Source organism: Lissotriton vulgaris, chromosome 10, assembly GCF_964263255.1.
Source record: "Lissotriton vulgaris chromosome 10, aLisVul1.2, whole genome shotgun sequence".
NCBI lineage: Eukaryota > Metazoa > Chordata > Amphibia > Caudata > Salamandridae > Lissotriton > Lissotriton vulgaris.
Window position 1 is genome coordinate 25,963,977 of NC_141698.1, and position 288,358 is coordinate 26,252,334.

At 48.5% G+C, this 288,358-nt stretch overlaps 1 protein-coding gene across 2 annotated transcripts; it reads right to left on the reverse strand.

Moving 5' to 3' along the window:
- Positions 1-221: 221 nt before the first annotated feature.
- Positions 222-137,501, reverse strand: TFE3 (transcription factor binding to IGHM enhancer 3). Of its 2 annotated transcripts, none has more exons than XM_086940305.1 (10): positions 137,319-137,501; positions 71,687-71,800; positions 69,301-69,547; positions 65,561-65,788; positions 59,776-59,871; positions 34,308-34,425; positions 33,030-33,086; positions 18,782-18,857; positions 13,492-13,639; positions 222-4,684 (listed from the first exon to the last, which is right to left on the reverse strand). In XM_086940305.1, exons 1-10 carry the CDS (start codon positions 137,432-137,434, stop codon positions 4,292-4,294), a joined length of 1,593 nt encoding a protein of 530 aa, XP_086796431.1. In that variant the 5' UTR covers positions 137,435-137,501; the 3' UTR covers positions 222-4,291. The 2 variants fall into 2 exon arrangements, with proteins under 2 accessions (XP_086796431.1, XP_086796432.1); XM_086940306.1 differs by lacking the exon at positions 137,319-137,501 and adding an exon at positions 81,479-81,796.
- Positions 137,502-288,358: the final 150,857 nt, after the last annotated feature.

Consider the following 288,358-nt stretch of genomic DNA (forward strand, 5'->3'; position numbering starts at 1 on the left):
CTCACACTGAAGCAATAGTACAGAGTAGTCAGATGAAAAGTTGAAACCTTGATGGGGCCGAGTGTGTTGGATGGGCAGAAAAGTGCGTAGTCTCTGTGGGTATGATGGTTCACATCAAGTTCCACTTTATGTGTTTAAATGTCACATGAGAATGAACTCCCACCCTCCATACCCCGACATTCCCAGCAAAAACAAATAACAAGAAAACAACACCAAGCAAGTGGAGCAAGACAAGAATTTTATCCCAGTCGCCCAATACAAAAGAAAATTAAATATGAACATGGTTTGAACAAAAGCATTTTAAAAACAACAACAAAACAATTACTACTAGTGTGTACTTTGTGAGTTGATAAAAACTGTAAATGTGAAAAAGGAAGGGTGCCGGGGGCAGAGCCCACACAGAAATCACCCTCTTGTATTGACGACACACAGAGGATTTGGACGTCGACACAAAAGATATTTAACAACATTATTCTATCTTTAAAAAAGAAATAAAAACACTGCCAAGGGAGGCCAATGTTTAATTAATTAAAAAAAGAAAAAGTATTACACAGAAAAAAACTCACTGGTTCAGACACTTCTTAGCAAAACCAGCCTATCAATGTCAAGTGTCCGCTGGTAGGCAACAGGGTGGAGACACCGCGCACCTTCGCTGGACACCCCCATGTAATAGAACAAACCTCTGCCCACCTAAACCGTCTTGCAAGACACCAGCATGCAACAGGACAGGAGTGATGCAGGCAGAAGAGAACAGGAGTGGGTAAAAGGGTGGAGTCAATAATTAATAGGATACCCCATAGGGGCGGTGGTGCAAGTGATGCTCTAAACTGGGGGCCCATGGGCCTTTCTAGGAATGCGAAGATGTATGCGACATGTCAGTGGCGGTCTATCACAGAGCGAGTCAAGTCAGGCGCTAGACTGACATATAATGGATTGGCCTCCAACCCTAGCGACATATTAGAGGCTGGTATAACTGACGGTGTCATGTGATTGACATTGTTATAACTGCCCACTGTGAGCGGGGCGGGACCAGACCAGGACGCGCTACGGGTCCTAGGCCACGCTTGGAGACCGTTTAAGCTAGTGCCTGCATACATCCATTCCACCCTCTTCCCGCCACTTCTCTCCTAAAAGCCAATCAGAATTCAGGCCTTCTGTGGCGGACCCTTACGCCCCTACCCGGAACCCAGCGGAAATCAAAACTCAGTCAACTTATCGTCATTCGGCCTAGGCAGAGAAGGAGCAGAGCCGGTGGAGACACAAGAGGGGCAACTGAAGTCCCAGCGATGGACAGGCGCCGCCACAAAAATCTAGATCTTTCCAGCCCTCACCCTTCTGTGGCTCCAACCTAGCGGGAGAGGTGTGCATGTGAAAAGGATTCTCACCCTAAGAATCAGAGAGGTGCGGAGATGCAAAATACAGGCCTGTGAGGTGCCTCGTGCAGGGACCAGTGAGGGTAGTGTGCAAGGCCATTACACTGTGAGGCTAGGAATTCCACCACAGGCCGCCTCACACGATTTGTAGGACATACATAGGTATGACCCTACTCTGTACACATACAGCTGCAGCTTTAAACACAAAAGGCTTGAAGGCTCATCCCCCTTGACGTAGATCCTGCATACAAGTCCTTGCCACACAGGAAACTATGCCCCCAAAAGTAGGATATGGGGTCTCCCTCCATAGAGGACTCAGAGTCACTGCATGTAAGATGTGGGGTCACGAAAAGATGGTTGTACACCCTCCACTTATAGGATGCAACGGACTGCATGGCGAGGCCTTACTCCCATAGCTTTGTGGGTAAGTATCTCCTCACCGGTGTAAAGGCTAGCATTAAAGGGGGTATCTGACATCTCATATGACTTTTAGCCACATAGTGAGACAGTGTGCAGTCCAAACTTTTCACCAACACATCACTCCAGCAGTGTTTTTGGGCTGTTTTTTAACCATTAAAACACCTCCTGGTTGAAACCAACCATTGCACCTATCTGGGAAATGCCCACTCTCTCCCCTTCCTTTCATGTCAGCGGAAGACAGAGACCTCACCACCATGAAGTCACAAATTCACATAAGGGTAACAGGCTGCACCAAAGGCGAGGATTCCCGGTGCAGACTGAAAAAAGCAGCCGATATCTCAAGAAGCCATTTCTTTCAGTTTCCACTGCCCTGGAAATTTCTGCCTTGGCTGTAGCATCTAACGCTTACCTGCCCTGAAAGGCTTGACGCGTGGTTACCTCTCGTAAGGACATTAAGAAAGGGCAGGAGAGTGGCCTTTTTTGGGAGAGGAGGGTTTAAGAATAGGATTTTCACCTGGTGTGCTCTTTAGACATTAAAGAACACAGTGTTGGAGTGATTTTCTAAAATAGAACTATATACAGAATTAAAGAATATGTATGTACCTACATACATACGTCTATATTTGATACGAATAATGAAAATGCTGTACAAATTTCAGCACATATCCTCATAATTTTCATTTTTTTAAAAACTTTTTAAAAAACTAGTCTGGGTGTATTTTCAGCCGTTTCGACTCAGGGTATCCTTGTCACCGGCACGCTTCCCCATCACATGGAGGAGTAAAGTGAGCTTTCTTTGAGAAAGTACTGGTCTTTCAGTAATTCTCCCCTTTTCTAAAAACAGAAATGCCAAAAAAGAATTAATTGCCTGAAACGGGCCATAACCTGTGAGAGGCGACCAACTAACGCCACAGACAGAATCCTGTGTTGTCCGGCATTCCTTGAGGAGTTAAAACAAACTAAACCTGAAGGCAATTTACCTCCATCTCTGCATAAATGCCAACATAAAGCTATGTCTCTATTATATATTTATATATATATTTATATGCGTAGATATATTTCCCTATAACATCCTTCCAGCCTCTCTTCACCAGGAAGAGCAGGAGTGTTGCCCGTGGCCATGTGCCACATTTTAAACAGAGCGGGCCTGGGTTGTGCACTTATGCTCTGGAAAAGTTCCACTATACTACACGTTTCGGCACTATTACCCTGAAGAAGCCTCCTTGACACAATGATACTCCCCGTGCTTAACTTTTAACTTTATACACTGTGTTTCTGGGTACAAGTCACACCAAGCAAAGCAGTTATGGCGAGGCCGAAGGAGTTTTGCCTTGGTCATTTATGTTATCCATCATCAATCCTTTCTCAGTGCAACCCCTGGATTCTTGTAGCTCTAAAGGACACAGGTTTTTGCGGAAAAACTTTTTGCCTTTACTGCACATTGGTGCAGGCTTACAAGGATCCCAGCAGGATGCACTGCAAATGCCCTGCAATTTGGCATGGAAAGCAGCTGGGGTTCAGTGAGATTCATCCATCTGTGGCCTGGGGAAAGGCCAGTAGCCAATTCTCTGCCAGTGACCCTTGAAGTCTGTAGGTCACAACCATAACCACCAAAATGAAGTCACACCCAGAAGCTGCCCCCACAGGCCACTCTGCAATACCTCAAAACGGCAGGTGCCCATTGCAGGTTTCCAAGGGAAGCCCAGATGGAGGTTCACATTTTAGTAAAAGGGAGATCAGACTTGCCCTGTGCGAATACACATGTGGGGGTCAATGGTCGACAACGAGGAAGCATACATGTACTGCAGATCCCCACAAAATAGTACCAAAGCAGGCTACAAGCAAGTGAGACAGTGCGAGTGGACAGAAGAGGAACAGTGAGTGTGCGCAATTCAAAAGCTATAACACAGTCGAAAACATTAGTCAGTGAATACTGGGGAGGACATTGAGGGAAGACACAGGCAGAATGTTCTCCAGGAGAGTTGGCCATGTCCCGGATGGCGGCCTGGCCACCGCCGGCTGCCGCTGACGCAGACTAGTGATGCGGACGTCTACAGTCCATGCACATATTCACCCACATGGGGAACTGCTCCGTGCTCTTGCATCCACTTCTGTGGCGCACCCCACAAACAGGGCTTAAGTGTGATCCATTCTCAGCGCTTCTCTTGCCCAACGTGTGCCTGGCGTTGCGATTTGGAAGCTGACATCAAGCATGGGTAGAGAGTCAGCAATGCAACGATGCCTGGAGAGAGGGTAGTTGACCCACAAGTGCACGCTTGGGAATGAAGCAGTATTAGAAGAAGGACTTCTTCGATCAAGGGAGTGTATAAAAGGAAACACCACAAAGCTGTAGTTGGAAAGAACCACTGACGTGCGTTCATATGGTTCCAGAATCCATTTTTTTTAGGGTGGTGTTTTTAGTCCTGGTAGGTGCACTCTAGTGCCCACTTGCAATCATTCCCACTGTGGTACGCCCACACACCCTGGCGGGTTTCTCATCACGAGTCCTCCTCCATGCTGAAACTGCTGCGCCGGCTGGATGTCTTCGAGGCACCAGGCGAGACAGAGGAGAGCAGCGGGTCAGAGGCACCTAGAGGCGAGAGCGTATCGTCCATCAGAATGTCCGCTATGGCTGAGTCCGCAGTCATGCCCAGGTGGAAGGTCATTCCGGGGTCGATGAGATCTCCCAGCGGGTTGCCAAAGTGGAGGGTGTTGAGGTCGAGGTTACCCGAGGGGTCCAAGTGGTGTCCCTGGGGTGGGCCTGATGCATACGACAGGTCCTGCTCCTCCAGAGCGTCTTCTTGCTTGAGGATGCTGTTGACCATGGCGGATGTCAGTCCGCCAGCGGCCGGGACAGAGAAGCCGTGCATCTGCGCCTGCATCTCCAGCTCCTGAAAGAACCCAACAGGAACATCAGTTAAGTATTGGTAAAATCTGCACAATACAGAGACATCAATCAGTATACACAGGACACTTGCGCTCTGGGGGACACGTGTAGCTGCTTGTGGCATCAGTCCATTACTCTACCCACGGTCACTTGTGCAATCTATGGTGTCCAGGGGGTGCCGGTCAGAAGGCAATAGGCTGCTTCGCTGACGCGCTGGTCAGCGGGTCAGAAACAAGACTACAGGAAACCAGAGCCCAACCACCCACCTCCCATCTCCACCCTTCCACTGAACTGCTCAGTCAGCCTTTTTCTCAAATGTTTCATTTTTGGTCACTGAATAATAACCACACTTCCTTCCTTCTAACTTAGGTGAAGCCATGTGGAGAGGCCGCCTCCCATACATCTTCAAGCTCGCGCACAGCTCCATTGCACCCTGTATTTCGAGAAACTCCCCTCCCTTGGGAAATGTAAAACAATCTGTCTTCTATTCTCCTGAAAGTGATCCATGAGTAGGGGTCCCTAGGCGGTCTACGGGATAGTGCATAGTGCTCACGCAAAGGGTTAAAATATATATATTAAACAGTAGCCCTCTCCACTATGTAGTAATGGTGGTTCAGTCGCATTTCACAATAAAATGACAATTTTAAATTTGCTCCCTTGTATAGATGTGCGCCAAATTTAGCATTCACTAAGGGGCTCATTAGGATTGCGGTTTTTCCGCATCCTCGGGGCCGGCGGAAGCCACCGCCGGCCCAGAGGATGCAGAAAAACCGCAGCGGACTGACCAAAGACCCACCGCCACATTAGGATGGCTGGTGGGTCCTGGTTTCCGTCCGCAGCTTTTCCGCCGTGGCTGGCTTACAACCGCTGCGGAAAAGCTCTAATCTGGTGACAGTGTCTCTCAGACACCGTCAGGCAGATTAGGATGGGATGTAAAACATGCTTTTCCGCAGCGGCTTTTCCGCCGTGGAAAAGCAGGTGTAACTTCACTGCGGGGGCCCGTTGCGGGCCCCCTAGGTGAAGGGGGGGTGGGGGGTGCACATGGGGGGTACCTATGGTACCCCCCTGCATTTGTATTTAGAAAGCGGCAGGCACCGCGAGGTGCCTGCCTCTTTCTGCATGCAAATGCAATTACTGCATTTTTAACATTGCCGCGGGTGCAGCTTGAAGCCGCACCCGCCGCAATGTTAAAAATAGAGGATGCGACCGCCAGGGTGGCGGTCACATCCTAATCGCACAGGAGGGGACTCCGCAGCCCATGCGGACGTCCCCTCCTCCTCAGTGATCGCGGACGGACGCAAGTCCGTCCGCGATCATAATCGGCCCCTTAGTGTGGTCACCCAAGGTCCAACATACCAAATTCTGAGCAGTTTTGTACAGTGCAAATTAAATAAAAGTGGGGAGGTGTTGAGAGTGTGCAAAAAAGATTTGTTCTCCCACTTAAGCTCCTCTTTGGAAATTTTGCGTGCAAGTACAGCCAAAACAGATGAATGATCTATGCACAGATATGAATTCAGCAGCCCACATGCCTCGAACGAATGCATTTACAACAAACTTTGCATAATAATATTTTGCTCATTTAATTCAGTTCGGTCGTTTGTTGAGAAGGAAGCTTTTTTTCTAAAAAGGGGCTGAGTGGGCGTAACGGATTAACACATTTGTATATATTGGCTGTTTTGATATGTGACTGGTCCACTAGCAAGTTCAAGGACTGTCTGTGGATTAAGTTTGAAGAACTAATCGCTAACCTACCCATCACCAACCAAGATGACCATCTGGCCGAATGGACAACCCTCACCAGAAATAACACAGAGGCAATCATGCGGACTATCCAGTCAGTGGTTCCAACGAACCCATGCCCTTTCCACATCTGTAACCTGGGAACAGCACCAATCAGCACCTCCCTGACCCACATCAACAACACCTCCATCACGTCCGCCACTTACCTGGATAAATAGAAATTTGCAAAAATCAACACCCTTCTCAATAAGCCCCTTAACCGACCCAAATCAACTGAGCAACTTCTGACCCATCTTCCTGCTCCCCTATCCAGCCAAAGTGATTGAAAATGCCATTAACAAGAAACTCACAAACCACCTCAAACTTCACCATCTTCTAGGCAACACAAAACCAGGATTCAGAAAGAACGTCAGCACCGAAACAGCACTCATCGCAGCCACTGACGACATCCGAAACATCGTGGATTGAGGTGAAACAGTGGCCCTCATCCTGCACGACCTCTCCGCGGCCTTCGATACTGAATCCCATAACACCCTCATCAGAAGAATCCACTAGATAGTCATAGAGGGATCCGGTCTCAAATGGGAAGAACCCAAGGGTCGGGCTGATACCCTTCACATCAGAGACTAAGAAACTGACATGCAATAACGCACAGGGATCGTCTCTCACTCTCACTCTTTTTCACATATACATGAGACCGCTTGCCAACATCATCCAATCACAAGACATCACTCATCTCCTACATGGATAACACCCAACTCATCCTCTACCTGACGGACAAAACAAACACCACCAGAATCAACTTCACCAACTGCAGGACAATGGCAGCAGACAGGATGAGAAACAATTGCCTGAAGCTCAACTCCGATAAGACGAAAGTACTGTTTTTCAGAAACAGGACTTCCTCGTGGGTGCTACCTGGTGGCCGGCACAGCTAGGACCAACACCCACAGACCTCACATGAAATCTAGGGATCAACCTAGATGACAAGCTCAACCTGACGGCTCAAATCAACACAGTGTGCACCCCCTGCTTCCACATCCTATGCATGCTGCAAAAGATCTTCAAGACTGGTCATGGGTGCACCAGCCAGGACTCCCTCTAAGCCCTTGCTGAAAGAACTGCATTGGCTTCCCATACGGCAGTGCATCAACTTCAAAATCTGCTGCACGGTTCACAAATGCCTTTATGGAGCAAGTCCTAAATATCTATCTCAATCCCTGGAGCTGTATCAGCCCAGTAGGTCTCTCCGCTCAAGCAACCAAGCCCTTTTAAAACCCCCTGCTACAAAGAAATCTAGACAAGGAGACCGAGCCTTCTCCTCAGTTGGACCTGCCCTATGGAACAAACTTCCCATCGATGTAAGAACGACCACCAACTACTTGTCCTTCAGAAAGTCATTAAAAACCCTTCTCTATCAAGAAGCATTTCTGTCCATCTAACTTCCTAGGATGCTCTACCTGATAACTCTATAGCTGGCAAAGCGCGGAGATACCCTTACGGGATTGATTCCTGCGCTATAGAAGAAACTAAAATAAAAATAAAAATAAAAGGGCTGCCTCAGAACACCACATGGACCGTCACACAAGCACTCATCACCAGCAGGCCCGACTAGGGTAACACTCTCTACACTGGACTCTCGTTACAACTCCTACAGAGATGAAAGACCATCCAGTACGCAGCTGCAAGACTTATACTTGTCCTCTCCCACCACACCAACATCACACCGCACCTCAGGAAGCTTCACTGGCTCCCCATTCACAAGCACATCCAAGTCAAACTGCTCATACACAAATACGAAGCCCTAAACAACACAGGACCAGCCGCATACACTTTTAACAACCCACCAGACACCTACGCTCTGCCTCACCCTCACTCACACACACTCCCTGCAGAACAAGCAGCTTGGTGAGGAGTAAATGGCAGCACACTTCCGCAAGTTCCACCAGCTAAAAAACAACGGCTGTTTGTTGTTTGCCACAATAATTAGTCAATAAGTTAAAAAAACACAAAAACCCGCAAAATAAAAAAAAACATAAAAAAGCAAAAACCTTTCCCAAAAACAGCTCTTCTGCAAACAACCTACAAAACTCACAGAGCTTCTATGGTTAACCATTGCTGCAGGTGCTGCGGCCAACCCCTCCTGCACGACTCCTTCTGCAAGCAGTAGTGGGCCATACACAGAAAGGAGTTGGTCACCTGTGGGGGGTTGGGTCACTGTCATAGGTGGGCCACATGCCAGGCCCTATCTCTTTCTTTCTTGCTCTCTGTCTCTCTCAACCCCCCTTATCCTATCACACTATTTTCTCTTTCTGTTTCTCATTTTTCTGTCTTGCTCTCTCTTTCCATCTGTCCCTTCTGTTTCTTTTTCCCTCTCTCTCTGGGTGCCTCTCTTCTGCCGTTATCCTATATAGTACACTAGTATTTTAATTTCATTGTATAACAATTTGTTTATTCTTCTAATGAAGTAATATGTGAATTTTGTGAAGCAATGTCCTCTGTGATGTTAGTGGTGATGCAGTCGCGGCTGGTGACATTTGAAATAGGCGGGGCGTAAAATCGGACTGACTGCCTCATAATAATAAAAATAAATGTAAAAAAACTTGCCTTGGCTTGGCTTCCCGCTCTGGCTCTCGACTCGAGTCCTGTCCCGAGGGCCGAGACTGCAGACTCCCGCGCGCCATCCTGGATTTTTTTGAATGCCTCCCTCGTCACCAGTCGTCACTGAAGGCTGCAGGCAGCCTCCCTCCCCTCCATGGCAGCCGGCGCTGATTGGTTCGGCCGGCTGCCCTAAATACGTCATGTCTCCTAGTCTGCATGCTGCAGAACGGAGAGTGGGAGGAGGCTTGGGGGAGCGGCTTGCCCACTGTTGCTAATACTGTCTGTTTGGACAGCCTCTCAGGCTGTCCAAACAGTCCGTATTCACAACAGTGGGCAAGCCACTCCCCCAAGCCACTCCCCCCTGCCCTGAGGCTCGAGCTCGAGGAAGTTTGCTGACTGATTTCTCGCCGTGCGAGAAGGGCAGGCAGAAACAAATGGTAGTTATAAATAAATAACTACCATTTGTTTCTGCCTTCTTCTCGCACGGCGAGAAAACAGGGGGGGCGGCGCCCAAACGCCCCCACGGTAAAACCGCCACTGTGATGATGTCATCAGTGATGTCACTAGATGTCATCAATGAATATGGTATCATATAACTTGCAAGGGCATGGCGCGAGTGCTTAGCCATAACAGGCCTATTTCAGTGATATTTCATGTTTTTTCATTACCGTATTTTCCGGCGTATAAGACGACTTTTTAACCCCTTAAAATTTTCTGGAAAGTCGGGGGTCGTCTTATACGCCGGGTACAAAATGTTATGGTATGTTTTCATAAGCTTTTTCATAGCGAGGACTTCACTCGAAGGTGTCAGACCGCTTCACAATAGGAAATAACAAGAAACAACACACCTTATGTTAAAAAATACAGCCACCGGCACTGGCAACGTCCACACCCAGCCCCCGCGCCATGAATTGTGCAAGTATCGAAAGCGAGCGTTTTTTTTTCATAGCGAGGACTTCACTCAAAGGTGTCAGACCGCTTCACAATAGGAAATACCGTATGTAACAAGAAACAACACACCTTATGTTAAAAAATACAGCCACCGGCCCTGGCAACGTCCACACCCAGGCCCCGCGCCATGAAGTATCGAAAGCGAGCGTTTTTTTCATAGCAAGGACTTCACTCGAAGGTGTCAAACCGCTTCACAAGCGAGCAAATGGCGCCATGAGTCTTACCTCGACTGCCGCTGCCGCTGTACACGCGCCTCCAACCGCTTGCACATCCCCAGGCAGACGAGGCAGCAGGACGAGGCAGCAGGACGTCCGAAATACGGTATATGGTAACGGGCAGCCAGCGCCGAAGATGGCAGCGCCCGGTGTGTTGACACGTTTAGCACGTTTGGCACGTTTTGGCACGCGCCCCTCTCTCCTTGACATGGGCGTGGCCATAGAAAGGGGACTGTAGAATGTTCCCGAATGTTACCGAAGGCAGTAGAGCACTTGCCGTGATTGGCTGGTTGTTGCGAAGAGGAAAGGCAGTCTGGTGAGCAGATACCGTATTTGCCGTACCGTACGTGTGGTGTTGAAGACAGTCTCTGCACCTGTTCATACTGTACAGCACCAGTACATCCAGTGCTAATGGCTGACAGTCAAGAACCCGGCAAGGCTCCAGCAGCGCATCCAGTGCAAATGGCTGGCAGTCAAGAACCCAGCAAGGCTCCAGGAGTGGCAAGAAGAAGGAAATATGAAGCCAGTTACAAACTTAAAGTTGTGGATTTTGCCACGGAACATAATAACTGTGCTGCTGCAAGACAATATGGAGTGACAGAAAAGATGGTTCGGGCCTGGAGAGCAAATGAGAAAGCATTACGGAGTATGCCAAGGGGCAAGTGTGCATTAAGAAGAGGCACCCCACATTGGCCAGAACTCGAAAAGCATGTAGCAGACATGGTGGCCGAGCATCGGCAAAGCGGTTATGTCGTGACCCGAAATAAAATCCGATTGGTTGCACTTCAGTGGGCCAAATCTAATCCAGATCTCAGCCACAGATTTAAGGCCACTGTATCCTGGTGTACCAGATTCATGGGAAGGCATAATCTGGTATTGCGGCAAAAGACAAAAATTGCCCAGAAATTACCTGCGGATCTTGATGCCAAAATGCATAGCTTCCATCGCTACGTTATTAGGCTGCGCAATGAACATGGCTATGCGCTAAGTAGCATCGGAAATATGGATGAAACTCCAATGAATTTCGATATGATTGCCAACAAAACTGTCCATCAAAAAGGCGAAAAGACAATTTTAATAAAAACAACAGGACATGAGAAGTCCAGTTTCACAGTGGTACTAGCATGCACAGCTGATGGCGCAAAGCTGAGACCAATGGTTATTTTCAAAAGAAAAACAATGCCGAAACTCAAGTTCCCTGTTGGTTGTTTTGTGCATGTGAATGAGAAAGGATGGATGGATGAAGAAGGGGTAAAGCTATGGCTTGATAATGTATGGAGCAGGCGACCAGGTGGACTTCTACAAAGACGTAGTCTACTGGTGTGGGATATGTTCAGGGCTCATTTAACTCCAAGCACCAAGCAAAGGCTGGCAAGACTAAAAACAGATGCTGCAGTTATACCTGGAGGATTGACATCGTTGGTGCAGCCACTGGATGTGTGCCTAAACAAGCCATTTAAAGATCGCATCCGAGAACAGTGGAATGAGTGGATGGTTAGCGGTGAAAAAACATTCACAAAAGGAGGAAACATGCGTGCTCCACAGTTGGATGTTTTGTGCACCTTTGTTATAAAGGCCTGGAACGACATTGATGCAGAAACTGTAATAAAGTCTTTCAAGAAGTGTGGCATATCAAATTCATTAGATGGTATGGAGGACGACTATTTGTGGGAAGGTGAAGAGGATGCCGAAGAAGAGACCACATCATCTGATACGGAATTGGTACCAGATCCATACGATGACTGCCTTACAGATGTACCACAAGATCTCATTGACTTACTTATGAGATCAGATGACGAAGAGGAGGATTTTGAAGGCTTTTAAAGGGAACGTTGTAAATCCTGTAGAAATCCCTTGGATTTATGGAAAGTTATGGGAAGTTTAATCCACTTGCACTGTTTCATGCACTAATTTATGTTTACCGTACCGTACCGGTATATTCAGAAGTGACAGTTTTTCATATGGTTCTAAATAAAAATATTGCGAGTAAAGCAAGATTGTTTATACAACCAATTTGTTTGAGTTCAGTCTTTGAGTTTGTAAAATAAACGCTTAGGTAACACTGTCCACTGATAAAGCCTTACTGCTCACCCACAGGGAGGAGGACTAGACTAATACGGTAAGTTCAAAATACCGGTACATTCTCGGAATGGCTATGCAGGACTGCGTTGGACTGCGCTGGAAGTGGGGGTCGTCTTATACGGCGAGTATAGCACAAAACCTAAAATTTTTCAGGCAAAGTAGGGGGTCGTCTTATACGCCGGGTCGTCTTATACGCCGGAAAATACGGTAACCGCTTCCATGCGTCGGACGCCCCCCGGCTGTCCGATGTCACGGTGGGCGGGGCGTCGTCGTCCGATCTGCGCACATGTCAAATTCAGCTGCACCGTGGCGGAATGTGCATGCGGCGAAGCGGTTAAATATATATATGGATCCTTCCGCATAAGTCTTCGCAATCTACTTTCCGCATTCCCCAGACTATCCCTTCGAGTACAAGTCACCAAGATTGTCGCCCCCTACCCTCTTTCCTTGTGGTAATAGCCGTAAGGCCCTCCCACCCAATTTTACCTACCAGTGCAAAGGCAGCATTCCTTTAGAGACACATGCACCACCAGTCCCTCTTCACCTGCAGACCATGCCCATGCCAACTCTTGAGCTCCATGTTGAAGATCAGTCGCACTTTATCTACACGAGTCTTCTTTGTGTGTATGCACAGCACCTGTTACGCCTTTACGTGAATGCGCAATTCTATCCCATCTCTATCCATCTCATGTGGTACCAGCCCACGCTTTACTTGCATCCCCAGTGCAGACCCCTTCTTTACAGGCACTTTCAGCAACGGAGACCACTTTCCCCACACACTCCGCACATGTCCCCGCTTTATCGGCATGAACCAGACGCTCTTTCCCTGCCTGCCTAGAATCAGGCACCTCTCTCACATATACCTGACCCTTAGCTACGTACACAAGCAGCTAGAGTTGCCTCTTTGCCTTCGAGTACCATCTCTGCCCTCTGCACTAGACACTGCTTCCACTACACACAGAAGCAGCACCTTCCTTACTTGCATTCAGCACCATGCCGTTGTTACTTCCATGCGTCACCATGCCCTCGTTACATGCATGCGTCACCATGCCCTCGTTACATGCATGCGTCACCATGCCCTCGTTACATGCATGCGTCACCATGCCGTTGTTACTTCCACGCGTCACCGTGCCCTCGTTACATGCATGCGTCACCATGCCCTCGTTACATGCATGCGTCACCATGCCCTCGTTACATGCATGCGTCACCGTGCCCTCCTCACCTGTACGCGCAGCACCAGGCTACGGTTGTCATGCTCTAGCTTCTTCTGACGCATCTCCATGTCCCTGGCACGCTGCTGCTCCTTCTGCAGCTTACGGATGTAGTCTACTGAGGCCTTTAGAATGGTACCCTTGTTCCAGCGCATCTCCCTGTAGCATGGGGCAAAAAACAGAAGAGGTTCAGGGAGGCAAGGCTGGGCACTGGACGCAACAGCAATACCCGCTATCTCAAAAACCCAACACACCCTCCTCTTTAACCAAAGACACAGGAGTACTGAACAGCAGGGACACCTCTGAAAGAGGGAGGAGGAGTCAGGTCAGGCTGCCGCCTCTGAAACTTTGCCAGCAATGTTGCAGAATCATCCACATATCGGGTTGTCATGCCTATTGCCTGGGTCAGTCAGTCACATGACAGGTATGATCGACTCTCATATACCCTTATTGGCTCCTAAAAGGTACTACTAGCCTCTAATAAAAATCACCTCCTATAGGCAGCGCCACTGGAATTATGAGGCACTGGAGGGCCAAATTATGCATGAGAGCTGAGTAAATTATGCGGCAAGAAAAGGCCAATTATGTGCCATTATGCAGCACATTTTGTGATAGTAATGCTTTATTAGTTTGTAATTATTAAGTGATGCCTCTGAGACCTGTTGTGTACACTTTGTGGGCTTACATCCCGCCCATTGTTTTTTTATTTTATTTAGTTTGTCCTTCAAAAATGCTTGCGTGCTAGTGGTAAATCCTTCCTCTTTGTCCCTCCTTTTTGTCGTTCGTTTCCCCCCAAGGAGCAGGGCCAAGTACTGTATCTTTATGCTTTGATCGTTTATCTGCTGTTTGGGAGACTATTTTTTACTTTGTTTCCTGGTCGTGTTACTGTTTGCCTGTGTTCAGCTTTGGCGCCATAGCTGCTTGCACTTAAACACAGCATTTGCCCCTCCCACCTCCTCCAAAGTGCTGCATGCCCGCCCCCACCTACCGCCGCGTCACTGTTTATTTTAACATTTTCTGTCCAATGCTGTTGAAAAGACAGTTTTAAGATTATAACAGTTGTTCTATCAGGTTTCCATGTAGTGCTTTGGACATCGGTTAATGTCATTAGCAAAGCTGCTCTAACGCACAGAGGATTTACAACATGGGTGCGCTTTTGAGCTCTACAGCAGCTGGAGTGGCGCCCATGAAGGCCAGCAGCAGCTCCTCCTTGCCATGACTACCGAGCACTGCCTCTGCTATTAAAGCTGTAACTTCTTCGGCCAGAGATCGGGCTGGCCGTCCTGATTGGAAAGCCTGATGCTGCTTGGATGCACGTAAGATGATTTAGTGTTGGCCTAGCCTGATAGAGCAGTGTTGTTCTTCAGAGGGAACATTTTGATTGCAGCAGAAACATCGCTACCTTAAGACTGCGTGTCACTGATGTTCATTCCGCTGCAGCGGCATAGAGCTCCTTCGAGGAGATTGCATTTGGTAACGAGAACAAAGGTGGCAGCTGCACTCCAGGAAGTGGCTGATAAATCTGACTTTTTACGACTCTCACTAGAGCGACAGAGATCGCCCACTCTGATCGTTTATTTAGTTCGGATTTTTTTAACCCGGACCTGTGTGTACAGTAGGGAGAGTGTATTCAGCAGTGTGGGAGGGAAGGGCAGGGCACGGTGACTTTGTGGGCTTGGTTTCTGCTCTGTAAGAGTCCTTGGCGGTCCGAGGTTGGTGTGAGAAAGCACTTGGGCTCTACATACATCAATAAATGAATATGAGATGCTTGAAAGGGCACACTTAACACCCAGTGCTCGCCACTGGTCTGTACATTGTGTACTGCGTTAGTGTGGTTTGTACGACTCTGCGTTTATATTGTCGCTAAGCGCCCCGAAGCTGCCTTAAATCCGACTTGTGTGCGCTATGTAAACAATAATTGCACGTGTAAATGTGTAGTCTTCGTATTCTACAGTTTTTGTGTTTCTGTTCGCTGTGCTTCCCGGACTCTTGAGATTTGTTTGGTATTTCACATGTGTACAATGCCTGGAAGCTGCCCGGATGCAGGACAATTGAGCGATTTCAAAAACAAAATCCTGAACCTTAGTTCACCCAATCACAAAATACACTTACATGTTTTGCATTATTGCTACACTGTAGTGCTTAAAGCTGTCTAAGACACAGTGTTGGTGCTATACACATATGTAGGCTATACATACATATATCTGGTGTTCATCGTGCATTAGAATCAGGCTGAACAAATTCAATGGTGGGTGGAAGAAAGATTTAACAGTATTGGATTGACTCCTTACTGTGTGTTTTCTATTACGTTACTTAATTGAAGTTTGGGTGACAATCAGTTTAATTGATAACGTTTTGTATATAGAGGAAACCATATTGAAAAATAGCTACACATCAGTTACTCTGCAACTAAACGAACGCACCCCTGGATTAATAGGGCTGCAATTACATTTCTTTTGGAGGGAAATGGCATGGGAAGGGGCGCTTGTGGGGCCTCAACTGTGCCAATAGCCAGGGCGAAGGAACAGGATCACATCTGGATTCTGAAACACATTTGGAACATGTGTGACCCACAAAGCATTTGCCATCCCCGGAGCCAGGGCCAGGCACGGCAGGGTCTCTGCGCTGTCTGTAGCCTTCACAGTAGACCCCAAACCAAAATATCGCCAGCTGTTATTCAGAAAGTATTTGTAGTGGAGTAGCGCAGTGCTAACTGAATGCCATCTAGGCGCTACGGTAATGGTTTAATGCGTTGGAATACTGACAGCTTGCAGATAACTGGAAACAGAGGGGTCTGCACATGTGAAAACACTTTCACACGGTCTGCTGCTGCTCATCAGGACCTTTAAGGAAGTGAGTGAACGGGCGAGTTAGAGCCCCGGGCCACTGTGGTGGGACCGACATAAGCAGAAACAGTCTGATCGCCCAAGGCATGTAGAGCTGGGACAGAGTCAACAACGTGACAGTCACTTGTCAGCCTCTGCTCATGTCAGGCTGAGCTGGGATTGGATAGGCCCCGGCTCTGCTTGACATGTGACTGCCAGCCACAGGCCTTTGATATGTGGGAGGTACCTGTAACTCATGAGTCCTCAATAGCTCAGCGTGTCTCAACCAGTGACAAAGTTTGTGTTATGTCTCCCCAGAGGGGAGAGAGTTCCCATTGGCTCAGTACTAGGTTATAGAATCTGGAGATGTGAGCAACAAGCCCAACTTTGCCACATGGTGTAATCCTGGGCACATGACTTAACTTTTTGCCCTCATTTCCATTTTCTGCAAAAATAAGGGTTGGTTACACATACGATGTAACATTGGAACCAAACATATGACAAACCTCGAGGCCGCACTGCGCATGCCACGTGATATTTGACTTTCATCAGCACTCACTGACCGCAAGATTGAACGCAGCAACAGGGAGGTGAAAGATTTTGGGGCCCAACACAGACACTCAGTGCTCAGTATGCATTATAGGCCAGGACACTGATGCATCCGCTCCGGGGATCTACTTTTGAACGCCTTGTCACTGGTTCAAGTCCCAGCGCCTGCACCACCCCCTTTGGAGGAGTGCCATTGAGTGGCCAACAATAAACATCTGTTATTCAGCACCAAGATGCCCTCATGCGCTTTCAGATGTGCCTATATAGTAGGGAAAACGCTATCCTGGGTTCTGAGGTTGTTTTCCAAGTCCCTATATACTGCATCAGTCCAGGCCTGCAGGCCTTCTTGAGGCACTGAATTATCTGTCCTCCCAGTTTATCCGTAGACCAACCCACCTCTGCCCACAACTTTTTCTTTTAGATGCAGAAAGCGCCTAGAGGTGAATCCAGCTGCATGGTGCACTATACATACATGTCCATCCATGTACCAATGGGGAAGCTGTGCATAAGACACTATACCGAATACTTAAAGAAGGCTTGCAAATTATCTATCTATCTATCTATCTATCTCTCTATCTATCTATCGCCCTCACTCTATCTATCTATCTATCTATCTATCTATCTATCGCCCTCACTCTATCTATCTATCTATCTATCGCCCTCACTCTATCTATCTATCTATCTATCTATCTATCTATCTATCTATCTATCTATCTATCTATCTATCTATCTATCTATCATCCTCACTCTATCTATCTATCTATCTATCTATCTATCTAAGTCTTGCAAATTTCTCTTTTTTCCAATACTCATATCTTGGATTTGACTATTCTTGTGGTGCACACAGCACAGTGAATTTGTCTCTAGAAATATAGAATACATGTTGTATAGGAATTCCATTCCCACCCACGATCCTGAACAGGGAGGGCAAAATGCTATTATTCTCTGCATTTACGTCACTGCATTACGTCACAGCCTTGAGATGCTGTGACGTCACGGTGCTCAGTCTTGGAGAGGGAGTCTGCCTCAGTCGGCCATTGTTTACTTCCGTGTTTACATGTGACAACATTTCAATTGTTTTTAGTAGTGCATGCAAATGCACCCGGAAAGCACGCTGGATGCAGGCAAAAGAATAAGTACTTTCAAAATGTTATAGCAAAGGCCTTTTTTTTTTTTACAGCAGCATGCTAAAGTACAGTCACAAATATTGGAGGCATGTTTCAGCTGGCGCCCTTCACAGCTGCCAATTATTTGTGTATGTAAGGAGATAGTATGCCAAAATAATCACCATTTTAAAACTTTTACCTCTTTGAGTGGCTTCTTGTACACTTTTCTTTTTTTAGTTTCTCTTATGACATTACAGCCCACCCATTCATCAGCAATCTGCCCTCACGCTCACCGCCCCAACCGTCCTCCCGTTCTCTAACCTCACCCGCCTTCCCGTTCACCAACCAAACCCAATTGCCAAAGGCAAAAGCTTGCCCATAAGCTTGTTAAACTTGTTAGCACTTCCTGGTAATTAGTTGCATCAAATTAGTACCAGTTTAACACCCAAATATAACAGTAATCTCCAGAAAGGTGACCAGTTAACCTTTGCAAAGGCCTTCCTCTGCTTGGCAACATGTGTTGCTGCATTCTTAGTACCTTTTGAACCGTTTGAGCTAGAAACAAACACATTTTTTGGTAAAATCTGCAAATTATGCAGCAGATGATGGATTAAGTGGCAAATATATAATTGTGTGAAAATCGCTGCAGCCATGCAATCACATAATTCCAGTGGCCCTACCTACAGTACTCCTCGCCCTCCATTACCTTTGTAAACCCTGCCTTACATATATTTTCTGCGAACATACGAAGTGACACACTTGCGGAAAGCAGGATTGGGCATTCAGACTGGCGCAGTGGTCAAACTGCCGGTGAAACTTACGGGTCATTGGACTTTGGGATCAAAGTGCCCAGCTCCTTGATTCGGTCGTTAATGTTAAACCGTCGCCGCCGTTCAACTGTGGCAAAAACAAAAAGAAACAAAAACAGTAATTAGTACCAGGCCAGGAAAACCAAATGAAGATGAGCTGATACACTCTTTCCCATAAGAAACAAAAACAGCAAATATTGCCAGACTAGCAAAACCAAAGGAAGATGAACTAATGCAGTCTGTCCTATAAGTGGGCATCGTTGATGCGGGAACACTGAGAAACCTGAGAGTGTTAAAGTAAAAAAATCACAAAAAGGATCCCACATAGCAGCTTTGAGGGTCTCCCAGTGAGAGGATACAGGATTCACTGAAAGCCACATATTTTGGTTGTAATAACGACCACCACCGCTACTTCCCTGTACCATTACCTTGTCACTATTACTTCAGCAGACCATCACTTCATACCTCTATCCATAACCCTAGACCTAACCCCAATCGTAGACGGTACCTAAACCCTAACCATAACTCTATCCCGAAACCTAAAGGAAATGAAATAATATTTATTTGCACCTACCCATGAAGAAAATACATTAAATTAATATGAACCCTAAATCTAACCATTAATTATTTTAAAGTAAATTGAATAAATTAAAGAACCCTGATGGTAACACTTGCCCTTAATTAAATCCAGTTTTTAATCACAGTCATTTTAATTATAAACTAAACTTACATTACATTTAATTCTTTTGTTACTAATCCTAAACCTATCCTGATGTAAATACTTTTAATTTCATTTGAATAAAGCAGTACTAACCATTCTGCAAAATGAAATTAAAATAAATGTTTTACATTAAGCCAATACTAGACTTATATGACATTTAAATTTAGTATATTTAATACTAACCCTAAATTAAAATAATTCAAATTACATTAGAATAAATTTAAGTAATACCAAAATCTGAATTCAATTAAATGATATTAAATGAATTAGCTACTAATCCTAACCCTACCCTAAATTAACTGAAAATAATGTTAATTTAATGATATCAAGTTAACAGTATTCTAATATTAAAAGTTAGATTAAATTAAAGGAAATGTTATTAAATTATTACGAATCCTAAGTCTAATTATACTAAATATTAGTCCTTACTCTAAACTAATTAAAGGTAAATAATAGTAAACTGAAGTTATAGTGTAATAACTCTAAATTTAAATAAATTAGATGAAATGAAATACCAAACTTGACCCGAATTCCAAATTATATTAATTATTAAGGAAGATAAAAACCTGGTTCTAAGCCTAATACTACTAAACGCTTACATTAAATGTCAAAATCCATATTCTTTGGATCACCTCAGCGACATGTTCCACCCACCACTTCGGTATTATCCAGGGCTTTTACGGATAATAACTACCCTGCACTCCTGGGCATCACACCCAATAGTTGAGACTGCGTGCCTTCGTTTATAATGGATCTATCTGTTTTTTTATCCCAAATGTATCCGGGACTTTAGACTGTGTGCTTTTTTCTTGTATAATGTACCTACCTATTTTACCCAATTGGTTCCCTCCCCCCCTAACTCTTTTGTATACCACCCTTAATCATGTAAAGCGCTCCGATACCCTCACAGGTCTGGTTCACGCTCTATAAAACTATAAAATAAATAAATGAAGAAATAACATGCCTCAATACTTCAATGACATAGAGGAACTGAGGAAAAGTAAAGTAAGGCCCCCACTCAAACGGTACAGAGAATCCCGGCAGTGCCTAAGATTAGCCATGTGATGTGTACGGGGACATGCCCACACTACACAACATTCACTCGAGTCACTGTGGGCATCCCTTAAAAAAACACTTCCACTGTACAAAACCTTTGGGAGGGAAGGATGGGCTAATAAGTAGGTCTGGCTGCTAAGGCAGAGAGAGCTGCTGGACTACATCTCGCACACCCTTATATATAGACTCGCGCAGTACCACACTTCCTGAATCCATCATGGCGCTAACTTACACTGTCAGTCTTTTACGTAGTCGGTTCTTCCAGACCATGGAAGGTGGGCATGTGCAGACTGTGGTTAACGGTTCAGGACAAATATATCATTAAGAAAGCGTGTGGAATTCTACTTTTGCATGAACCTCACCCCAGGATACCAAAGGCTGGCCCCCATATCGGCTCAAGAGTGTGACGTTCACAGCAGACAGTGGTGTCTGAGCATGACTGCCACCTGCTGGTGTGCAGGAGCAACACCCACCCTGAGAAGCTAAACATTTCTCACCAGAAGGTCAGGGAGTAAAGAACTGAAACCAAAGGTGGTAGTATTCATAGAGTGAGGTATATTTTTTTCTGTACTCTAACAAGTAGATGCAAGAGACGTTTGGGCTCTATTTGCTGTTTTCAATTCCTTCTGCACTTAGATGGGAACAGCTTTTTTTAGGAACAGAGAGATAGGAAGGGGTAAAGTATGGTAAGAGTAGGGCCCGGCGGAAGGAGGAGGTCTGCAAACAGACAGCAGCTGAGAGCCAGAGCTAGGGCACATCAGGACAGAGCTACCCCCCCCCACCCCCATATCCCACTGCACGGGGAGAGGGAAAGAGTGTCAGAAAGAAGAAGCAAAACCCTCTGCTCAGGGTGGAAAAGGAGAAGTGGCATTGGGGGTGGGGGGTTAGGTACGATACTGTTTGGGAAAGGTGCAGAGGTTTTCGGAGGGAGGGTACGCTAAAACTCACTGTAGAAAAAGTGACTTCATACAAACTGTGTTGGAAGGGTAAGGTGATGTCAGGAGTGCGCAAACCCCAATATCCAATGTGTGAGAAAGGTGAGGGGTGTCTGGAGACAGTTTACCCCTGTATTTACTACACATCATAGTTAATGAGTGCCAAAATGGAGTGTACCCCGATAGTCACTCTGTAGCATGGATAACAGGTGCCAGGAGGGAGCATACCCCGACAGTCGCTCTGTAGCATGGGTAAGTGTCGGAGGGATCGGACCAGGATAGTCGCTATGTAGCATGGGTAAGAGTGCTGGGAGCAATCGAACCCCGATAGTCGCTATGTAGCATGGGTAAGCGTGCCAGGGGGGATCGGACCCTGATAGTCGCTATGTAGCACAGGTAAGGGTGCCAGGGGGGATCGGACCCCGATAGTCGCTATGTAGCACAGGTAAGCGTGCCAGGGGGATCGGACCACGATAGTCGCTATGTAACATGGGTAAGTGTGCCAGGAGGGATCGGACCACGATAGTCGCTATGTCGCATGGGTATGGGTGTCGGGAGGGATTGGAACAGGATAGTTGCTAAGTAGCATGGGTAAGGGTGCCAGGAGGGATCGGACCACGATAGTCGCTATGTCGCATGGGTATGGGTGTCGGGAGGGATTGGAACAGGATAGTTGCTAAGTAGCATGGGTAACAGGTGCCAGGAGGGACCGGACCAGGATAGTTGCTAAGTAGCATGGGTAAGGGTGCCAGGGGGGAATCGGACCACAATAGTCGCTATGTAGCATGGGTAAGGGTGCCACAAGGGATCAGACCACGATAGTCACTTTGTAACATGGGTAAGAGTGCCAGGGGGGATCGGACCATGATAGTCGCTATGTAGCACAGGTTAGCGTGCCAGGGGGATCGGACCACGATAGTCGCTATGTAACATGGGTAAGGGTGCCAGAAGGGATCGGACCATGATAGTTGCTTTGTAGCATGGGTAAGGGTGCCGGGAGGGATCGGATCACAACAGTCACTATGTAGCATGGGTAAGCGTGCCAGGGGGGATCGGACCATGATAGTTGCTTTGTAACATGGGTAAGGGTGTTGGGAGGGATCGGACTCCGATAGTTGCTATGTAGCATGGGCAAGGGTGCTAGGAAGGATCGGACTATGATAGTCACTATGTAGCATGGGTAAGAGTGCCGGGAGCGATCGAACCCCGATAGTCGCTATGTCGCATGGGTAAGGGTACCAGGGGGGATCGTACCCCGATAGTCGCTATATAGCATGGGTAAGCGTGCCAGGGGTGATCGGACCATGATAGTTGCTATGTAGCATGGGTAAGAGTGCCGGGAGCGATCGAACCCCGATAGTCGCTTTGTCGCATGGGTAAGGGTGCCAGGAGGGATCGGACCCCGATAGTCGCTATGTAGCACAGGTAAGGGTGCCAGGAGGGATCGGACTATGATAGTTGCTACATAGCATGGGTAAGGGTGCCACAAGGGATCAGACCACGATAGTCGCTTTGTAACATGGGTAAGAGTGCCGGGAGTGATCGGACCCTGATAGTCGCTATGTAGTACAGGTAAGGGTGCCAGGAGGGATCGGACCACGATAGTCGCTATGTAACATGGGTAAGAGTGCCGGGAGTGATAGGACCCCGATAGTCACTATGTAGACCATGATAGTTGCATTGTAACATGGGTAAGGGTGTTGGGAGGGATCGGACTCCGACAGTTGCTATGTAGCATGGGTAAGGGTGCCAGGAGGGGTCGGACCACGATAGTCACTATGTAGCATGGGTAAGCGTGCCAGGGGGGATCGGACCACGAAAGTCGCTATGTAACATGGGTAAGGGTGCCAGGAGGGATCAGACCACGATAGTTGCTCTGTAGCATGGGTAAGGGTGCCGGGAGGGATCGGATCACGACAGTCACTATGTAGCATGGGTAAGCGTGCCAGGGGGGATCAGACCATGATAGTTGCTTTGTAACATGGGTAAGGGTGTTGGGAGGGATCGGACCCCAATAGTTGCTATGTAGCATGGGTAAGGGTGTCAAGAGGGATCGGACCACGATAGTCGCTATGTAGCACAGGTAAGAGTGCCAGGAGGGATAAGACCCCGATAGTCGCTATGTCGCATGGGTATGGGTGTCGGGAGGGATTGGAACAGGATAGTTGCTAAGTAGCATGGGTAAGGGTGCCAGGAGGGATCGGACCACGATAGTCGCTATGTCGCATGGGTATGGGTGTCGGGAGGGATTGGAACAGGATAGTTGCTAAGTAGCATGGGTAAGGGTGCCAGGAGGGGTCGGACCACGATAGTCACTATGTAGCATGGGTAAGCGTGCCAGGGGGGATCGGACCACGAAAGTCGCTATGTAACATGGGTAAGGGTGCCAGGAGGGATCAGACCACGATAGTTGCTCTGTAGCATGGGTAAGGGTGCCGGGAGGGATCGGATCACGACAGTCACTATGTAGCATGGGTAAGCGTGCCAGGGGAGATCAGACCATGATAGTTGCTTTGTAACATGGGTAAGGGTGTTGGGAGGGATCGGACCCCAATAGTTGCTATGTAGCATGGGTAAGGGTGTCAAGAGGGATCGGACCACGATAGTCGCTATGTAGCATGGGTAAGTGTGCCAGGAGGGATCGGACCACGATAGTCGCTATGTCGCATGGGTATGGGTGTCGGGAGGGATTGGAACAGGATAGTTGCTAAGTAGCATGGGTAAGGGTGCCAGGAGGGATCGGACCACGATAGTCGCCATGTCGCATGGGTATGGGTGTCGGGAGGGATTGGAACAGGATAGTTGCTAAGTAGCATGGGTAACAGGTGCCAGGAGGGACCGGACCAGGATAGTTGCTAAGTAGCATGGGTAAGGGTGCCAGGGGGGAATCGGACCACAATAGTCGCTATGTAGCATGGGTAAGGGTGCCACAAGGGATCAGACCACGATAGTCACTTTGTAACATGGGTAAGAGTGCCAGGGGGGATCGGACCATGATAGTCGCTATGTAGCACAGGTTAGCGTGCCAGGGGGATCGGACCACGATAGTCGCTATGTAACATGGGTAAGGGTGCCAGAAGGGATCGGACCATGATAGTTGCTTTGTAGCATGGGTAAGGGTGCCGGGAGGGATCGGATCACAACAGTCACTATGTAGCATGGGTAAGCGTGCCAGGGGGGATCGGACCATGATAGTTGCTTTGTAACATGGGTAAGGGTGTTGGGAGGGATCGGACTCCGATAGTTGCTATGTAGCATGGGCAAGGGTGCTAGGAAGGATCGGACTATGATAGTCACTATGTAGCATGGGTAAGAGTGCCGGGAGCGATCGAACCCCGATAGTCGCTATGTCGCATGGGTAAGGGTACCAGGGGGGATCGTACCCCGATAGTCGCTATATAGCATGGGTAAGCGTGCCAGGGGTGATCGGACCATGATAGTTGCTATGTAGCATGGGTAAGAGTGCCGGGAGCGATCGAACCCCGATAGTCGCTTTGTCGCATGGGTAAGGGTGCCAGGAGGGATCGGACCCCGATAGTCGCTATGTAGCACAGGTAAGGGTGCCAGGAGGGATCGGACTATGATAGTTGCTACGTAGCATGGGTAAGGGTGCCACAAGGGATCAGACCACGATAGTCGCTTTGTAACATGGGTAAGAGTGCCGGGAGTGATCGGACCCTGATAGTCGCTATGTAGTACAGGTAAGGGTGCCAGGAGGGATCGGACCACGATAGTCGCTATGTAACATGGGTAAGAGTGCCGGGAGTGATAGGACCCCGATAGTCACTATGTAGACCATGATAGTTGCATTGTAACATGGGTAAGGGTGTTGGGAGGGATCGGACTCCGACAGTTGCTATGTAGCATGGGTAAGGGTGCCAGGAGGGGTCGGACCACGATAGTCACTATGTAGCATGGGTAAGCGTGCCAGGGGGGATCGGACCACGAAAGTCGCTATGTAACATGGGTAAGGGTGCCAGGAGGGATCAGACCACGATAGTTGCTCTGTAGCATGGGTAAGGGTGCCGGGAGGGATCGGATCACGACAGTCACTATGTAGCATGGGTAAGCGTGCCAGGGGGGATCAGACCATGATAGTTGCTTTGTAACATGGGTAAGGGTGTTGGGAGGGATCGGACCCCAATAGTTGCTATGTAGCATGGGTAAGGGTGTCAAGAGGGATCGGACCACGATAGTCGCTATGTAGCACAGGTAAGAGTGCCAGGAGGGATCGGACCACGATAGTCGCTATGTAGCACAGGTAAGAGTGCCAGGAGGGATAAGACCCCGATAGTAGCTATGTAGCATGGGTAAGGGTGTCAGGAGGGATCGGACCACGATAATCGCTATGTAGCATGGGTAAGAGTGCCAGGGGGGATCGGACCACAATAGTGGCTATGTAGTATGCATAAGGGTGTCGGGAGGGATCGGACCCCGATAGTCGCTATGTAGCATGGGTAAGGGTGTCGGGAGGGATCGGACCCTGATAGTCGCTATGTAGCATGGGTAAGTGTTGGACAGGCCACGTGAAGGGCCGCTCCCCCTCTGCCCGACCAGGCCCGAGCCCGGCCCCTCAAGTGTCACACACCACCACTTCACGTTTTCCGTCCCCTCCGGGACCCTTGCCTCTGAACATATCGACCTCGTGGGCCCGATCCACTACCGGCCCGCGCCCCCAGCCTGGGCGCCATCTTGGACCCTCCACCACGAGGCCGCGTGGCCCCCGATCAACCCCAACCCTGGGCCTGGCCAGGCCTCAGACATCCCGGCACCACCATCCACCCAGGAGGTGAGCGGACCACTTGGCAAGTCAATGGGAGAAAGAGGTGTCGATGGCTCTCCCCCGCCAGGTACCGATCGCCCCAAATCTCCCCGGGCGCTGGCTCCACCCCCCTGCTGGGTGTCTGGACTCCTTCATCCCGGACCCCCCGACCTCCAAGTGCGAGGGTCCGGACATCAAAGGGCCCCAGCCCTATAACTGGGGGAGCTCCAGAGTAGGAAGGCAGTTGTATCTTGGAGTCGAGAGACGCAGAGAAGAACTCATCCTTGACGGGCTATTGGCGCTGCCGTAGCTCTGCCTTGCGAACTATCGTCCTGCCTGCTGGCGCTGCCGCAACCTTCGTAAACCTTCATCGTCGTCGGGACCTGCTGGCGTGGCCGCGGACCGTTTGTAACCACCATCCTCATCGGGACCTGCTGGCTCCGCCGCGGACCGTCGCTTCCTTCGTCCATCTCGGGACCTGCTGGCTCCGCCGCGGCCCGTCCACCTAGAACGCCGAGCTCGAGGATTGAGAGCTATTCCATCTATCGGTAACAAGACTGTCCCGCTACCCTTTTCCCAATCCAGAGACCAGAATCGAGGGGACCCCTGAGTCCAGACCTCCTTGTATCATCTCACCGTACCTAAAGAATTGCTTATAAAGTATCGTTAAACCTTAACCTGGTGTGGTGTCCGTCTGTGGGGGGGAAGTTACTTGTCTGTACGATCGCTGGAGACGGCTCTCCCCGGAGACCTCTCCCCTTATCCTCGGCCGACCCTCCCGGTCCGTCTAACATTGGTGGCCAGCGGCGCGATCCGAATCACCGCATAATCGTACAGAAAGTAGCTCACCCCACGACGAAATCACGATGACAACCAAAGAAAGCGGATCCACCGAGAAATTTCAGATGGAGAAATTGGACGAGTACAGCCATCGTGAATTAAAACAATTCTGCATCGAACTAGGTATCGCTACCACCGGCCTAAGTACCAAAGACGATTTCAAGCATGCCCTAGAGTCCTGGGCAGAAACCGGGGCCGTCGGAACCACCAACCAAAGCATCGCAGCAGTGGAAAAAAACACCACGACCCCCGAGGAGCAAAGAAAGGGTCTCTCGCAAGACGAGATCCAGGAACGAGAAAAAACACGACTACATGAGCTAGAAATGGCCCGGCTCAAAATGGATGTTGAACTTAAGTTGGCCGAACAAAAACTGAGCTTAGAGCACCTGCGTCTCCGAGAAGAAAGAGAGGAAAAACAGAGACAAAGGGAGCTCGAGGAAAAGAGACTGGCATATGAACACGAGCGCAAGTTAGCTGAGATAGACTTACGCAAGCAGAACAAAGAATTAGGAGTGCCCGAGCAACCCCCCACCCCAGGGACAACAGATAAGAAGGTACACATCCCCAAGGATGTCGTTCGAGAATACTTCCGAGAGGACGACATCCAGCAATGGTTCAAGGCCTACGAAATCGCTATGACCGCCCACCGGATCGATCGAAGCGACTGGGGAGCCGGTCTATGGGGGAGATTCCTCAATGAGGGCCGCGATGCCCTACTACAGCTCCCGGACCACCAGATGACCTCCTATGACCACATGAAAGCTGCCCTCCTCACCCGCTATGGGCTCACACCCGAGATGTACCGTCAGAGGTTCCGAGACTGCACCCGCATCCCGGGTACAACTTGGGTGGACTACGTGAACTATTTTAGCCGAGCCTTCGAGGGCTGGATCAAAGGAAGCAATGTCACAACTTACGAACAACTATTCAATCTCATGGTGTGGGAACACCTATCAAACAATTGCTTCATTGAGCTCCGGCAGCACCTCCTCGACAGCAAATTGACTGATCCACGGCAGCTCGCAGCCGAGGCTGACCGGTGGGAAATCACCAGAGTGGGCCGAAATGGATCCTATGAACAGAACCGGAACAACAACGGTCAGCACCGTCCCCGAGGAGGAGGAGGGGGCCAGGGACGAGGAAGAGACAACGCTCCGGTCGCCCCCGCTACCAGCTCCACCCCCCCGGCCAACCGGGGCAGCACCCCGGCGCGACCGGGATACAGAGCCAATGTCACGTGTCACCGATGCCAACGAGTCGGCCACTATGCAAACGACCCAAATTGCCCACAGTACCAGAGCCCAAGACCCCGCCAAGTGGCCGCTGCTGCCCTGGGGCAAGAACAGATCTCCGAGGAACAGGAAGAATATGAGCAAGAGCATCAAGAATGGGAGCCAGCCGCCATGGCTCTAGCATGCTTAGGGGGGAAAGACATGGTCCCGCGGGTCCCCCTACCCGCCAACACCCGGAAGTACAGCCAATGGGTGAGCATCAATGGACGCCAGGCTGAAGCTCTCCGTGACACCGGGGCCAGTGTAACAGCCGTCCGCTGTCACCTGGTGGCCCCAGAACAGTTCCTACCGAACATTCTCTGCCCTGTCCGTTCAGCCGATAACTCGGAAAGTCTGTGTCGGATGGCCTGCGTCCCTTTCGAATGGGGAGGGGTCTCCGGCATGTTGAAAGTGACGGTCCGGGATGATGCCCCCGTAGACTGCCTCCTGGGAAATGACCTTGAAAGCTCTCCGTGGGCAGCCGTAGAACGAAGAGAACACCTGGGGATGTTGGGCATCCCGGACTGGGCGTGCGTCACCACCCGGTCCATGGCCACCCGTGCCAATCCTCGACCGGAAGAACCCGAATGGCCGGCGCCTCCTCCCCCAGTCGCCCCAGTCGAAGACACCGACCGTGCCGTCCCCCCAGAACCAGCTCAACCTCCGGGCCTCGCTGGCCTCGACCAGTGGCATCAAGAGGGGGGGCCCACTCAGGAGCAGTTTCGACAAGAGCAGAAGACCTGTCCCTCCCTCGAGGGACTCCGCCAACAAGCCCTCGCCCAGAGCGCAGGGGATACCTCCGGAACACATTGGATTTACTGGGACAATGATCTGCTATACAGTGAGCAAAGGATCGCGGAGCTGGGGGCCAGCCGAGTGCTAGTGGTGCCCCTCCGTTTTAGAGACTTCCTGCTAAATCTGGCCCACGATGTCCCCCTGGCTGGGCACCTGGGTCAGGATAAAACCTACAGCCGCCTAGTAACCCACTTCTTCTGGCCCAAAATGAGGAATGATGTACTCCAGCATTGCCGATCTTGCCCCACGTGCCAAGCCAGTGGAAAGAGCGGCCGCAAACTAAAAGCCCCCCTGCAAACATTTCCCGTGGTCACCACCCCGTTCGAGAGGGTCGGGATAGACATTGTGGGGCCCCTGGACCCCCGTACAAGACAAGGACATCGGTTCATCCTGGTACTGGTGGACCACGCCACCCGCTACCCCGAGGCTGTTCCCCTGCGAACTGTGACAGCCCCGGTAGTCGGCCGGGCCCTGATGGGGATCTTCTCCCGTGTGGGCTTCCCCCGAGAAGTCGTCAGCGACAGAGGCACAAACTTTATCTCTAAGTATATGAAGTCCCTCTGGCAACAGTGTGGGGTCACCTACCGATTCACGACCCCCTATCACCCTCAAGGAAACGGACTCGTTGAGCGGTTCAACCGCACGCTCAAAGGGATGATTGGGGGGTTGGAAGAGCCCCTCCGTCGCCAGTGGGATGTGCTGCTGCCATGCCTCCTCTTCGCATATCGAGAGGTCCCCCAGAAGTCCCTCGGCTTCAGCCCCTTTGAATTATTGTATGGACACCCCGTACGGGGGCCCCTCAGTCTAGTCAAGGAAGGCTGGGAGATGCCCCCTCTAAAGAACCCTCCAGATGTCTTCAAATACCTCCTAACCCTCCGCAACCAGACCCGACGGTTCAGAGAGCTGGCAAAAGTAAACTTGGAGGCCAGTCAAGAGGACATGAAAAAGTGGTATGACCAAAATGCCTCCTCCATCGAATTTGAACCCGGACAACAGGTATGGGTGATGTCCCCCACCGAACCATGCGCCTTGCAAGACAGGTGGACGGGGCCCTTCAAAGTAGTCGAGCGCAAGGGTCCCGTCACCTATCTCATCGACATGGAATCTTCACGGAACCCCCTCCGCGTCCTCCACGCTAACAGACTGAAACCCCACTTTGTACGTTCAGAACTCAGCCTCCTGATGGCCACAGACAATGGAGCCGAAGGAGACTCCGAACCCCTCCCGGACCTCCTACGGACTCGGGAGAAAGATGGCTCTGTGGATGGGGTCCGACTCTCGGAGGCCCTCACCCTGGAACAACGCCAAGAATGTCGAGACCTTCTGTTGCAGTTCGCCGGCCTGTTCTCCCTCACCCCAGGTGTCACTTCCTGGTGTGTGCACGACGTGGACACGGGAGACAGCCCCCCTATCCGCCACCGGGCCTACCGCGTACCAGATCGGGTACGGGCCTGCATCCAGGAAGAAATAACCAAAATGCTCACGCTCGGGGTCATTGAGCCCTCAGACAGCCCCTGGGCCAGCCCAGTAGTACTGGTCCCCAAAGCAGCCCCCCCCGGCACCACACCGGAACTCCGGTTCTGCGTCGACTACCGGGGCTTGAATGCGGTCACCAAAACGGACGCACACCCCATCCCCCGGGCAGACGAGCTAATCGACCGCATGGGAGCTGCCCGCTACCTCAGTATTTTCGACCTGACGGCGGGCTATTGGCAGATCGGCCTCACACCCCGGGCCCAAGAACGGTCTGCATTTTCCACTCCTGATGGCCATTATCATTTCAAGGTTATGCCCTTCGGCATGAAAAATGCTCCAGCAACATTTCAGCGGCTCGTCAATCAGGTCTTGGCCGGGCTCGAAGGATTCAGCGCCGCCTACCTAGACGACATCGCTGTGTACAGCCACCATTGGTCCGACCACCTCCACCACCTCCAAGCGGTGCTACAGGCCCTTCAGCGAGCTGGCCTCACGATCAAGGCCAGCAAATGCCAAATTGGTCAGGGGTCCGTAACCTACCTCGGACACCAGGTGGGAAGCGGCCTAGTGGCCCCTCTGCAGCTCAAGATTGCCGCCATCCAGTCCTGGCAGCCCCCCATCACCCAGACCGAGGTACGTGCCTTTCTGGGACTCACGGGCTATTACAGACGGTTCGTGAAAGACTATGGTACCATAGTGGGGCCCCTCACAGAACTCACGTCCAAAAATCAACCCAAGAAGGTCAACTGGACCCCAGACTGTCAAACAGCCTTCGAACAACTGAAGGCCGCCATGTGCTCCGCCCCTGTGCTCCAGGCCCCCGACTACAGCCGGGAATTCGTCGTCCAGACGGATGCCTCCGACCACGGCGTTGGGGCGGTCCTGTCTCAATTGAACACCGAAGGCCTTGATCAGCCAGTGGCCTTCATCAGCAGGCGACTCCTACCTCGAGAACAACGCTGGAGCACCATCGAGAGGGAGGCCTTCGCTGTGGTATGGGCCCTCAAAAAGCTCCGGCCCTACCTCTTTGGCACACACTTCCGGGTGCAGACCGACCATCGACCCCTGCAGTGGCTGATGCAGATGCGGGGGGAGAACCCAAAACTACTACGTTGGTCCATCTCCCTACAAGGGATGGACTTCACTGTGGAACACCGGCCTGGGCCAGATCACGCCAACGCGGATGGCCTGTCCCGCTTTTTCCGCCTCGACGAGGAGAGTCCCCAAGAGGATGGGTGACTCACCCCGCCTTCAGCTGGGGGGGACGCATGTTGGACAGGCCACGTGAAGGGCCGCTCCCCCTCTGCCCGACCAGGCCCGAGCCCGGCCCCTCAAGTGTCACACACCACCACTTCACGTTTTCCGTCCCCTCCGGGACCCTTGCCTCTGAACATATCGACCTCGTGGGCCCGATCCACTACCGGCCCGCGCCCCCAGCCTGGGCGCCATCTTGGACCCTCCACCACGAGGCCGCGTGGCCCCCGATCAACCCCAACCCTGGGCCTGGCCAGGCCTCAGACATCCCGGCACCACCATCCACCCAGGAGGTGAGCGGACCACTTGGCAAGTCAATGGGAGAAAGAGGTGTCGATGGCTCTCCCCCGCCAGGTACCGATCGCCCCAAATCTCCCCGGGCGCTGGCTCCACCCCCCTGCTGGGTGTCTGGACTCCTTCATCCCGGACCCCCCGACCTCCAAGTGCGAGGGTCCGGACATCAAAGGGCCCCAGCCCTATAACTGGGGGAGCTCCAGAGTAGGAAGGCAGTTGTATCTTGGAGTCGAGAGACGCAGAGAAGAACTCATCCTTGACGGGCTATTGGCGCTGCCGTAGCTCTGCCTTGCGAACTATCGTCCTGCCTGCTGGCGCTGCCGCAACCTTCGTAAACCTTCATCGTCGTCGGGACCTGCTGGCGTGGCCGCGGACCGTTTGTAACCACCATCTTCATCGGGACCTGCTGGCTCCGCCGCGGACCGTCGCTTCCTTCGTCCATCTCGGGACCTGCTGGCTCCGCCGCGGCCCGTCCACCTAGAACGCCGAGCTCGAGGATTGAGAGCTATTCCATCTATCGGTAACAAGACTGTCCCGCTACCCTTTTCCCAATCCAGAGACCAGAATCGAGGGGACCCCTGAGTCCAGACCTCCTTGTATCATCTCACCGTACCTAAAGAATTGCTTATAAAGTATCGTTAAACCTTAACCTGGTGTGGTGTCCGTCTGTGGGGGGGAAGTTACTTGTCTGTACGATCGCTGGAGACGGCTCTCCCCGGAGACCTCTCCCCTTATCCTCGGCCGACCCTCCCGGTCCGTCTAACAGTAAGGGTGCCAGGGGGGATCGGACCCCAATAGTCACTATGTCGCATGGGTAAGGGTGTCCTTGTCAGAAGGGATCGGACCCCATACTCACTGAGGTTGTGGTTGTCCTTTTTCTGGCGTTCCTTCATCAGGACCTTGGTGTCTGGCTCTGAAAATGACAAAGTAACACAGCATGAGGAGTGGGTGTTAGGACCAGGACACTTCTGTCTCCCCCTCCCTCCCCTCACAAATTCAGGCCAATTCCGAGTGACATGTCCCACCGAGGACTCCTGACAGTCCTTTCCTCGCATTACCCAAAAACACCCTCACATTTATGGCGGTCTCTCTTAGCTGGATAGGGCTATCTAATGGCAACAGTTTCATACTCTACTTCCCTCTCACCTCTCGGAGGCGACCTTCATACCCATACTGGGGGTCAGACCCAGTTCCTTCCGTTACCTCTGAGTAGGGGCAAGTTGTCCAAACCACAGAGAGTGCCCTCTGCCTCCTGACATCTTATAGGTGTTCCCTGACCTACCAAGATTAAAAGTCCCTACCTACCACCTCTGCGTAGGGGTTCTTCTACCACCGCAATTAGTACTTCATATCCTTCAACTCTGGCTGGGGCTTACACTTTACACTACATGGGGTCATGATCCCTCTAACCTCTAGGGGGGTTCAGACATTGCTCCCTGTTCCATCTGAGTAAGGGGTCACCCTCCATACCAAGAGACATACCTTTGCCCTCTCAACCTTGAGTAGACACCCACATCAGAGGCCATGTCCTCCCCGGTACCCCGGATTCAGATGAAAGTCTGAAGCCGTAGGTCAGCTGCCTTATCCTATTCTTTTTCCATTTTCTTCTTGCATGTTCCGCTTTTTGACACATTCCGCTTTAGCGATGACTGGCAGAGACCACCAGGGTGTCACCCCCAATGGCTCCCCAAAACAGCCTTAAGCTGCTGTTAATAACATCCACTCCATCTCCTCCTCTAGATGGGCTACCTGCATTTACCTTCTCTTTGGTCTCCACCCCTTCCTAATAACATGCTTGCATTTACCTTTTATTTCTCTCCGACACCTGTACATTCGCACTCTTCCCAAATACCAGTACCAGCATTTCCAATGCTTCTATAAATGCCATTTAACATCCCTGCTATAGCAGTGTTTGAATTTTACCCCTACCCTCTTTCCTTTCCCCAACACCAGTCTTTCCATCTTCTTCTTGATACTAGGGCGCACACCGCTCTTCCCTCCACACTCTTCCATGGACATCAAGGATTGCATTTATCTTTCACCCAATGCTCCTACACGGCAGACCCTCTGCCGATGACCATATTGCAGTGCTTGCCAAAAACCACTGCCTACGTCATCAACGCATCGCGCTTACCGCCGTACTCCTTCTTGACATTGGGCAGGTCGGCCGGGCAGGAGTTGCTGATGGTGATGGCAGGCGCCGTCATTCCCTGTGCGTTGTAGACATCGAGGATATTCCCGGACACTGGTAGCTGGGGAGATAAGATAAATACGGTGAGTTGCCTAACACAGCGTTACTTTCCTCGCTTCTGAAAATCCCTTTGTTCAATGCAGCAACTGGCTGGCAAATGACATGGCAGCATGTGATCTGATACAAAGTGACACCTACAGCGGCTCACATGGGTCGGGATAGCAAGGTATCCGCTGTGGATGCAAGTGGAAAAAATTCTAACATAGCTTAATTGCTGGCGGCCATATTGGTAGTAAAAATGGCTGACCATCCTTTTTCTCTTAGGACAATGACTCTATAATTCTGCCTGTACTTATATTAATGTATTAATCAATCAATAAATACCAAGATGTATTTTCAACAGAACTGTCTGGATCTGTAGAGATGTGGACTGCGACCCCACTGTCCCTTCCCTAGTTCAACATGCCCCTTCTAGCATGGGAGACTGCTGAGCTTGGCAAGGCTGCCAGCAGCTCTTTGGCAATGAAAGTTCCTGCCTAGTGATGGGGTAGACTATAAAGCTGGCACCCACCTCACATAATTCCCAGCCTGCACTTTTTCTTTAAATCGACTTACGAAAGCCTTTGTTGGACTATACCTTGTTATTTGTAACTTTGCCTACTTCATAATGTAACGCAAAAAAAATTAAGTGAATTTGTATTGTAATTGTTCTTATGTAAAGCGCTCTGACACTCACCAGATCTAGTCCATGCTATTAAAAACTCCAAATAAATGAATAAAAGAAATGCATAGTATAGCACAGCAACTAGTCCCACCTGCAGGCTATTCCATCATATCACCTTTGGGGTACACTGATTAGGCAACAAGAGAAACCAGAAATTCTGGGCATAGCTTTAAATCTGAGTTGCTAAGGGGCTACACAAAAATACCTGCTCCCCCAGCTTGCCCCGCTCAGACCATGGCCACAGACCACGATGAAGCCTAGGGGCGGAAACATAGCGTACAAAGGGGCGTGTATCTGGCACATGTAAATTTAAAGACTCCGAAAATAAAGTAATTTTAATAGAAGCAGAGCGGGACCCTTTTCGGTTCTGATGTTTGCTGTAGCAGTGACACCCCAGGAACCGTGCACGAGAGCGCAGAACCGTGGCACGTGCAGACACTGAAGTGGGAGGTGAGACGCTTTAGACAATGAGGCCCAAGGACTTTGGATGTAATAGTGCACCTGGTTGGAAGGTCCATGGTGGTCAATGTGATGGGGCTCTTGGACTATGGGTGATCGAGTGACCCCAGAAAGAAACTTGTTGGTAGTGTAATTTTGCTCTATCACATCCTAGACGCTTGAGACTCTATCACCGATGAAGAAGGCATGGAGGGTGTAAGAGCAAGGCCAAGTTTCAAGAGGACAGGGTGGAAGGAACATCTCAAACAAAAGATACCTAGGGACTGGAACTGGTGTCAAGCATGATGCTTTAGGAATGTGTGTGAAGAAGCCCATGTGGCCTCCCTTCAGATCTCCATGAGGAGAATTTGCCTCAGGAAACCAACCAATGTCTTTGGGATGATGAGAACGGAATGTCAAGCCGCTCGTCCAAGGTCCATCGAGTAAAGAAGGGGGTCTCTTGGGTTAGGTTCTAACCTTCGAACTCCATCCGCACGTCTTAAAAGTGCCTTCTCACTATTGGTGAAATCACTTTCTTGGAGACTTGACTAGACTCCCTGTCCCACCTTCGTGTAACGAGGAAGGGTGACATCACCTTTGTGATGTTCAACGCCCCTTCGCCCTCCAGACGCTAACGAGGGAAATTATTCAACTGAGTGGTTACATAACCTAATTTGAGATCTTATGGCTGCCTTTGCTAACTTGCTTCCAGAGACTACGAACAGGTCAACACAAAAGACAAACTTGAAATGACATTACCATGTGCAGTCAGGAGATCCTGTCAGCAGACAGGAATGAGACAGCCGAGTGTTAGGCAAACAGAGAATGAAAGAGAGGCGGCGGCTTCGTGTTATAGTTACACAAAGCACCACTAACTGATCACCGGTTTAAAGTTGTGTTATGGTCTCAACTGATTGCAAATGTCTACAGCTCCTCTGGCATCCCCACAAGCAGCTGACCATCTAGTGACATTTTTCAGCATAAAAAATAGACTACCTGAGATCACATTTTCACATCTCAAAATGTGCACTGGTTGTTTGAGACAGTGGTCAGGACACAGCATCTAGCCTTTGTCTCCAAGGCAGAAAGTTTTTAGGACAAAAGGTTACCAGGTTTTTGGTGAACTTTGAGGGTCACTCCTTCCACCTGCACCCAAACCTAGCCCTCACTGACAATCAAAAGCATGGTTAGTCTGTCTTCCATGTTTACTGTTCTAGGCACGGATCCTACCACGAGAAGAAACACTGCAGCCGTAACACAGCAGCAGAAGAAATCAAAATGGCGGATGGCGCCTGGAAACTGCATTAACTGAGCGTGGCTTATGAAGACCCATCGGTCCACAGCCAACCAGGCAGTGGCATCAGAGAGCAGTCTTTGTTATTCTGGCCACTAGCCAAGAGAAAGGCGGAAGTGCCTCCTAAGCATGGGGGTCTGTACAGCTTGGCCCTTCGTGGGGTCTGGTGGAAGAAAACCCGAATATTGAAGAAAAGAAAGGGCTGTTAAAGATGCCTGTACATCAGCGCTCTTCCTGTTGAACTAGAACCACAGGTGACAGACGCCATGGTGTTATTCCCAATGGAGGCTTGGTGAACAGAAAATTGTGAGAAAAGCTGAATGTTGGAAACACCTCCAACTTTTGGCTTGTTACCCAGTTAGGTGGCCAGGTGGGTTTCATGAAATAGCCTTTTTACAAGCATTTTAATATTTATTCCTGGGCCCTGCCAAGTGGTGTGCAGATGCGGAAACCGGCTGAACTCTATGCTAGCCCAATCCAAGCCTGGTTCACTGAAGCCTGTGCTTGCCCAATCCAAGCCTGGTTGACTGAATCCTGTGCTTGCCCAATCCTAGCCTAGTTCACTGAATGAACCCTGTGCTTGCCCAATCCTAGCCTAGTTCACTGAATGAACCCTGTGCTTGCCCAATCCTAGCCTAGTTCACTGAATGAACCCTGTGCTTGCCCAATCCTAGCCTAGTTCACTGAATGAACCCTGTGCTTGCCCAATCCTAGCCTAGTTCACTGAATGAACCCTGTGCTTGCCCAATCCAAGCCTCAACCCTATGCTTGCCCAATCTATGCCTGATTAACTCAGCTGCAACAGCGCCTCTGCCGAATGCCAGGGCCACTTGTTATAATAAACGAGGCACTATATTGAAGCTCTAAATCACATTGAGTCTCTCCCACCTAAGCAACCTGACTTAGTAACATGCAGACCTCTATAGAAAGCAGTTTCCAAAATATAGTTTTTTTGAGTTTTTAGGAAACCAAACTCGTTGGTTGGCAGGCCAATGTTTCTGGCGGCCAAAAGAGTTGGATTTTTTTTTCTTAACAGCAACCGGTAGATCTCAAGATATCGGTACCAGAAGTCTGGGTGATCCACATGTGGCCTAAACATTTAGCTACACATGGTAGGAACTTGGATATAAATGTTTAATTTGATTTTATTCAACTTTTGAATTTCATTCAGCTGTATTTGACTGTGGCTTATTGAAAGAAATGACTTCATAAGCAGTCCAAGGCTTGACAGGTTTTGAACCCACTGACAGTCTTCTCTTCAAGGTGCCCCAGGGGCATTACCGTGGGTACCTCCAAGGGCATCCATGTTAAATTATTTCAGCTCTCTAGACTGCTCCAGGGCTAAACATGGTGATGAAATTCCAGGATATAACACTGAGCCACTGTCCCTATTCCGGAACAGGACAAACCAAACTGAACTGAACCAAAGTGGTTCCGAAAAGTGGGCCTTATAGCTCAAACCACCTTAAAAACAGACAATCTGGGACAATGTGACTGCAGTGCTTAAGGCTAGAAACTTCGGAGTTATCATTCTTTTCAATTCCCTGTGTGATCATTTCAAAGTGTTATTAATGGTTAGTTTATTTTTCAAAGTAATAGGTCTGGCTTGTGTTTACTGTTGACTGTCTACCTAGTGTTCACTGTGTCTCGGCGCGTGCACCACCTCTCGTGAGCTTTATTTCGCAGACCCATCACTCAGGCGTAATGCTGAGTAGAGGTTGCGTGTCAGCTTCACCTACGACATGCCTAGGTTGTCCCAATGACGCCAAGGATCATTGAAAAGACCAGACAGGGGTTATGTTATGTTATTACCATTTGTACAGCGCATAGACTGCCATACTAAGGCCTCTTAGAGCTATAGGCGCAGTTCCATGCGATTTTGAGGTTTCCATCGCTCACCAAAACGTAGGCCATCCTGTGACAATGTGTTTTTATGTGACATTCTTACTCGTGATGTTGGGCAAAGGATTCAGATGAAAAGGGTCCGACTGTGAGGCTTAGGATTGGTGGCCATATCGCTGCGGCTCTACGGTTGTGGTGTTAGACAAGGGCGGACGTAGGGTTTTACCACTGTTTACGCATTCCCTTGGTCGGTAACATGCCGGCTGCCTGGTGGTCAGAGGTAGCGCTGCCAGGGTGCAGAACCTGACCTGTGTCGAGATTTGTGTGGTTCTCTAAGGTGTTTTTGAAGGTGCCATAAGGAGGTCTCCTTACAAGTTACAGTTCTTGCTACTTCTCTGAAGCTCATCACAGATGTATGTGGTGTTATCAGTTGTGATTGTGAGGTATTGCTTAGGCCCTGGTGTAGTCAGCAGCAGTATGGCTGCCAAATATTCCGCACATCCGTGCTTTTTTAGGTGTTTGTAAATGTTGTGTTGGGTGTGTTTTCAGGTGTTAAAGTAGTGGGAATGTGTATTAAACTCGGTTGTGTTTCTGTGTGGTGTAGCTGGTTGACAGTGACAGGGGAAGGATGTGCTGAGTGTTTATTTGTGTTGCTGTCGCCGTGTTTGGTTCCTTGCTTGTGTGCACCACGTTCTTAGATGCGAGTGTGGTATGGGTGACAGTGGTATGGATTAGATGTCATCCATCTGCTGTGCTGTGTGTCGTGCAGCTGTTTGATTCGGTGTGTTCTGGTGCAGGTTTGTGCCTGAGAAATAAAAGAGGTGTTGAAACATCAAAGCAGCTGAATACAAGTCTCACCTGTGCAGTGTTAGATGAAGGATCGATGTCTGATGCACTGGTCTACAAGATGTTTCATTTTGTGCCGCCTCGTGCACAAAATAAAATTAACTGGGGCCCACCCAAGAAGGACAAGCATTTTCTCACATGTATCTATAAAATAGGAAGCTCTGAGACGTTTAAAAAGTCAATCATTTCAGGTATGTTCACTTATCCTTTTTTAAAAATGCATACTGTGCAGTCGTGGTCTGCACCCGGCACTTTAGATTAAGTGTGCGCCCCAGAGCAAACAGATACATTGCACCCAGTGGGTAATTTGGTCCCGGGAGGCAAACATCTGTCCCACCTCTTAGTTCGACAAGGATGCATTGGCATTTTCTGGCTCCTCCAGACACCGTGATGTTCTGGTGTCCCACAGATAGTGCTGCGAGGCCTGTGACATTATTCAAGCTCCTAATGTTCACTGGAAGCTTCTATTACCAGTTCTTACTGTGCAGCATAGCAAAATTACAGCGGCTAGACGCCCAAGCGCATTTATTGCACTTTTATACACTCTGGTGATATCACATCGATGTATTGTATTGAACAGTAGCATTTACATAGCGCCTTAAACCCCGGAGTGGTCCTCGAAGCTCTTCTGAGGGCGCTATGTTTGTTGTGCCTGGATGACAGAATATACACAGCACCAGTGCTTTAGATTTATACACAGAAGTGCAGGTGCTCACTATCCAAAGTAGTACCTGCTTGCTCCTGAGAGGTGCCGGTACTCTGACATTGAACGTATGGAAGCAGTGCAGAGAAGTGCAGGTACTCTCCGTTTCAAATTGAAGAAGTGCAGGTACTCAGTACCGGACAGCACCTGCCCATTTAAAGCAGTACCCTATGTTCCAGAAATTCGTGGTACAGTAAAACACATTCTCTGAAAAGCACTTTGCTGTTCCTTGGAGCTCAAATAGCTCTCTATATGTATGTAAGTATGTATGTATGTATGTATGTATGTATGTATGTATGTATGTATGTATGTATGTATGTATGCATGTATGTATGTGTGTGAAATATTTCACAACCCTAGCTATACATAGATCGCCGTACGGGGGAGGGGGACTACAGAAAAAAAAGAGGAAAGAGGGGTGTTGGGGGAAGTAGGCAGGGGTGAGACTTACAGGCAGGACCTTGCAGCAAGAACAAATGCCAGAAATAAGGAGACTATATTTTCAAACGCAAAAACCGGATCATTCCAACGACATAGAAGAAGGACAATAAGCACGGCCCTCTTTGACACAGACTACACAATAACGCAAACGCTAGACACTGTTACACACGTCACGTGGGACTTTCATACTAACAGCAATACATGTTGCACAAAAACCACATGCCCCATTGTTAGGAGGGAGGTCAGATGAGCCAGGGGGCTGCATTTGAAATGTTGTGACAAAGCCCCCCAGGGACCGGCATCTCTTTACCCAGAAGGGCTGCTCGCCATGCCACGCAGCATGCCAAGGCGTGCCCTGCCTTCGTGGGATGTGCCATTTCACACACTGGTGGTAAACGCACTTTTGTGACCTTCGAGCCAGGCGTGATGACGCCAGCACGCACTAGGAGGCGCCTGCAGGGGGCAGCTCAGGTCACTGGGCCTGTATTTTTGCTGTTCCCTCTGCCAGGCTCGCACCCTGCCCCCATTCCCTTGGTCGTCGCCATGATTTGTGCCAGAATGTGGAATTTAACATTTATCAGAGCAGTGGGGCTTTACTGTGTGGGCGATTCCCACATATAGGCCCAGCTCGCAATCTGCAGAAAACTGTAGGGGGGGGGGGGGGGGGGGGGGGGGGGCATGTACCCAAAAAACGGGGCAGTGCGGGCGAATCCGGAAAGTCTGGGCATCCAGGACGCTTCTTGCCACCCGGCCCCGTGGAGAGCCCAGAATATCGGGACTATTCACACATTCATTCTTGGACTCGTGAGCGCTTCGCGGATACTGACAGCCCCTGTTTTTTACTGGACGCATACATTTGGGCTTTAGCGCCCAATATCACACTAGAATCAGTATAGGCGCTGTGATCTAGACTGGGACGTGTCCCGTGCAACCCCCGCGATGCCACCCACCGCTCGCTGCCATCCTGCCCCCTCGTATCGGAAGTGGGCAGGTCTCCAGGGAGAGGCCTCCTCTCAGAGGGCGGCTGGGCAGAGTCAGTCACAACCCATTCAATGGTAGAAGGGAGAGCCCCTTCACCGGCTGCATCCGGGGACTCAGGACTGGGGAGGGCCACAGCCCGCACACAACCTACCAGTGCCTCCTTCAAGCTTGCAGCCTCCACTGGCCCCGCGCCTGGAGTTGCGTTCAGGGGGTTCATGCACCTGCTGCGGAGCTCAGCCTGCAGGGCGGGGAGTCAGAGCTTCCAGGCAGTTGCGTTCAGGGGGTTCGTGCACCTGCTGCGGAGCTCAGCCTGCAGGGCGGGGAGTCAGAGCTTCCAGGAGCGTCCGTGTGTCCTCTGGCCCCGCGCCTGGAGTTGCGTTCAGGGGGTTCATGCACCTGCTGCGGAGCTCAGCCTGCAGGGCGGGGAGTCAGAGCTTCCAGGTGGGTCCGTGTGTCCTCTTGCGCAGTCCGCCGGTCTGGGCTTTTGCACCAACAGCTCTTTCCATTCTGGGGCTTTTCGTTTCGGTTTGCAGTCCCATCATGCAGGCGCGGCTGGCTGAAAACCCAGGACGGGCAGCAGGGGCCACACACGACCAGGGCGGCTTGATGTAGGAATATCTGCACTCCCTACCCAGGCCAGACCTCACCCTCCCCTCCATCCTGCCAGGGTACCACCACCCTCTACCCTTCCCCTGGCTGCTTGGCTCTCACATCCCGCATTCCTCGCCCTCGCCTCCCACCCGTTCACTCTCACCCACCTTTGCACCCTTACCCTCCCGCCCAGCTCTCCGGCCCTCCCACCCCGATACCTCTCACCCACCTTTGCACCCTTGCACTCCCAGCTCGCAGGCCCTCCCACCCGTTCACCCTCACCCACCTTTGCACCCTTGCCCTCCCAGCTCGCAGGCCCTCCCACCCGTTCACTCTCACCCACCTTTTCACCCTTACCCTCCCGCCCAGCTCTCAGGCCCTCCCCCCGTTCACTCTCACCCACCTTTGCTCCCGGCCCTCTGCTCCACCGCTCCCTGTGGCCTCGCTCTGTCCTCTCTGAATCCCTCTCTTGCCCCACCTTTCCCGGCACTTCCGCCCCCCCCCCACCCCCCAACCCTCACCCCCGGGCCCGCAACCGAAGGAAGAAGTGGAACCGGCCTTATCACAGCCGAGGCCCGCGGTGAGTAAGGAACCGCGCGGTGAGTCAGTGGAGAGGAGGGAAGTGTCTGCTCCGCTCATTGCAACACCAGGGTGTGCGGAGGTGCACTGGGGGAGCGGCGCAGAGGTGCACTGGTGGAGCTGAGCAGAGCTGCCCTGGGGGAGCTGGGCAGAGCTGCACTGGGGGAGCTGTGCGGAGGTGCACTGGGGGAGCTGTGGTGCACTGGGGGAGCTGTGCAGAGGTGCACTGGGGGAGCTGAGCAGAGGTGCACTGGGGGAGCTGAGCAGAGCTGCACTGGGGGAGCTGTGCGGAGGTGCACTGGGGGAGCTGTGGTGCACTGGGGGAGCTGAGCAGAGGTGCACTGGGGGAGTTGAGCAGAGGTGCACTTGCGGAGCGGTGCAGAGGTGCACTGGGGGAGCTGAGCAGAGGTGCACTGGCGGAGCGGTGCAGAGGTGCAGTGGCGGAGCGGTGCAGAGGTGCAGTGGCGGAGCGGTGCAGAGGTGCACTGGGGGAGCTGAGCAGAGATGCACTGGCGGAGCGGTGCAGAGGTGCACTGGCGGAGCGGTGCAGAGGTGCACTGGCGGAGTGGTGCAGAGGTGCACTGGGGTGTCATGACCTGACAAGCGAGAAGCAACAACACGACATGGGGGAGCTGAGCAGAGGTGCACTGGCGGAGCGGTGCATTGGCGGAGCGGTGCGTGCAGTGGCGGAGCGGTGCAGAGGTGCACTGGCGGAGCGGTGCAGAGGTGCACTGGCGGAGCGGTGCAGAGGTGCAGTGGCGGAGCTGTGCAGAGGTGCACTGGCGGAGCGGTGCAGAGGTGCAGTGGCGGAGCGGTGCAGAGGTGCACTGGGGGAGCGGTGCAGAGGTGCACTGGGGGAGCGGTGCAGAGGTGCACTGGTGGAGCTGAGCAGAGCTGCCCTGGGGGAGCTGAGCAGAGGTGCACTGGCGGAGCGGTGCAGAGGTGCAGTGGCGGAGCGATGCAGAGGTGCACTGGGGGAGCTGAGCAGAGATGCACTGGCGGAGCGGTGCAGAGGTGCACTGGCGGAGCGGTGCAGAGGTGCACTGGCGGAGCGGTGCAGAGGTGCACTGGGGTGTCATGACCTGACAAGCGAGAAGCAACAACACGACATGGGGGAGCTGAGCAGAGGTGCACTGGCGGAGCGGTGCATTGGCGGAGCGGTGCGTGCAGTGGTGGAGCGGTGCAGAGGTGCACTGGCGGAGCGGTGCAGAGGTGCACTGGCGGAGCGTTGCAGAGGTGCACTGGCGGAGCGGTGCAGAGGTGCAGTGCCGGAGCTGTGCAGAGGTGCACTGGCGGAGCGGTGCAGAGGTGCAGTGGCGGAGCGGAGCAGAGGTGCACTAGGGGAGCGGTGCAGAGGTGCACTGGCGGAGCGGTGCAAAGGTGCACTGGGGGAGCGGTGCAGAGGTGCACTGGGGGAGCGGTGCAGAGGTGCACTGGTGGAGCTGAGCAGAGCTGCCCTGGGGGAGCTGAGCAGAGCTGCCCTGGGGGAGCTGTGCACAGGTGCACTGGGGGAGTTGAGCAGAGCTGCCCTGGGGGAGCTGAGCAGAGCTGCACTGGGGGAGCTGTGCGGAGGTGCACTGGGGGAGCTGTGGTGCACTGGGGGAGCTGTGCAGAGGTGCACTGGAGGAGCTGAGCAGAGGTGCACTGGGGGAGCTGAGCAGAGGTGCACTGGCGGAGCGGTGCAGAGGTGCACTGGGGGAGCTGAGCAGAGGTGCACTGGCGGAGCGGTGCAGTGGCGGAGCGGTGCAGAGGTGCACTGGGGGAGCTGAGCAGAGGTGCACTGGCGGAGCAGTGCAGAGGTGCACTGGTGGAGCGGTGCAGAGGTGCACTGGGGTGTCATGACCTGACAAGCGAGAAGCAACAACACGACATGGGGGAGCTGAGCAGAGGTGCAGTGGCGGAGCGGTGCAGTGGCGGAGCGGTGCGTGCAGTGGCGGAGCGGTGCAGAGGTGCACTGGCGGAGCGGTGCAGAGGTGCACTGGCGGAGCGGTGCAGAGGTGCACTGGCGGAGCGGTGCAGAGGTGCAGTGGCGGAGCGGTGCAGAGGCGGAGCGGTGCAGAGGTGCACTGGCGGAGCTGAGCAGAGGTGCACTGGGGGAGCGGTGCAGAGGTGCACTGGCAGAGCTGTGCAGAGGTGCACTGGGGGGGCTGAGCAGAGGTGCACTGGCGGAGCTGTGCAGAAGTGCACTGGGGGCTGTGCAGAGGTGCACTGGGGGAGCTGAGCAGAGGTGCACTGGGGGAGGGGTGCAGAGGTGCACTGGCGAAGCTGTGCAGAGGTGCACTGGCGGAGCTGTGAGCTGTAGGAACAGAGGGAGTTACAAGCCCGGACTGAGGTCCCCCTGGTGAGCTGCGCGCGCTCCCAGGAAGGATTACGGGGCGCCCCCGCCTAGGTCCCTACGCCCCATTCCCAGTCTTTTCCAGTTCTCACCTCACATTAGGGGCCCGCACGGCCCGGGGGTCTGCAGCTCCGGAGCTTGGGGTGCAGGCAGCCCAAGCGGTGGGGTGTGGCACCGGGAGGAAGCCTCAGGCAGCACTGGGGGAGGTGCACTGGGCCCGCGCCGCCCCCTCCCCTCCAAATACCGGCCCCTCATTCTCGACACCGTGTCAAAATCCGCGAGGGAGAGCTGGTGCCGCATGAGGTCAGAGCAGGCAGGGCGCAGGCAGACAGAGCAGGCAGGACACAGACAGACAGAGGAGGTAGGGCACAGACATTCATGGCCCATGCTGGAAGGGCACAGGCAGACAGCGCCGGCAGGGCACAGGGCGGCAGAAGGGAGGTCAGAGCAGACGGGGCACAAGGAAACAGCAGGAGGGGCACAGGGTGGCAGAGCAGGCAAGGCACAGGAAGGCAGAGAAGGCAGGGCATAGGTAGGCAAGACAGCAGTAGGGCTGGGCATAGACAGACAGCAGGTAGCTCACAGGATAGAGCAGGGAGGCCACAGGCAGGTAGGATGCATGTCACAGTCATGTAGGGTACAGGAATGCAGGCAGGTAGACAGTTCACAGGATAGAGGATGCAGGGCACAGGCAGGGCAAGCAGGCCTAAGTGAAGCAGCAGACACAGCACTTCCCCACAGTCCTGCGGTGAGCAGACTCTCCTCCCGGCGCCGGCAGGCGGCGGGGGCCCTTCGCAGAGCCCCGTGGGAGTCTCCCTGTTGCGACACCCCGGGCTTATCACTGACAGGAACCTTGTCACCCCCTCTCAATCTCTTCAACGGTCCCCTTTCCTGGAACCTCCCTCCCGCCACCCCCACCCCACCATCTCCAGAGAGGACATGAATGAAGTGAGAACACGACGAGCAGGGGGGTGGGGGGGGGGCGCCCAGAGAGGGGCCTCGCAGCGCTTCACCCGCTCCAGTATCTAAACCCCATCGATGGCTGCGCCCTAAAGGCGTTTACACACCCTAACCAGTTACCCTGATAGAGAAACCCTTGGCTCGCACCATAAGCTCCTCGACACCACCCTCCACTGGAGGGGGAGCTGTCAGGGGGGCTAATAAAAGTTTTTTTGCGGGGCTAATCCTTCCAACAGTAGGCAGAGTGGAGATGGTCTTTTAAACACCTGTAAAGTGCTCTGGTGCCCACCGCAGCCCAAAAACGGTGTGTGTCTGTGCCCAGGAAGCTGTCTCAGTCCGGGCTGACACACACGACCGGGAAGGGGGGGGGGGTGAAGCCCTTTGAACCCAAGGGGTTCCTTTCCTTTTAAGTCTCATGTTAATCTTTGTAATGTTCTAGTGTGTAACACTTTTCTCTTGTAACGTAACTAGTTCTATTGTACAGCGCTCTGACACCTTCGGGTAATGTCCGCACTTTATAACAAGCGCATCAGCAGGCGAGCCCTAAAAATGCACTAAATAAAATAAATACATAAATAAAATAAAATGGGCGTTGCACGCCTGGCTCTTATTTCCATAAAACCCCAGAGTTCCAGGCACAGAAGATCTACCTCAGTTCAGAAAGAGCGCACATGCGATGTTTCAGCATTTAACCCCTTCTATGCTGATGACGGCCCCCAGCCGTCATGCATCACGGTGGGCGTGTGCTGACGACGGCTGGAGGCCGTCATGAACCCGCCCACTCGCAATTCTGCCGCACAGGCGCAGAATCGCGTCCGCGCCCAAAGGTTTAAAATAATGCACGCGGGTTTCAAACAATGTGCAGTTAACGGCAGAATAATACACAACATGTGAAGCTGGAAGGGCTGTACTCCGCAAAACGGTGATTTAATTCCACTTCCGGTCACTGTAATAGAGAAGGGACTCCCAAATCTATGTCAAGAGGCGGAGGCTCGGATTATGCTTCTCTTCCTTTACTGCAAAACACAACAGCCAATGAACAAATAAAAAACAGAACTACATTTCCCATAACGCCATTTTCCTCGTCACATGGTGTGGTGCAGCAGCAGCCAGGGTGACTGATTCCGGATCCTGGGGGCTCACGGTTCGATCCCTGGCGGCAGATTAGCCCAGCACCATGTGACTCTGGGCAATAGCTCGCTCAATCTTCCCGACGGCCCCCAGCGCCTTGACACCTTCGGGTAATTGTTCACGCTTTACAAATACTGGACATTTACATTTACACCAATCATATGTTCTAAGCAGTAAATAATCAGTCCACTATTTTAACTCCTCTAACTTTGCTGCTGCGGAGCAGAGATAAGTAGCTGTTATTTTTCTTGTAGGATAGACGTGTAGGTCTGACCCGTCATGTTGACATTTGCTGTATTTATTGATTGCCTTGATTGTACTGTGGTGTCCTCCCTATAGGCACGAGCACGCTCGCCGAGAAGAGCCGCCGGCCAACCGGCTCCTGACTGGTGGAGCAGGCCGTGCTCGCAGTCCTCTTTTGATTGCCATGGCCCCGCGAGTTCCAGTGCGCAGTTTAAACGCTTTAAGTAGGGGCTCAGTTGCAGTCAGCCGTGACCGCTGCAGGTAAGAACGATGGAGCCGGCTGGGGGCTGGGGGGATTTCGAGAGACGAGCACAAGGGAAAATAAATAAATAAATAATATTCATTCATGGTCGTCTTGCAGGTAAGAGCGGTGGTGCCGGCTGGGTGGGCTGAATTTCGAGAGACGACCACAAGGAAAATTAAAGAAATAATTAATATTCCCTCGTGGTCGTCTTGAAGGTAAGATCCTTGGTGCTGGCTGGGGGGGGGGGGGGGGGGGGGGGATTTTGAGAGACCACCACAAGGAAAATGAAATAAATAATTAATATTCCCTCATGGTCATCTTGCAGGTAAGAGCGGTGGTGCCGGCTGGGGGGGGGGTTTCGAAGAGACGACCACAAGGAAAATTAAATAAATAATTCATATTCCCTCATGGTCGTCTCTCAAAATCCTCCCCAGCCAGCCCCACTGCTCTTACCTGCAGCGGCCGCAAGTTTGAATCCCAGTAAGGCCTTCAGCCTTCCATCCAACAAGCCTGGTGCACAGAGTGCACGTGGGGAGAGGAGTTGGCCTAACGGCTAGGGTGGTCGACCTCGAATCTGGAGAACTGGGTTCGAGTCTCGGCAACGACGCTGAATATCCTGTGATTCTGGGCAAATCACTTACTCTCCCCGTGCCTAACAAAAATGAATGTGTCTTCATGTAATGCAACTGGTGCTCATGTAAAGCGCTCTGATACCCGATTCGGGTCAAGTTCGCGCTATATAAAACACAGTAAAAAAATTACATTTGGTAACATTATCACAAGTTATATACAACGCTTAGACACGGGGGAAGTGTGCTATGAAGCACTATGTAACTTATTCTACGGTGTTCTCTTGATGGTGGGGAGATCGGGGGAGCACTGGAGACAATGCTTAGCAGAGTTGGCTAACAAAGCGGGTACGTTTGATGCCAAACTACTCTCTTCTCACCAGAGGAAGAAACGCTTCTTGTCACCTTTTCTTTCACTTTGAACTTTGAGGAAGTTGCTTAGGTTTGTGTTTTCTGAAGTTACACATTTACGGAGATAGTAGGGTTGAAAAAGCACAAAGTTATGCAAGTCCATCATTGTAAACATTCTGGAATGTGGTTGCTCAGTGTCATTCTGTTGCACCAGTCTTTGGTGCAGGTTCTGTGGCAGACTTCCTTCTTACTCCATAATGCAGGTCCTGGAGGTCTTCCTCCCCCTCCCCAGTGCAGACCCCACGGCATCACCCCACGGTTGCTCCTTGGTGCAGTTTCTGTGGCAGGCTTCCTTCTTATTCCATAGTGCAGGTCCTGGGGGATTCCTGGCCCTCCCCCAGTGCAGGCCCTGCAGCATCTTCCCGCGCTTGCTCCTGGGTGCAGTTTCTGTGGCAGGCTTCCTTCTTATTCCATAGTGCAGGTCTAGGGGTCGTCCTGCCCCTCCCCCAGTGCAGGCCCTGCAGCATCTTCCCGCGCTTGCTCCTGGGTGCAGTTTCTGTGGCAGGCTTCCTTCGTACTCCAGCGTGCAGGTCTAGGGTCTTCCTGCCCCTCCCCCAGCGTAGGCCCCGTGGCATCTTCCCGCGCTTGCTCCTGGGTGCAGTTTTTGTGGCAGGCTTCCTTCTTACTCCATAGTGCAGGTCTAGGGGTCTTCCTGCCCCTCCTCCAGGGCAGGCCAGCAACATCTTCCCATGATCGCGCCTGGGTGCAGTTTTCTGTGGCAGGCTTTTTCCTTATTCCAGAGTCCAGGTCCAGGGGTCTTCCTATCCCTCTCCCAGTGCAGGTCCCTCGGGGTCCTCCCGTCCTATTGCATGTCCCACTGTGTCTTTCTGTCTGCCCCGGTGTGTTTTGCTCCCTTGCAGGTCCTGCGGTGTCCTGTCTGCTCCTGTCCCACACCCCGGGGCAGATCATGTTGCTTCCTCCTGCCTCGGTGCGGGTCCTGCCGAACTCGGCGCTGATCCTCCATGCAGGTTCTACTCCTTCCTGGTCATCTCACCCCACACCTGGTGAAGGTCTCGCGATGGTCGTGAAGTGATGGGGGATTATTATAAAGGGCTCTGCTCCCTCTCCTGACAGACAGATCTTATGTTATAAGGTATTTATTTAGCAGTCACGCACCTGATAAGGTTTTTTGGAGCACAAATGAGGGGGCTCGAGAGACAACCCCTTTTAAAAAGGACAGAAATGTCCGGTATGGCAACAGAAAAATATCTTGATGGTCTGTAATACATCTAAAACATGCAAGGCTCTGATTGCGACTTAGGAAACAAGCATTTGCAATGCAATCGGTCTCGCCTTTGGGACCTTATATGTATTTAGCTATGCAGTACATTAGCCTGGGTGCTGAAACATCTACTGTTCTTTAACATGGAGGGAAAGTAAGCACCAAACTGCGTGACACGCCTGGTATGGGAACACATGGAGAGAAATATTGCCTTTCACCAGGAAATGGTATAGTCCAAAGCTCTGTTTTTAATATAAAACCAGGGCCTTTGGTGGTCGTATCACTGAAAATACAAGATTTGAAAGAAATATCGTCTACGGGGTGCTCATGGAAGACTATTTCTATGGACTGTAATCTAGAGAATGCTAAAGTGATTTTGGTATTTTATTGACCACTGCTGGTCATTTTCTATCAAGAAAGTTAAATAGAGACAGTTGCCAGAAAAATTAAAAAAAGAAAGTCCCTCATCAGAAAGCAATTCTGGTGTTTTACTGACCTCTGCTGGTCGTTTTCTATCAAGACAGTTAAATAGAGGCAGTTGAACAGAAAAAAAAGTCCCTAAGCGGAAGCAGACAAGTCCTAGGGCTGATCTCCAGGGCCCAAAAAGTACAAACACATATAAGTATCTAATAAGTATATACTAAAGTATATACAAGAGGTCTTGAATGTTCAACCTAAAAAGGCTGTACAATGGTTGCACTTTCAAGCTAGACCTAAAAAAACATTTAGACAAACAATATAAATTATCTAGTGATTAAAGAGACTATAATAGCATTACAGTGCCATCTGTGCGCCCCTGAAACTTCAAGCTTAGGCAGATGGATAAATAAAATAATCACAGTTGTGTTGAGGGTAAAAACTTTTTTGTGGAAGCAGACAACTTCTGCCCAATTACAATGTACTTCTGGCTCCGAACACGTGGGCGGAGCCAAACTCCCTCTCTGTTGTTTTCACATAATCTTCAGGCCACAGCTGTGCTGTCAAGCAAGAGCATAAAAAGAAGTTTTGGCCGCAAAGCTTCCATATCAAGCGGTCAGTGATGAAGAAAGGGTGCAGGGGTTCGAGAGCTGGTTGCCCTCACAATGGTGGGGCGTTAATAGGTTTCCCAGTTGGGAGAGGGGTACTGCGTGCTGGGTAAAGGTTTCGGCCTCCCAAAACAGTCGACCTTTTGTGTCGTACTGGGTGGATGTCGACGTGCCTTATATAAACTCCGATTAGTGACGCCCCAAAACGTTATTTAAGATGCAGTTCCGACCGCAGCCTCTAGATGGCAGCATGCGAATCTGGAAAGGGTTAGACACGTATTAAAACAGAAAATCAAATCTCAACAAGAGCAGAGGCATGAAAACGTTTTAATGCGGCGCTAAAATCATTGCCTGCCCCTCACCCCGATTAAAAAAGTACGTTTTCACAATAGTTCTATATAAAATTGCCAATGGTCCATTACAGAGCGGGTGCTCTGGTTTATTTTTTAGTAAAAACAAAGCACTGCTCTCTGCGTTTCGATTCTTTTGGACAGTGCCTGGCGCCCCCTTAGATCAATTAAGACCCCCATGTGGCGGAAATCCGGCGCCCAGAGACGCGCATGCGCAGTTGTGTGTGGAGCTGAGGACGAATGTTGGCCCTCCTCAAGCCTTAGGTTCTGCCTACTAAAGGCAGACTCACTGCCTGCTAAAACTAATCTGTGCTACTGTGGAACGGCAGTGGGGAGCAAGCTACAAACAGTCTTACACCAACTTTTAACAATATTATTTCAAAACATTCACCCGTGCTTAAACTGTGCTGGAACAGCAAAACGCGCAGAGACCCTGTGGCCGCCAGCGATGTGTGATTTTAAATTAAACACAACTCAGACGTGGCTACGAAGTTCTGGCACAGTGAGTCCGGCAGGGCGGGGCCCGTGTCGGTAGGTGGACAACCTGAACTATTCTCAAACATCATCGCCAACCAGTTGCACCCTAATATTTACCACACCGAAGCCACAGTCGCACATGTGACCTACAAGGAAAACCAGCGACGGGGGCTGCAGGGACCAGACATGTTTTATCGAGATTTTTATTGGCGTTTTCATTGTTAACCCTTTCCATGTGTTGGACGGCTGTCCGACGTTACGGTGGGCGTGTGTGTCGGACAGCCCTGGGCCGTCCGAATTGCGCACACGTGGAATTCGCCCGCACCGGTTAGAGAATTAACATGGCAGCATTTTGTGAGTGTTATCATCCAGAAATGCCCAATCCATGCTCCAGGAACCGCCCACCTTTAGTCAAGCACGATACTGAACCAGTTTTTCACTGGTATCGCCACTAGAATCTGGAACTCTCTGCCGCCCTCCCTTCGTCTAACCACCTGCCTCCTCGCCTTCAAAACAAGCATTTACAATGCAATGGTTTCGCCTTTGGAAAAGTTAGAGCTATTGGCATTGCTCATGACATTTCTTTTTTTTTTTTTACTTATAAATAAATGGCATTTCCACGTGTCACTTTTATTCTCTCCCAGGAATGTGCTGCCATCATTCTCACCTAAGATCCCATTACTTGTTAGACATGAGTGCTGATAATCGAAAAAACGGGTGTAAGAGCTCATATGTTGAGTAGTTCTTCTTTTTCAATATGCATTGCTGTGAGTGTATGCGTGTTTGTGCTCACATCAATAAAGAAGGGAGAATTTCGAATATATTTGTAAATTAATCCACCTGCCCTGGCCACTCCCCACTCCTCTCCCACCCTGCATTGTTATGGTGGGCGAGAGGGTTTAGTATTTAACTGACAGGGGAAAACTTGGTCAGCAGACGCTATGAGAGTCAAAGTAGATGCAATGCCCCCATGACTCTCCAGCCGCACTCTGGGACTGCATACCTTTGCTTCGCCTACTCGGGCGACCTCAGTCAGTGGTCATTAGTAACAATACAGTGAAACTGACTGAGGCAATACACCATTAACTACTAAACACCTTTCCCTAACACTGAGTCTCAGAGAACACACAAGGCCTATGAATGAATCTGCTACACACGATTAAACGCGCCAATTAGCGACTTTCAAAATTACCCGTTTTACATGCTCACTTCGGAGCTTACCTTATAACGGGGGGCGTAAATAGAAGTGGCATAGTAGGTGGCAGAACTTGTTGGGGGGGGGACTGGCAAGTATATGGCGCCCCACCACCCCCCTCCCGATACGCCACTGGGCGCAGCGTGTACAGTGGCGCCAGAGAGACTCGCCAAGAGACATTGATGTATTTTATTACCTGAATATCGGTAAGGGGGGCATTTCTCATTCCACAATACAGCTTTGAACATACATTTATTAGACAAGTGTCACAGCCTCCTTTAGCAACTGAGGGAGATTTCAACGTGGCAGCTTTGTGGTGGGCAGACCGACATCTATGAGGGCCAACACTAGTGGCGTGGCCCGATAAATTGACTTCTTTGTATACACATCGCCCAACCAGTGCGCCCCCCCTACAGAAAAGTCGGGCTAGAAACAGACACGGGCCCCTGGAAGCACAGTGGGAAAGCAGGATCCGGCTGTGGGACGGCGCCATGGTTACCCCCACCCCGCGCCCCCTCATAGCTCCTGAAGCACTTTGGCGCTTTTCTGAGAGCGGCGGCCCGTCTCTTATCCGCACGGGATAAAAAGAGTGATTAGGGCGTGAGACACACAGATGGGCTCGACAGCACAAAGCACCGGCACTTACTGTACCTCAACGGACTCCGAGCAAGAGACAAACATGGGGTGGGGCGAACACCCGTGACATTAGCAAACATTAAGGAGGAGAAAGAACGTGAAAGAGTGAGACGAAGGGACAGGGAGGAAGAACAAGCGGAATCCAGTGTTGTCTTTAGAAACTTATGCTCCTACCGACACTTTGCGATCGGGTTTCCGGCAGCTTAAATCATACCGTCGGAAACATGTCTCCATGGTTCGCAGGGACGGTGGCCGGAAATAAGTAGCGTGGGAGGTTGCAGCATAGCGCGGGCGGCACACGGACAGCGGGAGGGGTGGCGGGAACGGGCAAATGGACAGCGGGGGGGGCGGGAACGGGCAAACGGACAGCGGGAGGGGGGCGGGAACAGGCACAAGAAGGCAAGAAAAATAAAACAGCACTCACCTGGACATCTTCCGGCGGCAAATGATCAAAACATGGCGTCCCAAAAAAATAAAAAATAACATCCGCCCACCGCCACATGACGCACGAAAATGGGCGGGATGAGTAAAAATCGCCGGAACGCCCACGAATCTGCTCCGGCAATGACGGACAGATCTCTCTTCCAATGGCTAGCCTCCATTTATGGAGCTAGCCAATGGAAGAGAAGGCGGGAAAAAGTGCCCATACTGTTAAAACATAAGATTTCGCCTGAGCAAAACGCTGCTGCGCAGCTTTCGACAGGCGAAACCTAAAGAACCTCAAGCTCCTCCTATCTGACAGACATCTTGGTTAATTCACCCTCGACCAGACTTAAGTACTTTCTCCACTGCGCCCTGATCTGACTTTGTGTAACTGTGTATGTCCTCTGCCCAATGGTTGTAACTGTCTCTTGTAACTTTTGTACGCATCCACTGATGTAAACGTCTGAGTTTAACTACTATCACTGTAACCCTGTATCCTGTGTTTTGTAAAGCGCTCTGATGCCTGCAGGCCATGTCCGCGCTTTATAAAACTGCAAATAAATGACTAAATCCATCCGCAGTGAAGCATACACATCGTCCCATATATGGGTGGGAAGTTTCGCATAACATTGTCATTTAATACACGATTCCCCATTTACATGGTTTCACTATCAGACCCTCTTCCATCTTCATCCAGACTCTTTCGATGCACTGCAACTATTTTTAGGGATGATTTCAGTTTAGCCCTTTTGATTTTACTGAAATGATGTTTAATATACTTACTTATAGGTGATGTCTTCCAGCCCGTTTCGTTCATTGATCTGTTATTATGTCAATCACACTTTTCTCCATCCCATTAGACAATACAGCATGGGCAAAGGTTCAGCCCACTTCAGCTATTGGCTCTTACTTCAGTGTGAGTGACCGAACCTGCACATCCGCACACACAGTAGTTCCATTAAGTGCCAACGACTACTATGTCAATGTGTGGTTTTTGACACTAAAAATGATCATTTTTCTTTATTGATAAGGGCCCAGCTGCTTCCCCAAAAATAAGCATTTACAAAGCCAACTGTTCTGGCATTGGATGCTACTTCTGGGTTTTGTCAATGCTTGTTGTTTTATCATGATTTTTATTTAAAAAACATTGCTTTACTAGTCCCTAGGAAAAAAACAAGCTACTTTATACAGGGATGTGTTCTTGTAAAAGAGCAGAATGCCCTCACTCACAGTGAAGCTAGCCAATGTCTGATGTGGGCTCATCCACTGCCCAATGATGTATGCTGTAGTGGGTGGAAGAAACATGAATGACAAAGCAGCAGACCAATGGATGAAGAGGGCTTGCAGAAAGCCCCTCTAAGTGCATTATGTATGATGTTGGTAAAATCAAAAAGTCTTGGACAATGCCCCACTTAAGGTTTTAGTAATATCAAAAGGTCTGGGCTAACGACAGACCTAATAACCTTTTGCAAAACATGGACAAAACCAAACAAGCATTGACAGAACCAAAATGTTGGCGGAAAACAGCAAGCCTACAGGCTTTGCTTATGTTTGCTTCCATATCTTTCTGTGTTTCGGGGTATCCTCTAGCTTCATATAAAGACAACAATGAAGCAAGATGTGCACCTTAATGATCGATTCGAAAATATGGGTGGAACACAATATCAAAATATTGAAAGAACAATTTGACAGGTAAGTAAGTCTAGATGTTCTATACCGGACTCAAGATATATGTACGTTTGTGGTACGTATAGTTTCAAGGTGGAGTTCTGTATAATATATCTATACCTCCCTACTTCACACAGAAAACCCACTTTTTTACCTGAAAAGCACTGGATAGAAATATGCAACAACCTCATAATCAGAGGGCGTGGCAGCTTTCTTTCACTTGTCTGCAAGCCTCTCTTGCAGTATACATTGTGTCCAGTGCATCACACTGGGTAAACAGACAAAATATCGACTACAAAATATCGAATGGACAAAATATCGAGTTAAAAATATCGACAACAATAAAATATCGATTACAAAAATATCGTTGGTCAAAATATTGTATAAAATAATGATAAAAAAATATTGAGTACAAAAATATCGACTCAAAAAAATCGATAATATGTAGAAAAAAGGTTAAAAAAAAAAAAAAATTATTAATAGTAATATAAATTGTAGTTAATGTTTCGGAGCGGGATGTTGGGTTAATAGGGGATAAGGGTGGGGAGTAATTTAATAATAATTAATTAATTAATATATGTTTGTAAATATTTTTAATTAATAATTAATTGGTAATTAATTATTATTTATTAGTTAATTAATTAATATAATTTTGTTCATATTTGTAATTAGTAATTAATTGGTAATTAAATAATATTAATTAATTAATTAGAGTAATTTATTTATATATATAATTGTTAGTTATTGTTAATTAATTAATTTGGAAAAAATAATATTAATTATTAAATTAAATGAATTACAGCTAATGTGCTAATATATTTACTTTATTGTTATTGTTAATTAATAATTATTTTGTAATTAAATAATATTAATTAATTTTGGGTAAAGGGGTATTTTTAGGGTTCAGGGTCAGTTTTCAGTTTTTGGGTAAAGGGGTATTTTCAGGGTTCAGGGTCAGTTTTCAGTTTTTGGGTAAAGGGGTATTTTTAGGGTTCAGGGTCAGTTTTCAGTTTTTGACTAAAGGGGTATTTTTAGGGTTCAGGGTCAGTTTTCAGTTTTTGGGTAAAGGGGTATTTTTAGGGTTCAGGGTCAGTTTTCAGTTCTTGGGTAAAGGGGTATTTTTGGGGTTCAGGGTCAGTTTTCAGTTTTTGGGTAAAGGGGTATTTTTAGGGTTCAGGGTCAGTTTTGGGTTTTTGGGTAAAGGGGTATTTTCGGGGTTCAGGGTCAGTTTTCAGTTTTTGGGTAAAGGGGTATTTTTAGGGTTCAGGGTCAGTTTTCAGTTTTTGACTAAAGGGGTATTTTTAGGGTTCAGGGTCAGTTTTCAGTTTTTGGGTAAAGGGGTATTTTTAGGGTTCAGGGTCAGTTTTCAGTTCTTGGGTAAAGGGGTATTTTTGGGGTTCAGGGTCAGTTTTCAGTTTTTGGGTAAAGGGGTATTTTTAGGGTTCAGGGTCAGTTTTGGGTTTTTGGGTAAAGGGGTATTTTCAGGGTTCAGGGTCAGTTTTCAGTTCTTGGGTAAAGGGGTATTTTTAGGGTTCAGGGTCAGTTTTGGGTTTTTGGGTAAAGGGGTATTTTTAGGGTTCAGGGTCAGTTTTCAGTTCTTGGGTAAAGGGGTATTTTTTGGGTTCAGGGTCAGTTTTCCCTACTGTTGCACCCACTGGAGTGGGAATAGTAAATTTAACCCCTACGCTATCCAACGCTTTCCCTACGCTTGCACTCTTTGGAGTGGGAATAGTATTTTTTACACTTCTGGTATCGTACGGTAATATAATAGTATCTTATTTAATTATAGTATGGTACTATATATATATATATATATATGTTTTAACAAATAAGATTGTAAAAAATTATTTTTATTATTTTCATTTATTATTTAATTATTATAAGTTAATTTAAGTATTTTTAAGTATATTTTAGTAATTAAATTTGAATATTAATTTAATTTAACCCTGTTTTTAATAAAGTCGATATTTTTTACAACTATATTATTGTAAACGATATTTTGTACTCGATATTTTTGTACTTACCTGTTTGTAGATACAAACTCGATATTTTGACTGTCGATATTTTGTCCCTCGATATTATTTCAGTGATCCATCACACTGATGAGTGCCAAGAAGGGCGTAATTGGTCTATAATTTTTGAGCATCTCTGAAAAATGTCTGTTCTTTGGTTTATAATGTAACGTTTAAGGTGGCCCTTGGTGCAAATAAAGGCGCTTGCAGCTTTAAATAGACAGTGGGAGTTCTTTCGTGACACATATACACACAGCCTCTGAATCAGGTCTGGGGTAGCAGCGGGCGGGTCAGCACACATATGGAATATGGTATCTTTCCTGCCTCTGCTGGGCTGTCACTTTTTCTCAAGGTCACTGGAATTATGCGATTTCCTGACCTTTCCGGGTTCCACGCAATTATGGATTTGCCATCTAGTACATCATCTGCTGTAGATTTTAACAAAAAAAATTGTTTCTAGCTCGAGTGGATCAAAAGTTACTGAAAACCCTGCAACGCGTGTTGCTGCGCAGTGGAGGGCCCTTCACAAAGGTTGAATGGTCATCTTTCTGTTGCTGATTGCTGTATTGGGGTGTCAGACTGGTTCTAATTAGGTGAATCCTTTGTCCAGATAGTGTTAACACATGTAAAATTGACAAAAGAATGAGGCAATACTACTACAAAATGTGGCACATAATGCCACATAATTTGGCTTTTCTTGCAGTAAAATTAAGTAAACATTGCCTCATAATTTGGTCCTCCCCTGCCGCATAATTCCTATGTCCTTGCTTTTAGTACTGCACACTCCTTTTGCTACTCTCCCATCCCGGGAAAATGAATTAAAATAAAGCATCCCACATTTCAAATAGATGGCGAACGCTGCAATATAAACATTTTTTTGCACAACAAAGGTGTGGCAGAAAAATGAATAACAGCCACCAGACACTGCACTTCCAGCCACAAATCAACGCTTCGTAACTCTTACACCACCTCCACCAACAAGCCAGCTGCCATTCGTCTCACAGCTGCCAGGGAGCCCTGTCTCATGTGTGGCACTTTCAGACACTCTTAGCTTCTTAATCAACAGCAATTTGCTAGCTGAGATTTTTGAGCCTATGTTTGCAATATATAAAGCGAGACTACAAGTCCCAGAATGCAAATGGTGTAGGCCAAAACTGTATAGAGGTGCTACACCTGATATAAGCCAACATGGGCAGTATGCAATGTTACTCTGTCGAGCACCCTATTTGGGTAACAGTAAAAGCTGTTTTTAAAGCGGGTAGAGGCAGCATAATAGTGGCAGGGACTGCTGTATAAGACAATAACTAACAGGGCTATTATAAGTATTATTCTTGTTAATGATTTAAGACCAGGACCACTGGAATTATGCAAGCCTGCGACCGTGGCGATTTCCACAGAATTATGGATTACCAGCAGTTACCACATAATCCATAATCTATGCATAATTTGCAGATTTTAACAAAAAAATGTTCCTAGGATCAAAAGTTACTAAAAAGGCAGCAATGCATGCTGCCGCACAATGGGAAGTCTTTCGCAAATAATAACTAATCAATTTTAAATTGCTTGTTGATGTGTTTGCCAGCTAATCTGGAATTAATACATTGAAAACTTTGCCATAGCAGTGTTAGCATGTGTACCGATGCCAAAATAACGAAGCAATACTGTCAAAAATGTGCTGCATAATTTGCGTTTTGTTGCCGCATTATTTAGTTAACCTTGCCGCATAATGTGGTCCTCCCCTGCTGCATAATTCCATTGATCCCGCTTAAAACAAGTCACAATAGCTTTGACATATGTGCGGGTGTCTCTCGCTTCTGCACTGTAAATTCTCAGGCCTACAGACTAACTATAGCGCTGTGAAAACATAGCTCCCTGACGTTTCACCGCATGCATAAAATAGAACTAGCAGGTTTCTCAGGCAGTGCAGGACAGGTAGGAGGGGCTGGCATGCCTGAACTGGGGCCACCAGGGAGGCGGCCTTGGTAGGTTCCAAGGCTGACAGGCCCGTGCATTCAGCGGAAGCGATGCTGGGAGATGCTGCTGGGGCCGGGGCAGAGTCAGGCGCACTCACCGTGCTGGGCAGCTGCAGGCCGGCGTCGATGAAGCTCATGATGTCGTCGTTGAAGCTCGACTCCAGGCTGATGATTTCTTCCACCACGTCATCGATCTGCGAGGGGGAGAGGGAGGCCACAGGTTAGGAGGGGGGCAAACAAAACCCACCAGCCCTGCCCACCCAGCAGCATTGCCACCCTATGAGGAGAGCGAGGGGGTATCCATGGCGGGCACCCGCTTCTGGAGTAGCGCCTTGACCGCGCCTCGATGCGCGCCCTCAGAGGGGGAGGCCTTTAGTGGAGGCGCCCGGGGCAGTCCGTGTTGAGGGGCAGTCCGTGTGCCCCCACGCGCTGGCACGGTGCCCCTCATTGGTAGTAGGCCGCCTCTAGTGCCCCCGGGCGTTGGCACGGCGCCCCCCGAGTGGTGGGCCTCTGTAGGGGCTTGGAGCGCAGGCCACAGCCGCGTCCACCCCCGGCCCTTGAGACGAGGCCATCTGAGGTGGGCAGTGAACACCTCCACCGTCCGCGGGGAGGGCCGGCCCCCCACCCTCTTGAGGGCCTAGCCCCCGTGCTCGAGTGTTTGCAGAGTGTGCGTGGGAAGGGGCGGGCGGGGGGTTTCAGATTGAAGGACAATTGAGTCCGGCTGAGGCCAGTGGTCAGCCGAGCCCTGGCCCTCGGGCACAATAGAGATCTGGGGGCCCTCCAGGCGTGGCCACGCCCACAGTCAGGGTCAGGAGGGCCGGGGAGGGGTCACTCCACAGGGAGATATTCCACCTCACAACCCGGCTCAGCAGGGCAGTCACCCACACAGGCTCGCACGCAGAGGACACTGGCATCGCCAGAAGGGCTGGTGCAGAGTCAGTCCTATTCAGGAGTCTACCGTACGCCTGATTCCACCCAGCCCTACCAGACTTATGCATATTTCCTGTTTTTAGCTATCAGTCCGCCCCCGCTGTACATCGGTGGCTTAGTTAGTTAGAGCAGTTTAGGGGCCGGGGAAGGATGCCCCCTGGCCAGGGGAGTAGAGAATCTAACTCTAACCCCCCAACCACAACACTGACCCCAGGCTCAGACTCCGCCCTCGGTACAGGGGTCACGGGGGGCTGCGAGTCCTCTCCACCGTCAGGGAGGGGCTGCCTCGAGACCAAAAATGGTTAACTTCTAAAAACACAACTCGTTTTAATGTGTGAGTGTTTAACATCCGGGCGCCGACGGCCAGGGTCAAGGTGCACACTCTGCCCCCCCACCCCCCTTCGGAAATGGGCTCCCCGACTAACTGCCCCACAAATGTGGCGAACCCTCACACAGTGAGTGTGCACGGCCACTGCAAGGGCCGCTGGCGCCCCCTCGGTGCTGGCCCTACAGCTCAGGCCTCCCTCGGCGCTGCTGCCCGGCACTCTGTCCCTTTTAACGCCTCTAAACTCTAGCTGGCACACGGTGCATCTGTCCGCCACTGTCCCTTTTAATTACCCTAGGCCTACAGTCTGGGCCTCGCAAAGTGCTGCTGCACAGCACGAGTTGCCACTGTCCCTTATATCTAACTATTATACCGTGCTACTGCCCCACTCGTGAGCTGCCACTACCCCATTCTCTAGCCCATGCACCCAGTCCTCCCACAGCACTGCTGTCTAACACACGAGGCGCCACTGTCCCTTTTAATCACCCTACACTCTAGTCATCGCCGCTGCTGTCCGCTCAGGCGAGGTCTCACTGCCCCATAGCGCACCCCTGCACCCTACTACCCCTCCAACCTACACCGCTGCCGCTTTCCCTGAGGTGCCACTGCCCTTTTAAATGCACCTAGCCTTCCACGAAGCTACGGGCCCCCTGGCACGAGGGGGCAATACACCTCAAATGCTAACAACACCTCTGGTCCCTCACCTCAAATGCCCACAACACGTCTGGTCCCTCACCTCAAATGCCTCAGCCTCTGTGGTCCCTCACCTCAAATGCCCACAACACGTCTGGTCCCTCACCTCAAATGCCTCAGCCTCTGTGGTCCCTCACCTCAAATGCCCACAGCACGTCTGGTCCCTCACCTCAAATGCCTCAGCCTCTGTGGTCCCCCACCTCAAATGCCTCAGCGGTCCCTCACCTTAAATGCCCTAGCCTCTGTGGCCCTTCACCTCAAATGCCTCAGCCTCTGTGGTCCCTCACCTCAAATGCCTCAGCGGTCCCTCACCTTAAATGCCCCAGCCTCTGTGGCCCTTCACCTCAAATGCCTCAGCCTCTGTGGCCCCTCACCTCCAATGCCCCAGCCTCTGTGGCCCTAACCTCAAATGCCCCAGCCTCTGTGGCCCTAACCTCAAATGCCTCAGCCTCTGTGGTCCCTCACCTCAAATGCCTCAGCGGTCCCTCACCTTAAATGCCTCAGCCTCTGTGGTCCCTCACCTCAAATGCCCCAGCCTCTGTGGCCCTAACCTCAAATGCCCCAGCCTCTGTGGTCCCTCACCTCAAATGCCTCAGCCTCTGTAGTCCCCCACCTCAAATGCCTCAGCCTCTGTGATCCCTCACCTCAAATGCCTCAGCCTCTGTGGTCCCTCACCTCAAATACCCCAGCCTCAGTGGTCACTCACCTCAAATGCCCCAGCCTCTGTGGTCCCTCACCTCAAATGCCTCAGCCTCTGTGGTCCCTCACCTCAAATGCCCATAACCCCTGTGGTCCCTCACCTCAAATGCCTCAGCCTTTATGGTCCCTCACCTCAAATGCCTCAGCCTCTGTGGTCCCTCACCTCAAATGCCCATAACCCCTGGGGTCCCTCACCTCAAATGCCTCAGCCTTTGGGTTCCTCACCTCAAATGCCTCAGCCTCTGTGGTCCCTCACCTCAAATGCCTCAGCCTTTGTGGTCCCTCACTTCAAATGCCTCAGCCTCTGTGGTCCCTCACCTCAAATGCCCCAGCCTCTGTGGTCCCTCACCTCAAATGCCCCAGCATCTGTGGTCCCTCACTTCAAATGCCTCAGCCTCTGTGGTTCCTCGCCTCAAATGCCCATAACCCCTGTGGTTCCTCACCTCAAATGCCTCAGCCTCTGTGGTCCCTCACCTCAAATGCCTCAGCCTCTGTGGTCCCTCACCTCAAATGCCCATAACCCCTGTGGTCCCTCACCTCAAATGCCCCAGTCTCTGTGGTATCTCCCCTCAAATTCCCCAGCCTCTGTGGTCCCTCACCTCAAATGCCTCAGCCTCTGTGGTCCCTCACCTCAAATGCCCATAACCCCTGTGGCCCCTCACCTCAAATGCCCCAGTCTCTGTGGTATCTCACCTCAAATGCCCCAGCCTCTGTGGTTCCTCACCTCAAATGCCCCAGCCTCTGTGGTTCCTCACCTCAAATGCCTCAGCCTCTGTGGTCCCTCACCTCAAATGCCTCAGCCTCTGTGGTCCCTCACCTCAAATGCCTCAGCCTCTGTGGTCCCTCACCTCAAATGCCTCAGCCTCTGTGGTCCCTCACCTCAAATGCCCATAACCCCTGTGGTCCCTCACCTCAAATGCCCCAGTCTCTGTGTATCTCACCTCAAATGCCCCAGCCTCTGTGGTTCCTCACCTCAAATGCCCCAGCCTCTGTGGTTCCTCACCTCAAATGCCTCAGCCTCTGTGGTCCCTCACCTCAAATGCCTCAGCCTCTGTGGTTCCTCACCTGAAATGCCCATAACCCCTGTGGTCCCTCACCTCAAATGCCCCAGTCTCTGTGGTATCTCACCTCAAATGCCCCAGCCTCTGTGGTCCCTCACCTCAAATGCCTCAGCGGTCCCTCACCTCAAATGCCCATAACCCCTGTGGTTCCTCACCTCTAATGCCCCAGCCTCTGTGGTCCCTCACCTCAAATGCCTCAGCCTCTGTGGTCCCTCACCTCAAATGCCTCAGCCTTTGCGGTCCCTCACCTCAAATGCCTCAGCCTCTGTGGTCCCTCACCTCAAATGCCCATAACCCCTGTGGTTCCTCACCTCGAAGGCCCCAGCCTCTGTGGTCCCCATCCTCAAATGCCTCAGCCTTTGTTGTCCCTCACCTCAAATGTTCCAGCCTCTGTGGTCCCCCACCTCAAAGGCCTCAGCCTCTGTGATCCCTCACCTCAAATGCCCATAACCCCTGTGGTCCCTCACCTCAAATGCCTCAGCCTCTGTGGTCCCTCACCTCAAATACCCCAGCCTCTGTGGTCACTCACCTCAAATGCCCCAGCCTCTGTGGTCCCTCACCTCAAATGCCTCAGCCTCTGTGGTCCCTCACCTCAAATGCCCCAGCCTCTGTGGTCCCTCACCTCAAAGGCCTAAGCCTCTGTGGTCCCTCACCTCAAATGCCTCAGCCTCTGTGGTCCCTCACCTCAAATGCCTCAGCGGTCCCTCACCTCAAATGCCTCAACCTCTGTGGTCCCTCACCTCAAATGCCCATAACCCATGTGGTCCCTCACCTCAAATGCCCATAACCCCTTTGGTCCCTCACCTTTAAGTGGGCAGTTGGATCCAATCTCCCCCCACCTAGATGCCCCCCCCCCCCAAGAAGATACTTCCATCCTCACGTCGGAAGTCACATGTCTGCAACTGGTGGTAACTCAAGCTCTCCTGCGACCCCCGTGCTCTACTGACACCTTCACGGACACTGGGCGAACGCAGCATGGGCAAGTAGTAGCCCAGGCGGGCACATAAGTCCTGCTGCAACACCAGCCCCTAGGGGGCATCCCTGGTGGACGTCCAGCGTGGGTGCCAGGCAGCCATACACCGGTGCCACCGGAGGAGACGGCAGAGTCCACCAAGCCCGGAAGTTGAACCCCTGTGGTGGACACTGCAGTGTTCCCAAGGCCGGAAGTTCTAGCTGTCTGTCTGTCCCTTCTCAGTGTTTGTGAAGCGGAGAAAGAAGAGGCATTTACTGCTATCAACCTTTAGCCTTGGTGAGATTTCAGTGCAAAGAAAGACGAGTGTGGGCAGTGTCTCCCCTGGCACCAGTCGCCCCGTCGTACCCACCCTCACAACACACATACCCTGCGTGCCCGACCACCCATCCCCTGGGTTATTCACAATCTAGGCGCCCACAATCCCCAACCCCGCCACTTGTTTACCTAGCGCCTAGGTGTCCGTTCCCTCGTTTACCCAATGCCCAGTTGCTCACCCCCTCCTTTACCCCGGGTCTAGGTGGCCTGCCTTTCCTTTGGCCAGCGCCTAGGTGACCAGTGCATTATTTATCTAGCACCTAGAAGCCCACCAACAAGTTTACTCAGAGCCTAGGTGCCTCTTACCCTTTCTTATCCAGCACCCAGGCACTCATCCCCTCATTCATCCAGCGCTAGGTACTCATTTTCTCTTTACCCAGCAACTAAGTGGCCAGCATCTCATTTACAAACCTTCTAGGAGCAGCCTGCCCCTCGTTTTGCAAGTTCCAAGGCGCCGCATTTCATGCCTACCCCATGCCTAGGCACCCATTTACCCAGCATCTTGGTTCCCATGTACTCATTAACCCAGTGTCTCACTCTTTGGTTACCTTAGTGCCTCGACGTCCCTCTCTTCAAGCCCACTGTGCTCCCTACTTCACTGAAAAAGCTCTTTAAAAAGCGCTTCAACACCGCATCAGGGGTAGCAAGCGCTACATGAATGCAAACTTTTTTCCCTTCTCTATCCCTTCACTATCCTTCTCAATCCAAATAACTGACTAATATCCACCACTCAAATGACTTTCATATTTCACTATACTAATTCACCACTAATCCTTTATGGTTTCTGGAGTAGCGTGCTACTCTCCATAAAAATGCCTTGACGCCTCGTCAGGGGTAGTAAGCGCTATATAAATACAATCACAATTACAATACAATCTGTAACTCACCTCCTTCTCGGAGTTGGAGCCGATGTTGAGCATGGCCATGGGGCTGTTGGGGGCGCTGCTGGCTCCAGGCTGCAATGCTTTTTCTGGGGCGGAGGCTGTCTGAGGCGAGAGCGAGGTGGTCATGGCCTGCGCGGTCAGCTTGTTGCCCATGGAGAGGTACTGCTTCACCTGGTGCCGCTGCGTCTGCTGGATGTGGTACTTGGTGGGGTTCTCCAAGTGGGTCTGGACCTGCGGGAGGAAGCGGGTATGATGAAGAACATCTCTGAGAAGCAAAGCCAACAGAGGCCCCTGGCAAGCAGGACCCCACACACACACCGTGGAGGCTGCCACCCCATGCAACAGGGACTGCGTGAGAGAGACCGCTGTAGTGGGTGGCACATGAGTGTCTCAGTCCAGATCTGTTGGAATAGGTGGGGGTGTATTCTATGGCTGGAGTGTGTTGTGTGGAGAGTGTGTGTGTCAGCCTCTGGGGCAGCGGGTTGTGGCACCAGAAAATGAACTAGGCTCCGTGCATTTCTAGTGCTTTTATGTGCACCAAGGCTGTTATCAGCACATCAGGCCAGATGGAGCTGTGCCCACAAGATGGCATCTTTGAGTCGGGCATAATGGCAGTGAGCCAAGTCAACCTTCCTCTCCCTCTCTCTGCACTCGGTCATAGAAGACATTTTGTGTGTTGAGTTTACACTGTGAGAGCACCCCTCTATACAAGTGCCCCTCGGCATGAGCGCCCCTCTGCATGAGCACCCCTCTGCACGAGCGCCCATCTGTACGAGCGCCCCTTTGTACGTGCACCCCTCTGCACGAGCGCCCCTCTGCACAAGCGCCCTTCTGTACGAGCACCCATCTGTACGAGCACCCATCTGTACGAACGCCCCTCTGCGCGAGTGCCCTTCTGTACGAGCGCCCCTCTGCATGAGCGCCCATCTGTACGAGTGCCCCTCTGCACGAGCGCCCTTCTGTACGAGCACCCATCTGTACGAACGCCCCCTTGCACGAGCGCCCTTCTGCACGAGTGCCCCTCTGCTTGTGCGCCCCTCTGTACGAGTGCCCCTCTGTTCGAGCACCCATCTGTACGAGCGCTCCTTTGTACGAGCACCCCTCTGCACGAGCGCCCCTCTGCACGAGCACCCATCTGTACGAGCACCACCTTTGCACGAGCACCCATCTGTACGAGCACCACCTTTGCACGAGCACCCATCTGTACGAGCACCACCTTTGCACGAGCACCCATCTGTACGAGCACCACCTTTGTACGAGCGCCCCTCTGCACGAGCCCCCATCTGTACGAGCACCACCTTTGCACAAGCGCCCCTCTGTACGAGCGCTCCTTTGTGTGAGCACCCCTCTGCACGAGCGCCCCTCTGCACGAGCACCCATCTGTACGAGCACCACGTTTGCACGAGCGCCCCTTTGCACGAGCGCCCCTCTGCATGAGCCAGCCTTGTAACCTATTTGTGAGTGAACAACAGGCCGCATGTGGACCCTACAGATTCTTCACAACAGACAATGCTGAAGAGCAGCACATACTCCAAAGAGTTGGCAGGACGGTCTTGTGAAAGAGAAAGGACAAGGACTAAGAGAGGCAGAATAAACATGGGGTCATTTTCCCTTCCTTGGTCCTCATGCTTTCTATTCTTTCACAGTGATTATAAATCTGACACTATAACCTAAACGCATGACAGGGAGAGACGCCATACACATGACCTGCCTTCAAGCAAATAACTGCACTTCAGTGAGACCTAGACAATTCAATAAACAATGAACACTGGTTCTTATGGATTCTTTCTAAAGACGTTGGTAATTCAACTGGCAGCAGACACGCCATGCCTAGGCATATTGCACTTAGGACACAAGTCAATAATATTATTTAATTCAAGAAAGACTGTACAGTAATGTAATTTGCCAGTAAGCAACAATATTCACAAATGTATTTACAAGACGAAAAAAGTGATGGATGCTACAACAGATCAGCGATGAAACTATGCTCTGGAGCATCACTCGCAGTTAGTTGACAGGGACGGCTGCCCTGCCTCAACACAGCCCTACCTGGAACCCCCAGGGTGTAGACATATTCTACCACCTGTCTCATTCATGAATGAGCATCATTCACCCCATGATTAGAACTCAGTGTTGATTTATACAGGGACCTTGCTTTCCCATGGAATTCTTCTGCACTTGGGTGATCTCTTCTCAAATGAGGTGTTACTATTGTGCTGGTGAAGGCTCTCGGTACTTGAGACATTAAAAGATCGAAACATCGGCTGATATGTTGATAATTCCTCACCTATTGACAATGCAACACTCACAAGACCGAGATCCTACCCATAGGGAAAGATGTTTCATTTCGGCCTTGTGATTGGTGGCCAGAGGGGACAACACCTCCACCTGATATGGTGAAGGTAGCCAAAACTTTAGGAGTACAGTTTGATACTGCTCTCTCCTTCCTTCCATACGCTATGGCTGTAGCAGGGACCTGCTTTAGCCTCATCAAATCTCTAAAAAAATTATTTGATTCAATTCCACTCGCCGCAAGAAAATCAGTGGCAGTGGCCCCGATTCTCTCATGCCTGGACTACTGCAACAGCCTTCTGGCAGGAGCCAACAAATCAACACTTAAAAGACTCCAAGTGATCCAACACGCTGAGGCATGTCTAGTTCTAAAACTTCCACGCAGGTCCTCAGCATCGGCTGCTCTGAAAGCCCTTCATTGGCTCCCACTACATAAGAGAATACTTTTTAAATTCCTCCTAATCCCCTTTAGAGCTACGCTTAAATTGGGACCAAAATACCTTACAGCAAGGTTCACTCCCTCCATCACAACCAGGACCCTTGGGTCCTCATCAGCCAACCTCCTCAAACCATCTATTTTCAGATGTAAAACAAAAGGAGGAAAAACAGTGGCCGCCTTGGGAACCAAGGCCTGGAACCTGTTGCCAACTCATCTAAGATTGCTAAAAACAGAAACCCAATTCAGGAAGGCCCTGGAAACCTGGATATTCAGCTCCTCAGATGAATTCTGTCTTTCACTCATTTAGGATCCCTCGGGCCCCCTCTCACCTCCATCCAGCGCCAGGATGCTCCTTTCGGAGTGGCAGTCAGTGCTTTATAAATACTGCATTACATTACATTACATTAGAATGACAGGGTGATTTAACATTGTGTTGAATGTGTAATGTTGATCTGAGGGGGGAACAAGCAGGAGTCTCTGTTTGAAAGAGGAAAATAGAGAGGCGGCCACAAAGGTTGCCTGGAAACTGGGTGCGGGAGGTGGTAGAGCCAAACGGCCTCACTTGGTGCAACCTGCCCACCCACTTGCCCTCACACATACACACACCTTCCTTACTGCTCTGTTTGTTAGGAGAGAGAGAAGGGGGTCTCTTAATGTGGGAGGAATGTCACATCACCCTGAGGACATGTCATCTCGGGTGCAAATTATGTCTCTTATGGTATAAGCGATGTACTCTCAAAGTGGTTCTATGTTCAGAGAGTATGTGGGGATTCCTCTCGCAGTGAATGCATAAGAGTGGCCTGTGTTGTACAACAAGAGATTGCCAAAGGAGGCCTCTCATTGGTCCTCAGGCGACCATACCCCATTGCCAGGCTGATGACCTCACTTCTTTTTCACCTGTGCCATCTTTATCACAATCATGTACGACTGACTGGAGTGAATTATACTGAGTATCTCCTCTGTCTGGGATGGAGGGACTTTTTTATGAGCAGCCACAAGCCGTCCTCCTTACCTTCAGGACCTCCACCGGCACCTGCGCAGACGCCGGCCGACCCGCTGGGCTGACGCTGATGGCGGCCGTGGCGGGGGCAGCCATGAACTGGGCGGACTGCTGCTGCTGCTGCTGCTTCTCACGCCGCTCCTGCTCCTGGTCCTGGGCGCGCATCAGCTGCTGCCGCAGCAGGATGCGGGACGTCATGCTGGATCCGGAGAGGGGCGTCAAGGGTGGCAGGGACTGTGGCTGCTGCACGGACTGGGGGCTGAAAGGGACAGAGAGGAAAACAACCAGACATGGTTTAGAAAAGGCGAAGGCAATACACTGGGGCGTACTCGCAGCACCCCACTTTCCTAACTTTCTTCTTTTTAGGTCTCTCATAGGCAGCACTTGCTGTGCATAAATCTCCGCCCACTTTCCGCCCATCTTTTTAATTGGCTCCTGTCCCTGTTCTTTGTAAATGGTGGCATTTCAATGGTCAAAAGGGTTAGTAGTCCCTCCTTAGTACGGCCTTGTCATAGGGGTCCCAACCGGATAGCTGAATGCCGCCCAGTTGTGCTTCAATGCCTGATTACAGCAGAGCAGGATTGGTGTTGTGTGTGAAGGAAGTGCTAATAAATAGGCGCAAGTTAGAAATGTCTCTGGGAATCCTTAAAGATTGATTTTTTTTATTCCCAGCATCCCAGGAAATGGAAGAAGACCAGGAAAACCACCAATTTATGAACACAAGTGGCAAAGAATTTGAGGCCTTGCAGCCCCTCAAATCCAATGACACAATCCCCATAAAACCAGCTGATAAAGGCGGCGGTATTGTCCTCAAAACTTTGTTTATTATTAGGTAAAAGACATTGCCATTTATAATGCCAATAACTCCAACTTTGTAGACATGCAGTGCTGGTGCCTTGCTCACTAGGGACCTCTAGGAGCATCTTGCGGTACTGCACCTAGACTTGCAGTGCTGGTGCCTTGCTCACTAGGGACCTCTAGGAGCATCTTGCGGTACTGTACCTAGACTTGCAGTGCTGGTGCCTTGCTCACTAGGGACCTCTAGGAGCATCTTGCGGTACTGCACCTAGACTTGCAGTGCTGGCGCTTTGCTGTCTAGGACCTCTATGTCTCGCATTGCTGAAAGTATGGGCTATTGGCTTTGCCTTATTATTTGCAACGCCGACAATACCTCAAACTATCAATAATGCGAGACCTATTGCACTGCAAATGCTTGTTTTCTAAGGTGTCTCTATGCCCAGCACGCCCTAAGTGTCCATTGGGTGATGTAACTTCTCTCTTTCAATATCTCGGTTTATGAAAGTTCTGGGTGGTACTATGAGTTTTTTTTTACTTCATTCTTTCTTCCTTCTGTCGATAGGACTGGCGGCCATCTTGTGCATTTGGCCCGCTGGGTGGATATTACTCACCAGTAGCACCAGTTCTATCCATCTGTGATCCGCTATCCTAGCAGTATGTCTCCCATATGTTACTCTACGCACGTGCCCCACTGCGCATCGTGTTGAATTTTCAAGCATATGGAGGATTGAGCAAGCGCTGGGAACACATGTGAGTGCACTTGAGGGGAGCGTGTGGCGTTTGTGTGTGCCGCAGGGATAAAGTGCTCAGAGGAGGAGAGACGACAGAGAGAGACAGGAAACAGCTCCCACCAGGATGTCCAAGCCCCTTTGGCCAACGGCTGGCTAGATACCGTAGGAGAAGCCGGCCTTCCTGCCTCCCTGACTAAGTCCACAACTCAGACTTTCTGAACTTTCTTTTCCACAACTCAAAACAGGACACAGTAAACCACCTTGAACTTTTAAAACCCCTGGGTGAAGCTGGTGTAAAAGAACTAACTGCAAACTACACTCTGCCGGCTCCATGAGGACATCTACCCGTCCCCGCAAGTTAGTGTCAAGGGTGGGAGCTTGTTCAGTCCTGACTCCAGCAGTAACAGTAATGCTGACCCATGGTGGGCAGTGCCCCAAACATGTCTAAGCGGTGGGTATCTTTGGAACCTGTCGGAACAGTTTTATTAAACTATTCACCGGTTACCTGTCCTCAAGACTGTCATTCCACTTAATAAAAAGTCAACACAGGCCTAAAGTATTCGCCTAGGTTCATCCAATGACAAGACTCCAGGACCAGAGATCCAACAATGTCACCCTGCCTTGGAGGGAGCAAACCACTGCATTGTCACCAAGAAGGCTGTCGACCAATGAGGAGCCGGGAATCCCTGGTGACGCCCATCTTCGATGACCCCTGCTGGGATTCAGGAGTTGCTCTTCAGAACCTTTGATTTCAGTTTGGAAGCGCAATATAGATTTGTGCAATAAAAGGGAACTTCGAGTCCAGAAAAATAAAAACAAACTCTGGCCTTGGCCAGAGCACGAGTTTCACAATATGTCGGCCATCTTACCTCACGCTGATTGGCTGGCTCTTCAGCTCGTAGAAGCTGTCGCTGCTTTGGGAGAGCACGCTCTCCACGTCGATATCTGCCACGATGCCTGACTCCGGCAGGAGGGAGCTCACACTGTGGGAAACACAAAGAAAAGAGTGAGACATAGGGCCACACCAATGGAAGACAAGCACTGGCAAACGCAACAGGTCTGGGTAGCATTATAGTTCCAAAGTAGGACATTAAAAAAGTATGGTGCTCTGTAAAAACAAACCAAGCTCAAGTGCTTCCTGTGCACAATGCAGCCATGAAATAATGAATTGAATGTGTGATGAGTCAGAGTGCTTTTGGGATAGTAAAATAGTTCCTTATGCAATGCAAGCACTTCATAGGAAGTGGAATGATACAACAAACGGCCAATAAATAGGGTAAATAATTGGCAATAAGAGAGCGGTTGTACAGACAGCTGCGTTGTCAAGCCAGACCTAAACTTCCTCTGCACTCTCTTATTGATCTGTGTCTAAAACGACAAGCATTTGCAATGCAATAGGCCTCACAATTGCGAGATTGTGAGCTATTGGCATTGTGAAAGACAATACCTTTTATTTGGGTTTGAAAAACCTGCAATAATAAAAGGCAGTGTCATTTACAATACCAATAGGTCAAAGTTTCTAAAATGCGAGACCAACTGCATTGCAAATGCCTGTTGATAACAAGCGCCACAGGCTGCGCGTTCACTAGTGGCCACACCCCTTTCTTTAGACAAGCCGCGTCTAAAGAAAGGCCCGCGGCCATATGGGCGCTTTTACCCCAAAACGGATTTGTTTGTCAAGTTGATAAACAAATGCTTTTTTTGTATAAGTGACCCGTGAAAGCACACATATGGCGCGCTAAATGTTGCAAGAAAGCATGTAGTGCCTGCAGTAGGAGAACCCGTTAAAGAAAATAGTGCTTACAAAGTACCTTGTAACAACTGAAGTAAAAGGGTCAGTTCTTATGGAAGCCTACTGACGAATCAGAAGCCAGCATTTTATGAAGGACAATGACACAAGCCAATGACAAATTCTCTGAGTAGATACGCTTAAACCAGGCACACTACGACTCACGAGGCCCACTACTTGCTCTGCCCTCCCACTTACTCTCTGAGTAGAGACACTTAAACCAGGCATGCTAAGACTCACGAGTCACACTGGTGGTGCTGGCCTCCCACTTACTATCTGAGTAGAGACACTTAAACCAGGCACACTACAACTCACGAGCCCCACTAGTGGTTCTGGCCTCCTACTTACTCTCTGAGTAGAGACACTTAATCCAGGCACACTGCGACTCACGAGCCGCACTGGTGGTTCTGGCCTCCCACACTTACTCTCTGAGTAGACACTTAAACCAGGCACACTACGGCTCACGAGCCGCACTGGTGGTTCTGGCCACCCACACTTACTCTCTGAGTAGAGACACTTAAACCAGGCATGCTAAGACTCACGAGTCACACTGGTGGTGCTGGCCTCCCATTTACTATCTGAGTAGAGACACCTAAACCAGGAACACTACAACTCACGAGCCCCACTGGTGGGTCTGGCTTCCCACACTTACTCTCTGAGAAGAGACACTTAAACCAGCACACTACGACTCACAAGCCCCACTGGAGGTTCTGGCTTCCCACGAGTAGACACTTAAACCAGACACACTAAGACTCACAAGCCCCACTGGAGGTTCTGGCCTCCCACTTACTCTCTGAGTAGACACTTAAACCAGACACACTAAGACTCACAAGCCCCACTGGGGGTTCTGGCCTCCCACTTACTCTCCGAGTAGACACTTAAACCAGACACACTAAGACTCACAAGCCCCACTGGAGGTTCTGGCCTCCCACTTACTCTCTGAGTAGACACTTAAACCAGGCACACTACGACTCACGAGCCCCACTGGTGGTTCTGGCCTCCCACACTTACTCTCTGAGTAGACACTTAAACCAGACACACTAAGACTCACAAGCCCCACTGGACGTTCTGGCTTCCCACACTTACTCTCTGAGTAGACATTTAAACCAGACACACTAAGACTCACAAGCCCCACTGGAGGTTCTGGCCTCCCACTTACTCTCTGAGTAGAGACACTTAAACAAGGCACACTTCGACTCACGAGCCCCACTGGTGGTTCTGGCCTCCCACACTTACTCTCTCAGTAGAGACACTTAAAGCAGGCACACTACGACTCACGATCCCCACTGGTGGTTCTGGCCTCCCACTTACTCTCTGAGTAGACACTTAAACCAGGCACACTACGGCTCACGAGCCCCACTGGAGTTTATGGCTTCCCACACTTACTCTCTGAGTATAGACACTTAAACCAGGCACACTACGGCTCACGAGCCCCACTGGTGGTTCTGGCTTCCCACACTTACTCTCTGAGTAGACACTTAAACCAGGCACACTACGGCTCACGAGCCCCACTGGAGGTTCAGGCCTCCCACTTACTCTCTGAGTAGAGACACTTAAACAAGGCACACTATGACTCATGAGCTCCACTGGTGGTTCTGGCCTTCGACACTTACTCTCTGAGTAGAGACACTTAAACAAGGCACACCACGGCTCACGAGCCCCACTGGAGTTTATGGCTTCCCACACTTACTCTCTGAGTAGACACTTAAACCAGGCACACTACGGCTCACGAGCCCCACTGGTGGTTCTGGCTTCCCACACTTACTCTCTGAGTAGACACTTAAACCAGGCACACTACGGCTCACGAGCCCCACTGGAGGTTCAGGCCTCCCACTTACTCTCTGAGTAGAGACACTTAAACAAGGCACACTATGACTCATGAGCTCCACTGGTGGTTCTGGCCTTCGACACTTACTCTCTGAGTAGAGACACTTAAACAAGGCACACCACGACTCACGAGCCCCACTGGAGTTTATGGCCTCCCACACTTACTCTCTGAGTAGACACTTAAACAAGGCACACCACGACTCACGAGCCCCACTGGAGGATCTGGCCTCCAACTTACTCTCTGAGTAGACACTTAAACCAGACACACCATGACTCACAAGCCCCACTGGAGTTAATGGCTTCCCACACTTACTCTCAGAGTAGACACTTAAACCAGGCACACTAGCTCCACTGGTGGTTCTGGCCTTCCACACTTACTCTCTGAGTAGAGACACTTAAACCAGGCACACTGCGACTCACGAGCCCCACTGGTGGGTCTGGTCTCCCACACTTACTCTCTGAGAAGAGACACTTAAACAAGGCACACTGCGACTCACGAGCCCCACTGGAGGTTCTGGCTTCCCACACTTACTCTCTGAGTAGACACTTAAACCAGACACACTAAGACTCACAAGCCCCACTGGTGGTTCTGGCCTCCCACTTACTCTCTGAGTATAGACACTTAAGCCAGGCACACCACGACTCACGAGCCCCACTGGTGGTTCTGGACTCCCACACTTACTCTCTGAGTAGAGACACTTAAACCAGACACACTAAGACTCACAAGCCCCACTGGAGGTTCTGGCTTCCCACACTTACTCTCTGAGTAGAGACACTTAAACCAGACACACTAAGACTCATAAGCCCCACTGGAGGTTCTGGCCTCCCACTTACTCTCTGAGTAGACACTTAAACCAGGCACACTGCGACTCACAAGCCCCACAGGAGGTTCTGGCCTCCCACACTTACTCTCTAAGTAGACACTTAAACCAGGCACACTGCAACTCACGAGCCCCACTGGTGGTTCTGGCCCCCCACTTACTCTCTGAGTATAGACACTTAAACCAGGCTCACTACGGCTCACGTGCCCCACTGGAGGTTCTGGCCTCCCACTTACTCTCTGAGTATAGACACTTAAACCAGGCTCACTACGGCTCACGTGCCCCACTGGAGGTTCTGGCCTCCCACTTACTCTCTGAGTAGAGACACTTAAACAAGGCACACTACGACTCACGAGCCCCACTGGTGGTTCCGGCCTCCCACACTTACTCTCTGAGTAGAGACACTTAAAACAGGCACACTACGACTCACGATCCCCACTGGTGGTTCTGGCCTCCCACTTACTCTCTGAGTAGACACTTAAACCAGGCACACTACGGCTCACGAGCCCCACTGGAGGTTCAGGCCTCCCACTTACTCTCTGAGTAGAGACACTTAAACAAGGCACACTAAGACTCACGAGCCCCACTGGTGGTTCCGGCCTCCCACTTACTCTCTGAGTAGAGACACTTAACAAGGCACACTACGACTCACGAGCCCCACTGGTGGTTCTGGCCTCCCACACTTACTCTCTGAGTAGAGACACTTTAACAAGGCACACTACGGCTCACGAGCCCCACTGGAGGTTCAGGCCTCCCACTTACTCTCTGAGTAGACACTTAAACCAGGCACACTACGGCTCACGAGCCCCACTGGAGGTTCAGGCCTCCCACTTACTCTCTGAGTAGAGACACTTAAACAAGGCACACTAAGACTCACGAGCCCCACTGGTGGTTCTGGCCTCCCACACTTACTCTCTGAGTAGAGACACTTTAACAAGGCACACTGCGACTCACAAGCCCCACAGGAGGTTCTGGCTTCCCACACTTACTCTCTGAGTAGACACTTAAACCAGGCACACTGCAACTCACGAGCCTCACTGGTGGTTCTGGCCACCCACTTACTCTCTGAGTATAGACACTTAAACCAGGCACACTACGGCTCACGTGCCCCACAGGAGGTTCTGGCCTCCCACTTACTCTCTGAGTAGAGACACTTAAACAAGGCACACTACGACTCACGAGCCCCACTGGTGGTTCCGGCTTCCCACACTTACTCTCTGAGTAGAGACACTTAAAGCAGGCACACTACGACTCACGATCCCCACTGGTGGTTCTGGCCTCCCACTTATAGGACCCGGATCCCCCAGCATGCTCCCCGCTCCCTCCTGATAACCTGATACCCACATTAAATCATCAACAGAGATTTGCGTGGGTGTAAAAACGGCCATGTTTATTATTTGACATTTCATAAACATGACAATGCATTTCAAATTCATTATTCACAGTTATATCAACATAATTTTATTATTTATATCAACATAATTTTATTATTGACTTTCCCTATCTTCTTCAGCAAGATTCTAATCTTCCAACACTAAGGGGCCATCCAGCTCGCATCTTCCCTGCCGAGCATCCACGCAAGGGGCAACGCACCTGCGCCCATGAGGATTGAGCCCCAAACCTCTGATCCTTGTCCGTTCTCACCAGGGGCCCGCCCTCAGACCATCAGGCTGCCCAGGGACCCAGGAGGCTCGTAACCTGTCGCCCTAGCCTCCCCAGCCGGGGTCATATTTTCCACCGGAGAGCTTACCGTCTCCCCCCCTCAGTGCTGGCCTAGGGAGTACGCAAGGCGGACTTCCGTCCATTCTGTCGGTCAATTTTACTGTTCCAAGATCTTTCTACCGCAATACGCCCCTCTAAACTACTGAGCTAAAGGGACGGGTGGGTGGGAGTTAAACTAGAAAAAGGCGGGAAGTGGGGGAGGACGCTTCCGCGACCAGCAACCGGTCCGGTGTAACAGAGGGCGAAGAGACTGAGGTCACTGCCCCAGGGACCTAAATAGGTCCCCTGTCCCCGCCCTCTGCCCCACCGGAAACGCGTCACCGGATACTCCGGAAGGACTTACGCAGCCGGCCACCCCATTGGGCTGACCAGCCGCCAGGAACTCTAGCGAGGTAGGGGCGGGGACCGGGGGGCCGGGTCCTAAGTGCGCGCTCATTTAGGCTTGCGCTTGTTACTCTCTGAGTAGACACCTAAACCAGGCACACTACGGCTCACAAGCCCCACTGGAGGTTCAGGCCTCCCACTTACTCTCTGAGTAGAGACACTTAAACAAGGCACACTACGACTCACGATCCCCACTGGTGGTTCTGGCCTCCCACTTACTCTCTGAGTAGACACTTAAACCAGGCACACTACGACTCACAAGCCCCACTGGAGTTTCTGGCTCCCCACACTTACTCTCTAAGTAGACGCTTAAACCAGGCACACTACGACTCATGAGCTCCACTGGTGGTTCTGGCATTCCACACTTACTCTCTGAGTAGAGACACTTAAACCAGGCACACTACGACTCACGAGCCCCACTGGTGGTTCTGGCCTCCCACTTACTCTCTGAGTAGACACTTAAACCAGGCACACTACGACTCAAGAACCCCATTGGTGGTTCTGGCCTCCCACACTTACTCTCTGAGTAGAGACACTTAAACAAGGCACACTACGACTCACGATCCCCACTGGTGGTTCTGGCCTCCCACTTACTCTCTGAGTAGACACTTAAACCAGGCACACTACGACTCACAAGCCCCACTGGAGTTTCTGGCTTCCCACACTTACTCTCTAAGTAGACGCTTAAACCAGGCACACTACGACTCATGAGCTCCACTGGTGGTTCTGGCATTCCACACTTACTCTCTGAGTAGAGACACTTAAACCAGGCACACTACGACTCACGAGCCCCACTGGTGGTTCTGGCCTCCCACTTACTCTCTGAGTAGACACTTAAACCAGGCACACTACGACTCAAGAACCCCATTGGTGGTTCTGGCCTCCCACACTTACTCTCTGAGTAGAGACACTTAAACCAGGCACACTACGACTCACGAGCCCCACTGGTGGTTCTGGCCTCCCACTTACTCTCTGAGTAGACACTTAAACCAGGCACACTACGACTCAAGAGCCCCATTGGTGGTTCTGGCCTCCCACACTTACTCTCTGAGTAGAGACACTTAAACCAGGCACACTACGACTCACGAGCCCCACCGGTGGTTCTGGCCTCCCACACTTACTCTCTGAGTAGAGACACTTAAACCAGGCACACTACGACTCACGATCCCCACTGGTGGTTCTGGCCTCCCACACTTACTCTCTGAGTAGAGACACTTAAACCAGGAACACTGCGACTCATGAGCCCCGCTGGTGGTTCTGGCCTCCCACTTAATCTCTGAGTAGAGACACTTAAACAAGGCACACTACGACTCACGATCCCCACTGGTGGTTCTGGCCTCCCACACTTACTCTCTGAGAAGAGACACTTAAACCAGGCACACTACGACTCATGAGCTCCACTGGTGGTTCTGGCCTTCGACACTTACTCTCTGAGTAGACACTTAAACAAGGCACACTACGACTCACGATCCCCACTGGTGGTTCTGGCCTCCCACACTTACTCTCTGAGTAGAGACACTTAAACCAGGCACACTACGACTCATGAGCTCCACTGGTGGTTCTGGCCTTCGACACTTACTCTCTGAGTAGACACTTAAACCAGGCACACCACAACTCACGAGCCGCACTGGAGGATCTGGCCACCCACACTTACTCTCTGACTAGAGACACTTAAACCAGGCACACTTCGACTCACAAGCCCCACTCGAGGATCCGGCCTCCCACACTTACTCTCTGAGTAGAGACACTTAAACCAGGCACACTACGACTCATGAGCTCCACTGGTGGTTCTGGCCTTCGACACTTACTCTCTGAGTAGACACTTAAACCAGGCACACTACGGCTCACGAGCCCCACTGGAGGTTCAGGCCTCCCACTTACTCTCTGAGTAGACACTTAAACCAGGCACACCACGACTCACGAGCCGCACTGGAGGATCTGGCCACCCACACTTACTCTCTGACTAGAGACACTTAAACCAGGCACACTTCGACTCACGAGCCCCACTGGTGGGTCTGGCCTCCCACACTTACTCTCCGAGTAGAGACACTTAAACCAGGCACACTACGACTCATGAGCTCCACTGGTGGTTCTGGCCTTCGACACTTACTCTCTGAGTAGACACTTAAACAAGGCACACTACGACTCACGATCCCCACTGGTGGTTCTGGCCTCCCACACTTACTCTCTGAGTAGAGACACTTAAACCAGGCACACTACGACTCATGAGCTCCACTGGTGGTTCTGGCCTTCGACACTTACTCTCTGAGTAGACACTTAAACCAGGCACACCACAACTCACGAGCCGCACTGGAGGATCTGGCCACCCACACTTACTCTCTGACTAGAGACACTTAAACCAGGCACACTTCGACTCACAAGCCCCACTCGAGGATCTGGCCTCCCACACTTACTCTCTGAGTAGAGACACTTAAACCAGGCACACTACGACTCATGAGCTCCACTGGTGGTTCTGGCCTTCGACACTTACTCTCTGAGTAGACACTTAAACCAGGCACACTGCAACTCACAAGCCCCACAGGAGGTTCAGGCCTCCCACTTACTCTCTGAGTAGACACTTAAACCAGGCACACTACGGCTCACGAGCCCCACTGGAGGTTCAGGCCTCCCACTTACTCTCTGAGTAGACACTTAAACCAGGCACACCACGACTCACGAGCCGCACTGGAGGATCTGGCCACCCACACTTACTCTCTGACTAGAGACACTTAAACCAGGCACACTTCGACTCACGAGCCCCACTGGTGGGTCTGGCCTCCCACACTTACTCTCTGAGTAGAGACACTTAAACCAGGCACACTGCGACTCAACTGGGAGGGGCTGTTTCCCGGCTCTTTTGGCCTGTCTTGAAAATAACCACTCCCTGCATGTTTACCAGTCACCCCCACCCCTCCACTGATCGCCCCACCTTCCCCTGTCCTACCACCCTCTGCAGAACGAGAACCAGTGGTAAGACCGAGGAGCCCGGAGTCCCTGCAGACAGCCCCTCCCCGTACAACCCGGACACTGGCGACTACTTCCGGGGTGCTTCTTACTATAAGGGAATACATTAAAAACACGCGTTATTCGATCAGCGTTTGATACATAACGTCTACGTGGCCACCGATAGTTAAGAAAGAGATATACAGAGGGGGGGGGGGGGCGACGGTGAGAGCAACACAGATCCATGGATGGAGGAAGAGAGAAATATGCAAAGGGGAGAGAGAAACGAAACCGTGGGGGACAGAAGAGAGGGAAGGGGGGGGGGGGGGGATGCGCATGGCAGATACCCAAGGGGGGGGGGGGGTGGGGTCAATGTGAGACAGGCGGGAGAGAGGGGGTCTCGATGCGAGTCGGGCCGGAGAGAAGACACAGTGTGGAAGGATGTGAGAAACAGACAGACAGACAGACATGGAGAAAGTAAGGAAGGGGCAAGTGGGGATACAGAAAGAGATGAGAGAGACAGTGTTGGAGAGAGACCGAGAGGGGCCTGTGAGTACGAGACTCATACCTACAGACAGAAAGCTGGCGAGAGTGTGTGAGAGACGAGAAAAAAATGGAGTTCAATAAGAAAGCAAGACGAGGTGATGAGTCAGGAAAGGAAAAGGGCAAAGGAGAGAAGAGGGAGGGACAGGGCAGGGGATGCAAGAGAAAGTGAGGCGGGGAAACAGAACCCGGGTCAAAAAGTGCGAGGGAGAGAAACGGAGAGGGGCGGGGCAGCGGCTGCCGTAATAATTCTACCTCTTCCTGTATCTCTGAGTCCAATGTGCACTCCGGCCATAGGCGCTAGATTATTATTGTACAATCTCTGTGTAGCGCCGCGAAGCCCCTCGGGTCTGGTTAGTGCTGGAGACCCCCTTGCATAAGATCTACGGCCATTCTGTGCTCACCTCATTACTCTTGTACAGTTCTATGCAGCGCCTCGATGCCCCTCATGTCTGGTTAGCGCTCGACACCCCCGTACATAACGCCTCGAGCCCTGTGCTTACCTCCCAGGGTGCAGTGAGCACTACGCTATTCTTGTATAATCTCTATGCAGCGCCTCGACGCCCCTCGGGTCTGGTTGGCGCTTGAGACAGCCTTTCTACTTACATGAGACCCCCGGGTCCTGTGCTTACCTCTAGGGTTGCAGAGTCCTGTAGAGCCTGGAGCAGCCGGTACCACAGGGTGGCCCCCTGGCACGGAGCCCCCACCTACCCGCGGGCCCCGGGGCAGGGTGGCGGCCTCTCCCCGCACCCCGCCTCCGCCCCACGCTCCATTTTAAGGAAGCGCAGGGCACTTCTGCAATGTTTGTCACCGTGACGCTGTCCCAGGGCCGCCGCTGACCCCGCCGTGCTCCTCGGCACCCCCGGTGTGCCCCGTGGGCAGCGGCGCTGCTCCCTCGGTGCCCGCTGCTCTGCCCCGGCCGCTGTCCGGAGAATCCACCGGGAGCGAAACTGAGACCGAAACCGAAGCGGCGGCCAGCAGGGGGCAGCAGCGGCCCCAGCTCTGAGCACAAGTCCACACATACAGGCTGCACAGGTTGTGGCAAACATCCTGTGCCAGGAGGGGCCGTCGAGGTGGTGTGGCACAGGGCAGCGCTGGACAACACCGGGGCAGATCTGGACTCATACCTGGGCAGAACACACAGGCTCAAACTGGAATACAGCCTGTGCCAGGCGAGACCACCTGCGCCATAGGTGCCAGGGGGTTCTATCCTGACAGGGGCATCCCGTGGCAGGTCTGTGCACATACCGGGGCAGAACACACAGGCTTAAACTGGAACACAGCCTGTGCCAGGCGAGACCACCTGCGCCATAGGTGCCAGGGGGCAGAACCCAGCCCGGGGCACACCGGGGCAGCTCTGGACTCATACCGGGGCAGAACACACAGGCTCAAACTGGAACACAGCTTGTGCCAGGGGAGACCTCCTGGCTGTGCCATACGTGCCTTCTCTGTGTGCTCTGCTTTCAGAGCACCAGCCTGCAGGGGCCGAAGGAGGCCTTTTACTTTCAGTCCCAGGTGGGCTCACAACAAATGCCTCACTTACAGGACCATCAGCACTCCTTTTCTTCGATGCTCATCTTGGCTGCGGGCCAGCTGGAGCTCAACACCCTAATGCGAATGGCAGGGACTCCCTGTCCCTCCACATGTGTTTGAGTGTGAGTCAGAGACATGGTTTGACTTTTTCTTTTTTTGTAAAAGTTATGCGAACGCTGTAAGAAGGCTAGCAAGATCTGTTTGTATGAGTCATTACTCTAATATCCATTTATATAACACTAATCTGTGTAGCATCCAACTCAGCAAAACACACAAGATGATGGACGGAATGTTGCACAATGGCAAAACATTCACCCCAAAATAACGATGGATTAAACCCAGACCTGTGACTGGGGGTGAATGTTTTGGCATCGTGCAACATTCCGTCCATCATCTTGTGTGTTTTGCTGTTCACCCTATGTGGGAAGGGTATGCCCAGACGTGGGTCCCGCGCTCACTAGGCCACTGGAGTCAAGCTATCCTGGCTGAAGACGGCTGTAATGCCAGAAACCGGTCCTAGGATGCTTGATTCCGGTCCAGGGAAGACATGGCTTGGCAGTTCGGTCTGGACTGTTCCCACGAGGCACAGGGTCAAGACTGATTTGCATATGGCCATGTCTGAACTGGGGTGGCTTGGTGAGCAAAATAACAATTGATTTAACCCTGTTCTGTGACTGGGGGTGAATGCTTTGCCATTGTGCAACATTCCGTCCATCATCTTGTGTCTTAAGCATTAAAGCTACACATTCCTACCAAGTTTTGTTTAGATTATAACCAGAAACCGCAGAATATGCCTCTACTGTATTTATTGTCACCAGATTTGAATCCTTAACCTCAGATGCAAACAGAATGATGTCATCCACATTAGCAGAAATGTCATGACATTCTTTCCGAGTGAGAAAACCCTTAACATCTTAATGACATTTCACAAAGGTTCTAAAGATAAAAGAAACAGGAGTGGGGACAAGGGACGGCCAAACTAGGTCATTGATGATCAAAGATGACACATTCAGATAAAACCCCACTCACTTTAACAGCTGCGTTAGGTTGCTGATATAAGGCTGTTACTATTTTCATAATCAAATCTTCTAAATTAGCATTGACCATGGTGGCTTCAGGAAATGGTCATGAGACCTTATCAAATGCTTTTTCGTGGTCTTGCATTAACCACGCTGCTGGAGAATCCTGTGATACCGCTGTATATATAACATGTCTCGAGAGTCACTTGCTAGTGTATTTTTCAGGAATCCTATTTGTGTTGGAAGTCTCAGTTTGGAAACAAATATCTGAGGCCTATTTGCAATACCCTGGGATATACCTTGCAGTCGGTATCAATGAAATATGATGATAACTAGAAACTTCAAGGGGATCTTTATTTTCTTTCGGGATTTGGATATGGCCGCTTCTAGTCTTCAACTCTGTAACTTTTTGAGCAGTTTGACTTGCAACAACACTTCTGTTTTTTTGAAGCTCTCCAGAGAATGAAAAGAGTCTTTAGCCAATTCAATTCTCAGCTTGGCCGGTCCTCCGAGTAAGCTTTCCCCTGTAAATTTCTCATTTTACCACTATCCGTTTGTAAGGGGTTTGTGTTCGTCTTAGGGGACTGTATGAGACCTTTCTTCAAACACAGCTCTTTCATGACTGTTTCAATTGTTAGCAGAATGTCAGATGTTTACTTAACTTGCAAAGTCGATGCAGGGGGATCAGCTTGAATCCTCTTGAGATCTCAGATCTTGTCTTCTGTCACTCTAAGCCTATTTAGGACTTTCAGAATATATACCTTAGTATGAAGAATCAGTAATTAGATTAGACAGTACAGGTAAATTAATTCAGATTACCAGCAGTCAGATCCAGACTACATGATTTCTTGAAATATATTTAACCCTTTCCATGCTGCCGTCGGCCATTGGCCGAAGGCAGCACTACCTTCCCAGTGCTGCCGTCGGCCAATGGTTGACGTGGCCCCGCCCGCGCACGAAAACGACGCACCGCGGCGGAATTACCACCGCAGTTAATGGGTTAAGTTAGAAACTCTGTCGAGCTTGGGTAATAATAATAATACCAGCATTTGTAACGCGCACAGCTACCATCGGAGAGGTGTCCCGGCACTGGGGGCCGTCGGCAAATTAAATAAGCTATTGCCCACAGTCACATGGTGCTGGGCTAACCTGCCACCGGTGCCAGGGATCGAACCGTGAGGTCCGGAGTCAGGCACCCTGGCCGCTGCGCAACACCCCTTTCACATATTTTTTTTTTTATTATTAGAAAGGTTTTATAAACACCATCTGGTTCAAAGCAGAATACACCAAATACAAAATCTAAAGTTCCAACATTTGGTATAAACCAGCGAGTAATCTGACACTAATGTTATGATGTCCCATTGACTTGAGCTGGTATCATATGTCCTTGTGGAAAGAACCAGCTCAAATGACAACAGATATCACATATCAATATCCACTTAAAGAGTTCCTCTTAATGTCTTGGAAAACCTGCCGGAGTCTCTAGAAAGCCGCATAGGAAGTTGCTTTCTATTCAACTCTCTCTGTAGCCCACATTCCAAGATGGCCGCCACCTTACCAGGTGTATTCAATTGCTTCCAACAGTCTTTCTTCTCCTAATGTAACATGAAGCTTACGTTAATTCCTGTAGCAATGACTGCACCTTCAAAGAAACAGGGGCATTCACGACCCTTGGAAACAAGAACGACTCCTGTCAGGCACCTACATGTTTCTAGTCGGTTTCTCATCCACAAAGCAGCCCCTATTTAAGACAAAACAAAGTATCTGGCGCCACCTAGTGGTGTTACCACGTTAAATGCACCAAGGAACAAGTCAGGCCTCTGTTTTATTATTTTTTTTAAAACATGTTGTAACAGGAGAATGGGGCCCCAAAATGTGTGTGGGGCTTGGGGCGAAAAGCTCCCAATAGCACCTTAAGATAATCCTGTCTACACAGTTGTTAGTACTGCTTATTATGGCAAGCCGAGGCAAGCTTTGTAGCGCAGTATCACATCAGTTTTGTTCGTCTGGGCAAAACTGCTGCCTATTTCTTGAGAAGTTGTTAGCCATTTCTCAATGTGTGCCCATGGGTGCCAGCCAAAGAAAGAGCCACGTGGAGCCTACAGCTCTGTTTTTGGCTTCATCGTCAAAGAGCTGCACTGAGACGCCATCTTTCTGCTCCACGCCACAACACGTCGAACTAGTAGTATAGGAGGGCCACGTGCCAGGGCCCTGGAGCTCAGAAAAGCTGAGCGGTGCGTTTGCAAGCGCCACGTCATCACCCCTGCACCTTATCACTCCTTGTTACCACCATTTGTAGTGTGTACCCCAATCGGTATTCATTTTTACTCCCCTACCTTCACACCGGCCAACTTAGAATAATTAAACACATGATGAGGGGACGGGCCTCGGAGAAGGCAGGGCCTCGTGCCAAGAACTACCTAAGAGGGACTTCTGCCCGTTCCACTCATCAAATGCCCCCTTCCGACAAATAAAACAAAAGCTTGATGAGGCTGCGCCAATGTCCTGTGGTGTTTACACTAGGACTGGGCAGTAAATTCTGTTCCGCTCGCGCAATTTACGAAATTTGGGTAATTTTGCGTTTCACGGAGAATGCGGAATTGCCAAAATTCCACGATCTGCAGTTTTGCTGAATTTTTTGCTTGTTTGTGCTTTCAAAATGCGTGTTCGCGATATATTTCCCCCCGAGCACGCAAACAGTGTTCGCGAACAGGAAAAAAGCATTGCGAACGGTGCGGAACAAGCAATTCCGCGTGTTCACTGAACTTTTGCGTGCTCGCAGAGATTTTTTACAATGTTTGCAGAGCTTTGCGTACCGTGACTACGCATATTCTGCTCACCCCTAGTTTTTACACACCTTATAACGCCTTTGGCTATGCCGTACTTTTGCTCAGTGCAGTGGTTTCCAGCTCGTCTTCCCTGCCACCGTGTGATATCAGCTCCTCAAGAGATGACCGTGTGAAGGGAGCCTATACTGTGTGGCGCACGGTGGCATTGTGTGAGTTGGCAGCTCTGCACCATGCCCCACGCTTCCCTAAGACTTCAACCGGGTCCATCGCCCTGAAAACATTCCCCACACGCCAGAGTTCCACTCTGTTGACTTCAACGCAGACCAGCCGTATAATTCTTAAAACTGCATCGCTCTTTGATATACTGCCTGGTTCTGTCTTTTATTTGGCAAGTTTTAAAACTAAGAAGAGGGGCAATATTGTGATTTTATGCATTCTGATAGAAGAATTATTGTGGTATTTATTTATTTATTTGAGGAGTTTTATATAGCGTGAAAATGACCCGTACTGGTATCAGAGCGCTGTACAAAAGCAGACATGTTAAACAAGTATAGATCCAAATAGTGAATGCTGTACATGTAACAAACAGGTAAAGCGTACAACTGAGAAAAGAAACAAGAAATATAATAAATATGATGTAACAAAAATACATAGTAGATTGGTAGTCCTGAGATGTATACACAAAATAATGGTCAGTGTGATTAACTGTATGTATTTTGTAAGTTTTGCGTTGGGGCTGGATATATGTAATGCTCGCAGGCTGACGTCATCCGGGGGGTGGCCCTCTCCACAGCTCAGACATCAACAACCTTTGCCTGAGAAGCCCTGCCCGCCGGCTGCGCACGGAGACAGCGTGTTCCACAAACAGGGCCTTGTAGATGGGATTTCGCAACAGTGCCAGGGGGCGGGGGGGAGGAAGTACAGCCAGAGTGGAAACTGCAAGTAGGGGTCACGGAATAAAGAGAGGCAGGGTGCAGCACACAGGGGGTGAAGTAAAGAAGACACGCACGGGCTGTGGAAACAAAGAGGCTCACAGTGCAAAGCAGGTGTCAGACTTCAGAAAGAGTGGAACGGAGTTTAAACTCCTTGAAAAGGGGGGGGGCACAGATAATGCTGTCATCAGCAGAGGGGGGGGGGTGCATTCACAAGCGCTGACTCACATCCCGCTGACCTTAAGACTCGAATGGAAAATAACCGGGAAAAGCAGAACAATGAACGAATAAAAAAGACAACGCGCGCGGTATCTGGGACACGCGAGGCCGGCCTTTTCCAGGCAGCGGGGGCGGAGCGCCGGGTTTCCGTGCCACCCTGGCAGACTGGGTCTAGGCCGTGCCCCTCCCGGCCTGGCCAGCCCCTCCCTGGCACAGAGCCTCTATTCCCTCGGCTGTGCCACGCCCCCTGCCCGGGAAGCTCCACCCCCACAATGACTCAGCACAAAATGACGACACTTAGCCAACTTGTGCCCACGTGTGCTCCTGCAGTGCCCTGGAGCCGGCTTCCGTCTAACATGAAAATAGAATAACTGAGATAAACAGGAAAAAAGTACTAATCAATGCACTGAGGTGGAAATAACACCTAAGCAGGCTAGTGCCCCCCTCAGAGTCTACACTTCCAGTTAGGCCTAGGCCTGTTTTTCTTTTCAACGCCAGCCAGGATGCGTTCTGGGACTTTTTTATTTATTTATTTATTTATTTATTTATTTATTTGCGATTTACTATAGCGCGTACATTACCCGAAGGTTTCAGAGCGCTTTACATAAGAACCAGTTGCATAACATAAGGACTTTGGATTACATGAGTTACATAAAAGGTACATACAGCAAAAGTTGCATAGAAACAAGTTGCAAGTTCACTCAGGAAGATAAACGGCGCATCATAGACCTCAGTGTTGTCAATATGCAAATTTGTGTGGGTGGAATGTGGGTGGAATGGGAAAGACTGACAGAAGGGTCCATGTAACATAAGGCCCCTAGGCACATATGGGAATTTGTTATGTGGAGTCCCAAAGCCAACATCATAGGGTGCCAACTGAATTCGTTTTTTTGGGGGGGGCGCTCAACTTTTGTCCTTCTCTTCCATTTAATCGGGATTCGTCTTCACTTAATTATACTTTCTTCTCCCCAATAATGTAAATGACTCATTCACAACCAAATAAAACTCCTTCCCTTTCTGCTTTCTTAGGCGAGCATAAATATTTGGGGACGGAGGGTTTGTTATTTTGAATACAATTAAACCAAAAACTAGCTAAAAGCCTCTCATGTCAAACAAGGTCTAACTAAAGGGGTGACAAATGTCGCTAGCTAATAAGATCTCAGGCTTAAGTCAATTTGCAGGTGCGCAAATGAGCAATCTAGCGTGGTGAACCCCTCTACAAGCCCACCCACGAGGTCAGCACCCCCAAAAGACATCTGACTACCCAAATATATTATTTTGGTCACAGGGATCCACGCGTATGCAAATACTCCCATCCACCTAGTAGGCAACAAGTAACGGCGTCAACCCCTCCAACACCTCCATCTCTTTAGTGGCACAAATCAGATACAACTGCTCCAATACGGCAACCATAATACTATACACTTTGTAGATTTCCAACCTGGATGAATCTATTGGTACACAGTATTGGCAAATCACTCCAACCCGCTCAGGGTATCAATAAACACTTCAGAAAATACCTATTCTATATCGTTACACATCATTAGTCCTACAGCTCTGCCCTCTTCAGCACTTCATACCTGCCAAGCCCTTTCATCCTTAAATTCTTGGTACCTTCATCCCAACAAATCACTCCTTTAAGGACTGCACAACGTTTCCCACAGCACTATGGCCTCTGAAAACAAAATTCACCTCCAACTATCATAGGTAATCTGGGGTGCACCCTTTGTACCGTCCAGGAAAAACAGCAGGGTTTTTTAAATCCCTTATCTCGGAGGGGTTACTTGCAAAATATTTCTGCAATGACAACTCTAACTCACGTCACTGCATTTGAAAGACCGCGTCTCTTATTCCACCCTCCACATGCTCCATATTTGCCAAAGCCACTGTCCTGTCCTTGGACATTGTCTATTTTTGACACTGTGGCATAATAATCAGCTTCCAAGGGACAACAGAGAGAACAGTCTATGGCATCATAAAAGGACCACTGTCACCTACAGCAAGACATCCAGACAGTAATTTCAGCCCTAGCCTTCCCATATATACATAGGTGAATCTTCAGAAATCATGGCAGACAGCACCTCAAGGAATGAATCAAAGCACTGGCAAAGCCAAAAGGACTGATACTGACTGGTACTCTTTTGGCTTTGTCAAAGCCTGCTTAGTTTTCTCATGGTTTTGTAAAACGTTATTGTTGGGAAAGCTACTGGGTCCTCCTCAAAATATAAGAATTTGGCTAAAAGCAAAAAAAAATAGTGGTCTCAAAATGCACATAGAGTAGTCCGTGGTACTAGAAGGAACTAATTTGTGGATGTGCCCCTGTGAAAGAGCAGCATGCTGTCATGCACAGCGGCGTCAGCCAATGGCTGACATGCTGTCCCATGCAGTATGCTATAGTGGATAGAAGAAAATTGTGAATGAGACAATAACAGACTTATGGATAAAAACCCCTAAAGTATATCATATATGTAATTTTACTAAAATCGAAAGGTTTTGGTCAACCACAGACTTAAAAAATGCATCTACAGAGTCACTTTTCTAAGATGTGCAGTGTGTGTGGGGGCGGGTGGTGAGGGTGGTGCCAGCCCCCGACAGCCTGACATATGTGCAATGTATCAATGAATAACATTTTCATTCACAGTAAGAACAGTCATTAGTAGAAGAACGCTGCACAGTTTCATAATGGACAACACAGACAGGCGCTCTTTAGGAGCACTTGCCTTTACCGTCCAACACCTGAGCGTATTATAATAAGGGCTCCCGGTTTTATGGTATTTATTTTTTTAACATTTCCGACTGTATTCATCCATATTTATTTTTGGGCCATTTTATCTGTATTTATCCATATTTATTTTGTGTTTTTGGGTATAAATGAAGTTGTAAAACTGTACATTTGCATATTTATTTAACTGATAGACATGCACTCATACTTTGATGTATGTCGTGTTTTAGCTATTTAGGCTGCCAAATATTACTTAATAATACATCCACTGGTAAATACTAGCATTATACCACACATGTATATTGGCACATGGCATTATTTATAGAAATTTCAACCTGTTTTTAAATTTCCCATGCTGTCCATCTGCTCAGCTGTTGGGCTGTAATTCCTGAAAGACAGCACGGAGAGTCAATAAAGCGGCACACTTTTCTGAATTTATCCACTTTTAAAAATAAAGGCAGACAGAAAACCCATTGTTTTCTGTATGTATTTATCTGTAAAAATCCGTAAAAACAGAAAACAGGGAGCCTTAATTATGATTCAGTAAAAAGAGCATGACACATGACAGCCAGAACTGCGAATATTATGGAGTTTTACAATTTCCTTACGACAGCCATTTTGGGGACCAGTGAACGTATAGTCCATCAGTGGCAAGAACCCACTACTCAATCAGGACGTGACCAGAGGTGTTCGGTTTTTAAACACAACCTTTTGAACATCCCAGCACTTTACTTCTGGAAGAAACACCCCCTGCTTTCCTTCCAGAAAGCTTCAAAGTAGTCTCTGTTCTGGCAGCGCACACGTTCCTTGTGACCTTTCCAGGACTCGTTGCTTTGGACCTAGTAAGTGTTAAGTCAGTGGAACATGTATTTCAGATAAGTAAATAAATGCATAACTTGGCTAGAACTGTTAAAAGGAAACATACAGATGAAAATAACAAGCACTGGCAAAACCAATTGGTCTGGGGTTAGCTGCCTGTCGTTTTACTAATCAAACTATATTTCACATAAATGATAATGTATGAAAATCGGGATTCATTGATTATTTATCATTTCTGCATCACCAAGTAAGGTGTCACCATTTGTTCTGATCCTAATAAAATCTTTGTTTCCATCACGCTTCAGAATTACAAATAAAGTGCTTCATTTTTGCTTTCCGAACTGCTGAATGTGTACCGTTCATTTACAGGTATTTACATTTTGAGGTGTATAACAAAAAATAACCGTTCCTTTCACACTCCCTTAACCCCAGCAAAATTGTCACCTAATTCACTTTACATTTTTTCTCTGACTGCAAAATGAGGAGATTGTAAACACCAATCCCCATGTTAGAGAAGCACAAGCAGAAATGTGTTAGTAGACGTAGCCTGGCATTTGACCTCCGTCTTTCGAGCACAACAAATGTGACAAGACAACACAGAATTCACAGGCATATTTATTTGTTGCTTGGGCTTTGGGTCGAGACACACAATTTAGGAAACACTGCGGTTAATTTGTCAACACAAATTTGTAAAAAGATAAGTGCTGGGGCTCCCATCAGGAGGCAGCTTACACCAGCCCATTTCTCCTGTTAGTGCCGCCTATAACAGAACTAACCATCAATAGGGAGAGGATGTGGCGTAATGGCCAGAGCTGGGGAACCAGGTTCGAACCTCGGAAGCTCGACATCCTGCGATTCTGGGCAAATCACTTAATATTCCAGTAAATTATTGTGTCCTTAACTGGTGCTCATGAAAAGCACCAGTGTTTACGATTAAGTGCCGGTGCTGAGCACCAGAAACCACGGCTCAAATTAAGCACTGGCTATATATAACAAGTATAATATAGCAATAGTAAAATCAAAAGGTATTGGCTAACCACAGACCTATAAATGAGAAATGTTTGGTGCTTATTAGATAGGATGATTAAATGACTTCATGAAACAAGAGTTAGCAAAGCCAATACACCAGGTTTTTTATATGCTTATACATGCAAGCACAGGCATTCACTAATGTTGTATACGTGTACTACAATGGGCGAATGCTGTTTATCATATTAAAGCCGACCCTACTGGTTTTGTCAATGCTGGGAAAAAGTAGGAAAGAAAAATTGCATTCGGTGTAGAATCAGTTAGCATAATGGTTCAGACTATGTGTCAAATGTAATATAGTCCCACAAGCTTTGCAATGTAAGCACTTCCTGAAAGGTGAAACAATACACCAGGTAGCCAATCACATGTGGTGAAAGAGTACATCAGATAGCCAATGGCATGAGGTGAGAGTATTACTGCTCTGAGAGGAGCCACACTCCACTCTACATACGTTTTAAAGAATGGGCGACACTAGGGCTGCCATGACAGAGCAAACAAACATTTGCAATGCAATAGGTCTCGCATTTGCGAGAGTTTAAGCTATTGGCTTTGTAAATGACAATGCCTTTTATTTATCTGCTTTGATAATTAACACATAAACAAAATGCCAATAGCTCAAACTCTAGTAAATGCAAGACCTATTGCATTTCAAAGAAGCGGCCGCCATTGTCCCGGGATGCTTGGAAAATGAAAGGCGCATGGTACGGTGAATGTTGCAGGAAAGCATGTACGAGAAAAGAACATAGTGCTTACAGACTAAATAAGACATAGCGTCTAACAACAGAAGTAAAAGGGCCAGTTATTATGGGAGGTTGCAAATGAAGATAAGGCGGTATTAAGGAAGGACTAACAAGCTAGGTGTAGTGGTGTGGCTCACTGGTTAGAGGCGGCAGACCCGGAAGCAGAGAACGGCCCAGGACCAGGGTTCAATTCCCGACGCGGCAGGGTCGTGGACCAGGGTCGGCGGACTCGATAATTCTCGCCTCGGTGCCTACTCCAACCAGAGATCACACTCGGCAACTCTGGGCATTAGCTTGCCTCATCTCTACAACGGCCCCCCACATTCGCAGGGGATGCCTGGTTTCACCTTGGAGATACCCAGTAGGGACCATCTCACAGGGATAGCCAGGACGGGTTCCCCAGCGGTCTACAGCGCCACGACGCCTCAGGGCAGCAGTGCGCTTTACAAGACACATACATTACATTAATGAATCAGAAGCCAGTCTTTATGAAAGACATTGACACAAGCCAATGACAAATATGGGTGGAGAGTGGGTGGGGCTTCAAATCCATGCTCAAATACAGCATGCTGCAGAGCAGAGCATGCGCTGACCAGGCTCGGCCTCAAAATGAAGAGAGTGAATGGATTAAAATAACACCCAAAATAAGTAAAGCAATTAACTTTACTGGACTGTATAAAATCACACAGAAAACCACAAAGGTTTGCAAATACAAGTAAACTGCATTTAGCTAACTTGCAGTACGCTCCACTATAAATATTTAAAACACACAATTACCTAAAATACCAGAAACAGAGAAAAAGGGATTTAAAGACTAACTCTTCTGTAAGATTTGTTTCTCAATGATCCGAAAACTGAAACTGTGTAGTCCGAAGTTTGAACATCACGGTAAAATTTAAGATAAATGAACGCCTCGCTTTTTAAAATTGAAGGACAGAAAGGGGTATTACTCTGGGGTAGGGGGTAGTTATCTGATCTGTGCTTTTTTTTTAGGTCTCACCTGAGCCAGCGCATGCACTGCTCTGCGAGACATTTAGTAAGAGGGCTTTTAAAAGTGCCACCACGCGCTTGTGGTGGCCTAGCACTTGCGGTTACGCGGCCAGCCGCCAGCTTTCAGTGCATGATCAGGCGCCATCTGGCTTTCCTCCCACTTGCTCTCTCAACGCTCCTCCACCCCTCCCCCGCCGTGCCTCGTGTTAATTGGAAGCATATGTGCAAATGCGCTGATTTCACTTTCGCCGCGGCGGACGCTCGCACGCACACCACTTTCGAAGCCAGGCTTGTCTTGTTATAGTTAGGAAATGCCTATTCCATTATCACTCCAAATTCTGTTTCATTGCCACGTCCTCGCGCATGCACGCACCACTGGCGTGCTTGTTTTCTTTTACTTTCGCGGCCGTGCCACTTTCACGGCTGCACGACCGCTTGCTGGATTCTGATTTTTGAGTACCTCTCCTCCATTTTAAATTCCAGCTCGTGCTAGTACCTCAGTCAGCACGCCTCGTGCCGACACCTGTGCGAGACAGCGTTGGTCTGAAGCGGCGGCTCCTAAAGCGCGGTCTTGGGGTGCTGTGAGTGTCAAAGGCCTGCACTGAGCCTCCCAGGCAGCATGCCTCTGACTGAGAGCTCCACTTGTTGCACGCGCGAAACATCGTACACCACTTTCCGTTCTGGATACAGTAACATTTTGTAAGGGGCGAGCAACAACATGATAACTGAGTGTTTCGACGCATAATTCCTCGGCGCCTGGGCGCTGTTAAAAGAACGAGCGGACTTCGCTATTATTATCTGTAAGTAAGGTACAGTGTGGCCTTGCTTGTCTTATATCTCCTGTGCCTCTGTTGGACACATTCCACGTACGTCATTTGCTTGTCAGAACCATCCGGAGTGACGTCTTCTTTGTCTAATGAACTGCGCTGAGGTGCAGCCAGGCGCAAAAATTAAAATATGAGAGGAAATACTCAATGGAACAACTGTATCCAGCGTAACTTCTGAAACCCAGATGTTTCTCACCGCACTCGGAGTTTCTCACTAACAAAGCGCTGGGCTGAAGTGCGGCGCGCGCTGAATCATTTATGGCGTTTCACTTTAAGAGGAAGTAATCAACAGCAGATATTATGTACTGTTTGCCCACCTACCAGCTGGTATTAGCAACAAACACAAGTGAGAAACAGTTAGAACATACAGCCCGGGGCAGAAGGAATGACAGTGCTGCCTGAAACTAGAACTCCTGCTTCTGAAGTTCACTTAATAAAGGCTTTTGTTAGTAACTCCAAGCAGCAACATGGCGTGCACTGTCATGTATTTTCAGGCGACAGGTCCTGCATTATGTCTGCATCACATCATGTCTACATGTAAAAACAAGCATTGGTATAGCCAATAGGTCTCGCCTTTGGGACCTTATAAGTGTTTAGCCATGCAACAGTTGATGTTGTTGCACCAAGGATATTGTGCTGCATAACAAAATACTTATAAGGTCCCAAAGGAGAGACCTATTGGCTATGCCAATGCTTGTTTAAAGAAGCTAGTGTGATCAAGCGAGGCGTGGGTCCGTATCTCCCCAGACTGGACCACCTCAATATTGAAATAAGCAAACAGGATGTCTGGGGTGGGTATTTTGATTAGAGTTGTGATAAACCTTAGATCATTAATTCCAAAGTTTTCCAGCTTTATTTCACTTATTTTTGATATTTCAACAAAAACATTCATAAATCAATAGAACATGTCTTTTCAAGGAAATACCACATTAGTAAATCGCACAATTCAAAAATGTTTGAAATAGAACTATATACAACATTTACATAGTGCAAAAAAAATTGTGAGAAAAAATAAGCGAAATAAAGCTTGAAAACGTTGGAATTAATGGTCTAAGGTTTATCACAACTCCAATCGAAATAACTCCTCCAGACATCCTGTTTGCTTATTTCAATGTTTAAAGAAGCTGGCACAAATTAAAATGTAATAAAATGATAGAAGACTCAGTACCAGGCCCATAATTAGGTGTAACTATGTAAAATGCGACTCGTCATTTTGCAATATTCTTTAGCGCAAAATACATCTTTGTGTCCACTTCTGGCGTGAGGCTACATTTAAACAAGTGCACCGCAAAGAACAGCCACTCCCGATCTGTTCTTCCTGTGCGTAAGTAACAAAATTAATGGTAAATGTTTACAGGCAACAAACGGTGCGCAATCACGCGACAGTAGAATTTCGAGTAGTGAGCATAACGCGTAGTTACCAAAGTTTTGCGCATTACGCTGGTGCCATTTAAAGTTCCCTCTGGCCTTTTCAGCACCCGTTAGAAAGTCCCTTCTTTCGCCAATTATATTTTTCTCAGTATCTTGTTAGTGTGTTTTTTTTAATGTAAATACAATCTAAAGCTTTGAGAGTAATTATTTTTTAAGTTAAATATGTCTACGTATTTTTATGGACCTCGGGATGGACGATGAAGGGGTGCGTCTCACGCACGAAGGTGTGAGCTGCATGCACATTAACCCACAGAGCTGTTATTTTGGACCTGGCTTTAACTGGCAACCTAAGGCTACTCACAGCTTCGCAGCAGGGGCTAAACAGACTAAGGAGGACATGCATCAAGCAAAATACCAGTCGCAAACGGGCCGATTCGCAGAATCGTCCCCTTTGCGACAGGTATTTAGCCATTTGGGATGCATCAAGCCAAAACCCAATCGCAAAATAGGTAATCGCAAAATTTATGAGTACCTATTTTGCAAATGCATTTAGAGAATCTCAATTTGCGATTCCTTAAATGCAATGCAAGAAGCAATCTGAGATATCGACTTAGCATTAAGGAATCGCAAATTACCCCCAACTTTAAGTTGGTGGTAATCTGCAATTCCTTAGAAAAATGCTAGAAATTGAGAAAAATGCTAGAGATTGCATTTTTGTTTTTTTGTTTTTTTATATAGCGTAAACTGGACCCAAAGGTATCAGAGCGCTTTACACGAGCACCAGTTACGTTACAGACGGACACAAGTGGCACGTGGCTCACACACATGCCCCTAGGGCATGTGTGTGCGCCACATGTGCACACATGGCAGTTTTAGGGGTGTATCAGGGTGGCCTTTTGGCCCTCTGGCACCCTTGCAATTGCATGGGCAATTTGCGATTACCTTTTTGGTAATGCGCAAATTGCGAGTGGTTTCCCGTTCATTCCTATGGGTCTCTAGTCCCATAAGAAGGAATGGGAAGGCATTGCGATTCGCTAAGAGGGAATGTGTAGGAAACGCAATTTATTTCTCGATTCCTGCATGTATAGGGAATTGCAAGTCCTTAATAGCGATTCCTTAAAAATCGAAATTAAGGACTCGCACTTTCTTACTTGGATTCTTGTGCCCCTAAGTTATTTCATCAGGTGCCTGGCAGGCAATGAAAAAGGGTGAAAAAAGAGGCAGCGCCCGCATGAAAGGCCCACTTCCGGAGAAAATGAGGTCAGACTTTTGAATTCCAAACACAAGCCCGGATCTGTGCTTGGGGACATGAAGGGGGGGGGCGCTCGACTCTAGCACTGGGAATGCAAGCGATGGGGGTTCGGGTGGGGTACCGATGGGGAGGGTGAAGCACCCAGCCCCTCCCGAGACAAGCTGAGTTCAATGGCAGGCTTGGGGGGAGGGGGGGCGAGGGGGGGCCGGAATGGCCAGTCTATTGTGTTTTCAGGACAAATATTTCCTTGTCAGTGGGGAAAACCTGGCACTGACTCTCAGCTGAACTCCGGTTTGGCAAAAACAAGGGCAGGCTGCCCACAGCTCTAGCAAAGCACCTCAGGCCAGGGCGACTGATGCTGCTCGGGGGCTGGGGGGGCACCTGCGGCTCTCATTTCACCCCAATCCTGACCCGCAGCACCCTGACATTCGAAAACTGAGAGGCCACACACAGCTCTGCCAATGCACCTCAAGCCGCAGCACCCCTGCCGTTCCAACACTGAGAGGCCACACACAGCTCTGCCAATGCACCTCAAGCCGCAGCACCCCTGCCGTTCCAACACTGAGAGGCCACACACAGCTCTGCCAATGCACCTCAAGCCGCAGCACCCCTGCCGTTCCAACACTGAGGCCACACACAGCTCTGCCAATGCACCTCAACCGTAGCACCCCTGCCGTTCCAACACTGAGAGGCCACACACAGCTCTGCCAATGCACCTCAAGCCACAGCACCCCTGGCGTTCCAACACTGAGAGGCCACACACAGCTCTGCCAATGCACCTCAAGCCGCAGCACCCCTGCCGTTCCAACACTGATGCCCACACACAGCTCTGCCAATGCACCTCAAGCCGTAGCACCCCTGCCGTTCCAACACTGAGGCCACACACAGCTCTGCCAATGCACCTCAAGCCGCAGCACCCCTGCCGTTCCAACACTGAGGCCACACACAGCTCTGCCAATGCACCTCAAGCCGCAGCACCCCTGCCGTTCCAACACTGAGGCCACACACAGCTCTGCCAATGCACCTCAAGCCGCAGCACCCCTGCCGTTCCAACACTGAGGCACACACACGGCTCTGCCAATGCACCTCAAGCCGCAGCACCCCTGGCGTTCCAACACTGAGAGGCCACACACAGCTCTGCCAATGCACCTCAAGCCACAGCACCCCTGGCGTTCCAACACTGAGAGGCCACACACAGCTCTGCCAATGCACCTCACGTCTCATCTGCAGTAGGAGTGATTGGCAGCACCTAGAACCACACACAGGCCCTGGGGTGCCCCCACCCCCTCCTCCGTCAATGCACCTCAATCAGCGCGCCCCACGCCGCTATCTCTACACTGAGATGTTTCAAAGCCGACAAGGAGACCGAGGGGATGGGGGCAGGGGAGGGGGTTCACAACATAAAGCACCCCGCCCCCTGCCGGTAAGTGTCCGGGCTCCGGCTGGAGGCGGGGCGCACTCTTCCGCCGAGGCCACGGGCCGGAGCTTGGCACAAGTGAGGCAGACCCGAGGCCCCGGAGGGTCCCCACAGTCACGAAATCACCACTTCAAGGGCGACAACTCCGCCCCCCCAGGTTTAGAAATCACGGCTGTAACTCTGAAGATGTCCAAGAAATGCCTGCATCCCCCTCCAAAAACCCAATGTGGGGTCTGCCGACTCCGGGCACTGCGCCAATGGAAATAGCTGATTGTGCAGGGTATCCTGGGAAAAATTCCCACAGGAAGGGAGGGGGCACACCGGGCTGCCCCCTCTGGCCTAGTTTCACCCCTTCAATGACGTCAGCCCAGGCGAGACCACATCAGCACCCAGCACACTTACTGCACTTGTTGGGGGTGGGGGCATGGTTCAGCCTTTGTAACCAACAACCCAAGCCAGAAAACTACAAACCCTAACCAATAACTAACACAACCACAAACATTAACCAACAGGAGCCTAAGCAGCAACCTGCAAGACCACGGCCACAACTAACAAGACCCTAGCTAATACTGAACAGGATCCAAACCAGCCACTAACCAGACCCATAACCATAGCCAGCCCTAACCTATAACCAACAAGATTCTAAACCCATAACTAACAAAACTGTCAACAACAACTTACAGCATCGTAAGCAGCCACAGACAAGACTTAAACCAGTAACTAACCAGACCCATACCCATAACAGACACTACCTATGACCAAGCACAATCCTAACCAGTAACTACCAAGATTCTAACCATGAACTAGCAATTTATGTATTTATTTGTTTGTTTATATAGCGCTAGAATCGACCCCCGGAGGGGTATCTCTGCGCTTAAGCAGACTGAGAACAGGCAGCGGATCCTGGCGGGCTTAGCATGGACCGAACCAGAAGGATTTGAGCAGCTTCCTGAATCTTGTGTGTTCTGAGCACTGTCTAAGAGAGAGGGGGGCTCGTTCCAGAGACGAGGGCCAAGATAGGAGAGAGCCTCCCTCCGAATCTTGCCCTTCTTATACTGGGTACTTCCAGAAGATGTTTACCGCTGGAGCGGAGAGATCGCAAGGGCGTATAGGGTATACATTTCTCCGCAAGATAGGAAGGGCCCAGGTTCTGGAGTGCTTTATGTATGACGCAGCACATTTTAAACTTGATCCATTACAGTAGTCCAGGCCTTACAAAATCTTAACCAGTACGAGACGGGTTAAAAAGGAGTGAACAACATATCAGCTGCCAAGACCCCAACCAAAAACCTACAAGACCATGGCCAAAAACCTGCAAGCCCCTACCTAATAACAGACAAACACCAAACCAGTACCTAACCAGACCCTTACCCATAGCATACCCTACCAATAATCAGACATGACCTATGGAGATGCCACCAGTTCCTGCACAAGGTGCCAGTTTGGTATCACGGACACCCATCTGTAGGATGCCCGCGGCTCAGACCCGGTACTTCGGTTCAACCAGGCAGAGACACTGACTGTCTCCGGTGACGGGTCCATAATGTTGAGCTGAGGGTGAGACCTGGCAGGGCCAAGAGTCTTGTCGAAGTTCAAGTCCCCCCGCTGTCATGGTCTGCTATAGACATCGCCTTGTGCATTACTGGTGTGAGGTTGAGGTGCGTGACTTGTCGGAGTTTGAGGTGCGTTACTGGTTTGAGGTTGAGGTGCGTTACTGGTCTGAGGTTGAGCTACGTGACTTGTCTGAGGTTGAGGCGAGTTATTGGTCTATAGTTGAGGTGGGTTACTGGTCTGAGGTTGAGGTGCTTTACTGGTCTGAGGTGCGTTACTGGTCTGAGGTGGAGGTGCGTGACTTGTCAGAGGTTGAGGCGAGTTATTGGTCTATGGTTGAGGTGCGTTACTGGTCTGAGGTTGAGGTGCGTTACTGGTCTGAAGTGGGTTACTGGTTTGAGGTTGAGGTGCGTTACTGGTCTGAGGTTGAGGTGCGTGACTTGTCTGAGGTTGAGGTGAGTTATTGGTCTATAGTTGAGGTGGGTTACTGGTCTGAGGTTGAGGTGCTTTACTGGTCTGAGGTGCGTTACTGGTCTGAGGTTGAGGTGCGTTACTGGTCTGAAGTGGGTTACTGGTTTGAGGTTGAGGTGCGTTACTGGTCTGAGGTTGAGGTGCGTGACTTGTCTGAGGTTGAGGTGAGTTATTGGTCTATAGTTGAGGTGGGTTACTGGTCTGAGGTTGAGGTGCTTTACTGGTCTGAGGTGTGTTACTGGTCTGAGGTGGAGGTGCGTTACTGGTCTGAGGTTGAGGTGCGTTACTGGTCTGAGATGGAGGTGCGTTACTGGTCTGAGATGGAGGTGCGTAACTTGTCGGAGTTTGAGGCGAGTTATTGGTCTATGGTTGAGGTGCGTTACTGGTCTGAGGTTGAGGTGCGTTACTGGTCTGAAGTGGGTTACTGGTCTGAGGTGGAGGTGCGTTACTGGTCTGAGGTTGAGGTGCGTTACTGGTCTGAGGTGAAGGTAAGTTACTGGTCTGAGAAGGAGGTGTGTTACTGGTCTGAGGTGTGTTACTGGCCTGAGGTTGAGGTGCATGACTAGTCTGAGGTTGAGGTGCATTACTGGTCACAGGAGGAGGTGAGTTACTGGTCTGAGAAGGAGATGAGTTACTGGTCTGAGAAGGAGGCGAGTTACTGGTTTGAGAAGGAGGCGAGTTACCGGTCTGAGAAGGAGGTGAGTTACTGGTAGGAGGCGAGTTACTGGCCTGAGGTTGAGGTGCATTACCGGTCTGAGAAGGAGGTGAGTTACTGGTAGGAGGTGAGTTACTGGCCTGAGGTTGAGGTGCATTACTGGTCTGAGAAGGAGGTTAGTTAGTGGCCTGAGGCTGAGGGACGGTACTGATCTGCGGTTGAGATGCGTGACTGGTGTGAGGTTGAGGTGAGGGACTGGTGTGAGGTGTGTCACTGATGTGAGTCTTCAAAGCTGACAATTCTGAAACTGCATGTTACTGTCTGCAGTCTTAGAAGCAGTCAGCAGAAGTCTTGGATGTAGATGGCAGCAGGCTTGGACACTCTTGATGGAGTCTTGGAAGTGGTTGGTTGACGTCTTGGAAGCAGCTGGTTGTGGTCTGGGGAGGGGTTGACAGTGGTTTTAGAAGAGAATGTTTGTTATCTTGGAATCGGTTGGCAGAGATTTTGAAAATGGTTGGCCGTGGTAATGGACATGGTTGGCTGCTGTCTTGCAAGAGTGTGGCTGTGTTATTGGAAGTGCCTGGATGTGTTATCGGAAGCCGATGGCTGTGTTATCTGAAAACATTGGCTGTGTTATCAGAAGTGATTGGCTGCAGCCTTGGAAGTGGTTGCCCGTCTTGACAGAATCGGTTTCCTGTGTTATCTAAGGCAGTTAGCTGTGTTATCGGAAGTAGTTGGCTACCATCTGGGTAGTGGTTGGCTGTGTTATGTGAAGCAGTTGGCTTTGTTATCTGATGCAGTTGGCTGCGTTATCTGTACTCCTGGAAGCTGTTGACTGCAGTCTTGGGAGTGGTTGTCAGTAGTATGGGAAGCATTGGCTCTGTGATCTGAAGCGGGAGGCTGGGAGTCTAGGAAGAGGTTGGCTGCAGTCTTGGACATAGGCAGTTTTGGATCCAGTTGCTGCAGTCTTGGAAGTGGCTGACTGTTATCAGAAGCAGTTGGCTGTGTTACCTGAAGCAGTTGGCTCTGTTATCGGAAGCAGGGAAGCAGGTGGCTGTGTTATCGGAAGCAGGTGGCTGTGTTATCTGAAGCAGTTGGCTCTGTTATCGGAAGCAGGGAAGCAGGTGGCTGTGTTATCGGAAGCAGTTGGCTGTTATCGGAAGCAGTTGGCTGTGTTATCGGAAGCAGTTGGCTGTTATCGGAAGCAGTTGGCTGTGTTATCGGAAGCAGTTGGCTGTTATCGGAAGCAGTTGGCTGTGTTATCGGAAGCAGTTGGCTGTGTCATCAGAAGCAGTTGGCTGTGTCATCAGAAGCAGTTGGCTGTGTTATCAAAGGCAGTTGGCTCTGTTATCAGAAGCAGTTGGCTGTGTTATCAGAAGCAGTTGGCTCTGTTATCAGAAGCAGTTTGCTGTGTTATCGGAAGCAGTTGGCTGTGTTATCGAAAGCAGTTGGCTGTGTTATCAGAAGCAGTTGGCTGTGTTATCAGAAGCAGTTGGCTCTGTTATCATAAGCAGTTGGCTCTGTTATCGAAAGCAGGGAAGCAGGTGGCTGTGTTATCGTAAGCAGTTGGCTGTGTTATCAGAAGCAGTCGGTTGTGTTATCGGAAGCAGTTGGCTGTGTTATCGGAAGCAAATGGCTGTGTTATCAGAAGCAGTTGGCTGTGTTATCAGAAGCAGTTGGCTCTGTTATCAGAAGCAGTTGGCTCTGTTATCGGAAGCAGTTGGCTGTGTTATCGGAAGCAGTTGGCTGTGTTATCGGAAGCAGTTGGTTGTGTTATCGAAAGCAGTTGGCTGTGTTATCAGAAGCAGTTGGCTGTGTTATCAAAGGCAGTTGGCTCTGTTATCAGAAGCAGTTGGCTGTGTTATCAGAAGCAGTTGGCTCTGTTATCAGAAGCAGTTTGCTGTGTTATCGGAAGCAGTTGGCTGTGTTATCGAAAGCAGTTGGCTGTGTTATCAGAAGCAGTTGGCTGTGTTATCAGAAGCAGTTGGCTCTGTTATCATAAGCAGTTGGCTCTGTTATCGAAAGCAGGGAAGCAGGTGGCTGTGTTATCGTAAGCAGTTGGCTGTGTTATCAGAAGCAGTCGGTTGTGTTATCGGAAGCAGTTGGCTGTGTTATCGGAAGCAAATGGCTGTGTTATCAGAAGCAGTTGGCTGTGTTATCAGAAGCAGTTGGCTGTGTTATCAGAAGCAGTTGGCTGTGTTATCGGAAGCAGTTGGCTGTGTTATCGGAAGCAGTTGGCTGTGTTATCGGAAGCAGTTGGCTGTGTTATCAGAAGCAGTTGGCTCGGTTATTGGAAGCAGGGAAGCAGATGGCTGTGTTATCGGAATAAGTCGGCTGTGTTATCAGAAGCAGTTGGCTCTGTTATCGAAGAAAGGAAGCAGGTGGCTGTGTTATTGGAAGCAGTTGGCTGTGTTATCGGAATAAGTCGGCTCTGTTATCATAAGCAGTTGGCTCTGTTATCGAAAGCAGGGAAGCAGGTGGCTGTGTTATCGTAAGCAGTTGGCTGTGTTATCAGAAGCAGTCGGTTGTGTTATCGTAAGCAGTTGGCTGTGTTATCAGAAGCAGTCGGTTGTGTTATCGGAAGCAGTTGGCTGTGTTATCGGAAGCAAATGGCTGTGTTATCAGAAGCAGTTGGCTGTGTTATCAGAAGCAGTTGGCTGTGTTATCAGAAGCAGTTGGCTCGGTTATTGGAAGCAGGGAAGCAGATGGCTGTGTTATCGGAATAAGTCGGCTGTGTTATCAGAAGCAGTTGGCTCTGTTATCGAAGCAAGGAAGCAGGTGGCTGTGTTATCGGAAGCATTTGTCTATGTTTTCGGAAGCAATTGGCTGTGTTATCAGAAGCAGTTGACTGTGTTATCAGAAGCAGTTGGCTGTGTTATCAGAAGCAGTTGGCTGTGTTATCAGAAGCAGTTGGCTCGGTTATTGGAAGCAGGGAAGCAGATGGCTGTGTTATCGGAATAAGTCGGCTGTGTTATCAGAAGCAGTTGGCTCTGTTATCGAAGCAAGGAAGCAGGTGGCTGTGTTATCGGAAGCATTTGTCTATGTTTTCGGAAGCAATTGGCTGTGTTATCAGAAGCAGTTGGCTGTGTTATCAGAAGCAGTTGGCTGTGTTATCAGAAGCAGTTGGCTGTGTTATTGGAGGTGGTTGGCTGCTGTCTTGCAAGCGGTTGGCTGTGCTATTGGAAGTGCTTGGCTGTCTTATCGGAAGTGATTGGCTGCAGCCTTGGCAGCGGTTTATTGTGTTATCTAAGGCAGTTGGCTGTTTTACCGGAAGCAGTTGGCTAAGTCTTGAAAGCATTTGGCTGTGGTATCGGAAGTGGTTGGCTATGTTACCAGAAGCAGTTGGCTGTATCATCATCAGTAGATTGCTGCAGTTTTGGAAGTGGTTGGCTGTGTTATCTGAAGTGATTAGCTGTGTTATTAAAAACGGTTAGCTGTATTATCTGAGGCGGTTGATTGTGTTATCTGAAGCAGTTGGCTGCGTTATCGGTAGCAGTTAGCTGTGTTAGCTCAGTTATATAAAGCAGTTGGCTGTGTGTTTGTAGTAGTTCGCTGTGTTATTGTTAGAGGTTGGTTGTGTTACTGGTAGCTGTTGGCTGTATTATTGGTAGAGGTTGGCTATGTTATTGGTGGTGGTTGACTATGTTACCAAAAGCAGTTGGATGCAGTCTTGAAAGTTCTAACTGTGTTATCAAAAATGGTTAACTGTGTTATCTGATGCAGCTGTATTATCTGAAGCTGTTGGCTGTGTTATCGGTAGTGGTTGGCCGTGGCCTTTGAAGCAGTTGACTGCGGTCTTGGAAGGGATTGGCTGCAATCTTTAAAGCGGGTGGCTGAAGTCTTGTAACCGGTTGGCTGCGTTTAACGGAAGTGATTGAATATTATCAAAAGCGGTTGGCTGCAGTCTTAGAAGTGGTTGGTTGCAGTCTCTTTAGTGATTGGCTACAATCTTGGAACCTGTTGGCTGTGCTGTAAGAAGGGGATGGCTATGCTATCTGAAGCAGTTGGCTGTGTTTTCGGAAGCTGGTGGCTGCAGTTTTGGAAGTGGTTGGTTGCAGTCTCTTTAGTGATTGGCTGTTATCTTGGAAGCCGTTGGCTGTGCTGTAAGAAGAGGATGGCTATGCTGTCTGAAGCAGTTGGCTGTGCTATCGAAAGCAGGCGGCTGCAGTCTTAGAAGAGGTTGGCTGTGGGTCTGTGATGCAGTTGACTGTGCTCTTTGGAGTTACTGGCTCACGTCTGAGTTCTCACTGGTTACACAATTGATACTTACTGGTTAGGGAGTTCACAGTTGATTACAATGCTGTAAGTTACTGGTTAGTTGTGTTCAATATTGGTTACCGTGATGTGCATTATCAATTAGCTTCTTGTAAGTTATCGGTAACCGTCTCATTATTGATTAACGTATTGCTTGTTATTGGTAATGGTCTTGTGAGTCAGAGGTTCTAATCCTGCACTTTATTATTTACACCCCTGCAAGTTACTGGTTACAAGATTTTAAATTATTGGACGCATGTTTTGTAAATTGCTGGCTGCGGTTTTGTAAATTATTGGTTATGTATCAGGAAGTCAGTCACTTGCTGAAACGCTACCCTGAAAGGGAATAGTGTCTAGTAATAAGCATTGGCAATGCCAATAGGTCTCGATTACGTAGGAGCTTTTTGGCTTTGTCAATGTGTTTTAGCCATGTTGTACACCAGCATGGCTGCTGTTCAGCATGGCTAGAAGGAAGTAGTAAGTGGCGTAAAGGAGTGGTGTGGAGTGAAGCGGCACGGAATAGCTTAGAGTGTTGTGAAGTCGCATGGAGTGTTGTAAAGTGGCATAGAGTGCTGTGGACTTTAGTGGAGGGAGTGGAATGGCATAGAGTGGGGGGTGTAGAGTTGAGTAGAGTGTTGCAGAGTTATGAAGACTGTTGTAGGCTGTTGTAGAATGGAGTGGCATAGAGGGGAGTGGCACAAAGTGGAGTAAAGTGGCATGGAATGGCGCGGGGGGAGTTGCATACAGCGGAGTAGAGTGTCTTTATGCAGAGGGGAGTAGATTGTTGTAGAGTGGAGTGGCATAGAGTGGAGTGGCACACAATGGAGTGGCATAGAGAGTCCTGGAGTGAGTAGAGTGTCATAGAGTGGAGGGGCGTAGAGTGGAGGAAAGTGGTGTGGAGTGTTATAGAGGGAGTTCCGTAAAAGTGTGGTAGAGTAGAATGTCGTGGAGTAGAGTGCTGTGGAGTGGAGTGTCGTGGAGTAGAGTGCTGTAGAGTAGATGGGCGTGTTGTATAGTAGAGTGGCGTGTCATTGAGTGACAGAGTTGAGTGGCGTATTTGTGAACTGGTGTGGCGTAAGGAGTGGAGTGGCATGTCATAGAGTGGTGAGCCGTGCCTTAAAGTAGAAGGGCAGTGAAGTGCCGTAGTGTGGAGTGGCATGTCGTAGAATGGAGTGGGTTGTCATAAAGTGGATTAGAATGGTGTAAAGTGGAGGGGCATTGAGAGAAGTCGCTTGTTGTAGAGTGGAGTGGCGTGCGATGGAGTACGCATGGTGTGGTAGCTCACCGCAATTACTGACAACACATTTTCAATTGAAATGACCATTACATTTGCAAAGACATGCAGTTTTACTGATAAAAGTATGCAGCACACAAACAGTGTGTGGAAATGTTATGACCTAGTGTATGGATCTGTTTTGATTGTGTTAAAATATTTGTTTCCACCGCTCTTCAGAATTACAAAAAAGCTTAATTTGTACTTTCCTAATTCTGATATATTCAGAAATATCCTCACAGTTAATTTACAGACATTTACATTTTGTTGTGTGCTGGGAAAAAAGCACGTCCTTTCACAGCAAGATTGTCTCATAAATTCACTGATTTTGAAGTCGGAGAATAAAAAGTAAACACCAACCTCCCTTGGAAGTCAGAGCCTGACACTTGTCCTTGGTCTTTAAATGTACAGCAAATGAGACAAAATAAGAACAAGATTTAAAGGCCTGTTTACAGAAAGCGAACACTAATGGACGCAATGGAAGAATACAGCAAATAGGCTACGCTCCACCGGAGGGATGGATTTAGGCTGGACAGCCTAAAACAAATCATGCCAGCAAATAGAAAGCAAGCAACTGTGAGTTACAAAACACAAAGCGAACTGGAAACAATGGGTGGAATGCATTCCCAGGGAAGCTTTCAGAATTTACCCAAGAAGTGGTTAGCAAACCACAGCTGTCTGGCAGGCTTCGACCTAAAAAAGGACAGTACTAGGCGCTACGTTGCCCACGTGCCCATCAGAGAAGGTTCCAAATTAATTCCATTTCCTACTCACAGTCCATTTGGATGTGGCCCTGGAGGTACTCCTGGACGGTGGGTCCGGGGTGTTATTAGAGCCTTACTATGTTGTTCCGGATGAACTTAAGTTAACGAGACATTGGAGACGACTCTAACAGCTTAAGAAACAAGAAAATAATAGGCAGGTGTCTCGAATGCCACTGTTGACTTAAGAAACAAACAAGAAGGCACCAGCAGGAACCGGAGGCTGGCCCTGAAGGGTTAGATTTATGACATCCGGTAGGCACAGAGCAGTGCCTAGAAGAAACTCAATCTGGCAGTTCAGAGCATTTGTGACATCACAGCTATACAGGGGCCCAACTAGGCCCGAACTTCCGGGGTGGCTAACACTCCCAGCCCGGGCTGGCCCTAGCACTGGTCGCACGCGGTGCAACAGTCTTTCCACCTTTTCCATGAACTCCCTCACTACCACTCACCAACAATACACCTCATCTTTCTATAGCACCTGTCTGACAAACATTTCATTTTTTTTTACAGCGCTACTCTTCGTTTACTCAGTTCTCTGATCTGCATGGTACACGTTCTTTGTAGCAGGCACATTAACCCTCTGCGCTGTGTGGGTGACAGGAGTGCCCATTTGAGTGCACAGTGAGCGATACAACAGTGAGATAGTAGGGTAAGAGGAGTGACTGCAGGGTGAGTGAGGTGACCTTATGGATTTGGGTGCGGATGTAAGTGCAGAGTGGGACAAATGAATGGTGTTGAGTGCATGGTGATCAGTGTGAGTGCATTGTGATCGCTGAAGCCCTTTTAGCCCTGTGGGCGTTGCACGCCTGCAGCTGTACAGAACAGCACCAAAAGGAAACACACGCCAGCTGAGAGGAACATTGTTGACATCACAAAGGCACAAATCAGAAACTATCGCCAGCTGCACGAACGTTTATGACGTCACAAAGGCGCGCAGGGTTATGTTTATGGCATCACAACCATACAGAACAGTTCCAACAGGAAGCAGAAGCCAGGCGCCCAGGGTTATGTTTATGACATCACAACCATACAGAACAGTTCCAACAGGAAGCAGAAGCCAGGCGCCCAGGGTTATGTTTATGGCATCACAACCATACAGAACAGTTCCAACAGGAAGCAGAAGCCAGGCGCGCAGGGTTATATTTATGACATTACAACCATACAGAACAGTACCAACAGGATGCGGAAGCCAGGCGTGCAGGGTTATGTTTATGGCATCACAACCATACAAAACAGTACCAACAGGAAGCGGAAGCCAGGCGTGCAGGGTTGGTTATGGCATCACAACCATACAGAACAGTACCAACAGGAAGCGGAAGCCAGGTGCGCAGGGTTATGTTTATGACATCACAACCACACAGAACAGTACCAACAGGAAGAGGAAGCCAGGCACGCAGGGTTATGTTTATGGCATCACAACCATACAGAACAGTACCAACAGGAAGCGGAAGCCAGGTGCGCAGGGTTATGTTTATGACATCACAACAATACAGAACAGTACAAGTAGGAGGAGGAAGCCAGGCGCCCAGGGTTATGTTTATGACATCACAACCATACAGAACAGTACCAACAGGAAGCGGAAGCCAGGCGCGCAGGGTTATGTTTATGGCATCACAACAATACAGAACAGTACCAACAGGAAGCAGAAGCCAGTTGCGCAGGGTTATGTTTATGACATCACAACCATACAGAACAGTACCAACAGGAAGAGGAAGCCAGGCGCGCAGGGTTATGTTTATGGCATCACAACCATACAGAACAGTACCAACAGGAAGCAGAAGCCAGTTGCGCAGGGTTATGTTTATGACATCACAACCATACAGAACAGTACCAACAGGAAGAGGAAGCCAGGCACGCAGGGTTATGTTTATGGCATCACAACCATACAGAACAGTACCAACAGGAAGCGGAAGCCAGGTGCGCAGGGTTATGTTTATGACATCGCAACCATACAGAACAGTACCAACAGGAAGAGGAAGCCAGGCATGCAGGGTTATGTTTATGGCATCACAACCATACAGAACAGTACCAACAGGAAGAGGAAGCCAGGCGTGCAGGGTTATGTTTTTGACATCACAACCATACAGAACAGTACCAACAGAGAGAGAGGAGGGTGAAGCTCATTAAGGTTTCCGAGATTCTATTCTATTCTATTCTATAAGCACTTATATAGCGCATAGCTACCCGGAGGCCTCCCAGCGCTGCTAGTGCGGTGCAAATGTATCAATGCCTCAGTGGGGGGTTGTTCTGGAACAGCCACATTGTAAGAAACTTCCGGAAAGCTAGTTCATTCGCAGGCAGCCTTACAGAGCTGGGGAGGGTGTTCCACAGCCTGACACATTATAGCAGAAAGAAGATGAAATAGGGGCTATAGACTGGAACCAAGGGAAGTCAACGCCACTTCATGCCATATTAAGGGCCTGAGCAAATGAAAGAAAGAAGCAACAGTGCGGGAGGGACTGGGGGCAACAAGCAACGGAGAGAAGGGGTAGGATGGAGAAAAAAAGTACCTCAAGCCGAACAGGACCAGCAGGGGGACGCATAAAAGTAACAATTGGTACTTGGTCCATACATCCTATCCAAGGGACAACACGAAAAAGAAAGTGAAACCGGATACAATGACCAATCAAAAGAAAGGCAATCAGAGTGACCATGAAGCTAACAAACAATAGGTAATGGGTGGGCTCCAAGCCCGTTTAGGGTGTTCTATTTTAGGTCGAGCTTTCGAGACCTCTTGTATATACTTTAATATATACTTCTTTGTGGTTTAAAGCCCACCCACTGCTTTTCATTTGTCTGTTTCAATGTCTTTTAAAAATACTTCCTTGCTAGTGGTCAACCCTCCCTCTTTGTTCCTCCTTTTTGTCTTTGTTTCCTCCCATGGAGCAGGGACCAAGTACTGTATCTTTACGCTTTGGTTGTTGATCTGTTCGGTTAGGGGACTTTTTTTCATAGTTTCCTGCTCTTGTTTGGTGAAGTTTCCCTTTTAATTTGCAAAGCATTCTAGCTCTGAGCTTAGCTTAGCTCCAACTCTGTTTCTGTAAACAGGGCTGTAAATCATGCTGTTATTTCGGTCACATTTGCTAAGCATTCAAATACGGAGATCAAATGCCGGAGGGCATAGTTTAAAAGTTGGCCGCTCTAATCGTTATGCCACATCCTCATAGATCTAACAACCATCTTAATGTTTCGCCGCTAACTCTGTGGTGCGACATCAGTCGTCCACCGAGACACTGGTGTCCATAGAAATGCAGGGCAAGAACACAACACTTCCTCCACCCTGCACGGCTGATGCCACTATACGGCCCCTTCTTGCCTTCTCAGCTTGGTGACTGTATTCTTTAAAGGAACGGATTAAAGGGATGTCCTTTCCCCAACCTTACTTTTCAAGTTGTTAGCACTCATACCACCAATATCTGACACTTAAAGCGTGACCGTTCCCTTGGGTGTTAGTCTCAGAAAATTAGCAGGCCAGCACGCGCCTTCATGGGTTCCATAGACCAATCCCGAGCGTGCCTTTAATACCCCACTGCATTCTGGGAGTTGGAGTCCTGGCTGACTACTACGGGGCTAAATTGCAGGCTAGAGTGGAATAGTTAACCCTAATGACACTGAGTCATCTGGTAAATTCGGGTCTGTAAAGGCCTCTCCGTGGCTGCGGGCCTGGACTGTGGGGGTTGGGAGGGGAAACATCTGTTTATAGAGCAATGCACTGTTCCCTAGATGTGCACTTGCTTGGTGATACATGTTTGCACATACCGCACTAGGCGATGAGGCAGCTGCTAGCAGGAGCCATGTCATTGTGCCTTTTTTGTGTCTTTACTCTTAGCAGCAGTGAAGGTGCCTCTCCCCCTCCAGGAGCAGAGATGGCCGGCCTCACCTCTTGGAGAGGGCTGCACCAGCTTCGCGAAGCACGGGCGTTGCTTTGACCTGTCAAGGCTCATCCAAAGGGCTTGTTCACTTACTCCTTGCAGCATGCATGTGACGTCACCCCCTCCACTTACGCGTTTGGCAAGCCCAGCTGCAAGCCTGGGCAGGCATAGCGCCATTCCTTTAGGCCTGAGCATACTTTCCAGGAAACCTGTACATCAGTCGACTAGACAATACTGTCCTATTGGTTATACATAAGGTAACGAAAATGCTTATAAGGCTTTCTTATATTAACTTTTCAACTTGATGCACAGCAGCCACTCTGCTCTGCAACACAGCTTAAACACATTGGTAAATCCAATAGCTCTGGCTAAACACTTATAAGGTCCCAAAAGCTAGACCTATTGGCTATGTCAATGCTTGTTTTAAGATATTTCAGATCGTCACCATGCAACAGCATGCATGCACTACCTGCAGACTCGGCCCTAAAAAGACCAGCTTTCCATCTGAATAGATCTGGAACAGTTTTTAAACTTCACACCTCCTCTACTGTCCTCTAGTTCAAGAAAAAGAAGACATCACTTCCTGTAGTGATACCCCGGCCACAGCGTCTACCCAGTTCCTTGTAAATTACCTGGAGTCGTTCTCTTTGGCCGTTATCTCCTAGCTGGGTCTATCTTAAAGGTAATATTTTACCTGCATGATGTGTACTCTTCTCTGCAGGACATCAAGCTTGCTTCCTAGGCCTGGAGATTAACCAGACATATCAAACAAGCATTGGCATAGCAAATAGTCAGCACAAATGCAAAATATTTTGGCTTTGTCAATTTTTTATTAGCCATGTTGTACAAACATATTATAATATAATAAGATTAAAATGATTGTATGGCACATTTTGTATGGTATGGATTACTATGGCATGGCTTGTCATGGTATGGTATGGCCTGTCATTATATATTATGTAATCTTTGTTACAATACACACGTTAAGCGAAGGGAGGAAGCCCAGTAGTTGCTGCCCAACAATCAGCAAAGAATGTTCTCTGCAACCCATAATCTTGCAAAACATAAACCAATTTAAAACACACCCTGTTTATTGCATAAGACATCCTATAAATAACGAACCATGCACCAAAAAAGCACTTTGTTATAAACTAAACGAGTGACTCCTTAAGAGCGAAAGAGCGAAGCCATTAATGTATTTTGCAACCTGCTAAAAGCGATGCTAACAGCCTGTGGGCTGCTGGTGTGGTAATGCCACACCAAAGAGTAGAAAGGGCGAGGATGAAAAGTAAGAAGGAATGAAGACAGGAAACGAGCGGCTGAAAGCAACATCTCAGAGCAAAACCAGGAGCAGCACAAACTCAAAACATTCACTCTTACAAAAGGCTGTAAGTAGAAGAAAAAAAACAGGCCAAGACAGAAAGTGGAATCTGCAGAAGAACACTCCTGAAAAACAGAAATCAGTACTTGGTTTATGCTCTGGGGATGGAGAAAATTCCTGACCAGAAAGTGAAGCCAGTACGCTCTGAGCAAACAGGAGCCAGGAAAGGAGACTGACAAAGAAGCTAACGAATGGTGAGCAATGGGCAGACTCTAAGCACCCCACTCACCCCTCATATGGAAACAACATGTCTCCCAAGCGACAGCGCATGTGCTGTCTCAGGCAAGACCTAATAAAATGACTTTCTGGAATCTAAACATCAGAAAAGAGGCACATTAGAATCTAAAATCCTACCAGACTTCACCAAAAGGATGGTTGGGAATCCAAAAGACAACCAGACACAACCAACCAAAGGGACATTCTGGAATCTATACACAAACTAACATTATGAAAGAGGTATTCTGGAACCTAAAACCAAACCAGACATTGCCAAAGGGAGACCCAGAACCCTTAACCGAAGCAAACAGGCGTGTTAGAACCCATAACCCAACCAGACATCCTGAGACAAAGGGGCAGTAAGCACTCCAGAAACCAACCAGTACCATCATGACGTCTAAAACCCAATCAGACATCAAACAAAGCCACCCTCGCTGTTGCTGCTTGTTGGTGTGAGCTACATTTGCTACTAGGGATGTAAATGCGACTTATTTACGTAGTCAGTGGTTATCCTGAAACAGTGGCGTGGACCTGGCCCACTTGGACCAGCGCTGGACACCAGTTCACTTTCAAGCAAGGAGAGGTTGGCATGACTTAGGCCATCATTCTGAGCGGCAGGGTAGGGATGAGTTATCGACCGTGATGATACAAACCGATACACTGGGGAACGATTTTTGTTGTGGCTAATAGGTGCAGTCATACGTTTTTTCAAAATGGGGAATAACGATTAGAATGTTAGTGCCTTCTGCACCAAAAGATACATTTACCTGGTTTTCATCCCAGTAATAATCAACAACAGATTACACATACTGACATTCACCTGGGAAAAATTAGAATGTGGTAATTACTGCAAACCTCAAGTTTCCGATCGTGAAAAACTGGGCGACTCGTAATGTGGGCCTGAGGATGAAAGCAAAGGACGGTGGTCAGGCTTACAGGACTCTGGTGGCAGCTGACCCAACCCCAACCCTACCGGCCTGTGAACCGAAGGAATGACCGACTGAAGCTAGCCAGCGGCTGAAGTGGGCTGAACCATTGCCACGTGCTGTAGGGGGGTTAAGCGAAATGTGGCTGACACAACAGACAAAGAATAAAGCGTGCGGACTGAAAGGTCGCCAGACTAGAGGAGCGTGCGAATAATTTGTCAAATCAAAAGTTTGAAAAAATGAATATCCGGTGTGGAAATAAAGGACGGGCCGGTTCTCATTATTGTGGGCCCGGGGGGGGGGGCAAGGGTGTTCACCAGGAGACAGAGAAGCCACTTCCCCTTATAGCCGAGTCCCCATTGCCCTGGAGAGAGCGCTGTCAGCGGTTTCCACTAGGAGGGATCTGAGGACACGTGTATATCCCCCAACCCCCTTCTCTCACTGGGAGTGCTGGGGGGGGGGGGGGGGGGGTCGTCTGAATGTAATTAGGTGAAACGCTGGCTCTGCGTCCGGCTGGGGTAGATTAAAAGGAGCCCACGGTGCAGGCAGATAAGGTCCCACCCACTTCCTGTCGGATGCAGACAGACCCCGTGCAGTCTCCAGCGATGCGCCTGCTGACTCGGCTCTAGGCGCTATCTATCTCCCGGGCCTTGTAAACGACATGAGGGATCCTGTTTGCACTCCTTCTGCAGGACGCCCCGGCAGATATAACACACACCCGGGCCCCTGCCCTCGTCCCATTAGCATCGCCTCTAGGACGAGGGCCCCGCTGGCGCGAGGTTATGAACCTCATGCCCCCCCCCCCCCCCCCCCCCCCCACGCCTTACCCACTGAGGCTCTGTTAGGGCGAGAACTGTCAATGATGCATCATCTGTGCGCCTGTCTCAGGCCGTGCTCGCCTCTGGGAAACCTCCTGGGGACTGGGCTCTTTCTGGCCTTCAGAGAGGAGGCCCCCTCTAGACTACCTCCAGCCTCTGGTAACCTTCAGAAGAGGCTCTCTCTGGACTACCTCCAGCCTCTGGTAACCTTCAGAGGAGGCCCTCTCTGGACTACCTCCAGCCTCTGGTAACCTTCAGAGAGGAGGCCCCCTCTGGACTACCTCCAGCCTCTGGTAACCTTCAGAGAGGAGGCTCTCTCTGGACTACCTCCAGCCTCTGGTAACCTTCAGAGAGGAGGCCCCCTCTGGACTACCTCCAGCCTCTGGTAACCTTCAGAGAGGAGGCTCTCTCTGGACTACCTCCAGCCTCTGGTAACCTTCAGAGAGGAGGCCCCCTCTGGACTACCTCCAGCCTCTGATAACCTTCTGGAGAGGAGGCCCCCTCTGGACTACCTCCAGCCTCTGGTAACCTTCAGAGAGGAGGCTCTCTCTGGACTACCTCCAGCCTCTGGTAACCTTCAGAGAGGAGGCCCTCTCTGGACTACCTCCAGCCTCTGGTAACCTTCAGAGAGGAGGCCCACTCTTGACTACCTCCAGCCTCTGGTAACCTTCAGAGAGGAGGCCCACTCTTGACTACCTCCAGCCTCTGGTAACCTTCAGAAGAGGCTCTCTCTGGACTACCTCCAGCCTCTGGTAACCTTCAGAAGAGGCTCTCTCTGGACTACCTCCAGCCTCTGGTAACCTTCAGAAGAGGCTCTCTCTGGACTACCTCCAGCCTCTGGTAACCTTCAGAGAGGAGGCCCTCTCTGGACTACCTCCAGCCTCTGGTAACCTTCAGAAGAGGCTCTCTCTGGACTACCTCCAGCGTCTGGTAACCTTCAGAAGAGGCTCTCTCTGGACTACCTCCAGCCTCTGGTAACCTTCAGAAGAGGCTCTCTCTGGACTACCTCCAGCCTCTGGTAACCTTCAGAAGAGGCTCTCTCTGGACTACCTCCAGCCTCTGGTAACCTTCAGAGGAGGCCCCCTCTGGACTACCTCCAGCCTCTGGTAACCTTCAGAAGAGGCTCTCTCTGGACTACCTCCAGCTTCTGGTAACCTTCAGAAGAGGCCCTCTCTGGACTACCTCCAGCTTCTGGTAACCTTCAGAAGAGGCTCTCTCTGGACTACCTCCAGCCTCTGGTAACCTTCAGAAGAGGCCCTCTCTGGACTACCTCCAGCCTCTGGTAACCTTCAGAGAGGAGGCTCTCTCTGGACTACCTCCAGCCTCTGGTAACCTTCAGAAGAGGCCCTCTCTGGACTACCTCCAGCCTCTGGTAACCTTCAGAAGAGGCTCTCTCTGGACTACCTCCAGCCTCTGGTAACCTTCAGAAGAGGCTCTCTCTGGACTACCTCCAGCCTCTGGTAACCTTCAGAAGAGGCTCTCTCTGGACTACCTCCAGCCTCTGGTAACCTTCAGAGAGGAGGCCCTCTCTGGACTACCTCCAGCTTCTGGTAACCTTCAGAAGAGGCCCTCTCTGGACTACCTCCAGCTTCTGGTAACCTTCAGAAGAGGCTCTCTCTGGACTACCTCCAGCTTCTGGTAACCTTCAGAAGAGGCCCTCTCTGGACTACCTCCAGCTTCTGGTAACCTTCAGAAGAGGCTCTCTCTGGACTACCTCCAGCTTCTGGTAACCTTCAGAAGAGGCCCTCTCTGGACTACCTCCAGCCTCTGGTAACCTGGAGAGAGGAGGCCCCCTCTGGACTACCTCCAGCCTCTGGTAACCTTCAGAGAGGAGGCCCCCTCTGGACTACCTCCAGCCTCTGGTAACCTTCAGAAGAGGCTCTCTCTGGACTACCTCCAGCCTCTGGTAACCTTCAGAGAGGAGGCCCTCTCTGGACTACCTCCAGCTTCTGGTAACCTTCAGAAGAGGCCCTCTCTGGACTACCTCCAGCCTCTGGTAACCTTCAGAGGAGGCTCTCTCTGGACTACCTCCAGCCTCTGGTAACCTTCAGAGAGGAGGCCCTCTCTGGACTACCTCCAGCCTCTGGTAACCTTCAGAGGAGGCCCTCTCTGGACTACCTCCAGCCTCTGGTAACCTTCAGAGGAGGCCCTCTCTGGACTACCTCCAGCCTCTGGTAACCCTCAGAAGAGGCCCTCTCTGGACTACCTCCAGCCTCTGGTAACCTTCAGAGGAGGCTCTCTCTGGACTACCTCCAGCCTCTGGTAACCTGGAGAGAGGAGGCCCCCTCTGGACTACCTCCAGCCTCTGGTAACCTTCAGAAGAGGCTCTCTCTGGACTACCTCCAGCCTCTGGTAACCTTCAGAGGAGGCTCTCTCTGGACTACCTCCAGCCTCTGGTAACCTGGAGAGAGGAGGCCCCCTCTGGACTACCTCCAGCCTCTGGTAACCTTCAGAAGAGGCTCTCTCTGGACTACCTCCAGCCTCTGGTAACCTTCAGAGAGGAGGCCCTCTCTGGACTACCTCCAGCTTCTGGTAACCTTCAGAAGAGGCCCTCTCTGGACTACCTCCAGCCTCTGGTAACCTTCAGAGGAGGCTCTCTCTGGACTACCTCCAGCCTCTGGTAACCTTCAGAGAGGAGGCCCTCTCTGGACTACCTCCAGCCTCTGGTAACCTTCAGAGGAGGCCCTCTCTGGACTACCTCCAGCCTCTGGTAACCTTCAGAGGAGGCTCTCTCTGGACTACCTCCAGCCTCTGGTAACCTTTCAAAGAGGAGGCCCCTCTGGACTACCTCCAGCCTCTGGTAACCTTCAGAAGAGGCTCTCTCTGGACTACCTCCAGCCTCTGGTAACCTTCAGAAGAGGCTCTCTCTGGACTACCTCCAGCCTCTGGTAACCTTCAGAAGAGGCCCTCTCTGGACTACCTCCAGCCTCTGGTAACCTTCAGAAGAGGCTCTCTCTGGACTACCTCCAGCCTCTGGTAACCTTCAGAAGAGGCTCTCTCTGGACTACCTCCAGCCTCTGGTAACCTTCAGAAGAGGCTCTCTCTGGACTACCTCCAGCCTCTGGTAACCTTCAGAAGAGGTCCTCTCTGGACTACCTCCAGCCTCTGGTAACCTTCAGAGAGGAGGCTCTCTCTGGACTACCTCCAGCCTCTGGTAACCTTCAGAGAGGAGGCTCTCTCTGGACTACCTCCAGCCTCTGGTAACCTTCAGAAGAGGCCCTCTCTGGACTACCTCCAGCCTCTGGTAACCTTCAGAAGAGGCTCTCTCTGGACTACCTCCAGCCTCTGGTAACCTTCAGAGAGGAGGCTCTCTCTGGACTACCTCCAGCCTCTGGTAACCTTCAGAAGAGGCCCTCTCTGGACTACCTCCAGCCTCTGGTAACCTTCAGAAGAGGCTCTCTCTGGACTACCTCCAGCCTCTGGTAACCTTCAGAAGAGGCTCTCTCTGGACTACCTCCAGCCTCTGGTAACCTTCAGAAGAGGCTCTCTCTGGACTACCTCCAGCCTCTGGTAACCTTCAGAGAGGAGGCCCTCTCTGGACTACCTCCAGCTTCTGGTAACCTTCAGAAGAGGCCCTCTCTGGACTACCTCCAGCTTCTGGTAACCTTCAGAAGAGGCTCCCTCTGGACTACCTCCAGCTTCTGGTAACCTTCAGAAGAGGCCCTCTCTGGACTACCTCCAGCTTCTGGTAACCTTCAGAAGAGGCCCTCTCTGGACTACCTCCAGCCTCTGGTAACCTTCAGAAGAGGCTCTCTCTGGACTACCTCCAGCCTCTGGTAACCTTCAGAGGAGGCCCTCTCTGGACTACCTCCAGCCTCTGGTAACCTTCAGAGGAGGCCCTCTCTGGACTACCTCCAGCCTCTGGTAACCCTCAGAAGAGGCCCTCTCTGGACTACCTCCAGCCTCTGGTAACCTTCAGAGGAGGCTCTCCCTGGACTACCTCCAGCCTCTGGTAACCTGGAGAGAGGAGGCCCCCTCTGGACTACCTCCAGCCTCTGGTAACCTTCAGAAGAGGCTCTCTCTGGACTACCTCCAGCCTCTGGTAACCTTCAGAAGAGGCTCTCTCTGGACTACCTCCAGCCTCTGGTAACCTTCAGAGAGGAGGCCCTCTCTGGACTACCTCCAGCCTCTGGTAACCTGGAGAGAGGAGGCCCCCTCTGGACTACCTCCAGCCTCTGGTAACCTTCAGAAGAGGCTCTCTCTGGACTACCTCCAGCCTCTGGTAACCTTCAGAAGAGGCTCTCTCTGGACTACCTCCAGCCTCTGGTAACCTTCAGAGAGGAGGCTCTCTCTGGACTACCTCCAGCCTCTGGTAACCTTCAGAGAGGAGGCCCCCTCTAGACTACCTCCAGCCTCTGGTAACCTTCAGAGAGGAGGCCCTCTCTGGACTACCTCCAGCCTCTGGTAACCTTCAGAAGAGGCCCTCTCTGGACTACCTCCAGCCTCTGGTAACCTTCAGAAGAGGCTCTCTCTGGACTTCCTCCAGCCTCTGGTAACCTTCAGAAGAGGCTCTCTCTGGACTACCTCCAGCCTCTGGTAACCTTCAGAGAGGAGGCCCTCTCTGGACTACCTGCAGCCTCTGGTAATCTTCAGAGAGGAGGCTCTCTCTGGACTACCTCCAGCCTCTGGTAACCTTCAGAAGAGGCTCTCTCTGGACTACCTCCCGCCTCTGGTAACCTTCAGAGAGGAGGCCCCCTCTGGACTACCTCCAGCCTCTGGTAACCTTCAAAGAGGAGGCCCCCTCTGGACTACCTCCAGCCTCTGGTAACCTTCAGAAGAGGCTCTCTCTGGACTACCTCCAGCCTCTGGTAACCTTCAGAGAGGAGGCCCCCTCTGGACTACCTCCAGCCTCTGGTAACCTTCAGAGAGGAGGCCCCCTCTGGACTACCTCCAGCCTCTGGTAACCTTCAGAAGAGGCTCTCTCTGGACTACCTCCAGCCTCTGGTAACCTTCAGAGAGGAGGCTCTCTCTGGACTACCTCCAGCCTCTGGTAACCTTCAGAGGAGGCTCTCTCTGGACTACCTCCAGCCTCTGGTAACCTGGAGAGAGGAGGCCCCCTCTGGACTACCTCCAGCCTCTGGTAACCTTCAGAAGAGGCTCTCTCTGGACTACCTCCAGCCTCTGGTAACCTTCAGAAGAGGCTCTCTCTGGACTACCTCCAGCCTCTGGTAACCTTCAGAGAGGAGGCTCTCTCTGGACTACCTCCAGCCTCTGGTAACCTTCAGAGAGGAGGCCCCCTCTAGACTACCTCCAGCCTCTGGTAACCTTCAGAGAGGAGGCCCTCTCTGGACTACCTCCAGCCTCTGGTAACCTTCAGAAGAGGCCCTCTCTGGACTACCTCCAGCCTCTGGTAACCTTCAGAAGAGGCTCTCTCTGGACTACCTCCGGCCTCTGGTAACCTTCAGAGAGGAGGCCCTCTCTGGACTACCTGCAGCCTCTGGTAATCTTCAGAGAGGAGGCTCTCTCTGGACTACCTCCAGCCTCTGGTAACCTTCAGAGAGGAGGCCCCCTCTGGACTACCTCCAGCCTCTGGTAACCTTCAGAAGAGGCTCTCTCTGGACTACCTCCAGCCTCTGGTAACCTTCAGAGAGGAGGCTCTCTCTGGACTACCTCCAGCCTCTGGTAACCTTCAGAAGAGGCCCTCTCTGGACTACCTCCAGCCTCTGGTAACCTTCAGAAGAGGCTCTCTCTGGACTACCTCCAGCCTCTGGTAACCTTCAGAGAGGAGGCTCTCTCTGGACTACCTCCAGCCTCTGGTAACCTTCAGAGAGGAGGCCCTCTCTGGACTACCTGCAGCCTCTGGTAATCTTCAGAGAGGAGGCTCTCTCTGGACTACCTCCAGCCTCTGGTAACCTTCAGAGAGGAGGCCCCCTCTGGACTACCTCCAGCCTCTGGTAACCTTCAGAAGAGGCTCTCTCTGGACTACCTCCCGCCTCTGGTAACCTTCAGAGAGGAGGCCCCCTCTGGACTACCTCCAGCCTCTGGTAACCTTCAGAAGAGGCTCTCTCTGGACTACCTCCAGCCTCTGGTAACCTTCAGAGAGGAGGCTCTCTCTGGACTACCTCCAGCCCCTGGTAACCTTCAGAGAGGAGGCCCCCTCTAGACTACCTCCAGCCTCTGGTAACCTTCAGAGAGGAGGCTCTCTCTGGACTACCTCCAGCCTCTGGTAACCTTCAGAGAGGAGGCTCTCTCTGGACTACCTCCAGCCCCTGGTAACCTTCAGAGAGGAGGCCCCCTCTGGACTACCTCCAGCCTCTGGTAACCTTCAGAAGAGGCCCTCTCTGGACTACCTCCCGCCTCTGGTAACCTTCAGAGAAGAGGCTCTCTCTGGACTACCTCCAGCCTCTGGTAACCTTCAGAGAGGAGGCTCTCTCTGGACTACCTCCAGCCCCTGGTAACCTTCAGAGAGGAGGCCCCCTCTAGACTACCTCCAGCCTCTGGTAACCTTCAGAGAGGAGGCCCTCTCTGGACTACCTCCAGCCTCTGGTAACCTTCAGAAGAGGCCCTCTCTGGACTACCTCCAGCCTCTGGTAACCCTCAGAAGAGGCTCTCTCTGGACTACCTCCAGCCTCTGGTAACCTTCAGAAGAGGCTCTCTCTGGACTACCTCCAGCCTCTGGTAACCTTCAGAGAGGAGGCTCTCTCTGGACTACCTCCAGCCTCTGGTAACCTTCAGAGAGGAGGCTCTCTCTGGACTACCTCCAGCCTCTGGTAACCTTCAGAAGAGGCTCTCTCTGGACTACCTCCAGCTTCTGGTAACCTTCAGAGGAAACCTTCAGAGGAGGCTCTCTCTGGACTACCTCCAGCCTCTGGTAACCTTCAGAGAGGAGGCTCTCTCTGGACTACCTCCAGCCTCTGGTAACCTTCAGAAGAGGCCCTCTCTGGACTACCTCCCGCCTCTGGTAACCTTCAGAAGAGGCTCTCTCTGGACTACCTCCAGCCTCTGGTAACCTTCAGAGAGGAGGCTCTCTCTGGACTACCTCCAGCCTCTGGTAACCTTCAGAGAGGAGGCTCTCTCTGGACTACCTCCAGCCTCTGGTAACCTTCAGAGAGGAGGCCCCCTCTGGACTACCTCCAGCCTCTGGTAACCTTCAGAAGAGGCTCTCTCTGGACTACCTCCAGCCTCTGGTAACCTTCAGAAGAGGCTCTCTCTCTGGACTACCTCCAGCCTCTGGTAACCTTCAGAGGAGGCCCCCTCTGACCTACCTCCAGCCTCTGGTAACCTTCAGAGAGGAGGCCCCCTCTGACCTACCTCCAGCCTCTGGTAACCTTCAGAGGAGGCCCCCTCTAGACTACCTCCAGCCTCTGGTAACCTTCAGAAGAGGCTCTCTCTGGACTACCTCCCGCCTCTGGTAACCTTCAGAAGAGGCTCTCTCTGGACTACCTCCAGCCTCTGGTAACCTTCAGAGAAGAGGCTCTCTCTGGACTACCTCCAGCCTCTGGTAACCTTCAGAAGAGGCCCTCTCTGGACTACCTCCAGCGTCTGGTAACCTTCAGAAGAGGCTCTCTCTGGACTACCTCCAGCCTCTGGTAACCTTCAGAAGAGGCTCTCTCTGGACTATCTCCAGCCTCTGGTAACCTTCAGAAGAGGCCCTCTCTGGACTACCTCCAGCGTCTGGTAACCTTCAGAAGAGGCTCTCTCTGGACTACCTCCAGCGTCTGGTAACCTTCAGAAGAGGCTCTCTCTGGACTACCTCCAGCCTCTGGTAACCTTCAGAGAAGAGGCTCTCTCTGGACTACCTCCAGCCTCTGGTAACGTTCAGAAGAGGCCCTCTCTGGACTACCTCCAGCGTCTGGTAACCTTCAGAAGAGGCTCTCTCTGGACTACCTCCAGCCTCTGGTAACCTTCAGAAGAGGCTCTCTCTGGACTACCTCCAGCCTCTGGTAACCTTCAGAAGAGGCTCTCTCTGGACTACCTCCAGCCTCTGGTAACCTTCAGAGAAGAGGCTCTCTCTGGACTACCTCCAGCCTCTGGTAACCTTCAGAAGAGGCCCTCTCTGGACTACCTCCATCCTCTGGTAACCTTCAGAAGAGGCTCTCTCTGGACTACCTCCAGCCTCTGGTAACCTTCAGAAGAGGCTCTCTCTGGACTACCTCCAGCCTCTGGTAACCTTCAGAAGAGGCCCTCTCTGGACTACCTCCAGCCTCTGGTAACCTTCAGAAGAGGCTCTCTCTGGACTACCTCCAGCCTCTGGTAACCTTCAGAAGAGGCTCTCTCTGGACTACCTCCAGCCTCTGGTAACCTTCAGAGAGGAGGCCCCCTCTGGACTACCTCCAGCCTCTGGTAACCTTCAGAGAGGAGGCCCCCTCTGGACTACCTCCAGCTTCTGGTAACCTTCAGAGGAAACCTTCAGGGGAGGCTCTCTCTGGACTACCTCCAGCCTCTGGTAACCTTCAGAGAGGAGGCTCTCTCTGGACTACCTCCAGCCTCTGGTAACCTTCAGAGAGGAGGCCCCCTCTGGACTACCTCCAGCCTCTGGTAACCTTCAGAGAGGAGGCCCCCTCTGGACTACCTCCAGCCTCTGGTAACCTTCAGAGAGGAGGCTCTCTCTGGACTACCTCCAGCCTCTGGTAACCTTCAGAAGAGGCTCTCTCTGGACTACCTCCAGCCTCTGGTAACCTTCACAAGAGGCTCTCTCTGGACTACCTCGTGACTCTAGTAAAACTTTTGGGGGTTGGGCCATCTCTAGACTATTTCCAGCCACTGGTAAACCTTTTGGAGAGATTGGCGTCTCTGGACTATCTGTAACACAACAAGTTAGGGAGGGTTCAAGGGAAAGTTATATTTAACGCCAACTAAAACCAGTCTACACCCCCAGTACACATATGGCAAGAACACAAAGACTAGTAGTGGTCGGTACTTTAACAATGAAGACTGAGCAAAAAAGACAGGAGCAAAAGGCTGTGTGTTGGAAAAACTATGTGTGTGAAGGAACGGAGATGAATCCCATCAGCCCACCCAAATGGCGGAGCCTCATCATCTGGGATTGTAGTAGGTCAAAGTCTAGATAAGGAAACACACCTGATAATAATGTGTGTATTTCTCCAATTCTCCAAGACCTCCAGTGATGGATCCGACCCCAAATGTTATGTGTGGGTAAGATGGTGTGGAAAAATAAATTGCAGTGAAAAGAGAATGTAGACAAAAGTCAAAAAGTGCTGTTTAAAATTGGCTACCATAATACGAAGGAAAACTTTATTGGGGATGAATTATGGTGTCAAGATTAAAAGAAGTGTATGACAGTCTGAAATAATGGCTGCCCAAACTAGATGGTGAGGTGGTCAACATGTTTCTGCCATGCAGGGGCGTCTCCCCTACCAGGCTTTCATCAGGACCTTGGAAATACACTGCTGCAATAACGTACAAACAATCAAAGTGAATTAATGTTACCACAAGACATTGGATACTCCACCGTCCGCGAACTACTTTCTGCGTCGGTATTTCCAGAATTTCTAAGGGATTCTTTCCTGCAAAAGATTCAAAAACACACAAATATATATCCAACACATGCTCGACATGCTTACTGTCAGCACTTCTTTGTTAAAGTTTATCAATTTGCTTCTAAGTCATCCTTCACAGTGATAGTGCTTCAGAAAAGATTGTATACATTTTATTTTACTCACCCAAATACTCTTGGGAGTAAACCTCACCTCTCCTGGCCACTGCTCAGGAAATAGAGGCCCGCTCTGTAGTAATGGAAAATAATTATTTACATGTATGTGGGTTATCCTGTTAAAGTACAACCTAACTTGTAAGTGTCCACTACATGTGCTCTCCTCAAAGAGGCACAAAAAAACTTTAGTATTAAGTCACTTGAAGAGTAGAGATGGCTCAAGATCTCATAGACTGTCAAAAGAACGTCAGACTAGATGTTTGTTTAAAAAGCAGACTAGTCAAACATCTGTTGACAGTCTATGAGATCTTGAGCCATCTCTACTCTTCAAGTGACTTAATACTAAAGTTTTTTTGTGCCTCTTTGAGGAGAGCACATGTAGTGGACACTTACAAGTTGGGTTGTACTTTAACAGGATAACCCACATACATGTAAATAATTATTTTCCATTACTACAGAGCGGGCCTCTATTTCCTGAGCAGTGGCCAGGAGAGGTGAGGTTTACTCCCAAGAGTATTTGGGTGAGTAAAATAAAATGTATACAATCTTTTCTGAAGCACTATCACTGTGAAGGATGACTTAGAAGCAAATTGATAAACTTTAACAAAGAAGTGCTGACAGTAAGCATGTCGAGCATGTGTTGGATATATATTTGTGTGTTTTTGAATCTTTTGCAGGAAAGAATCCCTTAGAAATTCTGGAAATACCGACGCAGAAAGTAGTTCGCGGACGGTAGAGTATCCAATATCTTGTGGTAACATCAATTTACTTTGATTGTTTGTACGTTATTGCAGCAGTGTATTTCCAAGGTCCTGATGAAAGCCTGGTAGGGGAGACGCCCCTGCATGGCAGAAACATGTTGACCACCTCACCATCTAGTTTGGGCAGCCATTATTTCAGACTGTCATACACTTCTTTTAATCTTGACACCATGATTCATCCCCAATAAAGTTTTCCTTCGTATTATGGTAGCCAATTTTAAACAGCACTTTTTGATTTTTGTCTACATTCTCTTTTCACTGCAATTTATTTTTCCACACCATCTTACCCACACATAACATTTGGGGTCGGATCCATCACTGGAGGTCTTGGAGAATTGGAGAAATACACACATTATTATCAGGTGTGTCTCCTTATCTAGACTTTGACCTACTACAATCCCAGATGATGAGGCTCCGCCATTTGGGTGGGCTGATGGGATTCATCTCCGTTCCTTCACACACATAGTTTTTCCAACACACAGCCTTTTGCTTCTGTCTTTTTTGCTCAGTCTTCACTGTTAAAGTACCGACCACTACTAGTCTTTGTGTTCTTGTCTCTGGACTATCTCCAGGCTCTGGTGAATCTGCTAGAGAAGAAGGCTTATGTGGACTGTCAGTTTCTGCTTACCCTTCTGGGGAGGGACTCTTTCTAGACTGCTTCTAGCCTCTGGTAAACCTTCAGCAGAAGAACACTTCTGGAGAAAAGGCCCTCTCTAGACTATATCCAGCCTCTGGTACACTTTCTGGAAAGAAAGACCTCTCTGAAATATTCCCAGCCTATGGTAAGTCTTCTGGAGATGAGGGTCTTTCTGGACTGCCTCCAGTCTCTGCTTAACATTCTGGAGACGGGGACACTCAGACTGGACTCAATACTCTGTGTGGAATCCAGAAATGGACACTGTAGTAGTGAAGAGGCCCACGGAATCGGAAGCAATCTTGAAAATCTGTCTTGATAAAGACATAAGCTATCAGAGGCAGTGGGACCTGCGGGGATGGAGTCCATAGACCAGACGGCACCTCTAGAAGTAAACACCAGTAAAAAAGGGACCTCTAGACACCATATTGCAGATTATTCCTCAGGAAGGGGACTCTACCACCCAGACTGAGCTTCTAGAAATGGATGCTAAAGTCTAGGTGTCTCTAGGCACACAAATGCAGATGGGACCTTCAGATCTGGACCAGTACTTCAGACGGTGCCTCTAGAGCTGGAAGCAGTACTCCAGATGCAGCCTCCAGAGCTGGACGCAGTACATCATTTAGGGCCTCTACAGCTGGACGCAGTACTCCAGTTGGGGCCTCTAGAGCTGGACTCAGTACTCCAGATGCGGCCTCTACAGCTTAACTCAGCACTCCAGACAGGGCCTCTAGAACAGGGCTCAATACTCTAGACGGGCCCTCTAGAGCTGGATGCAGTACTCCAGATGGGGCCTCTAGAGCTGGACTCAGTACTCCAGATGGGGCCTCTAGAGCTGGACGCTTTACTTCAGATGGGGCCTCTAGTACTCTAGATGGGGCCTCTAGAGCTGGACGCAGTACTCCAGATGGGACCTCTAGAGTTCGATGCAGTACTCTAGATGGGGCCTCTAGAGCTGGACGCAGTACTCTAGATGGGGCCTCTAGAGCTGGACGCATTACTCTAGATGGGGCCTCTAGAGCTGGACGCAATCTGTCCAGCTTTAAACCATGGATGCCTCTGCCCCCCACCGGCCCCACAGCACACTGCTGATGCATTTAATGCCATTGTCTCTGTAGCAGGACATGGCCTTCAACACAGGCTACAAATTCTTCTTACAGGCGCGAGCTTCACAATCGGACACAATCTCCCCCATAAGGCTCCGCTAAGGCGGAGGAGCGTGGCTACAGCAGTTTAAATAAAGGAAACACAAAATGATAAAAACTGTTTGTTATTAATATTTTATGCGGGCGGGGCTGCTCCAATTGTGCATGAATGCTTGGCCGTCTCAGCTCTTTCTGGCCAGCCAAAGATCCATGCGTACTTTGCATGTTCTCGACTCAGGCTGCATTACAGCCGAGGTGAAGAACATGCCCAGGCCTCCAGTCCCTGGCGGAGCGCCGAACCACAGCGCTCAGATTAATCACAACTCTACATTGCACCATTGTGATTGGCTAAGGGGAGCCTGGTGCTTCCTGCTTCCCTGATCTGGCCTGAAGAGACTATGGAGGAGAGACGATAAGGGACGCCGCAACCAGGTACGTTTTTTTTTTCATTTTTTAAACCCCCCACCCACCGGCCGCCACTGGTGCAAGCTGCAGTGGCCTCCTGACGAGAGCCCTGGAACGTATTTTTTTTATTTTTTTTTTACAAATTAAGCACTGCTAATGACAGGACGACACAAAGATTACCTTACCTTTTCTGGCACTTGTTATCTCGTCTGGCACTTGTCACAACATCGCCTGTCAATCATTTGCTAACAGAATGCAATAATAACAGTACAATGCATAGCCGCACTGAGAGTATCATCCAATGACGGCACGCATTAATCAGGGCTCATGTCTGGGGTCCACGCGAGTCCACCCACTATCTTCACAGGGTGGAAGCCATCCACCCTGCAAGAAGCTGTTCCCCATTAAAATAGGATGTACTTGTCCCGGTGTCATTTCCTGGCACCGGGACGCATTCAGCTGCACTTGCACATTCTTTCAGAGCAGCACTGTGCAGGCAGTGAGTAGGTTTTCGTATTTCAGACTCGAGCTGGGCCCATAACAAAACCTGAATGTAAGGGGCCTGCACTGGTTCCACTATCCTGGCTTGAAGCTATCTGAGCAGTGGTAACACCTAGATGCAAGGGAGGGGAAACAAAGGCTCGCAGCTTGTTATCTCTTCACAAATACTTAAGAGAGGAGTGATTTTTACTTTCTTCAATCCCTGTATAGAAGGGAGGATATGCATGGGCTGTAAGAATGTCAAATATGCTGATCTATCCTAGTATCTACACAAATAACATTTTAAATACCATTATTTTATTTTTTATAGCCTTAAGATATTTAAAAGTGTATATTTTGCAACCAATTAAGCAGAACAGATGTACTGCCACATTTCTCCTTGTTTCCAATTTCTTTGTGGAAGAGTTTTTACAAAATACATGTATAAGTTGAGGGGGGATGCGTCACTTTTTAGGCACAACCCCAATGTAAAATCTCATTTGTTAAATCTCGTAATAAGCTGAAATGTACTCATGATAGACCTGAGAAACATACGTGTGAGGTGTTAAGCTCTGATGTCACTTCCTGTGAGGTCATGGGTTGTGATGTCACTTCCTGTGAAGCTGCGCCATGATGTCGCGCTGTGATTTCATACATCATGAATGTCACTTGCATACTGCCTAAGTTGGTTAGTCCCCCCACTTCTTTTTAGGTTTCGCCTGCCGAAGGCTGCGCTCTGCGCAGCTTTTCGGCGCAGGCGAAATCTATTGTTTACTATATGGGCTTCAGGAACGTCCCCTGGCTCCCATTGGCTAGCTCCATAAATGGAGGCTAGCCATTGGGAGCCGGATCTGTCCGTCAAGGCCGGACCAGATTCGGGGGCGTTCCCGCGATTTTTTCCCTCTCCACCCACTTCTGATCGTCATCGCGGCGGTGGGTGGGTGTTATTTTTTTTTTTCGAGTCGGCCTGTTTTCTTCCTTTTACAAGTGTCTGTTGTTGGAGTTGGCTGCAAGATTCGAGTTCCCACGAGGCGATCATGTAAGGAGCATTTTGTTTATAAATGTGTTTCACTTTGTAAGTTTACGTATTTTGTCCTGTGCCCGTTCCCGGCCCCCCCCCCTCCCGCTGTCCGTGCGCCGTTCCCGCCCCCCCCCTCCCGCTGCCCGTGCGCCGTTCCCGCCCCCCCCCTCCCGCTGTCCTGTGCCCGTTCCCGCCCCCCTCCTGCTGTCCGTGTGCTCGTGGTGCTTGTGCTTGTTTCTTTCTTATTTTTTCTTTTGTCTTACTCAGTCCGGGTGATAAGTAGCCAAGATCGTGCCATGACTCAATCTCTCAATGGGAGTGGAAGTTTCCGCGTCAAGCAGGTTTATATAAATATATTTAAATGAGTGCTTTCTCTTCGCACTCTATTGTCACGCGGCAGCAGGAGTTCGCAGATGATTGTCTGGCACAATTGTTGCTACCGCTCAGAATGCGCCTTTCTAATATGCGCTTCTTTATGTATACTCGATGTTTTTAGGACGTTCCCCACATACGTATTGGACCTTTAGGAAAGGACCGTTCACACGCGGCCCTCTGTTAAATGGGATTTCGAGGGCATAATGTATGGGGTATTTTTAATATGACATTTGTTCCCCCTTTTTTCACAGTCTTTTTTTCACAGTCTCTTTTTCAAATTCTGTTTTCTCAGTTTTTTTCTTGTGATCGATCCTTTGATTGACAATTCGTTTTAGCCAGGTTAATATGGCCGCCGGGTCCTCGATAGTAAGAGGAGCTCCTTTGTTGAAATTTCGTCCTTCATTTATGTTCACGGTCACATTCTGTCTTGTCACTTCCGCTTACGGAGTTGGACGTCGACGCGGGAAAAAAATTGCCTTTAAAAATGGGTTTGCATTTGGGTTCTTCGTTTGGATCCACCAACCTGTGTTACCATGCCGGGAGGTCGTTATCATTGACCGGGGTAAGTTCTATATGCACACCGCTACTTACGCTCGAGTAACGTCTAATTTAGAGTGTGGGGTCATCCTGTTTGTAACTTTCTGTAACTCCCAGCGTGTTTAAATTTAATTTCCGCCGTAAGGATAGCTTTGGGAACCACGGTTATTTGCTGTTGCATATAAGATAAGGATGCTTGTACTATATATTGCTGCAATAATTTCTTTTACGGCACCCCGTGTTTTTATGCCTAATATTTACAGGCTCATATGCTCTCCTCTGTGAGTGGCGCACAACATGCAATTACCTCGGACTGGGGCCATTGCATTAGTTTTAAATTAGCATTTACGACAATTTGGTTTTGTATGTTGTGCACGGACAGTATGCACACTTCAATCCAGTGTGTGGCTTGTAAATGTACAGCTGCTTGTTTTCCTGGCATATTATCCTATCGACATATCGGATTGCCTTCTTGACACCTATATGTATTTTAAATTCTCTAATAGAACTTTAAAGGTCCGCGTGGCTGCTGTTTGGATTTAGACGCAGGCCAAGGTCAGTGCTAGTTTAATGTGGGGGATAGGATATATGACTCATCACTATCGGGGCTAACTAATACTGAAATGAGCTTGGGCAGAGGTGATTATCTAAAACTTTCATTGCACTATTAACTCGCAGCTGTCTTTTCTTTCAATCGCGTAATATTTGGTATTAGCAACACATGTTGCCTGCTTCTATTATAAATATAGATCAATTTAGGGTAGTAATGTTATCATCATGGCATATGTATTTCAGATGCCATATTTATGGGGCTTCTCTTTCCCCTGCAGCATCCTCTTTTATAGATAGGAGGCAATACATACTGATCAAAAACTTCACTTCGCAATCAATTATCTTGGCGTATATCGGAAGGGCCAGGTAAGACATTGGAGGCTTTTTATCTTCTATTGATACACTCTGTTTTTGGCGTTTTTTTGTCGTCTGGCATTAAGTTTTTCTTTTCAATATAGGAGGTGATATATATCTCTAAGAAGTCACTTTTCATCGTTTGACTCAGGAGAGTTCTTCTGTCTCAGGTAAAGCATCACGCTATTGCTATCGTTATGATCCTTTAAGCTCTATACATCTAGTGATTTGTGTTTTTGAATTCTGCACGTTGATACAACTTGTTGAGATGATACGCCGATCAAGCTGGCCTTCTTTGTGATTTAGATAATAGCTGCAACTAGAATATTATAATACAGCCCGCTTACTAATTTCACTATTTACTTTATATTACGTGTTTCACATTGTTGTCACAGCCAAGAGCTCAGCCTGCCATGTTCTGTATTGTTCTTAATGTATTTCTTTTTGCACTTTTGATTTTTTGGATTTCAGTGCTTCCTTCATTGGCAGTGGACTGGGTTTTCTCCTCCTTCATGCTCTCTCTCTCCTGCCATCCCTCTCTTTTCTGCCTTATTACTCCCTCCTGCCCTCCCTTTCCACCTCTCTCTTCTGCTCTCTTTCACCTTCTTGTCCTCCATCTCTCCTGTTCTCTCTTTCCTGTCCTCTCCTCCTCTAGCCCTCCTTCTCCTTCCCGCCCTCCCTCTCCTACCTGCCGCCCTCTCCTTTCTGCCCTCTCTCACACACTCCTACCTTCCCTCCTGTCCTCCCACTCCTTCTTGCCCTCCCTCTCCCTTCTGCCTATTTTCCTTCTTGCCTTCCCTCTCTCTCCTGCCCTCTCTTCCTTTTGACCTCTCTTCCTTCTTACTCCTACATGCCCTCCCTTTCCATTCTGTCCTCTCTCTTGCTCTCCCACTATTTTCTGACCTCCCACTCCTCCTTGCATTTTCGCCTTCCTACCCTACCTCTGTATCCTCCCCACTCTTCTTTGCATATGACTTCTCAACATGCGCTATCACTGCACACAGCCTCTCAACACACGGCCTCTCTGCACATGCCTCTCTCCATATGATCTCTCTGCACAGGGCCGTGTGTAGAGAGGGCAAGTGAAGATAAGGCATGTGTAAAGAGGGCGTGTGCAGAGAGGGTGTTTTCCAGAGAGGCACTCCATATTTCTGTGTAAAGTAAAACACATCAACGTTTTACACATAATTCAAAGAAGTTAGAAAAGACCATTTGTCAAAAGCAATACCAAAAGCACAAACTTTAACAAAGGCGAAACCATTGCATTGTAAATGCTTGTTTTAGGACTTGTGCCCTTGCGGTAACCCTGGTACAACGCACGGACACACGTTCCACTTGACGCACGTCCGACCTAGTGCAGCAGCGCGCAGTGATAAGTTTGAGGCACATCGACTATTGCTGAATGTTCTTCAAAACTCTGCAAACTGTAGTGTAATGCAGAGGATCGCGCACCCAAGAAGTAGTTAGGCACACTACCTAAGGGCACACTATGTCCATCACTCCACTGTGTGGTTACATCAGTACAACGCACAGGAAGAGGCCAGGCGGGACCATACTGCAACTGAACCGACACTGAGGTAACGGGTAACTCTATGCCCCCCCCCCGCTCTCCCCGGACTACCTGTCCGAGAACGCAAAGAATTGGCTGAGGGCCGGGTGAGATATCGGGACTACGTATCCCAGCATGCATCCTGCCTCAGTACCAACAGGCCCTGGGAATCCACGTGCCGGAATGCAAAGGATGAATTGTGAATAGGAAGAGATAGCTGAACTGCGTATCCCAGAATACACTGCGATGCACTCAGTAAAGTTTAAAGACCAGCATCCAAATAATAGTAATAATGCCCCATGCACATGCATCAGTGCCCGGCAGGGACCCTCTTACAAGCGACAGTACACAACCGCTCTATGACCAAGATCACACAAAAAGAACTGGTAACCCTGGGGTGGCACCTTCTGTGCTGGCACCTCTGCCCCAGACATCGACATAAACAAAAGAACAGTTACGTGTTTCTGCGGGAGGCCTCTGGGCACACTGGCATAGACACTGGCGCACCTGCAGGGATGTGAGGGTGGCCTCTGGGCACACCGGCATAGACACTGGCGCATGCGCAGGGGTGTGCACTAGGCTTCTGGGCACACTGGCGCACGCGCAGGGATGGAGGGTGGCCTCTGGGCACACTGGCATAGACACTGTCGCACCTGCAGGGATGTGAGGGTGGCCTCTGGGCACACTGGCATAGACACTGGCGCACCTGCAGGGATCTGGGCAAGACTCCTGGGCACACTGGTGCACGCGCAGGGATGTGAGGGTGGCCTCTGGGCACACCGGCATAGACACTGGCGCACCTGCAGGGATGTGGGCAAGACTCCTGGGCACACTGGTGCACGCGCAGGGAGGTGCACAAGGCTCCTGGTCACACTGGAATGGACACTAGGGCACGTGCAGGGATCTGCGGATACCTCTGGGCACACTGGGATATACATTGGCGCATGCGCGGGGATGCCTGCTTTGAGATTGTAGACCCGGGTGCGGGAACCAGGTTGAGAAGCAGGGGGGGGGGTTGTTTTATAACCACAGGTGGACAGACAGCAATCCTAGCCACCGAGCCTGTGGTGGAGGGGTAGTGCCAAGCCCGGGCCCCAGAATGTTGGGATACAGTAGGGTGATCAGTGTTGGGGGGTTGTACCCCAAAATAACCAAAGCCATTCTTTTCGACTTAAACCCACTCCATCACACAGAGCGCCCCCACCGCTCTCTGGGGGTGTCCAAGGACTTCAGAGACAGGCACAGTATTTATGGCAGTGGGGTATGGTACAATCATTGGCCCCAGGCAATGTATGTTGTATGGGGTCCCTGGAATTCCCATCCCCCACTGTAGACATGTTCAGACACACCCCAATTCCTGCCTGCCTCCCAGCGTACACTGCTGAGGGTCAGGGCAGCTACCCTCAGGTTCAGTGGAAGTGGGGTGGTGGTCTGCAGGCAGCGTGTGGGGCCCTGAGTTTTAAGAACAACGGGGTCTGATAGATGCCAGTGTGTGGTGCCCTCAAGGGGTCGGACAGATACCAATCTGTGATGCTCCCAGTTTTATAACAAAGCGATACCAAAGGGGATGATGGACGGAGCGTTTGAGCAAATCAAACACTCACCCCAAGTCAACTGATCTGGGTTTAATCCATCATCATTCCTTAGCTCACTCCACCACCCCAGTTCAGACATGGCCATATGCAAATCAGTCTGATCCTGTGCCTCATGGGAACAGTCCAGGCCGAACTGCCAAGCCATGTCTTCCCTGGACCGGAAACAAGCATCCTGGGACCGGTTTCTGGCTAATTAGCTGTCATCAGCCAGGCTAGCTTAACTCCAGTGGCAAAGTGAGCAAGGGACCCACGTCTGGGCATACCATGCCAATTTAGGGCAAACAAAGCGATACCAAAGGGGATGATGGACGGCATGGTGAGCAAAAAAACTATGGATTTAGGACCAGATCTCTGTACTGGGGTGAATGTATGACATTGTTCTGCTTTCCGTCCATCACCTGTTGTTTTGCATTTGTCACCCCGAGTGGGACGGGTATGCTCAGACGTGAGTCCGTGCTCTCCATGCCACTGGAATCAAGCTATCCTGGCTGATGACGGCTGAAAGCCCGAAACTGGTCCTAGGATGCTTGATTCCAGTCCAGGGAGGACCTGGCTTGGCAGTTCGGGCTGGACTGTTCCCATAGGGCACAGGGTCAAGACTGAATTGCATATAGCTAGGTTCAAACTGGTATGGCATGGTGAGCAAAAAACGATGGATTAAGGCCCAGATCTCTTCACGGGGTGAATGTATGACATTGTTCTGCATTCTGTCCATCAACTGTTGTTTTTGCCCCAGTTTTATAACAGCAGAGTCTGGCATTTGCCAATCTGTGATTCCCCCAGTTTTGTAACAGCAGAGTCTGGCATCTACGTCTGCCAATCTGTGGAGCCGTCAGGGTTAATAACAGAGGGTCTGAATCTCTGACAGCTAACGTCTGCGTTGCCCTCTGGGTTAAGGACAGAGGGGCTGACAGCTAGAGTCTGTGGTGCCCTCAGGGTTAATAGCAGAGGGTTTGACAGCTAGAGTCTGTGGTGCCCTCAGGGTTATTGACAGAGGGTCTGACAGCTAGAGTCTGTGGTGCCCTCAATGACAGAGGGTCTGACAGCTAGAGTCTGTGGTGCACTCAGTTTTAATGACAGAGGGTCTGACAGCTAGGGTCTGTGGTGCCCTCAATGACAAGAGGGTCTGACAGCTAGAGTCTGTGGTGCCCTCAGTTTTAATGACAGAGGGTCTGACAGCTAGAGTCTGTGGTGCCCTCAATGACAGAGGGTCTGACAGCTAGAGTCTGTGGTGCCCTCAGTTTTAATGACAGAGGGTCTGACAGCTAGAGTCTGTGGTGCCCTCAGTTTTAATGACAGAGGGTCTGACAGCTAGAGTCTGTGGTGCACTCAGTTTTAATGACAGAGGGTCTGACAGCTAGGGTCTGTGGTGCCCTCAATGACAGAGGGTCTGACAGCTAGAGTCCGTGGTGCCCTCAGGGTTAATGACAGAGGGTCTGACAGCTAGGGTCTGTGGTGCACTCAGTTTTAATGACAGAGGGTCTGACAGCTAGAGTCTGTGGTGCCCTCGGTTTTAATGACAGAGGGTCTGACAGCTAGAGTCTGTGGTGCCCTCAATGACAGAGGGTCTGACAGCTAGAGTCTGTGGTGCCCTCAATGACAGAGGGTCTGACAGCTAGAGTCCGTGGTGCCCTCAGTTTTAATGACAGAGGGTTTGACAGCTAGAGTCTGTGGTGCCCTCAATGACAGAGGGTCTGACAGCTAGAGTCTGTGGTGCCCTCAATGACAGAGGGTCTGACAGCTAGAGTCTGTGGTGCCCTCAGTTTTAATGACAGAGGGTCTGACAGCTAGAGTCCGTGGTGCCCTCAGTTTTAATGACAGAGGGTCTGACAGCTAGAGTCTGTGGTGCCCTCAATGACAGAGGGTCTGACAGCTAGAGTCTGCGGTGCCCTCAGTTTTAATGACAGAGGGTCTGACAGCTAGAGTCTGTGGTGCACTCAGTTTTAATGACAGAGGGTCTGACAGCTAGGGTCTGTGGTGCCCTCAATGACAGAGGGTCTGACAGCTAGAGTCCATGGTGCCCTCAGGGTTAATGACAGAGGGTCTGACAGCTAGGGTCTGTGGTGCCCTCAATGACAGAGGGTCTGACAGCTAGAGTCTGTGGTGCCCTCAGTTTTAATGACAGAGGGTCTGACAGCTAGGGTCTGTGGTGCCCTCAATGACAGAGGGTCTGACAGCTAGAGTCTGTGGTGCCCTCAATGACAGAGGGTCTGACAGCTAGAGTCTGTGGTGCCCTCAGGGTTAATGACAGAGGGTCTGACAGCTAGAGTCCGTGGTGCCCTCAGTTTTAATGACAGAGGGTCTGACAGCTAGAGTCTGTGGTGCACTCAGTTTTAATGACAGAGGGTCTGACAGCTAGGGTCTGTGGTGCCCTCAATGACAGAGGGTCTGACAGCTAGAGTCTGTGGTGCCCTCAGGGTTAATGACAGAGGGTCTGAGAGCTAGAGTCCGTGGTGCCCTCAGTTTTAATGACAGAGGGTCTGACAGCTAGAGTCTGTGGTGCCCTCAATGACAGAGGGTCTGACAGCTAGAGTCTGTGGTGCCCTCAATGACAGAGGGTCTGACAGCTAGAGTCCGTGGTGCCCTCAATGACAGAGGGTCTGACAGCTAGAGTCCGTGGTGCCCTCAGGGTTAATGACAGAGGGTCTGACAGCTAGGGTCTGCGGTGCCCTCAGTTTTAATGACAGAGGGTCTGACAGCTAGGGTCTGTGGTGCCCTCAATGACAGAGGGTCTGACAGCTAGAGTCTGTGGTGCCCTCAGGGTTAATGACAGAGGGTCTGAGAGCTAGAGTCCGTGGTGCCCTCAGGGTTAATTACAGAGGGTCTGACAGCTAGAGTCTGTGGTGCCCTCAATGACAGAGGGTCTGACAGCTAGAGTCTGTGGTGCCCTCAATGACAGAGGGTCTGACAGCTAGAGTCTGTGGTGCCCTCAGGGTTAATGACAGAGGGTCTGACAGCTAGAGTCCGTGGTGCCCTCAGGGTTAATGACAGAGGGTCTGACAGCTAGGGTCTGTGGTGCCCTCAATGACAGAGGGTCTGACAGCTAGAGTCTGTGGTACCCTCAGGGTTAATGACAGAGGGTCTGACAGCTAGAGTCTGCGGTGCCCTCAGTTTTAATGACAGAGGGTCTGACAGCTAGAGTCTGTGGTGCCCTCAATGACAGAGGGTCTGACAGCTAGAGTCTGTGGTGCCCTCAGTTTCAATGCCAGCGGGGCACTCTTGCCAGCGGTGCCCTCAGTGTAACCACAACTACAGTTGATGGCGCGCGCACTGCTTCCGACAGTGCCCCCCGCACGGGCCCTACAGCCCCCCCCCCCCCCCCCCCCCCCCGCACGGCGCCCTGCTGGGTGTCTATTGCTGCGTAGTTGAGGGATGCCAGGCAGCATCCGGGCCTCATTTTCAGAGTCTGCGGGGTTCAGGCAGAGGCCAGATGTTTGGGGGGTGAATGGAGTGGGGTACCCTGAGAGTGCGTGTGGCCCCTCTGCCCCACATGGGAAGTGTGGGGGTCCCTGTTAGGTCCATGTTCAATAAAGAGGGGGCTCCGATCCGTGAGGGGTGTGTCTGTGAGAAGCGGGGGTGGGTGGGGGCCCCCCTCGGGTCCGGGGTCTCACCTGAGCAGCTGCACGGCGGCGTCGGCGCCCGAGCCCACGATGACGTAAACGGTGGCCTGGGAGTCCTTGGGGTCGGTGCCCGGTCCACGGTCCGAGGCGGGCGCGGCATACGACATGTCCGGGGGGTCGGTGGGTGCTGGGAGGAGGCTCGGAGTGCTTCCTGCGCGCTGGAGACTGGACGCAGACTGGGGCTCTCCCGCAGCGGTGCCAGCCGTGCCCACCCAGTGCTGCCCCCTGGCGGGGGATGGCGGTACTGCAGCTGCACGCCTGGCCTCCCTCCCTCCCTGGTGTGCAGCGCAGCTGTCTAAGAATCACAGGCACAGAGCATGTCTGCCCTCAGCGGGGCACCGCTTTGGGGTTCAGATGCCTGACTACTTCTTGAGATGCCGGGCACCCCCATACTGCCACTGGGTGCCCACGAGCACATGCAACACCCTGAGCACCTCTCCACTGCCACTCTCGGGCGGTCCATCACCTTGCCCTATGTGCATGGGTACTGGAGGCATTGGGAGTTACATGCACAGGTGTGTGCCACCTCCCTGGTGGCATATTTCACAGGTGTGTGCCAGGTGGCCAGCTTCCTGGGGGCACAATGCACAGGTGTGCCAGGGGGGCATCTCCCTGGGGGCCCTGGGAGTACAATGCACAGGCGTGGGCCATGGAGCCATCTCCCAGGTGCGATGGGTGTTGAATGCACATGTGCTTGACAGGGGCATCTCCCTGGTGGCACATGCACAGGTGTGTGCCATTTTATTTTTATTTTTAAAGTTTTATATAGCGCTAGCTTGACCCGTAGGTATCAGAGCACTTTACATACGCATTGTGAAAAACAGAGGACATTACATTACATAGAAGACTGGCAGTAAGTAAGCAAACCAAGAATAAACTATGCAGCATGACAAATAAATAACAGTGCAACGGAGGGGGAGAGAACAATGGGGCATCTCCCTAGTGGCACAATGCACATGTGTCAGGTTGGCCATCTCCCTGGTGGTGCTGGGACTAGATGCACAGGTGTGTGCCAGGAGTGCCAACTCCCTGGTGGCGATTGGAGTGGAATGCACAGGTGTGTGCCAGGTTGGTAATCTCCCTAGTGGCACAATGCACAGGTGTGTGCCAGGTCGGTCATCTCCCTGGTGGCGCTGGGAGTGGAATGCACAGGTGTGAGCCAGGTTGGTCATCTCCCTGGTTGGCACGATGCACAGTGTGTGCCAGGTTGGTCATCTCCTTGGTGGATCTGGGAGTACAATGCACAGGTGTGTGCCAGGAGTGCCAAGTCCCCGGTGGCGATGGGAATACAATGCAAAGGCGTGTACCAGGGGACTATCTCCCTGGTGGCATAATCCACAGGTGTGTGTCAGGTTGGTCATCTCCCAGTGATGCTGGTAGTGGAATACACAGGTGTGTGCCACGTTGGCCATCTCCTTGGTGGCGCTGGGAGTACAATGCACAGGTGTGTGCCAGGAGTGCCAAGTCCCTGGTGGGGATAGGAATACAAAGGTGTATGCCAGGGTGTATCTCCCTGGTGGCTCAATACACAGGTGTGCGCTATATTAGTGGCGCAGGGTGCAATGCCCAGATGTGTGTCAGGAAGGTCATCTCCCCGCTGGCGCCGCGAGTACCATGCCCAGATGTGTGCCAGAAGGACCATGCCCTTGGTGACCCGGAGGATGTTGATGGACAAGCCGAACGGGGAAATCAGGACAGATGTTCTATGCAGGGCGGCGGGCCTGGGTAATAATCATTCATATTTTCCGGGGTCTCAGTGAACCTGGAAGGAATGAGGTTCCATCACACAAGCCAGTCCTGCCGGCCGGCTGATGTGGCCCAAGGTTAGTGGCATGTGAGGCAGGTCAGTCTGTCACTAGTCAGGCCTGCACTAGTCGGTATAGACATATCCAGCGCAGGGGTGGGGGGCTATTGTGTATTTATTTTATTTATTTAATGCGATTTTATATAGCGCGAACATTACCTGAAGGTGTCAGAGCGCTTTACATAAGAACCAGTTGCGATACATAAGGATTTAGGATTACATGCGTTACATAAATGATACAAGCAGAAAAAAATTGCAAATGTACAAGTTGTAAAGTCACACAGGGAAGAGATATAAACAGAAATAAATTGCAAATGTACAAGTAGAAGTCACTCAAGAAAGAGATACAAATGGATATACTCTAAGAGTAACATAGGAATGGTAGAGTACAAAGGTCTACTACATATACTAGTGATTAGAGTTATATATATATATATATATATATATATATATACACAAATAGTGGATTTTCTCAGGTCAAGACCCCCCCAAAAAACCAGAAGAGCAGAGTTCTATCAAGTGGGGTCGGAGGGGGGACGCAGTCACAGCACCAAAAAAAATGTAAAATGATACACCTTTTTAAAATCAGAAACTGGTCATTCACAAAAAAAGGACATTCGTAAAGAAAGACTAAAGGTAACATCTTATATATAAATAAAAACCTTCCTAGATTTCTTGCTACATACAAATAAAACCTTTCTAGGTTTCCTGCTCTGTCGTGTACCAGGCTCTTTGTCTTTGTTATGATTTTATGTTCATGCATAAAGAAGAAAACAAGCCCAGGCAGCCCCCCGCCGCCCCCCCCCCGCGCGAGGTAAACAAGATCCCGGATAGCTATGACTCGGCGTGAGTCACCCGCTCGGGGAACTCCACCGGAAGTGAGGCAACACGCCTGTGCTGACAACAGCAGGATCAGGCCAGGCAGGGTGCAGCCAATGAGAGGAGAGGACGCAGTATCGCGAGATTAGGGCGGGGCGCCAACAAAACGAGCAGGACGCCTCAGCCAATAGGATAAGTTTAGCCTCAGAGGTGCTCTGTTGTCAGGAAACTGGGAACGCAAATTTAGGATTATACAACCAGGATACTTCCACACATTGGAACCTTTTACAAAACAGGCAAGAGAATGGTCGCAGATGAGCTCCTATCAACGGGATGGGTTGTTTTGGCCCAAGGCGTTAGTTGAAAACACAATGCATTCTGGGGGTTGAAGTTTTGTTATATTTCCAGAGGACTGAACACCTACCTGCCTTACCAGATCTGGATCGAGCAGCTCATTTCTATCAGTTTTTCCGTTTGCATTCTGGGACATGTAGTCCTGTTTAGCCACTGTTTCCAGTACATGAAAAAATAAAGGGATGGGTGATTCTAAGTGCAAAAGGGCCAGGGTCAGTGATTGTAGGGTCGGCTTTAGAGCTGGTGCCACCCGGTGCGACATTAATTTTTTGCGGTCCCCACCCCATGACTTCCTCTTTGAATTCTCTCACTACCTACTGGCAAAAGTGCCCCTCATCTTTACAATCATAAGTTATTGCTAAACACAGCACCCACCACCTAAGGTCAGCACTCCCTCCACAGGTCTAAGCCCAGTGTGGCCGCACCAGTCACACTGCCCTAAAGCCGGTCCTGAGTGATTGTCCTGGGTGGGGTTAGAAATGTGTCTCGAAAATCTGCATCTATTTTATTGGGGTGTCACTTCGAGGTTAATGCACATTAAAAATTACACACCTTAAATGAAAAATAAATGCTAGCTCAAGTAATTGGTGGGAAATGCCTTCTTTTACAATATGTGAGCTAAATTGGGAAATGCAATCACTGCATATGTCTGTATGTGTAATCAAACAGTCACAGCGTTGATTCCTGGTCGGCACAGTGAGGAATAGAGATGTGTGTTTATAGTGCTACATGGTCCCAGCCTGCAAAGATCAAGTGTTTTAAGACAAGTGCTTTCAAAATGTTAATTTTTAGTAATGCCCGGTTATTCACTGGTAATCTTCATTACTCCGAGCCCAGATCTTCACATTCCATTCAGTTTGTATAAGCAGCTTTTCTGCTCCACAGAACCTATTACCTAGCTAAGATAAAAATACTTCCCCCAATATGGCGCTACCTGCCCAGCATGCATAGAGAGGGAAGTACGTCACTAGGACAGCCTGAGATAACAAAAGAACCACATAATAAAGAAAACAAGAACAATCACTAGACACCGGAACTAGGTAGAGAGGGAAAGGCTCAGAAATGGAACGGAACGGAAAGACCAGGACTCAGAGTAATGAAGATTACCGGTGAGTAACCGGGCATTACCTCCTCGTCCATCTTCCCATCCCATTCCTTACGCATGAGCCCATACCAAAGGGGCATGGTGATTGGTTCACATAGGAACCAAGGATGATGCAACGTACATGATATTTAATGCAAAAAATATAACAAAACACAGATCATGGACAGCAGATAAAACGTGAGCGCCAAAGGCCACAGATGCAGCCATCCCCAACTGAAGATGGTAGTGGGAAAAAAAGTGTGGGGAGATGCCTGCGTAGCAACATTACACATGTCACGCAGAGACGCACCCTTAACCGCATCATTGCTGCTGCTATTTCCTGTGCTGTGCTGCAATTTTCAAAATCCCTTGTTATGGGACAAGGTCAACTCGTCAAACGCACAGCGCAGGTAACACCCATGACGAATTGACCTTGTCACAAGCATCGAAGGGGTTAAACATGGCCCAGGATGAGGAAACACCCCTCGTTGACCGCCTCTTGATAGAAGAGGGAAGAGGAGGATGAGCAGCCTCGTAAGACAAGAGTATAGCACACTTCACCCACTGAGTCAGAGTGGACAGAGAAGGTTTGAGACCCTTCCCAGAGAGACCATAGGTGACAAACGAGGAATCCACCAGCCTAAAGTCACTGGTGCTGTCCAGGTAGATGCTAAGGGCTCTCGACACATCCAGAGAATGGAGAACCTCCACCTCCGGAGAAGATGGGTCAGGATAAAATACAGGAAAGACAATATCCTCCTGACAGTAGAAGTCAGACAAGACATTGGGCAGAAGAAACTGACTAAGGCACAAAATCACCTCATCAGGAGAGAAACACAAAAAAGGGGGGAAGCCAGCAAAGTCCTAATCTCACCTATCCTGCGACCAGAAGAAACTGACACCAAAAGAATAACTTTAGCAGAAAGAAACTTAAGATCAGTGGAAACCAGGGGTGCAAATCGAGGACCAGTCAACGCCTGAAGCACCAATGGAAGATCCCAGGCGGTGACCGGAGAGAGGGAGATAGGACGCAGAAGCAAAAAACTCAACAAAAGGCGTACCACCAAGGGAAAGAAAGAGGACATATCAGAGCCCATAAAGGCCAGAATGGTGGCCCATTGGGCACTGAGGGTGGAGACCAATAGACCCAGCACAAAACCATCACGTAAAAAAATCCACAGCCCTGACAGGATCACAGGAAACAGGAGGCAGACCCTTCCACTCACACCAAGAGTCAACGTTCTTCCAGTGACGACTGTGAGACTTCAGGGATTAAGGCCTGTGAGACAACTGGATGCTCTGAGCCACCTCAAGCAAATAACCCTGAGCCAACAAGGTCAACTTCTCAAGTGCCATACCCCCAGCCGGAGGCGCATGAGAGAGGACATGCTGAGAAGAGGAGCAATCAGCGGAGAGGGGTGCACAAGAAAGCTCCAATGGGGAAACACAGCCAAAACCCTGAAGAATGGGAAACCAAGGTCTCCGAGACCATTCTGGATCAACCAGAAGGACCTCTCGCTGATCCACCTGAATTTTCCTGAGGACCTGGGAAATCCAGGGAAAAGCAAACAGGAACCCATAGGACCATGGGATTAAGAAAGCATCTATTGCTGAGGCCAACCCTGAGGGAATCTGGCTGCAAAACTGAGGGAGAAGGGCCATCTCCTCTGGGGCAAACAGATCCGGCCAAGGAAGAGCGAACCTGGAGAGAATCTGTTGAAAGAGAAGGGGCAATATACACATGGTCATAGACGATGGGAACACCCTGCCCATTCTCCTTCCCAGGAAGATAGACTGCCAAGAGAGAAAGGAGATGCCTCTCGGCCCAATGGCCAATCTTCCGGAAAAAGGAGTAACAGAGACCGGCGCATCCCCCCTTGCCGGTTGATATAGGCCTGAATGACCAGATTGTCTGTTTGAACACAGGCAGCCTGGTGCCGAAGGAGACAAATGAACCAAAGAAGTGCCTGCCACTACGCCATCGACTGGAGAGCCAAAACCATCTGCCTTGGGCTTTGGAATCCCCCAGAACTGCCCCTGACCCCCGGGTGTTCGCATCAGTCATCAAGACCACAGAGGGAAGAGGATTTATATGGAAACCCTTGGAGAAATTCGGAAGTGACAACCACCACTGGAGAGACTCCTAAATCTTGAGGTTCACAGGACTGAGAGATTTGTATTCTTGAAAAGCTGGATTCCAGTGGCGTAGAAGGTGATGCATCAGGGGATACAAATGGAGATGGGCCCACGGGAGCACTTGCAGTGCGGCGGTCATCCATCTCCCCCTGACTCCGCAGCCAGAGGCGGGCAGACACCCGAGGTTGGAACAGGACACAGGAGAGATGTTGGAACAGAGTCAATTGCCTTTTGGGAGACAGGAACACCATCCCGGGATCTATCCAGAAGAGAGCCCTGATGAACTTCAGAGACTGAGAGGGGCGCAGGGAGAACTTCCTGTGATTGGTCAGAAACCTAAAAGACTCCAGAAGATGACAGACTTGAGGTACCTCCACCACTGCCTTAGAAAAAGGAGGAGAGACAATTAGCCAGTCATCAATGTACGGGTAGACTTGAATACCTTGAGAGTGGAGAATACCTACTGGGGGGGAGCCAAGAGTTTTCTAAAAACCCACGGCGCCGATGAGAGGCCAGAAGATAGCACCTGGAACTGGTAGTCTCTCAAGCCCACAGCAAAGCGAAGAAACTGCTGATCCGCTGGATGGATGGGAACATACAGGTAGTCGTTGATCAGATTGAGGGATGCAAGGAAGCACCCCGGATGCATCAGCTGAAGCATTGACTTCAAAGTCACCATTTTGAATCGGCGATGAGGAATGTGCAGATTTACGACTGTGAGATCCAGAACCGGATGGTTGTCACATGTGGACTTCGGTACAAGAATCTGGATTGAATAATATCCCAACCCCTGCTCCAGGGGTGCAACCTCGATGATTGCTGCCTTCTCCAAGAGAAACCGATCACCCTCCAGCATAGCCGGACTCTTCACAGGATTCCGGGGCAGAGATATCTGAGGCCACTGTCCGAACGGCCCAGGCATCAGAAATTCCCCGCTACTGGTGACAAAAGAAGTGATGCCGACCACCAACTAGAAGGGGTAGATAGTCACTGCTTTGGAGAAGGAGCGGAGGAGGTACAAGGAGACTAAGACCAGGACTTGTCACCGCCGACCTCAACCCCCGTCTCGAAAGGGCAGGTTAGCACTCCTGGCCTGTAGAAAAGCAAAAGCGCAGCGATAACCAAAACCTCTACCTCAGGAGGACGGGAGAATGGAAACCCCAAGCTTCCGATTCTCGGCCGACTGCTTCACCATCTCCTGAAGTTGTGGACCAAACACCTTCAAACATCCAGATGGTAACTTCAAAAGGACAGACTTCTGCGAGGACCCCACCTTCCATGCCCGCATCCATACATGAAAACGAGCTGCAATGGAAGCCCCTGAAGCTACAGCAGCCAGAGACAAGATTTCGAAAGAGATATCTGACAAGTAGCATACCTGGAGTTTCATCAGAGCCAACAGAGAGGAGGTATCCCATTGTCACACATTCCCAGGGCCTGGAAATCCTTCAAAAGTGACTGAACCATATAATTGGTGTAAGCCGTTGCCCAGATGTAAAAATTGGAGGCGGTGTAATCAACACGCCCGGAAGGAAGGGCATCATCTGAAAGTACCATGACCTGAGAAGACAAGCCAACTATCAGGTTTTGACTGATTGAGGGAATTCCTCAGAAAACCCCTCAAAAGCATAACGCTTGCCCAGAAACCGAGGGAGTGAAGTTTTATCAATGTCTCTCGATTCATGGGCAAATACTTTGCAGACCGTATCATGCAAAGGCAACGTTTTTTGATCATGGTGTTGATTCTGGGAAAAAAAGTCACCCTCCAACTCTTGCACCACAAGAGTAGGAAATCCCAGATAGCCCCAGAACTTAGCAGGTAGTCCGTCACCCTCCCTGGCCCTGAACGCTGCCTCTGCAGCCTCATTAATCAAGAGGCAACTCGCATCCACTGTAGGAACACCCACAGAACAACATAAGGCAGCCAGCTCCATTCTGCAACAAACACAAATGTGGGCTCTTCCTGCATTGGACCTGTTTCTAAGGAAACAAAATCTCGCAAGTCCCGAGATCTTGTGGGAGCCGCCGGCATGCAGGAAGTGCGTGTGAGCACAAAAACAGCCTCAAGCGTGGAATATATGACGTTACTTCACATGCATTACATTGCATATGATTACATTGCAAGTCGTTACAACGACTTGCTGCAGGGGGCGTGCTGGACTTAGTAATAGTATAATTTACTGGTTGGACAGGAGGAAGACCGAGGATAGCATTTCAGATGTGAAGCTTAACCGGAGTTCGGGATATCTAGCCCTTTAATATTTAGTGACCATGATGACACCCATTTGGCTTTAACAAATTTTCCTAGTTACGCGACCCCCAGCGCGGGACAATACATGGAGGACAATTAGAATAATTAAGAGACATTTTACAATTTTGAGCTGGGCTTTATTGAATACTTAGCGGCCCCATACACTTGGCCAGACCTAGCATGTTCTGGAGTATTACTACAGATTTCCACCTGTTCTTGTAGAGTTGTGCCATTGAGCCAATACGTCCTCCCACCCGGAATTGGACTGGGTGATCACTACAGTTACTTCATGATCAGTGACTGCTATTTGTACGATCAACTTATTATGGTTGGATCTCTTCACTTTGCCTGAGCAATCGTTTTGAACCTGTTACGTTTCTCAATAGGACCTAGTAGGAACATATCGTTGTATGGGAACGACCATTTGCGTTTAACTACAAGCTGCACTGTTTCTGGGAATTTTTACTCTTCAACTTGTACTTTTACACTTGATATTTTGTTTGCCCTGAGGAAGTTCCCTATATGGGAATGAAACGCATTGGCTGGAATGTCTCAAGTTAATGTTTTGAAATATTTTCAAATAAAGAAGTTACTATTTGATCTATATTAGCCTATTGGATTTTTTTGAGCTGTACACCCCCATTTGGCTTATGAATCTTTGATCTGGAACACAGTAATGTCACTCAACGGCTGGCGTAGGGGTTACGTGCACAGCGTCTGAATTTATAGGAACTGGCACGAGGTGTGGCACAGAAGGTCCGCCGTTGTTGTTCTGTTGTCTGCTAGTATAATTTACTATTCCTACTCCAGTTTGTGCAGCAGCAGGGAAGGTGTTGGATTGCAAATCCAACACCTTCTGCCCCCTACAGCAAGTCAGTGTAACAACTTGTGATGTAATTGTATGCAATGTAAAAACGCGGTCATTGTAACGACTGCATTGTAATGGCATGCGATGTATCGTTTACATTGTTTAGTCTGTATGCGATGTATCGCATGCAGACTAAACAACGTCTCCCGAAGCGTGAGGACGCTCCTGCAGAACCACAACAAAAAAAACCAATAACAGCAGAACTGTGGTGGTAAAGGAGCACATATTTCACCGGCGGCCGCACCATAAACAACGCGGTACAAAAACGGGCAACTGCTAAAGCAAGTCTCACTGTAGAAAAACACTAAATAAATACAAAAATAAAAGCATATTTACCTTACCTGTCTATCCTGGGCAACAGATCTGTAGTGCAGAAAGAAACAAACAAGCTGTTGTAGTGGGGTGCTTCCCTCTTTATGCATGATGGGTAGGCAGCGCCATGTTGCAGTAAGTTTTTCGACCTCAGCTAGGTAATAGTTTCTGTGGCGCAGGTGATTTGCTCATGTGTAAGGAATGGAACAGGAAGACAGGTGAGGAGGTATTATGCGATCAGACCTAGTGCAAACCTTTTATACACGTTTCCTTTAGAAGGATGCACTTGAGGACTCAGTTGCCAACATCCTTACATTACTTCTCAAAAAAGAACACATTTTTCTCATTATCAAGCATCACATAACTCCATTAGAGTTGCATGAGCTCCCAAGGAGCCTTTAGATCTGCTTTTTAACCAGTTGAATGTATTTACATTTCTTTCAGGTCGCAGGCGCCCTAGAGAGAAGGCTTACTTGCGTCTTACTTTGCCAATTGCCGCTCTGTTGGCTTCGTCATACAGGGGACTCCCCACCCTTCTCTTGAAGCCAGGCAGCTCAAGGTGGGCATTGAAAGTTCATGAACGGTTGTTTCTTTAACAAAAAGTAGGGGATTTTTTTTGTGAAATTAAAAAAAGATTGGAAATGTTGTTCCCAATAGATCCCAAACACTTCTACCAATGTTTATCACATTATAAAGTCAGAGCTACAAGTCCCAGAATATAAAGTAAAAACCTGTCCAGGACGAGCAACCGATGTATGGACCTGGAAAACTTGGGATCTCTGCTGGACCAATGAAATAAGACAAAACAAAACAATATTCTGCTAAAGGAAACCATAGGACAGGCGCTTGGTGTCCCTAGTAACTTGTAGTAATCTGACATTTTACTGTCTTGTGCATGCACAAGAGGGTCATTTCTGATAAAGATTAATTGTCCTCAAACAGTATAAATTAGTGTTTAAGTGTAAAATGAAGACACCAAAACCCTCGTGCCTGCAGCTGAAGGCAAAAAAATGACAAACACCGTAATTACAAGAGGCCACGTAAAGCGCCAAGTTCTGCCATACCTTAGCAGGAGGAATGGTATTTGCTGGTAACTGCTGGTTCCATCACACAGTAATTACCCTCTAGATAACGGTGTAGCACATTTTTCTGCTCTAATATGTTATATACAGTATTGAGTTATGTGATTGAAGTAAATAATCCTTTCTCTTTGACTAAAAGCACTGGCTTGACATTCATTTAGTGATTGCTAATAGGTATTTCAAAGAGATCTGAGGATCTTACCCCACAGCATCTCCCTGAGTAAGTCTTGGACTCCTGAACTTTGCTACCCTGAGGGTCAAATACTAAAGGAGTGTACTTGGTGATTAATTGTGGACTCCATTGTAAGGTTAAGCCCCAGGACACCAGTAGTAAAAGGCTCTGGTTGTGCTTGTTTGAGCCCAGTGCCCCCAAAATGTCCCGGGACCCCTGAAAAAGTTCTCACAATTATAAATAAAAAGGAAATACATTTAATTAAAGTTGAAGTGCACTGTTAATCGAAATATGTTTGCATATTATCAAAAGATTTTGTATATTTTCAGCATATTTTGCTGCAAAACATTGTATCTTTTTTAGCAGATTTGATCAGCCTCTGGGTGTAAGTGTCAAAAAACATTCCAATGACGAATGCGCTCGTTACCAAATAAGCTGTTATAGAGTTCAAAATTTTGTTTGACTTTTAAGTACCACATTTATATATCGGTTTGTGGACCAATATCATCTGTGACTACGCCTGCCCAGTCCTGCTTTTTTTCTCATCAACACTTCATATGGTAGTCTTGTTAACCCATATTTACAATGTTAATAATGAAACTACAAATCCCAGCATCCCACATTTTGTTGCCTAAACAACCAGACTGGCTAATGTTGTAGTAGCCGAGAAATGATGTTCAATTTAATTTAGTTGCAATATAATATGTATATTTAATCGATATAATGGGGTAGATACCGTCCAGAGGTGGCCATAACACCTGCGGGAATGGTTTACGTAGTGTGGAGGCAGGTCAACGAAAGATGTTAGGTGAATATTGTTTATACTGACTGCTTGCCATTGGAGTCCTCCCACCGAGGTTATGGTGGACTCCTCACTCTGTTTCATCACAAACACTATTTCCAGTTCTGGGCATTCATGTGACAAACTAATGTATTCTGGGTCTTGTAGTCTTGGTTTACTTCCATTAAATGAATTGGACTGGCACACCTGATTGGACGCTGAGGTCTGAAAAATGCATGCTCAAGACTTAAATTGAGGTTGCTTTAAACGTCTGGGTATTCCAGGCCTTTGTGGCCTGAACTCGCAGGCCTCACCCCATGTTTTACTCTTCTGTTCTTTGGCCTGCAGGCAAACATTAGCCCTATACCAAGGCCTTTAGCCCTTGGCTGAATGGAGATACCTTGCCCGGATAAATGCTGGTCACTTTCTGCACTGATCCAGTACTCTTGTCCTGATTACTTTGTGCATTATGCACAGCACCTTGAGTTTGATTATGACCTCTGTTGTGTCTCCTACGCCCCAGCCCTAAAGGATAGCACCAGAAACTGGTAGGTGTGCACACGTTTTTTCCTTTCCTATGACTGCTCTGTGCACGTAGGCACCTCCTTCGCCCTCCTAGGTATACGTAGTCAGGGTCGGATTGGTAAGGCGGGCAATCGGGCAATGGCTGAGGGGCCGGTATCGAAGTTCCAGCTGTGGGATGCTTTTTTGTCAGCCTGGGGGACCAATTTGGGCTGTGTCTGGTGTGTTCAGATGTCGCCAGCGGCCCAGTGGGGCCCTGAGTGGCCTTTCTGGAGGTAGATGGGCGTCCATTACCTCCCTTTTATCAATGGGCAGAGGTGTCACTCCCTTTCTCTCGCTGAGCTGGCCAATTAATGTGTGCATACTGAGCGGTGGCAGGGGGCCTGAGCAGAAGTGGCCTCACTTCTTTTCAGGTGTATGTAAAACTTTGCCGAAGCAGTGTTTTGCGGAAAGGCAATATGCAAATGTGGGCCACTTTCTTTTAGCGTGCCCGGGCCGATTTCTAATCCCAATCCAACCCTGTAATGTGTTGTCCCAGCTCCCTGACCAGAAGTGGTGTCTGGGCACCTCCCCAAATGTCCTGCCCAGGGTCCCAGTGCCCGCCTGCACATGTCGTTCCGACAACCTCCACTTTTTCTTAAAGGGCTGTTATAACGTTGTTGCGATTAATTTGAGGGGTGATTTTGCTGCTTGTTTCGGTATTTGTTGAAGATGGACAACCAACTGTTCAAAAGGCAGGTCCGCATAGCCCACGTTGTATACATGTATCCCGGCCACTCGGTTCTCTGTTCGAAGGGGTGGTAGAAACATGCGCAGCAATATCACTTGCACATTAATAACTTTCACCACAACTTTATCTGTGATTTTTCCAATCATAAGATTGATGCAAATCACCAGCAGAAAAGGTGTATCCTTTAATGACCACCTGTGGATCAGTGTTAAATAGCAAAATTAAACTACAAATATACGAAAGAGGCTATTGCCGCATATGTAATTAAGGTTCGAAATACAACCTAAGGTATAATGTAGTCTTTCTGGAGGAGAACAGGAGGAATGAGGATAAGCAGGGGTTGGGGGATACAAACGAATGGGGCTGCAAAAATACATACAAACACAGGCACAGACATACATACACACACATGCACACATTAGAGAGTTAGATAAAATGTTAGATAAAAGTTTGCATTGAAAAAGGCATTGTTGGTTTTCTTAATGGCAACTTTGATGAGTCTACAATACATTTCTAAAAAAAAAGATTCCTCCAAATTCGATTAGACATGGTAAATTACACACAGATTGACAATGGGTGGGTGAGAGGGGTGATAAAAAAAGTGAGATGTTGCTTTTTCAATCCTAGTAGTAATAGTGTTTGCTCTCCAATTCAGAAAAACAAATGCTGATAGGCATTGCATCAAATTTGGCATGAATGTAGAACGTTACATAACTATGTGCCTTTACTTGGTTTGCTGTAAATCCATTCATTTAGTTTTGAGAAATTAGGGCCATATGTACAAAAAGGAAGAATATAGCGATTCCTAGTGGTGGCGCAAATCAACCTCCCTCATGAATATTAATGAGGTAGGTTGCAATTTGTGACTCACTAGGAATTGCAGCATTTACTGGGATAGTGGCCTTCTGGGGTAAGCAGACCACCTTGCCTGTGATTGCTTTTTAATAAAGAAAAAAATGTTTTTCTTTGAAATGCAGCCGTTTTCCCTAAAGGAAAATGGGATGCTTTAAAAAAGAAAAGAAAATTAAACTTTTAATTTTTAAGAGTAGGCAGTGGTCTGTGGAACCCATACCTGCTCTTAAAAAAAATATTTTTTTACAATCTCAAAGCGGAGGGGGTTCCTGGAGACCCCTTCCCATTCCATATGAGTTACCACCCCCTAGAGGAGGTGGTAAAATATTAATGTTTTGCGACCGGAATTTGGTTGCAAAAAAATAATACATATCACTGTGATTTGGTATTTGAAGGAATGTCTTAAACACGCCCCTTCTAAATATCGTATCACATAGCCAAATTGCGATTTGGTAACAAGTTACCAAATCTCAATGAACCATTGGTAAATAACAAAATGCTTTTTCCCCACTTACAAACAGTCAGATTCTGCAAAAAAAGATGTGTACATATGGCCCTTATTGTTAAAAAATGCTTTTGGGGTGGCCCTGAAAGGGTTGAAAAATCTGAGATATCTAGACCCTTAGTATGTGGAAGTCAGCAAACTCAGGCTCACAGCCCATCTACGGACCCAAGGTTTTAAAAATAAATGTGATTATACGAGGTAAGCTCTTCTCCCAATGGCCCATAGTGACTCAAACTGGACTCACAGATGGTTTGTGGACCAAAACCTTCGTAATTAGCTCGTCACGACTTCAAGAAAGATGTTGCAGCCACCATTACAGGACTCAGGGACTCAGTGTCCGCATGCTGAAAATAAAAAGTCATAAAGGGGTAGGGTGAGTGTCCCCTGACCTCGTGGATCAGGTTGGCCAGTGGCCCAAATGGATTTAAAAATGTACAAAAAAATGTTATTTTCATTGTGGGGTTTGCAAACCCAGGAGCTGAGTTTGGGGACCCCGGAGAACTAGAAGTCACTTTAGTCAAGGGTCGATGAGTCTGTGACAAGGGGATCTTGGAACCTTGTTGAACCCCCTGCTGATTTGCGGACTTGAAATCATGTCACTGAACCCCCATGACTTCCAAGAAAGCCCCACGAGTCTACAAGGGTTTGTGAACCCTGTAATTCGGTGCCGGGTCTGGCTGAAGGCTCAGACCTGTGGCCAGTCCCCACTGCACATGGCTGAAGGCTGTTCACAACGAAGGTTGGGCGCAGGGATGAGCGAAGGCTATATGATAAGGAATCTGACCAGTAACATTGTTTGTTTCACCCGTGATTGCATCTGTCACGTCAATGCGGCAGCCATGAGAACTACGTTTGGTGTGTAAGTTATGGTTTGTGTGGCTGTTGTGCGTGGCACAGATTGTTGACCTCACCATACACTGTGACTGTTGGGGCTTTTTGATTTAAATTCTTAACCACAGCATTATTTCAATTGTGATTTTTAAATTATTACATAGCAATTACATATAAAGTGACTAAATATATGGATGAAATTTAGAACTATGTATTTATTTTGGTGGTCTTGATACATGTTGTCTCGTCTTTTTGTCATAGATTTATTACGTTGCAAAGAACTGCCTTTTTAGTGAAAAGGATTTCTGAAACGTGTTTAATGGATGTACGTTGTCACAACACATGCTTTTAACCACCGTGCCTTTACAACGCAGGCTTTTCAACGCAAGTCGTTACAACGACTTGCGTTGGGGGGTGCTGGATAGTGAATAGTGTAATCTACTATTCCAACTCCAGTCACCGAGGATAGTAGGGAAGGTGTTGGATAGTAAATTAAACTATTACCTTTCCTCGAGCGCCCCCCAGCGCAAGTCATTGTAATGACTTGTGTTGAAAAACCTGCGTTGTAAAGGCACTGCGTGGTAAAAGTTGCGTCGTAAAGGATGTTTCCCGTTTTTAATGTATTGAGTCCTTGCGCTGCCTCCTGTCACTCCAGTGAGGTTGATTGACATTACTTCACCAGTTAGGAAAGTCAACTTGAGCGCTGATCTCGTCATTGTCAAAGCTTTTGTGGTCACAATGATTTGAATATCTCCAACTTCTTCACCGATTTGTACAGATTAATGTCAGACTAGAGGGATAAGGTCCGTGGAACGCGCAGCATGTCAGCAGGCGACAAGACCAGTCGAAGGTGTCTGAATGGGCAGATATGCACAGTAACAAGGGGCACTAAGCAGTGCCGGGGTATAATGTTCCTTCTAGTGATAGCCGAGAGCTGTACAAGTTAAAGGCAATCATAAAGTTAACGAGTGATGGGAGAGGGGACTGGATTGTGCACAGTTGATAAAATGTGAAGTAGTGTGCCTTAAAGAGGCGTGTCAAATTCCTCCCAGGATATAGCCGCAAAAAATTTCACATTTTGCGCCACAAAAATTTTAATTTTGCATCACAAAATGGACATTTTGCTGCATTATTGCGGCACTTTATTTTACTTGTAATCATTCCTTTTCCGCCTTAAATCAATGGAAAGTGTTTAAACAGAGTATTCCACTTTGAAATAGGCATGTTTAAAGTATTTGAGAGTATTTGTTTACTATATTCTCCTTTGTGGTAGAATTCTGGAGCATAGGTTAAGCCAAGCACAATAGCACAGGCCTGCTACTCATCCAGTTTTCTGTGGCATTGTGCTGACTTGAGGCTAGCGGGTCCAAGTCCCAGAACCATCTGCTGTAGGACACCAAATGATGAAGTGGAGTCATAATATTGAGAGGAAGGAATGTTTATAAGCTGCAGTAAATACAGCTCATAAGAGCTGAAGCACTTGCACAATCATCTACAGCTGGTGAGGATAATTCTTAGAACGAGGACACTAGCATTTTTCTATAATCCCGAATGCACACTTGCTGTAGAAGTAAGTATTTTCATTAGCTCTCATACCAACTTTTGTGGTCGTGCAATATAATTTTCACCAACACTGGCACTCTCTTTAAGAAAATAACCGTGCTAAATGTGCTAGTAAACTAAATGGAGGTTTGCATAGGTTGCAAGGCTTAAGTTTCAAATATACAATTAAGGGCATGTGAAATTGGCAAACTTGGCACGTCAGAAAGTGATTTTAATACTTTGCCAGTTTTTTACAGTTTCTAAAGAATAAGAAAAGTATCAGGTGCGAAAATACGATTTGTGTGAGAAAAAAACCCAATATACAATAATTTTAAGGGGAGGATTCTCGTACAAAATCAGTTTTTTGCGGAGATTATTTTCAATCTAGTAATGATAAATTTCTAACCCCTGCTAAATTGAACCAGCAGAATTATATTTTTGCACACTGTTAAAAGTGTAAACACAATGGCGTGTTCGATATTTTTCAGAAGTAATCATTAAACCATTCATTAATAACATCCAGTTCCTTGAGGACTCTGGTGAAAGGCCAGAGTTGCCGACTTTGGAGCTGCGGAAGCCGGTTCTAGTCTCGGCGTCAGTTTACCATCCTGTGATTCTGAGCAAATCACTTAATCTCCCAGTGCCTACCAAAAATGAATGTGTCAATTTGGGCCATATGTATCAAGCCAAATTGACTTCATAAACGCCAAAATTCGCATTCGGCGTTTGCAAATGCAATTTGGCCTAATGGTATGTATCAAGGAAATCTGCTTGCAAAATAAGGAATCGCAAAATTTGCGATTCCTTATTTTGCGATTGCATTTTAGGAATCACAAATTTTGCGATTCCTTAAATGCAATGTAAAAAGCCAAAACAAATTCGCAAATTGGCCCTAAGGAATCGCAAATTACCACCAACTTCTAGTTGGTGGTAAGTTGCGAATTCCTTGAAAAATGCATATTTTTGCATTTTTCAAAGTGCCATGTGACGCACATACATGCCCTTAGGGCATGTATGTGCGCCACATGTGCACCCATGCATATTTCAGGGGTGCAACAGGGTGTCCTTTGGACACCCCTGCACCCTTGAAAATATTCTCAATTTGCGATTAGCAAATTCCGAATCGCAAATTTCCCATTCATTCCTATGGGCCTTCTGGCCCATAGAAATGAATGGGAAAATATTCCTTAATTGCAGGAATATCAAGAAATCGCTATAAAATTGCCATTTTCTTGATACATAGCAATTATCGATTCTGAAATAGCGATTTCTTAAAAATCGCTATTACAGAATAGCTAATTGCTAATTGCTACCTTCATACATGTTACAAAGGCCCTTTGTAACATCACTGGCGCTCATGCACAGCACTCCAATACCTCCAGGTCGAGTTCATGCTATATAAAACTGCAAAATAAATAATAATCCAAAGCTCTGTGGGGCTGAGAGTCTCAGCAGAGCAGGACTCTCCCCCAGGTGTGTCTGGGATCTGATAAAAGGCCCCTATACCTGCACGGACCGTTGATACGCACCTGCTGCTGTCCACATCCTGTTTGCATTGAGAGTACAGGCCTGATACCTTGCTTTTTTTACTTTTTACACTTCTTAGTCTGCAGTCTGATGGTGTCCTGGCTGCAGGTGTACTGAGATCCACCAGCGATCGTGAGCTTGTCTGCAAGATCAGCGTGGCTGCTGGCCATGGTAGCTTTGTAAATGATGCAGCTGATCGTCAACATAGTTTGGGACAGAAATAGGAGCTGATGGAGTTTCATGAACAAGGGGCTGATGTGATCATATTGGATCAGGCCCTGAATGGGATGTGCTGAGGTGTGTATGGTGCCCGTAGGGGTACCAGTGTGGAGACTGGGAGGCCAAGCAGCAGGGCGTTACCGCCATCTAGATGCAAGAGTACAAGGGCTTGAACACAGGATACACCCAAAGTGTACAACTGACCTGGGGGGAGAACAACTACTGCCTGTCACCAGTCTAATGGAAGAGTAGCTGGTTTAGTAAGTAAGTAAGTAATTTTTATTGTGCATGATTAATTAAAATCATTGCATACACATAGCAATTTAAAATGTAATTGTTCACAATTAAAGGAAAATAAAACTAGTGTTAAAATAACCCTCGATAAACATGTTAACAGTTATACAATTGGCCATTATGGTTGTCGGTAGGTCTAAAGTGCTTGTGCTTCTGAAAAACCTGGAGTGACAATAGTTTCCCTGAGTTGACCAACCATCCTTATACAGCGTAATAAAGTGAATTCTTTTGAGCAAATAGCCATCAACAATTTCAAGTGCTGGTGCTGTTACTTGCGTTTTGCAACTCACTTCAAGGGGTTCCTGGTGCTACTACATTTTGGACCTGGCGTCTCCATGTGACGAATTTTTGAGTCCCCTGGTTACAGTCAAACATTTTCTAGCAGGCAGTTTAGCTGGATTGAAGCATAGCTTCACTGCCGGCCTGCAGGACCGGGTGCTGTTATGCCTGAAAAAAGGTGGTAAGATGGTGCATCTTATGTCCTTCGGGTTAGGGCAATTACAGATGATGTGACTGATGTCCTCCTTCCCACTTCCGCATAGGCGACGGGACTGCAGACCTCCTTTCCTTTCCCATGGAGGAAAATGGGGGTTGTTCGGAATGACCCTTAGTCGTAGCTTTGAAAAAATGTCCTTCGTCCTTATTTTGACTCCTGTACTCAAGTAAGATCGCGGCTTCAGTATTTCATAGTCACTGAGCACTATCCAGCAGTGTGCCTTTTTAGCAAGCGTTGTCTTGTCTTCTAAGACAGATGTCATGTGCATTGTTTTTTCAGAATTTTTTTGAAGGACAGGCGATCTGTTGGGATCCCCCAGAGTTCTTACAGTCCCAGTACCTTGAGGGAGTCAAACAAATATTCCCTGTTGGGCATTTTCCATGGCGAAACAGCTCGATCCAGAGGTGGGAATTTAGGGATCCTGCTTCGGCACTACGGATCTTAAGCCAACCTTTTACGTACGCGCCCCTTCTTTCCACCCATTGTTTTTGAAGTCCAAATTCCAGCCGTATTTGGGCCGGTGAAACAAATTTTGGTAGGTGGAAAATTGCTCTGTAAGAGTTGGCTATTACTGTGTCTATGGTGCCAGAGTCTTTGCCTTTAAGAGCCTTGCTCCCGTAAGTTAATGCAAGCTTCAGTTTAGCAGGCAGTACTTGTAGTAAGGGATCGGGTGTGAGGTCTGGCAGCCTTTTTTTCAGTGGTTTCATCGCTAGGTAAGTCATTATTCCCTTTTCTTCGTAGGGACTCCAACTGGGGTTTGAATGAACTTTTGTGATCCAGAAGTATTCCAAGATATTTATAGCTGGACACCTGATTCAGACGTTGCCCGTCTAAATACCAGTTGATTTTTTTCTTTTTATGATAATTTACTGCCATGATTTTGGTTTTCTTAAGATTTATTTGTAGGGCGTTCTGCATGAGAAGCTACTTGTCATGTTCAAAAGATGTTGAAGACCATTGGGGTCCTGCTTATCAGCACTAAGTCGTCCGCATATAACAAATTTGACTGTGACATGTTTCCCAGTTTTGGGACGTGATATGTGCAGCTGTCCAGTTCCCCTGGGAGAGTAGCTGGTTTAGGACCTCTGTCTTCTTTACCTGTACCTTTGAGAGAGTTGTACTCTCACACTGGGGATACAATCCAGTCTACCATAACCAGGACCACTCACTGCTCCCTGAGTGTGTGTTGTGTGACCGCACACACATGCGCTGTGCATGAAGTGTGAAGTGCACCTGGTGCCGACTGTGAAGATGCATTGCACAGGTTTAAAGCCATTCCAGTCCTTGAAATATGGGTCTGGCAGCAACTCAGAGATAGCAGAGCAGTTTAGATGTTGTTTAGTGTCTGGAGGCAATCTACATTCACCCCAAGGCCAGCCAGCTGGCGATGAAGTGACCAAAACTCTCTTGCCTCCTGGACAGCTGTGCTTCCAGATGTGCATGACACTGTTTCCCCTCGCTTATGCTCAGGGCCACTGGAATTCTGTGACAAAGGGGGATCAAATTATGCGGCAAGGTTGACTAAATTATGTGGCAACTAAAGGCAAATTATGTGGCACAATGTGCCTTTATTTTGTGATAGTATTACTTCATTATTTTGTCATTTTTACACCTGGTAACAGAGTCTGGGAAAAGAGGTCAGCTTAATAAGTACCAATTTAACACCCAAATACAGCAATAAGCAACTGAAAGATGGCTAGCCAACCTTTGCAAAAAGCCTTCCGGTGCACAGGAACCCTAGTCGCCAGATGTTTCCTAACTTTTGATCTGTTTGAGCTAGAAACAAAAATGTTTTTGTTTAAATCTGCAGATTATGCGGCAGATGATGGATTATGTGGCAAACGCGGCAAATCCATAACTATGCGAAAATCGCTGCGGCAGCAAAATGGCATAATTCCAATGCCCTGCTTATGATTTATCATCTGGGTGGGGCCTGGGGCACAGCCCTTTGGTGTCCTGTGGCCTTTCTCTGCTGATCTGGGAATGGATGACTATAGGAGACTCCACTCAGGAAGATTAAAGTGTCTCTCCTGAAATATACATCGCTTTAACCACCTGCTGCTTGCACTGCCCATTATTTGTGAAAATGTCCAGAAGCACCGATTGGTCAAGGTTATGAAGTTGCTCACCGGATAGGGCAGGGCTTGGCATTCTCTTTGGACTCAGAAAGGGCTCTGCTGCCTCCCAGAGAGGGGGTCTGACCAGACCAGTCTGTGCTACTGTTTCCCCCCAGGCTGAGCCTAGGGCTAAGACATGGAGTCCAGTTGCTGCTCTCTACTGGGAAGACTAGAGATGCAGAGCTGTGTGACCACTTCCATGTAAAAAGATGTCAGTAAAAAGGCAGCTGCGGATGTGACGTATGCAAGATGACCTCTATGATAACCTCAGATCTGAGAAAAGTATTTTGAGAAAAGACTTCTTTTACTGAAATCCTAGAGAATACAATCAAATAGATTTTAGACACATAATCAAATTTCACTCTCCAACACTTTAGTTGTGAAAGTCTTCAATTTAAAAATAAATAGTTATCCAGAGCTAGGTTGTAGAGCTTAGAGAAGCATTAATAGCAGTGGTAAGTGTCAAACAGCCACGGGGGAGTCCCTAAGCTCTACATCACACATCCGGACAACTATTTATTATACTAACTATAGATATAACTAATGAGGTGAAACTTATGCCCAGTGTTAATATTTTATTTTATTTTATTGATAAAATGATGAATACAGTCATAAACTGTGCTGATGCACACTGCATAATTTCAATTTATCTGCTGCATAATTTAATCAGCCCTACCACATCATTCAGTCCTTCCGTGCCACATAATTCCAGTGATTCTGTTTATATGTAATAGTAAAAAAGTATGACGAATACACAACTTGGAAGGGGGTCAGGTATGGAGATTATACCATAATGGCGAGGCGCACCCACGTTAGGCTGGTTCTGGACTCCCACATTACACTGAATTACAGAAGAGGATTCCTACATCTTGTTGCCCCTGCTCAGTTGCATTGTATCTTCACATTTTAAAGCACATTGACCAAAAATGGTCTTATCTTTTTGTCTTTTTTTTGCTCAAGGTCTTTTTTCAGTTCTGTCTTTTTTTCAAGTTCTTTTTACAGAAGGTCATATTTCTGCAATCTTTTCACATAGTGTCTTGTGGGAAAGCACAAACCCTGGCTGATCTGAAGGCTGCATGGAAGATGACTGCAGTGGAACGGCCTGCCCTGCAGCGGCACGCTCTTGCAGCACTGGCGCCCCTCACTGGCAGCTCCTGCAGCACGTGCTGCACCACTTCAAGGCGGCCACAGGCAGGCACTTGGGAACGGAGGTGCCGGCACTTTCTTTTTGAAACGTCTCTGTTCCTCTCAATGGTCTGAGTGTTAATGTTAGCCCATTCGCAGTGAGATGCTCCTGTTTGCATCTGAAAGGCTGCCTCTGCCCTCTCACCCACTGGGCTGTTTAATTCTCAAGACAAAAAAGAAAAAAATCAGGAACAAAATGTTATTTTGCATTTCACAAGTCTTCCAAGTGCACTATGACATGCCAGCCGTTCCTCCCTTTTCAATCAGCGGCATACTGCATTGCTGGGCTTGTTGTTTGCCATAGCGCTTATCTACGGATTCAGAGTCCCAGAACGCAAAGCGATGTTGGCTAAAATGTCAAAACTGGCCAAAGGTGTAATACATGACACAGAGCCACTTGTCAAGACTGTTATAAAATGTTACAAAGGAATATATGATGTTACAATGCAAACAATTACAACGCATGCTTTTAAAATGTTGTTTTTGCATCACAACTACCAATACATCGCATGATTTTACAACGCATGCCATTACAACGCATTTTTTAAAACTACCATTACAACACATACCATTACAACGCATAATACTTTAAGGGCAACAGTAGGGTAAGTGTTGCATAGTGTAGGGGTAAAAATTACTTTTCCCATCTACCCCAAAACCCATACCCACCCTAAAACTAAAACATTTCTATTACTCACCTTATAATGCGTTGTAATGGTATGCATTGTAATGGCATGCGTTGTAATGGCATGCGATGTAAAGGCAATCGTGTTGTAACAGCTGTGTTGTAAAAGCAGTGTGATGTAATGACTGCGTTGTACTGGATGTTTCCCGTTACAAAGTCGTCTAGTTCATTTCAAAATCTGTTTGTTTCATAAAACCAAAAATAAACTTTTGTGAGGGGCCACTCTTTTATTTATGTCATGCAGTCAATTTGCAATCTGGATTGTTTTGTCTTTTGTGTGTTGGAAAGTTTTGTTCTGAGCTTCAAAACACAACAAAGGTACAACTTGAAGAGTAACAGTGCAGCTTCCTATAAAGGCTGGGGCTGAAGCAGGAGAAACATCACATGGGTCTCTCACTCATACAGGATAGATACAACACAGGTATCTAACACACTGTAGAGGCAGCAAGAGCACTAAAAGGACTTCTGTATGCTCTCCGTACATGCAGATTAACATGCATGTAGCACAGGACACCTGAAAGAGCCAGACCTCTAACAGAATGCCCCGTACATTGATTTACTCGTATAGGATGATGAAAGCCACATACCTAGAGAGGAAGGGTTCATCTCTTGGTTCCACAACTAGCAGTGTAAACACCTGAGTACTACTGTTCCCTAGTTACACAGTGTCCTAGATATGGGTTCCCTAGTTTTGGTAGGGTTATGTCCCTTGTGTCAACATTTGTGTACCCCTTAGTTAAACTCTCTGACCTATATTAATATTGTGCGGTTGAGGAAAATGTTTACTGAACCCTGGACTCTGTCTGAATGTTGCCACTTTAAAAAACAAGCATTTACAATGCAATAGGTCTCGCATTAGGAAAGTGTGAGTTATTGGTATTGTAAATTACACATTTTTTTAATATGTGTTGGCTTTGAAAATATATAAATTAATAGCATTGTTATTCACAAAGCCAATAGCTTACACTTTCCTAATGCGAGTCCTATTGGCTATGGCAATGCTTGTTGATAGCAAGCAAGGACAGTGCTGTTGTGGTGCTGAGTAGTGATGTGGTTGGGCTGAGTGATGTGGTGGTGTCCCTGAGTGATGTGGTGGTGTCCCTGAGTGATGTGGTGTTGTCCCTGAGTGATGTGGTGGTGTCCCTGAGTGATGTGGCGGTGCCCCCGAGTGATGTGATGGTGTCCCCAAGTGGTGTCCCAGAGTGATGTGGTGGTGTCCCTGAGTGATGTGGTGGTGTCCCTGAGTGATGTGGTGGTGTCCCAGAGTGGTGTGGTGGTGTCCCAGAGTGATGTGGTGGTGTCCCAGAGTGATGTGGTGGTGTCCCTGAGTGATGTGATGGTGTCCCTGAGTGATGTGGTGGTGTCCCTGAGTGATGTGGTGGTGTCCCTGAGTGATGTGGTGGTGCCCCCGAGTGATGTGGTGGTGTCCCTGAGTGATGTGGTGGTGTCCCAGAGTGATATGGTGGTGCCCCTGAGTGATGTGGTGGTGTCCCTGAGTGATGTGGTGGTGCCCCCGAGTGATGTGATGGTGTCCCCAAGTGGTGTCCCAGAGTGATGTGGTGGTGTCCCCGAGTGATGTGGTGGTGTCCCCGAGTGATGTGGTGGTGCCCCCGAGTGATGTGATGGTGTCCCCAAGTGGTGTCCCAGAGTGATGTGGTGGTGTCCCTGAGTGATGTGGTGGTGTCCCAGAGTGATGTGGTGGTGTCCCAGAGTGATGTGGTGGTGTCCCTGAGTGATGTGGTGGAGTCCCTGAGTGATGTGGTGGTGCCCCCGAGTGATGTGATGGTGTCCCCAAGTGGTGTCTCAGAGTGATGTTGTGGTGTCCCCGAGTGATGTGGTGGTGTTCCTGAGTTATGTGGTGGTGTCCCCGAGTGATGTGATGGTGTCCCCTAGCCGTTTGCGTAGCATGCATATGGTGATCAAATACCTGCATGTAACCCTAGCATGATGTTCCCGCTCTATACTTTAATTAATCAGTGGAGTTTGAGAGTTTTAGTCTCGGTTCGGTTCAAAGGAAACAACTGGACCAGTGCAGCGGATTAGAAAAAAAGTTTTTAAAAAAACCTTACTCTGAAAATTGGTCTCCAAACGTCACTGAAAATATGGCGCCCATTTGCATCTGCGGTTTATGGGCTAGGGGATGAAGAAAATTACACATTTTAATTTTAATTTTACCAGTCAGTTGGGTGAGTTTCCTTGTGTACATAGCTGACTAACCCATTTCACACAAAAAAAATCTGTTGACATAAGGAGGCATTTAACGTAATTTGCCTAAACTTGTTGGTTGTTAGTTCTCTGCATGGTGGCCAGACATACCTGCTGCCACCCGTATTGCTTTCTCATCTCATTGGTTGGATAGGCAGACCCCACCGACAGATAAAAAACAACTATGTTTGAGAGTGTGCTTTAAAAGCTCCATGTCACTTTAGATTGTGCAGGGGGGGGGAATTGACAAACACCAAGATACCATATTTACAGACAACTTGATTAGACTGTCTCACATCACAGGCAGATCACTAAAATATTCACGTGCAACACTTCTGCTTCTCAGCATTGGTTGCACTTCGCGCTTTGAGGGTACCCTAATGCGATACAACACTACACAAATAAAGCAACAAAACCCCTTATTTAGATTTATATACCTCTCAAGAGTCTCTTGGGGCAGCTGGGAACTCAACGTAATTGGAGGCAGACTCAATTTTTAACTAGGTTTTGGTAGGTTTTGGAACTTAGAGGGATCTGATGTGGACGGAGGTCAAAAAGGAGAGAATTCTCGGTTCCAGCTGTGTATTCAAACTGAACAAAGCTTGGGCTGTGGAGTTATGAGCAGTCTGCTCGACTAAAGAACAGTTTAGAGAACCCCAAGCAAATAGCATTGCTAAAGTCCAGACGGGACTGGATAATTTAAATCCCACAACTACCCTATGGGAAAAAAGAGAAAACAAGCACGACACTAGCCCCGAGGGAGTCAAAAGCACCTAAATGGAGGGTTACTGGACAGGTAAGAGGTTCCCAAGAGTTAACAGGCAGCAATCGCGAGCCGGACAAAAAAAGAGTAAACGGGCCAGCCTGTAGGGGGTTGGGATGAAGGGCAAGTCGTCAAGGGAAATAAGGGTAGGTAACTGGATAAGAAAGGTTGAATCCATTTTAAAGGACAGACGAGTTGTTTCACAGAAGTAGGTCACCCTCATTACCAGTGAATCTAGAGCGATTAAAAACAAGTCTATGTCAGACTCATGCAGGTATAGGGCCAGACACAGATGTGTTAACTGTACTGGCGTCTTAAGTGAGTCTTTAGAGAAAGGTAGTCCTAAAAGTGCCGTAAACATCTATTTACATGGCATGGGCTGGTATACATATAAAAAAAATAACAGGTATGTTTCAGGTCCACGGGCTGTCCCAGGTTAGTGTGTGTGGAAAGCAAGATATATGATCGCTAACGTATACAAGTGTCAAGCGCACATTCACTTCGCACTCATGTTTGTAGTCCACCACACATTTCTCAAGGAAATATAGCTAGTTCATATCATTGTCACAGATGAGTCGGCAGAGATGCTCTCCCTTCACAATGACCCTGGCCAGGACAGAGACGGCGGCAGCACCTACCGCTGAGCCCGGATCACTGCGATCAGAGGTGGGCCGGCCCGCTGCACCTCCTCTGGCCCTCAGTGTTCCATGAGGGCTTCAGAGGAGCGATGTGGTGACCCCACACCACCCTCCACAGCTCCTCGATACTCTGTCTGCTCCCATAAACCACGATATTGCATTGTCCTCGTTCCGCCGCCAGAGTGCAGCAAGGAAATGTCGGACGACAGGAAGGGGACTTGCCACCTCCCCGTCCAGCCCCCTGTTCCGCCTACTCTTCCAGCAGCCAACGCCCTGCTTTGTGACGAAACACTCTAACACTCCGCTTGACCAATAGCTGTCATCTCAGGCAACACACTGCCCAATAGGAGCCAAAGAAGGGGCGGGCGTCAGACCATCTTTCTATATCCGCGTTTTTTTTTGGTTGCTTTGTTGTTGTTACGGGAGTTACCCGGATGTTGGCCCGCATCACTAACAACATGAGTAAACAATGGCTGCCGAGGGAGAGAGGCACACGGACGAGGCAGAAAGAGCACGGTGAGTGGGAGGGGGGGGGTTGTATCTGTGTGTGTGTGTGTGTGTGTGCGCGCCCGTGATTGGTGGGGGTGCGTGCATGGCTGTGTGGGGGTGTGGGGGGGTGCATGTGCGTGTGTGGCTGTGTGTGCGTGCGCTTGTATGTGCCTGCGTCTGTGTGTGTGCCTGCCTGCGTGTGTGCCTGACTGCGTGTTTCGGTGAGAATCTGAGGCAGGGGATGTGCACGGCGCCGGGCTGGGCGTGCTCGCCTACGAGGTGAAATCGCTGATGGAAAGCTCGTGCACATCCCCTGTCTCACATTCATCGGAACACGCCAACAAAAGATGTCTTCGCAGACAAAGCAGGCTTCGCCTGCTTTTTAGGTCTGCTCGACCTAAAAATCTGGGCTCAAACTCGCCTACTTGCCTGTTTCTGCCCCCTACCACGCTCTTGAGGCCAGGCCACATCAGAAAGCAAGACCAAGGGCAGACATTTCATGTCTCACTGTGCACTTGCACACAGATTCTCCTGATGGCGATCGCTGTGTCCACTATCGCCACAGATGCACTGAAGCCGCGGGTTAAGACTGAGAATGCGCCATGTTTGTTTGGCCTGTCCGGCATTCATGTTTTGATTTTGTTAAATGCCTTTCCAAGTAGGAGTTTTTTATAGAAAGACAAAAAATCAATGGCTTTGATGCACAGGGAGTTTGCACCCTGCGCATGGAGGTGTACGTTTTCCCTTCCGGGGTCTGTCATGCTTTGCATAGCAGACCCCAGCAGGGAAATTCAGAGGCAGGAGACCCACCACATATAGCGCGTCTATTGTTACTGTGAGCTGGTAACCGTGTGTCCAACGTGGTGCCAGGTAAGGAGTTTATGATGGCTGAACTATTGGAAATCCAGTGATTCCTCCAACTCCAGCTCAAGTGAGGAAGCGGTCAGTTTGGCGGCACTTCAGCCCTTCCAAACTCTAATAGAGGCCTCATGTATTGTCATCTCAACAGCACCCCACCATCCAGGTACTTTTAGTATCCACACACCAAAGCACACATCAGATGCACCCCTTAAAGCCATCACATGCATAACACAGCCAGACAAAATATTGTTGGCTAACTGTGGCCACCTCAACACCACATCACATCCTACATACTGGATTTTAATCAATGATCCAGCTAACACGTAACAAACCCACATGTGCACAACATCTTAGATAACAGGCAACAGTGTGCCCCTACAAAGCAAAAATCTCTATTTTTGTAAACTACTCTGGTGCACACATCCAGACACTTATTGCTGCAAAGATCGCTCAGAAGATCACCTGTTTGTCAGCTATGGACCACTGCTAAATAATACACTGGACAAACAGACTTTCCATGGCAACAGAGTGAATATCATGCTTTACCCTGCACACCTTTATCCTGCAATTCAGATCTATCTATCTATCTATCTTTTTTTTTAACGGAGTTCTATATAGCGCAAACTTGACTCAAAGGTATCGGGGCGCTTTACATGAGCACCAGTTGTGTTACATGAGGACACATTCATTTTTGTTAGGCACGGGGAGATTAAGTGATTTGCCCAGAATCACAGGATGTTCAGCGTCATTGCCGAGATTCGAACCCGGTACCCCAGATTCGAGGTCGACCGCCCAAGCCATTAGGCCAACTCCTCTATCTATCTATCTATCTATCTATCTATCTATCTATCTGTCTATCTGTCTGTCTGTCTGTCTGTCTGTCTGTCTGTCTGTCTGTCTGTCTGTCTGTCTCTCTGTCTGTCTGTCTGTCTGTCTGTCTGTCTGTCTGTTGGGTAGTTATAGTTAGGTCTGCTTTCCAATAGGAAACGCCTGTTTTGGTTTGCGAATAACTGTGGCGCCGGTTGACCAATCTTCACAAAACTTCCCAAAACGTTGCTCTTTTTTGACTAGTTTCTTCGTGGATAGTTTAGGGGGCTGAGAAAAAACAGGGGTCCGAAAACGCAAAATCCCCATTCATTTTGCATGACTTTTTTGAACAGCGCTAGTGCAAAAACTGCAGAACAGAATGAAATCAAATTTTGCTGGAAGCTAGATCATGGTCCAGAAAGTGTGTTTTTTTGTGTAAATCCATTCAGTAGTTTTAATAATTTAGGGATCAAAAATATTTGTATATAGGGACGGTTGGGTTCGAGAGACTCTCGCCAGAGACCCTCAAACCCACTTTAAAACAACATAGAGCAGTCTGATTGGCCTAGGATTCATTTTTCCCTTGGATTAACGTGCTCCCCCCCCAAAAAAGGCTCCAGCGGGAACGAGCGCTCTGATTGGTGAGCTGCAACTAAAGAATATGTTTCATGCAGCAATTACTGGACTTGAGGACTTAGTCCCTTGTCGTGAGTTTGTTTTTAGAAAAGATATAAGGAGGCAGGGTAGGGATACCACGGGGGACCCCTCCACCCTGTCCCAAAATAATATATTATGTGTTTAAGTCATGACCACTCGGGACTCCCACAGGATCCCACCATACTTTTTTTTTTTTAAATCAACGGCATGAGTTCTTTTTTTATTTAACTCTTTGGACCCCCGGGGAGTCTTTATTTTACAATATTTGGGGAGGGGGGCATAAGTGGGGCCCACCTCCAGGAGCCAGTCCTGGCCCCGGGAACTCCATCCCCTGGATCAAAATCACTTTAAAGAGGAGGAGGGCACGCAGACCCCTGTTACGGGCCCTGGGGACCCCTCCCACGAGGCTGATTACTAAATAATGGCAAGGGGGCATGTGCCCCCCTCACCATGCCACCATTGGTCCCATGGGGACGCCATCCCCCGGACCGATTTCCTTAAAAAGGGGAGGGAACATGCCGCCCTCTTCCCTCAGCCACTTTTGGGTCCTGGGAAGTAGTGTGGCTCACTGGTTAGAGGCGGCAGACCCGAGAGCAGAGGACGGCCCGGGACCAGGGTTCGATTCCCGGCGCGGCAGGTTTCTGGACCAGGGTCAGCGGACTCAATAATTCTCTCGCCTCGGTGCCCACTCTGATCAGCGATCACACTCGGCAACTCTGGGCATTAGCTTGCCTCATCTTCACTAATGGCCCCACCAGACCGCCGGGGATGCCTGGTCTCACCCTGGAGATACCCATTAAGGGACCATCTCTCAGGGAAGCCAGGAAGCGTTTCGCAGCGGTCGAAGCGCCTTGGGACCCTCCGGGTAAGTAGTGCGCTATATAAATGCCTATACATTACATTACATTACATCCCCTAAGACCAAATACCTTTAAAAAGTGGTGCGGGGTTGTGCACTCCCCTCCATGTTCTGGTATCTGCCACAGGGACTCTAGGGACATACCCTGCCCACACTCTCCCAGGCAGGGAGCTAAGTCCACTTTGCCCCCACAGTAAAAAAAAATGCTACTCCCGCCCGGTTGACAGCAAAACAAATGGTGCCGGCTCCCACCAGCATCTAACATGGCCCTGGCTGTGGAACCGGACGAGGCCTAATGCCTGCAGTGTGCTATACAAACCCTTGTGAGATAAAATAATACATTCGATGACCTTCCGTTCGTTGGCACCTCACTAGATTGTAAGTATCAAAAAAGTCTCTGACTTTTTCAGTCTGCATTAAATGTGCCATACTTATGGTAAGATGCACAATATATAAATATGCCGAATATAGGACAAAATTTAAGCGATTTAATGAAAACGGCAAAGAAGTGATTCAGCTGAGTCCCTTGCTCGCTGTGCCGCTGGTTTCAAGCTTGTCTGGCTGATGAAGGGTGATATTCCCCGAAACTGGTCCTAGGATGCTTATTTCCCGTCCACGAAGCACCTGGCTTGGCAGTTGGAGCTGGACTGTTCCCATGAGGAGCAGAGTCAAGACTGATTTGCATAGGGCCGGGTCCAAACTGGGCTGGTGTAGTGAGCAAAATAAGAATGGATTTAACTCAGATCTCTTGAATGGGAGAGAATGATTCATTCAAAGGAACTTTGCTTTTTCATGGAAGAACGGGACAAAATAGAGAAAGAGGATATAGCTAGGCAAGTGAAAGTAAAGAAAGAGAATGAGTAACAAAAAATGGAGTTAAGAAAGAGAAATGGAAATCATAAAGAGAAATACATTAGAAGAGGGAAACATGGAAACTGATATAAAGAAGAAAACAACAGCAAAGAACCAGTCCAAATAAATGAAAATTTTTAAAAAGAAGAATTGAAAAATAATAAAGTGTAAAAAAAATGTATAAAAAAAGAGTGAAGACAGAGCGAAAGAAGGCAACAGGATGAAATGAATATTTAAAGGGAAAGAAAGAATTAATAAAAGGAAGGGAAAACGAGCGTCAGAGAAAACTATTTAAAAAAAAACAAAATGAAAAGGTAAGAGAGAGTAAATGAGAAATAATGAAGCGAAAAACAGCGCGAATATCTGCTCTGGGAAGGTGTCATGTGTTAATCAGTCCTTTGCGCCGTGTAATCCTCTCCGCAGCCCCTTACGGCAGAGGTCTTCAAACTTTTGGATGCCGAGACCCCCCTGTCAACATTTTCAAGTGTAAGGACCCCCTCCTGACAAACATTTCTAAACCTCTAGGTTATGAGGAAGGTGAGGACCAAATTATGCGACAGGCTTGACTAAATTGTGTGAGTAGAAAATGTAAATAATGTTCTGTGATGCGTATTTTGGGGTAGCATTGCTTTATTATTTAGAATTTTTTTAACACAGTAATACTGAGGAAAGATTTCAGCCCATCAGTACCAGTTTATAACCAAAATACAGCAATTAACATCAGAAAGATGTCTAGTCAACCTCTGTGAAGGGCCTCCCACTCCGCAGGAATACGTGCTGCCACATTAGAAGCTCACCTGGCCATGGCCGGGAGCAGCAAGGGTGAGTGCATGGTGATCAGTGTGAATGCGGGGTGAGTGGGCGAATTGTGTGAGTACATGGTGATTGGTGTTAGTGCATGGTGATTGGTGTGAGTGCATGGTGATTGGTGTGAGTGCATGGTGATCAGTGTGAGTGCATAGTGATCAGTGTGAGTGCATGGTGATCAGTGTGAGTGCATGGTGATCAGTGTGAGTGCAGGGTGAACGTGAAAGTGAAGGCGAGAATGAGAAGTGAGTAGTCTGAAATCAGGGTGCATTCCCAAAAACTTGAAGCGTAGTGTTTCAGATATAAGTTAAACTATTGCTATAATGGCATTAATCAGGGTTCGAGGGTGGAGGAAATAAATAATGTGCTGATTCTGCAACAAACTTCCAGTCTAATGATTAGGGTTACCAGCTCATTATTTTGATGGCCCAGAAATAAGCAGTCACCTACAGCTGTATTTTTTGCACTTATCTGTGAATACTTAGAACAGCAAATATACAATACGGAAGAACACGGCCTTACCATGGACAGAACTCTCCAACCTCCGTCCCATCTCTCTCTTGCCTTTTTTAGGTAAATTGGCCGAGAAGCACGTAAACATCCATGTTTCCAGGTTCATAGAGGCGACAGGGGGCCTGGACCCATCACAATCTGGGTTCAGGCCCAACTACAGCACAGAGTCAGCGCTCCTCTCCGTGACTGATAACATCAAGATGTCACAGGATAGAGGAGGATCAATGATTCTGGTGCTGCTAGACCTGTCGGCGGCTTTTGATACTGTGTCTCATGAGATTCTTCTTGGCCGATTGCAGAGAGTGGGTATTGGAGGATTGGCACTGTCCTGGTTGGAGAGCTTTCTCTCCGGCCGCTCACAATCTGTTAGCATGGGACCCTATCGTTCCACCTCGAGGGTACTCTCTAAGGGGGTGCCACAGGGCTCATGTCTAAGCCCCACATTATTTAATGTGTATGTGGCCCCCCTTGCAGCGATTGTGAGAAGGTTTGGGTTCACACCAGTGTCATATGCTGATGACACACAGCTGCTTTTTCCTTTTAACTCTCTGACACCCGATGTGAAGAACAAATTTGCCGAGGGCATGAGAGCGGTGTCCCACTGGATGGCTACCAACTGCCTCCAGTGTAATGTCGGGAAGACGGAGGTAATGCTATTTGGGAAAGCTAGCATGCTCTGGTCTCCCGACTGGTGGCCTTTAGATCTTGGCCCCGTCCCATGCCCAAAGCCAATTGTTAAAAACTTGGGGGTAAAACTAGATCAGACTTTGAGTTTAAAGGAACATGCTAACTTTGTTACAGGAGCTTGTTTTAGAACAATTGGCCAGTTAAGGCGAATCTTCCCCATGCTGCCTGACAATCACAAGAAGACCCTTGTACAGGCACTGGTGATAAGTCGCCTAGACTACTGCAACGGCCTCCTCATATCAGCAAACGAGGAGGCGTTAAATCGTTTGCAGGTGGTCCAAAATACGGCAGCCAGATTAATTCTGAATGCTCCCGCAAGGACCCCGTCCAAACCTCTGTTAAGTCATCTTCATTGGTTGCCCATACGACAACGTGTCACATTTAAAATCTGTTGCTTAGTGCACAAATGTCTCTATGGGCAAGGCCCCAAATATCTGGCACAAAAATTTCAGATATATAAACCTGAACGTTTATTACGTTCGAGCAATCAATGCCTACTGGAAACCCCCAATGTAAAAAAAGTCAGACAAGGTGGACGTGCTCTATCATTTATTGGCCCTACCATGTGGAATACACTTCCCTCTGACCTAAGACACAATGACAACCACCTGTGTTTTAGGAAGACCCTAAAAACTCTCCTGTTTCAGATGGCATAATTCTTCATATGGCTTCCACAGAAACAACATACTTCAGAACTTTTGCGAGCAAAGCGCGGAGATACCTTCTGGTCGATTCCTGCGCGATACAAGCAATTAAATAAATAAATAAATAGAAAGCACTTTTAATTGTGTTCTAGGGATGCCTTAATGATCCATGACTAATAATTAAAGAGAATAAAGACAGAACAGTCACATACCTCATTAATACATACTTTTTTATTTATAACTCAATTTAGTGTCAAGAGCAGGTCTCTGCAGGTTCTTTAAACACATAACAGGCATGTTTCTTTTGGCAACCCAACTTTATATTTCTTTTCATTAAATGCATTCTCACACTCCAGCAGTAAGTGTAAAAATACAAATGTAAGAAATAGGCAGAGTGGGGGCCCAGGGGGTACTGGAACCATAAAAAAACGAATCTTTAGTAATCAGTTAACAAAGGCATGTAAATATGCTAATGGTCTTCAAAAGACCTGTGAAAAACTCGGGGGAGATAAGACTCCAGACACTGCCCAGCCGAGGCCCCAGGAGCGCGAGCTGCACTGCAGCAGCCCGGGCTGAGACAGGATGGGGGAGGAGGGGGGCTGAAGCCCTGGAGGCAGAAGTGACACTGTGAAGGCGCGACCCCCTTTGCATCGTTCCACGGCCCCCCTGGGGGTCGCGCCCCACAGTTTGAAGACCCCTGCCTTACGGGAACCCGCCTGCGCTTCCCGTAAATGACCCGGCTGTTCCCAGCCTCCCCCGCCGCTTCCTAATGGATTTTACCGCTGGTGTCCCGGCCTGCGCCCGGCCTACGGGTGCCGAGTAATCCAATTTTGGGATTGACTCTCCAAAGAAGGGGCGTGTGTGTGTGTGTGTGTAGGGGGGGGGGGGGGGGAGGATTTAAATCTTAAATACTGTGTGACACAAAGAAATAACACTAAATAACACTGTGCTCCCAAAAGTATATATTTAAAACTATAAGAAAGCCCCCGAGGACTGCGCCTCGAAGAAAAACCAAATTATGCCGGAGTCTTTACTTAATTATGCAGCAATAAAAAATGCCACATAATTCAGCACAAATCTGTCAGTATTATTTTAATAATTAGTCACTCTCCTTAATATTGTCCCAGCAAACGTTTCACCTCATTAACACAAGTCCAGCGCCCGGTGGAGCGCTCACACCTTAGAACTTGAACAATTGTTTTGTTGTTGAAATATAAGTATTGTGCGGCAGCTGGTGGGTTATGCGGCAAGTGCGGTAACTCATTTACTATTGTAAAGCGCTCTGATACCTTCGGGTCTAGCTGGCGCTATATAAAACTCTCAAATAAATAAATGAATAAACAACCCTGCAGTAAACATCACGGCCACAAAACAGCATCAATCCCGCAGTCCTAAGAACAAGTTCTGAATACAGAAGCAGAAGGTGGTGAAATGCATGGTTCCATCTGGGGCTCAGACATGATCCTAGCGCAATCTAGAGTGCTTATGTGGTAAGGCGCTATATTGCTGGTTACTTAAGGCCCTATTGCACTTTTAGTCTATGGGAAGAGACAAAGGTGTCGCCTGCTAGCGGGTGTCTGGTAAACATGGCCACCGGATGGGATAACAGGAGTTACCAGACACAGTCCAAACTGGTCACGTCAACGTATTGAGTGTCAAGGGGTCCCGGCAAGCACGGTGAGACCCCATGGTGGGCATACAACAGAGTCATCAACATTCAGGGGTCAATCATTGATTTCATAGGTCACAGTCTGTGAACATGGATTTTCAGTGGTGGGTCCAGGTGCATAGACTCGATTGGTTAGCGCCCACCAGGAAAATGGGATACCAAGGTAAGGGTTAAAGTCCCCAATAACTTGTCACCGGTTTCTTGTAGACAGATGGTTCTACTGGGTCCGAGCTCAGCCTGGTGCTCCTCAGAAGAACAGAGGACCCCCTGTTGATGTGGGGCAGGAAGAAAAAAACCTAAAACTCCTCTCCAGCTCAGGGATGGGCAGTTGAGGCTCACACTGCCTTCTCTTGGGCGCACTCTGTCCACCATCGAGTGACCCGGGGGCTCCCCTCATCCTTGTAGGGTCGGCGTAAAGAGGACAGGTTAAGGCAGGCAGTCATCAGCAGGCATGTCCTCTGTGTCGCTCCTGGTGCAAGTGAGTGACCAGATACAACTAACAGCAGCGCTGCAGGGCTTCCCGGCTCCTGCGCAGACTCCTCCCTGAGCCTTGACCTCTCGTTGAGGTCAGGGCAGGGTCTCCTCAGGCCCCAACCTTACTCCCAGCTTTGGGGGTCAATGGGTGCCATTTTGAAAATCATGATCTAGCGTCAGCCAATCAGAGCAGGAGTCATCTTCCAAAGGGCCTCTGTTAGCGCTATTGTTTGTGCAAATTTGGTGACCATAAAGCGCTATCGGATGGATGGAGTCCCACAACTGAGGATGGTCAACAAGTGGAAACATTCAATAAATGTGAAGCACATTAGGCTCCACAAGAAAGACAGAGAGAGTTTTAGTTTCAAACCATGAAGGTTTATTAAAGGTTAATGGTTTAGAGAAGGCAAGATCATCAGTTAGTATCGATTCATGATCAAAATGTGTACGCTTCGATTGATTACAATTCAAATGTAATCAAAATCTTATAAATCAGAAGACGAAGAAACATGGAGTCGCCTCAAAATGAAAGGACGAAGGAAAGTCAGTTCTCTCTCGGAGAGAGCACGCTAAACCTCCCCATGTGCAGCTCTAATCTGCACTGTAGTATCTACAAACACACACATTCTAATATTTAACACACCTACATATTGTCCTCATGAGAATGTCCAATCAGGTTACGACAAGACAATGTAATTATAAGCTCATTGGGTTCTCAGGAGTTTTCATAATACAAGCTTCCCTCAGCATCCTTCAAGCGTGCACTATCAGGATGAGATACAGGGACTAGACTGAACACTGTAGGTACCTTCATGGATGCCCTATTAATGAAAACACTCCAAGATTATCACAAATGAAAAAGAAAACATTAATTCACATAGGAAAGAAGGAAAAAGAACATTGCATTTGTTAATTAGAAATCCAACTTGTCTAGAAATAAAATGGTTACGTGTTACAAAGCAAAGATCGCAACCAACTTTAGCCATGATAAAATTCAGGCATACATTAGCTATAGTCAATCTAAACGTAAATAACATAATTTCTCTTTACATCAGGGTTAGTGTGTCTATCGCTATTGTTGTGTTAATGCAAACACTTAACATTTGAAAAAAAATGTTTTACCCCATTAAACTGCAGGGGAGTTTGAAGCAACTATTGTAAAGAGAGTGCGGACAAGGACGTTGTCACCGGTCGGACATCCCTAGTGGGGATGAGCAGGTCCTAGGAAGCTGGTGGGATGTTAGCCGACAGGGGATCAAAGCCAATGTCTGCTCGTGCCTGATGCGCTACTGGAAGGAAGGTTTCCATGCAATGGTGGAATTCTTCGGGGCGCAGGCTCCAGGTGCTGCTCCCAGGACTGGGGGCTGGAATGCCACCATTTTGTGCAATTTGTAATTTGTCTATACAGAGAGCACTGTTTATGCGGACACACATATCGCTTCTAACCTCAACCACATGGCACAAACTCACCCATACAGGGTGACGTATCAAACGAGCCAGTAAGCCACCTCTCAATTGGGGAAGACGATCAACGGCCAGTGCCTCTACGGACCAATCAACTGCCATCGCCCCAAAGTCTGGTGTGGGGACAGCATTCACTTTGCAGCAAGGCCTGGGATGCTCTCTGGGTGAACCCCAGTCCAGCAGAGTCTATCATTACTGGGGAGCAACCACAGAGAAATGTGGAGCCAGATCCATCCACTGGGCATTGAACACAGGGGGCAGATTTACAAGACCCTTGCGACCCTTGCAATGGTAATAACGGGAAGTTATTAGATCACATTCACTGCCTGCCGCGACCTGATGACATGGCTGTATTGAAATTCAAGATGGAGTCAGAACTAGTTAGGGCCTAGTTTGGACAAGCACAGGAAAACACAGTTTTGTAAAATGCTGTGTTTTTGTTTTTAATGCAAAATATTAATCTGAAATATCTTCTGAAAGAATCTGAATGCATTGAGAGTGCTGGGTCAGAACCAGGAGCGGCTCCTCCATGCGGGCGGAGGAGCGTTGCCCCACTGCTTTCTCTCAGTGCGCGAAGCAGAAACATAAAATTGTAATAACTTCCCGTTATTCAGTTCAGTTCAAATAAGCTTTATTCGACAACACATGTCATAAAATCAGGTTACAAAGAATAAAATATCTGTCACCATAAAACAGTGTGGTTTTATAAAATGTGTTAAAACATTTAAAATCATGTACAGGCAATAATAGAAAGACATTAATTCATACTGGTTGAATTAAGAAGGCAAATTCATAAAATAGTAAATAGTAAACCAGCGACAGAGAAGATTAAAGGCAGGTACTACATGCATAAAACATGTTTAAAATATTTAAAATAGCCAGAGCTCGTGAATAAGATGCCAGCGTCACAATCGCAGATAATTATAATTGCAGGTTCATCAGGTCGCGGGCAGTGAATGTGATCTAATAACTTCCCGTTATTACCATTTTATGTTTAGTTGCGGGTGGGCGGGGTTGCTCTGCGAGCAGGGGAGGAGTGGTGTGCCCATTCCTGAGGGCGCAATGTCTGTTTGGTCGGCCCTCTGGGGGCGCATAAACCTGTCATGCGCACTCTGCCCTTTCTCCATGCAGGCTGCAACGCATGGCCTCTCTGTAAGCCCCAGGCTCGGCGGCATCCCCACTAATCACAATTCTGCCATTGCAGCATTGTGATTGGCTCAGGGGAGGGGAGGGAGGCTGCCTGATTCCTGTTCCTGCCAAGGGCAGGAGAGCAGGAGCAGGAGCCAAGAAGATGCGAGACCCGGCCGGTGGAAAGGTACGTTTAAAAAAAAGGTATTATAAAATTAAACCCCGCCACCTGGCGCACCCCCCCTCCCTCCCACCGCGAGCAATGCCAGCTGCAACCAGTCAGAGCCATACCTCATGTGCTCACTCAAGAGCCTGAATGCATTGTAAGTGTTGGGCCAAGATCATACCTCATGTGTCCATGCAAGAGTGTAAACATCGTGAAAGCGTTGGGTCAGGACTACACCTCCCAGGTCCATGGGAGAGTCTTCATACATTTAAAGCGGTGGGTCAGAACCATAGATCCTGTGCCAACGCTAGATGCAAGGGGATGTGAGTGCCACATGGGCCACTGTCTCAACTCAAGCACATATGTGCCCATGTCCGTGATGGGGGCTTTCTATACATCCCAACTCTGGGATAGTTGTCGAACAGGTTGTGCCACTGGTCGTATGGACCGTTGATTATTATTCGAAAGTGTATTTTGGAAGAGAACATAAGAACATCAATTTCAAGTTACAGTTAAACCTATTTGGCTCCACAAAAATGCCAGAGATGGGTTCCAACCTTAAAGGTTTATTAGCAAAATGTATTCAAAGTTAGAGAGTTAATTCCTCGATTAAATCAGTCAATCGAGTAGGCATAACGCTCAGTATAACTGATCAATCGTTCTTCATATGTCAGGTAAAGAACAATGCAAATTATGATCCCATACACAATGCAAAATAGAACATAGATTGGCTCCAAAAAGGAACATCTCTAATATAAATTAAGCATCTTAAAGTGGCAAAGGGAAATTCTAAGCAGAAGGTGTCAGCATGAAATGAACCAAGTTAAGGTTCGGGGTACCGGGCATAAACGTTCAAGAGTCTAACTCGCGAACTGAGGCAAAGTGGGGTTCCCCAATGGCAGAGTTGTGGAAAGGTCTTCCCTCATCAAAGTATGGATGGGTTCTGCTCCAACTAAAATAAGGCATACAGTTAAAATAACACATTTAGTTCAGGGCGGTTTCCCACGTACTCCCCACAGATTGGACCAATCAGGTTACGCCGTCTTCTGGGAACAAGTAGACTCACTCCATATTGTCCCATCCTCAAACGCGGGCTCCCACAGTAACCGTCCAGTCTGCTGGGTACAGAAGGCTCTTCTTGTTCTCAACCATCACCCATGAAGTAAATTATAACAAATGTTATTTAATACTAACTTGTCTACTAGGAACACAATAAGATACTTCTTTAGCTATTCAAGGTTATCTCATTCCTGTAAAAGAAAGAAAAAGCATAAAAAATACAAATTTACAGCTTAAATCAGCAATGAAGACTTCAGGCCTCAGAGGCCTAGTTACAATTAAAGTTAGCATGAGTTAATAGGAGTATACATCAAAAAAATTGTTATACTTCAATTATATAAATTGTGTCTTCTGTCCACGTGCATGGCCACACATTTGCACACAGATTAATACGTGGTTAATATAGATTATGAAGAATACCATTTGTGCAACTCCACTCCCCGTCTAGGGTTATATTTATGATCATTTTGCACTGGGTTAGCCTCACAAAAGTGACACTAACCAGCAAAAAATGTATTTTTCCTAATTTGCTTTATAGTGCAAAACTTGTTTTGTGCTGAAAATGACCCTAAAAGTAACGTAAAGCAGCACGAAGACTGCGTTGCATTACTTAGAGCCAAGGGAAAGTTACAAGGGTGGTACATGGGTGTCCCATGCAACCACCCCTGCCTTTGGACGCCAAACCCTATCTACAAACAATAGGAGACAGGGTTTAGCGCCTAAAGTTAACGCCAATTGAAAGGAGGCGTTAAAAGGATTTAAAAAAATTCCCTCCCTTCTTCTCTGACTTTACCTACGAGCTGCACTGTACGGTAAGCATACAAAGTAGGAAAAGCTTTAAAGTGTGTCTAAGCATAGTATTTTGTACTGGAAGGGCACCCTTCCAGTACAAAATCTAAGGTAGACACACGCACACACCCTTGCACTATAACGGAGAGGTGTGTGCCTGGCGCACGGCAGCTAAGACCTTGGAAGAGGGGAGGAGAGAGCCATGTCTCTGTAGATAAGCACTTTACCGCTGCCTCCCTGTCGCGCAATGCAGCGCAGCCAGTCACGCAACGCAGTGCAGCATTTTTGGCTACTGCGCTGCATTCCGTGCCTGTTTTGAAAATCTGGGCCCTGTTGTTTTAAATTATGTCCCAGCTGAGTACTTCCAGGTCTGTACTCCATGAGTAAAAAGGTCAATTCATAGCCATGGTGCCAAAGCAATAAACACAAAACCAAAAAAAACACTAAGACGAAAAGGGAAGTTGTTTTGATCTCGTTCTGGCAGGTGCCCTGATCACCTTTCCAAATCAAGGATTGATTAAAAAAATTATCTTTTTTTTGACGTGCACCGCTTTTGCGTCGATGACGTGATCCGCCATCCGCCTTTCGGTTGCGTTCTATGTTGATTGTCAGTTTCACTCTCCTACATTCCACTTCGTCTTTCTTCTCTGTATGGAGGAATGTATGACGTTACAATGCATACATTTACAATGCAGGCCTTTACAACACAGTTTTTACATCGTATCATCCTTTACAACGCACTCTGTTACATCGCATGACACTACATCGCATCTTTAGAAACTACCTTTACAACGCATTCAATTACATCGCATTATACCTTTACAACGCAAACAATTACCTTGCATTTCAGGTAAGTGTTGGATAGTGTAGGGGTAACAATTACTATTCTAACTCCAGGGGGTGCAACAGTAGGGTAGGTTTTGGATAGTGTAGGGGTACTATGCGTTGTAATGGTATGCGTTGTAATGCCTGCGTTGTAGTGACATGCAATGTAGTGTCATGCGATGTAATGTCATGCGTGGTAATGCCTGCGTTGTAGTGACATGCGATTTAAAGGATTTTGCGATGTAATGACTGCGTTATAAGTGTAGTGCGATGTAATGGTTGCGCTGTAAAGGATGTTTCTCATCTGGAGGGGAGGTGCAAGCATGGTATTCTTTCAGACAGGAGTCAGGGTGAATTTATTCTAGCCCTATTATACGCATAGATGTGCATCCCGCCCTCAGTGCTCCCAGAAGGCTCTGCTTCAAATAACGGCATAGAAGAAAACAAGAAAACTCTAGAGTTATTGAAGAAGAGTCGAGGAGAGAGAGTAGAAGGGGGGAGGGGTGTAGAAAAGAAGATAAGCCGAAAATGAAGAAGTATTTTGATACTTGTGGTTAGAGGCTCGCGCTGAAATAAATGTAAAGAAAAACTATGAGGGTTGGTAGCATTAGACAGGAGATAATTGGTGAACATGATCAGACACACAGCTCTCAATGTCTGTTCCCACCTTCATCATCCACGTCTTGTTGTGGCCTGCTCCCCTCAATGGTGGTGGTGGTGGTGTCTGTGGGCCAAACATCAATCCCCAGCTGGCGGTGGGATTTCCACTGTCTATGAATGGTTCATTCATACACCTGGTGGAGGCTGATCCCTGCAGGTGAGCCCCTGTCGCGCGCGGATTTAGCTCTGCGCTCCCAGCTGTAGGCTGTTCCCATGTGAAATCTTCCTTTTCACTCTACCCGAAAAACTGCTGGGTTTTTTTGCACTGTACTTCCATGCGGCGCCATTGCGTTTCCAGCATGGATCTCGCTTGTTTGCGCTTGTAAGTTTTAAATGGCGTCTTCTCGAATCTGAGGTTTATGTGTCGCCGGTAATAGATGGACCCTTGGGGCCTCATTTACAAACCCATTGCCTCGCCGCTGCGTCACTTATTTTTGACGAAGAGGCGGCGCAACCAGTGCACCACACCGCTTCTTATCTGCAAACTGATGCATTGGGTCAGGTATAATGTATACAGGATAGCCGTTCCCACTCAAAAATCCACATAGAATTTACAACTTTTCACTGCGTCACTCTCAGACTTGACTGCGTCAAAATCCCTACGCCTTCTCAAACCCAAACCAGGCGTAAGGATTGAGGCAGGCCTTTTAACATGGGACTCGCCTATGTGTTCTGACGCATTGCTGGAGTTGCGTCAGTTTTACAACCAAATCCAGCAATGCATCACTTTTGCGCCAACAGATGCATCAGAATTTTGGATGTATCTGTTAATCCTTGCACCACGGAGCACTGTATTATAAGTACAGCGCATCCATGGTGTCGCAAGGGAATTTGGTGCAGGCGCAAGGAAACTGATGCATCGATGCCGATGAGAGAGTTTCTTGTAAATGAGGCCCTTGATTTGAGGCGATTTTGGTCTGGATGACAAAGTTGAGTTCCATCTGGCCCTGGATAATGAATAACTCCACCCTTCACTTCATTATAAGCACATTTCTTCTTTATTGGGTAGTTAGTAATGTTCCTTCTATATTTTTTACGACTTTGTATCTGGCATATTTCAGATCATGGTCGAAAACCAATATCTGTGCTCCCCATCAAAACCTGTTGGCTCCGCAGGAGAAGTGCAAATTTGTGATTCGGCGTGGATCCACAGTTACCCCTTTGAATAAAGATCTCGGAAGGGAGGATTCACCACTGGTGGGAGCAGGGGTTTAGATCAGGTGCGGTCGGTAGTGGGAGTACCTGCCTGGCGGTGACGTGGGGAGGGGGAGTGGCAGGGTGGGGGGTAGTAATCTATGGATTACGGAGCTTTACAGGTAAGTAAACATATAAATAAATAAAACGAATTTCGTTGCGCGCACTGCATTGCATTTGGGGATGAGTGCACGCAACGAAATTTGTTTTATTTATTTATTTATATGTTTACTTACCTGTAAAGCTCCATAATCCATAGATTACTAGCCCCCACCCTGCCTCTCCCCCTCCCCACGTCACCGCCAGGCGGTACTTCCACTACCGACCGCAGGGGGTTTAGATACGGCTCTACCAGACAGTTCATCTTTAGCCTCTATGATGACACCAATGAGACATGTTCCACTCTCACTAAATAGTTTCTCACCTGCACTAGTGCAATTCCTGAGACACAAGCTTTACCTTCCATTTCTGCCCGATGTTCTTGTTCTCAACTAGAACTTTGCTCACGATTGCTTGAATTTTGGTAAAACGCTAGGACGAAGGTTATTGTTGCACCGACAAGCCGGCATCTGTTGCCTTCTCTCAGACTCTCAGGTATTCTTAAGGGTTAGCAAATAATAATAGGTAGTGAGTTATTTTTAAATGTCTCCAAATTTTAGCCCAGGGCAATTTCCCTGAGTTTTCTAGGGGCCTTGGATTCTTTTTTCCTGAGGTTTGAATTTGACTTGAGTTGAGTCACCATTGACCTGAGCTGTTTACTTGTGTTGTTCAGTTATTTTCTTCTTTTCTAACAGAACAAGAGCACCCTTTGCCTTACAGGGTCCTTCTGCAAAACCACTGGGATCTCAGGGGGACCCAATGGGTCCCATCACGAGTGCTCTTTTTCTGCGGGATTACCACTCTGCAGGGTGACAAGTTATTCCAGGAACGGAATGTCACCTGGTGTTACCAGAGCAGAACTCAATACCTGTCCTACAGCCGTAGGTAAGACCGGCTGCTTCTCTGAAAATAAGTTCTACTGCTAGAGCGCGCAGTTTTCCCCAGGTCACCCGGGATACCAATTCTCTAACACGCACTGGGCCCTTGGCGTGAAGAACACATTAATTTCGTTTGGGTGAAACTGGGTGAGGATTTCTCCTCCTGCACGCTGCTTAGGAGTAATCAAGTTTGGATTCACCTCTGCTTACCATGCACCCGACTTACCACAGGCGCAATTCCTTGACGGACCTGGAGCTGTTAAAGAAAAGTAGACAGGCCTAACATCCAATACACCTTAAAATCCTCAAAATACTTTCCACAGTTTTGTAAAATGACCACAGACACCTGATTAAGTTCGAGTTTTTATATAAGATTTCAAAGTGAAGAAGCCAAGATAATAAGCGATACACAGAGTAATATATCAAACATCAATATCAGTACCAATAGGTAACTTTGCACAAAAAATATGACCATTTAGAATATATGGGAAACTATAGGGAAAAGTTTAGCACATACTATTCACTGCAACTTTATACTAGAACATAGGAATGGGATGGGACCTAGAACATGTACTTAACCTAAGTGTTTGAGCTATTCTTGCTAAGTTCACTGCAAACCACTAAAGGAAAGGGAAAAAACGGGAACATGCTATGGTTTATAAAATCAATGAATTTCTAAAGGAGAAGGGGAGAGAAGGAACCAACTAAAATTCAGGCACATATAAGTTCAATGGCAATAAGGCAATAACACAGGTGAGAATGCTTAACTGATCAGACGAGAGAGAGAGAGAGAGAAAAGAGATACGCAAACCCACAATCTATATTTACCTAATTCAGCTTGAAGACCAACCCTGGCCACGGGTCAGTTGGGAAGACGGGGACAGGGACCCTCAGAAAAGGAATGCCAGACTGTGAGCAGGTACAGCTCACGGAGAATAAGGACAGGATACCCCTCAGGTTCGGATCAAGGACTGGGCCTCCCAGGGTACGACCAACACCCACAGCTTCGGACAGCAACGCCTGCGTTACCCCCTCCTGCAAGTAATCCGCCAGAAACCCTGATTGGATTTTCGAATTCCCCAGCAAAGTGCTTCGCCAGCACTTAGGATTTTCCACCCCTTGGGAGTTTGTGGAAAGTAAGGACAAAGTGCTCCGCAGCACTTTTCAGGCTTGAACACCTATTGAGATCGTAGGGTCAGTGACAGGTCTGCTACTCGGACAAGTCGGACAATTTTCCTAAGCTAAACTAGGGTAGTTATACAGTTTGGGGACCCTCAGACCACCCCCTAATGTTGCAAGTGACAGTTTCCCATATTGTGATTGGTCAGGAGAGGTGGTGCGGTCTTTACCACCTCCTAGAATTCAGTTTCACATGATAAAATATGCAATTTTGAATACCCGCCCCTCAGGTTCACGTTCCCATGCATAGAATACAGTAGTACAGGACAGTTTTCGATAGGTAGCAACAGTATTGCTTCTTTCAAGGTGAGACTCCGTATTCCCAGCGATGTTCCCAGGCGCATTGTGCTTCAGGAGCCAGCTGGCTAGGTTTAGCTTCTGCGCAGTTGGAACTTTCTCTGGTCAGGTGACGGTGCCCAGCAGAGCTTCAAGTATGGCTCCGCTCATGAATACCCAGCCCAAAAAGACGCGGTACATGAAAAGTAAGCGAAAACAAATTAGAATCATACATAAAAATGATCGCACTGTATACCATGATAAAAGATAACCAACCCTTACTTTTCTAATAATTATAGCATTAAGGATTAATGCGAAAGAATAGATAGGCTGAAAGCTGCTGCAGTAAGCAGAGAGCGTGGTGAGAGACAAGCGGCCATATTTAGCATCAATGCGCATGAGCACAGAATCCCTCCAGAATGCGAGTGCGTCACATCACATGGGTATGACCGACGCATGCGCAGACTGAATTTGCGGCAAAGCAGCCATTTTCAGTGCAAGCTTCGTTAGTACGTGAAAAGACAAACAAGCAAGCATCCTAGGGACACCCGCGTGTAGGGGAAAACACTTCACAAATGACGAACAATGACGTTAATATTATTATGCAATTTAGACAAGGGTTTTGCATACGAGCAAGGCGCTATGCGTGCGAATCCTTGCTCCATCAATCCCCTCTTTGATGATATTTACTATCATCACTACATGAAGGAAACAGATGCCAACTTTTCTCATTCATTCATATCGTCCATTTCGATTTCAATAAACTTATTGTTTAGTTTTCTTTCAGCTTCCCTATGAGAGTGGTGATTTTTCGCCTTTTTATAAATTGCACTCTTCAGCTCTTCTAATTCTAACTCATCAATGTTTCTTTTCACCCCCCTCGGATTGACTGTATATTTCCTTTTACACTTTTGACATTTGCAGCAGATAAAAATGATCAATACAATCACACCTATTATGACTATTGGCATCAGGATTTTCCACAAAATATTTCTACCTAGATTAGTAAACCAACTACCTATAGAGGAGAGACCTCCAGTCAGTCTCGTCCAGGCACTGTCAACCTCCAATGGTTTGAGTTCCTTTTCCAAATTAGTTATGTTCCTCACATATTGTTTTAATTCGATACTTTTATCAGGAATGTAGGTGCAACAATGTTGCGCTCTCAGCATTCTACAGACTCCGCCCTCTTTTGCTAATAGGGTGTCAAGGGCAAGACGGTTTTGTAAAACCATTGATCTGATCGCAACCATCTCAGTATTGACCAGCAGGAAACCAGCAGCAGTGTCCGTTGATAACCGGTCCACTACTGTAGACAATTTGCAGATTCTATGGGTGTTCAGAACTACCCCCATTCCAGGTATCAGTGCACTAAAAATATCACCTACAATTTCGCCTACACTTTCGCGTTTACTACGCACTAAGCCATTAGTTTCATCATCGCTTCCAGCTGCATTGCTCACATGGTATATTTTCGGGAAAACAATGCCAAAGTAGCAGCTTCCATACCAGTGATCCGGCAATTTGAAATAAGCCTTGTTCCCACATATATAATATATTCCGGGAAACACAGGTTCTGACCCGTTTTTGAAACCCCAACCTCCAATTACCTTATAATTATGTTCACACTCGCTGGAACCGATGAATACATTGTTATAGTACTCTGTCCTTTCCCTATGGATACAAAGTTTCCCCTTTCCTTCAAAATCCAGCAACAAGGCAGGACTGGCTTCGCCTTCTGAGGTGTTGTCCATGTGCTCAGCCCACCTAGGAACTCTTTCCTTCTCGTCATTTGCCTTCCTCTGAAACTTTTCTCTCCTTCTGTCTGCCATCTTTATAAACATCTTTTCCTGCTCTTGCAGTGAACAGGTCAGATTGTCTTCTTTTGCTTGATCTAAGTCTATGTCACCTATAGTCAGGAAATATTCTCCCATATAGCGGGTCACGTCACTTGTAGTATGTACACGGTTCAAATGTCTTCTAATGGGAAGTTCAGAAAATACTACGTCATCATTTGAATAATAGTACTGCAAGGTGCTTCTATAGAACAAGCTAGCTAATATACTACAGGATATTCCATAGGTCAAAGGTAGATGGTGGTATGTCACGCCTTCAGCCACTGAAGTTGGCAGCTTCATGCAGACATAACAGTCCTCTATTTCCATAGCTTCTACATAATGCACTAACAAGTTAGCAAAAACATTTAAGTGTGTCCTGTTCTTCATTTTGTGAAAGTGTAGTCCATCCTCATCTGGTGCTTCTAAATCAGGTCGTGTGTGAGTCAGTCCTACTCTCTTGTCGCGTCTTTCTAGTCTTCGTGGTGTTTCTGCAGTCTGTACAACCCCTACATCTACTGCTTCGGGTTCAGTAGGGGACAAGTTTGGATCTCTACTTATCATAAAAGGTAGAAAAACTGTTAGTCCTATCCACATTACTATTAGCATAGCTACACTACACAAGCATATCTTACAACAGGTTTTGAGACACCCACAGCGGGATCTCCCAGAGACACTCGAATCAGACATTTTTAGCTTACAGGTGGCTTTTGCTACCCCTCTTCGTTTCTTTGCACCAAAGGCTCACTTCAGGGCTTCGCTTAAGGAGGGTCTTCGTCCGAACTCCGATCAGCAAGGAACTCGTTGTCACTGTTGCCACTGTGGTGAGGCTCGTCAATCTCTTCCAACACAAGGTACGTCCACTCAGGGCTCCGATACAGTCGGTTCTGTTTCTTTATTCTGTCGCTCTTTCTCAGCGATTTGCCTTGGGCTGCATTCCTTTCACTTAAAGCCCTTTTTCGGTCTTTATCGTTTTCTTCGACTGTCTTTAGTCTGAGCCTTAGTCTCTTGACGTATCGAGGTGTACTTCTTCCTCCGTGCCTCCCAGTGGTTGAGGAGACTTCTCCTTCTTCGTGCACTCTTTTCACTTTTTGTTGTGGCACTTCAGATTCCCTGCCTGTCTGACTAGTTCCAGGTCTTTCGTCTATCTCTTCTGCCTGGTCGCTAATCTGTCCCTGCTCAGATTCAAATCGCACTTTCTTTTTATTTCTGGTTACTGTTGTTTCCGTTGTCTGAGCACTTTGATCTAGTTCTATCTGTTCCTGTTCATGCTCTTCGATCTCTTCGTTTTCTTCTGCATGAACGTCAGCCCTAATTTCTAACTGTCCCTTTCTCGGCTCCGGAGTTTCAGGAGGAGTCTCGAGATCTTGATCTGACCCTACTTGGCCTATGTCCTGATCAGGTGTGTTGTGGCTTTCGTTGACCTGACCTGCTTCTTCTATTTCTGACTCACCTGGACTATCCCACTCACTGTCTAAGTAAGAATATTTCCGGGTTCGTATTGGATCATGAACCGGTTCGTCGGCGGGATACCATTCAACGTCTCGACTTGTGCTCGGCAGTTCGATGTCAGCTAGCTCCGGACTCTCTTCCTCAGAGGTCTCTTCAGCTGTGCTGCCTTCAGCTCCAGTCGCGTTTTCTCCAGATACCCGCTTTGTGTGGCTGGCGTGGATCCACTTCGGTACACCAGCGCACTTCACAGCAGTGGTAGTGACGAGGATCACTTGTCGTCGCTTTCCCCACCTTGGCTTCAAGCAGCTGCTCCGGGTGTGTTTCTTTAACACCACCCAGTCTCCTGGCTGCAGGTTGTGTGCTGGAGTCTTTGGCCACTCGTCTTCAGTCTCTCCAATCTGCTGAGAGAGAGAACGCACTTGGTCACCCAGCTGCTTGCAGTATTTTAGCACCATATCATCAGAAATGCTTAGCAGTTTGTTTCCGGGTACCCATGCCTGGCGCATCACTCTTCCCATCAACACTTCATGGGGACTCAGGCCAGTCTTTCGATTCGGGATACTTCTCAAACTCATCAGCACCAGGGGTAAAGCTTCTATCCAGTTCATTTTTGTGGAATCACACATTTTTCCCAGTCTGGACTTCAGAGTGCCATTTATTTGTTCCACTACCCCAGAAGCCTCTGGGTGGTAGGCACAGTGCAATCTTTGCTTCATTTTGAAGGCTCTACAGAGTTCCAATAGGACATCGTTGGCAAAATGCCCACCTTGGTCCGTTTCGATCGTCTCTGGGATCCCATACCTAGGTATCAACTCCCTGAGCAATAATTTGGCTGTGGTGATAGCGTCATTTTTCTTAGCTGGATATGCTTCCACCCACCTGGAGAATAGACATACTATGACTAAGACATATCTATATCCGTTGCATCTGGGCATGGTTATGAAGTCTGCCTGTATTCTCACGAAGGGACCTACTGCCTTTCCAATAGTACTCTGCTTCACTACAGTCTTTTTCCCTGCATTGAATTGCTGACACACTAGGCACCTCTGGCAAAGCCTTTCCGCCTGGTCCCTGAACTTTGAATTATAGAACACTTGGTCAAACACCCGACACATCGCGTCTCTTCCCATATGTGTTGGCTCATGTATCATTCTGACCATGGGGTCGATCAAGCTATCAGGCAGTACAGGCACCCCATCCGGATTTACCACCACACCATCTTCTCGCAATTCGCATTCCTTTGCTGCCCACCTGCCTTTTTCTTGCCTGTCTGTGGCTTGTTGTATTTCTCTTAATTCTTCCCACGTTGACACATTATCAAACAACATAAGTTGGCAGCTGGTTCCATCCCACCGGGCAATTTGTAGGGACATCTGGTGTCGAGCACAAAACTGTGCAATTTGGTCAGCGTACCTATTACCGGCAGTCACATCATCATTTCCAGATCTGTGAGCCGCACACTTGACCACAGCCAATTCTTTGGGTAATTGGATGGCTTCCAGTAAGTTATGCACTACTTTCCCATTTCGGATAGGTGTGCCAGAGGAAGTCATGAATTCTCTTTGCAACCATAATTGGCCGAAGTCATGAACAACCCCGAAACAGTACTGACTGTCTGTGAAAACAGTAATTCTTTTGTTTTTTCCCCTCTTGCATGCCCGAGTTAACGCTATAAGCTCTGCCACTTGTGCAGATTTCACCTCGCGCATGTAAGATGCCTCGACGACTCCTGTCAGCGTAACCACAGCATAGGCAGCACTCAGACTCCCACTCTCATGTCTCAAACACGAGCCATCCACAAACATTGTTTTATCCCCATCACGTAGTGCTATTTCACGAATGTCAGGACGGGGCTTGGTGCTGTATTCAGTCAGATCGATGCAATTATGTTCCCCACCCTCATCCAATTCTGCATCCAGAGGGACAGGTAACAGTGTCGCAGGATTTAGGACATTGCACCGGGAGATAGTTACATTTTCAGCACCAATCAAAATTCTCTCATACTTAGTCAGCCGACTAGGTGTGAGGTACTGGGTCTTAGTTCTAGTCAGTAGGATGACAACAGAGTGAGGAACATAGACAGTGACGGGATGTCCCATGACAATGCTCTCACTCTGTTCTAGACTGACGCAAGTAGCAGCAACGGCTTTTAAGCAGCCAGGCAGTCCAGCGGCCACTGGGTCTAAGGTGGCCGAAAAGTAGGCTACTGGTCGTCTGACTGATCCGTGCTCCTGGGTCAGGACTGAAAGAGCACAATTTTCTCTGGTGTCACAGAACAGTTCAAAGGGCTTAGTGTACTCAGGCATACCCAATGCAGGTGCGGTACATAGACAGTTTCTCAGAGTTACCCAAGCATTCATGCTCTCACTGTCCCAGTGGACGGGGTCTTCCACTCCTTTCTTTGTCATATTTATCAGGGGTCGGGCTAGAGCCGCAAATCCTGCAATCCATTGCCTGCAGTAACCCACAACTCCCAAGAACATTCTCACTTCTTTCTGGGTTGTGGGCAGTTCCATTGCTTTAATTATTTTGATCCTTTCGGTAGTGACCTTCCTTATTCCCTTTTCTATCTGGTGCCCCAGATATTTTACTGAGTTTTTACAGAATTGTAATTTGTCAGGCGACACTTTATGTCCTCCTTTTCCTAGGTGATTCAGCAAGGCAATTGTGTCAGTGACACAGTCAGACTGGGTTTTAGATGCCACTAACAGGTCATCTATGTACTGTACCAAAACAGACTCTCTTGGCAGCACTAGGGATTCAAGGCACTTTTTCAGTATCTGGTTGAAAATCGATGGACTTTCAGTGTACCCTTGAGGGACACGATTCCAGACATAGATATGACTGTCGAATTCAAAACTGAAAAGGAACTTGCTTTCTGGATGCAATGGGATGGAAAAGAATGCGTGGCACAGATCGATGACAGTGAACCATTCTGCATTCCAAGGAATCTGGTAGAGTATTACTGCAGGGTTGGGCACAATAGGACAGCAAGGCACAACAATTTGGTTTACCTTGCGCAAATCTTGCACCACCCGGTACTTCCCACTAGGCTTTTTGATCCCAATGATAGGTGAATTACAGGGGCTGCTCAGCACTTCTTCTATTATTTCTGCTTCGAGCAGCCTGGTAATCTCAGTCGCTACTCCTGCCTTCACTTCTGCACTCATTTTGTACTGTCTGGTTTTGGGGTAAACAGCATTTGTTTTTATTGCTATTTTAACTGGGTCCACATTTGCCATCAGGCCTACATCTTTTCCCGTGAAATCCCACACTTCAGGTACTACTCTTAGCTGGAGTTCCTCAGGTAAATCCTCAATTGTCAAGGGCTTGATATCGGCATCTTGTCTGACTAACATCAGTTTGTACAGGCCATCTTCATCGGGGGTCTGAATTTCAACGCCATTTGGTGTGCAGTAAATGGTACAACGCATCTTGCACAACAAATCACGTCCCAGTAGGTTTACAGGACTGGAATCACAGACCACAAATCTGTGCATTTCCTTGAAATTTCCTATGGAAATCTCCATTGGTTCAGTTACAGGGGTACTTATTATCTGATTTGATACGCCCACTACTTGGATCGCTTCTCCCGAGAGGGGTAGGTTAGGAACATCCACTGTTCTTACAGTAGATCTGGTAGCGCCAGTGTCCAACAGAAAGGTGACATCTCTGCCTTCAACCTTTCCTTCAATGTATGGTCCAGTCTGGTCTACCGGCAAGGAGGCGCCAAGCACGCACTCCTCATCCTCCCCTCTCAGGCCCCGTCAATCTTGATCCTCACAAAGGAAGGTATCACTTAGCAAGTACTGCGGGATGACTGCATTTCTTTCACTCTCAACCTCCCATACTTCCGCCCTCTCATTCTGCTGACCCTGACTCTTAAAATTCTGTCTAGGAGCGCGAGGTACTGGAGGTAATTTTACCTGTTGCTGGGTTTTCCTTGTCCCCTCTTTCGGCACCTGTGGATTTAAACCATTTACAGGGGCATTACCAGCCTGTAGGTGTGGACACTCGTCTCTCCAATGCCCCATCTGGCCGCACCCATGGCACGGGAACTTTTTCATGGCCTCCTCACGACTCATTTTAGGTCTGGGCTTTCCTCCCCCCCCAGAACTGGTATTCGGAACATTATTATCAGAAGTCATTTTACTTAACTGTTTTTCTTGCTGTTCGGCTAGTTTCACCTGTGCCCACATCACTTTTTCTTTGAGGGCTTTCTTTTTATTTTCAATTTCATCTTCGCAGTATTTTGCATATTTCAGGACATCATCTATGGGCTTTCCCTGCCAACTTATTTTGTTATCTCGAATCCATTGCGATATTTCAGGCCTTAATCCTAGCACAAATCTGTAACTGAAGTGGGTCATGTCTTTCATGTCCACATTATCAATACCACTGTAAGTTTTGAACACCTGTAGTAACCTTTCGTAAAATGAATGCACTGTCTCATCACGTTCTTGGGTTGTTCTATCTATTCGGGTCCAATCTGTCTCTTTGGCTGGCACCTTTTTCTTAAGATACTGTATGACCTGGTCATATTTCCTCATTACATCCGGTGAAGGGGCTCCCGTTCTTTCATCTCTTGGATATTCATCATTCGGCCAATCAATCTCTATTTTACACTCCGTCCACAGATCTACAGGGACTACAATATCGAAAAACCCATCCAGGTCTTTCAGCAGGCATTTCTGAACTTTTATGAAACGCTCTACCTGTCGGTACCAGTCAACTGGTTTCTCGCGTAATTTCGGGAAGTCATTTGTAAATGACACAATGTCTTGCCTGGACCAAGGGACATGGACGTACTTCCCTCCCGGGACCTCTCTCATGGGACACAATTTTTCTGTTGGGGTTACTTCCTTTAGTACGAATTCTGAAGTTACTGACCCAGCCCTGCTGCCTTCCTTTTTCTTTGCCCACCTTGTTCTCCACTTCCCCACTTCGCCCCATTTCTGCAGGAGTTTCAACAATTCCTTTACTTGGATCTGTTTCCCCATCACATTCAGGCTTTCTAAGTCCTTGTCTGAAAAGTCCACTCTGTAGGGTTTCTGAAGGATTTTGGAGCGACTAACATCAACTCCCATTTCTGCGGCGGCATCCATTATCTTTTCGTGGAGCACCCTAGCACTCCGGGTAAGATTTTTACTGATGAATAGTAACTCTTCTTCATTATACGAGCTCAGGCGCTCAACTCCCACGTTCCCAGCCATCATTTCTTCTATTTCTATTCTTAATTTATATATTTCCAGTGTTTTTGGTTGAGAAGTGGTCTCCTTCTCTATCTCCTTTGTCCATCTGTCTAATTCTTCAGGGGAAACTAAAGAGGCGTTCCTGATTCCGGATGCACTTTCAATCACCACTTCCTTTTGTCTAGGCTGACTTCTTGCCCCTACTATACTGGCCCTCGGCTCCCTTATGGGCAAATCCATTAAACTTCCAGATTCACACTCACTTTCCTGATCCTCATCTATGAACACTTCTTTCCTCGGGGTCTGGAAGCTAGGAGTAGGCAGTATCGGGGTGATGACAGGAGGAAGGGGACTAATCAAGTCATTTTTATACATTGGGATAGCCGGACCAATAGTTACCGGAATGGTCAAGGCCTCAGGATGGGGATGCATCTGTGCAATGGTTCTGGCTAAGTCCTCTCGCTGTCTAGTCAGGACTTCTCTCTCTTTTTCCTGCAACCCCCTTTCAGCAGAATTGCCATGCAATACCTGGGGTACTAAGGATGGATAAATATTCGGGGCAGTCGGGGCAACCAATCGAGGGGGACTTTCCCCGAATGGTTGATAATTCGGGACTATGGACTTAGGTCTGCAAAACTCATCCCTTCCACTATATTTACTGCTTGTAGCTGTCCCGTCTGAATCACTTTCCCTCTTGCTTCGGGGGTAATTGGTAACAGAATTTTGAGAATGCATCGAATCTGATTCCGCTACATAGGGAGGTGGATCCTTCATTAACAAGTCTTCCAGGTGTTCATCTTCTACATCCCCCGTAGGTGCTAGGTGATGGGTTTTTGCTTTACATTTTCCTCCTTTCTCCTCTAATACTCCCATCATGGGGAACAGCCCTTCAGTTAACATAGACTGCCTCCACTGTTTCAATTTCTGCTCTTTGGTTGGCGTTGGAAGTCTGGGATACCACCTACTCATTCCTTTATCCATTCGGGGTTTATCTCGCTCTGCAGCCTCAATCTCCCATTCCTCCAAAGCTTCGTACTGGGTCAACCTAGGTCTAGGGTGTAACTCATTCATACGGGTCCTTAAGTTAAACAGGATCCGACCATTAAATGTACCTTCAACAGGAAATGCCAGGACTCCGTCATCTACAGTATACTTTGCCCAATTTTCTAGCCAGAGACAAGTGTGATACCCTATTTCAAACATCATAAAAGAGGCAGGGGTATTTGGCGGGGGAATGAGTACGCCTTCTCTCGTTCTAATGGGCTTGTCAGTTTTGAAAAAGTTCTTCACTTTGTCCGAGAATGACAATTTTCTCTTTATTCCATACATCATGTGCGGTCTACCTCGTATAAGCTGATCCTTATGAAATCCTAGGTACTTTGGATTCGGTATGAAGTCTGGATACCACATACAACTCTCCAGACTCGCTTCTAACTCGGCTTGATTAATTTTGTTTACTTTCGTGCTTCCAATGCTAGCGCGACTTTTATTTCGCGCCACCCAATCCGGTCAGAGAATACAACTACGGTCAACCAATGGGTGCGCGGCCTTTTCGCAAGACAGAGTCTCCCGTTTCGGCACTCACCCCTCCTTCACAAATTCAGCTCCGCTACACGCCCGCTGTCCTGACCAATACCAGCGCGGCACGGAGTGACGTCAGAGCAGCTCTCCGACTGACTCCCGCCTTCACAAGGTAACGGAAACTTTTTACTCTCTCTAAAGTGCGAGTGCAGGTCTTAGTTAACAATACACAACGTTTGCCACTATGTCTGAGTGTTCTAAAGAGAGAAAAGACTTTTCTTTCGCTACTAGTAAACCACTTCTGTCTACTTTTCATTCACTCTGGATAGACTTCTTTGCCTGTCCCTACACCCCAGTAACATAGAACCCGTTATTCTTCTGACTCATCCACCTTGATCGGGGATATGTACTGAGCCAGGATTTCACCAGCGAACTATTTTACTTACCAGACAAGCCTCGGAGACCCTATTACTCCTTCCGTATGCGACCCTTACTAGGTGATATCGCAATGAAAGTTTTATACCGGACTCGTAGCTATCATTCACTCCAGAAACAAAGGTCCTAATTAGTGCTTCCAGTTATCCTTAACCCTGCACTAATACCTCAAACCTAGTGACTTCAACAGCTAACCGGATTCTACTCACCGTTAGCTAAAATACTTCCCCGGGGATTCAGACTACACTGAACATTTACAAACAATTCTGGGTTAATTCAACATGCAGTATTTATAACAGAAATGCAAATTCATGAACATTTACATATAAAAACACATTTCAAAAATATTGTAAAAATACAGTAACAATCAGCATACAGTAACAATCAGCAGCACGTTTTTGTATTCACGGTTTGTTTATGACTATCCTGCCTACCTAATCCAACTAGTCCAAACCATCCTCTGCTAGCCAGAAATTACTGCTAGAGCGCGCAGTTTTCCCCAGGTCACCCGGGATACCAATTCTCTAACACGCACTGGGCCCTTGGCGTGAAGAACACATTAATTTCGTTTGGGTGAAACTGGGTGAGGATTTCTCCTCCTGCACGCTGCTTAGGAGTAATCAAGTTTGGATTCACCTCTGCTTACCATGCACCCGACTTACCACAGGCGCAATTCCTTGACGGACCTGGAGCTGTTAAAGAAAAGTAGACAGGCCTAACATCCAATACACCTTAAAATCCTCAAAATACTTTCCACAGTTTTGTAAAATGACCACAGACACCTGATTAAGTTCGAGTTTTTATATAAGATTTCAAAGTGAAGAAGCCAAGATAATAAGCGATACACAGAGTAATATATCAAACATCAATATCAGTACCAATAGGTAACTTTGCACAAAAAATATGACCATTTAGAATATATGGGAAACTATAGGGAAAAGTTTAGCACATACTATTCACTGCAACTTTATACTAGAACATAGGAATGGGATGGGACCTAGAACATGTACTTAACCTAAGTGTTTGAGCTATTCTTGCTAAGTTCACTGCAAACCACTAAAGGAAAGGGAAAAAACGGGAACATGCTATGGTTTATAAAATCAATGAATTTCTAAAGGAGAAGGGGAGAGAAGGAACCAACTAAAATTCAGGCACATATAAGTTCAATGGCAATAAGGCAATAACACAGGTGAGAATGCTTAACTGATCAGACGAGAGAGAGAGAGAGAGAAAAGAGATACGCAAACCCACAATCTATATTTACCTAATTCAGCTTGAAGACCAACCCTGGCCACGGGTCAGTTGGGAAGACGGGGACAGGGACCCTCAGAAAAGGAATGCCAGACTGTGAGCAGGTACAGCTCACGGAGAATAAGGACAGGATACCCCTCAGGTTCGGATCAAGGACTGGGCCTCCCAGGGTACGACCAACACCCACAGCTTCGGACAGCAACGCCTGCGTTACCCCCTCCTGCAAGTAATCCGCCAGAAACCCTGATTGGATTTTCGAATTCCCCAGCAAAGTGCTTCGCCAGCACTTAGGATTTTCCACCCCTTGGGAGTTTGTGGAAAGTAAGGACAAAGTGCTCCGCAGCACTTTTCAGGCTTGAACACCTATTGAGATCGTAGGGTCAGTGACAGGTCTGCTACTCGGACAAGTCGGACAATTTTCCTAAGCTAAACTAGGGTAGTTATACAGTTTGGGGACCCTCAGACCACCCCCTAATGTTGCAAGTGACAGTTTCCCATATTGTGATTGGTCAGGAGAGGTGGTGCGGTCTTTACCACCTCCTAGAATTCAGTTTCACATGATAAAATATGCAATTTTGAATACCCGCCCCTCAGGTTCACGTTCCCATGCATAGAATACAGTAGTACAGGACAGTTTTCGATAGGTAGCAACAGTATTGCTTCTTTCAAGGTGAGACTCCGTATTCCCAGCGATGTTCCCAGGCGCATTGTGCTTCAGGAGCCAGCTGGCTAGGTTTAGCTTCTGCGCAGTTGGAACTTTCTCTGGTCAGGTGACGGTGCCCAGCAGAGCTTCAAGTATGGCTCCGCTCATGAATACCCAGCCCAAAAAGACGCGGTACATGAAAAGTAAGCGAAAACAAATTAGAATCATACATAAAAATGATCGCACTGTATACCATGATAAAAGATAACCAACCCTTACTTTTCTAATAATTATAGCATTAAGGATTAATGCGAAAGAATAGATAGGCTGAAAGCTGCTGCAGTAAGCAGAGAGCGTGGTGAGAGACAAGCGGCCATATTTAGCATCAATGCGCATGAGCACAGAATCCCTCCAGAATGCGAGTGCGTCACATCACATGGGTATGACCGACGCATGCGCAGACTGAATTTGCGGCAAAGCAGCCATTTTCAGTGCAAGCTTCGTTAGTACGTGAAAAGACAAACAAGCAAGCATCCTAGGGACACCCGCGTGTAGGGGAAAACACTTCACAAATGACGAACAATGACGTTAATATTATTATGCAATTTAGACAAGGGTTTTGCATACGAGCAAGGCGCTATGCGTGCGAATCCTTGCTCCATCACTACCTGCTACAAGCAGAAATTGAGAAAATAATCTATAATTGTTTGGTAATTCTGACTACCATATCGTATCTCCCTTTCCAAGTCCACAGCTCGTAATTGCTAGCTAACAGGGTGGAGATTACACCCAGTATCACTAATACCTGCTCTGGGGATTCCTCCCCATTTATACCTGATAACTAATAACAAGGCCCCAGCCCTCAGAATCATCACATGCACAAGAGTTTGCATGGAAAAACTTCCTGGAAAGCACTTGGGCCAAAGCACCCATTGTAAAATGGCTCCTAAATTTGGTGTCTCAAATCTCCAGAGGGTGTGGCCCCGTGGGAGTTGTATGTGCGCTTGGACTGCTTCATTTGTGGGGTAATCATCCATGGCCACATCCCCATTTGAAGATGTAGTACAGGGTCATGGTTGCCCATGTTCAGTGTCCTGGCAAGTCCTGAATTTTCCATCTGGCCTTGGGACTTTCCCATGTCATGTTTATTCTGTGGTAAACAGCTGCGTACCCACAAACCTTGCTCTCGATTTCGCAGCTCAGTCTGTGGTCCAATCAGCCACAGAAGGACCTTTAAGAGATTGCTTATTTTCATCTAGTTTTATTGTTGAGAAGTCAGTGGACTCAGTTACAGCTGCCGGGTCTTCTTGTCTGGCTGACTTGTGACAACAACCTGAAGCAGTTGGCCTGTCCTTGGGAAAATGGCCCACAGCTGTCTGGAAATCTCCCATTCCAAGCAAAGGTACTGGAAAAGATCATCAAAAAGCAACTCATGACCCACCAGCAGCAGAACCAGCAAGTCAACGCCTCCCAATCCGGCTTCCGCAGCAATCACAGCACCAAAACCACCCTGATTGCAGCCACAGAAGACAACCAAACCCTTCTCAACCGAGGTGAAACAGCAGCTCTGTTCCTCCTCAACCTCTCGGCAGCCTTTGATGCCGTATCCCATCACCAGCTGATTTAAAAACTCCACCACATGGGCATCCAAGGGGACAGGCTTAGATGGATCACCTCCTTCCTAACCAGAGGATCCACCTCCCCCCTTTCATCTCTGAATCCAAGGAGATCACCTGAGGTGTCCCCCAGGGCTTATCCCTCAGCCCCACGCTCTTCAACGCATATATGACCCCCCCGGCCAACATCGTCAGATCCCACGGTCTCACATAATTTCCTATGCAGACAACACTCAACTCATCCTCTCACTCAGCGACGACCCCTACACCACCAGAACCAACTTCCACAGATGCGTGACAAGCGTCGCCAACTGGATGAAGAGCAACTGCCTGCAGCTGAACACGGAGAGTTATTTCTTTGCACTTAATTACTTTGGGAGTCATTATATCACAGTTTTTACATCAGGAATCACCTTATGTTGCATGTCATTACATCAGGAGTAGCTTTGCATCCCATGCCTTTTACACCTACAGTCATTTACTTTCAAAAGTAAATAGGTAATTATTACTTTTAACTCCTTTATATTTAATTTAGATGCAATAATATTTTTAAAGTATATATATATGAATATAGCCCCATTTAAATGATATATTAATTACATGTAAATGAAATTAGATATTTTTAAATCCATTTAAATCCATTTTGTTAAACAGGTTTTTAATTTGAATGTATATGAATGTTTAACAAAAAATAATGTAATAAAATGTAGTGCAAAATAAAATATTGATTTTTAATGGGGGACTGAGGGGTTAACCCCATACTCCTATTTGTTTCATACATGTTTAATTAATGTAAAGACTTGTTTTAATCATCACAATTTTAAATGCTATATTCATTTAATTAAATAAAATATTAGATATTTAAATATGTACAATATTTTAATTATATCAAATAAATATTTTAGGTATAACTAACATTAATGTCTAGCAAACATAATGTAAAATATTATGATAAAATGTGAATAATGTAATGCTTTTAAATAGGGGTGCAACCCTCATCACTATATTTATATTGTCATGTGATCAAGGCTCGCGTTGCGCCAAAACGCGTTATGGAGACTGTGCAGTAAACAAATATTGAAGCACAAATTACCGTGGTCCATTTCCGTTGTGTTGAGAATCCACTGGTGAGACTGAAGTCAAGGATATATGAACCTAAGCCTCTTACTACCCCTGTACAATTCCCAACCCTGAACCCTAAAACCCCTTACTATCTCCATAGACTATGCATCCCTGAACCCTCAGCCTCTCACTACCTCTATACACTACTCATCCTTGACCCATACGCCCTTTACTACCCCTATATTCTACCCGTCCCTGAACCCTAAGTCCCTAACTACCACTACAGACTATGCATTACTGAATCTAAGCCCCTTACTACACTATTACACAACCCTTCCCTAAACACTAAACTCTCCAAGCATAATTTAACTGTGTTATATATGTGTATATTTATGTATATGTGTGTGTGCGTATACGCAACCCTTCCTTTACCTGCTGCAAACAGAATCTCAAAACTCTACTACTGAACAAATGCCTCTACCCGCCCCCCTGAGTTTTCTACACCAACAGGACCAGTCAATACGTCACCCAATTCATCGTCTATCTCTCAGACAGACAATGATGGATTATCTGGTACTCTTTGAGATATCTATTTTGTTACACTGTTTTTATCCCCGCTTGTTATCCTATGTCAATTGTGAACCCTTCTATCAATGCTATCCTCATTTTTAAGTCTGGGTGGTGATCTCTGCTTCCCTCGCGGAGTTTGTGGAGTTTCCCGCACTCTGCGTTACGCAGAGTTCAAGGAGTTCCGAAAAACTCTGCTTCACGTAGCGTAGCAGTGTTTTTTTTCTCACTTGCGTTCATCAACGTCAAATTGGCGAGCAAGGGCGAGGAAAATCTACCTCCCGGTGAGATTTTTCCTTGTTCGCGATCGTCAACATCAAGTTGGCGAGCCCGAGCATGAAAAATCAACCTCCCGGCAAGATTTCTCAACACGGGTGGTCAGATTTCTCATTGCAAGTAGTCGCGTATGCTCGCGACTACTCACATTGAGAAACCGTCCTTTTGCATGGAGAAAGCTGCAGTTCAAGTAAAAATCTAATTGAACGGCAGAAAGGAAGCAGCGCCCACTTGCGCTGTGCATGGTGCCGTTCGCGATGATTGCACAGGGTGGACAAGTACCTGGCACAGAAAATTACAGTGAACTGCATTTATCTAATGCACTCTGCTGCTCGCGGAGCTCAGCGTAGCCAGTGGAGTTTTTTTTGCACTTTGCAGAGTTCCGTGTAGCGGAACTCCGGGAACTCCACCCAGGATTACTCATTATGGACTTAGAGACTGTCCAGATCTTGCGAGTTCATGCCCACACCCATATTCCTGGTCATACTCTGGATCCCTTTTTTTCATTAATTCCGTGGCGATGATAGTTAGGGATCCTTTTCTGGTCATCTCGTCAGACCATTATATTATACCATTTCAGTTTACACTGGCAAGTTCTGTTCCCATCTGTAAAGAAAGGGTTTCATGTCAAACTTGTAAATGGGCAACGGTCTCTCCTAAGGCCTTCACCTACTCACTTTCGCTTAATGAACCCGTTGTAAGTGAGGACACTGACATGGTCAACCAGCACTTAGAAAACAGGATAACTGGAGCTCCTGACAGGATTGCGCCACTGTAACAGTTGTGGGCGACCTGTGTTAAGCCATCTGCGCAATGGTTCAATGAGAAACTCTCATTGCTGAAGAAGTCCTGTAAACGCTTACAGCGTATATGGTAGAAAGAGTTTAGTGCTGCTAGTGAAGCCAATTATAATGCCGGGCTTAAAAATTATCATAAGAAAATACACAGCCCATGCAGACAATTTTATGTGCAGAAGATTGAGTCATCATCCAATTCTTCAAGAAATCTCTTATCGATTGTCAATTCATTATCGTAGCTGGAACGGGTGCCTGTCTGTAAGACTCCGTCTTCTGAGAGTTGCAATTCGATTGCTCGCTTCTTCTTTGACAATGTTTCAAAAATCTATGACTCTTTGCCTCCGGCTACTAGTGACTCTTAGTGCCTGGAGGCCTGGGTTCATGCTCCAGCCTCTTGGATGGTCTCTCCAGTTTCATCGCTCCTTCCCTAGATGAGCTTTGGATGCTATTCACTAAGGTCAAATCTGGGTCCCCTACTAACCCGGCTCTACCCAAAATTATGGCTCAGGGAATGGAATCTATTCTACCTCATTTGCATAGGCTGATTACCACCTCATGAAAACTCTGATGAAGATCATGGATCTCCTCCTCATAGCTGCCAGGAAGACTACAGTCCAGGCATTGGTGACATCTCAATTGGACGACTGTAATATTCTCTGCATTGGTGCCTCACGGGGTAGATTGCAAAAGTTGCAAGGGTGCCACACCCTCCACACGAGCTGGTCCATTACCATTCAGGTGTCCCTACGATCATAGGTCCTGAAGAGACCCTACACTGCACACAGGGTCGAAACGCCGTTGACAAGTTGCATAAACAAACTATTGTTTACCAGCACTGATCACTGTATCTAGCGCTGTCCACTGTACATATATATGTTAATGGTCGATTATATGAATATTGGCAATCTTGTATACATTTCACATATATGTCATTAACTTTCTAGGTTCTGTTTTTCACTGGGACACCTCTTACTCAGAACTATATATTCAAATGTATTACTTTGTAACAATATTTCATGTCAAGGATTATATAAATATTTTTGATTCAAAAACAAATCAGAGGTGTATTTGCTTCCTTCTCTCTCCAATATCTCTATAATCCAATATATTGCCATTGTGCCCATATACATTGAGATTACTTCTTTAAGTGTCCACAGGAGCCTCTGTTTTTAGGTCTCGCTGAGCCAATGCATGCGCTGTCCGAGACATTTAGTATCGGGTTTTCAAAGTGCTGCCACAGCAGGCTTTTGGTGGCCTAGCGCTTGCGTTCACGGGAGCGTGCACGCGCGCAACCGCCATCTGCCTCCCTTCCAGCGCTTCTAGGCTGACCAAGCTTAGCCGTGTAGGATTCCTAATGAAGCTCCCACAGGTGCACATCACCGTCCTATCTCCTCAATTATAATATACGTTTTTCAGTTGTGATGTCATGAATTGATGGGTCTTTCATGGTTTATGATGTCACTTAGCACATATTACCTAAAGACATACACTCTTTAATTATTTATGCAACTTCAGGGATTGTTTTTTAGTGATTACTTGGTGGTTTTTGCTAATTGAGTTCTCAATAGCAATCTTGAGCGCTACCTTCTTTTGGGCATTGTCATATTGTACTCAGGCTTTCCATCTATTACTGTTAATTAAATCCTGACCCTACTCACCACTAAAGAGCCTCTCACTCTCATAGACTCTCACAGACACTCTCTCACAGACATTCTCTCACAGACATTCTCTCACAGACACTCTCACAGATTCACTCTCACAGACAATCTCACACAGACACTCTCTCACAGACACTCTCACAGACACTCTCACAGATCTCTCAGACTCTCACAGAGACTCTCACACTCTCACAGACACTCTCTCACATACTCTCCCTCACAGACACTCTCTCACACTCACACTCTCTCACAGACACTCTCCCAGAGACACTCTTTCACAGACACTCTATCACAGACTCTCTCTCACAGACACTCTCTCACAGACACTCTCTCACAGACTCTCTCTCACATATTCTCTCTCACAGACACTCTTTCCCAGACACTCTTTCACAGACACTCTCACAGGCACTCTCTCACAGACACTCTCACAGATACTCTCTCACAGACACTCTCTCACAGACACTCTCTCACAGACTCTCTCACAGACTCTCTCTCACAGACATTCTCTCACAGACACTCTCTCACAGACTCTCTCACAGACACTCACAGACAGACTCTCACAAACACTCTCACAGACTCTCACAGACACTCTCACAGACTCCCACAGACACTCTCTCACAAACTCTCACAGACACACTCTTACAGACTCTCACAGACACACTCTCACAGACACTCTCACAGACTCTCTCAGACATTCTCTCACAGACTCTCACAGACACTCTCTCACAGACTCACTCTCAAAGACACTCTCACAGACTCACTCTCAAAGACTCTCTCTCACAGACAGAGTCTCACAGACACTCTCACAGACTATCACAGACATTCTCTCACAGACACTCTCTCACAGACTCTCTCACAGACACTCTCTCAAAGACTCTCACAGACTCTCTCACAGACAGACTCTCACAAACACTCTCACAGACTATCACAGACACTCTCTCACAGACACTCTCTCACAGACTCTCACAGACACTCTCTCAAAGACTCTCACAGACTCTCTCACAGACAGACTCTCACAGACACTCTCACAGACTATCACAGACACTCTCTCATAGACACTCTCTCACAGACTCTCTCACAGACTCTCTCTCACAGACTCTCTCTCACAGACAGACTCTCACAGACACTCTCACAGACTATCACATACACTCTCTCACAGACACTCTCTCACAGACTCTCTCACAGACACTCTCTCAAAGACTCTCACAGACTCTCACAGACACTCTCTCACAGACTCTCTCACAGACTCTCACAGACACTCTTTCACGGGCACTCTCTCACAGACTCTCTCACAGACACTCTCTCGCAGATACTCTCACAGACTCTCACAGACACTCTCTCACAGATTCTCACAGACACTCTCTCACAGACACTCTCACAGACTCTCTCACAGACGCTCTCTCACAGACTCTCTCTCACAGACTCTCACAGACACACTCTCACAGACACTCTCTTACAGACTCTCACAGACACTTTCTCACAGACACTCTCTCAGACTCTCACACTCTTTCACAGACTCTCACAGACACTCTCTCACAGACTCTGCCAGACACTCTCTCACACTCTCACAGACACTCTCTCACTCCCTCTCACAGACCCCTCTCACAGACTCACTCTCACAGACTCACTCTCCCACTCTCTCTCACTGAGTGACTCACTCTCACTGACTGACTCACTTTCTCTCACTGACTGACCCTCTCTCACTGACTGACTCTCTCTCACGGATTCTCTCTCACGGACTCTCTCACGGACTCTATCTCACTGACTGACTCTCTCTCACTGACTGACTCTCTCTCACTGACTGACTCTCTCTAACTGACTGACTCTTTTCACTGACTGACTCCAGCCCAAACTGCCAGGCCATGTCTTCCCTGGACCGGAATCAAGCATCCTAGGACCGGTTTGTTTGCCCTAAGTTGGCAGGGTATGCCCAGACGTGGGTCCCTTGCTCACTCTACCACTGGATTCAAGATAACCTGGCTGATGAGGATTTTGAATCCAAAACCGGTCCCAGGATGCTTGTTTCCGGTCCAGGGAAACATGTCTTGGCAGTTCGGGCTGGGCTGTTCCCATGAGGCACAGGGTCAGACTGATTTGCACATGGCCGTGTCTGAACTGGGATGGTGGAGTGAGCTAAAGAATGGTGATGGATTAAACTCAGATCAGTTGACTGGGGGTGAGTGTTTGATTTGCCCAAACTCTCCGTCCATCATCCCCTTTGGTATCGCCATCTAAGAAGTGCCACCCTGTCTCCAGGGAGTTGCCCACTCTAAGGAGTGCCAGTTTGCCCTTTCCCTGTCTCCAGTCAGTGGCCCGGTCTAAGGAGTGCCAGTGTGCCCTTGCCCTGTCTGTAAGCTAAACCCTTCATTCTTCCAAGGTCGATTGAAGAGGTATCATTGAGCTGGATGACGCTAAGTTATTCCCAGTGCTACAAACGAACCTAATTGTGGCATCTGGTGATATATATAACATTATTTATTATTAATGTAAGCAGTGTACAGGACACTACTGCCCCAAGAAATTTTACTTACAATGTTTTCTTATTTGGTTCATGAAGATAGAATTAGGGGGTCCTTTTTTATATTTAATTCATGTTTTTAAGAATAGTGCCTTGATTTTATATGCATTTAAAGGCAACATTATGGGACCCAGGTTTCATGACATTTCTAAGTGCTTTTCAATACACCACAAATGGACTTATCAGTGAAATCGAAAGACTTGTCACACACATATAAAGCTATACTAGCAATAGATGCATGCTATACAAATAAACACAGCATAACCTATAACATAAGATAAATTATAACATAAAACATAACATGAGACATTATAACATATAGCCTACCTTATTATACAAGATATAATATAACAAAACATAGCATTTACCTTAAAATACAACATAACAAATAACATAAATATATAAAATTCAACATACTGTATAACATAACACATAACAACATGAAACATAGCAGAAATGCATAAATTGACATACAATATACATAATATAACATACTATAACATTACATGGAACATAATACATAATGTACTAGAACGATATGTGTCAGGTAGTATATAACATGACTTAATGTATAACATAACATAAAGTAATAAAACTTAAGATAGAACATAATGTATGGGATAGTGTACCCCCTGTCATACATTATAAGGATATTACACATCACTGAAGAGTTCCATGACCATATACAGGAACATGGTTAACAGCTGAGTTTCTTTATAAGATAATGGAACACTGTACGGCAGTGGGTAAGTTATTCCTTATAATACATGGCCACACCATCACCCTTCACTCAAACCTATTAAAGTCTTGGCGTTTTGCTTTTTCACATGAAAGAGATAGGATGTTTGTAGACATGAAGAATAAAAATAGAATCTGTTGTGCAATCAGTGCGATTAGATATTTTTTGCAAAAAATCTTTGTAATACGTTTAATGTAAGTTAGATGTAAACAATGTAGCTCCAAATGTGTAGAGACACACAGAGAAATTCTGTGTTTCCTATAATTACCTAAAGTGTGCAAAAAATAAGCATGCTAGCGTAAATCTCTCCTTTCTGCAGATCACAGTTTATTTAGAAAAGCAGAGCAGACGAAGGAAAGGAGAAGTTTTGTTTCCTAGTTTACGCTGCAGCCTTAAGTGTGCTTCATGGCCTGCCTTTCACCCTCACTGCTGACTCTGGCAGCAGGCATTGTGACTTCAGAACTGAACTGTAATAGCTTATGACTGCTGAGCAGCTATGTCATTTCTTTTTTTACAGTTGACTAGAAACATCACAAGACACCTGTAGCAAGGAAATTAGAGACCGAAGTTTATATAGGGACTGCGGGCTCCCATGTATGAACAAGCATTTGCAATACAATAGGTCTCGCATTTGCGAGAGATTCAGCTATTGGCATTGTAAATGACAATGCCTTTTATGTATGTGTTTTGAAAACCTGCAAGCAGTGCGTAAACATGCACTTTACACTTATAGCCCTTGCTTACAAGAAGCAAGGTTGGCAGTAAAAGAGGCGCAGTTAATGCCAGCCTTGCTTCTCGTAAGCAACAACTATAAGTACAAAGTGTGTGATTTCAAAACACATAAATAATAGGCATTGTTATTTACAATGCCAATAGCTTAAACTCTCGCACATGTGAGACCTATTGCATTGCAAATGCTTTTTAGGTTCTGCCCCTGAGCAATCCCCACCTCCAGGCTCCTGCTCTGCTCCAGATCTAGCCTCTGTGTTTTATTGAACAGGATTGCCTCTTGTATGCTGCTTGTTTCTTCCTGGTTGGGCTTTCTATTATCTTATAGCAATTAACAAATTACAATTCGGTTGGATAGAAGAGGGAAAAGGTTTGCATTTATATAGCGCTTGGCACCCCTGATGAGGCATCTAAGCGCCTCTAAGCGAGCAGCATGCTACTCCAGAACTAAAAATGATTAGTGGGGAATTAGTCTGGGGGAATATGAAATTAATTTGAGTGGTGGATATGTTGGTCTGTTATTTGGATTGTAAAGGATTGTAAAGGATAGCGGAGGGGCGGAAGAGGGAAAGGTTTGCTTTTATATAGCGCTTGCTACCCCTGATGAGGTGTTGAAGCGCTTTTTGGCGGGTAGCATGCTACTCCAAAACCCAAACAGGATTAGTGGGGAATTAGTATAGGGAAAGATTACATTAATTTGAGGGGTGGACTTGTTAGTCTGTTACTGTGCCGTTTTGCTGTTTCTGTCATTGTAAACAGATGTGTAATGCATGTAACATTAGAACTGGGAGAACTAGGATAACAGCCTTCGAACCCGGCGGCAGCACAATCACATCTCAACTCGCCGCTATACTACTCTGCCGCTTGTGGGTTTTACCAAAGGGTGGGGCCTGGTGGGGTAGGTCCCGCGGAATTGTCCCTCACAAATGTCAGTGTTGAGAGTGTGGTCTGCAGAGTGGCAGTTTTTAGGTTTTGCCTCGCCAAAAAGATGCGCTCTGCGCATCTTTTTCGCGCAGGCGAAAACCTGATGAGAACTGTAGTGTGCTTTGGGTCGGCCCTCGTCATTCATTGGCTGGCTCCGTAAATGGAGCCTAGCCATTGGATGAGGGGCCTGTCCGTCAATGCCGGACCAGACACGGGGGCGTTCCCGACATTCTTTGGCTTTTGCCGACGTCACGCGACGTCAGCTGAAAGCCGGGAACGCCCCCGATTCTGGTCCGGCATTGCCGGCACCCGCCTTCCTGCTCCGGCCGTCTTCTGCGTCTCTCCTCCCCCTTTCCCGCCCCCTCGCTCATTAATAGAGTCTTTGTGGAGTACTGTTCTCCGATCCAGTAGCTTGATTAGGGGCTTTTGTGTGCTCGGGTGGGAGGAGGCAGGAGGGGGCGGTAGGGATACTCGAAGTCATCATGTTGCATTAGACCGCTGTGTTGATGAGATAGGACTGTTCAATGCCAGCTGCGGTATTTTAAGATTCTTCTTTGAAAGCCGGGGACTTGTTTTCGATTTTAATGCTAGGAATCAATGGCCACAAAAGGCTCGCAAGAATGCGTGGCTCGCCAAAAAGTCTGAATGGCAGTGCGTACTTTGAGAATGCGCACAATTTCATTGTATGTTTGCCTCGAGTTAAAGCCGCAGCTGGCGATAAAAGCTGAAGATTTTGCGCTGGGAACTTGAATTTCACCGAGGAGCAGGGAACGCTACAGTGCACATTCCAGCGCGGGGCCAAGTGCGCCATGCCCGCTTCCATGCCAGAGGACCCAGCTGGCCCTCCTCTCTGGACCGCGCGGCCCGCCGCCCGCCTGCCTCCGCACAGATGCCCAAGAGGGTCTGGACGCCTCCGCTGAGCTCTGTCCCGGTTCGTTCGTGGAAGAGCCGCCATTCAGTCCGTCTTCGACTTCTAGTGCGGTGTCTGTACTGTGGCGGAGCGCAGTGGGCGGGGGATGAGTCAGTAACAGCAGCATGATCCTCCGTGCCCACATGCATTTCTATCTGCCGGTAGACTTACAGCCCGCCGGGAAAATGCCAAAATAGTAAAATAATGGACAGTCTGATCTGGCCAATGAGACCCAACATAACAAACAGATGGCAGAGGAGCTGCCAGGACCTTGGGTCTCACTGACCAGACCCTACAGCCCTGGTGTTTCCTCCTTGGGTGTGTAGGCAAGCTGCATTCCGGGCCTACAGCCAGACTTCTGTCCTCGGCCAGACAAGAGGGCAGAGAGGAACTGGGTAGGAAAAGCTCCACGTCGGTACTGGTATGGGAAACGAAGACTAACCCAAGCAAAATATTCATTAAATAAAATTCAGCACCAAGGACAGAGCAGGCAGCGTCCTAGTGCAGACCATACTGGACAACACGGTACTACAGAGTAAAGCTGTCTCCTTGTTTTAAAGGTTTAGAAAGCTTTAACAGTGAACACGGCGATTTCCCATCGTGGGGTAATGTAGGTATATTTAGACACAACAGGGGCGGATGTACTAGCTCCCTGCGCCACACGTACATCACTTTTTGTGACGTGCTGGTGCCGTATTTTACTGCTCTGCGTCTCTCCTCCCCCTTTCCCGCCCCCTCCCGCTTGTTTCCTGATGCTGGCCTGGCGTTATAAGAGAGGGGGGCATTATAAGAGAGGGGGCCCTCCCTGGATCCTCGGGGCGTGCCAGGGTACACCTGCAACCAGCACATGCCCAATCAGGTAGTACCTGACCAGCCTCACCTGGGCAACTCTGCATAGGCCGCGCCCCTGGAGGGGTGTATGAAAAAGTCATCTTGTGGCACTGCCCCCTCCCCCCTTCCCTCAGTGAGTCAGTCCGGCCGTGCTCACCACCTCTAAAGGGGTCCTCACCTCACGCATAAACAAGGACTGGGGGGATTTGTGAGGGGCAGAAGACAGGAACGAGGGGCGGCGGGAAGGGATGGCGGAAGAGGGAATGAGGGAGGAAAGAGGGACTGGAGGTGGGGGAGGAAGAATGAGAAGCGGGCAGAAGATGAAACATGAGTGGAATGAAGCAAGGAGGTAGCTAGCCTAAGGAGAGATTGAGGAAAACGAAAAGTGGGGGCCGAGAGAAGGACTGCTGGGCAGAGAAGAGAGCAGTATTAGCGAAAGCGAGTCAAGACGCCAGAGAGATAGAGACACAATAAAGAAAGTGAAAAGCGATCGATAAAAAAATCAGAAAGGAGGCGAGGATGAGGGTCAACCCCTCCCTGGGTGACATGACAGTGGTTACCGTTGCCTCAGACCCCCTCCAACGACCCCCCTACCCCACACCAACAAACACACCCCCCTCAGCTCCAGTGCATAGAAAGAACCCGCCCTACAGGAGGTTCCCTCTCCAGGAAAACAAAGGTATTGTTTTCCACGGACAATACCTGGCCGTCCCCTCCTGGAAACCAGAGTCCCGGAAGGTGCCTCTTACTAGGCTAGCGCCCCCGGCTAGGGCCAACACCTCACACTTAGCCGCTTCCCCAACAAGAGGCTCTTTGTAGGTGAACATGCTGCTGGCTAATGCACCTGCTGCGGTGATCTGTGTGTAACATGCACTTCACGTATTCTAACCACAGGGGGGCTTGTGCTAGGCTGGACGGGTGCACGGGAGGCGTCCTGACTCAGTCAAGCGCCTCGAAGGCTCTCGGGAGAGGCTGGACAGGTGCAGGGGAGTGGTCGGGCTCAGGTTAGCGGCTTGTACGCGAGGGGAGGTTGTGCAGATGCAAAGAAGCGGGGTCCAAGGCTCGTGAGATGCAGTACAGATGCACAGGAGCGTTTGTAGCTCAGGGTAGCGCCTCGAAGTCTGTGGGCAGTATGGACAGATGCTTGGGTGTTCCACGTGGATGAGGCGGCCAAGGCCTGCCAGATGTGCATTATTCAGTGGCATGGGGGACGCCGTACAGGTGCATGAGGGTGGAGACAGACAGACCCGGCTCCTGATTGGGTGGCGGCTCTTACTCACGGCGATGGTAGCTCACCTGGGTGCCGCCTCCCCTCATATAGCGCTGGAGGTGCCAGAGCAGACAGGCCCGCTCAGAGTTCCGCAGACACCCGGAGATGTCTTACCAGGTGTCCATGCGGCAGAAGCCGCGCTCCAGCGCCTCGAGTCTGTATGGTGCTCCCGGGGAGCTACGCATCTCCACCTCCCGCCTGAGTTCCCTCCGGGCCAACATGGACGCCTCCCTGCCCGGGCTCCGGGTGGGCATGGACTCGCTGCTGTCTGCCAACAACCACCAGGAGGCCATGCAGGGGCTGAACGAGCGGCTGGCCGGCTACGTGGAGAGGGTGAGGGGCCTGGAGGCGGCGCCGCCTGGAGGAGGAGATCCAGGACATCTCGGCCAACTGGAGCACCCCCTCCCAGCGGGACTGGGAGCCCTACGAGAGCCCGCTGTGGGAGCTGCGCAAGCAGGTGAGGTCTCTGCAGTCATAGCGCCACGGTACCGCAAACACATCATAGCGCCTTGGTACCACAAGCAGGTCAGATCTGTGGGCTGTCATAGCTCCTCGGTACCGCAAGCAGGTCAGATCTGTGTGCTGTCATAGCGCCTCGATTCTACAAGCAGGTCAGCGGGCGCCTGCTTTGATAGATGAGTGGGTACCGAAATGGACAAGTGGGCAGCTGGGTGGGTGAATGAAGAGATTGGCAAGCGCATGCGTAGATAGATGAGCGGGTGGATCAGTGTCTGGGTGTTCAGATGGGTTAGATGAGTGGTTGAATTTGCTATTGTAAATGACAATGCCATTTATGTTAAAAAAAACATAAATAAAAATGTCAAGAGCAATGCCAATAGCTCTAACTTTAACAAAGGCAAAACCATTGCATTGTAAATGCTTGTTCCCTTTCAGAATACTTTGCATGTTGGATAACCATGCACTAATCTCTTACGATACGTAGAGTTTGGGCGACCATAAGCTCGAAAGCAGAGTCAGTTCTCTTGGCTTGTGAATTTGAATCCTCTTCTGTTTGTGCAGCAGCAATAACCAAACACGGATGGGGAATATTCATGTGCTAATGCAACAACCTGTACTTTTTCAAACACGAGCGTGCAAATACAGCAACCTATACTTTTTAAACACGAATGGTGGCTATTTATGTGCAAATACAGCAACCAGTACTTCTTGAAGTCAGAACATCAACCATTGCACACCTGAAGACACCACCTGGTCTGCAGCTGATGCATGCACATTGCTCACCTCACACTGCACATGGATACTCATGGACCGGCACACACGGGCCTCGCACAGGCGCAGCACATGGTCCTGGCTTGCACAGCAGAGCATGTTCATGACGTCTCTCAATGTATCCCCATCTCATGTGGGGCACCTTTGCCAGGTCCTGACTTCATAGCCACCAGCAACTGCATTATGGAACTTAAGAGACTTACCTTTCTGGTTATGCCTGTCTGTGGGGCTGACAGGCCCAAACATGCACAGAGATGTTGACTAGAAAGCTGAGAATTTCTGCAGATGTTGCACAAATAGCTCCCAAGGGACTCCATGTCATGGGCAGTCATTTCTATAGCACGTTTACTGATTTATAGCTCTTTTCCAAATGCCTTCGATTTAACCAGGTATGGGATCTGTAGAACAGGGAAAGTGTTTTGTCCAAGATCACACAGCATTGGTCAAGTGGGGAGGCATTATTAGAAGAGTCGTCTCCTTGAGCCACAATCGTCAAGCTAATACAAGTCGGACTTTCTGTAAATGAAATCTCTGTTCAAGAATTCAGTCTTAGACTATGAATTTATAATAACAACCGGGGAATTTAAGATGCAGGATACATACAACTCAAAGTATATTTACAGAGTTATAGCGGCGCTCTGGTTAAAAAAAGCGTAAGGATGGGGGAGGGAGGGAGAACAAAGGTGGAAGCGTCCAAGGAGATTTCTGTAATTAAAACAGTGCCGCTTCGCAGGCATCCCTGCAGCGGGAACGAAGGGTATTTAAAAGTTTAAAAGAAATGCAAAGTCTGTTAGGAAGCGACTGCCATTACTGAAACTGGCACACTGTGCATTCTATGTCCATTAATTAAGTAAATATTTCTCTGAACTCCTAATGAAACCTCCCAAGTTAGGACACATGTCAAAGGGCCAGTCATCATGGGAGGTTACAAATGAAGACAATGCGGTACTAAGGAGGAACTAACAAGCCTAGTAACGAATCAGAAGCCTGCATTTAAAAAGGACAATGACACAAGCCAATGAAAAATATGGGCGGAGAGTGGGTGTAGCTTCAAGTCCATACTCTAATACAGTATGCCTAGCAGAGCAGCGCATGAGGTACCCAGGCTCGACCTAAAAGGCATATTTATAACAGAAATCATATTAAATATGGCTTACATTATAAAACAACATAGCATAATCAAGACTTCACATAACAAAATATTAAAAAAACACAGGTATTTATTATTCTCAAGAGAAAAAGGCACCCTCTGTTATGGAACAGTCCAAAAGTCGCTTGGAACTCCAAGCACCCACCATAGAAAACCACAGTTTACCTGAAAGTTAAATGTTAATTATTAGATTAAGGTACATAAGAGGGTTGTGATTATATCCGTATCAGTTGACTGGGGGTGAGTGCTTGCAATGTTCAACACTCCGTCCATCATCCCCTTTGGTTTTGCTTTGTCCGCCCTAAGTTGGCAGGGTATGCCCAGACGTGGGCCCCTTGCTCACTAGGCCACTGGAGTCAAGCTAGCCTGGCTGAAGACGGCTGGAATACCAGAAACCGGTCCCAGGATGCTTGTTTCCAGTCCAGGGAAGACATGGCTTGGCAGTTCAGGCTGGACTGTTCCCATGAGGCACAGGGTCAGACTGATTTGCATATAACCATGTCTGAACTGGGGTGGCGGAGTGGGCTAAAGAACGGTGATGGATTAAACCCATTTCAGTTGACTGGGGGTGAGTGTTTCAATGTTCAACACTCCGTCCATCATCCCCTTTGGTTTTGCTATATTCAGAAGCCACACGAGTCTGCAGAGTTGCGTTGATGAGAGAAGTGGCACCGTCAGTGGAGATGTCAGAGGCTTGGGCGTGTATTGGCGGACCTGAGTAGCGTTCTTCGAAGCCAGCTTCTGGTGCAGCTCTCAGAAACAGCCAAACATGAATCCATGACTCAGAGCTGCTGAGATGCTTATTAATGGTGCAAGCCTCATGGCGTCTGGAGCTTTGTAGAGGAAAATGACTAGAAATGAAAAAGGACGCTTGCACCCCAAGGAGTCTTCTGTTGTCCTCCCTCAACCCACCCGCCCGCTTCCACCCCATGCTAGCCTTGAGGACCTTTTCTTCTAGCAATATAGCCTCCTCTGTGTTGAATCTATGATACCCTGACTGGGGTGGGTACGGTGGGAAGGTTTTGGGATGTGCCAAGATTTTCAGGGCACTTTCTGGCAACTAGCCAGAAAACCAGGATTGTCCTAACCGACACAAATATATTTCAACCCATGCTGGTTCTTCCTCCAGCTTAGCTCAGGGTGAAGAAGTCTCACTTATGCGTAACTAAGTTAATCTTGCATTCATCTGTGTTTGTAACCGTTTACAGCTTTTTAGGTGACAATATGTCAAGCTTCAGCTGAGGACATAGATCTGCTGCAAGTCCCAGCCACCCTCCCTTCTCTCAAGAGGGTCTGACAATGCGATACCTCAACAGAGAAGGAAGGGAATCATGTAGATAGGCAAGAGAAGACACAGACGTGCTCGCTGTTGCAGGTCGGTATTGACACAGCCCAGGGTGGAGCAGCGTCCCCTTGTGGACATTCCCACACACTCCCTTTCAGGGGTAGCAACGGCCAAGTGGCTGCGAGAAGAGGTAGAGGTCAGCAGGCAGCATGGCCAGACTGTCACAATAACAGTTATGACCTAGTCCCAAAGGCACTTTTCACTTCAGCTTTTTGGACTAATGTCCCACACGTTGCAGTCAATTACAACTAACTCACCTCTTTTAAGGATTTTGGGGTAGGGGGAACATCAGTATCGTTCCCAACTTAAAAACGCCCTGTCCCTTTGAAAAGACAGTTGTGAAACCGTATACAACAGTGAAAAAATAAATTTGTGCAAGCGAGATGGCACCTCACGGGCGCACCACCAATGGATTGCCCAACACACAGGGAAAACATGGCTTGGCAGTACGGGCTGGACTGTTCCCATGACGCACAGGGTCAAGGCTGATTTGCATATGGCCATGTCTGAACTGGGGTGGTCTGGAGTGCAAAAAAACGATGGATTTAGGCCCAGATCTCTGTACTGGGGTGAATGTATGACATTGTTCTGCATTCTGTCCATCAACTGTTGTTTTTGCATTTGCCACCCCAAGTGGGACGGGTATGCTCAGAGGTGAGTCCCGTGCTCTCCACACCACTGGAGTCAAGCTATCCTGGCTGATGACGGCTGATAGCCAGAAACCGGTCCTAGGGTGCTTGATTCCTGTCCAGGGAAGACATGGCTTGGCAGTTCGGGCTGGACTGTTCCTATGAGGCACAAGGTCAAGGCTGATTTGCATATGGTCATGTCTGAACTGGGGTGGTGTAGAGTGCAAAAAAACTATGGATTTAGGCCCAGATTAGTGGAGAAGCGTGACTCAATGGTTAGAGCAGCAGACCCTGATGCAGAGGTCTGGCCCGGGACCAGGGTTCAAGTCCCGCCTCGTCCCGCCTCGGCGGTTCTTGGACTCAATTTCCCTGGACCTGATAATTCTCGCCTCGGTGCCTAGCCTAATCATGGGTCCCACTCTGTGACTCTGGGCAATAGCTTACTTAATCTCCACAACGGCCCCAGCAGCGCTGTGGATGCCTGGCTTCACCTTGGGGATGTCCAGGAGTGGACATTTCACAGGAAAGCCAGGATGGGTTCCACAGCAGTATGAATACAGCGCTATGAGGCCTCCGGTTAGAAGTGCGCTATATAAATACTCTACACACATCTCTGTACTGGGGTGAATGTATGACATTGTTCTGCATTCTGTCCATCAACTGTTGTTTTTGCATCTGTACTCTGTCTGCCAAAGTCTAAATCAGCCACAGACTCTCCGGTTCCAGGTTATAAAGTGCTACATGTCATCAGGTCTATGTGGACCCGACTGTACTTCCTGTGCTTTGGTGCTGGGTCCGTCCAGTGCTTAATTTGTAAAAACATAAGTGCAGGGGCTCTGTCAGGAGGCCACTCCAGCTTGCACCACGCACTGGCCCTACCATTCTGCCAATGATAGAACAACACAACGACTAATCATCACATTCATACTGGGTGGCAGGTAATAGCCCTTTTTAATGAATAGTCAATTCATAATTAACTGTTGTTGTGGTCATTTCTAAATTAGCCAGACACTGCCATCTGTAGGACAGACTGTCACAACCGCCAGTGTTGACAATTAAGAGCTGGTGCCTAGCACCAGAAACCACTGGCTCAAATTAAGCACTGGATCCGCCAAGGTCAGGGTCAAGCTTGAAGGGCCTGGCCCAGCGAACCTGTTACATATCTAATTTTCCCTACCTACAGCAGCACTTCAAATTAGGAGTTATGTCTCTCTTACATATGGAAAGCAAATTCTGCTTCAGGCGAACCCACTTCCCCCAGCATTACCATGGAAAAGCCTCTCAACCCTGTCTCCTGTCTGGCTGACCATCAGAAGTTGATAGAAGCTCATGTGCTGATTGGTGCTGGACCCCTGTACAACTACAGATACTGGATCAATACTGGAATTCCTGCTCCCGTACATGAAGAGCCGGTGTCATCTTAAGGATTGTGGGGGCCTCTGGGCAAGAAATATTTTGGGGACACCTGTTTGGAGCAACATTGGATTTTATTTTTACTCATTTTCTGCTAATTCAAACCCCATGTTACCAAACAATATTTAATATACATTAAAGGTTGAGATACAGAAATACATAAGTGAGCTACAGAGGAAGTTCAGGGAAATTGCCTACTTAGCCCATGCATTAAAACGTGCTATATATTCGTCATAGATCTACGAGGACCTGGCTGGTGCTTCATGCTGTCAGTCACCCTAAAGGCGGGTCCAAGCTTGAAGAGTTCTGATGGGACTGAAGTTATCTTTCTGCCTACTTCAGTAAAGGACCCGCTCTTCAATTACAAAACTGTATTTTGTGCCCCTTGCAAAAAGCGGCGCAAATTCCGCCACAGTGCGGGAGTTTTAATGAGTGGACGGGGCCGCGTCGGCCAACGGACGTGCGCAGCACTAGCCAGTTAGTGCTTGCGACGGACGTTGGCCGACGCGCGCACGGAACAGGTTAAGGCGCTCTCAACCCTCTGACTTATTGAACAAGAACTATCATAGCTGTTACTCTACTGCGACACAACTCTGTATGTAGTTGTTTTAGAGATGTGAACACTCAAAATAAATAGAAATCTCAGCCATAGTGTGTAAGATTTAATAAAATATAGTGTAAGTAATCTTACTGAACGCCACTAGATGGCAGCCTATCCCAACTTACTGACTCGACTCGCCATCTTTAAAGCTGAACCAGTGAATATATTAAGCAGGTACCGTTCATTCCTCGAGTCTTTCATCTGCTCAACGCTTTGATCCCAACGTTGTAATTTCCTCTCCGCCCCTTGCTCTCCCGTTTTAGGCTGTCCCAGCACACCTGGTGCCGGAAACTGGTTCTGAGATGAAAGGGGAGGGCGTGGCCAAAGATGCGCCATGTAACATATTTTCCAAGAAGAATGGCCTTCTAAATATCTGAACCAAAATCTTGTGCTTCACACAGCTCACCACCCACAGCTTAACTTGAGCCGGTGCTCACAGGTGGAGGGCACCACCACTCTTTTGGGGACCAGGCCCTATTTTTCATCATCAGCCTTTGACCAAGAGCAAGAGTGAGGAAAACACCCAGGGAGAAAGGAGGGAAACAGCGACAAGGGGAGAAAGCAGGGATTGAAAACCTGCAGGGGTCAGATAAAAAGGGCGGGAAGAGTAGGGTGGTGGATGAACGAGGCATGAGGCGGCAACTTTAGGCCGCAGAACTTGTCCTTTTACAACTTAACTTAAGCACTGATGCTACCTCTGACCTGTATTTGGATGCCTTCCCTGTTGGTCTTTTGTTATTGAGTCCAAATAGATAACGCAATACACCTAAAACAACTTGCGGCTGTGTCATGGCGTGTGTTCACGTGCATGGTGATGCATGTGCACATATATATCATCATGCTAAGCCGACATAGAGTCATGACCATTTATTTGGGGCGATTTGGCGATGCTGAACATTATCGTCAAAAAGTGTTGGCAAAAGCAATAGTTCTAAATTAGCAAATCTAAAAGGCAAGACCTATTGACTTTGCAAATGCTTGTTTGATGTGTGAGAAGCACCCCATCTAGTCGACATGCAGCCTGAAATCACAGGTCGACTGAAAAACCGATCTAGATATGAAAGTGATGCAGTTTCTGAAGGTTTCTAAAAAGTCAAAGGACTTGCAACGAAAGAGTAAACAAAAGCAGTCAGGAACTAAAGGAGACAAGAGAAGCTGATGTAGCATAATGTACCAGCTCTTAAGCTTAGGCAAAAAAACTGCATATTTACTCCAGGCATATTGCATGTAATGTATGTATGTATGTATATGGAAGTTTGCAGTTGTACTACTAATGCCCCCAATACTCAGGGGCGTAGCTTTGTCAGTAGGATGGGGGGAGGTGGAGCTTCAGACTTTCCAAAAACAGTGCTGGCATTTAATGTTAAAATGCATTACACGACAAGCAGGGTGCATGAGAGAGGCCTAAAGGGCATTGCAAAGGAAGAGGGCTGTGGATTGATAGGTGTACTAAGTGAGAGAAAACATAATATTTTGTAACATTACTAACTTTTTTAGGACTTTCAAAACAGAGAGAGGGAGAAAGAGTGTGTGTTTTTTTGTCTGTGGTTATGTAAATATTCCTGGTGAAATCCACCATGCCCGGCTGAAAGCCCCTGCACCATACTATTTATCAGAAAACAGATTTATTAGCGAGGGTGTAACATCCCAAACACCCCTCCTGAAGCTACCCCCCTACCAATACTCACTGGTGGCCCTCATTACACCGTGTCTCCTCACCCTTGCACCAGTACTTTATCAATCAATAAAGTAATACCATCTCTCAAGCGGCCTTGGCACAGCCAAGGGTCTGTCACTGTCCCGGAGGCAGTGGGAGGGAAGGAAGCTGGAATGAGAAGGGGCAGAGCGGACTCAGAGTAGTGAAAATTGTCCTAAGTAATCCAGACGTGCCACTCTTTCAATCTCAGTCCTTGGTCATTGAGAGAGTACCAAGCACTCTCATGCATGTCACTCAGGGCCTGGTTAGCCATTGTTACCCCCGGCACTGGCCTTCAGAGCCCTGACAAGCATGTGTCGTGAATTCCCAATCCCCTTTAAACAGACTGCATGGGTAGGGGAAGCCTGACAAAAGAATCATATTACTGAAAACCAACACCAGATAAATGCTAGTCACCCTGTTGTGCAGAGCTGTCTACTATTTTAGTTTATTGGCATTAATGTGGAAATATATATTTTTCTGTTTGAACATAGCAAATCTAACAATTCTTGTGGATGGCCTGTATTCTTTTTTTAATTTGTAGTTTTGTGTTGGTGCAGTGCTAATGTGTATCTTGTGCTGTAGATAACTCTATCAAATGTTTTTAAAAGCTCCCAACATAGGCAATTGAAAATTTTAATTTTGACATGGAAAAGGTACATACTTTCAGAAATGTGGATAGTGTTTATAGCTCAGCTAGGAAGGACGTTTGAAAGGAGGTAGTTAAACCTGAAATTGTTTAGTTCAGAGCAAATGATAGTAGAATACAGTGTACAAACCTTAAAAATATACAGCGTACAAAAAAACAGTTTTATGTTTAAAATACAGTATTCAAACCAGTATACAATACACTATATAAAACCATATATAGTACAATTCAGTATATAACAAGCACTGGCGTTGCCAATAGGTCTCGCAGTAGGAAAGTTGGAGCTATTACAATTGCAAATAACAATGCCTTTTATTTTTGTTTTCATTTTAAAAACATAAAGGGCTTTGTCATTTACAAAACCAATAGCTCCAACTTTCCTACTGCGAGACCTATTGTGCACTGCACAGTGTGGGTGAAAGTGGCACTGCGTGGGTGTGAGTGGCTTTGAGTGAGTGGCGTTGCGTGGGTGAGTGTTGTTGCGTGGGTGGGTGGCGTTGCGTAGGTGAGTGGTGTTGCGTGGGTGAGTGGCGTTGCGTGGGTGAGTGGCGTTGCGTGGGTGTGTGGCGTTGCGTGGGTGTGTGGCGTTGCGTGGGTGAGAGTGGGCTTGCGTGGGTGAGTGGCGTTGCGGGGGTGTGTGGTGTTGCGTGGGTGTGTGGCGTTGCATGTGTGAGAGTGGGCTTGCGTGTGTGAGAGTGGGCTTGCGTGGGTGAGAGTGGCGTTGCATGTGTGAGTGGCGTTGCATGTGTGAGTGGCGTTGCATGTGTGAGTGGCATTGCATGTGTGAGTGGCGTTGCATGTGTGAGTGGTGTTGCATGTGTGAGTGGCGTTGCATGTGTGAGTGGCGTTGCGTGTGAGTGGCGTTGCATGTGTGAGTGGCATTGCATGTGAGTGGCGTTGCGTGTGAATGGGGTTGCGTGTGTGAGTGGTGTTGCTTGGGAGTGTGGCATTGCGTGGGTGAGTGTGGCATTGCCTGGGTGAGTGGCATTGCGTGGGTGATAGTGGGCTTGCGTGGGTGTGAGTGGCGTTGCGTGTCTGAAAGTGGTTCTGTGTGGGTGAAAGTGGCACTGCGTGGGTGTGAGTGGCTTTGCGTGAGTGAGTTGCGTTGCGTGAGTGAGTGGCGTTGCGTGTGTGAGTGGCGTTGCATGTGTGAGTGGCGTTGCATGTGTGAGTGGCGTTGCATGTGTGAGTGGCGTTGCATGTGTGAGTGGTGTTGCATGTGTGAGTGGTGTTGCGTGGATGAGTGGCGTTGCATGTGTGAGTGGCGTTGCGTGGATGAGTGGGGTTGCGTGGGTGAGTTGCGTTGCATGTGTGAGTGGCGTTGCATGTGTGAGTGGTGTTGCGTGGATGAGTGGCGTTGCGTGGGTGAGTGGCGTTGCGTGGGTGAGTGGCGTTGCGTGGGTGAGTGGCATTGCATGGGTGAGTGTGGAGTTGCGTGTGTGAGAGTGGGCTTGCGTGGGTGTGAGTGGCGTTGTGTGTCTGAAAGTGGCACTGCGTGGGTGTGAGTGGATTTGCGTGGGTGAGTGGCGTTGCGTGGGTGAGTGGCGTTGCGTGGGTGAGTGGCGTTGCGTGGGTGAGTGGCATTGCATGTGTGAGTGGCGTTGCATGTGTGAGTGGTGTTGCATGTGTGAGTGGCGTTGCATGTGTGATTGGCGTTGCTTGGATGAGTGGCGTTGCGTGGATGAGTGGGGTTGCGTGGATGAGTGGGGTTGCGTGGATGAGTGGGGTTGCGTGGATGAGTGGGGTTGCGTGGATGAGTGGGGTTGCGTGGGTGAGTTGTGTTGCGTGTGTGAGTGGTGTTGCTTGGGTGAGTGGCGTTGCTTGGGTGAGTGTGGCATTGCGTGGGTGATAGTGGGCTTGCGTGGGTGTGAGTGGCGTTGCATGTCTGAAAGTGGTGCTGTGTGGGTGAAAGTGGCACTGCGTGGGTGTGAGTGGCTTTGAGTGAGTGAGTGAGTGGCGTTGCGTGGGTGAGTGGCGTTGCATGTGTGAGTGGTGTTGCGTGGGTGAGTGGCGTTGCATGTGTGAGTGGCGTTGCTTGGATGAGTGGCGTTGCGTGGATGAGTGGGGTTGCGTGGATTAGTGGGGTTGCGTGGATGAGTGGGGTTGCGTGTGTGAGTGGCGTTGCTTGGATGAGTGGCGTTGCGTGGATGAGTGGGGTTGCGTGGATTAGTGGGGTTGCGTGGATGAGTGGGGTTGCGTGGATGAGTTGGGTTGCGTGGATGAGTGGGGTTGCGTGGATGAGTTGCGTTGCGTGTGTGAGTGGTGTTGCTTGGGTGAGTGGCGTTGCGTGGGTGAGTGTGGTGTTGCGTGGGTGATAGTGGGCTTGCGTGGGTGTGAATGGCGTTGCGTGTCTGTAAGTGGTGCTGTGTGGGTGAAAGTGGCACAGAGCCTTTGATGTGGCCTGGCGCAGGAGAAATGCTGCTGCTGTTTAAATATAAAAAGTGTTTAGGGACTCACGGCTGCCGAGAGTAACAAGGCAGTGCTGGGAGGGGGGCTGCGCACCAACTGAAGTGCTCTGGTTGCACGGCCTGCGGCCTTGTGAAGTGATAAGCCTTTGAAGTACACAGGCATGCTGTGACGGAGGTGTGAGAGGTCTGGCAGGGAACAGATGGCCTGGCTGTGAAGCAGGGGGCGGTGCAGCGCTGGGGAAGCCTGTGGGAGGGTGATTGATGCCTTTGATGTGGGGAGGGAGGAGAGCCTTTTGCGAGCCTTGTGCAGGAGAAATGCTGCCGATGCGCGTGCATGTTTAATCACGTGATTCACGTGAACTTAAAGAAAACCGCGGCTGAAAGCCCGTGGTTTGACGATGATTTTGACCACTTGAATTCTCGTTCCCTCAATGCGCTTGCGCGCATTGTAGGTCACGAGACCTAAAAAAACAGTATATATATTGAAAACAAAGGAGGGATACTATATACAAATACAAAAATGTACAAGATGAAAAACAGTATACAAGATAAAATGCATAGTGTAGTATACAAAATAAATCAGTATAGTGTACATGAAAACAGTATACACCACAGAAAAAAACACTCCAAGTACAGTACACATAACAGTATATGACATAATACAGTACACAATACAAAATAGTATTGTGTACACAAAACAATATACTGTCTACAAATCAGAATACTGCCTACAAACTACGGTACAGAATACAAAATAATATACAGTCTGATTCCTTATATAAAACAAACCAGTATATGTATACCGATTAAAACCATTAATAATTTACAAATACAGTAGTATATTATATAAAATGCAGTATGTAATATGAAACAGTGTCCATTGTAAAACGATACATATTACAGTAAAAATAAATAAAACAATATAGTATATAAACAGTATACAGTACAGAAAATATGTTTTTAGTACAGTATGTGTTAAATCGCAGTATTCAACATCAAACAGTACAGTGCTTACATAACAGTATACTGTATACAATATAAAACAGAATCCTGTATAAGATATATTATACGTTATACAATACAAAAAGGTTTGCAGTACAATATAGTATACAACACCAAAATGGTATGGTATATACAAAACAAAGCTGTATATGGTAAACAAATTAGTACATTGTGTAAAAAAAAATGTAGTACAGCATGCAGTACAATACTGTATAAATACAAAAGCATACACAATGCATAAGAGGGTATAAAAGAATATAATGTATACAAAACAAAATAGTATACTGTATAAAATATATCATATACAAAACAGTGTACAACATGCAGTTTACCAATACAACAAATTACAGTATAAAGTGCAGCGTGTTATATATCATTTATTAGAATATAGTATATGATACAAAAAAATACAGAGTAAAATACAGGGTACAAAACAGTGTAGTGTATACAAAACAAAATAGTATACTATGGAGGTATGCCATATACAAAGCAGAATACAGAATACCGAACAGCATACAATTTGCAGTATACTTTTGAAACACTATAACATCTAAAATAAAATGTACAAAATAGAACTCAATATAATACACTAGGCAACACAAAACAATGTACACTGTAATAAAGGTTACAAAGCAGTGTAGTATATACAAAGAAAAATAGTATACTATATGGATTATACCATATACAAAATAGTATACAATAAGCAGTACACAATAAGAACATTCTGTATACAATACAGTATAGTATGCAGTACATTACAATGCAAATAAGACACTCGGGCATTCTTGGCCAGGTCTCAGGCCAAGAATGACTACAATATCACTTCTGGCTGTGTTTAGGAGTGATGATTATGTGAGGCAATCCTTTCTTAGTAGGGTCACTGCTTCCAAGCTTATTCTGGGAGTATTTTCATGAGTTCTGGGGGCTTTGTTGGCTCTCAGAGGTCCTGTGTGTCAGGTTTGTACTAACCTTATAGTCCGTAATCAACATGATTGATGCTAATATCCATAACCTGAAAGGGGAATGAGAAGCTTTGTAAGGTGCAACCCTTAGCCTCACAGACTTTTACAAATAACTACATTCAAGGCATACGGGGAGCCAAATAGGTAAAATTACAGATGATGGCCTTGATGAATATGGGCCCGATTCACAGAACAAACTTAAGACAAAATCCTAAACTTACTACTTTTGGTATTCACAGAAGTTAGGATTTTGTCTTAAGTTTGTCTTAAGACAGACTTAAGACAAAATCCTAACTTAAGTCTGTCTTAAGTCTGTCTTAAATCTGTCTTAAGACAAACTTAAGACAAAATCCTAACTTTTGTGAATACCATAAGTAGTTAGTTTAGGATTTTGTCTTAAGTTAGTTCTGTGAATCGGGCCCTATGTGACTACAGGTAAATTAGATCCAAAATGTGAATTAAAATTTTAAGATAGCTGTTTGAAATAATTTGAACTGCAACACGTTTTTATGTAGATAACTATCTTCAGCAATTCATAAACTAAGTTTGTGATCTTAAAGAGTCTCAATGTAACAAGTTCACCAGCAATAACATAGTGAATTCACATTAGTGTTGTACTTTTCTTTCTGACAATCTACATTCACTTTCCCTCCACTGGCAGTACCTTAAGACAGTAAATCACTCAGAAGAAATATAAACAAAGTCTGTCCAACTTGAGGATTCCTAACACTCCATTTAAGAAACAATATGTGAAAATACATTTCATAATCCTTGGCGAGGATGACCGCAATAGTAGCATGGCAATCAAAACCTAAATCCCTGATCTTTATAAGTGTCTTATAAATAATACTTTTTTTTAGCTAGTACGTCTTTCACAACTCCAGATGAAAGCACAATAAGTTGCAATATCCTGGCAACACGGGTCCAGCTGCAGCAACTAAGTATTTTGATTGCTTAGCAAGGAGCGCTCTGAAACATGAGGAAATTGTGCTCATAAATCCAAGATGGCCACCACTATTGCAAGCCTCATGCAAGTCCACCTCACTCTGAGACAGGGGAGCATGGAGCACAGATCATGACGCTGTGTAGACTGCATTGTGTGTAGTGTTGACTTCCCTGTCAATCTTCAGGCTCCACTTAAGGAGATGCAGGAATGCCAGAAGAGTTTTCTGTTGAGATTGAAGGGCATGGCAGGCACGGCTTGGGACAAAAGGTCACTCACACAAGGATACAAGTCAACCGGTTGGAGTGCTCCAAGACAGAAATGCTCTTAGGTGGGAGAAACACAAACCTAGGGATCAAAGACATAGACTCAAGAGGAGGCAAATGAGATATGCAACAAAGCCATCCAATCATGAGCAATGGGCTGGCCCAAGTCTCTTATATGAACATTGGAACAAAAGGTCTAGCTTATACCTAAAAAATTAATGATTCAGGCAGAGGTGGTTTGACCAACTACACAGTGAGTGCTGGTCAACATCAAAAAACAACAAGCATTGGAAATGCAATAGGTCTCGCATTAGAAAAGTTGGAGCTATTGGTCTTGTAAATGACAAATATTTTATTTATTTGTTGGTTTTTAAAATAGCTAAATTGATAGCTTTGTCATTTACAATGCCAATAGTTATAACTTTCGCGAATGTGACACCTATAGCATTTGGAATGCAACATGTTTTGTATTTACGTGACTTAGATGGCAGCTCTGGTCGTTAGGCCACATCTCTAGAGAGCAGGAGAGTGCAGCAGGGGAGAGAAGCACAGCAATGCAATAGGTCTCGCATTAGGAAAGTTTGAGCTATTGGTTTTGTAAAGGACACATTTTTTATTTATGTGCTTGTTTTGAAAATAGCGAAATTAATAGCTTTGTAATTTACAATGCCAATAGTTTTATCTTTCGCAAATGTGACACCTATTGTAACACAATATGTGTTGTAGCACTGAGTGGTGTGAGGGTGAGGGGTGTGAGGGTGAGGGGTGTGAGGGTGATGGGGGGTGAGGGGGTGTGAGGGTGTGTGAGGGTGAGGGAGGGGGTGTGAGGGTGAGGGTGTGTGACGGTGTGTGAGGGTGAGGGTATGTGAGGGTGAGTGAGGGTGTGTGAGGGTGTGTGAGGGGGTGAGGGTGAGGGTTAGGGTGTGTGAGGGTGAGGGTGTGAGGGTGACTGAGGGTGTGTGAGGGTGAGGGGGTGAGGGTAAGGGTGTGTGAGGGTGGGGGGGTGATGGTGGGAGGGTGAGGGGGTGTGAGGGGGTGAGGGGGGAGGGTGTGTGAGGGTGAGGGGGGAGGCTGAGTGAGGGTGAGAGGGTTGTGAGGGAGGTGAGGGTGTTAGGGTGAGTGAGGGTGTGTGAGACTGAGGGGGTGAGGATGAGTGAGGGTGTGAGGGTGTGTGAGGGTGTGTGAGGGTGAGGGTGTGAGGCTGAGTGAGGGTGAGAGGGTTGTGAGGGGGGTGAGGGTGTGAGGGTGAGGGAGGGTGTGTGAGGATGAGGGGGTGAGGATGAGTGAGGGTGTGAGGGTGAGGGTGGGTGAGGGTGTGAGTTGGACTACCAAGAGGACTTCTTAATAAACTCCAACTAGTCCAAAATGCAGCAGCCTATCTTATTTTGGCATGCCCCAAAAGACAATACTATGTAAAACTTGAAGCCTCTACATTGGCTCCCATTAAACAGAGGATAATGTTGAAAACCGTGACCATCGCTGAGAGGGCCTGGCATATTTTCAGCTCTCTCTATCTACGAAGGAGAGAGAAACAGTGCGCTCGTAGCAGAACTCTAAGCTCTTCCAACGAGGGCTTAGGAGTTATCCCTAAATACACATGGAGAGGCTATGAGGATGCTCTTGTGCCTATTTGACAGCAAAAAACGTGAACCTGCTTCCCAAAGCACTTACATATTCGTATACAGAAAAAATTTACAAAAGTAGCCAAAAAAGCACTAAGGACAAATTATAAAGTAGAAACATATTTCATAGCAAGAGAGAAACAAAAATGTAGAAAAGTTTCACGTGATGTAGAGCATTGGAATGTCAGTAAAATAAAGTTAACCTGCGTGCAATCAAGAGTGAGAAAACCACGCCTGCAGCAGGGGGCGGAGCGGGGGATGCGGGGGGACAAACAGATGGCTGCCTGTGGGAGGGAGGCTGATGATGTGATGACTGACGGGCAGAAAGCTACATTACATTTGCGATCCAAAGTAAAAAAAAGCTGTTTTAAATCACTGTGGCCCCAAAACAAATATCCGAGCAAACGGCTCAATAAGCAAACACCAAGTGGCATGAAGTTAGGTAAACAGATCAACAGCCCGACACGTCTCGAGTTACCTGAAATTGAAATGAGGGAAGTGTGCCTTTAAGCTAAGCGCGCAGATCAGATAAACACCTTACTTCTTCGGGGGAGGGGGCATCTTTGCTTAGATTGCCCACTTTGCCAGTCTGATGATAGAAGCGCAACACCTTTTAAATGCTAATCTGTTACAGAGGCTAATCACCTTGTAAACATGCAGATTTCCCGAGCGCCCGCTTGTTGAGCCAGGAAAGTGGCTGCACCGTGACTGGATGACCGTGTAGCCAACATGGTAATCCTCTGAGTGTCATGCAAATGGCGGCCTTCTTCGTTCGCTGCGAGGATGGCTTTGGTGACAGAGCTTGCCACATATGCATAGGGATTAGCCAGCGGCTGTCTTGGACATCAAAGAGAAGGAAATTTAGTTGAGACACAGTTGACTTTGATTTATTTAGATGCAGATACAGGCTTGCTTCAATGCTGCTTTGATTTGCATGAGATGGAATACAGACGAGGGGCGCGCAAACTCTCGTCATACAGCCTTTCTTGCCATCGTATATTTTGCATGTTATCAAAAAACTGAGGACTATATTTTGTTTTTAAAAAAAGCACTTCTGCAAAAACAAGAAACAGAAGGGAAACAAGATAAGTAAAATAAAGGGAGACACGGCCGTGAAACTGCAGGGAGAGAGAGGGGAGGTGCTGGCGGCTGGGGAGGGGGAGGAAAAATGCAAGCCTGGCTGTGTGCGGGGAGAGAGAGGGGAGGTGCTAAACTCTCGTCATACAGCCTTTCTTGCCATTGTATATTTTGCATGTTATCAAAAATCTGAGGACTATATTTTGTTTTTAAAAAAAGCACTTCGGCAAAAACAAGAAATGGAAGGGAAACAAGAAAAGTAAAATAAAGGGAGACACTGCCGTGAAACTGCAGGGAGAGAGAGGGGAGGTGCTGGCGGCTGGGGAGGGGGAGGAGAAATGCGAGCCTGGCTGTGTGCGGGGAGAGAGAGGGGAGGTGCTGGCGGCTGGGGGCTGGGGAACAGATGGCGAAGACTGGCGATTTGATGCTGTGCACGCGCATTTTAACTCATTGCGCTTGCGCATTGAGCTAAAAGCGCACATGCACTGCATCAAATCGCCAGTAAATCGCCAGCTAGTTAAACATTGTTTAAGCCCCTATAGTCTCGCTCCACTCAATGTGCATGCGCATTGAGAGGCGAGACCTAAAAAAGGAAGGCTTAGCTGAGCAGCACTTGGTAGTAGTGTCAAAAGTGGGACAGAGAAAGTAAAGAATCTGACTAATAGCAAAACTACACATAATTCAAAGTGATGATGCCCCCACTCCACTAGCTCCTAAATGTATGAGTCAGTCAAAGCAAGTTTGACCAACCATGGAGCGAGTGGTCAACAACTCTGCATCCAAGATCTTGAATTTGAATAAAACAAGTACATCTTTAGAGATGGTGGACTTCTCAGCAAGTGAAACAGGTGAATTTAGGACATATTTCCAAGGTGGTTGTCCATGTGACTGAGTGGTAGCACACAAATTGTGGTATTCGTTGTAGTACCAAGATCTGCATTGAGTTAGCACGGCGTCATGGTTATGTTATATTAAGACCACTGTAGGCATCTGCGTTACTACCTCACTAACAAAGAATTGCAAGAAGGCCCACAATTATAGATCCAAGATCCATTCCTCACCCAGATAAAGTCTGCTGCTCCTAAACAATTGCCCAATGCACAGGGTCATATACAACTAGTCTCATTGCAGTACCGGGAGAGGAGACTGAAAATATCCAGTTCTCAGACTAACAAATCTGAGTGCAGATAATATAAAAACATCTGAAGGTAGGCATCGAACAAGCAGGAAAAAAGAAGGCTAACTGGAAGAAAATAACAGCTCAGTCTGATCCAGAGAGAGCAACATACCAATGCATGTGTTACGTGTTGAACTCAGTTCGAGTCTGCTTATAAAGATTGATCTGCCCTTTGACTTAGAATTTTCTTGAGACTATCTTAGGTTGGGAGGTTATCTGCGAATAAAAAAAGGCAGCAAAAACAAAATATAAAGTCAAATATAAACTGGAAGAACAATAACCCAATGAAAGGTAAGAACGAACCCAAGGATGCAGCTCTCACAACAACGCATGGGATGTCGAGGCGCAGTCCTGAACTGGTTCTCCTCTTACCTAACCAATCATCCACAAATTGTGAAAATGGGCAACTCGCTCTCGAGACCAGCCAGCTTTCATCAAGGAGTCCCTCAAAGGCTAGATCCTCTCCCCACCCTCTTTAACCGCTACCTCGAACCACTATGTGTGATTCTCAGAAACTCAAGGTTTGAACTCTGACTGCATGAGCTTCTAACGAACCAAGGTAGGTTGGGGCTTCGCTCCGCAATGTGATTGGTGAATCCTGGTAAGGTGTAGGCCGCTGATCTCAGTTCCTATTGGTCAGTCCACATCCTCAAAGGAATGACACACGTCTTTCTGTCCATCAACGGCACGTGCTTCTGGGTGATAATTGAAACCCGATTACAATTTTATTTTAACCCAAAGCAGTTGCCAGGCACGAGAGTGCAGTTGAAGTCTGAGTAGCAGTGGCACAAAAAACAAATATAAATTGTTGATAAATAGTGCTGAAAAGGTCAGTGTACCAAGGCGCCTTAATAACACCTCATTTCCCACCACACCCGGCATCCACTGCTCGCCCCCTCCAGCCTTGGTGAAGTAACGAGGCCTCCCTAGGGAGGTGTGACTCCGGAATGAGGGGCTTGCTGCCACCTCTGAGGGCTCTGGGAAGTCATTACTGTGAGGTCACCGATTTAATTACAGGGCGGGGGGGGGGGGGGGCTCCTGCCTCTACTGGAGGGGCGGGGCATCACCGGGGGGGGGGGGGGGGGGGGGGGCATCCGAGGGCGAGTCTGTGCTGATCCGATGGAGGAGGCGGCAGATTCTGTGACAGCAGGCGCCGCATCCCAAGACTGGCACAAGCACAGCTCAGGCAGTGCCCATGATGCCACTGTGAGATTGGCACAAGCACACAGCTCAGGCAGTGCCCATGATGTAGGGTGACCAGATTCTCAAAACAAAAAACGGGGACAGGTCATAGACATAGAAGTAGGACTACGGTTTGCAGGAACCATCGACATAAAAGTAGGATTATTTGACAGCTGTCATAGACATAGAAAAGGGACAACAACGACAGCTCCCTCCACAGACCGAGATGAAGCATTACAGACAACAAATCTGAGGTCTTTTATTGGCACACCTCTCCTTTACACAGCAGCATTAGTACTTCTTACTACATTTACACTTTTAAGGACTACAGCATATATTTGCCAAAAATCAATAAAACATCACAGGCTAGCAAATGCCAGTGCAAAGAGAGCATGCGCGCACATGCTCAACGGGAACAATGAAAAACAGGGACATTTCTGTGTTTACCTGGGACACTGATTGAAAACGGGGACATTTGAGTCACTTGAAGAAAAGTGTCGGGACACGGGGACACTTCTCCAAAAACGGGGACCGTCCTGGGAAAACGGGGACGTCTGGTCACCCTACCATGATGCCACTGTGAGATTGGCACAAGCACACAGCTCAGGCAGTGCCCTCAATGCCACTGTGAGACTGGCACTCGCACAGCTCAGGCAGTGCCCATGATGCCACTGTGAGACTGGCACACGCACAGCTCGGGCAGTGCCCATGATGCCACTGTGAGACTGGCACACGCACAGCTCAGGCAGTGCCCATGATGCCACTGTGAGACTGGCACACGCACAGCTCAGGCAGTGCCCATGATGCCACTGTGAGACTGGCACTCGCACAGCTCAGGCAGTGCCCATGATGCCACTGTGAGACTGGCACACGCACAGCTCAGGCAGTGCCCATGATGCCACTGTGAGACTGGCACACGCACAGCTCGGGCAGTGCCCATGATGCCACTGTGAGACTGGCACACGCACAGCTCAGGCAGTGCCCATGATGCCACTGTGAGACTGGCTCAAGCACACAGCTCAGGCAGTGCCCATCATTCCACTGTGAGACTGGCACACGCACAGCTCAGGCAGTGCCCATGATGCCACTGTGAGACCGGCACACGCACAGCTCAGGCAGTGCCCACAATGCCACTGTGAGACTGGCACACGCACAGCTCAGGCAGTGCCCATAATGCCACTGTGAGACTGGAACACGCACAGCTCAGGCAGTGCTCATGATGCCACTGTGAGACTGGCACACGCACAGCTCAGGCAGTGCCCACAATGCCACTGTGAGACTGGCACACACACACAGCTCAGGCAGTGCCCATAATGCCACTGTGAGACTGGAACACGCACAGCTCAGGCAGTGCCCATGATGCCACTGTGAGACTGGCACACGCACAGCTCAGGCAGTGCCCATGATGCCACTGTGAGACTGGCTCAAGCACACAGCTCAGGCAGTGCCCATCATTCCACTGTGAGACTGGCACACGCACAGCTCAGGCAGTGCCCATGATGCCACTGTGAGACTGGCTCAAGCACACAGCTCAGGCAGTGCCCATGATGCCACTGTGAGACTGGCACACGCACAGCTCGGCAAGTGCCCATGATGCCACTGTGAGACTGGCACACGCACAGCTCAGGCAGTGCCCATGATGCCACTGGGAGACTGGCACACGCACAGCCCAGGCAGTGCCCACGATGCCACTGTGAGACTGGTACACGCACAGCTCGGGCAGGGCCCATAATGCCAGTGTGAGACTGCCTCACGCACAACTCAGGCTGTGCCCACGATGCCACTGTGAGACTGGAACACGCACAGCTCAGGCAGTGCCCATGATGCACACGCACAGCTCAGGCAGTGCCCATGATGCCACTGTGAGACTGGCACACGCACAGCTCAGGCAGTGCCCATGATGCCACTGTGAGACTGGCACACGCACAGCTCGGGCAGTGCCCATGATGCCACTGTGAGACTGGCACACGCACAGCTCGGGCAGTGCCCATAATGCCACTGTGAGACTGGAACACGCACAGCTCAGGCAGTGCCCACAATGCCACTGTGAGACTGGAACACGCACAGCTCAGGCAGAGCCCATGATGCCACTGTGAGACTGGCACTCGCACAGCTCAGGCAGGGCCCATGATGCCACTGTGAGACTGGCACACGCACAGCTCAGGCAGAGCCCATGATGCCACTGTGAGACTGGCACACGCACAGCTCAGGCAGTGCCCATGATGCCACTGTGAGACTGGCACTCGCACAGCTCAGGCAGTGCCCATGATGCCACTGTGAGACTGGCACACGCACAGCTCAGGCAGGGCCCATGATGCCACTGTGAGACTGGCACAAGCACACAGCTCAGGCAGTGCCCATGATGCCACTGTGAGACTGGCACTCGCACAGCTCAGGCAGTGCCCATGATGCCACTGTGAGACTGGCACACGCACAGCTCAGGCAGAGCCCTCAATGCCACTGTGAGACTGGCTCAAGCACACAGCTCAGGCAGTGCCCATGATGCCACTGTGAGACTGGCACTCGCACAGCTCAGGCAGTGCCCATGATGCCACTGTGAGACTGGCACTCGCACAGCTCAGGCAGGGCCCATGATACCACTGTGAGACTGGCACTCGCACAGCTCAGGCAGGGCCCATGATGCCACTGTGAGACTGGCACACGCACAGCTCAGGCAGTGCCCTCAATGCCACTGTGAGACTGGCACTCGCACAGCTCAGGCAGGGCCCATGATGCCACTGTGAGACTGGCACTCGCACAGCTCAGGCAGTGCCCATGATGCCACTGTGAGACTGGCACTCGCACAGCTCAGGCAGTGCCCATGATGCCACTGTGAGACTGGCACACGCACAGCTCAGGCAGGGCCCATGATGCCACTGTGAGACTGGCACACGCACAGCTCAGGCAGGGCCCATGATGCCACTGTGAGACTGGCACTCGCACAGCTCAGGCAGTGCCCACAATGCCACTGTGAGACTGGAACACGCACAGCTCAGGCAGAGCCCATGATGCCACTGTGAGACTGGCACTCGCACAGCTCAGGCAGGGCCCATGATGCCACTGTGAGACTGGCACACGCACAGCTCAGGCAGAGCCCATGATGCCACTGTGAGACTGGCACACGCACAGCTCAGGCAGTGCCCATGATGCCACTGTGAGACTGGCACTCGCACAGCTCAGGCAGTGCCCATGATGCCACTGTGAGACTGGCACACGCACAGCTCAGGCAGGGCCCATGATGCCACTGTGAGACTGGCACAAGCACACAGCTCAGGCAGTGCCCATGATGCCACTGTGAGACTGGCACTCGCACAGCTCAGGCAGTGCCCATGATGCCACTGTGAGACTGGCACACGCACAGCTCAGGCAGAGCCCTCAATGCCACTGTGAGACTGGCTCAAGCACACAGCTCAGGCAGTGCCCATGATGCCACTGTGAGACTGGCACACGCACAGCTCAGGCAGAGCCCATGATGCCACTGTGAGACTGGCACTCGCACAGCTCAGGCAGTGCCCATGATGCCACTGTGAGACTGGCACTCGCACAGCTCAGGCAGGGCCCATGATACCACTGTGAGACTGGCACACGCACAGCTCAGGCAGAGCCCATGATGCCACTGTGAGACTGGCACTCGCACAGCTCAGGCAGTGCCCATGATGCCACTGTGAGACTGGCACTCGCACAGCTCAGGCAGGGCCCATGATACCACTGTGAGACTGGCACTCGCACAGCTCAGGCAGGGCCCATGATGCCACTGTGAGACTGGCACACGCACAGCTCAGGCAGTGCCCTCAATGCCACTGTGAGACTGGCACTCGCACAGCTCAGGCAGTGCCCATGATGCCACTGTGAGACTGGCACTCGCACAGCTCAGGCAGGGCCCATGATGCCACTGTGAGACTGGCACACGCACAGCTCAGGCAGGGCCCATGATGCCACTGTGAGACTGGCACTCGCACAGCTCAGGCAGGGCCCATGATGCCACTGTGAGACTGGCACACGCACAGCGCAGGCAGTGCCCACGATGCCACTGTGAGACTGGCACAAGCACACAGCTCAGGCAGGGCCCATGATGCCACTGTGAGACTGGCACACGCACAGCTCAGGCAGTGCCCATGATGCCACTGTGAGACTGGCACACGCACAGCGCAGGCAGTGCCCACGATGCCACTGTGAGACTGGCACACACACAGCTCAGGCAGTGCCCATGATGCCACTGTGAGACTGGCACTCGCACAGCTCAGGCAGGGCCCATGATGCCACTGTGAGACTGGCTCAAGCACACAGCTCAGGCAGTGCCCATGATGCCACTGTGAGACTGGAACACGCACAGCTCAGGCAGGGCCCATGATGCCACTGTGAGACTGGCACACACACAGCTCAGGCAGTGCCCATGATGCCACTGTGAGACTGGCTCAAGCACACAGCTCAGGCAGTGCCCACAATGCCACTGTGAGACTGGCACACACACAGCTCAGGCAGGGCCCATGATGCCACTGTGAGACTGGCTCAAGCACACAGCTCAGGCAGTGCCCATGATGCCACTGTGAGACTGGCTCAAGCACACAGCTCAGGCAGTGCCCTCAATGCCACTGTGAGACTGGCTCAAGCACACAGCTCAGGCAGTGCCCATGATGCCACTGTGAGACTGGCACTCGCACAGCTTAGGCAGTGCCCATGATGCCACTGTGAGACTGGAACACGCACAGCTCAGGCAGTGCCCACAATGCCACTGTGAGACTGGCACTCGCACAGCTCAGGCAGGGCCCATGATGCCACTGTGAGACTGGCACACGCACAGCTCAGGCAGGGCCCATGATGCCACTGTGAGACTGGCACACGCACAGCCCAGGCAGTGCCCACGATGCCACTGTGAGACTGGTACACGCACAGCTCAGGCAGGGCCCATGATGCCACTGTGAGACTGGCACACGCACAGCTCAGGCAGTGCCCTCAATGCCACTGTGAGACTGGCACATGTACAGCTCAGCCAGTGCCCATGATGCCACTGTGAGACTGGCACTCGCACAGCTCAGGCAGGGCCCATGATGCCACTGTGAGACTGGCACACGCACAGCTCAGGCAGAGCCCATGATGCCACTGTGAGACTGGCACACGCACAGCTCAGGCAGGGCCCATGATGCCACTGTGAGACTGGCACACGCACAGCTCAGGCAGGGCCCATGATGCCACTGTGAGACTGGCACTCGCACAGCTCAGGCAGGGCCCATGATGCCACTGTGAGACTGGCACACACACAGCTCAGGCAGTGCCCTCAATGCCACTGTGAGACTGGCACATGTACAGCTCAGCCAGTGCCCATGATGCCACTGTGAGACTGGCACTCGCACAGCTCAGGCAGGGCCCATGATGCCACTGTGAGACTGGAACACGCACAGCTCAGGCAGTGCCCATGATGCACACGCACAGCTCAGGCAGTGCCCATGATGCCACTGTGAGACTGGCACACGCACAGCTCAGGCAGTGCCCATGATGCCACTGTGAGACTGGCACACGCACAGCTCGGGCAGTGCCCATGATGCCACTGTGAGACTGGCACACGCACAGCTGAGGCAGTGCCCATGATGCCACTGTGAGACTGGCACACACACAGCTCAGGCAGTGCCCTCAATGCCACTGTGAGACTGGCACTCGCACAGCTCAGGCAGGGCCCATGATGCCACTGTGAGACTGGCACTCGCACAGCTCAGGCAGGGCCCATGATGCCACTGTGAGACTGGCACACGCACAGCTCAGGCAGGGCCCATGATGCCACTGTGAGACTGGCACACGCACAGCCCAGGCAGTGCCCACGATGCCACTGTGAGACTGGCTCAAGCACACAGCTCAGGCAGTGCCCATGATGCCACTGTGAGACTGGCTCAAGCACACAGCTCAGGCAGTGCCCTCAATGCCACTGTGAGACTGGCTCAAGCACACAGCTCAGGCAGTGCCCATGATGCCACTGTGAGACTGGCACTCGCACAGCTTAGGCAGTGCCCATGATGCCACTGTGAGACTGGAACACGCACAGCTCAGGCAGTGCCCACAATGCCACTGTGAGACTGGCACTCGCACAGCTCAGGCAGGGCCCATGATGCCACTGTGAGACTGGCACACGCACAGCTCAGGCAGGGCCCATGATGCCACTGTGAGACTGGCACACGCACAGCCCAGGCAGTGCCCACGATGCCACTGTGAGACTGGTACACGCACAGCTCAGGCAGGGCCCATGATGCCACTGTGAGACTGGCACACGCACAGCTCAGGCAGTGCCCTCAATGCCACTGTGAGACTGGCACATGTACAGCTCAGCCAGTGCCCATGATGCCACTGTGAGACTGGCACTCGCACAGCTCAGGCAGGGCCCATGATGCCACTGTGAGACTGGCACACGCACAGCTCAGGCAGAGCCCATGATGCCACTGTGAGACTGGCACACGCACAGCTCAGGCAGGGCCCATGATGCCACTGTGAGACTGGCACACGCACAGCTCAGGCAGGGCCCATGATGCCACTGTGAGACTGGCACTCGCACAGCTCAGGCAGGGCCCATGATGCCACTGTGAGACTGGCACACACACAGCTCAGGCAGTGCCCTCAATGCCACTGTGAGACTGGCACATGTACAGCTCAGCCAGTGCCCATGATGCCACTGTGAGACTGGCACTCGCACAGCTCAGGCAGGGCCCATGATGCCACTGTGAGACTGGAACACGCACAGCTCAGGCAGTGCCCATGATGCACACGCACAGCTCAGGCAGTGCCCATGATGCCACTGTGAGACTGGCACACGCACAGCTCAGGCAGTGCCCATGATGCCACTGTGAGACTGGCACACGCACAGCTCGGGCAGTGCCCATGATGCCACTGTGAGACTGGCACACGCACAGCTGAGGCAGTGCCCATGATGCCACTGTGAGACTGGCACACACACAGCTCAGGCAGTGCCCTCAATGCCACTGTGAGACTGGCACTCGCACAGCTCAGGCAGGGCCCATGATGCCACTGTGAGACTGGCACTCGCACAGCTCAGGCAGGGCCCATGATGCCACTGTGAGACTGGCACACGCACAGCTCAGGCAGGGCCCATGATGCCACTGTGAGACTGGCACTCGCACAGCTCAGGCAGGGCCCATGATGCCACTGTGAGACTGGCACTCGCACAGCTCAGGCAGTGCCCATGATGCCACTGTGAGACTGGCACACGCACAGCTGAGGCAGTGCCCATAATGCCACAGTGAGACTGGCACACGCACAGCTCAGGCAGTGCCCACGATGCCACTGTGAGACTGGCACACGCACAGCCCAGGCAGGGCCCATGATGCCACTGTGAGACTAGCACACGCACAGCTCAGGCAGTGCCCATGATGCCACTGTGAGACTGGCTCAAGCACACAGCTCAGGCAGTGCCCATCATTCCACTGTGAGACTGGCACACGCACAGCTCGGCAAGTGCCCATGATGCCACTGTGAGACTGGCACACGCACAGCTCAGGCAGTGCCCTCAATGCCACTGTGAGACTGGCACACACACAGCTCAGGCAGTGCCCATGATGCCACTGTGAGACTGGCACATGCACAGCTCAGGCAGGGCCCATGATGCCACTGTGAGACTGGCACTCGCACAGCTCAGGCAGTGCCCATGATGCCACTGTGAGACTGGCACACGCACAGCTGAGGCAGTGCCCATGATGCCACTGTGAGACTGGCACACACACAGCTCAGGCAGTGCCCTCAATGCCACTGTGAGACTGGCATACGCACAGCTCAGGAAGTGCCTATGATGCCACTGTGAGACTGGAACACGCACAGCTCAGGCAGGGCCCATGATGCCACTGTGAGACTGGCACACGCACAGCTAAGGCAGGGCCCATGATGCCACTGTGAGACTGGCACTCCCACAGCTCAGGCAGGGCCCATGATGCCACTGTGAGACTGGCACTCGCACAGCTCAGGCAGTGCCCATGATGCCACTGTGAGACTGGCACATGTACAGCTCAGGCAGTGCCCATGATGCCACTGTGAGACCAGCTCACGCAGCTCAGGCAGTGCCCACAACGCCACTGTGAGACTGGTACAAGCACAGAAACACGGTCATAGCACTTCCGGTCCACTTTCCTCCGGTCCAGCAGTGGTGCCCCCACCCATAGCTCAGGTAATGCAGCTCAATCCTGACATGCATCATTCACTTTAGGGTTTGTAAGAGACGGGGGTTACATTAGAGGTGAATGGCAGTGGCGGCCCCTCCGCAATGGCGGAGGAGCATCGCCCCACTGCCTGGCTCACAACCAGCAAATGAAAAATAAAATGAGATTCTTGCATCGTTTTATTTTACATTTGTCGGCTCTCAGCCAGCGCTGTAGGCAGTGGCAGGGCGGAGGCATTAGAGGGGGCAGGAGGAGTGTTACGTGCACTCCCTAAGTTAAAAGGAGTTACTTGATAATCCCTTCTACGCAATCAGGCAGATGGCTCAATATATATATCAAAGAGTAGGGGAGCGGGAGGACAGCCCTGTCTCGTACTTCTACTGATTTCGAAGCTCTTTGTCAATACACCATTGAATAAGATTCGAGCTGATGTATTTGCATACAATTTCTGAAGAGTTATGATAAAACAAGGGCTAAAACCAAATATCGCCAAAGCTTCCCAGAGATACGCCCAACACACTCTATCAAACGCATTAGCAGCATTGACTGTAGCAACCTCCAGTGGGATAGAGTGTGTTGTAGCCAGGTCTATTGATGCTATTAACTGTTGTGTGAGTTCATGTCCTGACGCTCTGTAATAAAGCCCTTTTAACCTGGGTGGATTAATTGTGAAGCTACTTCGGCCATTCGGACAGCCAGTATACTTGTAAAGACTTTATACTCAGCATTTAATATTGAGATTGGCCGATATGAATCTGCCTTTCTGGGGTCCTTGACCGGTTTTAAGATCAATACCAGTGTGGCTTCCTTCCATGAATCTGGAATCTGGACATTTTCTATATTAATGGAGTTAAACAATTTTCCCCAGACGGGCACAACCACTTCCCTCAAAAGCTGATGTAACTTTGCTGGAATGGCATCCGGTCCTACCGCCTTACCGTACTTGACATGTTTTAAGTGGTCGAGAATCTCTGTCTCTGATCTGGGCTTCTAGTCATCCCCTTCCTGCCTCTGTTAGTCCGGCTAGTTCCCCTTGCTTTCGCATTCCCTAAGCCTATCAAGGTCTGGATAGACCTCCTCTGTATTCAATGCTGGAAAGAGGAAGACCAAATGCTCCTGCATCTCTCCTGGCTTTTTAGATGTATTTCCCCGGGAAGTGATAATCAGCTCCTTTATATTATTCCTACTCCTTTATGTTGTCACCTTCCATGCCAAAAGTGATCCTGATCTTTCCCAATATTTAAAAACACTCTGGGACTTAGCCTGCCATCTCTCCCTACACCTTGTCTCCAACCTGATTTTAAAATTCAATTGCATCTCTTCCAGGCGGTTCGGTATTGGTTTTCTGTCCTGATCTGCCGTCGTCTGCAAATTAGCCTCTAGAACTGCAATTTCTTGCCTCCATGGAAGTAAGTTCGATTTTCTCTGCTGTATTCCTAAAATTTGATTGGCTTCTCAAAACACCCCTGATAAAAGCTTTGAAGGTATCCCAAACTATAGCAAGGGAAGCACAAGATTGCACTTCCGTCCCAGAGATGGTTATCCTGGGTGATTTTAATATTCACCCCTGTGAGGGGGACTGCTACAATGATAGATATGGGGGATTACCAGCCGAGGGCATTCCCCACTTTGAACACACGAAGGAGGGTGAGGGCCTTGAGACTTTCCTTGCGAACTTAAATCTATTCGAACCAGACCAGGGAAAAAACGAGCCTAGAGCGCCTACTTTTATCGGGAGAGACGCCAACACCGTCATAGACTATATTTTTGTATCAACCGGGGTCTTAGTAAAGGCACGTGAGTATAGGGTTGTATCTGCTAGCTTTAGTGATCATCATCCTGTCCTCCTAATGCTGGATCTAGACTGTTTCCGGATTGGTAGAACGTCAGGCGTGGCAGCTCCGAGAGATCTGACAAGTAAGGACCAGGGAAGGCGTCTTTACTGGGAGAAGATTGTCCCCGACCAATTCTTCCAAATATTAGCCCAAGAGACCGAGGCGAATATGGCAGTTTGCTTAGATCCATCCGCCTTGGGCTCTGATGTAGTGGCCGCCTATGTGGACATATGTGCAAGGATCTCTAAGAACCTGGAGTCAAGGTCTGGTGCGCAAGGCAGTAATAAAATTCACAAATGGTTTAACAAAGAATGCTCGTTAAAGCACAGTGCCCTGTTGAAAGCACTAAAACATAAACCCAGAGACAGGTCATTAGTGGCAAACCTAAGGAAAGAATACAAAACTGCAGTTATTAAACGCAAGACCCAAATCAAGGAGGAAGCCTGGGATAGCTTACTAGCCATTGATGTATTGAGAGACAGCAAAAAGTTTTGGCCCATTGTTAACCAGCCTTTTTTTTCCGAGGATGGGAAAACTGACATGGACTGTGTGATTGAAGACGAGAGATGGCTTTGCCACTTCAAACAGATTTACGAATCCACGGTACCATTCTCCCCAGTTAGTGCCCACGGTCCATCCAATTTGGCTATGGAATTTAACATCACTGAGGTAGAAAGGGCGATCAAAAACACAAGTAAACACAAGGCCCCTGGACCTGATGGGGTCCCTGCAGATCTCTACATCCAGTATCCGCAATTTTGGTCAAAAATATTAACCAATGTCTTTAATGCGATACCATCGGCTGGCTTCCCTTCTTCCTGGTCCACCTCTATTATTGTTCCCATTTTCAAGAAGGGGAACAGGGGGGACCCTGCCTGCTATAGGCCAATCTCCCTGCTGGACTCTGCCGTTAAGATCTTGGGCAGAGTCATCCTCCAAAGACTTGGGGATTGGCTTGAGGAGAGCGGGATCCTCTCTGATTTGCAGTATGGTTTTAGAGCACATAGGGGGACCATGGACCAATGCTTAAACCTTCACCTTATTATCAGCAAATACACTGTGGTGAAGGGGGGGCTTCTTTATTTGGGTTTTATGGATTTATCCTCCGCTTTTGACTTGGTTAATCGTTCAAAACTGTGGATTATTTTACGAGATTTGGGTTTGGACACCACCTTGGTTAATTTCTTGCACGATCTCCATCAAAATTTGTTTGCCTCAGTCAGGGTAACAAGGGAAGGTAGATGTACTGCGAAGTTTAGGTCAGGGAGAGGGGTCAGACAAGGCTGCATTCTGGCCCCTCTCCTTTTCACACTGTACATCAACTCCCTGGGGAAATCCCTGAACTCAGCTACTCTGGACGTGCCGCGTATGGGTGGGTCACCTATCCCGGTCCTTCTATACGCGGACGACGCCGTCCTCATAGCTCGTACAGGTACGGGCCTGCAAAGACTATTAGATCATTTCGGTGGTTTTATGGAAGCCCTGGATCTAAAGATTAATACAGCAAAATCTCATGTCATGGTCACAGGTTCACGGAAGAAAAACATGAAGCTTAGGTCCTTTAGTTGCAACAATTCTGCAATCTCGAGGGAACCCTTCTTCTGTTATTTAGGCGTCACCTTTGACTAAAGAGGAACTTGGGGTGCCCAGCTGAAACTAAAGGAGAATGGAGTCAGTAGATCTACCGCAGCTCTCATGCATTTTTCCAAAAGACTTGGTTCGAGACCCATGCAGGCCATGACTCGCATCTATAGATCCAAATGTGTGGCAATTGCATCTTACGGGGCAGACATCTGGGGCTACGTTTCAGCCCCAGGTATTCAAATTATAGAAAACAACTTTATACGAGCCTTGTTGTCACTCCCGAAATCATCTCCCACATATTCAATACATAATGAAATGGGCTTGGGATACGTCACTGATCTCCTAAAAATGTCACCACTGTTATGCTGGATTAAAACTTGGACAAATGAGGAGATCACATTGAATCACTGCATTCTCAAAGACTGTATGGCTCTGGATAAAGCAGACAGCATACCCTGGCTGGCGTATGTTAGAGCGGCATGCGCGAGGCTAGGGCGCCCGGACATGTACTCTTTACCACAGAGCCTCAAGAAAGAGGATGTAAGGTGGGTCAAGCAACATTTTCGAAATGTGTTGGAGACAGAGAGGGAAGCGGTTGAGCTTAGTAAGCCAATGTTGAGGTTATTATACCAACTTTCGTCGTCCATGGCTATGGAACCTTATCTAAAATATGTAACCAAACCATACCACCGTTTTCTATTAATAAGGTTTAGGTTTAACCAGATACATCTTGTGCTTGGCTCATATACAAAGTGGGGTACTCCAGAAAATACCCCACCCTGCACCTGTGACTGCTTTTCCACCCAGGATACTCTTCATTTAGTTATGCTTTGCGAACATTACCTGGTGGCCCGCAAAAAATTCCTTTTCACAATTCTGAAAGACTTAAACTTTGCCCAGGTGAGGCCGGCCCTCCTATACCTACAGATGTTGAACTCGGTGCAGGTCACATATGGTGTAGCTTGTTTTTTGGTAGCAGCCGCCAGACAAAACAAAACAAAACTCTCTCAGTTAAACAACCACCAAAACCTGACACTTTGTTCGGGGGGAATGTGTTAAGCATACTGGAAAGTGGTGTTTTAGGCGTTTTCTTTAGGTTGTTTAGTATCCATTCCCTATATCTTCCTTTTTTTTAATTCGTTTTCATTAATAATCTTTCCCTTTTAAATATTTTTTAATGAATTTACTTAGGATTTGCAATCACGTCTAAACTTGTTTAATTGTAATTTTATTTTTGTATTATGAACTATGTATTGCTTTTATGGTTTTAATTAACCGAAATAAAGTTTCTTTGACTGACAATAAAAGAATCCTCGCTGGCTCTTTTCAGAGTCCCTGTGACATCTGCACCCAGGAGAAGGCACGGTCAACAGTCCACCTTGATCTCTGAACTTCTCCGGGGCATTGAACGGTAATGATTACAGCTGAATGTTCAGATATATTACCTGGGAGATGATTGACTTATTTGATCTTTTCAGCTAAAGTATCAACCAAAAATAAAAAGAATCCAGCCTTGAAAAATGCCCATGTTTCTTACTAGGAAATGTATACCCTCTTGCCAAACCTTTTTATATCTCCAGTCATCTACCCACCCAAAGTCCTGTATCATACTCTTTAAACCTTGACTAGTCTTGGGTGTGTGCATGGACTTCCATTTGGTAGACCTTTCCAAATCAAGATCCAATGGGTATTGAAGTCTCCCCCAAACACCATCAGTAGTTTAAATTCTATCAGATTTCACTTCAAAGTTGCTAAAAAGGAGGGATCGCCCAAATTTGGGCCATAAAAGGCTGCACATGTGAATTCGAATTGTGCCCACCTTAAGTCTGCCACCGCCCATCTACCAGAATTCTCTATTTTTGAGGCCAACAGTTGCACTCCTCCCCCTCTTCTAAGGAGAATGGCAAACTCCCTGCAACAGGCATCTTGATCTGATACTACAAAACTCTCAATCCACCTACACTTAGAAAAAAGAACTCTGCTCTCAGTTGCAATGAGATGGGTTTCCTGTAAAATCATAACATGCGCCTTGCTCTACTCAAGGTGCCTGAGCGCCAGTCTCTGCTTCCCCCTTGTCCTAAGGCTGTTGACATTTCAAGTCCATAACCATATCTCTTGGGCACCCCCATGTACTCTCTAACCAACTGCACCTTAACATCCCTATGCCATAGTTAATATTGATGCTTACTTTTATTAGTAACAGGTAGTGTGGCAAAAATAAGGACTTTGCTTTCTATTTATCCTGCTGCTGCCCACCCAGTGTCTTACCAACACACACCCTGAGGAACCCTCCCATTACTTACTGGCATTTACATGCCCTAGAGCCACTGTGTGAATGGAGAGAAAAAATAATTACAAAAACCGACCTGCGCCTCTCCTACTTGCTATGCCGGAAACATTGCTTCAGAGGTTAGAATCAGCTTTAGTAGAGGCAATCAGTGTGTCCACTTCATCAGTTGATCTATAGTTATATATCGTATTCTTCCACATAATGCATAGCATTGTCTGGAAGTTTAGTTGGGCCTTAGCCCCAAATTTGTGTACCCCTTCCATTCTCCTACAGAGCTCCCATTGCTCTGTTGTCTTGCACGGGTCCGATCTTATAGAAAAGGAAAATTCTTTATTGGTTAGAGGGCCGTTCTTTAAGGCTGTACCCAGGACAGCCTCCTTCACTGAAGAAGACAAGAAATTTACCAGGATTTTCCTAGGTTTTTGTTGTAGTATGTTTATTTTGAAAGGATCTCTATGTACTCTCTGTATTTCTTGCTCCAGATGTTTGTGACTGGGAAGTGAATGTTTGATTTATTCCGCATTCCGTCCATCATTTGTGTGTCTTTTGCTTACTCTCCCTAAGTGCGCCGGGTCTGCCCAGACGTGGGTTCCGCGCTCACTCTGCCACTAAATTCAAGCTAGCCTGGCTGATGAGAGGTGATTACCAAAACGGTCCAAGGATGCTTGTTTCAGGTCCAGGGAGGCCCTTGCTTAGCAGTTCGGGTTGGACTGGTCCCATGAGGAGCAGGGTCAAGACTGATTTATTTATAGTTGGGTCGAAAGTGGGGTGGCATGAGAAGCAAAAAATTGTGGATTAAACTATGACCATTGTGAATGGGAGTGAGTGTTTCCATTTTTCAGCATTCTGTCCATCAACTGTCCTTTTAACTTTCTAAAAAGGCCTTTTCAGAATTGTAATGAAAAATCAAACTTTACTATTATAGAGGGTTTATCATTACAAATTAATAGACACCAAACATGACATAGCCACCAGCTCCCAATTCAAACTTGCAGTTTATTAAATGAAATAATGAATTTCCAATGTTGTCGTAAGGGAGGGGTAGGTCTCACAGTAGTAAAAATCGAATTTGGGAGTTTTTCACCACCAGGATATGTAAAACTTAAACGTACATGCACAACCTTTAAATTACACAGCACCCTGACCTATGGGCTACCTAGGACCTACCTTAGGGTGACTTATATGTAATAAAAGGGAAGTTTAATGCTTGGCAGGGGAATTTAAATGCCAAGTCGACATGGCAGTTTAAAACTGCATTCAGGCCACAATGGTAGACCTGTGACATGTTTGAAGGTGCTACTCAATTGGGTGGTACAATAAGTGCTGCTGACCCACTGGCAGCATTTAAGCTACAGGCTGGGCTAGGCCCTTTACCAGGGACTTACAAGTAAAATTAATATGCCATTTGGATATAAGTCAATTCTACCTTCTTTTAAGGAGAGAGCACAAGCACTTTAGCACTGGTTAGCAGTAGTAAAAGAAAAGAGTTCTAAGGCCAACAAAAATGAATTCAGCAACAAGTGGAGGGTAAAAAGCAAAACGTTTGTGAGTGACCCCAAGATGTCACAGGATGATATCAATTTAGATAGAATGATTGCTAGAGATGGCCAGGTCCGACAAAGTCCAATCTCCTGGCAACAAGATTCTAGCTTCAACCTCTCAACACCACAATTGCCGAGCAAGGACCAATCAGAACCTTGAGGAACTTATACTCAATGGATCCAAGATGGCCGGCACCGCTGCATGTCTCAAGAAAGGTTCTAGGAATCTTGTTTTCACTTGTCTGTTTCACATACGGAAGATGTCACGTCTGCAAACCTTCTCACCAAGTGTTGCCTACTCTCTGGGTACGCCACTGACTTCCCCTGCAGTGGAAGGCTCAAACACCATTTATGTTTTGAAGAGTGTGTCTCTGCATACACGGATGAGTGTGGACAACTGGCTGTAAGACATTTGATCAACAATAGTGCTAGGCCTCCAGAGCCGATGTGGAAGAAACACTGAGTGTATGACAAGCTGCAAATTAATGGACAGTTAATGGAAGATTTTGCGTTGCCCTTGCACACGCAAGGGGGCTGTGGAAGGGGAGAGCCACTCACCTCGACCGGGCGGCGCCCGAGTAGGGACTTCATACACGCTAACCCTCCTGCGTCCCTGATGACCAGGACTTCTCCTTTCTTTTCCCCCCTGCAGGAAACTGACCGACCAGCAGGGTCGTACACTGACCCGGAAACGGCTCCCTGTGACCCCAGAGGACCCGGAAGTCCGGAACCGGAAGCGGCCTCCTGTGTACCCGGAAGTCCTGCCCCCAAGATCAGCCCGAGACACAGAAAAGCCGGCAGCAACAGGAGGAGACTCTCTCAAGCAGCGGACTTGTGGCAGGAGACAGCGCGTAGAGAACCGGAGGCGGAAAGCGGAAGGAGTGCGAGGAGCGAAGAGGAGGAAGCTGAGGACGTCTGGACCGAGGAGTGGTGGAGTCCTCAGGAGGTGGCTGGAGAGCGGCCGTGACTCACTGGAGAGTTGCGGCGGGGCACGTGAGTACACTGTCACCTTTTCTCCGTGCCCCTCTGTAGATAGCTGTAAATATCTGTACAGTAGTAAAGTTGCACTGATAGAGCACCGAAGCACTGTATTATAGTTAGTAGCGTCATTGCACCTCACTTTGTACCATAGATCCTACCACCCCTCACTCACCTGGGCACTTTCTTCCCCCCCCCCCTGTGCTTTCCCATACCTCTGATTCCTCCCTTACCGTCCACCGCCCTCACGTTCTGCGATATCCCCTCACGACCCGGGTGTTGGTATTGGTACTCCGACAGTCCAGGCCAAAGGACTAACTGCCCTGTCTCTCTGTTCCCTCCGAGGCTACACCGGATCAACCTGGTGACCAGAGGACGCCCCGAAGACCTCCTGTCCGACCGACGCTCGAGAGGGTTCAACAACGACCAAACCCTTAACCCTTTGCTACCCGGATCAAAAACTTTAAATAACAACAGCTACCATAGCGAAATACATACGGCCTCCACGCCTGTTATTCCGGTCCGCACCTAACCCCAGTCCACACTTGGTGTCAGAAGTGGGATCTACCGGAAGCATGGAGGCCGCAGTAAAACAGCTAGCAGAAAGCCAGGAGCTGCTAGGGAAGATGATGGAACGCTTCCTGAAAACCGCCGAAGACGACCGAGGCCAGCTCCACGATGTCCTAAAGGACCAGGGCACCGTGCAGGATCAGGCCCTTGGGAGGCTAGCAGACGTGATGGGACAACAGAGACCAATGACCTCCTTGCCCTCGGTGGTCTTACAGAAGTACGTCCCGGGAGAAGACCCGGATTACTTCTTTACAAACTTCGAGCGTCTGGCACAAGCCGCTGCATGGCCAGCCGATCGCTGGGGACACTACTTGGGGCCTCTGCTGACGGGGGAACTACAGGCAGCCTACCAACAGGCCAACATTCAGGGACAAACCCCTCACCAGGACATAAAGACTTGTATCTTGGAGAGGCTAGGGATCGACGACGAGACCTATAGAGTCCGCCTACGACAAGCCCGAGAAGGGGCCCAGGAAACGCCCAGGGCTTTGTCTTTTCGCATACAGGATCTCACCAACCGCTGGCTGAAGCCTGCCACGGCCACAAAGGAGGAGATCCTTTCCAAAATCTATTTGGAACAATTTCTGGCCTCCCTACACCCCGCCACCCAGAAATGGGTACAACAACACGCCCGGCTAACCCTGGACAGCGCAGTGGAGATTGCAAGTGCCTATAGCCGAGCACAAGACTTCCAGAAAAAAGACGAACACCCTCCTCGGATGCCCCATGGAAGTCACCCGCGACCCCAAAGGCCTGTTGTTCCCCGAAAACGAGAACCCGTCCCCTTGTTTCAGTTCCCTGTACCACCAAGACCCCAACTACCCGGCCCTCAATGCTACCATTGTGGAGGGCATGGACATATCGCCTGCTTTTGCCCGCAGAAGGAGGAACCCATGGAGGTGGGGCTTGTAAGGAACTATGTGTGTCTCACCACGGATGGCAGCCCTCCTCCTTTCCGATGTCCCGTAATAATCGACGGCCACCCTATGATGGCCCTCGCCGATTCCGGCTGCAGGCAAAGCGGTCTAAGGCCTCAGGAGATGCCCACCCCTTTTGGGCCTGTGACCGGCATAGTGGACATTCAATGCGTGCACGGTGATACGAAGAGGTATCCCACTACATGTGTCCATGTACAGCACACCTCGGAAGAAGGAAGCCCCCTTACTGTTGGACTGGTGCCGAATCTTCCGGAGCAAGTGATCCTGGGTAGCGACTATAGCGGTCTTCCCCGTCTGCTACAAAACGCCACGGACTCCCTGGAAAGGTGGTGGACAGAGGCACCCTTTTCTCATAACCCTCCCCCCTTGGAACCAACAACCAAAGCCATGAAGTCGAGAGGGCAAAAGAAGAAAGAAAAACGGGCTCACACCACAGCCTATCCTGTCCAGGTGGACAACCATCCCTGGGAATCCGATCGTGAATTTCGAGCTGCCCAACAGGAGGACCCGGTCCTACAGGACGCCTGGGGGCGTGCCCTGGAAAACGAAGACCCACTCCACGTATGTCCTTACTTCTTCAAAAAGAACGGTCTGTTGTACAGGAAGGGTGGACCCCAACAGGATCTGCAGCTTCTCGTTCCTGGTCCCTTTCGCGATAAAGTACTGTTCCTGGCTCATAGCCATTTGTTCGGGGGTCATTTCGGGGATGAGAAAACTGGACAGACCATCCTGGAAAAATTCTATTGGCCTGGGGTGTACAAGCAAGTGAGCCAATACTGCCGTGAATGCCCGGTATGTCAGAAGAATAGTCGGTACCGGCCCCCAAAAGTACCCCTCCTACCCCTCCCTCTCATTGATGTCCCGTTCAGTAGGGTCGGGATGGACCTCATAGGCCCAATGTTACCCTCAAGGAGCGGGTGTAGATATGCTCTCGTCCTCGTGGATTACGCCACCCGCTTCCCTGAGGCCATTACGTTACGCCACCCCACCACCCAGAACATAGCAAAAGCTCTCATCACCATCTTCACTCAGGTGGGTTTTCCCCGTGAGATCTTGACAGACCAAGGCACCCAATTTGTCTCTTCCCTTACGCGCCAGGTGTGTTCCCAATTGGGCATTAAACAGATAAGGACCTCTGCCTACCACCCCCAGACCGAAGGGCTGGTGGAGCGGTATAATGCCACCCTGAAAACTACCCTCAAGAAGCTGTTGGGTTTAGAGAGCCGTCGCTGGGAGGAAATGTTGCCCTTAGCCTTATTCGCGATACGATGCAAAGTCCAGAGCAGTACTGGTTACTCCCCCTATGAACACCTATACGGGAGGGCTCCTCGGACCCTCTTGGATATGGCCCGGGAGGCGTGGGAGGCCGAGCCTGATCGCACCCGACCCCTGCCAGAATATGTCGCAAATCTCAAAACCCACCTGGGCCAGATCCGAGAAATAGTGAGACAAAACATGATGACCGCCCAAGCCACCCAAAAACGCCAGTACGACCACGGAGCCAAGGCGAGATCCTTTGTCCTTGGTGACCTAGTACTTCTCATTCCCTCCTCTGACCACAAGTTGCTAGGCCAGTGGCAAGGGCCGTATCCGGTAACGAGACAAGTGACCCCTGTCACATACGAGATTGAACTGGACCACACTCGCAACCAGAGACAGATAGATCACGTAAACCTTCTAAAGAAGTGGGAAGGGCCACAACCGGTACTAGCCAGTATACAAAGTCAAGAAGCCCTGCAATTTGAGTGTTGTTTGGACCCAGATCTATCCGAAGGCAAGCGACAAGACCTAAGGAACACTCTATCACCCATACAGGTGGTATTTTCCTCTCTACCCGGGCATACAACGGTCATGGAGCATGCCATACATACGGAACCCGGGAAGACCGTGAGGCAACGCCCCTACCGGGTTGCGGAAGCACGCCGAAAGGTTATCAGGGAAGAGACCAAACAAATGTTACAAATGGGTATCATAGAGCCGTCAATCAGTAGCTGGAACTCGCCTATCGTCCTCGTCCCTAAACCTGATGGCTCCACGAGATTTTGCATCGACTTCCGAGAGGTCAATAAAGTTTCAAGTTTTGATACGTATCCGCTACCAAGAGTAGACGAGATGATAGAACGGATAGGCAGGGCCAGCTACATCAGCACCTTGGATCTCTGCAAGGGATACTGGCAGATCCCCCTGAAAAGCGAAGATAAGAAGAAAACAGCGTTCTCCACGCCGGATAGCCTGTTCCAATTTCGAGTTATGCCCTTTGGGCTTCATGGGGCCCCTGCGACTTTCCAGCGGGCCATGAACATAGTCCTACAACCCCATGCCCGATACGCGGGAGCCTACCTAGATGACATTGTCATTCATAGCAATGACTGGCAAGAACACCTGTCCCACCTGAAACGTGTCATCACCTCCCTGGGGGAATACGGGTTCACTATCAATCCCGCTAAAACCACGCTGGCTGCCCAATCCATAAAATACCTAGGGTATCTACTTGGGGAGGGCGTTATCAGACCCCAGGACAACAAAATAAAGGCCATCCAGACCATTCCCTTTCCCCAAACCAAAAAGGACCTACGTGCCTTCCTTGGGCTGTTGGGGTACTATCGAAGGTTCATCCCCAAGTTTTCCCAAACCGCAGTCCCCTTGACAGATCTACTGAAGAAAAACACCAGAACAGAGGCCATGTTACAACACCCCACTCCTCAGATGAGGCAGGCCTTTCACGACCTCAAGCGATCCCTAGTATCAGAGCCAGTTTTGATCAGCCCCGACTACACACAACCCTTTATCCTGCAAACAGACGCCTCAGACCAGGGTTTGGGAGCCGTTCTATCCCAAAAAGACCAGACAGGGGTAGAGAGGCCTATCCTCTACCTCAGCAGAAAGCTTTACCCTCGGGAAATGAATTACGCTGTGGTAGAAAAGGAAGCCCTGGCCATTAAGTGGGCAATAGAGAGCCTTCGTTACTATCTAGATGGGCGGGAGTTTCTGCTATATACCGACCACGCTCCCCTCGAGTGGATGGCAAGAAACCGGGGACACAATGACCGTGTACTTCGGTGGTTCCTGTCCCTACAACCGTACCGATTCAAGACATTGCACCAAAAGGGAGTAGACCAGGGCAATGCTGACTATCTTTCTCAGTATTCCCCACCTGCCTCCCCCACAAGAAAGACAGCTAGGGGAAGGTGATGTGGAAGGGGAGCGCCACTCACCTCGACCGGGCGGTGCCCGAGTAGGGACTTCATACACGCTAACCCTCCTGCGTCCCTGACGACCAGGACTTCTCCTTTCTTTTTCCCCCTGCAGGAAACTGACCGACCAGCAGGGTCGTACACTGACCCGGAAACGGCTCCCTGTGACCCCAGAGGACCCGGAAGTCCGGAACCGGAAGCGGCCTCCTGTGTACCCGGAAGTCCCGCCCCCAAGATCAGCCCGAGACACAGAAAAGCCGGCAGCAACAGGAGGAGACTCTCTCAAGCAGCGGACTCGGGGCAGGAGACAGTGCGTAGAGAACCGGAGGCGGAAAGCGGAAGGAGTGCGAGGAGCGAAGAGGAGGAAGCTGAGGACGTCTGGACCGAGGAGTGGTGGAGTCCTCAGGAGGTGGCTGGAGAGCGGCCGTGACTCACTGGAGAGTTGCGGCGGGGCACGTGAGTACACTGTCACCTTTTCTCCGTGCCCCTCTGTAGATAGCTGTAAATATCTGTACAGTAGTAAAGTTGCACTGATAGAGCACCGAAGCACTGTATTATAGTTAGTAGCGTCATTGCACCTCACTTTGTACCATAGATCCTACCACCCCTCACTCACCTGGGCACTTTCTTCCCCCCCCTGTGCTTTCCCATACCTCTGATTCCTCCCTTACCGTCCCCGCCCTCACGTTCTGCGATATCCCCTCACGACCCGGGTGTTGGTATTGGTACTCCGACAGTCCAGGCCAAAGGACTAACTGCCCTGTCTCTCTGTTCCCTCCGAGGCTACACCGGATCAACCTGGTGACCAGAGGACGCCCCGAAGACCTCCTGTCCGACCGACGCTCGAGAGGGTTCAACAACGACCAAACCCTTAGCCCTTTGCTACCCGGATCAAAAACTTTAAATAACAACAGCTACCATAGCGAAATACATACGGCCTCCACGCCTGTTATTCCGGTCCGCACCTAACCCCAGTCCACAGGGACATAGAATGATGCATAACCTAGAATGAGATTTACAAGCCACGCATGGCCAGCTTGTGTGGTTTGATAAATCTGGAGTTACTACTTTGCATAACTCTGCCCTAGGGAGGTGTTACATGGGTGGGGAGGGGGGGTGTTCTCATGCATCAAGTCATGTGTTATTGTTTGATGAGCACCCTTCTAATATTATTCTTGTTCCTAAAATTCATACTGATTATGCTATGTTTTTGGTATAACTTTAAACATTTAAAAATGATTTCCCTTACATGTTTTTTGTATATTTGATCATCTGCTTAATACTGATATTATTTGGTTCCAATCTAAATTTAAATACTTTTGTCTTATGTTTTCTATTTCTATTAAACAAACGATTCATTTAATTTGTGGAATTTTACTCTCACAAACTAAAGAAAAAATAGGTAAGTGGTCTTCTCTTCATTGGAATTGATGGGGCAGAATTAAACTATCAAAATAGATATATCTACGCAAAATGTTTGCTGCTTCCTTTTGCTTCTTTTACCACTTCTGTCTCATTGTTATAACGAATTGAAAAAATTAATATAAAATGTATTTGAACAATTGATCAGCAGAATAAGCTACTTAAACTTCAAGGCAATTAAAACCAATGGTGGAATGGGTCTGCCTGATTTTCACAAAGAGTGTACAGCTTTTCTTGTTGAACAAGGCTCAATGCGGTTTCGGGATATTGATCTAACCTTTTTGCCTGAATGGATTTGAATTAAGCATAATCGAGTTAAACCTTTCTCTTTCCCAGCTATCTTAAGCATTGCTGATAGCAAAGTTGGGTTAGCTACAAAAATGTCATTGTTGTAATTTGATACTGCATTTTTCCTTGGTATTAAATAGCCCAAGAAAGTCTCTCTTTAGAATAACCCATTCTTAAAAATAAAAAATAAGTTCTGGGAACCTTGGATAAAGGCAGGTACCTTTTATCTACAAGATAGGTCTCAAGGTAACATGTCTGTCTTTTTAGAATGGAAAAACACACTTTCTCTTCTCTTTTTTCAGTATATTACATAAACTTAATCTTACACAACCTTATCCTCAGTACATTAGTTAATGCCCTTCCAGTTACAAAGATTTCTAATTGCAATATATAATTGTTGATGAATACCATATAAACTATTTAAAGCAAGATCAATTAACTTGTTCTCTAAAAAGCTACAAGTTGGGATTCTAAACTTGAAATTGGCTCTTCAGAACATTTATTATACGACTGCCCCATTAATTGTATTTTTGGGGTTAAAGTTTGGTATATAATGACTGACATTTGCAAACTTGTTGTCACTATCTCATTGAAGCCAATTGTTTGCAGATCTAGTGCACTTCCTTGCTCATTGTCTTTGTTAGGTGTCGGGTAGTCCTTTGTTTATGATCATGCCTTGTGATCACATGACAGGGAAGTAGGATAAAAGGTGGTCCTACCTTTAGCTCGATGCTTGATATCTGCCAGTGTTTGGATTCCTACCCTGGTTGTTGGCTGACGTTTTGCTGTTGGATTAAGCTCTTCCCTGCTGTTTTGGATCCCTCATTCCTTGGGTTGTGTTCCCCCCCCCTTCTCACGGGCTCGTGAGAAGGCTTGCCGTTTTTTCCCTCCTTGTTGTCCCTGTCACCCCCTGTCCTAGTTAGTAGGGTGCCCTGGGTTCCCCCTTCCGCCCGTTTTTTATACTTAGTTACTGCCTTCGTGTTTTTTTATTTTGCGTGTGTCCGGGGGCCCCCGCTCACACGAGCGTTGCATTGTATTCATTTTTCTCTTCGGAGAAAGCAACGCGGAGTTCAGAACGGAGCGCCGGCGGGCTTCAGCGCGTCTTCGCTGTTGCCGCCCTCCGCTTCTTTGTTTGCGGAAGTGACGTTTTGGGTCACTCCGCGAAGGCAGCGCTGAGTCTTGGCAGACTCGGCTGGTGTTACGAGTGCTCTACTACTTGGCCACTTAAAGAGGGTTTTTTCAGGCAGTGACCTTTTTCCCTTTCCGGGCCAGTATTCTTTTGTTTATGGGTTTTATGGCCTTTGCGACGACAGCGTCCTCTCCTTAACTGCAAGCCCCATTTCAGAATATTGCAGTACCAAGAGTGTGGAGCTGATATACACTCTGATGCTTTACGAAGCCCAGCCTGCATATTAAGGCGGTAAGAGGGGATTGTGTGTGTGATCCAAGGCATGATTATGGAGGGCTGGGTAACATCCTATCTGCAGTGAGATTAAAGGGGTGTGTTGTTTTTTCTATTACAGTTTGGTGCAGAAGCGTAAAGCAGGAGGGAGCTGTCTTCTTTTCGTCGCCAAGGGTGGAAGACTTGGTGTCTTTACATTATTACCACCCTCTTTTCAGGTCCCCTGGTGCCCACATAGTATTTTGACCTGTGGGGGTCCACGGGGCTGGTTAAGGGGATTGGTGCATGCTACGTCCCTGCAGTGCTTGGGCCAGTGGAGACCTAACAGAATATCAAGCCCACGTTATTATAGCACTGCCCGGACTAGCATGGACGAGGATGGGAACGCCTTGGGTGGGGGAACAGGCACTCCTACTATGCAGGACGTTATGGGAGCAGTACATGTACTCCAGGCGCAGATGCTGGAACTGCAGCAAGAGAACATAGGGCTAAAACAAGAACTGGTGGCCGTGAGAGCAAGGGAACAGGCCTCTAGCAGGGGAACGGCTCCGGTGTTGCAACCAGCTACCTTCCAATATACAGGTGGAGCCGGAGCAAGTACAGCTAGTAGTAGCAACCCCATAGCAGTCACGGTAACGACCCCCGTGGCCGTTCCTTTGGCCCCGCCTGAGAGATTTTCAGGAGAACCTGACAAGTATGGCACATTTATGAACCAGTGCCAGCTGCACTTTATGTGCAGGACTAATGCCTTCCCTGATGACTCAGCTAAAATCGCTTTTATCCTGTCATACCTGGCTGGCAACGCGGCTCAATGGGCAATACCTCTGGTGGAAAGCAATGATCGGGTGCTATATAATTACCAGGCATTTAAGGATTTAATGCGGGGGCTGTTTGCGAAGCATGCCTTCATGCAGGCCAGCGATGCTGAGCTGTTAAAACTGCGGCAGGGCAGGCAGGACCTATTGTCTTATATTGCCAACTTTAATCGATTGGTAGCCGAGACGCATTGGCCCACTGAGAAAAGAACATCTTTATTTTATCAAGGTCTTTGTGAGGAGTTGAAAGATATCGTGTCACAAGTGGTTGATCCACCTGAGGATTGTGCAGCATTTATTGATTTAGTGGTGAAATTGAATCACAGGGTAACTGAAAGACGTGGAGAACGTAATCGGGTTCTGCCACCCCGTAGTAGTTATGTAAAATCAGAGGCAAAGGCAACGGGAGAGAGTAGAGCAGCCCCAGAACCAATGGAAATTGGAGGAGTACGGGGACCCCTGACGGCAGAGGAAAAGAAAAGAAGAAGAGAGTTGAACTTGTGTCTGTATTGTGGACAGGGGGGCCACTTTGCACGGGATTGTACAGTAAAACCCTCAGGGGTAGGGTTTGGAAAGAAGGTGGCCTGCATCTATGTGGATCAAGGCTCAGGTGGTGATGGAATAGAGCAGTTTGAGGTGGTAGGGGCCCTAGACCAGGCTTCAAGGCATTTTGTGATTAGCGCCCAGTTGTTACTTCCTACACAGACACGTATTCCGGTGTCAGTCTTGTTAGATTCCGGGGCAACCGGGAACTTTATAGACATATCGATGGCCGAAAAATTGATGGTCCCCTGTTGTCTGAAGGAACAGCCTGAACCAGTGAGGGCAATAGATGGGACCGAGTTGACATCGGGGTGTATTACGAAACAGACCGTTCCCCTTGGTTTATTGTGCGAGAACGGACACGTGGAAAGTGTGGTTTTTGATCTGATCGATGCCCCAACATTTGGGTTGGTGTTAGGGGTCCCGTGGCTGCAAAAACACAACCCAAGGATTGATTGGGTACAGAGATTGGTTACATTGGATTCAGTACACTGCTTAAGGAATTGTTATGTGGTGGCAGCGGAACAGATCAATCCCTTGTCTTGTGCCTTGATAGAAAAGAGTGTGGTTCCTCCTCAGTATTCATCTTATGAGGAGGTGTTTGACAAAGTGTGTGCGCAAGGTCTTCCTCCGCATAGGTCGTATGACTGCAAGATCGATTTGATACCCGGAGCACCGTTGCCATGTAGTCGGGTGTATGCCTTGTCGGAGCCTGAGGAGGCCCATTTGAAATCTTATATAGATGAAATGTTGCTCTTGGGGTATATCCGCCATTCTTCCTCGCCAGTGTCATCGGCCATATTTTTCATCCCAAAGAAGGAAGGCTCCTTGAGGGCATGTGTGGATTACAGAACGTTGAACTCGGCCACTGTAAAGAACCGGTACCCTCTTCCACTCATCTCCGTGCTGCTGGATCAGCTCCGCAAGGCAAAGGTGTTTACCAAGTTAGACTTGCGGGGCGCATACCATCTTATAAGGGTTCGGCCAGGAGATGAGTGGAAGACGGCATTTAAGACAAAGTACGGTTTGTTTGAATATACGGTTATGCCGTTTGGTCTGTGCAATGCGCCAGCGGCGTTTCAATTTTTTATTAACGAAGTCCTAGGCCAATATTTGGATCAGACTGTGATAGTCTATTTGGATGATATCCTCATATACTCAGAGAAGGAGACCGATCATACTAGGCATGTAACACAGGTGTTGCAGTCATTGAAGGACCATCATTTATACGCCAAGCTGGAGAAGTGCCAGTTTGGGACTCCTGAGGTGGAGTTTCTAGGGTTTGTAATCTCTGCTGCAGGCATCCGAATGGATCCAAAAAAGATTCAGGCTATAGAGACATGGCCAAGACCGACAAACGTGAAACAAATACAGATGCTTTTGGGTTTCGCCAACTTTTATCGGCGCTTCATATTGCATTTTTCAGACATTGTGGCCCCAATGACGAGACTTTTGAGGAAGGGTGTTCTTTTTGATTGGACAGATGAGACTCAGGATGCCTTTCGTATGTTGTTAAGACAGTTTGTTACTGCACCGGTACTGGTGCATCCTGATCCTGCCCTGCCATACTATGTGGAAACAGATGCATCCTTGTGTGCGGTGGGTGGGGTTCTATCCCAGCGAGATGAGACCACAGGCCATATGCATCCAATTGCGTTCTTTTCTAAAACCTTAATGCCAGCCGAACGCAATTATACTGTGGCAGAACGTGAGTTGCTGGCGGTCAAACTAGCGTTTGAGGAATGGCGCCATTATTTATGGGGTGCCAGACATGTGATCACGATTTATACTGATCATAAAAACCTGGAATTCTTTCGTTCTGCTAGGGCATTGACACCTCGGCAGATGAGATGGGTCCTATTCTTCAACGAATACGACTTCGTCATAACCTATAGACCTGCAGCTCAACAAGTGAAATCTGATGCCCTTTCCAGGATACACGTGGTGGGAAAGGAAGATGGCTCCGAGAAAGAGAGCAGAGCTATGATAGCTGAGGGAAGAATAGTGGGAGCTCTGGTAGTGGAAGAATTTCCGGCTCTAGTGAAGGAACGTTTGAGCCAAGTAGATCTGGCACCGTGGTTGTCTTTACCCCTGGTAACAATGAAGGATGGACTTTTGTACCACGATAGCAGGTTGTTCATACCTCCGGTGTTGAGGGATGAGGTGCTGGAATGGTGTCACTCCTCGGCCTTGACAGCCCATCCAGGAATGAGAAAGACTAGGGAACTATGTATGAGGTGGTTTTGGTGGGAGACGTTGCTTAAGGATGTTCAAGAATATGTGGGTGCTTGCGCAGTGTGTGCGATCAGCAAGCCCTCGCATGGTAAACCATCAGGTCTCTTACAGCCTTTGGAGGTCCCCCCTTGTCCATGGCATACATTAAGCATGGATTTCGTAACTGATCTACCTTTGGCAGCAGGGTGCACCACCATTCTGGTGGTGGTAGATTTATTCACCAAAATGGCCCACTTTATACCACTACCGAAACTCCCAACCGCAAAAGAGATGGCGGTGGTGTTCATGTCTTCGGTGGTGCGTTTACATGGTTTGCCGGTGGTGGTCGTATCCGACAGGGGGGCGCAGTTTGTCTCCCATTTCTGGACAGAGTTGTGTCAAGTGCTTAAAACCGAGATACGATTATCTTCGGCTTACCACCCTCAGTCCGATGGTCAGACCGAGCGCACCAATCAGACGATGGAACAATATCTACGTTGTCTGATTGTGTCCTTATCCTGTGATTGGGTGACGGCTCTGCCCATTGCGGAATTCGCTTACAACAACAGTGTGCATTCCGCCTTGGGCATGACACCCTTTTACTGTTCTTTTGGGTACCATCCTAGAGCAGTAGCTATACAGCCCACGGGTCGCGTGCCAGCCATAGATGACGTGTGCGAGCGCTTGAGTGACATATGGAAGTTGGCCAAGGATAGTCTTCTTGTAGCGAAAGCGGCGATGAAGGTCCAGGCGGATAAGCATCGTGTTGATGCTCCAGCATATAAGACCGGGGACAAAGTATGGCTGGCCTCACGCAACCTGAGGTTACAAGGTCCTCGCAAACTGCAGCCCAGATTCGTGGGCCCTTTTTCCATCTCGCAGGTTGTTAACCCCGTGGCAATGAAGCTCAGTTTACCCCCAGAATATAGAGTACACCCCGTGTTTCATACATCTTTACTGAAGCCCTACGTGCCTTCTGCACAGGCGTTACCACCGCCACCTCCTGTTATGGTGGATGGGCAGGAGGAATTTGAGGTGCAGGCCATCTTAGATTCGAAGCGGGTTAGGGGGCGCCTCTTATACCTGGTAGATTGGAAAGGGTATGCTAAGGAGGACAGGACATGGGAACCAGCAGGGGGGGTGCATGCTCCTCGATTGGTCCGGTTGTTCCACAGACAACACCCCTCGAAACCCCGCCCGGTAGGGAGGATCATTGGGGGGGGGTACTGTTAGGTGTCGGGTAGTCCTTTGTTTATGATCATGCCTTGTGATCACATGACAGGGAAGTAGGATAAAAGGTGGTCCTACCTTTAGCTCGATGCTTGATATCTGCCAGTGTTTGGATTCCTACCCTGGTTGTTGGCTGACGTTTTGCTGTTGGACTAAGCTCTTCCCTGCTGTTTTGGATCCCTCATTCCTTGGGTTGTGTTCCCCCCCCTTCTCACGGGCTCGTGAGAAGGCTTGCCGTTTTTTCCCTCCTTGTTGTCCCTGTCACCCCCTGTCCTAGTTAGTAGGGTGCCCTGGGTTCCCCCTTCCGCCCGTTTTTTATACTTAGTTACTGCCTTCGTGTTTTTTTATTTTGCGTGTGTCCGGGGGCCCCCGCTCACACGAGCGTTGCATTGTATTCATTTTTCTCTTCGGAGAAAGCAACGCGGAGTTCAGAACGGAGCGCCGGCGGGCTTCAGCGCGTCTTCGCTGTTGCCGCCCTCCGCTTCTTTGTTTGCGGAAGTGACGTTTTGGGTCACTCCGCGAAGGCAGCGCTGAGTCTTGGCAGACTCGGCTGGTGTTACGAGTGCTCTACTACTTGGCCACTTAAAGAGGGTTTTTTCAGGCAGTGACCTTTTTCCCTTTCCGGGCCAGTATTCTTTTGTTTATGGGTTTTATGGCCTTTGCGACGACAGCGTCCTCTCCTTAACTGCAAGCCCCATTTCAGAATATTGCAGTACCAAGAGTGTGGAGCTGATATACACTCTGATGCTTTACGAAGCCCAGCCTGCATATTAAGGCGGTAAGAGGGGATTGTGTGTGTGATCCAAGGCATGATTATGGAGGGCTGGGTAACATCCTATCTGCAGTGAGATTAAAGGGGTGTGTTGTTTTTTCTATTACAGTTTGGTGCAGAAGCGTAAAGCAGGAGGGAGCTGTCTTCTTTTCGTCGCCAAGGGTGGAAGACTTGGTGTCTTTACATTATTACCACCCTCTTTTCAGGTCCCCTGGTGCCCACATAGTATTTTGACCTGTGGGGGTCCACGGGGCTGGTTAAGGGGATTGGTGCATGCTACGTCCCTGCAGTGCTTGGGCCAGTGGAGACCTAACAGTCTTCTTCTCACATGAAATGATTTGTTTTTCTTCTTTTTCCAGCAGTTACATTGATTACATCTGATTGGAAAGATGGTGGATTACATTGTGTCGACTTGGACAGTATTCGCAAGACGTGCTACTAACTTTTCTTTTTATAAGCATGCTAAACCATCTCCAGCCCATTGTATGTTATGTACACCTCTTGAGAGTTATGGGCCCGATTCACAGAATGAACTTAAGACTAAATCCTAAACTTACTACTATTTGGTGTTCACAGAATGCACTTACTACTTTCGGGATTCACAGAATGAATTTACAACTTTCGGTATTCACAGAATAGATTTAAGACTACTAACTTTACGCCCGCACTCGGGCTGGAAATTCCGGCCTGGAGGTGGAGCTTCCAGCTTGGGGGCGGAGCTTGTGACCAGAAGGCGGGGCTTCCGGCCCAGAGGTGGAGCTTGCGGCTTGGAGGCGGAGCTTCCGGCTCGGAGGTGGGGATTTAGCCATGGCTGAAATCTCCACCTCTGGGCCGCAAGCTTCGCCCCCAAGCCGGAAGCTCCGCCTCCAGGTTGGAAACTCCGCCTCCGGGCCGGAATGTCCGGCCCGAGTGCGGACGTAATTTTGAATGAATTAATGAATGAAGGGAGTCTTTTATCGCGCAACTTAGCCCAAGGGCATCAAGGCGCCTAAGCTGGTCATGTAATGTACAGACACTAATAAGAGCATTTACAGATATACCTCAGAAAAAAGAAGGGTTTTCAATGCTTTACGGAACAAAGCGGGTGAAGGTTGTCCTCGAAGTTCAAGGGAGAGGGAGTTCCATAACCTCGGTACAACCGTACAGAATGCTCTACCTCCCCACTTTGCTCTTACAAACCTGGGGACCTCAAGAAGGTTTTTATTAGAGGAACGAAGGGATCGACCAGGAGAGTAGAGATGGATAAGTGACCCAAGACCCTCAGTACCTGTACCGTGGAGAGCCCCATGGGCAAGACGGAGAATCTTAAGAGATCCTGGACTCAATGGGAAGCCATTGTAGGCTTCTCCCGCCTGCAGTGGCTGAGGCCAGTCCAGGTAAATTTAGGACCATCTTTGCCGCCGCGTTCTGGACCATCTGAAGACGGTGTATAAGGCTTTTGTTAATGCCCACATAAAGGGTATTACAGTAGTCCTACAGTAGTCCAGTCTTGGGGAAACTAATGCCACGGGGGCCTGTTTCCGGGCATCAGGGGAGAGATAATGGGCAATTTTTCTAAGAACCCTAATAACACCACAGCAGGTGGAGACAGTCCTACTGACCTGACGGTCAAAGGAAAGAGTAGTGTCTATCAACACCCCTAGGCTCTTAGCAAACTGGCGGGGAGGAGTCTTAAATCTATTCTGTGAATACAGAAAGTTGTAAGTTCATTCTGTGAATCCCGAAAGTAGTAAGTTCACTCTGTGAATCCCGAAAGTAGTAAGTGCATTCTGTGAATACCAAATAGTAGTAAGTTTAGGATTTAGTCTTAAGTTCATTCTGTGAACCGGGCCCTATGTGTCTAGTCTTTCTTTGACACCTTGTGATCTATATTAATATTACATACTACTGTTGGCTGAGATGTGCCCATTGTTATTCCTACATATTTATTATGTATGCGTGATGTCTCCTTTCAATTTCCTTCCCTTTAAGTTTATTACCTACAAAGCAAATATTCTTTGAATTGACTTACATTTATATATTAATTTCTCTAATGTTGACTATTGTATACCATTCATGGTACTGTGTTTTTGTTGCTTTGGCTGTCTGAATGTATGCAATCTAATAAAGTATCTTGAACACAAAAACGATGCAATAATGTTTGGATATGAGTATAAATGTTGTACATGACATGTTGTAACCTTGACAGCATGTGTATAACTTGGCAAACCAATAACATTAATTTGAAATGCCTCTGGGAGTAAGACAGAACATGTCAGAAAGGAAGGAAGCCTGTACATTAAAGATAGTGAGGCTTGGGCAAGATATAGAGAAAGAAAGCGAGATGGACAGGGAAGGAGAAAATGAGATAAGAAGAAATAGGTGAAACTAGTATGTGTGAGAGAGAGAGCGCGGGAGAAAGTATGCGGGGAGAGGTAAGCATGCAGTCAGGTTAAGGGTGGCAAGAATAAAGACAGAGCGACAATGAGAAGCAAACAAAGAGGGGATAAAAAGAGAAGAGAAATGGGAAGGATGGAGTAGAATCAGAAAGAGAGCGGTAGATAGAGAGGCAGTGAGGTGGAAGAACAAAAGGAGAGAATATGTCATTGTGATATGAAGAAAGAGAAATGATGACAAAGGAGTAGAAATAGACAGGAGGGGAGGGAGAAAGATCTGTTAGAATTACAGTGGGTAGTAGAGAAGGATAAATACATACAGAGAGTGTGATAGAGAGAAAAGAAGAGATGGAAGTGAGACCGAAGGAGAGTGCAAGACAGCGAGTCTGCAACCCCGCAGAGTAACTGCCCACAGCGAAGAACGCCCCTGTGGCCACGTTCCCGATCATGATAGCCGTTTTGTGTCTGCAGCAGGCAACAGACAGATATGAAAACCACAATCTAGGGCTATCAGTGACCAAGGGCCAATCGATCAATCAATCCGCATTTGTAAAGCGCACTCCGTCACCCCCAGCGGTATCTGGGCGCTGTGTGTCTGTCGAAGAGCCTGGTCTTGAGTCTTTCTGAAGTCTGCCAGCGAGGGGGCCGTACAGAGCTGGAGGGAGGAGATCATTCCAGGTCTTGGCTGCGATGTAGGAGAAGGAGGATGCTTCTGAACACACTGCGCACAACAAGGTGAATAAAACACAGAAATGTTAGTGTGGGAATTTCACCCACAATATTACTGAATTCACAAAGCTTGAAGACAACCAAGAAAAGCATATTGTAAAAACCCAAACATCAGACTGTACTGCACAATTTCATGTACAATATATATTTGTCTATTCAATGATGGATGTTAATTGCTGGAAAAAAAAAACGAATAAAATGTGTCATAAAAAAAAGAGTAAAAACCCAGACTTGGCAAAAAAGACTTAGAACCTGATTTAGACCTTCAGAGAGAGGATACACCATCGCAGCAGCGACCGACTCAGGGGCGGCTCCTCCATGTGGGCGGAGGAGCGTCGCCCCACTGCTTTCTCGCAGTGCGAGAAGCAGAAACATAAAATGGTATTATAAATATCATTTTATGTTTCTGCTTCTCGCACTCCGAGAAAGCAGAAGGGGAGGGTGGGTGGGTGTTCCTGCTGGTGGGCAGGGGAGGCGTGGCTTGCCCACTCTGAGGGTGCTGACTGTTTGGTCTGCCCCAGGGCTGACCAAACTAGTCATGCGCACTCTGCATTTACTCCATGTAGACTGCATGCAGCGTACATGGAGAAAATGGCCTCCCCATAGACGCCTGTGTGGTCGGCGTCCCAGCCAATCACAACGCTGCCATTGCAGGGTTGTGATTGGCTTAGGGGAGGGGAGGGAGGCTGCCTGCTGCCTGCTTGCTGTTCCGCGGGACCCGGCCAGGAGCTGAGACGTCACGGGTCTGATATTTTCTGGTTTTGGTTATTGGCATCCTTGAAACCTCTATGCACCCGAAAATGGCACTAGTCCCGTAAGATAACGTTTATCACTGATTATTTTTGCCATTTTTACTCATATTTTACAAAAATAAAGAGGGAGGGAAGAAAGAAAGAAAGAAACAATACGTGAGAGTGTGAGATAGAGCGAGGCAGAAAGCAAGGGAGAGATAATTGGTATTTGAGGGGCATGAAAAGGGAGAAACGTAAGGTAGAGGATGGGGCAAAGAACAGATCGGCTCGAGCCTAAGAGACCTGTAACCAGAGCCATGCCGTCCAATCAACGCTTTAAACGGAGACACACCTTCGATGGGAGACCATTGTGGGGCTGCTCCCGCCTACTTAATATCTGATCGTCTACCGGTAGAGCCTCACCAGTGCTAAAAGAATAAGCGCCGGGGCTCTCGTCAGGAGGCCACTGCTGGTTGCACCACCCATTGCCCCCGCCAGCGCTACCAATGATAGTAACAACACAACTACAAACCATCTCACTCCTGTAAGTGTGACAATCCAGACTATTTCAGGACTCCAAAGCTATAAGAATGGCTTGGGCGGCAGGGAATAGACATTTTTAATGAATATTGACCTAATAATTACTTGTTGTTATCAGCTCTTAGTTAGCCAGACAGCGCCACCTTGTGGTAGGCTGTCACAAGGGCCGGCGTTGGCAATTAAGTGCGGGTGCCGAGCACCAGAAGCCACCGGCTCAAATTAAGCCCTGTCCCCACCATATACTGTGCCATGTCTGTATAAACACCTACATGTACTCCATAGTATCTGTTACCCAATCTTCGAACCACCTTACTTGTGATGTCACTACTCTATCAAGCCCAGCACCATCACCACACCTCACCTACCCTATACACCACCTGTGTCACCCATCCCCCTTGTGCCCATCAGCCCGTATTTTGTCCTCCCTTTCTTAAAACCCATTGTGTTTACTTAGCACAGGGATTTATCCCCTTGAATGTGTAACCCTGCTGTCACCTGTTGTATCTGTTGCTGTTCCTCTCCACTGTAGCTCTAAGCGCTGCCCGGTGTGTAGCCCGGACATTATGTAGTAGCGTAGCTCATACATAACCCTCCCAGTCCTCACTGATTCTAACACTATAGCACTCAGCAGTCGTCTAGGCGCTTGTCATTCAAACAGGCTGAGTAATAATTCCCTTGTACTTCTTGGCCCCAGTGCTTAATTTGTGAAAAAATGGATGTATGACGTTAGAACGCATACATTGACAACGCGTACCTTTACAACGCGTTCGTAACAACGAAAGTTGTTACCACGCATTGCGCTGGGGGGCGCAAAATTGATTAATTTAATTTACTATTCCAACACCAGTCCCCGTGGATAGTAGGGAAGGTGTTGGGATAGTAAATTAAATCATTTACTATCCTTGAGCGCCCCCCAGTGCAATGCGTGGTAACAACTTTCGTTGTTACGCCCGCGTTGTAAAGGTATTCCGTGGTAATGCTTGCGTTCTAAACGCTGCATACCTGAAAAAATAGATGCCAGGCCCCTCTTTAGGAGGCCACTGCAGCTTGCACCATCCACTTACCCCGCCAGCACTGCCAATGATAGCAACAACACAACTACTAACCATCACACTCTTGCCAGTGTGACAGTACAGACTCTTCTAAGCCCCCAAAGCTAAAAGAAAGACTTAGGCGGCAGGTACTAGTCAATGTTAATGTATATTGAATTAATAAACAGCTGTTGTAATGCTAATGCTTAAACTAGGAAGACAGCGCCACCATGTGGCAGACTGTCATAAGTCTTGGTGCTGACAATTAAGTGCTGGTGCCGAACACTGGAAACCAGCAGCTCAAATTAAGCACTGCTTGGCCCTCTTACAATCACATGAGACAGAACCGGTACACGCCCAGTACTGAACCAGTCCACAGCAACAAACCAACCATTACCATTGGCACAGGCGTGGGATTACTGAAGAGATCTGACACATGCCGCTGGCCAACGGAGGACTTTAATTTACCCCACCACTGCAGGGCCCACCTGGCTGCATTCGTCCACCGCTTCTTCACACTGGGATGATTTTAACTAACTCTATACCACCTCCTGCCGACCCATGTTTGCGGGGGACGGCGCATATAAACAAAAATATCAGAATAGGCAACACTCTGCGGAGACCTGTGACCACAAGAAACATCAGAAAGAGACCTTCCGAACTGATCAAAGCTGAATGACAATCATAAACCCTGCAACTGCCTCTCACACGTCTTCATCTACCACGCTTCTAAGCGCTGCATCCCATAACACAATAACCGCACCCTCGGTGGTCACCACGCACGACATGGAAACACTTCCCACACAGCATCAAAACAAAGACAGCATCCAACCACACAATACACGGTGTAGCGTGCTACCCATGCTAGCAAGCGCTTCAGCACCCACATAGTGGAAGCAAGCGCTACATGAATTTTACAATACAACAATGAGAACGAAATTGGGAGAGAAAGAGGCATGAGGAATAGCAATAAGGGATATGGTGTAAAAAAATCAGAAAGAGATTGAGTAGGAAAGGGGCGAGGAGTGATATTTAGTGAGAGGAGAATAGTACGGGAGGAGGAAGGGGACATCACGGGCCGAAGAGGAAGTAAGTGGACAGTAAGGAATACTGAAAGAGAGATGAAATAATAAGTGAATTGAGAGTGAAAGAAAAAGGGGCAACTGGGGAAAAAGGGAAAGAGTGAAATTATGCCATTAATGGGTTAAGGGTTGTAAGGTGGGTGGAAGCAGCGGCTGTCAGCTGGTGTTTGTTGTTGCAGGCTAAATGTCATTTTGCTGTTGGAGCACTCTCCATCAGTAATAGAAAGCTAGTATTGGGGTCCTTACTTTGTAATTTGATGCCATTTCATGGTCAGCCTTATGAGAGGGCCAGCTTTTAACTGATGAATACGTGGATGAAATGAGGAGCCGAGGAAGCGATCAATGACCCCATTGAGAGACAAAGTGGGAAAGGGAGAAAGCAAAAAGGGAGAGAGAGTGGAGGGCCTTAAAAGAGAGGATGGGTGGGGGGCTGAGGAGAGGAGGGATGTAGACAGATGGAGGGCGAAAGACAGACAGACAGCAGGAGGTAGGGACACGGAGAGAGTGAGACATGAAGATGAGACAGACAGGCGAAAGAGGGAAGGGGAGACCGATTATGAAGCTAACGAAAAAGGAGAGCTTGTGGTGGGAAAGAGGGGAGGGGGGGCTGTGAGAGGGAGAGGAGAGGTGGGAGGGAGGTCGGTGGAGAGAGAGGGCGGGGGAGAGAACCCCCTTTCATTCATTCCAGCAGCATCAGATGTTTCAGGCTGCAGCTCTGGAATACTAATGGGAAACTGCTGCCCCTATCAGCAGCTGTCAAAGAAAGAGAGAGAGAGAGCAACAGAGAGACAGAGAGGGAGAGAAACAGAGAGAGAGTGAGAGAAAGAGAGACAGAGAGAGGGACAGAGAAATAGAGAGAGAGACAAACAGGTAGACAGAGAGAGAAAGAGAGAGAGAGAGAGAGAGGGAGAGAGAGATAGCAAAGAGAGAGAGGGTAACGGAGAGAGAGGCAGAGAGAACAGGTAGAGAGAAACAGAGAGAGAGAGAAACACAGAGAGAGAGAACAGGAGATAGAAGGAGAGAGTGAAACAGAGATAGAGAGAGAGAGAGAGAGAGAAAGAGAGAGAGAGGGAGAGGGAGAGAAAGAGAGAGAGACAGAAAGAGAGAGTGAGAGAGAGAGTGTTAGAGAGACACAGAGAGAGAGAAAGAGAGACAGACAGAGAGAGAGACAGCAGGAAACAGAGAGAGCGAGAGAGAGAGAGAGAGAGTTAGAGAGAGGGCAAGTAAGGTAGAGCAATAGAGAGGGAGCAAAAGAGAGAGAGAGTGAGACAGAGTGAAAGACTGAGAGAGAAAAGGGGACAGAGAGGAAGAGAGAGAGGCAAAGACAGAGACAGAAAGGGAGAGAGAGACAGGGAGATAAGGAGCAAGAGACAGACAGACAGATAGAGACAGAGAGGGACAGAGAGAGATAGAGAGTGAGTGAGTGAGAGATAGAGATGGCGCAAGAGAGAGAGAGAGCAAGAGAGTGAGAGTGTGCAAGAAGTGCGAGTGAAAATGTTTCTATGTCTGCCTCTGAGTCCATGTAAGGTGGATATCTGTGTGTAAGGGTGTGTGTGTGTGTTCAAGAAGTGTGAATGAAACTGTTAGTGTGTATCTGAATGTGTATGTGTGTGTGAGTGCAAGAAGTACAAGTAAATGTAATGTAAATGTGTGGGACTTGTAAAGCGCACTGTTGCCCGGGAGCGTCCTGGCGCTGAAGACCGCTGGTGAACCCGTCCTGGCTTTCCCTGTGAGATGGTCCCTTCTGGGTATCTCCAAGGTGAAACCAGGCATCCCCGGCGTCTGTGGGGGGCCGTTGTAGAGATGAGGCAAGCTTAATGCCCAGAGTTGCCGAGTGTGATCCCTGGTTAGAGTAGGCACCGAGGCGAGAATTATCGAGTCCGTTGACCCTGGTCCACAACCCTGCCGCATCGGGGATTGAACCCTGGTCCCAGGCCGCTCTCTGCTTCCGGGTCTGCCGCCTCTAACCAGTGAACCACACCACTCCACTGTGAAACTGCCAGGGCCCGATTCACAAAGGTAAACTTAGACCTGACTTCTAACTTTAGACCCGAAGTCTGAGTTTAGACTTAAAGTCTATGGGCCCGATTCAGAAAGGTAAACTGAGATGAAAGTCTAAATGTACGACTTTCTGTATTCACAAAGGGCATTTACGAGTCGTAAAGTTTGACTTTTCTCTCAGTTCAACTTAAGTTGTGGTCTTAAGTTTAACTGATACCAGGACATTTGGTTTCAGTTAAACTTAAGACCAAAACTTCAGTTTAACTGAGACAAAAGTCTAACTTTACGACTCAAACATGCTCTTTGTGTATACTGAAAGTTGTAAAGTTAGACTTTCGTCTCAGTTCACCTTTGTGAATCGGGCACATATGCTACAGGTCTGGAGTTAGACGTCCGGTCTAAAGTTACACGTCAGGTCTGGAGTTAGACTTCGTGTCTAAAGTTAGACGTCAGGTCTAAGTTTACCTTTGTGAATCGGGCCCTGGCAGTTTCACTTGTACTTCTTGCACTCACACACTACAGGTCTGGAGTTAGACGTCAGGTCTACTGTTAGACTTCGGGTCTAAAGTTAGACGTCAGGTCTAAAGTTAGATGTCAGGTCTAAAGTTAGACGTCAGGTTTGGAGTTAGACTTCAGGTTTGGAGTTAGACTTCAGGTCTAAAGTTAGACGTCAGGTTTGGAGTTAGACGTCAGGTCTAAAGTTAGACGTCAGGTCTAAAGTTAGACGTCAGGTCTAAAGTTAGACGTCAGGTTTGGAGTTAGACTTCAGGTTTGGAGTTAGACTTCAGGTCTGGAGTTAGACGTCAGGTCTAAAGTTAGACGTCAGGTTTGGAGTTAGACTTCAGGTCTCGAGTTAGACGTCAGGTCTGGAGTTAGACGTCAGGTCTGGAGTTAGACGTCAGGTCTAAGTTTACCTTTGTGAATCAGACGCTATGTATGTATGTATGTGCATGTGTGTTTGTGTGCAAGAAGTGTGAAACTGCCTGTGCATATCTGTGTGTGTGTGTGTGTGTGTGTGTGTGTGTGTGTGTGTGTGTGTGTGTGTGTGTGTGTGTGTGTGTGTGTGTGTGTGTGCAAGAAGTGTGAGTGAGAATGTCAGTGTGTGTATGTAAAGGTGGTGCATGTATATCTCTGTGTGCAACTGCGTGTATATGTGCCTCTGTCTGTCTGGAGTGTAAGTGTGTTTCTGAATATGTCTGTGTGTGTCTTTGGGGATGTCAGTGTGTGTTTGTCTATGTGTGTTCATCTGTGTCTATGTGCATGTCTCTGTGTGTCTGTTTGTACATAAGATGTGTGTCGATGTATATGTGCATTTGTATCTTTGTGGGTGTTTGTGTGTCTTTGTATCTTTGTTCAATAGTGAGTGCAAGGATGTGTGTAAGTATGTGTGTGCACAAGAAGTGAGTGGAAATGTGTATGTTTGTGTAGATGAGTGTCTGTCTAAGGGCGTGAATGTCTATCTGTGTATATGGAGTGTGAGTGGCAATTTGTATCTGGATGTGACTGCATATGTGTGTGTCTGTGTGTATGGAATGTGCGTGGAAATGTGTGTGTGGTACAGTGTGAGTGAAAATGTGTTTAATTGTGTGTGCTAGTGGCAGCAATGTGTGTGTGAAGCTGCGTGTGTCTGAAATGTGTGTGTGAAGCTGCGTTTGTGTTTGTGTATGTCTATATTTACAGATGTGAGTGTGTTTATCTATGTGCTTCTGATTGTGTCTGTGGAACCTGAGTGACACTGTGTGTGAATCTATTTGTACGAGGAGGTGTGCCTGTGTGTTTATATATGATGTTGATGTGGAAGGAGATGTTTGTGTCAGGCTGTGTCTTTTTGTAGGTAGATGTGTGTGAAGATAATAGAGGTGCGTGTTTGTTAGAATCTGGCCACACGGGATGGGGATGTCTGTGGCTTTAGTGGACTAATACAGCCACTGTAGGGGTCTGTGTTCGACTTCATGGTCACACGTTCAAATTCTGGCAGGCCCACTCAGCCTTTCATCCCTTTGAAGTCGATAAAATGAGTACCATTGAGTTGGGTACAGGGCCGGACTGGGGACCAAAACCGGCCCTGGCAAAGTGCTCGGCCGCCTCCCCCCACCCGTCGGTTGGGGGTGTGACCGAGCTCTTTCCCGGAGCTGGTTTTCGGCCGGTTTTGTTACAGAGCCGATTTTTGCAGCTATGCTGCGAAAACGGCCCTGTAACAAAAACGGCCCCCAGGGGCCCAAAACCGGCCCCCACCCTTGCGGCCCACCGGGGGATTGCCCGGTGCCCGCATTGTTACCCAACTCTGGTTGGGTAACAATGAACTACTATTTTTCAGCGCCAAGATGCTCTAGGGTTACTGTGCGCTTTAAAAATACCTGTTATGTTATGTTATGCTATGCTATGCTATGTTATGCTATGCTATTATGCCATGCCATACCATGTTATGTTATGTTATGCTATGCTATGCTGTTATGTTATGTTATGCTATGCTATGCTGTTATGTTATGTTATGCTATACTATGCCATGCTATGCTATGCTATGCTATGCTATTATGCTATGCCATGCTATGCTATGCTATGCTGCCATGCTATGCTATGTTATGCTATGCTATTATGCTATGCCATGCCATGCCATGTTATGTTATGTTTTGCTATGCTATGCTATGCTGCCATGCTATGCTATGTTATGCTATGCTATGCCATGCCATACCATGTTATGTTATGTTATGCTATGCTATGCTGTTATGTTATGTTATGCTATGCTATGCTGTTATGTTATGTTATGCTATACTATGCCATGCTATGCTATGCTATGCTATGCTATTATGCTATGCCATGCTATGCTATGCTATGCTGCCATGCTATGCTATGTTATGCTATGCTATTATGCCATGCCATGCCATGCCATGTTATGTTATGTTATGGTATGCTATGCTATGCTGTTATGTTATGTTATGTTATGTTATGCTATGCTATGTTATGCTATGCTATTATGCTATGCCATGCCATGCCATGTTATGTTATGTTTTGCTATGCTATGCTATGCTGCCATGCTATGCTATGTTATGCCATGTTATGTTATGTTATGCCATGCCATGCCATGTTATGTTATGTTATGTTATGCTATGCTATGCTGTTATGTTATGTTATGTTATGTTATGCTATGCTATGCTATGGTATGTTATGTTATGCTATGCCATGCTATGCTATGCCATGTTATGCTATGCTATTATGTTATGCCATGCCATGCCATGTTATGTTATGTTATGCTATGCCATGCTATGCTATGCTATGCTATGTTATGCTATGCTATGCTGTTATGTTATGTTATGCTATGCTATGCTTTGCTATGCCATGCCATGCCATGCCATGTTATGTTATGTTATGCTATGTGTGTGTTTGTGAGGTTGGCATCTGCAGATGTGAGGGCTTGTCTAAGCGTTTGTGTGTGTGCAGCGTGAGTGACAAAGTGCATGATTCTTCCTGCGAGGATGTGTGTTGGGGTGAAGGATAGATACATGTTAATGTGTGCGTGTATTTGTAAAGTGCGTATGTGTGCCTGTGGGCGTGTGTGCGTGTGAAGGGACAGAGGGGTGTGTCAGAATATGTCCACATGCTAGAGAGGCTTGTGCGTGGGTGCGTGCGCGCGCAAGTGGTACCCTAGTGATGAAACTGAGTCTGCAGCATCCAGACTGTGACCCCCACTTGGCCTCAGAGGTGTGGGCGGGCCGTGGATGAAGGGGGCGGGGATCCCTGCGCTCTGGCAGGCTCAGACGAGGACCCCTGCCGGCGGTGGGAGCGCGCACCTTCCTGGGCTCAGTGGACCCCTGCCGGAGGTGGGAGCGCGCACCTCCCTGGGCTGCGAGGAGCCCACGTCTGGGTAGTTGCGCCCCTTCTGGGGGTTCAGTGCACCCCTCTCCTGGATGACGCCGTGGCCCCCAGATTCCCCCCCAGCTCTGTGAGATGCGTGCGCCACTGCGCGTCCTGCGCGGGCGCTGCCAGGTTGCGCCCTTTCCACGACTGGCGCAAGGGCCACCCAGGGCAGGAGCCCGGGGCTAGACGGCAGGTGCTGGCCTAGAGGTGGGGGCCGGCGGGCAGGGGCGGCGTCTGCTGGGCCCACCTCACCCACCCCCCCCGTCCTGACATGGCCGTGGAATGGCGCATCCCCGGAGCGGCGCACGGTGCACCGGGGCGGCCTCCGCCGGGCGCCCAGAGGGGGGTGAGCGCTGCCCGGAGCTCCCCTCTTTGTTGAGCCCCCACCCCCCGCCTGGAGACGGCTCCGCTGACGGTGTGCGCGCTTCCAGCAGCCGACCCCAGCAGCAGCTCGGACGCGGACGGCATACCGAGAGCATCGGCGCGCCATTGGAGCGGCCGCAGCATCCCTGGGAGGTAAGAGAGATGGGCATGTCTGGGCACCTGAATCCTCTGTGCCAGGGGCGCAGGGCCCACGGTGGGGGGGGGGGGGGGGGGCGTCCTTCTGTAGCTGCAGCATCCCTGGGAGGTAAGAGGCGGGCCTGGTCCTTGAGAGGTGGCACCACTGGGCACCTGCTTCCTCTGTGCCAGGGGGCGCAAGCATCAAGGTAGGGATAGGACTGCAGGAGAGGTCCGTCTCCAGCATCTGCTGGGAGTTAAGGGACGGGGTCTGGTGCTTAAGAGATGGGCATGTGTTGGCGCGGTGGGCACCTGCTTCCTCTGTGCCAGGGGGCGCAGGTTCCGAGGTGTGCATGTGATGTCGCGGGAGCCCGGCTGCAGCTGCGGAGCCTGCTGGGGGGGGGGGGAAGACGGGGCATGAACCCTTATGAGACGGGCAGATGTGGGCAGGATGAGCGCCCGCCCCTGTACAGTGCCAGGGCCGCAAGTGCCAGGGGGTGGGCAGGGCGGCACTGGTGGGGAGCCCGGCGGCTGCAGCTACTGGTGGGTAGAGGACGGGCCCCGAATCCTTATGGTATGGGCAAGTGTGGGCATCAGGTCTCGCTCTGCCAGGGGGGGTCAGAAGCATGGTGGGGATAATACATATGTGGCAGAGTGAGGTCCAGCCCCTGTGTGCCAGGGGGGGGGGGGGGGGCAAGTGCCGCTGTCGGGGGCTCTGGGACAGGGCTGGTCAGGTGCCAAGGTGGGGAGCCGCTGCAAAACGCCACCCCTCCGCTGACTAGTGCCCAGGGAAAGATTCCCACGTTAAGCGGCAGGGTTCTGGGTGCCTGGCGAAGGGAGGGCTAAACACAGTCAGTGGCTTCTCATGGGAGCGCAAACAGGCTCACCCTGCTTCCTCGCGGTCTTCCTCCGGCAGGATGAGTGGGTGAATGGATACCAGAGTGCACTTGCCACTAACTGCTGACGATAAAGCGCCTTGGACGGCAGGAGATGCCCTAGCGCCTCCTGTGCGTCGGCTCCTCAAATTGAACTATTTCTCGGCTTGTTTTTATGGAACACTTTGCTAGCCCTCCATCATAGCGCCTCGAGGTGTTGTGTTATTATGCGGCGAATCAATGAACTATTATCGACCTCGGTAAGATGAACAGCAGAGTGACAGACGTGTGACAAGCACAGGCCTCTTGCAAGCTCCAGGGCTTGTTTATATTAACACCAAGGCCGCAACGCGTCTGGCTGAACTTGAAAGTGCTTTGTACGGAATTATTTCTTATTCGGTGATTAATAGTTAGAAAGTGAACAAGACGTAAACAAGCATTGGCACCTGTTTCCTGCAGCGTTAATAGATTTCTGCTTCAGGGAATCAACAGATGGGATAATCTCTAGACTTAATTGTGGCGCGGCTGCTGCAGTCAGCAAACTAAGGGGAGGCCTGGGGGACAGGGCTGGGCCCTCAGCCGTGGGCACCCCCACTGTAGAGGGTTTAGAGACCCTCGCCAGCTGGGCTCGACGGTTGGACCCTCTGCAGGGCTTGTGGCGACGATGACCACCTTAACCAGCTCTCCGGGGGGTGAGTCTGCAGGGCCCGCCTTTGCTTCTTGGTCGCCCCCATTCGATGGCGGCGCAGACAGCTTCGCTATCGTTTGGCAATCAGTACCCCCCCCCCCCCACCCTCCCCACATGAAGCCCCAGCTAGCACTAGGATTGTTTATATTTTTATTTTTTAGTTCACCAGGGACCTTCCAGAATGTTTATCTTTTCGCTGTACGTTGCACCCGTTCTTTGTCCGGGTGAACGCGTTGCACGTGCTCTTTATTAACGTAAAATGAATCTAACATACGGCGTGGGCTCGGCATATTACCGCGCTGTCCCTAGTCCGGCCCCATGAGCTGCTCTGCTGTCCCCGCCCCAGCCCCGCTGCCTCTGCTGAAAGCCTCCTCCGCCGCAGTCACTCATCCCTGTAATATCCGGCTCTCTCTCCTGTCTCTGATTGGCTGCTGGGTGCCTCCCCTGCTGGTATGTGTCCATGCAAAGCCATGCTGAACTGACTGTCTCCCCCTGCAGGTCGGCACAATCACATTAGGTGTCTTTGGGGGCCTATCGCAGACGCCCTAATACCACCATTAAAACACCCCCCCCCCTCAAATTAGTTATTTAAGCGCTTCTGCTGTCTGCAGACAAAATGCTTATCAATGACACTGTTCAGGACAAGTCCGAGAGAGGGCGGTGGGCTGGGGGCGCACAGGGAAGGAAACAGAGGAAGAGAAAACAAGCATTGGAAATGCAATAGGTCTCGCATTAGAAAAGTTGGAGCTATTGGTCTTGTAAATGACAAATATTTTATTTATTTGTTGGTTTTTAAAATAGCTAAATTGATAGCTTTGTCATTTACAATGCCAATAGTTATAACTTTCGCGAATGTGACACCTATAGCATTTGGAATGCAACATGTTTTGTATTTACGTGACTTAGATGGCAGCTCTGGTCGTTAGGCCACATCTCTAGAGAGCAGGAGAGTGCAGCAGGGGAGAGAAGCACAGCAATGCAATAGGTCTCGCATTAGGAAAGTTTGAGCTATTGGTTTTGTAAAGGACACTTTTTTTTATTTATGTGCTTGTTTTGAAAATAGCGAAATTAATAGCTTTGTAATTTACAATGCCAATAGTTTTATCTTTCGCAAATGTGACACCTATTGTAACACAATATGTGTTGTAGCACTGAGTGGTGTGAGGGGTGTGAGGGTGAGGGAGGGTGAGGGTGAGTGGGTGTGTGAGGGTGAGGGTGAGTGAGGGGGTGTGAGGGTGAGGGTGTGTGAGGGGGTGAGGGTGTGTGAGGGAGTGTGAGGGTGAGTGAGGGTGTGTGAGGGGGTGAGGGTTAGGGGGTGTGAGGGTGACTGAGGGTGTGAGGGTGAGGGGATGAGGGTAAGGGTGTGTGAGGGTGAGGGGGGTGATGGTGAGAGGGTGAGGGTGTGTGAGGGTGGGTGAGGGTGTGTGAGGGTGAGGGTGTGAGGGTTGTGGGGGGTGAGGGTGAGTGAGGATGAGGGTTTGTGAGGGTGAGAGGATGTGAGGGTGTGTGATGGTGAGGAAGTGTGAGGGTGACTGGGGGTGTGTGAGGGTGAGGGGTGAGGGTAAGGGTGTGTGAGGGTGAGTGGGTGTGTGAGGGGGTGTGAAGGTGTGTGAGGGGGTGTGAAGGTGTGTGAGGGTGAGTGAGGGGGTGTGAGGGTGAGTGAGGGGGTGAGGGGTGAGGGTGTGAGGGTGACAGGGTGTGTCAGGGTGAGGGGGTGAGGGTAAGGGTGTGGGTGTCTGAGGGTGAGGGGTCTGAGGGTGAGGGGTGTGAGGGTGAGTGAGGGTGAGAGGGTTGTGAGGGGGGTTGAGGGTGTGAGGGTGAGTGAGGGTGTGTGAGGATGAGTGGGTGAGGGGGTGAAATGGCCTTGGTACTGTGTGAAGCAACATCTAGGTCCCTTTGGCTGTATGCCTGTATGAAAAAAATAACACCTCAAATGGCTGGGCTCCGGGGTTGCAATGGACTGTGCTTACGACATAATTCAACAAGCACTGGCAAAGGCAGTGAAGAAAGTTTGAGCCATTGGCATTGTAAATGACACTATTTTATGTGTTGGTTTTGAAAACATACATTAATAGCATTGTCATTTACAATGCCAATAGCTTTTCCTTTCGCAAATGTGACACCTATTGCATTTGTAGTGCAATATGTGTTGAGAGTGAGTGAGTGGGAGAGTCAGTGAGTGAGTGGGAGAGTCAGTGAGTGAGTGAGTGGGAGAGTCAGTGCTCTGTGTGCTTTCATATTGCAGTGACTCAGTCATTTAGTATGGAAATGCAATTCCTGGTACAGGAATTGTGATATTAAGTTGTGTTGCATTGTGGGTTGAATGCTTTATGGCATATGTCTTGATTTTAAATTCTGGGTTCTGTAAACTAAGGCCGAGGGTAAACATATTTTCATTGTCTTTTTAGGACGTTGTTTAGTTGTAAACATTTACAATAAAATTATTGATGAGAAAACAGTGCTTGGCAGGGATGTGAGTTAGTTACTTGTCTAGTTTGCAAGGGTGTGTGGGAGTGCAGAGGGGAAAAAGGAGTATGTGTGCGTGTTAAAACGATCTATAAGGGTGGAATGTATACAATGTATTGAATCCCCTAGTGGCAGGATGAAAGAAACATGGGGGAAAAATCTACAAACTGAGGTCTACATTTGTCTGCCCATTCAATCCGCCAAGGAGGTGTCAGTGATATTCCTCAGGAATAATGTCACCCTCCCTGCTAGCACGGTATAATCAAGGCACTCGTTTTATACACTACCCGGAGCTGCAGTGTATGTATGATGTCAGGTATCCACTCCAGTAACCGAACTATAGGTCTGTAACGAGAAACTTACAACATCAATACAAGTTTAAAATAAGGAATACAAGACGGCTGAACCCTGATGGACTCCTTATGTTGAAAATGTACCAGTGGTGGCCGTTTTTGCCCACAGTGAGTAGCGTCTGTGTCCCAGCAAGGATGCCAAACCATCTTCATGCTGCCTATATAGATGTCGTTATTCCCGATAGCGTCCAAAAGAATGAAGGAAATGCACTTAGTGAGGTTTTTGCAAAGGTAGTAAAATGCATGCTGCCTACTCCCAAGATGATTTACGGAGTGCCAAAGATTGGCACGACCTTTGACCTTTTGAAGCCAGATCACACTCTGGTAAGCGGCCACGTTACGCAATGATCGTAATAGATACGTATGCCTGGGCTGAGGCGCGAGATAATAGGAACACAAACTGTAGGGTAGATGAACGAAGAATAGTGCATATGTTGTGCTCCAGCTCGCAGAATAATTATGCAGACAAAAAACTAGCTTTGTGCTTCAAAGCACTGTTTCTGTCTCACATCTACGCAATCTCACACAAATGGGACAAAGCCCTGTCAGCTGCATTATGCAAAATTAACAGAAATGGATCAGGCGGTATTATCAAATAGGAAAGGTTTTGAATCCTGGTTATGGTGCAATAGGGTGCTCGGAAGAGGAGCTAAAATATGGGGCTCAGAAATACAAAGCAACACAGAAAATAATAGTTATTCTGTCAAGGGTTCAAACAAGAGAGAGCATCACCCTGTCCCAGGAAGATTTAATAAATCAGTGCCCATCAGGAAATTCCCAGAGAGGAATACATGCAATTTCAACACTGTGGCTCTGCAACAGAGCACATGAGCAAAACCTTGGTTTGGACTCGCTCACCATGCTGTCCGCCCATCCCTGTACGTAAAATGGAATAATGGCGACATTAAGCAAAATCGTAAGCCGTATTACTCCAGCAACACTTCTGGTTTGTAGAGAGTCAGGCGGCACAGCAGAGCAGTCGGCAGAGAGGGTTCAGTTCACACCAATGCCTCACACTCCATTTTCCACAAAATAATTATTCTCACCAAGCGGAGAGCAGGGGATCAAGAGATTAAAGCCTGCTGCAGCATTCTTTCAGCACCTCGATTAAAAGTGGCTAGATGTTCAGGAAGCTTATGTTTAGTCTGATGAAATCTAGCAGGCTTCAAGGATGTGGTATGAGGGGCGAGCGACTCGCACCTTAAGCAGATTCTTTCAAATGATGACGCACCTAAGGTCCTTTGGCAGCCACAACCTCAGGCAGAGAAGGGACAGGCATAATGAAATCATCTCCTACGCAGAAATAAAGTACGAGGTTTGAATTACAGCGGTGAGATTTGGTATGCAATGATTGTGGATTCTGCCTTTGAATATATATAACAAGCAGATCAGAGAAGCAAACTGGTCCGTAATTCTATTTTGACGCTACGCTCAGAAAAGGCCTAACTAAGAGAGAGAGAGAAACAAGATGGAGGGCATTTCTGTGGGGAGGGGGGAGGAGAAATGCGACACGGCCGCACTTCACACGGCCGGCCGTGAAACTGAAAGCACGGCCGGCCGGCCGTGAAAGCCTTTGATGTTGCAGGGGGTGGAGCGGCACCAAGCTGGGCAACAGATGGCTGACCATTTGATGCTGTGCACGCGCATTTTAGGTCAATGCGCTTGCGCATTGGCCTAAAAGCACACGGGCACAGCATCAAATCGCCAGTCAGTTAAAGTCTGTTTAAAGCCCTATAGTCTCGCTTCTCTCAATGCATGCGCATTGAGAGGTCACGAGACCTAAAAATGTGCACTGGAAAATAATACCACAGCATAAACCATATTTGCACACGTGCAGAGTGTAATCTGCTATTATGTCCATTGTTGATGAAGGGGAAGAGCACCCTGTTAGTCATGGCAACCAGCCCCCCCCCCCCCCACACTCAACAATAGCAGTAGGTTGCATATTACTCTGGGAACATCTGCATATACAATGTGAGCGTGTTTGTTTTATTGACATTTGTATGATTTATACTACAAAGCAGTAATCACTACACAATATAGTGACAGAATATTACTCAATCTAGGCTGCACTTTTTCTACCTATCGCGGGCATTCCCACATTTTAGGATGGCATGACACTGCTTAGCAGTACTAAGTGAGATGACAACCGCCCCATAAACCACGTACAGGGATTCCCTGAGTATGTTAGAGTGAGATCCACACCCTATATTTAGAAACATTCGTTTTTAGCGCAGTGCAGGTCAACCATTATGTTCAGTATTGAAACTTTCAAAAGGTCCCGATATTAATAAATATGTAAGATTCCATCACCTGTGACGAGGAGATACCTGAGTGGAGCAGCGCATTCTGCAGAGGCAATACCAAAAGTCTATGGCGGTGTCATTAACCTTTTCATACCACCACTGGCAGAGCAGAGCATTATAGTTGACTGCCGAGGGTCTCATTGGTCATTAAAGGTCCTCTACCTGCGACAAGAAAAAAATGGTTATCAAAGAGATAGAGCATACAGGGACAGTAGTGAAAGAGACAGGAAGGCAGACTGTGGAACAAATAGGCATTTGGCAGGAATATACTCCGTGCATAGCTGTCCAGATAGTAGGGTAACTTTGAAACAGGCCCGGTTTTCCAGATGAGTTAACTCTACTAACCATGCCAAGGTTTGTAGTTTCACTGTCCCCATTATTCTCGTATGGGGTACAGTACCAGCATGCTCGATCATTTTAACTGAAATGCACGCTCAGATATGGGGCGTATTGGAACCCACGTAGGACGGTAGCCAGGGGAAAGGAGAGTAGTGAAGGTATTGTGAAACAATAGGGACCTTCCTCACGGGAGAGCCTATGCGGTACACGAAGACAGTTCTAATTCTTTCCTCAAGGAGACAGCAGTGATTTTATCCAAGAGGTGCAACACTCTGAATGTACAGCAGGGGGCGCACAGGCAGATCAGAGAAGCAAACTGGTCCGTAATTCTATTTTGACGCTACGCTCAGAAAAGGCCTAACTAAGAGAGAGAGAGAAACAAGACGGAGGGCATTTCTGTGGGGAGGGGGGAGGAGAAATGCGACACGGCCGCACTTCACACGGCCGGCCGGCCGTGAAACTGAAAGCACGGCCGGCCGGCCGTGAAAGCCTTTGATGTTGCAGGGGGTGGAGCGGCACCAAGCTGGGCAACAGATGGCTGACCATTTGATGCTGTGCACGCGCATTTTAGGTCAATGCGCTTGCGCATTGGCCTAAAAGCACACGGGCACAGCATCAAATCGCCAGTCAGTTAAAGTCTGTTTAAAGCCCTATAGTCTCGCTTCTCTCAATGCATGCGCATTGAGAGGTCACGAGACCTAAACATGAACCATGGGGAAACGGGGCAAAGGGACAGGCTAAACAAATGAGCATGGGAGAAAAAGGAAGAAAGATAAAGTAAGGATGTGGAAAACAGGCTGGTAGGTAGATGGAGGAAAGAACAAGACGAGGAATGAATGGCGGCAGGAAACGCGAAAGGGAAAAGTGAAAGGAAGGTTGGAAGGATGAAAAAAAGGAATGGATGGAAGCACGGGTGAAAGGAGGGATGGGTGGAAGGATGAGCGGTTGAAAGGAAGAGTGCGGGCATTGACAGGTGAAAGGGTGAAGGGGTTGAAGGACGGAAGACTGGGCAGATGGAGAAGGATGAAAGGATGAGCGGCTGAAAGGAAGAGTGTGGACATTGACAGGTGAAAGGGTGAAGGGGTGGAAGGACGGAAGGACGGAAGACTGGGCAGATGGAGAAGGATGAAAGGATGAGCGGTTGAAAGGAAGAGTGTGGGTATTCACAGGTGTACGGGTGGAAGGACGGAAGACTGGGCAGATGGAGAAGGATGAAAGGATGGCTAGTGAAAGGATGAATGGATGAATACATGACTGTTGAGTGTTGATGGGTGAAAGGATGGATGGATGGTGCAAGGGCAGTTGAATGGATGGATGGACGGACCGAGGGAGAGAGGAGGGATGAATGGGTGGGTGGGTTGTAGGATAGACGGACGGATGGAGGGATGGATGGTGAGGGGATGAATGGATGGTGATAGGGCAGATGAATGGACGAATGGACGGACAAAGGGAGAGAGGAGGCATGGATGAATGGGTTGGTGAATGGACGGATGGAGGGATGGATGGACAGATGGACGGACGGGCAGATAGATGGATGGGTCGGTGGGTGGATGGATGTGTGGGTGAATGGATGGGTGGGTGGTAGGATTTGGTGGATGGGTGGAGGGACGGTTGAATGTATGTATGGGTGGGTGGGTGCCCGGACGAATGGATGGCTGGAAAATAGATTGATGTTTGGATGGATGGATAGTGATAGGACAGACAAATGGATGAATACTAGGGTATTATTGATGAATGGATGAGTGTAAGGATGACTGTATGTATGAAAGGGTGAACGAATGACGAGTGGAATAGGTAGGAGTGGATGGGGCGGCTGGAAGGAAAGGTGAATGGATGGACTGATGGTCTGGTGAATAGATGCACGGGTGAATCGATGCATGCATAGATGGATGGAATGAGGGTGAACATAGCTCTTCTAAAGAGGGCTCTGAATGCTGACTGTGACTAGAGCTATGTTTCAGAGGGAGGTATTTTAATTTTCTGCTAATCCTTCTTGGCGTTTCTGATAATTAAATCCACAAACTAATCCAGGCAGGTTTATGTTTCTAATCTACAGTATTGTCGGTAACCATACAACACAGTGAGTGGTGGGGAGTACAGTGGATATTAAACAGCACATATTTACACCCTTCCTGAGAAGAAGATCTGGGGCAGTAGAGAGAGACGGGGGGCTCTTGTAAGTAGCCTCTACTCCACCAGCCCCCCCCCATAGTGCTCTCCGACATGACAACCCGGATGAAGAGTGGTGGGTGCTGGGGACACGAGGTCAAGGGTCAACAAGGGCTCAACTAAGTATCCCATCTCAGGGTTGTGAGGGGACACGAACACATGAGAACCCCTCGATGTCTCACCGCAGGTCCAGTGGTTAAAAAGCGTCATTTTAGGGAGGGACCTCGGACTCCCTACAGTATCAGAGTAGATCTAGCAGAATATGATATTTATTTCCCTTTGAGATTTTAAATAGTCTATCATCATCAGAATTAAAAATGGAGCATCCAAAATATGGCAAATTCCAAAGTGACACACATCAAGAAAGAAATTATATGTTAATGAATTCATGGATCATATCTTTTCATCATCATGTCATAATTGTCCATCCACGACCAATTTTTAAATCTGTTTACTCAAACTCAATGGGCTTCAAGTCTTATAAATGGACATAGAGTTCTGCATCTGTATTTAAGCCCCAAGGGCTTTCTGTTCTAAATTATTATGATCCACCTTGACTCCACCCTATGAAGGATTATTTCGCGATTACCTCGTCTGGAATTCAGTACAATTTGTTGAATGCGGTACATGACCAACCTACTCATATGTCCATTGTGCTCATCCCATATATGTTTTGCAATCGCATAGGTAAAAACTTTGTTGGTAATCCCTTGTACGTGCTATAGTATTCACATTTTTAACTTATTGATTGTACTTCCTATGTTCTTCTTACCACAGGCACATTCATATATATATATATATATATATATATATATATATATATATATATATATATATATATATATATATATATATATATATATATTGCATCAGCTTCTTCTCCTACGAGTTCCGTAGATAAAGACACGGCACAGCAACAGTTAGCTTTCTCCACTGTTTTATTTACACACCATGTGCAAAGAAAAGTGCATCAAATGGACGGTCTACGCGTTTCGGCTTCCTGCCTTCAACTGGACCAAAACTTTGTTGGTAATCCCTTGTACGTGCTATAGTATTCACATTTTTAACTTATTGATTGTACTTCCTATGTTCTTCTTACCACAGGCACATATATATATATATATATATATATATATATATATATATATATATATATATATAATCACATGTGTGCTCTCACAATGTATATGTTCCTTGATGTTTTTGGTAATTTCATCCATAAGGTAAAAAGTAGTTCAATTATCTCCCCAGTTTCAAGCTTTACACTTTTTATATTTATGAAAGCCAAGTTTCTCAGGGGGTAATCAGTTTGATGTTCTCCTCTTGTTGGCCATAAAGCTTTGGACTAAAATATCTCCCAATGATGACATCTTTCGATATGTTATGCTAGGATGGTTCAGAAGATGTCCCTTACGGTCTTCATCCTGTTCCAAAATCTTCCAATTACCTTTAATCAATGCTTTGATCTATTTGTCCGATTCATTAGAATCCATATTATATCTTATTTTGAAGTTTCTTTTTTCTTCGGTGTTAGAAGATCTTGTCTATTCTTCTCTCTTGCTCTCTTTAATGCATCTTCTAGGTCTGAGGTTGGGTAACCTCGTCTTAAGAATCTTTGTGCCATCTCTTCTGATTGTTCCTCAAAATCTTTCTCCTCCGAGCAGTTTCTTTTCACCCTTAGAAATTACCCATATGGCACACTCCATTTCAAAGAAGCGGCCGGGTGGGCACTGTTTGGAAAAAGAGAATGCTATTCCCACCCATGGGTTTTCTAAAAACTTATGTGCACATTTTATCATTCTCAATGTACAGGTCAATGTCCAGGGCATTTACTCGCAGTACTTATTTCATATGTAAATTTCAATTCTTGTGGGTTGTCATTCAATGATTGTAAAGTCTTCCAATGTATCTTGTTTACACTCCCAGATTAAAAACAGGTCATCGATGTACCATAGCTATAAAACTACTTTTTTCAGATTTTTGACATTTGTATCAGTCCAAATTGTTTCCACTTCCCAAAAGTATATCTATATATACACTATTTGTTGTAGTTAATATTCAGTGCAGCCTTTGGATTTTTCGTACCAAGGAAACAAAAAGCAGAAATTCAATTGATAAGGATGTAAAGAGATACCCAGAATGAGAATCAAATACATTATCTAATTACTGTAATGCAATTCCATCTTTTAATGGTGGTTCATAGTGACACACATGATATAGTGCAACAGCTCAGTGCTGAAGGGAAAAAGTAAGGTGCAAAAACACAGACAAAATCGAACGCAGTAAGCAATAGGCTGTACAAGAATAACATGTCATAGTTTTAGCATATGTAGTTCAAACATAACCCCAACAGTATTTGATATCTATATTTACATAGTCCATATTTTTTTAAAGTCCACATTTCAGTTAACCTGACTAGAGCCATTATCGCCTCTATCTAATTTACTAAACAACCAAGGTATGTGGAAAAGTTCACTGTCAACTTAGTAGTGCAAAATAAATCGCTTACCGATATGTCTTGTTTCCATGTGAAACAGAATAGGGCAACGTTATTTTACCCATTATGTTTCCTATCCAAACTCCCTATACTAGAAACGTATCTCAATTTCCTGATTGAACCACATTATTGTTGCATTATTCACCAGCCAGATTCCTAGGGCACTTGGGCCTACCGCCTTTGTCATAACTTTTCTTAGTACCCAGGTAATGCCTATGACATCTGGTATAACCTTTCCCTGCCCACTGTTCTGGCCTATAGGTGCTAGCATTGCCTTGCCACCATAACAAACCCAGGCCTTCTGTACTGAGCATTTGCTTTCCCACAAGGAAACAATCAGGCAAAAGGTCAATAAATTACAAATGTATATAAAATTTCAGTTCGTAAACCAAACTAGCATCTCTCCTGACAGAGCGCAATAAGTATTTTTAATGGTGAATACCTTCTATCCCAATGGTTTGTTGGTGATGGGTCACCAACACCAAAACCCTCGCCTGCTTTGGTAATCTGTGATATTCAACGCAACAAAATACAACCTACGAGCCTTAGCGCCACGTAATAAGAATCCAATGCAAAAGGGTCCATTTATTTCTTTAGTACGTGTAAATATTATTAAAACACAATTTATATAATAAAACACCTATAATGAAACACAATGCATCAGTTCAACATAATTAAAAACAATAAGATTCATCAAGTCAGGACATAACAGAACATCTTATAACACTTTTACCACAGAGAAATGACTCATTTCTGTACATTATCCCGAGGACAAGTTGGACCTGTAGATACAAAATAGAATATATGTGTACAGGCTAATCTTGCTAAAATTATTCCTAGGGAACTGTCGAGCTAAAAGACAAAGTATCCTGTCTATCATTGTTCTTTTCCCTATTTTTATAGGGTTCTCTGTGGTAAAAGTGTTATAAGATGTTATGTCCTGACTTAATGCATTTTATTGTTTTTAATTATGTTGAACTGATGCATTGGGTTTTATTACAGGTGTTTTATTCTATAAATTGTTCTTTAATAATATTTACATGTACTAAAGAAATGAATTGAGCTTTTTGCACTGTAAGTTATAGTGAGATCACTGTTTGAGTGTTTCAGGGATTTTGAGTGATTTTTTTTAAGTTTATCCATGTGCTGTATATGAATGAAGAAATCCACTATTGATAGGGTGCTCTTGCTGTTTGAGTGAATCAAGGGACAACTTCTTTTTTGGTACTGATAGTACTCCACTGCCTTGGTTGCTGACGAGGGGGTCTCTCTCTGTTTAAACACATTACCCATGTAATATACATTCCCGCATTGCAAACTTAAAGCTGCTTTCTGTTAATAGCCAGTTATGCATAACAGGCCCTGACTCCCACCTGCAGGCAAAGGAAGGCTGCACCCTCCTTGCTTTTAAAATGTCAGTGGTTAGAAAGACAACAGGCTTGGAAGCAGTAGCACAGGGGTAGCTCTTTCAACCCCAAGCTACCCACAAACGAGATCCGTGTTGGTCATCTGTAAAAATAAAATTGGATCAATGGGCCTTGCCTTTCATCCTATAACTCACCTGTTTTAGGGCCTGTAACTATGTGTCTGTATAAGTGGGTACATTTCCCACCACTGCAACCTGTCTCCACCCTGCTCCCACTTTGTGGGGTTCTCCAAGGCACTTCCAAGCCTCTAACGCCGAACTTCAGAGGAGACGCTTGTGATGCTATGACTGCCATTCTAACCTCCTCCAGCATCCAGTGATTTACTCTTTCCAACCTTCTGATGACACTACCTTTTTGTTTTCATTTAGCCAGCCCCAGAGAGCTTCTCCTGTCTGAAAAGGGCTGCTGTCCACCACTCCCCGTCCCTTCTTCTTCAGCTCAAACGTAGCTCCTCGTCATTCCTTCCTGTCGTGAACACTGAACGCAAGTATTGGTTCAATAATTCTGCTCTCACTGTCCCACACCGGTGCACGCCCGCTATTGAATGACGTAAGTTAAAAGAATAGGTAAAAAAAGATGGTACTAGTGGGATCTTGAATCAACTGTAGGACCTTGATCCGCTTCCCTTTCAGGGAATATAGGGACTTTTCTCAGTTTCTAAGTAAGTTAAAAGAAGCCTGCCCCCTCTCATTGGATTGAATTATTGTCTGCACCGTTGCAGACTCTCTCCTGACCAGTGCTCAATTTGTAAAACAATAAGCGCAAGGGCCCTCGTCAGGAGGCTACTGCTGCTTGCACCACCCATTGCCCCTGCAAGTGCTGCCAACGACAGTATCAACGCAGCTGCTAAAAACCATACTCCTACAAGTGCGACATTTCAGACTATTCCAGGTCCTCAAAGCTAACAGAATGGCTTGGATGGCAGGTAGTAGTCCTTTTTAATGTATTTTGAATTAATAAACAACTGTTGCTGTGCTCATCTCTAAATCAGAAAAACAATGCCACCTTGTGGCAGGCTGCCATAAGTCCCGGTGTTGACAGTTAAGGGCTGGTGCCGAGCACTGGAAACCACCGGTACAAATTAAGCACTGCTCCTGACTGCCTTTTTAGAATTCTTTTTGGTATTTAATATTGTCTTCGTTCACTTGCTACCTTGACCTTTTGTCCCTCGCAGATTTTTGTATTTACTTGTAAGGCCTCTACTGTGACTATGTTAAGGGTACCACTACTACATTTTCAACTACCTCAGGTTGCCAGTGCCTCCTAGAGATGTTCCATCTTCTCAGACCAAGCACTCCTGAAATCTATCCCATATGCCTAATCCTAAATCTGCCCTGGCAAAATGTTCAAACCGGCCCCACACTGCAGGAAGCAGACACTAGAATAGGGCAGAAGAGGCACGGTTGGGTAATTCCCACCCATCCCTAGCCCGCGGCCTACCAGGGAAATGCCGGAGCTGCGTAATGACCATCGAGCCTTGGCCTCAGCGCACCTTCAAGTTCACCACACGATCAGGGCCGGACTGGAACCGTCACCAGCCCTGGCAAAGAGCTTGGCTGTTCACAAGGGCTAGCTTTGTGACGCTTTTGTTGCTCTGCGATATTGCAGCTATGCTAAAACTGGCCCCCACCCTGGCGGCTCACTAGGGAAACACCTGGTGCCCGCTATGCCACTCCAGCCCTGCACACGATGGGCCCAATGTACTAACCGAGAGGTCGCAAATATCGGGCTCACGTTGTGCATCCTTCCAGTTGCAGTCTGTCTCTAATTTTACGATGCTAACCATATACTATTAGGTTATGTTGCAACATCTCCTGCCTCAGGGCGTCGCGGAACAGCCTTCCCACTCAATATTAATTTGACAGGTGCTATTTGTGACCACGTGTGATTGGCTACAAACTCAGGGATAGTGAGTGGCCTGCAAGGGAAACAGATCCCCATCCTGGCGTTCGAGTAACGGAACCGATGCTGCTTAAGAAAATTCACATGAACAATTGGCCAGTGGAAGTGATTACGGGTGCGCGTCTTCACACCGCAAGGATAATTTCACACTGCTCTCAGAGCTGCGATCACACTCCTGTAAAGCCAATATCCTTGTACTGCTCCACGCAATGTGTATAATGACTTTTACTGTCTGTACAACTGACTACAAATGCTTATTCGTGTGTGTGTCCTCCTCCATACTTTTAAATGTAAATAAACTGTTAAAAAGAAAGAGTTCCCATTTGTAAAGACATGGGAGGAGTAGGCAGGGCTCCTGGTATCACCGCCAGCTCCTACGAAGACTGCTCAATGAAAGAGCGTCATCGCCTCGTCAGAGGTAGGAAGCGCTGTATACATGCAATTTCAGTACAATACAAAACAAACTCCAGGGCCGGAATGGCTGTAGCAGGCACCGGGCATTTCCCCGATGGGCCGCCAGGGCAGGGGCCGGTTTTGGCCCCTGGGGGACCATTTATGTCAGGGCCGAAACCGGCCCTAGCAAAAAGCTCGGCTGCACGCCCAACCCCCTGGGGGGGACTGGCTGAGAACTTTGCCAGGGCTGGTTTAGGTTCCCAGTCCGGCCCTGACAACTACCAAAAGGAAAGCTGTCCTACAGTAACAGCGTCACCTTTTTGCAAATCTGTTACCACCTACTTTGAAGAGTTTGTAAATTTTACATGGTTTGCAACCACAATTGCGGACACAAACCTCTGACATTTCTCACTGTAATTCACAATTAAAAGGGGACGCCGTTTCACGTCCTTCCTAATTCCAACTCAGAATGAGTCAGTAAACTGCTTTTGCCATTCGGAAAGGGCTTTTGGAATTGTGAAATTGTTTCAGTCCATTTCAAAATGTCAGTTTATATTTACAAACCCTGCGATTTTTTGAATTGCAGGATTTGAGACCACAAAATTGTTTTATACACTAGGCCCAGTGATTGGAGCGCCTCTCTAATTCTCACACTCCCACACCTGGCACTTCCCATTTAATCCAGACTGGAAGCCCTCTTCACACATGCTTTCTGAAGGGGGCTCACATGAACTCAAAGCGCTTCACTTCTCACCATGGGTCTGAAGCGCTATATACATTTTAAAGTCCTATATAAACAATGTCAAGGCTGATTTTCCTAGCTTTAATACCACTTTTGCTGATCACAGTGGGGCTCAGCTGTGCTCCTTCCCCTTACTTTGCTATTTGCAATATTTTGCATATTGCCCAGAAATAGGTCGGAAGGTATGCAGGCTCATACGTATGGCTTCCCTGCAGACAGCCTCCCCCACGGGCTCTGTGCGCCTGTATATCACAGTCAGGGCTCCCAGTCTACCGTGACTGAGCGATGACAGCCGCTCCCAGCCTGCCACCAGGGCCTGCAGCTCTGGGATTTATCACCCAGACAGCCAGCAGCAGCGCACTGCACGTCACCACTCCAAGATGGCGCCTCCCGCTGCCCCCTCCCGCCGCCTCTCCAGCCAGGTCTCCGCTTCCGGTTCCGTCCAGTCTGCACGCGCACAGGCAGCGGCTCACCCCATCAGTCTCTGCTGACGTTTCAGCGTTTCCATTAACCAGATTTGACATTTCAGACGAAGCATTAAAGCGCAACATTTATCATCTGTGTTAAGCCCAGAGGCTTCTTCAGGCTCGAGTCAGCCAACCATAACTCCTCTCTCATCTTTGTGCCAATGCCTTCTGATAGCTGCTGTGTGGCCATTGGTCTGACAATGGCGATCAGTCCTAGCTTTATAGCCTGCACAACGTTGCATTCTGGGACTTTTAGTTTCTCTTTTCACAGTAAGAATTTGCTTAAAAATCTCAGCCTGTAACCCTGGTGTTGGCTAAAAGAGTAGAACTGGTTAAAGATCTCACATGCAGGGCACTTGAATCTCTATCCTTCTATGCCATCCGCTTGGCATACAGCTGGTTACATTCAAG

Bases quoted from the DNA above. Each gene is read 5' to 3' on its own strand.
- TFE3 (XM_086940305.1), bottom strand. From the start codon at position 137,434: ATGTCGTATGCCGCGCCCGCCTCGGACCGTGGACCGGGCACCGACCCC. The intron at 33,087-34,307 runs GTAAGCGCGATG...TGTCATTTTCAG, and splicing joins TGTCAAGAAGGAGTACGGCG to AGCCAGACACCAAGGTCCTG. The intron at 4,685-13,491 runs GTGAGGAGGGCA...GGGTTCTTTCAG, and splicing joins GCCTGGTGCTGCGCGTACAG to GAGCTGGAGATGCAGGCGCA.